The 260199-nt window shown below is 46.2% G+C and overlaps 3 protein-coding genes and 1 long non-coding RNA gene across 8 annotated transcripts; 1 reads left to right on the forward strand and 3 right to left on the reverse strand.

Moving 5' to 3' along the window:
- Positions 1-2661: 2661 nt before the first annotated feature.
- Positions 2662-116859, forward strand: FBXW8 (F-box and WD repeat domain containing 8). 2 transcript variants are annotated; one of them, XM_079941911.1, is made up of 12 exons: positions 2662-3070; positions 17497-17601; positions 30097-30261; positions 33999-34087; positions 47165-47322; positions 68085-68281; positions 71448-71654; positions 96931-97058; positions 110092-110265; positions 112646-112756; positions 113464-113578; positions 116789-116859. In XM_079941911.1, the coding sequence occupies exons 1-12, from the start codon at positions 2750-2752 to the stop codon at positions 116795-116797; spliced, it is 1779 nt and encodes a 592-aa protein (XP_079798037.1). In that variant the 5' UTR covers positions 2662-2749; the 3' UTR covers positions 116798-116859. The 2 variants fall into 2 exon arrangements, with proteins under 2 accessions (XP_079798037.1, XP_079798036.1); XM_079941910.1 differs by lacking the exon at positions 116789-116859 and having other exon boundaries at positions 113464-116392.
- On the reverse strand, positions 100019-110014 carry LOC307196695. The gene is made up of 3 exons (XR_013831193.1): positions 109716-110014; positions 105503-105571; positions 100019-104691 (listed from the first exon to the last, which is right to left on the reverse strand). It is a non-coding gene; the product is annotated as an uncharacterized lncRNA (long non-coding RNA).
- A 4268-nt stretch (positions 116860-121127) lies between the features above and the next one.
- Positions 121128-184295, reverse strand: TESC (tescalcin). The gene is made up of 8 exons (XM_079943320.1): positions 184117-184295; positions 157306-157375; positions 135511-135591; positions 129599-129738; positions 127913-127974; positions 127709-127816; positions 123852-123899; positions 121128-121584 (listed from the first exon to the last, which is right to left on the reverse strand). Exons 1-8 carry the CDS (start codon positions 184172-184174, stop codon positions 121507-121509), a joined length of 645 nt encoding a protein of 214 aa, XP_079799446.1. The 5' UTR covers positions 184175-184295; the 3' UTR covers positions 121128-121506.
- A 25487-nt stretch (positions 184296-209782) lies between these two features.
- On the reverse strand, positions 209783-244818 carry FBXO21 (F-box protein 21). 4 transcript variants are annotated; one of them, XM_079942311.1, is made up of 13 exons: positions 244507-244818; positions 243493-243628; positions 241489-241583; positions 234940-235061; positions 231908-232054; positions 231471-231607; positions 230369-230505; positions 226579-226758; positions 225365-225497; positions 218570-218760; positions 217117-217274; positions 210725-210814; positions 209783-210170 (listed from the first exon to the last, which is right to left on the reverse strand). In XM_079942311.1, the coding sequence occupies exons 1-13, from the start codon at positions 244743-244745 to the stop codon at positions 209983-209985; spliced, it is 1953 nt and encodes a 650-aa protein (XP_079798437.1). In that variant the 5' UTR covers positions 244746-244818; the 3' UTR covers positions 209783-209982. The 4 variants fall into 4 exon arrangements, with proteins under 4 accessions (XP_079798437.1, XP_079798436.1, XP_079798438.1 ...); XM_079942310.1 differs by having other exon boundaries at positions 218570-218781; XM_079942312.1 differs by lacking the exon at positions 210725-210814 and having other exon boundaries at positions 218570-218781; positions 244507-244816.
- Positions 244819-260199: the final 15381 nt, after the last annotated feature.

A 260199-nucleotide genomic window follows, 5' to 3' on the forward strand; every position in this document is an offset into this window, starting at 1 on the left:
TACTGAGAAAAGGACAGTATTTCCCTTCCTCTTAGCATTTTTCTCCCCTTTCTTCATTTTCCCTGGGTGACTAATTGCCCCATTAGCCTGCCCCCTCAGCCACTTAAAATTCTTTCAAAGGGGCAAGAGGAAACTGACTTTTTGACCATCAAAATTAGGCATTTAAAACTTTTTCTAGTTTGCTTTTCAAGTATTAGATGCTCCATAAGAGCCTTATTTGCCTTCTGACCCACAAGCAGATAAATAAAAACAAGTTTGATCTTTGGAATTCATATGGAAAGCATCTAGAATGAAGTGGGATGTTAGCTGAGTGTTTTGGGGGAAAATAGCTCATTTTATCTTTATAACTAAAAATACTTATTGGGCACTTCTAATGCCCTACACTACATCCTCTTGATTTGCCATTTACCTTAGCCCTGGCTGTACCAACTGACTTGTGCCTGACAGTCCCTCCTGTTAGCTGTGTAGAGTATCTCTTGCTTTTTGCCCCAGCGTCTCTTCACTGCCTTGGTGTGGGACATCCATGGGAATCTGTTTACTTATATTCAACCTGGAAGTGAAAGATTATGTAAAACCCATGGTTTAACCTTTCTCTAACGGAGGATGAGCCAGTGGATCAATGTTGCCTTCCAGCTCTTACTTCTTGGGAGGACAATCTTCAAGGCTCCTTAGAAGGTCCCAGTGAGATTGAGTGTAAGTTGCCCAGAACAGGACCAGCTCAAGAATGCTGTTTGGATTAGCTGTCCCTCCTTCCCTGTTTCAGTATTCTCAGTCCCCCACGCTTCTTCTCTGGAATCACTCCTACAAATAACTAGCTGCCTGCAAGCCTAGGTCTCGGGCTCTGCTTTCTGGAGGAACTCAGGCTGGGACAACATTTATTGTAGCAAATTATAATATACAGATAAAGAAAAAGAACACTAAAACACCCATAATTCTGTTCTCTCTAGAGATCTCTTTTGGTAAGATTTGGGTGTATATTCTTCTTAATGCATACACTCTCTTTAAGAGACACCACTGGGATCATGTCGTACCTACAGTTATGTATCCTGCCTTTGCTATATTGTGAATAACTTTCACATAGTTAAGTTTTCTTCTCCAATGTAATTTAATAGTTGCACAGTTTTTCAATAGCTGCACAGTTTTTCATTTACTCATTCATTATTTGTAGTACTATGTGCCAGACACTGTTCTGAGCACTGAAGACATAGCAAAGAACAAATAGATCAGGTCTCTGCTCTCATGAAGCTGACAAGCCAGTTAGGATCTTTCTTACATTCTAATGGAGCATAACTTAATTAACCAACGCCCTATTGTCAACTACTTAGATCGCTTCTGATATTTAGCACTATAAACAACGCTTCAGTAAACCTCCTTGAAGGTATTCTTTGAACTCCTCAATTTTCTTCTCTTGGATAAATTCCTAGAAGTGGAATTGCTGGAAGAAAGGATGTGAGTAAATGAAGGTGCTGGGATTCCCACCTAGATCCAACTCTGGCACCCAGGCTGTCAACAACCATGCTGGTGATATCACTGAATTTGAAAATAGACACACACACACACACACACACACACACGCATAGTAACCAGAGGTGCCGCCAAGTGCTTCCTAGCTGGTTTAGATGTGTGGGCTCTATGATTCTGATAATTAATAGGTCAGGTATGGAGTAAGAAAGAGGATTAGAATCCTGGGTCTGCAAATTACCAGCTGCGTGATCTGTGGCTATTTATCTGTAAAGTGGAGACAGTAGTTCTCACTTTAAGGGTTGTTATTAAGTAAATATTTATTGAGCTCCTATTAATCACTGGCCTCCAAGCTAAGAACTGACAGTCCAGTAGGGAAGGGAGATGTTAGTAAGACATCACACAGATATAAAATTACAAATTGTGTTCTGTGCTGTAAGTATGGGATGCTGTTAAGAATGAATAGCAGGGAGACCTGATTTGCGGGGGCGGGGTTTGGGAGGAGAACTGAGATATGAAAGATGTGTAAGAGTTAACCAGGTCAAGGTGGGGATAAAAGTCCCTGAGGAGCGAACAACAGATACAAAGCCCTTAGAATTTGGTATGCTATTGTATGCCTCTTTCTTTCCAATCTCATAGCCCTCTCACTTGCAGTTCCTTCTGGAAAGATCTCTTCTGAGATCTGATCTTCCCATGGCTGGTTTCTCTCCTCATTTAGCTTTTAGTTCACATGACATATCAGACAGTCCATTCTCTGACCATCCTTCTAAAAGTAATTCTCCCATCCCCGTCCCTCGCCTTGTTTTATTACCTTACCTTGTTTTAGCTTCTTCATAACGCCTCCCACGGATTCAAACGTTCATATTCGTTTGTTGAACGCCTCCTCCTTCCCACCCCCTCACTTGAATGCAAACCCCAAGAGGGAAGAGATTATTTTTGTTGCTGCAGATTCAAATACTGAATTCTCAGCATCTGACATAGTAGTTGCTCAATGCATGTTTGAATGAAAAAACAGGGCTTGGCGCACAGTCTGCGCTTGGCAAAAGCCACAAGCGTAAAGTTGAGAAGCTGGGGGCAGGGCACAGACCTCGGCCTGGGTTGCCGCAAGCCACAGCGCCAGGGACAGCCGGAAGGGAGCACTGGGGGCGGGGCGGGGCCGGGCAGGCCACCCGGAACCCGAGCGCGGCAGCGGCGGCAGTTTCCGGTGGCGGCGGACATTTCCCGCGGAGGGACCGTCCCGTGGCACCTGGTGGGCCGACGGGGACGCGGCTGGCCGGGAGCGGCGGCGATGGCCGACCACAGTCTGGACGAGTTCCGCCGGCACTGGCAGGAGGAGCTGGCGCAGGCCCAGGCGCTGAGGAAGCGGCGGCGGCCCGAGGCTGCCGAGCGACGGCCGTGGCGGCCCGAGGTGGTCCCTGGGCGCGGCGAGCAGCAGGCCTCGGGGTACCTGGCGCTGGCCCAGGGCCTTTTGGAGGGCGCGGGGCGGCCCCCGGCAGCGCGGGCGACCCGGGCCGAGAGGCAGGAGGCGGCGAGCCGTTCCCGCTCCCCTCCGGCCCGCGAGGCTGCCGGCGGCGGGGAGCAGCTGGTGGATCAGCTCATCCGGGACCTGGTGAGTGGCCGTCGCCTCCCGCCGAGGCACGGGCTGGCCGTCGCCCCGGTACAAATGGCCTAATGAGTTGGAAAGTAACTGTGTGCCACCAGTGTGGGGGTGGGGAAATGAGTAGAGGTACACACCGCTGTGTTTGTGCGTGCATTGAGTATCTCTGGAAGGTGTGGTTCCCAGCTGGGGGCGATTTTGTCCCCCGTTTTGGCAGTGTCTGCAGACATTTTTAGATGCCACAATTGGGGCGGGGGTGTGTTCGCTGCAGGCGTCTAGTGGGTAGAGGCCAGGAATGCTCATGAACATTCTACAATGCACGGGACAGCACCCACAAAAAATTATCTGGTCTAAAATGTCAGCAAGTATGAGACCGAGAAATCCTGATCTAGAAGGGTTCCTAAACTTTTAACAAGGTTGCCTTTGTGGAGGAGAACTCACGACGTGGATAGGAAGGAATTTTAACTTTTCTCTATATAGTGTTTGTACAGTTCAAGTTTTTCTAACTGTTCATGTATTACTTCAGTTAAAGCAGAAAAAAAACTTTTGATAAGAACCTCCATGCTAATCATAGTGCACATTTTGTGGGGCATGAATCCCTTCCAGAATCTGGAGTAAGCTAGGAACCCTCTCTTTTTTTTTTTTTTTTTTTAAAAAAGCCCCTTTCACGAAGTTGTCACAATCAAGATCACCTGAAACACATTCATGTTTAAGAGTTGGAAAAAGGCAGCAGGTTTTAGTGACTTAAATTGGGCTCAAAGGCAGCGTCTATGGTTTCTCAATAGGGAGTAATTGTGTAATTGCTAAGCTGTTTCCAGAAGAAATGGCTTATTCAACATAATATGTAGTTATATTCAAATAACATTAGTAGCTATAAGATTTCACAGAGTTTCTGGTTCTGTGCTCTGCCTATCTCTAAGGTTAGATGTCAACTTTGTGTGTGTGTGTGTTATAAGCGTTCTCATTTAATGTGTTAATTCTTATATATGAAAATTCATATTGGCGTCATGGTCATCACTGAAGAAGTCTGACATGTAAAAATTAAATTTGTCAATGCCTTGGGAAGGTGACTTAGCACCTGATAAGTCATTCAGGCTAGTCCAGATCTACACACAAGTTATCCCCATAAAAGTAAACTTGTAGGCTGAGGCAAGACCAGCTTTGGGGGTAAAGAGAAACAGGAATGTGGATTATTAGGACAAAGGCACATTTGGGGCCTCGCAAATCCTCCGCACTGAATGTGGCATTGTATTCAGGAGTCACAACAGTCCTGGGAGGTAGGTATTGTCAGTCTCATTTTACAAACGAGGAAATGCAGGTTTTCTGTAATTTGCCCAGGGTTACCCAGCTGCAAGTTCTTGGGATTGAATTTGGATTCAGATCTGTTGGACTTTAAATTTCACCAGGTAGGAGTTCCCTAAACTTGACTTGCTGTAACAGTCACATTAAGCCTTATTAAAATATAGGTTCTGGCCCTTCCCAGCCCTGCTGCATCAGTTTCCAGAGGAGGGGCCCAGAAACCTGGTGATTGGGATGATCAGGTGAGTTTGAGACATTGTTCTCAGCTGTACAGCTTATTTTGGTTTGAAGTCTGGATTCCCTAGTCTTTCTAGTCCTAACATTCCTGAGGCACAGGCATTGGTACCAAAAATAGTGGAGCCCTAACTGAAGTATCCTAAAAATGGAAGCGGCCTGCCTGCTGGAGGATCCAAGGGACTTCAGAATCTGTTTCATTTATAGTTAGAAAAAGCCTGCCCTGGAGTATATGCCCTTGATCCCTTCTGCTCCCTTTGGAATCACCACATTAGGCTCTGCTAGGCTCTAGGCTACCGTGAGGAGCATCCACACTTTGGGGCACCGCTAGTGGTTTTGTTTTTTTGTTTTTTGTACTTAGCAATCATCAGTAACACTGCTATAAATAAAAAATAAAGTAATCATAATTCATTGCGTGCTTACTTGTTTGTCTCCTGGGTATTGTCTTGTCAGGGTTTAGAGACGTTGTCTTCTTCAATTCTCCCAATGGCCCTCACCAGTGGACAGCATTAGCCCCATATGACAGATGAGGTTTAGGAAAGTAATTGTTTTAAGGGACCCACCCAGTATCTTCAGTCTGAGAAATGATGGCAGCCTTTATAGAAAAGGTATTTCAGGGGTTGTAAGTCCCAAAGCCCACAGAGGGCAGGGAGGAAATGCAAATGAGTGAAGTAGGCTACATGTTACTCATTTGATCCTTTTTTCCCTAGTTCATCAGGTGTTGTGTCTTCAGATTCCAGCCATACTTTTGTAATAATTTGTTTCATAACGGCTACTGTTCTTTTTGTCACATTAAGTAGTAAACATAACGGTGTAGAGATTGTCTTCACAATACCCCTAAAGAAAAATACTCAACCATTTTTTCTTGAAGCACAGCCCTCCTCTTGGTCTTGTTTCCCCACTTTTTAAAAACTAAAACAAAAAGGCAACCTCTCTATTGAAGTGTACCAACCATAAATGTACATCTTGATGTATTTCCAAGAGTGTACACATCAATGTAAACAGCACCCAGGTTACAGAACAGCATTACCAGCTTTTCAGAACCCGTATGTGTGCCATTCCGCCCAAGGGTAACCACTCACCTGACTTCTAACGTCTTATTTTAATTTTATCTGATTTTGAACTATATAAGTAGAATCGTACAACACGTACTTTTGGGTTCTTGTGCACAGCATTATGTATGAGATTTATCCCTATGAATATGCCACATCTTACTAATTCTGTTGATGGGCATTATTATTTATTTATTTATTTTTGCTGTACGCGGGCCTCTCACTGTTGTGGCCTCTCCCGTTGTGGAGCACAGGCTCCGGACGCACAAGCTCAGCGGCCATGGCTCACAGGCCCAGCCGCTCCACGGCATGTGGGATCTTCCCGGACTGGGGCACGAACCCGCGTCCCCTGCATCCGCAGGCGGACTCTCAACCACTGCGCCACCAGGGAAGCCCTGATGGGCATTACTGATAACTAGTTTGTTAATAGCCAGTTTGGGGCTGTCAGGAATAGTGCTGCTGTGAACATTTTGTACATCTTTTGGAACATATGTACACACTCTTCTTGGGTATTTGCTTAGGAGTGGAATTGCTGGGTTACAAGATATGTGTATGTTCAGCCTTGGTAGATAATGACCATTTTCCAAAGTGGTTGTACTTTGTTTTTCACTTTTCATAGTAACTGGAGTATGTGGAATATAGTATTTCACTTCCTTCTTTGCCATAAATATACCACCACCCAACTGAGACGACATATGGCAACTGAACGTGACCCTAGCATGGATGAGATGATAGTGACGAATTGGAAAATGTTAAGCTGTGGCTGGGCTAAAAGCAAGAGCCTCTGCCCAGGTCAGCTGCTTGTCGCCGTGTAGGAATGTGGTCCTGGTGTTGCAGAGTCTTTAGGGATTTTTCCCCCCAAATTGCGATTATGTATTTTTATGTGGGCTTTATCAGTTTTTGCTACCAAAAAACCCCCAAAACTTTGGTTTAAGACAACCAAGATTTATTTAGCTCACTATCTTGCAGAGTGACAGTTGAGCTGGGCGTGAGTGGGCTCGTGTACCTGTCTGAGGTTAACTCCTGTCAGCGAGGCAGCTCCACTTCTGGTTGTGTGTGTGTGTGTGTGTGTGTGTGTCTGGATTATGTGTCTCATCTTCCAGCACGTTAGCCCTGGGTGGACCTTACCAGAGTTATGAGAGCAGCAAAAAGGCAAGTCCCAATGCCCAAGTGCTTTTGAAGTCTCTGCCTAGGTCATGTTTGTTATTGTCTCATTGACCAATGCAATTCATATGGCCTCACCCAGAGTCAGATACCCAAATGCTTGAACACAGAGAAGCGTGAACAAATTAGGGGACTAGTTAATATAACTATCTACCACAAAAACTCTTCCCACTTTTAGTTTTTGTTAACATATGTACACGATAGAAAACGACGCCTTTCCTTTGACTAGATTTGCCTTGGGCCATGAGTTTGTGATCTTTGCTTTTTGTCTTCCCAAGAATCCTTTGATCTGTGGGTGACTCCTGAAAAGGAAAATTTAGTTCATTTGGGACTCCCCAGAAGCTCTGACAGGCGCATCCAGTTGACATGAAAGGGAAATAAAAAGCCGGCACCGCCTCCTGACAGCCCCGCTCCCCTTTTTCCCCACCTTTGGAGCACTCTGTTCTACCAGCACATCCTGGTGTACTTCTGGTGCGGTCTCTTTCACTTCAGTTTTCAGTATCATCACTAGAGCAAGAACAGCTAGTACGTTAGCAGTCAGGCGTGAAATTGCCTCTTGATGGGCACATGAACAGCATCACCTTACAGTGTCACATGGCTGGGTACAGGCAAGACCTTTGATGGACAAGCCCAGCTGAAACGAAAACTTAGAAACGACTCCCATTGAGCCTCATCTTCTCTTGTGAAGCTTTTAGTGATAGTGCTTAGAAACCATCTGTTTCAGGTGGTGAGTTAGGGACACCTAAATTGCCTTCTTGGTATATGGTTGAGTTAGTGAAAGCAATGATACAGCCCTGCATAGAATTTTAGAGGCAGTAGGCACTTTGTCTTTTTTGTCTTTTTTCCCTTTCTCAGTAAATTCGGACTTCTCACAGATAGTGGAGTATAACTGCAAGTATGCTGCTGCTCTCTTCACTGTGGTGGTTATGAAATCCAGTTGCTCGGTCCCGTCTCTACTTAGATGATGTGTCAGGACTCTGGGCTGCAAGCAGTCAGCACCCAACTCAAACTGGCTTAAAAAAAACCAAACTGGAACCTGTTGATTCATGTAACTGAAAATTCCAGGTGTGGTCCTTGTTCTGGGTGGTTTTATGATGTAACTAGCAGTCTCTCCATCTCTCTTTTATTTGTCCTCCCCCCACCCCAGTTTTCCTGAGATACAATTGACATAGAGCACTAACAGGTACAGCACGGTGACTTGACATATGTGTATGTTACAAGATGATTACCACAGTAAGTTTAGTTAACACCAGTTACCTCAATAGTTACAAAATTGTTTTTCTCTGTAGAAATCTCTCCATCTCTCAGTCCTGCTTTCCTTTTGTTGGCTTTATTCACAGCCTTGGCTTTATTCATAGAATTGGCTTTATCCCAATTTGGGATAAAATGGCTGCCAGCAACTCCAGTCTTATATTCTGTCAGCTTATCAACCCGGGGGAAAGAGAGCATCTGTTTTATGCAGCAGAAGTTATGAACTTAAATTCCCATTGATCCAGACTGGGTCATGGAGCCATCCTCAAACCAGTCACTGACGCAAACTGGCCAGACTCATATCCACTGCCCACTCCTGAAGGTAAGAGTGCGGTCAGCCCCACCTAAGCCATGTTGACCGAGAGTGGGGTGGTTTCCTAAAAGAAAAGAGGGGACGGATGTTGGGCAGAAACGACAGATGACCACTTTAAGTGGGTAACTGTTTGAAGCGGCACTAACTGTAGCAATGTAGGTGTTTTCTGTTCATCCAACACATTTATGGATCAGCTGGGCGCCGGGGAATCAGTAGAAAGCAGAATGGACACAGTCCCTGACCTCAGAAGCCTAGTGTTGCTTCTTTTAAATGAAAGTGTAACATTAATGGAGCAGGATGGCTTTGGTTACAAGTCCAGGCTCAGAATCGGGTGGACCTGAGTTCAGGTGCGGTCTCTGCTGCTGACTTGTTGTCTGACCTTGGGCAGGTCACTTACCCTGCCTTACTTATCAGATGAGGACCAGGCTAGTATGATCTTGTGTAGAGGCTGGGACATTCTTAGTGCACCAAGCTGGCTTACAATAAGTAGACAGTAAATTAAAGCTGGTGCTATTATTATCATTAGTATTGCAGAAAAGTTCATTATACTATCTCACTTCCTCTTTGCTAAAGCTTATCCCTGGTGAGCCTCTTGCTTCAGGCCGCCCCCTGGAATCCCTGGAGGGCGGCGTCTCTTGTCTTCCTCTTGTAACCCCGCCTATGGTACTCAGTGCAGTGGGGGCCCCGTCGGCATGTGTGGAATTGAAATAGCATGGGCAGAGCTGCTGCTTCCAGCAACAGCCTCATAAGGAGGCTCTGTGATGGTTAGAACCCCTGCGAACATTCGGAGCGTTACGATTTGGGTTTTCAGGCCTGATGAAAGTTTTAATACTGTTGGCCAGTATTTATTGCTCACTTTGTCAATATTTAATTTGTCAGAGCCTACATCTATGTTGTCAGCAGGTCAATTTGATGACTTGACGTTCCTCTTTTTTTAAAGTTAGAAACAAGTAGGGGAACTGACTAACACAAAATGAGAAGGCAACCGAGTCAAATGTGAGCTCATGCACTGGCTTACCTGGAGTGACTTTCCTTCCTCTTTCTGTCCTTTGCCTTCCTTCCTTTTAAGGCTTAACTTGATTCTTGTTCCTATGTTAACTCTCCCCTGATCCCTCCAGCCCAAGGTTCTCTGCCTTTTCCTTTACTCCAACTAAAACGTTTTCTTGTCAGTGCCATGTATTTTTTTCCTGTTACGAGTGAGCACATGTCTACTTGGACATGTTTTGTAATGGTCTCTGTGTACACTGGAACAACTTGTAAGTTAGGACGTCTGTTTGTTGAAAGGTTCTGCTGCTTGAAGCAGCCTGGGCTCCATTCATTCACTCCTCAAGTACTCATTAGGTGGCTTCTTGGTACCAGGTACTCTTCTAGGCACTGAGGCTACAGCAGTGAACAAGTCAGAAAAAATTCATGCTCTTATAAAGCCCACATTCTGGGCAAGAGGGAGATGGACAATGAACAAATAATTGTCAGGTAATAGATGCCCTGGAGAAGAAGAAAGCAGGTGGAAGGGACAGAGTGTGTATGTGTTGGGGATAGTGCTAGCCAAGAGGCCTTCCTAGGAAGGTCATGCTTATGGAAGAGGTGAGGGAGCAAGTGTGCAGAGATTGGGGGGGGGGGCATTCTAGGCAGAGAATGGCAAGTGCAAAGGTTCTGTGGTGGCCAGGGCCAGCTGGCCTCGTGGGCCCATGTGACCTGTGTGGTCACATAGGGCCCCAGGCTTAGAAGCACCCTGTGCTCGGTTTAATGCTCTGTTGTTGCCATCTTGACATTCTTAATATTGAACAAGGGGCCCCGCATTTCCATTTTCCACTGGGCTCTACAAATTATATAGCCAATTTTGATGGTACGAATGTGTTTGGAGTATTTGGGACCCTTGACGTGAAACTCTTTCCACAAACAAACCATACCCACACAGGCCCCTCTGGGACCGGAAGCTTTTGATAAGGGAGCTCCCCCTCCCCCTCCTCTGCTGACTTCTTTCTGGAGAGAAAAACTGTATCCGACTAAAAGGGGGCTTTGAAACCAGAGGTCGTGCGTCCTCTGCCTCCCTAGCTTTCTCCACTGCCCAGCCTCCTGGGGTTGCCCCAGCCCTCACTGCCCAGTCGTTTAGATTGCTCTCTGTGTCCACCCCTTGCCAGAGTGCCCAGGGGAATCATACCAGTAGGTGGTGAATGATAATGGCTCTTGAAGTTGGGAAGCCCATTAAAAAAAATCAAATCCCATGGACGTTTAATGTGCATCTACTGTATGCAGTGCAATGTACCTGTTAGATGTTGTAGTGTTAAAGTTCAGCTATATCATCCACGTATGCTGTCAACAAAAATTTATTGAATACCTTTTGCTCTTTCTCATAGCGAGGCAAGGGATTAGGTTAAATGTTAAAAGATAAGTTGGCTTTTTGTGGACTGCTTGGGAGCTTAACCACTCTTCACAGCATTGTTGCGTCGGAGAAGTGATTTCCAGGTTCTAAATAGCTGGCTTCCTGATGAACTTGGGAATACCATGGGGGGCTATCTCTATTGCCTTTTGTAGACTCCAGTTTTTATTCCATTTTATGTGACAGTGATTTAGCTCTATAAAAGATTTTAGCTCTTTGGGTGTTGATATCATTTCTTATACATTTGCTAACAGTACCTCCCTCCCCCCAGCACCTGGCATGGACCTGAATTCAGATAGTATTTTGAACATAAAACACCTTATCTTACAAATGTATTGTTTTTCTTTGTGAAACATGGTTATTGTAAAAATATTGAGGAAATTCAGAAGAATAGAAAGACAAAAACAAAAATCTCTTGTAATGTTATTGCTCAGTGGCTACAGCTGTTAACATTTTGGTGGACTTTCGTCATTTTTTTTCTTTTGTATAAATAAGAACGTGTTTTGAGACACATTTGGGAATGTAAATGAATGTCTGTTTATCTTGGCAGTGTTTCAGACCTTTTTTCCCCCTAATCAACTAATTTTATTTTTCTTAAAGAAAATGCGGGTGAAACTGGAACTCATCTGTTCCTTCTGATTGAGATTGTGTGCGTCTACTCCTTAGCAGTATGTAGAAAGTTGAGATAAATTCATGTAGAAAACAGTCTCCTTTCAGTGACAGATTTAGCAGAAATGCTATGTATCTATTGTTTGAACTCAGGTGCTTTTCTTAGTTTCTTAAAACACCATCTAGAGAGATCTTTCCTGTTGTTTGCCCTGGAGATTACACTGGGAACAAACTTTAAGTCAATTTCTTCACTTTTTACTGATTTGGCTCTTAGTAATTATCCCTCCTTCTACTAAACAAGAGAAGACAGATTAAATTTCTAACAGTAAGGCACAAAACCAGTCCATTTACAGACTTAGTCTTACATTAGCACATAAGAGTACAAATCAGCCTCCCTGGGGATGGATCTATTTGCAATTTCTCTTAGCGTTTTTTGGAGTAAGTCCAGTAGACTTTGGGAAAATCTAGTATTCACTGACTTTGAATTAACAAAGTAACATGACCCCTTTGTGGTGGCTTTTTTTTTTTTCTTTTGGCTTGATTGGGAAAGGATTGATTCTTAAGTCTTTTGGTAAGTTAGGGTTGTGGTTCTCAACTTTTGGTTTGTATGAGGATTCCTGAGGAAGAGTTGCTTGAGCCCCATCCCTGGGAATTTGGGACATTAGGTCTGAGTGAGACCCTGGGCTTTTGGTTTAAAAGACACACACACACACACAGACACACACACACAGACACACACACACAGACACACACACACACACACACACACACACACACACACCCACACACACACACACACACACAGATGATTTTGATGTATAATACAGGACAAGAGTCACCAATATTGGAGAGAGAATCAATATCTCAACCATTAAAAAAAAAATTAAAACCCAAGTTGTATGTTGTCCAAAGGGTGTCCTTGAAGGAATGTTAATACTTTAAATTTACTGGTCTTCTGTATGGTCTTCTGTAGCATAAATTTGTCCATTCTAAATTATTCTCTAAACATTGTAGTCATACTGACTTTTTTATAGTACGACCACGTTTCCTATATTTCAAGTGTCTCTTTTCTTCTTGGAATATCTTAGTTTCTGAACTGCCAACTTGTCCATTTCCATATTTAAGTTACTATAGATATAGTTGGTTAATGTGGCCCATAACTTTTAGGGTGGCTGTATGCTTCAAAATAGCCTAGATGGAAGTCTGATAGCACCTTTTATTATTTTTAATTTTTTTTCTATTTAGAGACTGCAGTTAAATTCTTTTTTTTAACATCTTTATTGGAGTATAATTGCTAAAAATAGGGGACGCTTCACGAATTTGCGTGTCATCCTTGTGCAGGGGCCATGCTAATCTTCCCTGTGTCGTTCCAATTTTAGTATATGTGCTGCTGAAGCGAGCACTGATAGCACCTTTTAGATGGCAGGGTACTTCTCTGCACACTAGTAGCAAGTAGTAGTTTTTTGTTTGTTTTTTTTTTACTTTGTGAACCAGGGTAGTACCAAGTGAGAGTGCTTAGGACCTTCTTGCTGCTACTATTAAGGTACATGTGGTTACTGGGCTGCAGCCTCTGTCCAGGATGTGGCTCCACATCCTTGTCAAATTATGCTGTACCTGTAAAAGAATTGGATTTTTAACCACAGGATCCAGCATGCTCGTAACTCTCAGTCTTTTGTAAGGTGTTCCCCAGGTGATATGTTACTAATAATAAGAGAGAGAAGTTTATGAGTGATTTACTTAACCCTGAAGCTGCTCTAGTTTTTTGTTTTTCGGTATAATAACATCACTCTAACTTACCTGCATTCCACTGTTGCCTCCTTAGTAGAAAGGGAAGTAGGTTACCTAATGTCTCTGGAGTTGTGCATAAGAGCCCTTGTGAATGTGCTGAACACAGGACTATTTGGGAATAAAGATTAGAATTTCTGTGAAACAGTCTCCGAGATAGAGATTTGCATGCAGGTGGTTTCATGGGTTGGCCTTTCTGAGGGGTCCCACATAGAGATCTTTATATTCAGCTGTTGAGTAGTCATTGGGTGCACACTGCCCTTGAGGAGGGAGTGTAACCTGGAATGAGGCAGCTTTTTGGCCAAGGGCAGTGCCTGGGAAGGGACACAGCTATGAGCCAGTGGCAGGCAGCATTCTGGGCATCTGGGGGGAAGGTGTCATGGATCCAGAGGGGGAATCTGAGTGACCCACCACAGCCTCCACTACAAGAGCCAATGATAGAATGTCTTGCCAGAAGGATGCTAAGGGTGCAACATGAAACTTCAGCATTTGGTCTCCTGACCTTGTGGGTCTACATATTTCTTAAGATGTGGAGATGTGGACCTTCCTTTAGTATGTTGGTTTCTTTTTTTTTTCCTGCCATTCCCAGCCAGTGGTAGCAACAGGGAAGGTCATTTACATAAGAGTCTGGGACTTGATCTGTTTGGGATTGACCATCATTTTGCAGTTTAGATGCAATTCTAAGAGCACAGTGATTTTTTTTTTCCCCCACTCTTCACACCTTTTATTTTATTATTATTTTAAACATTTATTGGAGTATAATTGCTTTACATTGTTGTGTTAGTTGCTGCTGTATAACAAAGTGAATCAGCTATATGTATACATATATCCCCGTATCCCCTCCCTTTTGTGTCTCCCTCCCACCCTCCCTATCCCACCCCTCTAGGTGGTCACAGAGCACTGAGCTGATCTTCCTGTGCTATGCGGTTGCTTCCCACTAGCTATCTGTTTTACATTTGGTAGTGTATATATGTCCATGCCACTCTCTCACTTCGTCCCAGCTTACCCTTCCCCCTCCCCGTGTCCTTAAGTCCACTCTCTACGTCTGCTTCTTTATTCCTATCTTGCCCCTAAGTTCTTCAGAACCTTTTTTTTTTTTTTAGATTCCATGTATATGTGTTAGCATACGGTATTTGTTTTTCTCTTACTTCACTCTGTATGACAGATTTTAGGTCCATCCACCTCACTACAAATAACTCAATTTCGTTTCTTTTTATGGCTGAGTAATATTCCATTGTATATATGTGCCACATCTTCTTTATCCATTCATCTGTCAGTGGACGTTTAGGTTGCTTCCATGTCCTGGCTATTGTAAATAGTGCTGCAGTGAACATTGTGGTACATGACTCTTTTTGAATTATGGTTTTTGCAGGATGTATGCCCAGTAGTGGGATTGCTGGGTCATATGGTAATTCTATTTTTAGTTTTTGAAGGAACCACCATACCGTTCTCCATAGTGGCGGTATCCATTTACATTCCCACCAACAGTGTAGGAGAGTTCCCTTTTCTAAGAGCACAGTGATTTAAAAAAAAAGTTTGGCTTTGTGACGTTGGTGTTTATATAATTATAATTCAATGCTTTGAAGCAGTTGTTGCTCTCCAGAACTTATAAATGATCAAGAACCATAACACCGTGTGTTAGCAGTGAGACCAGCATGGAGTCTCTGACTGTTTGTTGGTGTGGGAGCCCTAATACCCCGGACTGGTCATTCACACCCTGCTGGCTACCTCCTTCTCATCCTCTGTGCACTAGAGCAGATCCGTCTGTAGTTATTACTGTGGTATAACCTTTTTAAATTGATGATTCTTTTTTTAAAGCCCTCTTGGAAAAGCCCTTGTTGTGTGGATACTTTCAGTATTCATACTTGTGAATGACAGCTTCTGCTGTACCACCCCCTTTCCACTGTCATCGTCTATCATGTGCTTATCTCGTGACAAGGGGAGACAACTTTCTGTGTAAACAACAAGCTGACGTGGGGGCTACGCGGAATGTGGACCTAATCAAAAGTATGTGTTGAAGGAAAAAAAGGGACCTGGAATGCCACTCAAGGAAAGAAAATAGTACTATTAGCAATCAGTTATTGCATGCTGAGCCTGGGTACTTGTGCCAGGCCCTTTCCATGCATTATTTCATTTTTCTCATAACTGCCCCATGAATAACGTATTAGGTGTGTTAATATCTGTTTCATAGCTGAGGAAGCTAAGAATCAGATGCATTTAGCCTGGTCTCGTGGCTAGTCAGATGCAGAACTAGGATGATCGGTTGGAATCTGTGCTCTAACCCTCCATGCTCTGCTGCATCCCAGAGGTCATGGGGGCTGGCATGAAGGAGGATGGTGGCAGAGTTTGGAGTATGCTAAGGCAGAGGCGGTATTTTCTAGGATGAGAATAGAGAACTGGCCAACTGAACAGGCAAAAGGGAGAAGGCACCTGCCACCAGAATTGTGACTTTTCTGCACCAGCAAAACTAAGAACAGAGATGACTTCTCATGCTTCATCGCAGTAGTGTCAAGTACAGACATCAGTTTATAGGGAGTCCCGAAGGGACCAATTGAAGAAAGCAATGCCTCTGGCAGGGGGGAGAAAAAAAAAAGCTAATTATGAGTTCAGTTTGCATGAGTGCAGACTTTTCTTTGCCTTTATTCTGCTTGTATGAGGATAGGGAACATTTTTCTCTTGTTTCTTTACTGAGTGGATAAGGTAGACTTCTCCACCTCACCATAGTCAAAAACTCCAAAAGAGAAAGCAGAAGGAGGTCCAGGGCTGTGAAGGATAGTCTTGTACTGTGTGCACCTTTCCTCCATTCCCTCCATAGTTACGGTAAGGAGTCTCAAGTTGGATCTGGGCATAGAGAAAGTGATGCCTCTCTCTCGATGAGTAAAGCTGATTAGCTGTAGGAGGGGACCTAGCATGACATTAGACAAATGACTTTCCATTATTTTTTTAGGCAAGGACCCGTTTGTCTTCCAATTACACTTGCAGATTTTTTTCTGTTGTTTTCTGTAAAGCCAACACTTCTGTCCTGATTTAACATGCCGTTCCTTCTTTACCCGCCGAGAACTGTCAGCTCTTCCTCTTTTTTCCTCTAGAGATCCTTCTTGGCCTTCGTGCTTAGCCTTGCGCTGTTTTTGCAGTTGAATACATTACCTCCTTATGCCCTGGATTATCTTTTAGCCCTGAGACTCCTAGATGAATGGAAACATGATTCCAGAAAAATCTTCACCCTGAATCGTGGTAGGGTTTGAGTCGGTGCTCACACTCCCTTAAAAATGCTGAGATTCTTTTCATGAAGCCTTGCAATATACAACTGTTGTATTTGAGTGGTGGATTAATAATTTGCTTGCAACCAGTAAGTCACCGACGTCAGCCAAAGCTTATTAAACATGAATTTTATTAAGCGAGTTTTGTTGGGATGCAGAGCTCTGCTTTCCTCAGCTTTACAGGAGCACACACCAAAGTGAGCTTTGGCAGGTGGAGTCGGGAACAGGCAGAGGGATCCATGTGCACACTTGGCCTTTTTTCTGTTTCACCCTCGTATTTCTTTGTGCTACCAGGATCGTCATGACAGCCTTATCTCTCAAATAAAGCCTGTTACCTCATCCCTAATTGCTTATCCAAAGGCAGGCAAGCTCTAATTTCTCCACATTAATAAATGACACCGAAGAAGAACTGCTCTGTTTGCACTGGCTCACTCAGGTTAAGCAGCACAAGCCCCCGGGTGCATTAGGAAACCTTGTGCTTCTCCTGTGGCCACGGGGAGACGGACTCACCTTACTCAAGAGCAGCACTTCATTTGTTTACTTTTTGCTCACATTCACAGCCCTATCCCCCTCTTCCTGATGAAAACACTGCAGTGACCTAGGTCAGCATTTCTTCGCTGTGGGCATTCACCCCCCTCCAAGTTGGGGGCTAGTAGCAGTTGTCCTGGAAGGACCAGTGGCCTCCCTGATTCCAAGGCTCTTTCTTGACTGCCTACCACTCACCTTTCCTTAGAAGCTGAGAGGTTTTCCACAAACCTTTGCACTGATTCCTGTGGCACACGCCAGGTTGTGAGATGGTACCCCTGCTTCTCCTTTCTGAAGCATTACGGGAAATGGTCTTGTGGAGTTTATAAGTGAATGTAAGGAGGGTAAGCTTGTGGGGGTTGGAGAATTGAGAGTAGCTGTCAAGCTCTGAATTAGTTCCATGACTCTGCTCTGCAGAATAGTGAGAATGCTTTGCTTCTCCTGGGAATCAGCATCGTCTCTCTTGTCACCACTTAAGGCTATTGCTGGTCATTAAAGGGCCTGTAAATATGAACATTTTCATATCTCAGAATCTTAAGCTTGTTTCTTTTATTTTTCCTCCTCAGAATGAAATGGATGACGTGCCCTTCTTTGATATCCAACTGCCGTACGAGTTGGCAATCAATATATTTCAGTATCTGGACAGAAAAGAACTAGGAAGGTGTGCGCAGGTAAGCTGTCATTAATGGATGGTCAGGATCTACCTACATGTGTAATTCAAGTATGGGAAGCTCTTCCATAGCAGAAATTTACTTTACAGAATGACAAACTTTAAAGAAATAATGAGTTGGATAGCAGCTTTACTTGAAGGAAAGCAACCTTGAACATAAACGATTATGTTCCATATCACCATGTCATGTTTATCTTTTTGTGACCGTCTGTCCCAGAGCTGTGTTCCTCCTGCAGTCTGAGTTATGGCTGACCGGTGGCAGCGTGCTCAAGGCTGACAAGGTTGTACTTGCCTTTACTGAGATCGCCAGACCTGTTAATGTCCTCACCGTTTCTAATGCAAAGATGCAAGGCCTTGGTTCAGTCACGCCAGTCATTAGGTTGGGAGCTGAGGGTCAGCCTGGGGACAAAACAGTGAAGTCATGTTCCACTGTATGATCCAAATTACCCTTCAAACATCAGAATTCCACTTAGTGAGGCGAGAGGCATGTGAGAGCTGAGATCCACTGAGGGAACTGCAGATCGGCGTCACCCATCTCATGCCTACTCTGGGGCACGTGCCCATGGCGTGGAATGGTGGGAGATACAGTCTAGGCTGGACTTTATTGTGTGCATGAATCACAGGGGATCTTGATAAAATGCTAATTCGGATTCAGGAGGTCTGGGGTGTGGCCCAATTATCTGCATTTCTACCAGGTGATGCCAAGTGTGGCTTTGGCCGTGCTTTAAGAGGCAAGCATTTATATTATTAAAGTTAGTCTGTTGTTCTCTTCCTTTTGGTGAAGAATGTCTAATTTCTCATAAGTTAAATGTGTATGTGATTGACCATTTGGCTTTTCATGGACAGCTGTGTTCCCAGAAGGCACTGGAGTATCCATTGCCAAAGAAGTAATTTGTTTAGTGGTTACTGTTTCCCATCCCTGAATCCTATAATGCATTTGATACAAGTTTCTGTACCTTCAGGAGAAAGAGTTTGGTGAAATTGAGTGGTAGGAGAACTATACAATAAAAATCCGAAACACCACCATGAATATGCAGGTAAAAATATTAAGGCAGTTTGAGGGTGGTGAAAACTAGACAGACTCTAGAGCTGTCTAACTCCATGGCAGTTCAGTGAAATGACACAAAATACAGGACAATTTAGAGAGTTTCTGGTTTTACTTTATTCCCCTATTATGGTTTTACCCTATTGTGAAGCATTTTGCTTAATCAAAACTATTTTTCTACTTAAATATGAATTTGAGAAAGTGTTCAGTATTTTTGATTGCCACAGCATCAGTTAAGGGGGGGTATTGGCAAATATTTTTTGATGCAGGGTGTGGAAATCTTTCGGAAGAAACTATGCAGAGGCTAAAATTCACAAAATAAAAATGTTTGAAGTGTAAACCATGCTCAGAGCCTATCGACCGCATGAAGTAAGAGTACCTACATTGTCTTCTTCTTTGCCTTGGAAGTTGGATTTGTTATATTCTAACTTTACACATTGGCCCTGTTCCCAAGAGTTGAAAACAAGGGTGTAGCTAAACGAGTCCAGCTCCTGGATTTCAGCCTGATGCTGTTAGCCAAAGTCTTGGAACAGGGTCTATCCAATAGCTAGCTTTCCACAAAGTCAGCCTTAGATGATAAAATCTTCATTCTTGATAGGGAGCTGCTGTTTAAGGAATCATTTCTTTTTACGTTGCTTTTGCTCTCCTGCTTTGTAGAGGGCCATGTGGCTTTCACATCTGCTGCTGGTTTTCTCATCCAAAGAGTTTATCAGTGAAAGATAGGATCTGGTGGAAGAAGAAATCCCCCTTTTGGTACCGTGGGGCTGCATTCCAGGGTAGATTGGTTATGCTGGTGAGATTATTCTGCAGGTGTGAACAGTTTAATTTGCAACACAGTAGTCCAATTGTGCACCAGAATTCTTCCCTCTTGGGCCAGTTGGATTTGGGTTTTTGTGGTTGAACCTAATTTTTAGAGCACATGTATAAGATTAGAAAATATACTTAAACAGAACCCCTGAGGTGGCTCTGATCTTCTAAGCCAGGATTTTTTTCGTAGAGCTTTTGCACAAAGATGACGATGGATGGCCAGTAGTTTGTGACTTGGCTTTGTTTTTTTCAAGCATTAAAAGAAAACCACAAAGTAATAAAAATAAGTAGCATTTTCATTTGTTTCTCGTGGTGTTTTTATTTTTGAAACAGGAAAAGGGCCTTCTGTTGAATGGAGTGTCCTGCTGCTTTATGATTTTATTTTAGAGGGGGCTCGCTCTCTCCGTCTCGCTCTTTCTCTCTGGTTCTCTTTTAATCTGGCCGCCTTGGGATTTCAGTGAAAGTGGTCGGGCCAGTTATGTGGAATTGGCACCATAAACTATATGTGTGCCCTTGGAGAAAACCTGTTTGCTTAGATCCTTATGCCAAATTGGTAACTGACTAACAGTAAGGAACCCTGATTGGGGCGGACTTCTGAGATTTCATTATGCCACAGACTGTACTGGGGAATCGATTTGGCGCTTGACTTTGTCTCCTTTCTGCATCCCCTCTCTTTTCTGCTTTGTGAGGCTTTACGCTTCAAAACTAAAGCCCCCTTACGTTAGTTTGTGGTCCTGTGTACCCTGAATGCTGACCTCTAGCTCCTTGGTATCCATACTTGTCCCTCGAGGGATTTAGTATCTCTGTGGGAGAGTATCATGCTGGGATGTCTCAAACAGTGTGGGTTTTAGTAAGCAGTTATGCTTGGGGCGGTTCATTGAGCAGTTTATCATTTCGCTACTTAGAATTTTTTGTTCTTTTGTGTGTGTGTGTCCACAGGATTTCCAAACACTTTAAAGGGTAATATTTTAAAATGGACAACAATGACAAAATTGTCGATTTCGAAATTACAAAATTGTTTGGTTTTTATGAGAAAAGTGAGTGTGCTGTTATATTACAACATGAGTAATTCTAAGGAGTAAAGGTTTTTAAGTATTTACCAATGTTCATTTAAAAAACTTTAAAAGTAATTAGAAATTCATAAGTTGCAAAAAATAGTGCAGGGAAGTTCTGTGTACCCTTCCCCCAGTTTCCTCCATTGGTAATGTCTTGCAGACTGTAGCCCAATATCAAAACCAGGAATTGACATTTGCAAAGTCCATGGAGCTTACTCAGATTTCATCAGTTTAATACACTCTTATTTGTGTGTATTTAAGTCTACGCAGTTTTATCACGTGTGTAGATTTGAGTGACCACACGGTCAAGATACAGAATTTTCATCACAAGAGTCCTGCTACTCTTATAGCCATGCCCTTCCCTAACCCCTGGCAACCTCGAATTTGTTCTCCATCTCTATAACTTTATTTTTTCATTTTCAATTTTAGCATATATTTTAGTTATGTGTATTTCCTAATGTGTAAGTTTAGAAATAGAGTTGCAAAGGCAACAGGGCCATGATTTTCAAGTAAAAGGTAGAAAAACGTCCTTGAAGAATGTAATACAGAAAAAGAAGGAAGATGGGAGAGGTTAAAAACTTAAGATTTATGTTAAAATTGGCAAGCAAGAAGTAGGTATTACCAAAATAAATAAGTAGCTCTGGAACTAAAGCCCAGTGTATTAGATTATGATATTTCAAGTTTCAAGGCAAATGTGATCTTATGATCTTCCCATATGTCCAAATAGGAGAAACTAAAATTTGAGTTTTTCTAGCTACAGATCTTAATGACATTTTTAAAGGTTGGAAATTTAGAGCCAAGTGTGCCTGGTTGATTTTCAGAGCAGAAATTATTCTGAGGACCTGTAGTTGCTGGCAGGATTCCCTTAGTTCTTAATTTCCACCTTTGCCCCCAGACTTCTCTCAGGGAGATATGTGCATGCCTGACACCCAGGCATCCACAGGAGTTTCCTTTTAATTCCCCAGGTTGCAGTGGCTGCTCCCTCTAAAAGGGGTTAGGGAGAACCAAAGCAACTCCAGAAAAAAAGATGGGGAACTAGATGAAACAAGAATGGCAAAATATTGATAGTCATTTGAACAGAGTGGGGGTGACTTGGGAGTTTATTACGCTGTTCACTTTACTTTTGTGTGGTTGAAATTTTTCATATTAAAACTTAAAAGAGAAAAAAATCAGAAAGCAAGAGATTATATTTGAATAAGAAAGTCAAAGCCTTCTGAGAGCAGCACATGCCAGGAGCTGACCTTTGAAAATAAAACCAATCCAGTTTTTTTGTAATTTTTGAATTTTATTTTATTTTTTATACAGCAGGTTCTTATTAGTTATCTATTTTATATATATTAGTGTATACATGTCAATCCCAACCTCCCAATTCATCACACCACCACCACCCCCCATCACCACTTTCCCCCCTTGATGTCCATACATTTGTTCTCTACATCTGTGTCTCTGTTTGTGCCTTGCAGACTGGTTCATCTGTACCATTTTTCTAGGTTCCACATATATGCGTTAATATGCGATATTTGTTTTTCTATTTCTGACTTACTTCACTCTGTATGACAGTCTCTAGATCCATCCATGTCTCTACAAATGATCCAATTTCGTTCCTTTTTATGGCTGAGTAACATTCCATTGTATATACGTACCACATCTTCTTTATCCATTTGTCTGTCGATGGGCATTTAGGTTGCATCCATGCATGACCTGGCTATTGTAAATAGTGCTGCAGTGAACATTGGGGTGCGTGTGTCTTCTTGAATTATGGTTTTCTCTGGGTATATGCCCAGCAATCCAGTTTTTTTAGGTGTTGAACTTAAAAAAAAAATTGGACTTATTCTTCTCATTCGGTTATTTACAGAGGGCCTACTATGTGCCATGTACCATTCTAGACGGTGAACAAAACATAAAAACCCCTGCCTTTTGGAAAGCTTTACATTATGTGCAGTAAATAATATCATTAAATATAGAATATATCTGATGGTGGTAAGTGCTATGGAGAAAAATGAGACGCAGAGATGATGTTGGGGGTTGCATCATCTGGGGTGGCCAGGGAAGACTTCATAGAGAAGGTGACCTTTCAGCAGAGACCTGAAGGAGGGAAGAAGGAAGCTGGGCTGGTCTCTGGCAGAGGGGAATAGCAGGTGCAGAGGCTTTGAGGTGAGTGTACCTGTTGTGTGAGGAACAGCAGGAAGGTCAGACTGGCTAGGCTGTGGCAACTGAGTAATGGCCTCCCTGAGATGTTCATGCCCTAATCCTCAGGCCTGTGACTACGTTATCTTTTATGGTAAAAAGACCTTTGCAGATGTAAGTTAAGGATCTTCACATGGAGTGATCTTGGATTATCCAGGTGGGTTCATTGTGACTACAGAGCTCCTTAGAGGGAGGCAGGAGGTCAGAGAGGAGAGGAGATGCTATGTTGCTGGCTTTGAAAATGGAGGAAGGGGCTGCAAGCGAAGGAATGTACGTGGCCCCTCAAAGCTGGAAAAGGTAAAGAAACAGATCGTCCCCTGAAGCCTCCAGGAGGAATGCAACCCTGTTGCCAACACCTTGATTTTATTTTATTTTTTGGCCACGCTGTGCAGCTTATGGGGTCTTAGTTCCCTGACCTGGGATTGAACCCGTGCCTCCTGCAGTGGAAACGTGGACCACCAGGGAGTTCCCCCAACACCTTGATTTTAGACTTCTGGCCCCCAGAACTGTAAGAGAATAAATGTGGGTCATTTAAAGCCATAAGTTTGTGATAAGTTGTTAGAATATCAATAGGAAACTAACACAGGGATGTAGTGAGCAGACAGGGCTAATAGAAGGAGAGATGGTCCAAATTCAGAAGGCACTTAATCTGTTAATAGAACTTGAACTTTTATTCTGAATGAGATGGGAAGCCATTGAAGTGTTTTAATCAGAGGAGTGACAAGGTCTGACTTATATGTTAAAAGGGATCATTTTCCCTGCCATGTGAAGAATATGCCGGGGAACAAGGCCGGCAGCAAGGAGACCAGTTGGAAGGCTACATGGTGGTTTGGACCAGGACTGTGCTGGTAGAAGTGGGTGGAGTCAGGGTTGCTGATGGGTTGGGTGTGGGGAGAGGAGGAAGAGTCAACAGGACTCCAGGGTGTTTGGCCTGAGCAACTGGGTGGATGAGGTTACCATTACTAATGAGGGGAAAATGGTGGGATGAGCAAGTTTGGGGGGAAGATCAGTACTTGAATGTGAGGCTGCAGATGAGTTCTGGGTTGAACTCAGGGTTGAAGATGTCAATTTGGAAGCAGTCAGCACATGAATGGTATTTAAAGCCAGGAAACTGAACGAGATCATCAGGAAAGTGAGTGTAGATAGAGGAGGAGATTAGGGGTTGGGCCCTGGCACAGACAGTGAGTAGACGATAAGCAGACTGAGAAGGCGGTACCTGTGAGCTGGGAAGAAACCTAGCGTGCACAGTCCTCTGAACCAAGGGAGGGCAATTTTCAAGGAGGTGAAAGTGATCAAAGGTAATAAGCGGTCAAGTGAGAGGAGGACTGAGAAGAGACTGCTGGGTTTAGCAATGGGAGGTCAGTGGTGTGTCCTCCCCAGGTAGACTTCATTATGTCATTGTGTGACTGGAACAGTGACACTTTTTCCCCTGTTGTGGGCCTCACTGGTAACCTTAATCCAGGCAGAGTTAATAAAGCTAGTTTTTGAGTCAAGGGCTTTTTAATTTTTTTTCTTTTAATGCTGCAATTCATAGTGGTGCTATAAAGCAAAATGCTGGAGACACTTTTATTAGCAAATTCTTGCAGCTGAGGCTCACTCAGTGGGGCTTTTACTGGGCAGGGCCAGTCCAATCCTGGTGTATTAAAGAAAGACCATTAGGCCTTTGGAAAATTCAGGCTCGTAAACTTTCTAGATTTAATGTAATTTAAGAAATCAAAACAATTAGATTTCCTTTTGGTGAGACTCTTTAAAATTTACTTGTGAAAGTTTGACTAGGTGTTTTTCTTGTTGATTTTTTCCCCCTTCAGGATTGAAAGAAATTCTTAAAGCCTATCATTTTTGTTCTCCTTTACAAGAAGAATAAAAAGACAACCCTCTCTTTATCATTTGCTAAAGAAATTGTTGGCACATTTATGTGTTCAATACCTGATCGTAGATACAATCCTGATCCCTTTTTGGAAGTAATTCTCACCTCTAGCTTTTATAAATCCCTCAAAGAGCTTTATTGTTTGTTTTCCAGGATTAAACTTTATCCTGAATATTATTTTCTACAGAAGAGGCCCTGTGGTCTAGGGGTCAGTGGTGGGGATGATGCACCGAAACATCAATGTTTTGTTCTCAGGTTTTTATCCCATAACCCTGTTGTACAAATTTCAGACTGTGTTATTTAAGACAATTTGACATTTTCTTCGAAGCTGATATAAAAAAATGTTTTCGGCTTCCAAGATTTTTAAGGTCTGACATGTATTTGAGAGTTCTTGAAAGTCTCTGAAAAGTTTCTCTATTTTAAAGTGGCTGGAACTTGTACAGTTTAGTACTCATTAAAACTCATCCAGAATGTTTAATTGGGATATTCTAGTTTGTAGTCACTGAGCATTGAATTTGGATTCTCCTGAAATGATGATGATTCACTGGCTTCATCTAACAAAGTGCAGCCTTGTAGCTAATTTTTGGACTGCAGAATTACAAAGATTACCCGCTGTTGGGGGCCAGTCTTGTGATCCAACTCGACTGTAAGGGCAGAGACCAGAACTTTTCCCTCTAGCTTCCCCAGCCATGGGCAGGCGGCCCCAATCTGGTCATGTCCGTGGGGTGTCACCCACCTGCAAAGGTGTCAGTTTGGCAGGTTGAGGTGGAAAGTAGATAAGAATTGCTGGCCTTAGTGCCCGCATACAGTTGGTGCCCAACATATGTTTTAATTGACTGACTGATACTCATATCAATGTTCTGTAAGGTGTCTTCTGGAGGACACTGGGCTTTTGAGACACTCCTTGTAAGAAGAGTTCAGGAGCCAGATAAGTTCGAGGAATGCAGCCTCTTATATTTCCTTCTTAGAGATATGCAACACGTGTCAGTCTGCTAAAAGCTCTGAGAAGTTCTGCAGTGAAGAGTCCTGCTTAGTTTTGTTTAAACCAGTGTTCTCCAAACTCGTGTGACCGTGGAATCCTTTTTTAAAATAACTTATTAATACCCTAAGGAGCTGCTATTCTATTGAATATGCTTTAGGAAGTGCTGGTCTGTGTAGTGAAGTAATGAGTCTGGGTCTTTCGTCTAGTAGTTACATTTCATAAATTCTACAAAATTTTACATTTTATAATTTTTACAAAAAAGGGCTGATGTATCCCAGGGATCAGAGTAAACTGCCGTGTGGTTAGCTAGCACTTTGTGCCTTTGAGAAGCCATGAGGGTGTCTGTGTGTTCACCCTTATACTTTATTTAACCCTGAATTGCAGGGGCCTGTGGCAGAAATACTCTGCTCTGGAGCTATTTGAGCTGTAGCCTGGCTCCGTCACAGCTGATGTTGGTCTGTCCCTGTCTGTGCTTCATGATTGCCTAGTGCTGAGACTCACTTTGGCACAGACAGATGGACAGACACCACCCAGTGTCATGGACAGGCTCAGCTGTGGACCAAACATGCCAAAAATAAAACCATGGTGTTCTGTCTAGTCGAAACTGGAACTCCAGTGTTACCGAGTCATTATCCCATTCTTTATTTCCTGACCACTTGTGATCAGATGAGGGTTTGTTTCCCCGATGCCCTTATGGCTAAGAAGGAGAAGTGTGGGATGACAGTGTGGTTAAGTGGATTTGTAACTGATGCTGTGGCCGTGCCTGGGGTGGGCTGCTTAATGGATCCATGGCAGCCTTGGGGGAGGGCTCTAGTGGTTTGCCACGGGCTCCGTCCTCAGCCCTATCCTGCTTAATTTTTTAAAATAATTAAGACATGAAGCCCCACAGACTGTATTTTGCTGATGACTTATGTAAAGGAAAAGTAGCATACCTACAATGGATGACAGAATTGAGATGCAAAAATGATATAAAATGCTGGGGGTGGGTATGTGTGATGAGCTGGGACTTAAAATGGATAGAAAGTTTAGAAAGTTAAGAATTTAAGTTTAAGACATAATAGTGTGAGTAAGAAATGGGGAATTTATTTTTCTTTAATTGCAACTTGTATTTAAAAAGACTCTGAAGATTGATAAATACCGAACTGAGGTTACTGTTGGTGAGAAAAGGATGTGGACACTGGGAGATGCACAGGAGTTTTAAGCTTATTGGTAATATTTCTTAAGCAGGGTGGTGTATCCATGGGTGTTTGTAATATATACCTATTTGTCTGCCTTAAATATTTAATAAAATAAACAGACTCCAGAAGCTCTGGACCATACGTTCTGTAACCATGAGGATGTATCTTCAAGTGAAGTAGCAAATTAGTATCTGATAAAATCCTTCTGTTCATGGCACTTGACAGTCTATATCTGGGGTATTGTTTAGTCCTGAGTATCACTTTTGAAGAGGGACACCAGAGGTGCATAAATACTAGGGTACATTTCAGAGATAATGGGTAGGGGAGCTAGTCCTATGACAGTTAGTTGGAGAAAATGGGTGTGTTTAGACCAGTGAAGAAGTGACTAAGGGGAAATGTGATGGCTGCCTTCAGCCATTTAAGGAGCTGTCAGTATGTTTTTTTTGTTCCTCTTTTCCTATATTACTATCTTCTTTTTTTTTTTTTTAAAGAAGTTTATTTATTTAAGTATGTTGGGTCTTCGTTGCTGCATGCAGGCTTTCTCTAGTTGTGGCGAGCGGGGGCTACTCTTTGTTGTGGTGCACGGGCTTCTCATTGTGGTGGCTTCTCTTGTGGAGCACGGGCTCTAGGTGTGTGGGCTTCAGTAGTTGTGGCTCGTGGGCTCTAGAGCGCAGGCTCAGTAGTTGTGGCACATGGGCTTAGTTGCTCCGTGGCATGTGGGATCTTCCCGGACCAGGCTCAAACCCGTGTTCTCTGCATTGGCAGGTGGATTCTTAACAACACTGTGCCATCAGGGAAGCCCTGTTTGGTTCTTTTAAAAAAAAATAAAATATTGTTTCTTTGTCAATATTCTCTACTTTGTGAGACATTGTGCTCATAAGTTTATTTCTTTAGATATGCTTTCCTTTAGTATTTTGAATATATTTATAATGGGGTGTCCCACTCCCAGGTTTTCCTTTTAAGGCTTTCGATTAGCCTCCTTTTAGCCCTACTTGGTAGTGCCATGTCAGGCAGCTGCACCGTTAAACAGTTGTCCCTTATTTTTTTCTGACAAATGCCCTGGATATAGGACAGTTAGATCTAAGTCAGATTAGATAAAGACAAGCCTCGAGAACGGAGCTTTCTAGCAAGCTGCCAGACAGGCCAAATAGTGACGGTTCTCTGGGGATGGTACTTTTGGAGAGCTATAAACCCATTTGGCCTCTCTGGGAGCTGCTAGACTGCTGGTTTTTACAGCTGCTATAGTTGGAGGCTGTTGGTTTTCAAGGCTACCATGGAGCTAGAGGATGAGGATGGGATTAATGCAAGTGAAAACAATACAAAGGTTGCTATTCTTACCAAGATTCAGCCATTTTTCTTGAATAGATGCTTCTCAGAACGTTGCAAGCCTTTAGTTAATTTCTAGAGTTCTGAAAAAGTTGATTTGGACAATTTTTGGCAGTATTCTTGTTGGTTTTGTGGAGGAGCAGATTTTCTGAGATCTTCAACTCTGTAGTCCTGGAAGCTAACTCCCTATTGGTATTTCTCAGATGAGGCACCCTTGTGTAACGAGAGTCTGCCGTGCACATGCTGTGTGCTCTCTCTTTGTCTCATGTTCTCTCTTCTTGTCTGAGTACTTGATGTCTTGAAGTGGCCCCAAGGGAGTGTTAAGGAGCACAAGTTACCATGAACCACTGGTCATGACTCTTACTTTCTTAGAAGTGAGGCTCAGCCTTTGGGTGGACAGCAAGCAGAATGTGTTGCAGACCCCAGATCATGTTGATCTGCCGGATCAGTTTCTCATTTTGCGAGCAGAGTCCATCTTTGCAGTCTGCCCAGCTTTGTACATTATCCCATGATGAAGTAAATCCATCCTTCCCCAAAGTTAGGGTTGGAAGACAAAGCACTAATAGCTAGGGTGTGGAGAAAAGGGAACACTGTTGCACTGCTGGTGGGAATGTGAATTGGTACAGCCACTACGGAGAACAGTATGGAGGTTCCTCAAAAAACTACAAATAGAAGTATCATATGACCCAGCAATCCCACTACTGGGCATATACCCTGAGAAAACCATAATTCAAAAAGAGTCATGTACCACAATGTTCATTGCAGCTCTATTTACAATAGCCAGGAGATGGAAACAACCTAAGTGTCCATCATTGGATGAATGGATAAAGAAGATGTGGCACATATATACAATGGAATATTACTCAGCCATAAAAAGAAACGAAATTGAGTTATTTGTAGTGAGGTGGATGGACCTAGAGTCTGTCATACAGAGTGAAGTAAGTCAGAAAGAGAAAGACAAATACAGTATGCTAACACATATTTATGGAATCTAAGAAAAAAAATGTCATGAAGAACCTAGGGGTAAGACGGGAATAAAGACACAGACCTACTGGAGAACGGACTTGAGGACATGAGGGGGAAGGGTAAGCTGGGACAAAGTGAGAGAGTGGCATGGACATATATATACTCCAAAATGTAAAATAGGTAGCTAGTGGGAAGCAGCCGCATAGCACAGGGAGATCAGCTCGGTGCTTTGTGACCGCCTGGAGGGGTGGGATAGGGAGGGTGGGAGAGACGGAGACGCAAGAGGGAAGAGATACGGGAACATATGTATAACTGATACACTGCGTTATAAAGCAGAAACTAACACACTATTGTAAAGCAATTATACTCCAAAAAAGATGTAAAAAAAAAGACATTGGTGGTAAAACAAACACACACACACTAATAGCTAAAATGGCCATTTCCTCTGGATACTGTTGGGATTTGAAATTCGGTCCAGTCATAATATTAATTTCTCTATATCAGATCTTACCATCCTAGATAATTGCTTGAGTTTTCTGTTAAATAATTTTTTTAATCTACACATTTATAATCTAAGTTTTTGCACATAGTATAAATCTGAATTTCTCATATGACCAGAAGTTTGGGGTTCTGGATATTTTATTACAGCTCTCTACTTCAGAGGTCATTGGTCTGTAGCTCTATAAGATGGAAAGACAAGTGCTTATTGGTGAAAAGTAAAGAGATTCTGTTCTGAAAAGCTGTGTATGATTTTATATCTATTAACGTGTTACAGTGTATATTTTATGCCTTTTATGTATTTGTGTATTTTTTCTCTTTATATTTTATACATATATATATAAAGTAATTTAACCAAGTAGTTTAAAATGTGATATTAGATGGTAGTACAACAATTTTGAAATCTTGAAAGATAAAACAGGAAACATTTGCTTGTATTTTTTTTTGCCTCAGAGTGTTTTGTTAATGAGACATTTTATACTGCCATAAACCCAGGGCAGTAATAAAGGTGTTGATTGATTTTTGGATGACAAGGGACTTCTCTAATTGCAGAATTTGACATTTGTGTCACTTCTGCTGTTTTAGGTGAGCAAGACGTGGAAGGTGATTGCAGAAGATGAAGTACTCTGGTACCGGCTGTGCCAGCAGGAAGGGCACCTTCCCGAGAGCAGCATCTCTGATTATTCTTGCTGGAAGCTCATCTTCCAAGAGTGCCGAGCCAAGGAACACATGTTAAGAACCAACTGGAAGGTAGGCAGTGGCCAATATCATTACCTGTAGGGGAATAGCCTGCAAGGACACAGGAATCCAAGCCTGGGATTAAACACCCGAGTCCTTCCAATTTCATCCTGAGATTAACTGCCAAAAACAAGGAGAGGAGGAGGATGGTGAGCGTCCCTTCAGCTGTTGGTGATTTGTTGCCCCTTTTGTTGCCCATTAGAGTATCTGCCCTTGTTTTCAAGCACACTCTTTGGGAGCGTCCTGTTGTCCTCTAGGAGAGGAGGGGCGAGACTGAGGATCCGGTCCCCTCGCCTCTGGTGGTCGGGGTCTTTAGGCTAGTGCTCAGTGCAGCCCCTTTTCACTGCCACCGTCTCCCTGGATGGACCAAGAAAGCACCACCTGAATACAAAAGAGGGGCTGAAAATGCTATCTCCAGTAAATTCTAAGAGGGAGATCATTAAGCTTCTCTAAGTACTGTCTTCTCTTCCCTCACATAACCTATTGGCTTGCTTCCATAACATTTATCACTTCAAAATTTCTACAGAAATATTAGATCACAGCTATGAATTTGCACAGAACAGTGTTTCTGTAGAAAATAACTGTCAAGAACAGTGTTACATAAAGCTGTTTAAGGCATGACGAGACAGCAGTGTGGTGCCCGTTTCTTCCCACCTGGGTAGCTGGATATTCAGTTGGAAGGAAGGGACAGAACTGTATTCTTTCCCCTCCTGTAAAGGTCAATCCTAATAGACTTTGAGATTAACAAGCTTTTGCTCATTACTGATAGTGACATATTGCCTATGTGCATGTCTGTCCCCAGTCACCTCATAACCTGATTAGTGACCGATACTCTTGATCTGGGCAGCGTCACAGTTCCTAGCAAAGCTAATAAGACGTAGTGTTCCTCTAACTCGGGTTTCTCAACCCCAGCACTAGTGCCATTTGGGACCAATACTTTGCGGTGAGGTCTGTCCTGGGCATTGCAGGATCTTCCGCAGCATGTCCAGCCTCTCCCCAGTATATGCCAGAAGCATTCTCTTCCTCCCCTCAGCTCTGACAACCAAAAAGTCTTCAGACCAGTCCGATGTCCCCTGAGGGCAAAATCAGCCCTGGGTGAGAACCATCCTTCTAAAGAGGATTAGCATAGCCATGCTTGGCCATGAAGACCCACCACTAAGTACAGATCCCTCTGGCCCCCGCTCTGTGTGTCCACTCCAGGTAATAAACTCGCGTGAGGGCCCCCTCGCCCTCTTGCCCATTGGCTTGGTTATGTCTGTGTGAAGGACATAAGTGAGAGCAGGCATTGGGTTTGCCAAAGCTGCTTAGACAGGCTGGGGGCCGGAAAGCAGAGGGTCTGACCCTGGCAGGAGGAGCCATAATTTAAGGAAAGCTTGAGAGTGAGGCGTTTACTAGGGCCTTTCTGTCTGGGAAGGAGGGATACTTTTGAGATTCGTGAGCATGAGAGCTGGAGATATTCCATGTACCCTGGCTTGAATTCATAAATGTCAGATTCTAAGAGAGAAAGCAGCAGCTGAGTTCTTTGTTTCCTCTTTGGTATTAGAAAGCTAGGGAGGGAAGCAGGTGCCCCCTCCTCACCCAGGCTGGAGGGGGCCGAAGCGAAGGGGTTTAAAGACCCGCCGCATAGCATCCAGCACTTAATGCCAGTATACAGATTACGTACAATCCAACTGAACGTCTGTTCTGTTGTTCTTCTCCAACAAACCCAAAGCCATGTGTTTGTTAAGTGCTCAATAAGAGGTCGTTGCTTGAATGACCTGGAGTCAAACTGCAGGGAGACCGGAGGGAGGCTTCTCTGTGGAGTGTCTCGGGCCCATTTCCTGCACTGTTATACCTGTGAGGACTACAGAAGTAAAATGTCAGATGATGACTCTTGCATTAACTGTAGTGATGGGATTCTTGTGATTCTAGAATGAAAGGAATTCTTATGAAAACATGAAAGGTAGTGCAGAGCAAGATGCTTTCCCTTTGTGTGCCTCTGATTTCTCATCTCTAATGTGGAGCTGAGAGTAGCTGCGCTCTCTGCGCCGTCGTGAGGATGCCTGTCTAATGATATATCTAACACCCCTCCCACAGCGCGTGGCCTGCGTCTGCTGCTCAGTCAGCATCGGCCTTGGCGCGCAGATGCTGTGGTTTGGTGCTGTTCATGGTCAGCCTCAGGATGGGTTGGGCAGGTGATTTGGTTTGGCATCTCCTAGGTTGGTGTTGCAGGAAGCTGAGAAGGGACCCCAGGGTTCTCAGTACTTCCACACAGGGGATGACCTGTGAATGCAGGAACTTACCTGGACCTGCAGGAACTTACCTGGACCTGCAGTTCAGAGCCAGCATGCAAATGATGTTCCTTTCCCTGGTGTTTGCATACACTCATTTCACTGTAGCATTCTAGGATCTCTCTAATCCAGAATACCAGTGTGGGGTTGGAGCCCTTGATGGGGAGGAAGCCACGTGATGAAACTTAGTGGAGGACGTGAGCACACAGGCCCTCTCCTTTTCTTTCAATAGCTTGTCCCTCAAAAGAGCTTTGCTGTTCTTGGCATTTTGGCTGTGGCCCTCGAACAGATGATTCTCAAGTCCTTCCATCCCCATGTCTCCACTAGCAGGACAGCCCCACTTGGATGTGTCCAGTTGTGTCCCTCAGCCTTGGACTTGGTCCTCGAGTTCAGTGAGATCACCATGTAGATCGTCTTGCACAGTGCCTGGAGTACAGCTGCTTAATAAACATTGGTTTTAATGGAACGGATGTCATCATCTGTCTCCTAATAATATAAATAGTAACTACCATTTATTGAAAACCTGCTGTGTGCTAAGAACTGTGCTTGCCACTTACACTATTTCTAATCCTTGTGCTGGTACAGCAAAGTTGAAATTATGGATGGCTTGGTATTTTTTTTAATTGAAGTATATAGTTGACTTGCAGTATTGTTTCAGGCGTACAGCAAAGCAATTCCGTTATGTGTATGTATTTTTTCATGGCTTGGTGTTCTTGAATACCTTTTATTCACGCTTGCTTTTTGGCTTAACTGTCCTGCCCTGCCCTTCCCAACATCCCACATGTAAATACTTTCTATTCTTCAAGATTCCCTTTATTTTAAAAATAATTATTTTATTTATACATATTTTGAATCAGTAAATAAACAATCGTGATGCAGTAAATCAAAAGTCATAAAAGGGCATATACTGGAAAATACATCTCTTTCTCACCTCTCTCCACCTACCACCTAGTTCCCTCCTCAGGAGCAGCTGTGTTACGGGCTTTAGGGTTTCCTTTAAATACCCTTTCCATGAACCTCTGACCTCTCAGTCAGAAACAATGTCTTTTCTTTTCCCCATCCTGATTTTTATCTTGTTGTATATACTTTTTCATTTTATTCTGAGAGCATTAATAAGGGGTGTTAACAGGTAGAATACCATTAACTACTTTCTCTCATCTGAACTGGACTTTTTAAATACACTTTATACATTTCTTCAGTAGCAGCCCACTGCGGAGTGGAGTGGTTAACATCCTGTAATCCCCTCAAGGACAGGGCCCTCGTCTCGCGCATCCCGTGCCCAGTAGTTTCATTCAGTGTGTTTGTAACTCATAAATACATAGCTTAACATATTAGTTGTCTCTGTCCTTTCGAATGTCTTGATAACTATGGACACAGCCCATGCCGTAAAAAACTGCCATGAATGTAGTTGAGAGCGAAATGCTTTGTCTCCTGGCTATCCAGAGAGTAGTATAAACTGCACCCCCTTTTCTTATGCAGAATCGCAAAGGCGCCGTGAGTGAGCTGGAACACATTCCTGACGCGGTTTTATGCGATGTGCATTCTCACGATGGTGTTGTCATTGCTGGGTAAGCGAAAACAGTTTTTCAGTTAATATTCTTCATCCTAAGGTCTTTCACTTTTCATGGACCACCCTCTGCGTCCCAGCCACCTTATTCTCCCTTGGGAGTGCGTGCCTTCCCACTTACAGCCCTCGTGGAGATGGGCCGTCTCCATGACTCTGTATCCTCCAGTAGTTGAGAGCTCTGAAGCTAGTGGTGTGGAGCGGCTCTGTGATCCATTTGTGTCCATGCATCTTTTGAGCTTTTAAATCACTCTTATGGCATGTTCTGTTAGATTTTCATTAAGGCAAACAGTTTGTATTTTATGAAGACATAAAAAAGTCAAGCAATAATAATAAGTGTTGGCAGAAACAGGTGCTATTCTTTTTTTTTTTTTTTTTTTTTTGCGGTATGCGGGCCTCTCACTGCTGTGGCCTCTCCCGTTGTGGAACACAGGTTCCAGACGCGCAGGCTCAACGGCCATGGCTCACAGGCCCAGCCGCCCCGCGGCATGTGGGATCTTCCCAGACCGGGGCACGAACCCGTGTCCCCTGCATCGGCAGGCGGACTCTCAACCACTGCGCCACCAGGGAAGCCCCAGGTGCTATTCTTGATCTCTTGTTCTGAAGCCTTTATTATGAGGAAGGGCTGTGGCCACAGGTAATCTTCCTTCCCCACCACACAGTTCGTATTTGCAGTTAACTTGTCCTGAAATAGGCTTTTTGTTTGTCTCCATTGCCGAGAAATTTAATTCTAACTTCTGTGTGAATTCCTTTGGCTTCTGTTCCAAAAACCACTTTCATGAATTCTGCATATTTTATTACAGAGATGTTTTTATGTGTTTCTTTAATGTATAATAAGAAGATGACTTCCTTCTTGGATTAACAAGATGTCTTGAACTAGTCTCTCACAGTGTGTACTTAATGCCTTAGAGACCAGGACACTTAAACTTCTGAGTCTGGATTGACTTCGCAGCGAGACACCCAAAAGAGCTTTCTACCTGGAGGAGCAAACAGAAACAAACCTTGCACTTAACAGCTTAGTAGTAGGAGAGCCTTTTTCTTTAAAGAAAACTCTTTCCTTCAGAAGCATTCCTTAACTGAAATTTCCAAGAGTCAGATTATTTTAATATTTTGTGGTCCGTAGTACCTATGTAAAAGTATTTTGCTTCAAACAAGATAAGCCTTAGGAGGAACACTTTCCATTGCCTTGTGTTTTACTGGCCATGATTTCGAGGCCAGTAAATACCCTTCTTGGGAGTGCTATAGAACTATTACTTTTAGAAAAACTAATGGACCAGAAATCTAGAATTTTATCCCTTCAGTTATCAGTGTGGCTCTAGGCTTCTGCCCCTCATTGCTCAAGTATGGGCCTGAGAGCTCATGCTAGGTAAGATCCTTTTCACCTGCTAATTCTGAGATTCCTCAATAACTCCCAAAGGGACTGGGATCATTCTAGCTTAGAGAAGTCTCCTGGTGTGTCAGGGGCCTTTGAGGACAGACTATTGAGATTGAACTGAAAGAGTCATAAAAGGAATTAGAAATGAGACGATTCTCGAAAGCCAATTATGAATTTCTTATCTGGACACTAGTCCAGATGCCAGTCCTTCTTTTCCTGCCTCTCCGTTCCCTCGAGGCCTGCTCAACATTACAGATTATGCCAGCACAAAGCAAAGCGATGGCAGAGTTTAGTGGATCGATAAGATGAAACTTGATCTGTGGGTCAGAGAGGCTCCTCATGGCCCCTCTTTCTAAGAGAACCTTAGTTTATGGCCTAGCATCAGATACTTCAATCTTGCTTGTATATAGAGCATTTTGTGTTTATCATGAAAATTTTATCTGGTGGTTACGATGCTTGTTTTCTGGGTCAGATCTTGAATCCCTTTTCATTTGAGACAGCGGTGTTTGTGGTTACCTCATTCCCAATCAATGTTGTATTCACCAGGCTTTCTGCAGTTATGTATCTCCAAGGAGCTTCTTAAAGAGACAGTGGCCATCTCACCATTTCCTTCTCTTTTACTTCTCTTGCATTTCTCCTATTTTTCTTCTTCCCTTCCTTCTTCTCTATTTTTTTACACAAGTAGAATCTGTTCAGACGCTTAGTTTCTTTATATCTGCAGCTAACCGATGTGACATTTTTGCATTTAAACCTGTAAAATTATTTTATATAATTGATGAAGATTATGTTGCAGAATCTTGCCCCAGCTTCTTCCCAGCTTTTCAGTCCTTTTGTGTAAATGTTCCTGGATTGGAACTGCATTGCTTAGGCTTAGACTAATTTGTGTCACACTTAAGCTTAGAGTGAACCCAGTCTCGGCTCTGCCTTACTCTTCTTTGCGCGCAGAACCAGGGCACCCTTCAGATGCGCATTCACTCGGAAACGTGGAGACACTCAAGTCCCTGTCCAGTGAAAGGACCGGGACGCCTCTTACCTGAGGCTTGTTTTTCCAGCAGAGGAAACAGACGTTATTCTCAAAGCTTTGATCTTTCACTCTTGTCCATGAGTGTTTGCTTCCTTTCCTGTCTCATGGGTGATAGTTTTCCAGTTACCTTTTCCTGATGTTTGGAGCCTTTGAAATTTGTTTCCAACCTCCCTTTTTCCTCATTACTCTTCCCAGGGCACCTTTGGTTCCCTCCCCCCGTCCTGCCACACTGTCCTAGTCACCTCTGACCATGTCTTTTTTTTAACTTGAGATCCTGTTTCCATACCATAAAATCCACCCTCTTAAATTGTGTAAGTCAGTGATTTTTAGTATATTCACAAGGTTGTGTAACTGCCCACCGTTATCTAATTCTAGAACGTTTTCATTACCCCCGAAAGAAACCCAGTCCCCGTTTTTTCGCGCCCAGCTCAAGCCTTGCCTCCTCCCACAGGTTCCATGGGGTGCTAGCCTGTTAGCGCCCCACTGCCGCTCTGCCCCAGCGTCTACCCTCCTCACACCTCCGGAGGGGTGATTATCTGCAGCTTATAGGGCAGCTAATCACGTGGCCTTGAGGCTTCGCCTAAGCATTTTTGTCTTAACCTTACAGCCATGTATTTTTTTCAGTTAATTTGTAAGCGTCTTTTAAAACTAGAGGTGATATATTTCATTAAATGCTCTGTAGTACTAATACTTTTTTTTAGTCTGAAAAAAAGGATTAACATTTGATAGACTCCCTTCCCCCCACCTGTATACTCCATGGTACGTGGGAAGCTGGAGGAATTCCTAATTTCTTTTGTCTGTTCTTCGATTTCTTAGTTTTTTTCAACTTAGAATCATACAGCTTGAAACCCGGAAGGAACTTAGAGATTCTCTTCCGAAACACTCATTCTGGGTGAGGTAGCTGAGGCTCAGCAAGGTCCGGGGAGGGAGCTGGCAGCCGTGCCCTGCCTGCCTCGCTGTGCTTCTGCGGGGGGCGTGTGGACAGCCGGGCCCCAGCGCTGCCTTCTGCAGCCCCCGCTCGCTACTCTGATGGCTTGGCTATTATAGCGTCACTTTGGTTTCTTTCATGGCATGTGTGGACCTTTCCTTTCTGTTAAAAATGAAAACAGTAGTAAAACCACATTGTCTTTGCAAAACTATTAGAAAGTGGAGACGAGAAATCCACCTAAACCCCAGCATGCTGCCACAATTCCCGTTGTGGCTTTTGGTGTGTACCGTTTAGTTTTCTGCCTGTTTTTTAATATTGCTGGATTTAGGTGGATGGATTTTTATTTTTTCCAGATTAAGAAATTATTTTAGGGACTTCCCTGGCAGTCCAGTGGTTAAGACTCTGCACTTCCACTGCAGGGGGCACGGGTTCAATCCATGGGTGGGGAACTAGGATCCTGAATGCCGTGTGGCACAGCCAAAAAATTTTAAAAAAGAAATTATTTTAAAATGCCTTCATAATCCTCAACTTCTTTCCCATATAACTTTTTGCCTTGAAGTCTCTAAACCATCCCTCAAACCCGGTCTCCTGAGTGCACCTTCCTTTTTTTCGGTCAGTGCCATAAATAAAGATAAAGATCAAGAGTTTTATCTTGTTGCCTGTACCGTTTTCAAATGGTGGGGGCCATGTATAAAGCATGTTTGTAACCTCAGAGCCTAACACCAGTCCCAGCACCGAGGAAACTTTGGGGAAGGTATGTATAGAAGGAAAACTTCTTGCACTTCTGAGACCCTGCACTCTCTGAGCCTCCTTACCGCATCTTTGACTTACCAAGCTCTTAACTCTGGCCCTTCCTCGTGCCTCTCTGTGGTGTCATGTGGCCACCTAGCAGTGATATGCAGCATCCCAGAAAATACCAGAAACAGTGGTTTTCTTTGCTGGTCAGGTAAGTGGAAGTTCCTTCAACGGTGACTAAGTATGTAATTCAAATACAACCTTTACTTTGATTTTTTCTGGCTAAAATTTCCCATTTCTTTAACCTGAGAATAATTTGTGCTGAGAAGCCACCAATCTCTGCGATAAGCCACCTGTCTCTTTCTCTCAGAGCTCAGCCTGTGTCTGTGTTTTCTTTGTGGTCTGGTAGCGTTCCTGAAATGCGGTGAGGTTTAGCATGTGTCTTCCTTGGATTTAGAAGAAGAGATGTTATCTAGAAAGTTGGTTGATAATAAGTGATTAGGAAGCATGGTGTTTGTTTCTTTGTTTTTGTTTGTTTGTGGTGAGAGCTCCGAGAATTTTAGAATGTCTCTCAAATTATACGTTTATCATTGAGGGAAAAGACTAGAAGGGACGAGGCTATGACGGCATCCCAGTCCTGTTTTGTGAGGCCTAGACCGTCCTCTTTCTCCACAGTTGCACTCTGGGAGTTAAGGGTGTTGAAAACAGATGACATCATGAGTTCAGAAGGGTCACATTATAACCTGAGATGTAGGTCTAGGTATAATTTGCCAGGAATATATTCGCTTTACTGCCATCTAGTGAAGGAGAGCATCTCGGGTAAAACTTGCCGGAGAAAGTCAAGCGGGGGGGCTCACTGGGAGCCTTGTGCCAGCTCTGCTAACCATTAAGCTATTAGCTCACGAGAAGCTTTTATCAGATGCCCAGGAGTATGGTGGTGTTTTGCAGTGAAGTCCCTCCTCACTGTCACTTAAGATTCATAAGTCTGAAGCGCTTCAGTTTGCGTAAGAAAGCATACTATTCACATTAGAGGACCATTCCCCGCCCCCCCCCCCCCCCCCCGTTTTGGTTTTAAAAAACATCAAGCCCCCTCTTTGTGTCAAGGTTTTTCTCAGCACTCCTAAATGCCTCTCCTTCCGTTTTCTGCTGTGGTGATCTGCCTTTTTAGGGTGCAACTCCTGCCTTGACTGGAAGGAACAGTGACTGTGTATCCATGTTTCTTCTCTGTCATGTGTGGTTGGAGGGAAAACTGGATCGTCTGATGTCACCAAGTGCTAGGTGTCTTCTTTCCCTGAAAAGTACTCAGTTGTCCTGTTTGGTCTCCTGCACTTCCTCCATCTCCATTCCCTCTGAGGCAAGTGACACCAAGCAAAACCACACACACGTCTCTAGCAGCCAAGTGATCTCTGGCTGTCGTTCTGGCTTTTATCCTTCCTAGAGCTCTGTCTGTCACAACCTGGACAGAGTCGAGAGGGTTGCCAGTCTTATGTAGACATGAAGCAACATTTTGAGCTTCCAGTTTATATATGTAAAATTTGGTGTCTGAATCTCTGGTTGGTTCACTTTGCCTATTGACACTTTATTGGAATGTTATCATTGTTTATAATTAAGAACTGTTGGAAAATAATAGTTCAGACACAGGCACGTGTCTAAGATAACTTGAAATATCTTGCTTTTAGCCATTTTTTCTCCACTTTTCCCAGTAATTAAAAATGTGCCTTTGTATTGACCATGTACCATGCCAAAATATGGCTTTGATCTGAAATAGTGTGTATTTGCCCTGAATTTTACAACACTTGCTATTCAGGAGCTGAGGACCTCAAGGATGGTGTTTGTAATACTCTAGCTTCATGTGAATGTATAAAAATGGATAATACATAGGATTAGTTTGAGGCTCTTGAGATGATAACAGATGCTTTGTAAATACAGATTGGTGATAAAAATTGCATTAGATAAATGTCACCCCATATTTATACTTACTAAGGACTTGCTTTCTGTCTTTCTCCTTTTTAAAAAACTGTTTCTCTTGGCAGTTCCTTTCAACCTTGCGTTATATAGACTTTGTGCTGCTGCTTATTATGACATTGGATTGTTTCCCATAAGGAATTCGATCATTACCCATTAGGGACCTCTTTTTATAAATACTTTTATTTTCTGCTGTGAGGTATACATGCTTTTCTGGTAAGTAAGTCTGAGGTAAGATATTGATAAGAGACCAGAGGAGAGCTTTACATTTATTATATCCTTAATGAAGGAGCTCCAGAATATCCTTAATAAATACTGGTGAACTCATGACTGCATTTATCCATCTCTGGTTCTCCAAGGAATAATGGGAAGGGCCACAGCTACAGTTACTCTGCATAATCATCATTGGCTCTGACTCTATTGATTGTGATTAACCAAGATGTATGGAAAACAGTTTTAAGTGTGTAGTGCATGGATCTCGTAAGGTCCATTAAGATGTTCATTATTTTTCAATTGATGCATCTTAAGCTGCACTTGATGTTTGTAGTAGTGCATTTCCACAGAAAGACTGCACCGTGGGATTGAGTTCATTTTGTTAATTGCATAATACAACACAGTCATGTTTCATAGAAAACAGTAAATACTCTTGCTTTCATTGATTTGTAATCTTTGGTATTACTAAAGAAAGTATGGAGTATGTGTGACTAGCTCCTAAAACCTCTGCATGTTAAGGGCATAATGAACATTTCTTGAAATGTGGGCACTGCACTTGTAGGGGCCTCTGCCTGATTGCTTTGTAGGCTTTAAACCACTTCCATCTTCTGAGTTTAAGTCAGAATCGTTCATTCAGCATGTACTAAGCACAGATGAATACTGCAGACACATTCCTTGCTGACGGGAGGGGTACACATCTCTTGCTTTCCTTGCTGAGGGGAGGGGTACACATCCCTTGCTCATAGGCCAAAGGGATACAGTTACAGGTGGTTACAGGACAGTGTGAGAGAGGTTAGGGTAGGGGAAGAGCGGGCACCCTAACACACTGGGGAGAGGCACCTAGTGTAGGCTCCAAGTCAGGCAGGGTTTCTCCTGAGAAGTGACTTCTCAGTTGAGTCTGGAAGGGATGACTAGGAGTTGGCCAGGCAGAGTTTTTATTTATTTATTTGGCTGCACCAGGTCTTAGTTGCGGAACGCAGGCTCCTTTAGTTGTGGCATTCGGCACCTAGTTCCCTGACCAGGGATCGAACCCGGGCCCCCTGCGTTGGGAGCGTGGAGTCTTACCCACTGGGCCACCAGGGAAGTCCCCAGGCAGAGTTTTGTATGGAGTAAGGACGCAAGTAACTTGCATAGATTCCATGGCTCCTCACTCCCAAACCAACGGTGGGCATGAAAAATCCATTACAGCATTTATTTTTCTGGTGAGTTGGATGGAATACAGCTTCAGAATCCTTCTCAACACAGGGCTGTAGGCAGCCACTACTGATTTATTGGATTTGACACACAAATGAAACCATTTGCTGTTCCTGGCCTGAGGCCTCATAACAAGGCTCCTTTTGGCTGCTGTGAGTACTTGATCAGAATAGACTTGTGACTTTGGGGGTGGCTCTGTGACTGTGGTCCTGTAGAGGGTGAAGTTTTACCAGCCATCCCACATGTGCTCCCACATCACCTGTGAAGCATGTGTAGGCGGCACCTTTGCATCTGCCCAGTCCCACGCCCCTTGCCAGCATACTGAGCTTTTTTGTTGTTGGCTTCTTGCCTTCCAGTTGAGCTGTAGTGGTAGAATTGATGAGTTAGGGTCAGGGGCTATGTCCGGCAAGCCTGAGTCACAGTATTCAAAACAGTAAATTCCTTATATTGCACTTAAATGGGGATGGTTCTTAAAAGCCGTATGTGTTTACAGACACTCATCGGAGGAGGCAGAGTGACTTGTTGTCTAGAGCAGCAGTTAGAGAAAAGCCTGGGGACCCGGTTTGACCCCAGCTGTGCCATTAAAATGTTTCTTGTGACCTTGGGTAAGTCACTTAACCTGACTACCAGATTCTTAAAACAGTGCCCCAGGTTGTTGTGAAGAGCCTTGAAAAAAATTTTTTTAGCAAATCACTGGCAGCTGGAAGCAAAATGGAACCATCCCCCCACAGCTCCCACCTGCTTGGCTCCTTAGAGGAGGAGAAAGGTTCAAGGTGGTTTGCAGCTGTACAGCACTTCTTCCATTTTCTTCAGGTCTCCTAGTCCAAATAAGTAGTCTGCTTATTGGAAATGTACTAGTTAATGAAAGCTCTTCCATGGTAAATCATTTTAAATTGGCAGTTGTTCTGGTGTGCCGAGCTTGAAAGAGGCTCTATTCCCATTCTTTCAACAAAAAATCAGCTGTGGTCTCTGACCTATTTATTTGGAGGTAAACTCAACGTTGCCAAGCATAAAAAAAGACTGGGAAAAGCATACAGCTTCACTGGTCCGTGCCGTGGGCTGGGACGTCCTTACTCGTTTGGAAAAGGCTTCTTTCTTCCTTAGTTTTTCTTTAGCGTTCTTACATCAGCTAATATATTAGTCGCAGTTGTACTTTGCACAGACACTAATTAGAGAGCCATCAACATTGGGGTCCAAAGGCTTACTGACAATGCAACTGTCATAGTGGTGTCTTAATTGGTTGAGTGTAATTGTCATTAGGCAGCCATAAAGACATCTGGAGCTCTGGAGAAGAATCAGCCCTTTTCCCTACCTCCCTTTCCTATCTGTTCTTGCTTCTCCTGGCCAACGTTATTAAGCGCTTTTAGATCACATTTAGAGTTTGGTCCAGGTCCCTCTGCCCCAACCAGTGTTTTAACCTCATGAAAATGTCTGTTTCTTTAGCACGAGTTCATTAACACAGTCTGAGCACCACTGCTATGGTTGCTTTCATGTGTCAGATTTTAGAGCCTATTGCTGAGTCATCGTGTAGTACCTGCTGAAATGGGATATTTATTCTCTTTTCCCGTCATAAAGGAGACCCCGAGTCTTTTATATTTGCCTTGTGAGTTGCTTTGCAGCATTTATGCTATTATCATGCTTTTTAGCCATGAAGAATGGAGTTGATTTAAACGAATATATATGGAAAATTTCATGTTTACCAAAATAATTTAGCTTATTCCGTGTTTTATAGAGAGGTTTTAATCAGTTTGGAAGTAAATGCAAGAAGTCTGACGCATCTCGATGCACGCATTCCGGTGTTTCACTGACCATTAGCACTAGAAGGTGGGCAGCAGAAAGAAAAGGAGATGCCACTCAAAGCAGCTGGGGACCCCCTTCTTTCAGCTGTGTGTAAGGCACTGTGATGGAGGCTGTGGCATTGAGGTAGGGCGTTCACGAGGACTTCACGGTCAGGGTGAGGAGACGTGGGATGTAGCAGTGAACGCCATTTCTTCAGGTCCAAGGGCGCAGTAGTTGAGTCAGAGAGGCTTCATGGAGGAGGAGGGCCTGGGCTAGGCCTTGAGACGTTGGTGGGCTTGAGTGAGGTAGGTTGTTCTCAATCTTGGTGGCACGTTGGGAAACACTGTTGTCTGGTTCCACCCCCAGAGAGTCAGATTTCATTGATCTGGTGTGCCCTTGGGTATTGGGAGTTTTAAAAGCATCCCAGGTGACTCTAATGTGTAGCCAAGGTTGACCCACCCAGCTGGTTCATGGGGAGGGAAGGGGCTCCAGAAAGGTGGAGCCAAGGTGCAGAGACACCTATGGTGTGGAAGCCAGTGAACGGCAGGCCTGGCTAGAGGCCAGCTCATGCTAAGGAAGAGGAGAAAGTGAGGCTGGAAGAGGGGTGGAGGCCAGTTTGTGGAGAGTTCTCAGTGCCTGGCCGGTAGTTAAAGCTTCATTCAGTGTGGTGTTGAGGCCTCAGGATTACAGAGGGCTTCCTAGGTGTCAAGTACTATCGTAGTTCTACTGTTCTGGTCACTGGATCAACATCAGTGAGCAAGACCCAACCCCTGACCTTAGAAGCTTGTGGGTTCGTAGGGGAGACGAACAGTCAGATGACTACACACGTACTCACACAGTTGCCACTCGAGGAAAGTCTAGGCCGCTGTCATGGTAGATGATAAGGCTCAGGGTCTAGTGTGGAGAGAGAGGGAGAGAGATCCGCGTAGTCAGGTATTTTTGAGGGCTTGGCTGGTGCGGGGCTGGCTGCAGGTGGGCGAGGCTCAGGAGTGAGGAGGCTGCCGTGGGGCGGCCGGGAGCTGATGCGGGAGTGGGACCTGCTGGCAGACGGGGAACGAGAAGGGCAGGAAGGGCGTGCTGACCGCATGTGTAGCAGTGTGGGTGGCCAGGGAAGGAGGTATGGAGGAGCCCCTCGGTTTTGTACCAGTGACCTGGGATGGATGCTGTCACCGACAGAATCAGGAACTTGCAACAGGCCAGTCTGGTTGTGGGCTGAGGCTTTTTGAGGAGAGCACGTGTTTAATTTTAGGTGGGTGGAATGGCAGTGGGAAGGGGACAGCCGCATGGAAGAAGAGGCTGGTCAGGAGCCTTTTCGATGTTAAAAGATGCTCCTCTCTGGGTGACCTCTGCCCTCCGTCTCTCCTCTTCCCCAAAAGAGAGAGACACATTGTATTTCATAGCTCACGGTTGTGTGGTTCAGCAGTTTTTCAAGTTTTGGTTTGGTGGTTGTTGCTTTACCTTGGAACCCCTTGTGTAAAGGGAGCTTGCGGATGGTGGCGCTCAGGCCACCCAAATCCTGTCCTCTGTATCCACTAAGGGGGCACCTCAGAGGACCACGTGAAGACGGCTGGTGTGGTCCCATATGCAGGTCATAAGAAACAGAGTGACCAAGACTGATGGAAAGTACATACGTTTTCCTGGTTTGTGTACTTCTTTCTCTCAAAGTTCCTGAGTCCTCTGATCTCCTGAGTTCCCTCTGTCTTTCACTTACCTTCTCTGTATTTCTGAAAGATGTTGCCATCCTTCTTACCCTTCTTTTCTGAATTGGCCGGTTCCTTTCACATAGAATTTAACCTTAAGAATCTAATAATCATACACAGACTAGAAATTCAGCCACGTTATCTCTGTTGAGTGTCTCTGTTGCTAAGCATGTGGCCTTATTGCAGGGAATGCTGGAGTCATTTTCAGGGTGTCAGGGTGAGCCTGGTAGCTTTGGTGCAGTGCAGTGTGTGTTCTTATGGAGGTTTCCTCATTGAAGGTGATATGGAGCTCTGCCTGGAGGGTCTGGGAGCCAGCGGCCGTGGCGATATCAATAGCTGCCTTTGCTTGTGCATCACCAGGTGTAATGACACTCATGGAGTGAGCGTTTCTCTTTACTGGAGGATCAGTGGTCAAACAGAGGCCCATCAGTCCAGTTTTAGAAAGCACGTCTCTCCTATTTGCCTCTTTACACTACGCATACACCCTCCAGTCACTGTCCTACAGGGAGAGAGTCCAGTGCTCCAACCTAGAGAATGTGTGTGACAGGATGGCCTTTGAATTCATAATGTACGTATTTGCTGTCAACTAATAATTTGAGGGAAACACTGCTACATTTAGTAAATGAAGCATTCCTGAATCAGAATATTCCCAGTTTCTTTATTAAGAAACCTCGCATGAGAAATTCATCTATAACCACTTCATAGATGCATCATGTCATAGACTTAAGTAATTAAATAAATCTTGGAGTTATCTTGTTCGATTCTACACTTGTAATATGAGATCAAAGAAGGAACTATGGCTTGGCCTCAGGAAGACTGAACACCTTTACAGTTGTCTGCCTTTCTCTGTGTTTGTGTGGGTTCATCATGAGACTCTTACCCCGTTTCTTTTTTTTTTTTAATCTTTATTGGAGTATAATTGCTTCACAGTGCTATGTTAGTTTCTGTTGTACAACAGAGTGAATCAGCCATATGCATACATATATCCCCATATCCCCTCCCTCTTGAGCCTCCCTCTAGGTCGTCACAAAGCACCGAGCTGATCTCCCTGTACTCAGCCATCAAAAGAAAGAAAATTGAGCTATTTGTAGTGAGGTGGGTGGACCTAGAGTCTGTCATGCAGAGTGAAATGAGAAAGAGAAAAACAAATACCGTACGCTAACGCATGTATATGAAATCTAAAAAAAAAAAAAAAAAAAATGGTACTGATGAACCTAGTGGCAGGGCGGGAATAAAGACGTAGACATAGAGAATGGACTTGAGGACACGGGGCCGGAGGGGGGAGGTGGAAGCTGGGGTGAAGTGAGAGGAGCATCGATATACATACATTACCCCGTTTCTAACGTGCTTTCCCACCGTTGCTTTACATGTTGAATCAAACCCCCTGTAGCAGATGTGAAGAACTTAGCGTAGACACCTCAGTGGCAGCCAGCGCACCACCTCATCATCTGGCCGTTCCGTTATCTTCGGGGCCTGGTGTCTGCGCAGGTTCTGGCCCTGCCTTGGCGTTGATGGAGTGAGGCATTTGCTTCAGTGGCAGGTGTAATCGGAGAGAGTGAGCGCTCCTGTCCTCTAAGCGGGCGAAACCGGGGTGTGTCATACATGTTGGCAAGAGCTTTTCATGAGAAGGCAGCACTGTCTGGCTGCTAAAGGCAAGATTTAATTGTTTCAGCAAATCAATTAGTCTTTAGGGACTTTAATCAGTCAAATCTGATGCATGGATGAAGTACTAGAAAGCTTGTGCCTGTAAGACCATTAGTCCTTAGCAGTTCCCTCTCTGTCTTTCGCATGTGTGCGTCTGTGTATAAATAGCGTGGCTTCTACACATTTCTGCTAGTGATCCCTTTACTGAGAGGACTTAAGGTAACAGATTGGTTATAATAGTCAAAAAGGAAAAACAAGGAGATCTTGCTACCCAATTTTTTATTACAGTATTCTCACTTGAAATTGTCCCCATTGTGCTACGAGAACAGGAAACGTGCTCTTGGCCTTTCTGTTACAGAGTTGCCATTTCCTCTTGTTGGAGTGACTCGTGTAAACAGTGTTGCGGCAGTGGCTCCACACCCGCCAGATCTGACTCCTCTGTCGTTTTAAGGCTTCCCCATTCTCTCCATGGTGGCCCTGCTCTTCACTCCCCATTTGGAACCAAGCGTGTCCTTCTTTTCCAGATATACATCAGGGGACGTGAGGGTGTGGGACACCCGCACCTGGGACTACACAGCCCCCTTCCTGGAATCGGACTACGAGGAGGATGAGCCTGGAATGCAGCCATATGTCTCCTTTGTGAGGATAAACAGCTCGCTGGCGGTAGCGGCTTATGAGGATGGTAAGTAACCACAAGCCTCCTCCCTGTTAAGGAAAAAAAAAAGCTTGACAAAAATTAAGCAGCTGTGGCCGGCTCCACCCATAATCCCTCCGTACATACATGTGGGCACACACATGTTCACACACACACCCTTATTCTTGCCTTTATGTGAAGAAGTTGGCCAATAACCCTCAATGCATTAGTAGGCATTGGAACACAGCGCCCTTTCAAACTGGTGTTTAATTCCTACTGGAACTGTAGGGCTAGGTTTTAGAGCCAGACAAGGCTGGCCAAGCCATCTTAAGCAAATAACTTGTTTGGTGTTAAATATACTTGGCCTACTTTTCCTTTCGTCTCTGCTTGATCCAAAGGAAAGAGTGAAAAGAGGATAGACATAGATAATCTATTGACAAATATGGAAATAGAAAAATAAAGGTAGGCAGGGCCTACCTTTTCCTGGCACTTACATACCATACGAGATAATTTATGGTAATACGTTGTCTCTCTGGGATCAACAGAATTCTTTTTGTGTGTGGGCAGCTGTGGATTTACAGAACTAGGTAAGAAGAGTCTAATAATTTTGATGGCTGTGATATTGTGTACTACCTCTCATGCTCCTAACTTCCATTATGTTGTAAAGTTTGAGTCTCCAAAAGCTTTGTCTCCCCACTTGCCTGAAAGTTGGATCACAAGATATTGCAGAATGTTAGCGTTCCTGTCATGGCGTGGTTGCAAATCTTCAGAGGTAGCTCAGAGGGACAAGACTGTAGTAAAGGACCTAATGGGGAATTTTATATCCATATGCCATTTAAGAAATAAAAATTAGAGCTGAAATATTAAATATTTTCATTTTATTACTTTAACATGAACTCTGTTTTTTTGGTTTGACATTAATTGGGCACCATTGATGGATTTTCCTTTCAGCCTCTAGAAATTCAGCTAAGCTGTCTCTGGGGTATGTCATAGTTCGTGTATGTTTGTTAACATCCTGAATAGATAATATAAGAGCAGCTTGAGTGTGATTCCTATGTGCCGAATTATCAATGAGGTTTTTTTCAAACAACTATGCAGAAGTTGTAATACTTTTAAGTTAGAATCATATACAGTTTTAGAACCATCCAGTAGCCTCTTCCTGCCACACACACATTCTTCTTCAGATCGGGAAACTGAGGTCCGGAGAAGCCGACTAAGTTATTTCCTTGAGGTTGAATCATTCATCAGTCGCAAATTGAGAACTTTGGTGTGTCTTCTGGGCCATGCCAGGGATGTAGTGCTGTTTATGTAATAACTCCACAGAGACACTTAGAAAGAGGTGCATCTCAATTTTTTGCACCCTCACATCTCATATCTTGTGAGCTTGAAAATAGAGTTTTTGGTGATGTGCAAGTGTGCTGCCGGTTTTAGTTTGTTGGTTAGAATTGTAGTTGTCACCCTTATCCCTGTCGTTGCACAGAAATAATAGGAAACCTTGTAGATAGGCTAGGGAAACTTCTTTTTTCAGTAAATACTTGGCAAATAATTGTCATAATGTATTTTAAATACTTGGTTTAAAAAAATTTCGTAGTTAAAATTCAAAGCACAAAAGGATAATATATAAAAAAAGAAAATGCATACAAAAAGAAGTTGAAGTGTTCCTCCCTGCTCCCCTACTCCTAGTTCCTCTCACGTTTCACACGTATGTCCCACTCTGTGTACTCTTCTGCATGTTGATTTTTCACCTAGTGACACATCTTGGGATCTTTCCATATTAGCACTTATAGGTAAACCCTGTTCTTTTTCAGCTTGTGTAGTATTGCATTATGTGGCTGTACTATAATTTATTTATTAGGGCCCTTAACGATGCACATTTGGATTGGTTTTTGTTGTTGTTGTTATTAAAAGCAGTGCTGCAAAACAATATCCTTGAACAAGTATCGTGATGGACTTATGCAAGTATAGTCACAGAGCAAATTACCAGTAATCCCGGATTGGAGGCTACAGATGCTTTACGTTTTGATAAATGCTGCCAGATTGCCCTCCAAAAAGGTTTCACTAGTTTATAGTCTCGCTAAAAGTATATGAGAATGACTGCTTCCTCATGCTTGTCTGATAGGTGGACATGGTATTTCACTGTTGTTTTTGTCTACCTTTCTTTATATAAGTATATATGAACATCTTTTCATTGTGTTTTTAGGTGTTTGTATTTCTTTCTCTGCAAATTGTTTCCCCATTTTCTTTGGGTTGTTATCTTCTGCAGTTGAAAATAAAGGGCTAAGGAAATAACCCTTGTCATTGATTTTAAATATTTTTTCAATTTGTCCCTTATTCTTCAATGGACTTTGTTTATGGTTTATTTTTCTAGACAGTAGTTATGTATGTATGTGAATATGTGATTTTAATTTTTTAATCCATAAATGAGTGGGTTTTATTTTGTAATTTAATGCATGTGACTAAGTAATACATTTTAAGGGATGTAAGGTCAAGCTAATATATAAAGTTATGCATTGCAAAGTCTTGCTTCTACCCATTTTTGTCCACTCCATTCTAAAGCAACCATATTTTTTAGTTTGTTTTCTATCCTTCTAGTATTTCTTTATTGTAAATACAAGTAAGTATTACTTTTTTTCTTTTTTTCTTTTTTTGGCTGCTTTGGGTCATCTTTGCTGCGCGTGGGCTTTCTCTAGTTTTGGTGAATGGGGGCTACTCTTCGTTGTGGTGTGCAGGCTTGTCATTGCGATGGTTTCTCTTGTTGCAGAGCACGGGCTCTAGGGGCGTGGGTTTCAGTAGTTGTGGCGCACGGGCTTAGTTGCTCCGCAGCACGTGGGATCTTCCTGGACCAGGGAACGAACCTGTGTCCCCCGCATTGGCAGGCGGATTCTTAACCACTTCGCCACCAGGGAAGTCCCTCCCCCCCCTTTTTAAACAAAAGATAGCGTACTACTTTATATCATTCCATACCTTGGTTTTTTTAACTTAATGGCGTATCTTTTTTTTAATTGGATAAATTTGACATGTAACATTGTGTAAGTTTAAGGTGTACACTGTGTTACTTTGATACATTTATATACTGTAATATGACTGCCATTGTGGTGATATTTATCACATTACATAGTTATAGTACAATATTGGTATCTGTATTCATTATACTATACATTAGAACCCTGTGGTTTATTCACCACTTGTTACAAGTTTGTACCTTTAAACACCATCAGTCTTATCCCGCCTGTTCCTCCCCCGCCCCACCCCATAACCACCGTTTTACTCAGTTTTTTTTAAACAGGTTTGACTTTTTTAGATTTCACATGTAGGTGATACCATACAGTTCTTGTCTTTCTCTGTCTGACTTATCTCACTTAGTATAATATGCTCAAAGTCCATCCACGTTGTTGAAAATGGCAGGATTTCCTTCTTTCTCATGGCTGAATAATGTTTTATTGTGTCTGTATACCACGTCTTTTTTATCCATTCATCCACTGATGGGCATTTGGCTTGTATCCATATCTTGGCTATTGTAAATAATGCTGTAATAAACCTGGGAATGCTTACATCTCGTTAATGACACAGCTTGAAACGTTGTCCACGTCAGTGTATGGAGAAGATGCTCCTTTTTCATGGTATTCCATTGTGTACACGCACTGTGGTTTATTTACACAGTCCTTTATTGAGGAACAGTTGTGTTATGCTTTTGCTATTACAGTGTGATAGTGAAAAGCCTTGTACGTATGACATTTCATGTGAATGCAGGAAGGATTATTTCCTACAGAAATGTCTGGGTCAAAAGGTGGATGCGCATGGGCTTATATTATTTTGCACTCGAACCAGCAGGGTATGAAGTTGAGCCCATTTTCTCAGCAAAGTATGTTTCAAACTGTTCAGTATTTGTCACTTTGATAGATAAGAAATGGTATCCAAATGTTTCAACTTACATTTCTCTTAGTGTGAGAGAGGTTGAATTTTTTCACATATGTACCTGCTACTTGTAATTCTTTTTTCTTCTGTTACTGTTTGGGCTTTAATAAAAATTTTTTTTTATTGAGATGATACTATATAAATTTCAGGTGTACAACACAGTGATTCACAATTTTTAAAGGTTGTACTCCATTTATAGTTATTATAAAATATTGACTATATTCCCTGTGCTGTACAATATATCCTGGTAGCTTATTTATTTTGTACATAGGAGTTTGTGCCTCTTAAACCCCTACTCCCGGTAGTAACCACTAGTTTATTCTCTGTATCTGTGAGTCTGCTTCTTTTTTGTTGTATTTGCTAGTTTGTTGTATTTTTAAGATTCCACGTATAAGTGAGATCATACAGTATCTGTCTTTCTCTGTCTGACTTATTTCACTTACCATAATGCCCTCTAAGTCCATCCGTGTTGTTGCAAATGGCAAAATTCCATTCTTTTTTATGGCTGAGAAGTATTCCAGTGTGTGTGTGTGTGTGTGTGTGTGTGTACACACCACATCTTCTTTACCCATTCATCTGTTGATGGGCAATTAGGTTGCTTCCATATCTTGGCTATTGTAAATAATGCTGCTATGAAGATTGGAATGCATGCATCTTTTCAAATTAGCGTTTTCATTTTTTTCAAATATATACCCAGCAGTGGAATTGCTTAGTCATATGGTAGTTATAATTTTAGTTTTTTGAGGAACCTCCATACTGTTTTCCACAGTGGCTGCACCAATTTACATTCCCACCAGCAGTGTATAATGGTTCCCTTTTCTCCACATCCTCGCCAACATTTGTTATTTGTGTTCTTTTGGATGATAGTGTTATGGCTTATCTTTATATTTGAATCTTGACCAGTATAGAGTTCATCCTAGAATAATAGTATATGAATCTGATTATTTCTTTGCAGCATCTCTTATTAGAAAGCCCATCTCCACCTCACTGGTTTGAGGTGCTGCCTGTACAAGTTTCTGCACATGAAACTCTTTTAGTATTTCGGTCTGTTTCTGGATGTTACATTCTGTTCAGTTGATCTGTCTGGTTGTTTACACTTACATCATCACGTTTGTCTGTCTTATTATTTTGGGTTTCATTTTGCCCTTCTGTGGGTAAAATCTATAGTACTTCCTTGGCTGCATCGTTTACACTGAAATCTTTGCTTTGTCTTGAATTCCTTTTGGTATTAGGATTGTTTCTTTGATAAAAGCTCTTGTGTTTTCTTGCTCCTCTCTCACTCAGCTTGTTTTACCTGTCTGATGGGAATTGTTACTTTCTGAGATAAGCAACAGCTTCTCATTCCCCCCTTCAACCTCACCCCAGACCTCAGGTAGCATTGTCTTTGGTCTTAACTTCAGTTTAACAGATTGTCATTGTGCGATTTGTACCAACATACTCCTGAGTAACTATTTCTGGCCAAAGACAGGTTGAAATAATCAAACACACATTTCGTATTGCTTCTTTCTAGGAGCGGGGAACACGCGCTTCTTAGGCAGTGCCATGCTAGCACAAAGGAAATTCACCTCGTGAGGTCTGAAATTCGGGACTGTGCCCCACAGAAAAGAAGAATAAGATAATAAAATGAGCCAGTGAACTTCAGCTCCCTGTTTGTGCCAAAGGGAAGCTCTGTAGCCATTGAGACCCCCTTGATGGTCTGTCTGTACACATTTTCTCCGCAGAAGGAGTCAGGTCCAGAGGGGGAGATGGAAACTGCTTTGGGAAAAAGTTAGTCATCCCCACGTCCTTCTTAGCCTCCTGGCCCTGCAGGAACACTGTACCACCCACCTGGGGTGTTGAGATTTGGCAAGATGATCCACAGTTGTGATTTTTTGAATTCCAACCCACTGGCCTCATATTTCTTCTGCCTTGTTTCCGATTGTCAGCACTGGCCGTCCTCCAGTTTGATTTTACCACTAATTGTGTTGCACGTTACCGTACCGAAATGAATCAAATCAAAATGCTTTTCCTGGAGCATTAGATAAAGCAGGCGAAGGTTCTGAGTAATGAGCAGATGCTACTAATGCAGGGACAGTGCAGACCTTGCCAGGACTCCATCTGCTCCATGCTTGCCTGCCTTTGGCCTGGAGCCACAGCATTGGGGAATGGCAGCATACTCGAAACCCGCTCCCTGTTCAGAGTTTGTCACGAAAACTCACTCTTTAGTGAGAAATGAGATTACACACTTCTTAGGTGCAAAGAAGTTCTTATTTGTCCCCCTCAGTGGAGAGAGGAGAAACAAGACCCAGTGCACATTAGCACGTGGAAGCCTAGATAGGACAGCCAACAGTCGTCTTTCTGTGGCGCTGTCAAGCAAGGCAGAGTGGCTTATCCACTCCTGCAGCACTCCTAGTGCAGTTGTCTGAATGCACGCATGCTCCATTGTCCAGGGCTGTGCCTGACCTGGGCCGAAGTGACTATGATTTCTCATTTACTCTCGTGCACACAATGGATGGGAGTGGGTCTCTCCAAGCTTCTTTTTAGCAGTGAACAGTAGGACCATATTTTAGACGGCTGTAGAGACTAGGTGCTTCTAAAGTTTTATTTGTAACTTTATGTTTAATAAAAAATCAGTTCTTCAATAGTTTTGTTTATGTCTCTCATTTGTATGTTGATGATGACATTTCAATTTAATAACATAACCTTTGAATGTAATATTCAATCTCCTCCTCTCCCCTGGTGTTTCAGAAGTGGATTATTAACATACTAATGCATTGCTTGGGAGATGGCTAGGACACCTGACTGTGGATTGTGGAGAATTTTGTGCTTTTTCAAGGCCTGCCTTTTCTGGTCATTTTTCTCTTAAAAGTTTCAATAAGTAATTCTTGCCTGAAACCGTTGCCTACCCTTAGGTCTTAGGAGTCTTATTCAGACACTTGGTGGATAAAACAACGTGAAACAACTTTCTGATAAAAACCACAAAAATACCAGATGGGGTCCTTTTTTCTTAACAGTAAGAGTGCTCACATTTTAAAGATATTCAGAGTGGATTTAAAAATTGAAATGTAGAGTTTTGAACTGAGGTGGTTCTTTCAGTACTGAGGAAGTATTTCTTAGGGCATTGAACTTTAAAGTTGACTGCCACCTGGAATGGTCTAGGGTGTTAGATTTTGTTTCATAGACAAGCCATAGAGACTATGTTTATGTGATGGAGGAAGTTGCTGAATAAAAATGCTTTTTTAAAGTTTTTCTATTCTTCAGTGAGGGGAGTTTGAAGTTATATTTGTTTTACACTTGCTTATATGTACTTTGGACTGAATATGCACTGTAACTAAATAATAGTTCAGTGTTCCTTAAGTAGCATTCCACAGATGAAATCGTGGGTGGGAGTTGTGAGATCTCTAGGAAATTTTTTTTTTTTTAGTAGAGGGAAGGATTGATTATTTATTTATTTATTTAGTTTTGGCTGTGTTGGGTCTTCGTTTCGTGTGAGGGCTTTCGCCGTGGCAAGTGGGGGCCACTCTTCATCGCAGTGTGGGGGCCTTTCACTGTCGCGGCCTCTCTTGTTGCGGGGCACAGGCTCCAGACGCTCAGGCTCAGCAGTTGTGGCTCACGGGCCCAGTTGCTCTGCGGCATGTGGGATCTTCCCAGACCAGGGCTCGAACCCGTGTCCCCTGCATTGGCAGGCAGATTCTCAACCACTGCGCCACCAGGGAAGCCCAGAAAGTTTTTTTAAATCTGTGTATTTTTATCGTAATTTTAAAAAGGAATCTGGATCTTTTGACCTTGTAACTAAACCATACTGTGAGATCTCATTATTTGAATTTGCATTTTATAGTCATAGGCTGTTGGCTCCAAGTGATCACCTGTGTGCCTTGTAATGCTTTGTTTTTCACACTGACTGATTCATAGATGAATTCTTAGAGGTCTGCAAACTCTCAAATTTAAGAAACACTGGAGAGGGAAGTTCTCATGCTCTAGGCACACATTAGCAGATGATCAATTTCTAGGATAACTACAAAATTTTGAAGTTACTAGTGAAAATAATTTGAAATAGTTTTATCATGCAGGAAACAGTGGCACATTGCATTTATGATACAAGGTTTGGTGTTAATCCTTTGGTTAATTGGGGGGTGGTTTTACTGAACATTGATATATTTTTTTAAATACATCTTTATTGGAGTATAATCGCTTTACAATGTTGTGTTAGTTTCTGCTGTACAAGAAAGTGAATCAGCTATATGCATACATATATCCCCATATCCCTCCCTCTTGAGCCTCCCTCCCACCCTCCCTATCCCACCCCTCTAGGTCATCACAAAGCACCGAGCTGATCTCCCTCTGCTATGCAGTAGCTTCCCACTAGGTATCTATTTTACATTTGGTAGTGTATATATGTCGGTGCTACTCTCTCGTTGTGTCCCAGCCTCCCCTTCCCCCACTGTATCCTCAAGTCCGTTCTCAACGTCTGCATCTTTATTCCTGCCCTACCACTAGGTTCATCAGTACCAGTTTTCCAGATTCCATATATATGCATTAGCATACGGTATTTGTTTTTCTCTTCCTGACTTACTTCACTCTGTATGACAGACTCTAGGTCCATCCACCTCACTAAAAATAACTCATTTTCGTTCCTTTTTACGGCTAATATTCCATAGTGTATATTGAACGCTGATTTTTTTTTTTAACATCTTTACTGGAGTATAATCGCTTTACAATGTTGTGTTTCTGCTGTATAACGAAGTGAGTCAGCTATATGTATACATATGTCCCCATATCCCCTCCCTCTTGCATCTCCCTCCCACCCTCCTTATCCCACCCGTCTTGGTGGTCACACAGCACTGAGCTGATCTCCCTGTATGTTGCAGCTGCTTCCCACTAGCTATACATTTTACATTTGGTATGGTATATATGTCAGTGCTACTCTCTCACTTCGTCCCAGCTTACCCTTCCCCCTCCATGTCCTCAAGTCCATTCTCTACGTCTGCGTCTTTATTACTGTCCTGCCCCTAGGTTCGTTAGAACCATTTTTTTAGATTCCGTATATATTGAACACTGATTTTTAATGACACAGCACGATGCGTAAATTTTGAACTGAATGAAAATTAGAAACAGTATATCAGTATATGGGATGTAGCTAAGGCAATGCTTAGAGGGAAATTTATAGCATTAAGCGCTTATATTAGAAAAGAGAAAGTCTCAAATTAACAGTATAGCTTTTCACCTTAAACTAGAAAAAGAAGAGAAAGTTAAACAAAATAAGTGGAAAGAATAAAGTAATAAAGATAAGGGCAGAAATCAATGAAATAGAATAGAGAAAAAAACAATAGAGGAAAATCAATGAAATGGGCAACTGTTCCTTTGAAAATTTTGATCAAATTGACAAACCCTAACCAGATTGATCAGGACAAAAAGAGAAGAAAAGAAATGAATTACCAACATCAGGAATGTAAGAGGGGACATCACTACAGATCCTATAGATATTAAAAAGTTACAGTGAACTATTTTGAACAACTTTATGCCAGTAAATTCAACCAGTTAGATAAAATGGATAAATTGATTTTTTGAAAAACAAACTACCTAAGTTCACTTAATAAGAACTGTAAAACATGAATAGCTATATTTCCATTAAAGAAATTGAATTTGTAATTTAGAAGTTTCCACAAAGGAGACTGCAAGCCAAATGGCTTTCCTGGTGAATTCTACCAGACACTTAAGGAAGAAATAATACCAATTCTACACACTTCCATAAAATAGACTAAGAGGAACACTTCTCAACTCAGCTTGTGAGGCCAGCATTACCTATCAAGACTAAAGAAGAAAAATAATAACTAATATATGATAACAAGTATACTGCAGATTGATAGTCCTCATGAACATAGATGTAAAAGTCCTCCAGTGTTATCATTAGAAGTTTCATTGCAACTCCATCCTAATTGAGAAGTCACTTAGTTTTCAGGGCAGCTACTGAAAACATTTGTAAGATACAAGTTAATATGTTTTTGCTTTTGTTAGGGATGGCCTTTCAAATTATTTTTTAAAACTGTTTTATTATGGAAAATTCAAAACATGCAAAAGTGGAAAGCATAGTCTGATGAGCCTCCGTATCCCTGTCCCTCAGCTTCAGTAGTTACCAGCACTGCTTTTAAATTACACAGGTTTCTAAATATTATACGGTTATATCACTCAACATATGAGTGGAGCTATTTTTGAAGACAGACATATTTTCCTGTTAGCAGTAAACAGTAGTTTTAAAAAGAAAAAGAACAAGGAGGCTAAGACTTACTGAATGCCAGTCCTAGCCCAGGCCCTGTGCCGGCCTGATCCAGGAGAAGTGGTGGTGATGTTACGGATTCCTTTGGAGTTTTTGGGTTTTTTTAAAAATTTATTTTATTTATTCATTTTTGGCTGCATTGGGTCTTCCCTGCTGCGCGTGGGCTCCCTTTAGTTGCGGCGAGCGGGGGCCACTCCTTGCGGCGGTGTGCGGGCTTCTCATTGTGGTGGGCTCTCCTGTTGCAGAACACGGGCTCTAGGCACACGGGCTTCGGTAGTTGTGGCATGCGGGCTCAGCAGTTGAGGCTCGCAGGCTCTAGAGAGCAGGCTCAGTAGTTGTGGCGCACAGGCTTAGTTGCTCCTTGGCATGTGAAATCTTCCAGGACCAGGGCTTGAACCTATGTCCCCTGCATTGGCAGGCGGACTCCTAACCGCTGCGCCACGAGGGAAGCCCTTTCCTTTGGAGTTTAATTCACTTTAACCCATCAATGAATCGGAAGTAGAATTTGAGTTTTTAATTTAATTTTGTATATCCGTGTTAAATATTAATTATAAAATGTGGATTGTGATTGGGAAAAATAATAAAGATATCTCATCACTGATAAAATTAATATTTATAAATATATGTGTACAAATTATAACAAATTGTTTGATGTAGTATTACATGTAGAAAAAACATGTAGTAAAAAAGTGTTCTTTCTCTCCCTACCACTACGGGGTCCTGGTTCCCCCCAGTCACCCCCTCTCTTCTCTAGAGACGTTGACCAGTCCCAGCGTCTGATATAGTTTTCCAGATATACTCTATATTGTTTACATCACTTAGTTGTGGTGCAGGAGAAAATTGGCTGGAGTTAGTGGCTGTGTGCACAATGATGTCTTCCTTGCACTGTCTGCCTTCTCTGCACTTCCCCTTATAGAAGAGCTGGTCCAAATTCTTCCCCATCGATCTGTTTTTCCTTTGACTTTGCTAACTGTAAATGCTTCTATTTAGTCACATTGTCATATTCCTACACTATATCACTTGCCTCCTTTTTAATTTACTGTCTCTTTGTTTTTGATTCTTCTTTTTAGAATGTTCTTTCTTTCTGCTTTGAACTTGAGACCACTAAATATATTCATCTTTCCTCCTTCTTGACTCAGTTTCTGCTTTGGTGATCTTATGTCTTGTCGTTCCTTTGCTTATGCACTAACCAGTCACTTCATTGGTCCACAAGCCCATTCACATTCCCTTGTCAGTCTGGAATGCAGCTTCCAGAATACTTCATATGTATTGTTTTTCTGCCATAAGCAAGAGAGTTCAGCTTTAGAGCTCTGTTCAGCTGGGATGGTGAGGATGACATGCACAGTGGATGCAGCATCTAGGTGAGAGATAAATTTCATTTAGTTTTTTCTGTTTCAAGACCCTCCATGATTTAGCCCTTCTTTATGTCCCTTGTTTACACTGATTTTAATGTCCTACTGGCCTCTTCTCCCATGAAAGCAGAACTTGTGTTGTCCTCTCAAACTTTACGCCACTTACATCTCTGGCTTACATTTCATAGTGATGTTGTGTAGACTTAATGAGTGAAGAGGTACACGTTCAGTGAGTGCTATGGGTATATTTATTTATTTATTCTAAATGCCCGATTTAATACATGAATCAAACATGAAGAAGCCCAAAGAAATAACCCTTGAAGCATCCTTGAAAATCTCCTAACAACTGGTTTCTTCAGTACATGTCTCTTTAACACACAGATTCTTTAACACGTGCCCATGATGCAGATATTTTACGCAACTGGTTACAAGGAGCACCTTACGCTTAGACATGAGACATGCAAGAGGGAAAGCAGTCATTCAGCTGTGGGTGAGAAGCTTCTATATCAATGAACCCCAGTCCCACCAAAAATGTTACTACTGGGACCTGTGCTGCCCCCCACAGTAGGCACTCCCATGGCTGCCGTGGGCCAAGGAGAAACTCAGCAGGCAAACCTCCAAATATTTGGGCTGAGAGCAGTGCCTGAAGGACAAATATCAGGGCCCCTGAACTGGGTGGGGCCCAACTCCATCCTCACCCCATCCTGGGTCAGAAGCATCCCCCCCGCACACACACGCACAGATGCACTTGGCCAGCCTCCTCAGGGCTGGGAGGTGGCCTGCCCTGGGCGCCTGTTTGCTCCAGGTTTACACTGTAGTAAGAATATGCCTTTTCTCTGTCGGCCAGAGATCTGCAGGATTGGCTTTCTTGCATGGCTCCTCCTCTGACATACAGGGAAGAGCAAGGAACATTTACTGATCACCTACGACCTGTATGGGTGTATTTTAAATTTCTGTTAAGATGCTTTTTCTCATTGCAGAATTTCCTTTGACTCCTCCTTAATTTCTTATAGGCAAGTGTTTATTTACACTTGCCTTGGTGGAAATTGAGATTGCCAGCTGGCTTTATGAATAGTCAGCGTCACTAAGTGTCTCTGAACTGCAGTTAGTTGATCTTGTCTACTTAGTTATTATGAAGCTGAGACCAAGCCTCAGAGTCAGGTGTTTATTGTGCAAGCTCAAGTGAACAGGAGCTCATGGCTAAAATAAGTTCCGATCAAGAAAGCGCGATGGGACTTCCCTGGTGGCCAGTGGTTAAGAATCCGCCTGCCAATGCAGGGGACATGGGTTCGAGCCCTGGTCCGGGAAGATCCCACATGCTGCAGAGCAGCTAAGCCCGTGCGCCACAACTACTGAAGCCCGCGCACCTAGAGTCCGAGCTCCGCAACAAGGGAAGCCACGGCCATGAGAAGCCTGCGCACCGCAAGGAAGAGTAGCGCCCACTCGCCACAACTAGGGAAAGCCGTGCACAGCAGGGAAGACCCAACTCAGCTAAAAATAAATAATTAATTTAAAAAGAGAAAAAAAGCGCGAAAGACCACAAGACAAATTGTGCAGTTCAATAAGTGACCAGTCTATGACTTTCTAAACTGTTAACCTGTTTTAAATTTAATGGTGCATGAAAAAGATCAGAGGGGAGGGATAATACCAATTGTCTTTTTCCAAAACCAGTTCAGCAGTTATTTACCTTTCAAGCAATTAACATAATTACCATTATGCTAAAAAGCAATTTTGGGAAGTTCTGCCCTGAGCTCTTATGATTCCACTGGGACAGTTTTAGTTGGGACTTATCTTTTTGATGGAAGCCTAATTGCAGTTTTGGCTTTGTGCATGCAAACAGAAGCAGCTAATTGTTTAGGCAAATAGCAGATTAATTTAAATATGCATCCCTAATAAAACAAAAACGGTATCCATTATGGTCCTTGTTCCTATGATGAGGAATATAAATATTCTGTGCAAGTACCATTAGGTGGAGGTCTTAAGGATTGTTGACATTATTTCACAGTGGTAGCACTTTCCTGATATCGGGTAATCTTTACAAAAGCTAACATAAATCAGTTTAAACTCATTTAGATCCCATTTCCACTATGTGCAGTTTCATTACCACACTCTGGCTGGCCTCCTTTGGGAGGTGGAAGGGGCATGCTGCAAACTGGCATGGGTGCCCATCCACAGCTGCTGAGCAGACTTTATGTCTCCTCCAAAGACTGGCCATCGTTACTCATCTCCCCCTTAATGACTGTTCCTAGGCTAGGGTGAACTCAGAGTTCCTGCAGCCCTGGTGCTGCTTGTCAAGGTGGAGGGCCCTGAGCCCAGAGAGCAGTGGGACTGCCAAGCCCTACTCCTGTCTACTTTATTGGGCTGATGGCCCTCACTCATTGTGGTCTTTCGCAGTTTTTGAGAGACCCTTGTTTTTTTTTTTTTTTTTTTTGCCTGTGTCCTTTTCATTTTTCTCATGAATGAAACAGTATTGTGATCCCAGCACTAGCTCAGAGGTCAGCATCTTTTATGCAGCCATTGAGGTTTTGTCATGGAGAAAGACAGACACCTGGTCTCCTTTCAGCTTTCCGGGTGTGGGTGTCAGCTCCAGCTCTGAGGGTTATTTATGCCTGGTTCAGGGAATGATGGCAATGACCTGTTTACTAAGTCACTACTGAGGAGCCACACAGAAGCTCCCTTTGCATTTGCCGAGAAGTTTTCTCTTGTTTCACCTTGGCCTAGCATACAGGATAAGGGTGGTAGATACCTTTTGGAGTGTCTCCTTGCTCTGAAGCCCCTCTAGAGGTAGACATATTCATAGAATTTGAGTTGGTCTTTTGACGTCAGCTGAGTAGACAAGGATGGGGACCCCAGGCCTGGGGCAGCTGATTCATGTTCTTGGCTGAACCATTTGGGCTGCAGACTTTCAGTCTCAATTGTGTGCTTGGAGTAGAAGACCTTGTGAAGTGGGGAATAGAGAAAGCTGCTTTGTGTAGAGAGGGAGGGATGCAGTTACAGAGAGAAGCAGAGGCAAGATGTATGGTGCAACAAGAAACGTACTACCTTGATCTGAATGTTTTCCTGCTTCCGGTTCTGATCCCTTTTACTGTCCAGCTGTATTTCCTGCCCTTGGGTTCCATGAAATAGCCTTGTTCCTTTTCAGCCTGTTTCCTTTTGTATTTAAACCAGTTTCAGTGGATTTGTTTCTTACGACCAAATGTTCCATTGCTAAAACATAAGACAAACATTCAGCAAACCTTTATTGATGTTCAGCCACTTTCAGTACTGTGAAGTCACTCCGTAGGAAATGTAGCAGAAAAAGGACACAATCCTGCCACTTCAGAAATCCACCCAATACTAGGAGCCAAATCCATATTAGTGCTGTGTCTGCAATATGATGAAACTTGGCCTTTCAAATGAATTTACATCAAATTTTTAAAATCATCACCTGTTTGGGAAGGAAATTTATTTGGCTCTGATAGGTATTGACTAATATTGTGCAGTGTATGTGGACCCAGTTCAACTTGAAATGTCTGCGTAAGCTAGCTGCTCCTTTTTGGGAATCTTAAAATAGTTTGACAATAGGACTTATCCATTTTTAAGCTTAGCTATTGTCCCATTGCGGTTTGTGTATATATCTTTTATATTTTTGTTATATTTTCGTGACTATAACACGTCTTTCTGCAGTGAGAATTTTGTGAGAACAGAGATCATATCCCTCCTGTATGCCCCCAAACAAGATGCTTGGTGATGCCACTAGAATGTCAGCTCCATGCGGTCAGGGACTTTTTTGTTTTATTTTGTCTTGTTCACTGCAGTTTCCCCAGTGCTTAGAAAGGCAGGGGCTCAAATACGTGTTGAATGTATTGTTGCATTAACTCCTTTTTGGCTAAATGTTGGTTAACATGGATAATAATCCTCTACAATATCATAAAACATTCTTATAATTCAAGTATTCACTGTTCAAGCCCCTGCAGTTTTGAGGTTGTAAAGGTAGCATGATATAAACTATATTAACTAATAAAATGACCTTTTATAAAATTAGCTTTCACTCAAGCATCCATCCTGTTAGCTGCTGTGTCTGTTCCTGCTCACCTTGCCCATGTGTCTTGGGGTCAAATATCCAACAACACAGTTGCAAAGTGAAATTGCACATCTTGCAAAAGCTGCAGGATTTAATAATGTTAAAAGTGGTAAGGGGAAGAGCAGTAGAAGTGGTAATTACATGGGTAAATATAAATGGCTTTTTTTGTTATTTCTCTTTAAAAGACAATTGCCTGCTTATGCAAAAATAATAACAATGTATGTGGGGTTTATAACATACAGTAGAAATAAAAAGTGTGGCAACAATAGCAGAGAGGCTGGGAGGGAGGAAATGGAAGTGCGCTGCTTCACTGTATGTGAAGTGGTGTAATATCGCTTGAAGGTAGACTGGTAGTTACAGATGCGTGCTAAAGACCTAAAGCAACAACTAAAATAAACACAAAGAGTTTTGGCTAATAAACCAACAAAGGAATTAAAATGAAATAAACACATAATTAATCCAAATAGTCCAAAAGAAGGCAGAAGAAGGGGGAAAGGAAGCAAAGAACAAATGGGACAGATAGAAAACAAGTGGCAAAATGGTAGATTAAAGCCATCCTTACTGATAATCACATTAAAGATAAGTAGTCTAAATACCCCAGTTAAAAGCAAGATCAGTTAAATGCCATCTACAAGAAACCCACTTTAGATATAAAGACAACACAAAGTGAAAGCACAGAAAAACACATAGCATGCTAACACTAACCGAAAGAAAGTTGGAGTGACTGTGTCAATATCAAAGTGGATTTCAGAGCAAAGAACATAACACAAAGAGGGACATTTCATGTAATACAGGGTCACTTCATCAAGAGGACACAACAATCCTAAGTGTTAATGCACCTAAAAGTGATCTTGGAGGACTGTGCAAACGATAGTGGCACTGATGACAAGTGAGGATCTGGCCGAGTTACACACTTAATAGCTGCAGTAGAGAAAACAGACAAAGATCATGACACAACAGGCATTCAGAAGAGAAGGATGTGACCATTAAATAGATGGCACCCAGAATATATTTTCTAAAAAGACCCTTCTTAGAACAGCTCTGCAACCTTGTGGTAAAGGGGATTTTGTTGCATACAATTCTGTTGGGGAAATGAAGCCAACAAAACCAGTACTTGATTAGTAATGAAAAATGTGTTTATAGATAAACTCCATGTGTGCTTCGAGTGAGCTGTGGTTGAATAACTTCCACACTTGGCAGAACACAGGTTAAGTTTATGTCAGTTACTCATGGACTCATGGTTACTTCATGCACTTGTAAATGCAGCCGCTCATCCTGCACTTTTTTTTTTTTTTTTTTTTGCGGTACGCGGGCCTCTCACTGTTGTGGCCTCTCCCGTTGTGGAGCGCAGGCTCAGCGGCCATGGCTCACGGGCGCAGCCGCTCCGCAGCACGTGGGATCTTCCCGGACCGGGGCACGAACCCGTGTCCCCTGCATCGGCAGGCGGACTCTCAACCACTGCGCCACCAGGGAAGCCCTCATCCTGCACTTTCTAGCTAACTTCCAGCCCAGCCACTTCACGTACCAAGTGGCTTTGGACCAGTTGTTGAACCACTCAGAGCTTCTGTTTCTTCTGTTTTGTCAAACGAAGATAATGATGCTCTTCCCAAGATGGAAGTTAGCGCTGAAGGAGAGGAGACAAGTGATTGAACACTCAGAGGCTTCATGCAATAGTGGTTGCTTTACTGTTTTATTGTAATGTCTGCAAACAAATGCAGTGCAGGCCTATTTGGAAGAGGCACATCCTGGAATGTGCCTGTCTCCTATTTAGTGTGTAGAGTCATTGGCATTTTTTGCAGTGTATCTGCTTCTTCTGAGTCAAAATGGAAAGAATTAGCTAAAATATTTGCCAGAGGAATGTGTTGTGGAGCCTTCTGCAATCTGCTTATCCCCCAAGTTTATCATAATTCTTAGAAGAGTGCACTGTTTTACGTCTGAAGCAACATTTAACTTGAAGAAAGCTCTGCTTTTGTTTGTAATCACCTACTTAGCCTACTGACAGTTTGAAAGGCTTGCAAAGCAACCCACAAGTATTGTTTTCTTCTGACTCGATGTATTTATTTAGTGATGAATGATACCTTATGGTAAGATCCTAAGTTCAAAGCATTTACTGTTTAAGGACAAAGTACAAGACAAGAAAAATGGGAAGAGGGATTGCAAAAAGATGAGAAGTGAAAGCTTTATTTTAGAAAGTTGTAGGAAGTAGGACTGGATTTATGGATGGGCAGTAGAGAGGAGATTAGTGTTATTAATAGATTAAATATGTTCTATAACATGGCAGGCACTATAGAATACATAAAAATGTAGAAATGCTTGGTCTGTCTCCAGTATTTTGTGTGGTTTATCTCCTTTAATCTGCCCAACAGTCCTGTGTAATGGGTAATGTTACCTTCAGTTTTATAGGTGAAAAAACAGGCTCTCAGCTTTAAGTAACTTGCCCAAGGCCTTCAGCTAGCAAGCAGCGGAGCTGGATTTGAACTCAAACAACCACAGACTGTGTTATCTGCACACAATTATTTTCAGTGATTTTTGAAAAATAAAATCAGTTGGAATTGGAACAGGACATTACCCAGCATGATGCAGAAAGTAATTATTTTCTTGAATAAAGCTTTGTGGGTAAAAAGGTAGCTTAGTGGATGGGAGTGGTAAAAAAGAAATTATTTGGCAAGAAAAGAATAAGTGGCCCTCCAAATACAGAAAAATTTATATTTCTGATAGAAAAGTGTAAGTTCCTGTAGACAGCTGGTTCTCAAACTTGGGCATATATCCCAGAGTTTGCTGCTCGAGAACCTGCATTTCTAATAAGCCCCCAAGTGTTGCTGATGCTGCTTGTCCAGGGTCTACACTTGGATATCATTGCTGTAGACAGTTTGAGAAGGGTGGAGACACAGCCACTGTGTGGAAGAGGAATTCATCTGGGGAGCAGCATTCAGGGGGCTGGGGAGAAGGGTGTATAGTATGTGGGTAAATCGTGGTGTTTTTTGTTTTTTGTTTTTTTTTTTTTTTGACTGCTCCACCCATGCATCTTGCAGGATCTTAGTTCCCCGACCAGGGATTGAACCCGGGCCGCCGGCAGTGGAAGCGTGGAGTCCTAACCACTGGACTGCCAGGGAATTCCTTAAATCATGGTTTTTAACAAGTCTGGGATAGTCAAGCTCGTGTTTTAGACTATGCAAAATAAAACATCTCTGCTAACTGTGGCTAAAAGAAGGTGGTGGTGAGGAGGGATGTAAAATACTTATAAGAACCTCTTAGAATGTGGGTTAGTGGCAGTTTTCAGATGTTGCTAATGTCTAGATCAGTGCCTGGCATATAAAAAGTGCTCAATAATAATTCCTTGCATGTTACTTCACCTCTTAGAATGGCTATCATCAAAGACAAGAGATAGCAAATGGTGAGGGTGTGGAGAAAAGGGAGCCCTCATGCAGTGTTAGTGGGCATGTAAACTGGTGCAGCCACTGTGGAAAACAGTGTGGAGTTTCCTCAAAGAATTAACAATAGAACTACCATGTGATCCAGCGATTTGACTTCTGGGTGTATATCTGAAAGAAATGAAATCACTGTTGAAGAGATATCTGCACCCTCGTGTTCACGCACAATAGCCAAGACATGGAAACAACCTAAGTGTCCGTTGACAGATGAGTGGATAAAGAAGATGTGGTGTATGTATACAGTGGAACACTACTCAGCCATAACCAAGGAGGAAATCCTGCTATTTGCAGGAACATAGATGGATCTTGAGGGCATTATGCTAAGTGAGATAAGAGAAAGAAACAAATGCTGTATGATCTCATTTATATGTGGAATCTTAAAAAAAAGAAGAACCTCATAGAAACGGAGATCAGATTTGTGGTTGCCAGGAGTAGAGGAATTGGTTGAAGGTGGTCAAAAGGTACAAACTTCCAGTTATAAAATAAATAAGTTCTGGGGATGTAATGTACAGCATGATGACTATAGGTAATAATACTGTATTGTATATTTGAAAGTTGCTGAGAGAATAGATCTTAAAAGTTCTCATTATAAGGAAAAGGACATTTGTAACTATGTGAGGTGATGTTAACTAAACTTATTGTGGTAATCATTTCACAGTATATACATATATCAAATCATTCTGTTGTACACCTTAAGCTTATATAATGTTCTGTGTCAATTATATTTTAACAAAACTAGAAAAAAATCTGTTGCATAGACAAATAAGGGAATGAATTAAGAACTCCATATGTTAAAACTACTGAACAATTATGGCCTCCCATTCTTCTTAGATCTCTCATAAAAGTATTTTTTAAAAATTTATCTTTTTGGCAAGGATAATTTTGGGGAAATTTTTCAGAATATACAAGGGGTTGTTATAGTAAATTTCTCTCCTCTTCTCCCTTTTCCCTGGTTTCTTTCCTTAGAGGCCTTAACAATTCTTAACAATTTCTTTTTCATTGTTAGGTTTCTTAAGTATCCTTCCAGGATACTCTGTGTATACATTTGTGTGTATGTGTGCTTGTACATTTTTTAAAATGCAAAAGTAACATAGCATACTACACCACTATTCTGTCCTTCCTTTTTTCATTTAACAGTATATTTTGTTGATCATTTTATATAGCTCGTGTATAAGGCTGACTCTTTTAATTGCTCATTTTATTTAAATTCCAAACTATGGAGGTACCATTATTTAAGTATTTCTCTATTGGTGGACATTTAGGTAGCTTCCAATCTTTTGACATAATTTAAAACGTAGTAACTATCTTATATACATTTGTGATTTGGTAGATATTATCAAATTGCCTCCAGAGTTAGTTGAAATAGTTCACATTCCTGTGAACAATTTAAGAGAAAGCCTGTTTCCCCATATCCTCAAAAACAAAATGTTTTATGAAATTTTTTGTCTTTGTCAATTTGATTGGTGAAAAATAGTATCCTATTTTAGTTTTTATTTTTCTAATTGTGAGTGAATTTTTATATTTATTTTTTAAATGTTTATATGTCAACTGCATTTCTTTTTCTATGAACACCATAGCACACTCATGTCCTTTGCTCACTTTTCAGTTGCTTTTTTCTTATTGAATCTTAGAAGCTCTTTATATATTAAGGAAATAGGCTCTTTGTTATACGTAATGCAGATTTTTTTACTAATTTATTATTTATCTTTTATATTTTCTTTATGTTGCATGATTATTTTATAATTGTGCATACTAAATGAATTTAAAATTGTTACCTGAATTTTTTTTCTACATAGGATTTCTTAATATTTGGGATCTAAGGACTGGAAGGTATCCTATTCATCGTTTTGAGCATGATGCAAGAATACAAGCACTAGCCCTCAGCCAGGAAGATGCAACTGTTGCCACAGCTTCTGCTTTTGATGTCGTAATGTTACGCCCCAATGAGGAGGGATATTGGCAAATAGCTGCAGAATTTGAAGTTCAGAAACTGGTGAGCTTTTAGTCTGGTCATTTTATTTTTCATTCTTAGAATCTCTGGGTCTGATATAAACAGATAGTAATGATGTTGGCAGTGCTCATTCACTCAGGGCTTTCTGTGGGCCTCATGTCCATAAATCTCACAACAGCCTTGCAAAATAAGTAGTTGTATTTTCCTCATTTACCAAGCAGCCAATAAAATCTTAGAGCAGTGAATTGACTTGCCCCTGATAAGAAGTTGTGATTCTGACCTCAAGGCTGACATCGGGGTTGCAGTTTCTCATCACTGTGGTCCTCAGCCTCCTTCACATTAACAGAACGTTCACCCCTGGAAATCTGAGATCAGGATCTGGCCTGATACATAAGTGAAGATGAGTTCAGTGGTACCATCGCAGGCTATATGGGAAAGAAAGTTTCCATCCTACACTTTCTCCATCCGAAGATTTTCTCACTTGGCATTAAGGGTAACTCTTGAGTGAGTATAGATTCAAGTCAGTGTTAATCGGGTAGCCGTGTTCCATGACGTCATGTGTGAAGCTCAGTTAACCTTACTAGTTCATTACATAGAGCCTGTTTCTGAGTTCACTTGTACATGAGCCTCAACATTTGCATGGTGGGAGATGATTTGGTGGTAAGAAGGAAGAGCTGAAATCTGTCTATGCTGAATTTGGATTTAATTTAAAGCAAACTTGATTTTGGCACTGGTGGGGGAGTGAACAGAAAAGCCAACGCTGAATAATGAATTGATGGCCTGACCTGGAACAAATCCTGTTCCTCTCCCTTTCCCCCTGGTGAAAATCTTGTTAGACATGAATAACTAAAAAGCCATGGCATCACTGCTTCACCTCTGTAAGCTGCTTGTGCCTTTAATGCTCAGCCTCTGCGGTTCTAGTGTAGTGTTCTCAAAACTGCCTGATGCTGTCTTCTTCTCTTGGAGTTTTATTAGAAAAATGTGAAAGTACCATATTTCTGTCTGTTCTCAAAACTACATAGTGCTTGTTATTTGGTTTCTGCCTAAAGAACACTGTAGATCAACAATAGCTATATGAACTCAGACAATTACTTGAGACGTGAGTCCCTTCAGAAAGTGCAAATCCGGCCTTGGCAATAAGGTGGCATCCTGGCATCGACCGGAAGCTTTCTGAAGTTGTTTACAGTTCCCAGAAGATGGCACAACCGCAGTCAGTCTGAGCCTCTTGGTCTGTCACACATCCAGCATGAAGGTGAATTAAATGGCTAGACTGAGGATGTTGATTTTAGGAAAGCAAGAAGTGATTTTTAGGATGGGGGAGAGAGGAATGAAGCAGCCGTTGCTGGAGCCCTGTGTTATAACGCTCTTCAGGTGTTATTTCTCACCCTGGATGAGGGCTGGCCACAGAATGTACTGTCTCTGGAAAAGGCAGCCCCTGGCCCGGGCTGCTGGGCCATCTTTGTCTTCCTCAGATAGGCTCCCTGAATCACAGTGGCAGTGTTCCCAGGTGGTCATACTGGCCTAGAACAGCTGTCCTTCGCGATGGGCCCTCGACTGGGGATGTGGGGCCGCTACTCACACTGTGGGTCCTCAGGGCTAGCAGAGCCACCCAGATGTTTACTCTCTCGAGCGCTTCTGGACAGTTCTCAGGATTCAGGTCTTTGAACTCGTTTGGCTTCTTGTCAGGGACCATGGATTTTCATAATCACATAGGTGGCTTACCTTCTGCTTCTGTACTCTCAGAATTTACTCAGGGAGGTGAAAACCCGATGTAAACTGCACTCGGGGGAAGCGTGCCACTTAACGAACATAGGAAAGCAAGTTACTCTTAAAGGCAGCTCCTCATACCTACGCAGATTAGAGAAAGTAGTAGCAGTGATGCGGCCGGAGGACTGTGTGGCATAAAAGTGCTTGCAGTGGCCTTCCTACCCTAGGATGGCACTGAAACCGGGAGAAAGTAGATAACTCGGGTGCTTTTAACCTTTTAGGAACACATTTTTGCTATTTGCACAAATGTTAAAATGTGATTTTGGGGCTTCCCTGGTGGCGCAGTGGTTGAGAGTCCGCCTGCTGATGCAGGGGACGCGGGTTCGTGCCCCGGTCCGGGAAGATCCCACATGTCGCTCAGCGGCTAGGCCCGTAAGCCATGGCCGCTGAGCCTGCGCATCCGGAGCCTGTGCTCCGCAACGGGAGAGGCCACAACAGTGAGAGGCCTGCGTACTGCACAAATAAATAAAATGTGATTTTGGCTAATTTGGAACTGAGTGAATTTTATGTTATTTATTCAGTTTCTTGTGAAAAAAATAAAAACTTTTATTTTTGAATAGTTATTCTAGCCTCGTGGTTCAGAATTTAAAAAACAATAAGGTTTACAGTAAGAATCTCCTTTCCACTCTGTCCCACAACTCATTTCCGTCCCTGAAGGCAGCCGTTGTTAGTTAGATTTGTGCACGTATAAGACAAGCGTGTCACAGGCTTCCTCTGCCCCACCTTTACACATAGTAGCACACTGTGAATCCTGTTACCTTGTTTTCTTCCCCCAAATTTATCTTAGAGGTGACCCCGTTTGTATGAGTTTATAAAGGTTGTCTTCCTGCTTTTTTCTGTGACCACATGGTATTCCAATACATGGATGTACTGTAAGTAATTTAATTAGTCCCTTAGTAAGGCATGTTTAGGGTTTTCTAGTTTTTAGCTATGACCAAATAGTGCTACAGCAAATAATGTTGTACACAGTCGTTTTGCATAAATGTGCGTTTATTTGTAAATAAATTCCTAGAAGTGACTTGCTGTGTCAGAGCCTATGCTCATCTGACATTGTGTTAAGTGTTCCCAGATTTTGGACCAGATTACATCCCACCAACCTTAGTGGGATCCATAAATGTGGTTGTCCCCTCTCCACTTCCAGCCCAATGTCTTATCAGACTAATTGACCTTTACTGATATGACAGATGAAAATGCTATCTTGGTGAATTTTCACCTTTTATTTCTCTTGTTAGGAGTGTGTTGTGTTTCTTTTACGATGAGCACCTTTTCATTTGTGTAGGAGCTGTGTTTCACTTCCTGTGAACTGGCCCTTGGCCCGTCTTTTTCTGTTGGGTTGCTGGTCTTCTCATTGATGTGTAGGAGGAATTGTGTATTTTTGAGCAAGTCAGGATGAATTGTAGGCGAGACCTGAAGGACTAAAATGACTCTTATTCTTTAACAGGTTGACTACCTTGAAATAGTTCCAGATACTGGAAGGTATCCTGTGGCCGTAGCCACTGCTGGAGATCTGGTATACCTGCTAAAAGCCGAAGACTCTGCCAGAACCCTCCATTATGTCTACGGGCAGCCTGTCACATGTCTAGACGTCTCCTCCAACCAGGCTGCTTTTGGTGTGAAGAGTCTGGGATGGGTGTACGAAGGAAACAAGGTACAAAAATAGCAAGATGTGCAATTAACAAAAAAGATTTTGGATTTTATTTTTTTAAAGGCAATTTAAAAATTAAAGATCTCTAATATATTTTTAAAAGATGTGTTCAGGCAAATATATCAGCCTGGTTAAAAAAAATTCAGGTAGTTGAAAATGATATAAGTAATTGTTTTCTTTCTCTTCCCTTCCCCCAGCCCTACTCCACAGAAGAAACTATTAACAGTTTTTAGGTATCCATCTAGAAAATTTTAATGCATATATAGGTACATTTATACACTAAAAAACATACCTTTGTTGAAATGAGATCATAGTGTACATACTGTTCTGTGCCCAACGTTTTTATTCAGTAATGTACCCTGGAGAGCATTCCATGTGAGCTCCCTCTCCCTAGAATTCCAGCGATGCTTACAACCCGTAGTCTGCTTAACCAGTCTCCTCACTAGTGGGCATTTAGGTTGCTTTCTCTGTTTGGGCTGTTATAGACAGCGCTACAGTGTGTGTTGCAACTTGTAAATCTCTAGGATAAATTGCTAGCAGTTATGTTGCTTGGTCAGAGGGTTGATGGACATTGCCAAGTTGCCTTCTAAAAAGGTTGCATCAAAATTTATATTCTTATCCACAGTTTGTAAAAGTGTCTCTGATACTCTTTCAGCCAGAAACAAGGAGATAAGTTTTTAATTGAAATTCTTTGCATAATGACTCAATTTTATCACTGCTTAGTATTTTACCATCCTGACTGCAGGCCAAGTACTTAGTCTTAAAACTGACTTACAGAACTCTTTCTCTTCCAGTGGAGTCGGGGGAGAGGGATAAAGGTTCGTTTTATTTTGCTTTTCCTCCAGTTTGCTGGGTCTTGACCCTGCTGGCAGTGGGTGTAACCCTGGGAAGGAACTTCTCTGAGCCAGCAGCTCCTCTGACGACGTCCTTCTCCCAAGGAAGGAGGCCCTTTTCACGTAGCAGTGTTGTGAACTGGAAAAGAGCCAGTCTCTGGATGCACACCGTCTGCGTTCCAGCTGCAGGCCTACCACCTGCTACCCTGTGTGACCTTAAACAGGTTGCTTAACCCTCATTATGCCTCAGTTCCCTCATTTGTAAAAGGGAGTTCATAATGGTACCTACTTCACAGAATTGTAGGATTAAATGAAAACATATGTGTAAAGCTTTAAGCATAGTACCTGGCATTGGAGTTAACGATCACTGTGTGCTTCCTGTTCTTTCTAGCTCTCATAGTTTGAGTCTAGCCTCTGGTGGTGATTTTTACATCTTGTTTCTCCTGTGCAGCCACCTGTAAGGTCAAATCTCACCTATCTAGGTGTTCACTGGTTTTGCAACATGGACTCCAATTATATGTGCTTCACCCAGGAAGCTACATGAAGCCGTAGAAACTACATGTGGCTTAGTTCAGTCTCACTGTGAGAAGGGACCCCTTTGTGCTCAAGCTGGCCTGCTTCGCTGGAGCATAGTCAGCATATCTTAGCTGGAAAGTCTGTGATGAAGTCATTCCTGTGTTTTGTCTTCCCAGGACGTGGGGGGAAAGGGACAGCAGTTGGTTTCCTAAGGCAGTTTCCTTTCTTGGCCTTCGAAAACACTTTCTTTTCTGATCCCTGGTGAGCTCATTTGATGAGAGGAGAGAGACTGTTTGCTTTCTAATTTTTCATCCATCATGCTTTCAAGTTTCAGTTATCTCACTTATTTCTCGAGTTCTCAGTGTAGTGAGGTGATAGTTTATTTAATCCTAGCCTGGTTTAAATTTTTCGTATTTTTAATAAACTTTTCACCTAACAGGTTCTACTTCTCTGACTTACCTGAGTGGATCTGTTTCTATAGTGATACAGTTGCAGTGGATATATTTGAGAAACCAGTTAAAGGGATAGCTCAGCACAAAATTAGATTGGAAAAAAAAATAGACTGGGAGCATCCTTTAGGTGTTGATGTAAGTAAGCACTTTCTTGGATGCCTCTCAATATTTCCAACCCAATTAAAAAGCATTAATTATAAGAATTAGCTGATTCTTCTGTTAATTTGATAAAAATTCATTATTAAAAGTTTATAGTCCCTCTAAGAACTTGTTAGCGGGTAGTTTTCATTGGTGTTTTAAAATTAAGAGTGGAAGTAAATTTGCTACAAGAATGTGTTTAAGTGCCTCTTTGAAATCTGACAGTAGCATTTAGTCATGCAAGTATTTTGAGTACACCAGCAAACCTTCAAACACTTGTGTGGGTGGATGGGTTGTTGTTAGTAGTGCTGGTGGTAACTGCATTGAGATGCTTTTCCAACATGAACGCCACCCACTTGAACGTGAGGGAAGCCAAGCTTTAACTGTGAAACTTTCCTTATTTTTGCAGAGGTAGGACTTTCTGTCTGATTATGTTTAATGGATTTTCTGCTTCCTCACAAAAACCAACATTTCTGTGTGAATTAAGCCATGTAATGGGTGGCTCTGTGAGATTTTAGTAGCATCCTGCCACCCCATAATGTACTGTCATAATTCTTCAGTCTTATGTGCAGGCTCTGTGTCACCTTGCTTGTGAGCTCCACGCTTTGGTCCTGTCGGTCTCCATCCGGCCTGGCAGCACGTTTTACTAGGTTGGTATGAGACTGGGAGCAGTAGAGTTTGCCTGGAGCTGTGTCCATGTGAGGGTTTGTGTCTGTGCCTCTGGGCCTGTATGTTTACGATTCAGATGAAGGCTTTATGAGAACGCAGAGTCTGGTTTATCTTCCTTTGTACCTGATACAGAACTGGGGGTTAGCTAGAGTCCACTGTTGATTAACTGTGATAAAAGCAGACATGAAGTTCAAATGTTGGTAATAGAATTTTAGTCAGGAACTGAAATTTCCCTGACCTGTAGGAGTATTTCAGCAGTGTTACTTTTGTTTACTTGGAAAATGTCTTTACACCACATGATGATCACATTAGCATTTTATAGACACCACAGCTGTCTGAGCATCAGTCATAATGGTTCAGACTCATCCGTTCACATATCTACTAGCCAGCCTGTCATGTATTTATCACAGAGTTACAGAGCACCAGTTGTGTCCTGGCATCGGAGCATTAAAACAACATTGTGCACAGATTTCAGCAGACGGGTATTTGTCAAGTAACTTAGCTCTGTTAGTAAACATACTTAGTTTTCTAAGGAAATGAAACCAAGTAACTTAGCAGAAGTTTATCCATTTAATCTTAAGAAAAGGCTTGTGAATACAGCTGGTTCAGTCATTTCCAGCTCTGGTAGGAAGGCTCAGAGAAGGTGTTAGTGCTCTAACATTAGGGGCCACGCTTGGGTTTGCCAGCATGTTCTTTCTTTGGCCACGTAAAGTTGTAGGGAAAAAAAAGGCTATTATCTATTTGCACTCTTTCTTAAAAGAGCAGATCTTTAAACATCTTAAAAAAAAAAGTATTTTTTGACTAGGTAATGCATTCACCTGATTCAGAAATCAAAAGACATGAAAGGAAGGGTGTGCAGTGGGATGACTCCTTCCCACTCTTTTCAACCTGCCACCCAGTTTCTCTTCCTGGAGCAGCTAAATCAGTGTTGCCAGTGTCTTGCACATCCTTCCAGAGATTTTTTATGCATATGTAAGCAAATTGTCCATACATGCCCTCAATCCCCTCTTTCTAAAAAATATAAATAGTAAAATACTCTTATTTTTGTCCTGCCTCTTGCTTTTTTGTGCAACAGAATCTCTTAGAGATGATTTCATCATTTCTTATAACATAATAAAGAACTTCCTGGTAGGTTTTTTTTATTTTTTGCAATTTTATGATATTGCACCTTGTAGTTGTACCTTAAGTAATTCTGCGACCCTACCCCCTATTGATGGATGTTAGCTTGCTCCCAGTCTTTTGCTGTTGTGACCAACACTTGGTCCACATGAATGTATTTGTAGGATTAGTTCCTCAAAGTAAAGACTTGCTGGGTCAGAGGGTGCTGTGCCTTCATGATTTTGATAGCTGTTGCCCTCTATAGTAGGTGTTCCTTGGAAAGTGGAGGATGGCAGTGCATCCCATTCTCCTAGCAGTTCTTAACATCTTTCCTCTCACAGGCTTTACAGAAGGGTCACAACAAAATGAGGCCAGAAGGAATAAACAGAGCTCTGTCTGGTCCTGCCTTCGTTTAAGTTATTTTGTAGCTCTCTGCTTTGAGGATGAATGACCTCATCTAGAATCACATGCTTTACCTAGAATCAGTGCAGTGGGACTGACAGCCTTATCAGACCACCATTAGGGTGGACAGAGCTACAGCACACACTGATATGTGCCCCTTCTTGGCTTGTTTGCTACCATTTGAGGGAGAACCCATGGTTCTTTAAAGACAGTAGGCTCATCTGCCTCTTTTTTGTAAAATGAGGAGGGTTGGACATGTGACTTTTGGTCTCCTGTCCAGCACCCACGTTCCTTGATTCTTTTTTCTTTTAAATTTATTTATTTATTTATTGGCTGCGTTGGGTCTTCGTTGCTGTGTGCAGGCTTTCTCTAGTTGGGGTGAGCGGGGGCTACTCCTTGTTGTGGTGCGCGGGCTTCTCATTGTCGTGGCTTCTCTTGCTGCGGAGCATGGGCTCTAGGCGCGTAGGCTTCAGTAGTTGTGGCACGTGGGCTCAGTAGTTGTGGCTTGCGGGCTCTAGAGCTCAGGCTCAGTAGTTGTGGCGCATGGGCTTAGTTGCTTCGTGGCATGTGGGATCTTCCTCAGGCCAGGGCTTGAACCTGTGTCCCTTGCATTGGCAGGCAGATTCTTAACCACTGCGCCACCAGGGAAGCCCCCTTGATTCTTTAAGCAGTTAGGTGGTTTAAACTTTTTCCTTTACCTGTGGAGTCGTGTTGAGCTGGTCTGTCCTTGGAGGCTATTTGGGAGCTGAGGGTTTCTGAAATGGATTGAGGAACCCATTGCTCTCCTGTTACTTCTCTAACGGGATCTCCTAAGGGCCATGCTTATTGCTGACAGGAATGATTGGGCAGGAAATTGTTTGGTACTTTTTCATCAATTCCTGTGTCTTTCTGGGCAAGGGGTATGTGGTGAGAAGGGCTGCTTGAATGTCTTTTACTTTTAGATGAAAATGGACTCTTAAGTGTTGACGTTGCATTCTTGGGTTCTCACACTTCAGTGGCATAAATGATCTTAAAGGTAGTCGTTGCTAAGTGGCACATGATTGTAAAAGAAAACAAATGGAATAGCAGTTACTCTGGCCTCATCTCTTCATCATGTTGCAGGGCAAAGATCAGTGTCAACTCTCTTAATGTGGCCCTTTGTGCCCAAATAGCCCTTTAAAATTTGTTTTTAGTCTCATACTTCCTGAGTCTGTCAAAAATACTTCCACCCATGAAAATGTTTTTATGATGCTAATCATCTTTATTAATTCTTTTGCTGCCTGAATTAAATTTTGCTCTCAGAGGTGGAGGGTTAGGAGATAGAATTGCCTCATTTAAGAGCATTATGTTGACGATGAATCTCATGCCTCATAAAGGAAGAGAGAGACCCACTTACAGCTCTCAGCATCATTCTGTGTATTTGGACATATTTCCTAATTTAGTTCTGAAGTGCTTGGCATTCGGTGGCAGATTGTATTTAGCAGCACGCGGCACGCATCCTAATCAGGGTGACGTGAGTGAAGTAATCCAGGAGGCTGGGGTGTGTTTGACAAGGACACTGGCTTGGCGCTGCTGCCTCAGCTTACATCACGCTGGAAAATAATTGCTAACGTCTCTTAGGATAATCATTCCCTGTACGCGGACGTGAAAAGACTCTGGATTGGTTATTGCACTCGTCACAAGTTGAAATACCTGTCTGGAAGAGCCTTTGGGATCAGAGGCTCATGGATTCTGGCACCATTCTCCATACCTACACCAGAATATGAAATCCATCTTTCCTTTTGTTCAAGGTTCCATTCCAGAGGAGAACTAAAAACTGTATTTTACAAGCAGGATGAATAATTTGAAATTGAAAGTTCACAAAGTAAATAAGTATCTCATTTCCTCTTCACTTTCACCTTAAACCTTTAACATTTTTCATATTTATTTACTTTCTGCTTGGAAAAGTTTAAGAAAATAGCTCTTGGAGACCAGTTTTCTGGGTTGTTGAGTGATGTTGACTACCAAAGGGTCCGCTTTTGTTGCTAACGTTGCTGTCATTGTGAACGGCTGCTTACTGAACACACACTATTTGCTGGATATCTGACCATGCTGCAAACAGGGATGTCTCAAACGTGACATCCACGTCGGGGCTTACCTCCTCGTGGGCTTTAACAGCAACTTAGTGATACAGAGGTGGTTTTCTCCATGTTGAGATGGACATGAGGTCGTAGGGAGACCTTCACGGTTAATTTGCTGAATTCCAAAGTACTGAAAAGTTATACAGGTAAATACGTAGATGAGGATTGAATATTCATATGCATTTTGTACATGTTTTAATATTAAAATGTATCAGTGGTAAGAGATTGGTTCAGGGTGGCAGAGTAGAAGGACGTGTGCTCACTCCCTCTTGGGAGAGCACCGGAATCACAACTAACTGCTGAAGAGTCATCGACAGGAAGACACTGGAACTCACCAAAAAGATACCCCACATCCAGAGACAAAGGAGAAGCCGCAATGAGATGGTAGGAGGGGCGCAATCACAATAAAATCAAGTCCCATAACCGCTGGGTGGGTGACTCACAAACTGGAGAACATTTATACCACAGAAGTCCACCCACTGGAGTGAAGGTTCTGAGGCCCACGTCAGGCTTCCCAACCTGGGGGTCCGGCAACGGGAGGAGGAATTCCCAGAGAATCAGACTGTGAAGGCTAGCAGGATTTGATTGCAGGACTTCGACATGACTGGGGGAAACAGAGACTGCACTCTTGGAGGGCACACACAAAATAGTGTGTGTGTCAGGACCCAGGGGGAAGGAGCAGTGACCCCCATAGGAGACTGAACCAGACCCACCTGCTGGTATTGGAGGGTCTCCTGCAGAGTTGGGGGGCGGCTGTGGCTCACCACGGGGACAAGGACACTGGCAGCAGAAGTTCTGGGAAGTACTCCTTGCCGTGAGCCCTCCTGCAGTCTGCCATTAACCCCACCAAAGAGCCTGTAGGCTCCATTGCTGGGTCATCTCAGGCCAAACAACCAGCAGGGAGGGAACACAGCCCCACCCATCCGCAAACAATCAGATTAAAGTTTTACTGAGCTCTTCCCACCAGAGCAACACCCAGCTCTACCCACCACCACTCTCTCCCATCAGGAAGCTGGCAGAAGCCTCTTAGACAGCCTCATCCACCAGAGGGCAGACAGCAGAAGCAAGAAGAACTACAATCCTGCAGCCTGTGGAACGAAAACTGCATTCACAGAAAGATAGACAAGATGAAAAGGCAGAGGGCTATGTACCAGATGAAGGAACAAGATAAAACCCCAGAAAAACAACTAAATGAAGTGGAGACAGGCAACCTTCCAGAAAAAGAAGTGAGAATAATGATAGTGAAGATGATCCAGGACCTCAGAAAAAGAATGGAGGCAAAGATCAAGAAGATGCAAGAAATGTTTAACAAAGACCTAGAAGAATTAAAGAACAAACAAACAGAGATGAACAATACAATAAGTGAAATGAAAAATACACTGGAAGGAATCAGTAGCAGAATATCTGAGGCAGAAGAACGGATAAGTGACCTGGAAGATAGAATGGTGAAACTCACTGCCGTGAAACAGAATAAAGAGAAAAGAATGAAAAGACAGCCTAAGAGACCTCTGAGACAAAATTAAATACACCAACGTTCGCATTATAGGGGTTCCGGAAGGAGAAGAGAGAGAGAAAGGACTCGAGAAAGTATTTGAAGAGATTACAGTCGAAAACTTCCCTAACATGGGAAAGGAAATAGCCACCCAAGTCCAGCAAGCAAAACCTAAGGAGAAACACGCCAAGACACATAGTAATCGAATTGACAAAAAGCCAAAGAAAAATTATTAAAAGCAACAAGGGAAAAATGACAAGTAACATACAAAGGAACTCCCATAAGGTTAACAGCTGATTTCTCAGCAGAAACTCTACAAGCCAGAAGGGAGTGGCATGACATATTTAAAGTGATGAAAGGGAAGAACCTACAACCAAGATTACTCTACCCGGCAAGGATTTCATTCAGATTCGAGGGAGAAATCAAAAGCTTTACAGATAAGCAAAAGCTAAGAGAATTCAGCTTAGATTACTCTACCCGGCAAGGATTTCATTCAGATTCGAGGGAGAAATCAAAAGCTTTACAGATAAGCAAAAGCTAAGAGAATTCAGCACCACCAAACCAGCTCTACAACAAATGCTAAAGGAACTTCTCTAAGTGGGAAACACAAGAAGAAAAAGACCTACAAAAACAAACCCAAAACAATTAAGAAAATGGTCATAGGAACATACATATCGATAATTACCTTAAACGTGAATGGATTAAATTCTCCAACCAAAAGACACAGGCTTGCTGAATGGATACAAAACCAAGACCCATATATATGCTGTCTACAAGAGACCCACTTCAGACCTAGGGACACATACAGACTGAAAGTGAGGGGATGGGAAAATATATTCCATGCAAATGGAAATCAAAAGAAAGCTGGAGTAGCAATGCTCATATCACATAAAATAGACTTTAAAATAAAGAATGTCACAAGAGACAAGGAAGGACACTACATAATGATCAAGGAATCAATCCAAGAAGATATAACAATTATAAATATATATGCACCCAACATAGGTGCACCTCAATGCATAAGGCAACTGCTAACAGCTATAAAAGAGGAAATCGACAGTAACACAATAATAGTGGGGGACTTTAACACCTCACTTACACCAATGGACAGATCATCCAAACAGAAAATTAATAAGGAAACACAAGCTTTAAATGACACAATAGACCAGATAGATTTAATTGGTATTTATAGGACATTCCATCCGAAAACAGCAGATTACACTTTCTTCTCAAGTGCACATGGAACATTCTCCAGGATAGGTCACATCTTGGGTCACAAATCAAGCCTTGGTAAATTTAGGAAAATTGAAATCATATCAAGCATCTTTTCTGACTACAATGCTATGAGATTAAAAATCAATTACAGGGGGAAAAAATGTAGAAAACACAAACACATGGAGGCTAAACAATATGTTACTAAATAACCAAGAGGTCACTGAAGAAATCAAAGAGGAAATCAAAAGATAGAGGCAAATGACAACAAAAACACAACGATCCAAAACCTATGGGATGCAGCAAAAGCAGTTCTAAGAGGGAAGTTTATAGCAATACAACCTCACGAAAGAAGAAAAATGTCAAACAATCTCCACTCACACCTAAAGGAACTGGAGAAAGAAAAACAAACAAAACCCAAAGTTAGTAAGAGGAAAGAAATCATAAAGATCAGAGCAGAAATAAATGAAATAGAAACAAAGAAAACAATAGCAAAGATCAATAAAACTAAAAGCTGGTTCTTTGAGAAGATAAACAAAATTGATAAAGCATTAGCCAGACTCATCAAGAAAAAGAGGGAGAGGACTCAAATCAATAAAATTAGAAATGAAAGTTACAACAGACACCGCAGAAATACAAAGCATCCTAAGAGACTACTACAAGCAAGTCTATACCAATAAAATGGACAACCTGGAAGAAATGGACAAATTCTTAGAAAAGTATAACCTTCCAAGACTAAACTAGGAAGAAACAGAAAATATGAACAGACCAATCACAAGTAATGAAATTGAAACTGTGATTAAAAATCTTCCAGCAAACAAAAGTCCAGGACCAGATGGCTTCACAGGTGAATTCTATCAAACATTTAGAGAAGAACTAACACCCGTCCATTCTCAAACTCTTTCAAAAAATTGCAGAGGAAGGAACACTCCCAAACTCATTCTGTGAGGCCACCATCACCCTGATACCAAAACCAGAGAAACTACAAAAAGAGAAAATTACAGACCAATACCACCGATGAATATAGATGCAAAAATCCTCAACAAAATCCTAGCAAACAGAATCCAACAACACATTAAAAGGATCATACACCATGATCAAGTGGGATTTATCCCAGGGATGCAAGGATTCTTCAACATACGCAAATCAGTGTGATACACCACATTAACAGATTGAAGAAGAAAAACCATATGATCATCTCAATAGATGCAGAAAAGCTTTTGACAAAATTCAACACTCATTCATGATAAAAACTCTCCAGAAAGTGGGCGTAGAGGGAACCTACCTCAACATAATAAAGGTCATATACAACAAACACACAGCAAACATCCTTCTCAATGGTGAAAAACTGAAATCATTTCCTCTAAGATCAGAAATAGGACAAGGATGTGCACTCTGGCCACTATTATTCAACATAGTTTTGGAAGTCCTAGCCATGGCAATCAGAGAAGAAAAAGAAATAAGAGGAATACAAATTGGAAAAGAAGAAGTAAAACTGTCACTGTTTGCAGATGACGTGATACTATACATAGAGAAGCCTAAAGATGCCACCAGAGAACTACGAGAGCTAATCAATGAACTTGGTAAAGTAGTAGGATACAAAATTAATGCACAGAAATCTCTTGCATTCCTATATACTAACATGAAAGATCAGAAAGAGAAATTAAGAAAACAATCCCATTCGCCATTGCAACAAAAAGAATAAAATACCTAGGAATAAACCCACCTAAGGAGGTAAAAGACCTGTACTCAGAAAACTATAAGACACTGATGAAAGAAATCAAAGATGACACAAACAGATGGAGAGATGTACCATGTTCTTGGATTGGAACAATCAATATTGTGAGAATGACTGTACTACCCAAAGCAATCTACAGATTCAATGCAGTCCCTATCAAATTACCAATGGCAGTTTTTACAGAACTAGAACAAAAAAATCTTAAAATTTGTGTGGAGACACAAAAGACCCCAAATAGCCAAAGCAGTCTTGAGGGAAAAAAGTGGAGCTGGAGGAATCAGACTCCCTGACTTTAGACTGTACTACAAAGCTACAGTAATGAAGACAATATGGTCCTGGCACGAAAACAGAAATATAGATCAGTGGAACAGGATAGAAAGCCCAGAGATAAACCCACACACCTATAGTCAACTAATCTATGACACAAAGGAGGCAAGGATATACAATGGAGAAAAGACAGTGTCTTCAATAAGTGGTGCTGGGAAAACTGGACAGCTACGTGTAAAAGAATGAAATTAGAACACTCCCTAACACCGTACACAAAAATAAACTCAGAATGGATTAAAGACCTAAATGTAAGGCCAGACACTATCAAACTCTTAGAGGAAAACATAGACAGAACACTGTATGACATAAATCACAGCAAGATCCTTTTTGACCCACCTGCTAGAGAAATGGAAATAAAAACAAAAATAAACAAATGGGACCTAATGAAACTTAAAAGCTTTTGCACAGCAAAGGAAACTATAAACAAGATGAAAAGAGAACCCTCAGAATGGGAGAAAATGTTTGCAAACGAATCAATGGACAAAGGACTAATCTCCAGAATATACAAACAGCTCATGAAGCTCAATATTAAAAAAAGAAACAACCCAATGAAAAAATGGGCAGAAGACCTAAATAGACATTTCTCCAAAGAAGACATACAGATGGCCAAGAGGCACATTGAAAACTGCTCAACATCACTAACTATTAGAGAAATGTAAATCAAAACTGCAATGAGGTATCACCTCACACTGGTTAGAATGGGCATCTTCAGAAAATCTACAAACAAATGCTGGAGAGGGTGTGGAGAAAAGGGAACCCTCTTTCACTGTTAGTCGGAATGTAAATCGATAACAGCCACTATGGAGAACAGTCTGGAGGTTCCTTAAAAAAGTAAAAATAGAAGATACCATATGACCCAGCAGTCCCACTACTGGGCATATACCCAGAGAAAACCATAATTCAAAAAGACACATGCACCCCAATGTTCACTGCAGCAGTGTTTACAATAGCTAGGTCATGGAAGCAACCTATATGCCTATTGACAGACAAATAGATAAAGAAGATGTGGTATATATATACAATGGAATATTACTCAGCCATTAAAAGGAACGAAATTGGATCATTTGTAGAGACATGGATGGACCTAGAGACTGCCATACAGAATGAAGTAAGTCAGAGAGAGAAACACACATGTCATATATTAATGCGTATATGTGGAATCTGGAAAAATGGTACAGATGAACCGGTTTGCAGGGCAGAAATAGAGACACAGATGTAGAGAACAAACGTACAGACACCAAAGGGGAAAGTGCAGGGGTGGCGGTGGTGGGATGATTTGGAAGGTTGGGATTGACATGTATACACTGATGTGTATAAAATGGATGACTAATAAGAACCTGCTGTATAAAAAAAATAAATAGAATGTATCAATAATTGATATAATTGTTAGTGTGTTGATAATAAATGAATAGTTTTCACATGTTGTGAAAACCCTGAAATGCCTCTACAGAGCCCCAAGGGCTTCTCAAGACAATGTCTCTGACTTAGAGACCTTTGAGGACCCGACCGCCTCTGATATTCTCTACAACCATGATGGGTGATTCTGCAAAAACTATTTCTTAGAACGCTGCCACTTCTTGTAGAAGTTAAGAGTGCTTCAGGATCTCCAGCGATCCTGAGCTACTCCTGGGAGGGAGTGATGGAAGTTATAGAAAGTGAATATAGGGAAAAGTATTTTCAGCTAAGTCGGGTAGTGGTATAACCATTGGGGACTTGGAGTCAGATAAGCCCTAGGCAAGCTGCTTACGTGCCTCAGGCTTCCCATTTGGAAATGGGAGAATACCTGGGGAAAGGAGGTAATGTGCTTATGGCTGGTGCTCAAGACTTGTTAGGCGCCTCCTTCACCTCCCCATCCCCACCAGCTTTGGGGTCAGGTCAGAGTTCATCAGGAAATCCTGGGCAAGGGAGCAGTCCAGGCAGAGGCACCAGGCCTGGAGGAGGGTTTCTGGGGGGCCAGGCGGGCTGGAGCACAGGTGCCGTGGGCTGGTGTGGGAGCTGTGCTGAAGCCATACCTGCTAGGAGCCATTCTCCTGAGAGTTGTTTTACAAGAATACATTCAGAATAGGAAGGGCTGGGGGAATTCAACTTTTTGCAGGATGAATGCAGTTAAATTAATGTGAATGCTGAGTCACTTCGTGTATGGTCACTTTGAGATGTGGAGCCTCATTGGAGAGGGCCGGCACTGTGTCTTAAGTATCTTTTGTCTTCGCTCACACTGGTGTAGTTTTTGTATATCGTGACACGTGTATCGTTTTCTAATTTCTAAAAACATTGATCAGAATTCTAGAAGCACTGAGCAAGTTTTTACAAGACCATTACATTGACATATATGACGATCATTTCCTTTTTTCTCATGTGCCTTTTAAAAAAAATTTAATTAATTTATTTTTGGCTGCATTGGGTCTTCGTTGCTGCACGCGGGCTTTCTCTAGTTGCGGCAAGCAGGGGCTACTCTTTGTTGCAGTGTGCAGGCTTCTCGTTGCGGTGGCTTCTCGTTGCGGAGCACGGGCTGTAGGTGCGTGGGCTTCAGTAGTTGTGGCACGATGGCTCAGTAGTTGTGGCTCATGGGCTGCAGAGCGCAGGCTCAGTAGTTGTGGCGCCTGGGCTTAGTTGCTCCGTGGCATGTGGGATCTTCCCGGACCAGTGCTTGAACCCGTATTCCCTGAGTTGGCAGGTGGATTCTTAACCACCGTGCCACCAGGGAAGCCCTCATTTGTCTTTTGAATTAAGCTTAGAATTTTATATAGGGCCTAATTTTTCTAATGGCTTTCCTGATTACTTATGTGGGATTTCCATCCAGGTTTACCGTTCCATACCCATGGGAGAGTGTGAACTTGGAGTTGATCTTGGCGTTTATTTCACTCTTTGAATAGGTGGCTTTGGCTTCTTTGTGCCAGATGAGCAGCAACTAGTTTGTTAGGGTTAAAAATCAGCTCGTTTTTCAGTTAATGAAGATCACTGGGGCCTATTGGAAATGTTTACCTTTGCTCTATAATCAGTAACAGTAACACTGTAGAATAGGCTGCAGGCTTTCCATGTATATAAATCCAGACAGTTGAGACAGATGGTGTTGGTTTGATAGAGGGTAGGAGAAGAGGGCACACAGAAAATGGCCTGAGTGAGTTTGAATTTCACAATATTTAAGACATTTTATTGTTTTCAAGTACACGTAGCAGCTTAAACTAACAAAAATATTACAAAGTAGAGGGCTTTTGCTTTTTATTCAATATGTAGATGAATATGATTTTTTAATTTACCCGGCACTTTAGTCTATAAGGCACTGTGTTAGAGAGTGGGTTTATAATTAACTTATCAGTTACTGAGTTGCAGATGAGTTCTTCTAATGGACGCAAAGTTAACTCTCTTAAGCATCCTCTCAGTGTGTTATTAATTTACAGGGTAAATCCAGTTTTGTAGATAGTCAAAGGAAAACCCCAGCTCAGTCCACATTTGAACAATCACATTCCAGATTAAGGGACTCGGGAGGTTTTCAGTGGGTCACAGTGAGGCCAGGAATCGTCTGAATGTGCCACGTAGGGGAAGCAGTTCTGCCGTGACCTGGGTTCTGACCGTCTCCTGCTGCAGGTGGTCCATTGATATGGCACTGACCAACTGGACCAGGACCAGATTCAATACCCACATTTCTTTGGATCTTTCTAGGTTAGGACCTCTGGCCCAGGCTCTGCCTGTTCCCCTGGGTGGCCTCTCTGGACTGCGGAGTTTCCTTAGGGTGTGAACTCCTATCTCATGTTCCACAATAAGTTTTAAAGCATATATTGAAAATGACATGAGAATACTTCTTCCCCAGCACCCCCCTCCTTCACCTGCCCCTGCCCTTTCCCCACCTTTGGTCTCTTGTACCACCTGTCAGTGTCCCTCCTCATGGTCCCTTTCAGATTTTGTCGGAGGAGCAGTGGCTGCGTGCCAAGGACTGTGGGTGACTCGCTGGTGCGCACCTTCTGCCTGGCCTTCCAGACCCTGGAGAGTCAGCCTGCCACTCTCCACCCTGCACCTGCAAAAGGAGCCTGTGCAGTCCAGAATATGCCATGTTTATTCCGGACTAGCAGCAGCATTCCCTCTTCCCCTCCTGTCGCTTCGTGTCCTTTCAGGAAAGGTCCATCCAGGGTCCCACTTATCAGAAGAAGCCTTCTCAACTGTTGTGGCTCTCAGTGAACACCTCCCTTCCCTTACACTTACAGTACACAGGGTCTGCATCTCACCTTGCCTTACTGTTACTGCCCAGCGCTATTCTTAACCAGATTGCCGTCAGCTGGGAGGCAGGACGTGAGCATTTAGAGCTGAGTACCACTGCTTTAATGTTTCCGATTCCTTTTTGGCTTGGGAGGCAGTCAGTGTCGGTTTAGTGCGGGGGTTCTCAAACGCCAGGGAGTATCAGAAAAATACAGATCTTGGGCCTCCACCCCAAAGGCTTCTGACTCACCGAGTCTGGGTTGGGGCCTGAGGGTCTGTTGTGCCCAGCGCTGCCGATGCTGCTGGTCCAGAGCCGCACTTTGAGCACCCCGGGGTAGTTGGAGGCCCACCCACCCAGCTTTGAATTCTGGTTCCAAACCTGCAGTTCTGTGTAAGTGGTTTGGCCTCTCTGCACCTCTGCTTCCTCATGTATAAAGTGAGTAAAGTCATGATAGCCACTGTATGGCATGGTGGGGATCAGGTGAGAGGACGCGTAGTCGCAGTGTTTTGCACATGAGAGGACACTGTAAGTCTTAGGCATCACTACCCATTTTTGCCAGGACTCAGGAAAAGGCTTGTCATATGGTGGCAAACACTGACCTAGAAATGAGATTAGCTGGGCTCTGCCTAGTGCATCCTCAGCTGCTGTTGTTACCTGTGTAATTTGGAGTAAGTTATTTAAATTATTTTAAGCCTCAGTTTCTTTATGCATAAAATGTGTACGGTAGTGTTTGTCTTCCTTTGCTGGTTGTGAGAATCAGATGGAATGATATTCTGAAAGGATTTGTGTGAACGGAATATCATGATGATTATTAACAGCTGCTATTTACAGTGTACTTCGTGTGCAAGACGCTGCTGATCACGTTTGTGCCGGCACTGTCGTGTACCACGTAGCACCATATAGTGAAAGGTTGTTATGCCCTTAAGCGTGTGAAGGGGACTGGGGTGGACTGTGTGCCCTACACCAAAGGCGCCAGTAGTTCACTGCAATTTTTCATGCTCCTGCATCAGCTGTCATTTGTCTCGGTGATCTGATTGTAGCCACATTCTGCCTGTCTACCCACTTCTAAGCCTTTGTCCAGTCTAACTTGGGGCCAAATGAGAAGTTGCCAGGCCGGTTGCAGACTGACGCGCAAGCACCGTGATATCCTGAATTGCGTATACAGTGTGAAGTCTACAGGCTCACGAGTGTTGTTACACGACCAGCTCTCACTTGCAATCTTCCCATGTAAAAAAAATCATGTCCAGGTTGTCTTTAATTCTGAAGAATTCATTTCGTAGTTTGCAGCCTCAGTTTTCCTCCCTGCATAACACAGATTTAATGATAACTTTCTTTCTCGTGGGGACTTTGGTTAGTTACATGTAGTTAATATTTGTGAAGTGCTCAAAACTGTCTGTGCTCTTTATTGTGATGAGGCCTGCTGGGAACCTGAAAGGAGTATGTGAGGATTTTCAGCTTTGAGTTACATATTTGCATAATAATTATGATCTCTTCATTGTGCTAAATGCTCTGACAGTGAGCGGTTCCTGTTCATTTTATGTACCCCATCAGCCCGTTCTTTGTTAGTCGTACCTCTTGTCCTTCTTCTAGCACTAGGACAGAGACTGTCTAAAGAGATCCCTGAAGCAAAGCAGAGAACCATATTCTGGTCACTACCTTCCTGCATTATTTCCAGCACCTATGGGTGTAGGGGGAGAGAGAGATTGGGTCATATTGGCCTGCATTTTCACCCAAGTGCACTCCTGCTCTCTGGGTTCTTTTCAGGCTTAGGTCACAATAGGTGTTGGTTTGGCCTGCTCTGGTCCTTTGTAGACATCTGCCCACATCACAAAGCCCCATGTTTGGCACAGTCTGCGGTGATTGGCAGTGCCTTCCCGGGCAGAGTCCAGTCCTGGAACAGCAGGGGTTGCAGGTGCATTGGCACGTGGTAGTGGGGAGTGCACACGGGCCTGCCTACCCGGTGCCTGGCGAGGCTCAGCAACACCGTCCCATCCCTGAAATATCCTGTCCTCGTGGGCTTGTCACTCTCATTAAAACTTAAACATGAAAGCCGTTCAGGCTGCTTCTCCCTTTGTGCCGCGCTTGAGGGTGGACTGTGCCAGAAGCATGTCATGGAGACTGTTGAGGGGCTGCTGTGTTTCAGGGAGCTGTGCTCATGTCAGGGGTCCATTTCTTCGGCTCTGCATCTTGCTGTTTGCTGCTGCTAAAAGCACCTGAGAGGCAAGTTTTTGTTTGCCAGCAGAGTCACCTTTGGGATGGTGGTGAAAGTCATTTTCCACATGTTCACAGATACGCCACGTTACCAAGCCTCTTGCACTGACTTATCTCTGGCAAGGACTTACAAAATAGTCTCTCTGGCTGATTGTCAAAAATTACATCATATCAGAGTAAACTGCTTTTAAATCAGACATCCATTATTCATGTATATTAACTGCTTTTTTATTTTTTTATTGGCTGTTTTTTGTATGATTTACTCTTTTCTCACTAGCTCGCCTTCCCTCCCCAACTGTCTTTCTCATCGTTTTTTACAATCTTAGCTCATCTGTGAATTTATAGAGACTGTTCACTTAGCTTTGTATGTGAACATCAATATGCAGACCTGCATTTTTTGTAGTAAAATTTTTGAGCACATTTTTTGAGGGTCATATTTATGTTGGGTCAGAAGAGCAGCTTGGGTCGTTTACATGAGTAAATTCTACCCCAAAGACTGAGAGGTCTTTTTCCTCTGTCTTTTTTTTTTTTTTGAAGTTGAGCATTACTAGTCTTGTACTTTAAGTTCTGTATGGAATAAAACTGTACCTCCCACTTACGAACCAGCTAAATACGCTGCTGTTGGTGGAAAGCAAATTGACTTAATGTGTTCATCTGTGGGGGGGGATATCTTTAATGTAAGGCTGGTGTGTCGTTCACCTGTAATCGACACAGGCAGAGGTGTGCAGCACTTATTCATTCTTTCAGCAAATAGGTACTGAGTCCTTCCTTTGTGCCAAACACGGTACAGGTATCCAAGAAAGTATCTGTTCACTCCAAACCATGATGCTGGAGTCCCCCGTGCACCTGGCATCTTTGTCCTCCTGGTACTTTGACCTGATGCATGGCACTTGACTGTTTGGAATAATAATGACTAGATAGAGTTTATTCTATTTATTTAACCCCATATCAGCATTGTTGTTGTGTGTAGTCAACATTTGCATATATTCGTGCACATCTACCTGAATCTTCTCTCACTGTTCTTGCCAGCATTTCAGACCTTTTATTCTGGAATGATTTTATATCTTCCAAAAGTGTATTGTGTAGTGAGGGTCTCTTGGCCACAAGTGCTCTCTGCTCTCGGTATTTTTATCCCAGAACATCTTTATTTCATACTCATTCTTGAAAGGTGGTTTTACCAGTCCTTTATCGTTCCAGGATGACAGGTGTTTTCTCTCAGACCTTTGAAGAGGTGATTGGTTTGACTTCCACTGTTATTACTGAGAAGTTGTTTAACTGTCATTCCCATTTAGGACTTTTTCTCTTCTTTTGGCTGGTTTTTCCTTGTCTTTAATTTTCTGTGGTTTCACTCTGCTGTCTCTAGGTGTGGATTTAGTTTTATTTTCCCTGTTTGGGGTTCTCTTGCACTTCTTTCCTTTCAGTTGCAGAAAGTCTCAGCCATTGCCTTGTTGAAATTTCCCCTCATTCTCTCTATTCTTTCTATCTAGAACTCAGGTTAGATGTGTGTTAGACCAACTTGTTCTCCCTTCTGTGCTCTTCCTCACTCACTCATCTTTTCCATCTCCATCTCTCTGTGTTGCGTCCTGAATAATTTCTTCATCTTTGTCTTCCAGTTCACAGATTCTCTCTTGGACTCCGTTTAACTCATCCATTGATTTTTTTTTTTCCTTTGGTTGCACTGGGTCTTATTTGCAGCATGTGGGCTCCTTAATTGCGGCATGCGGGCTCCTTAGTTGCGGCATGCACGTGGGAGCTAGTTCCCTGACCAGGGATCAAACCAGGGCCCCCTGCATTGTGAGTGCAGAGTCTTATCCACTGCACCACCAGGGAAGTCCCCTGATTTTTTTTTTTAATTTCTAGAAATTCTATTTGTTTTGTTTTTCAAAGCTACTTAATCAGTTTTGCTGCTTTTGACCCCTCACCCTCTTTTATTTCTGTAAACATTTCCAGCATGCATATTTTTCTTCATCTGATAAACATCTGATATCCTTGGAAGCCTGTTTTCTGTCTCTCACTTGTGATGAGCTGTTTCTGTGTTGGGAAAAAACTTTTTTTAATTGTGAGCTCACATTTGGCTGATCTTGATTTGTAGATCTCCTGTGGGGCCTGGGTTGAGAGGATCTTCCTCCTGAGAAGATTCTGCCAGGTACCAGGAAGCATGTCACCAGCATGAAAGTACTTCTATTACTAGACCTGGGGTCTTTTGGCCTTGCAGGTAGTATAACTTCAAACTCCCAACCTGCGTGAGGCTTGCAGGCCGAGGGCAAACATTTTCCATCCTGAGCTGAACCTGAGACAGGCAAGTTGCCACGTAGGCTCTCTTCACCAGTGGATAGATTTTTGTTCCTATCTTGCTTTTTGCTGAGTGTACATAGCTGTCCAAGGGGCCCAGCTTTAGGCAGACTTATCAGTTCTGGTTCCACCTGGCACTGGCTGGAAACCTTGCCTCCTATTTCCCCAGTTTTCCAGGCTCTGACGCTGGCAGACGCCCCCAGAGCAGCCCCTGATGTGAGTACTACTTCCCTTTCAGGTTGTAGTGCTCTCTTCATTTTTGCCTCCTCGGACTTTCTCGGGTTTCGTAGGAGTTAAACAGAATGTTTACAGGAATGTTTACTAGACTGAATCTTCAGTGTTTTAAACAGGATGGTTTCCCAGACATTCTAGACATTCATAGTGTGCTGTGTTGTCAGAGGTGGAACCTTGGGCCTGGATACAGTTTGGGAGTTCTGGAATCTGGAGACTGTGGAGAGAGATCTGTGGAACCTTCTGTTTTGAGTACAAGGAAGTGGTTCCTTTGTACAAGCCGGCAGCAAGATTAGGCATCCAGAAATGGGGGAATGTGTTAAGCAAAACAAGGACTATCTGAGTACTTACTATGTACCAGACCATGGTAAGCCCTGGGTTTGCCTGATAAATGTGTACCAGTCAGTTAATCTGCAAGCACTTACTGAGTACCTGGCACGTGCTGGCCCTTAGTCAGTGCTGCAGGAATGAATGATAGGATTGCTGCCCCAAGGAACTTACAGTCTAAGTCTAGGACAGTGTTTTACAATATGTGGCATGGCGCTTGGTAACAGTGCCTTAGCTGGCTTGCTAAAATCACAGTCTCCTCGGTGACCCTCCTACCCTCCAGTGTTTGAGAACCATGGGTCTGGGGAAAAGTTGGAGGAAGCAAATGTACGGTTCAAGGTGGCCCCCTGGGGACACCAGATGGGGTGCGTAGATGGTGAATACCTTCAGCGCTGACAAGAGGGAATAAACTCTGCTAAGGGCTCAAAGAGAACCCACAGTAAGCTTAATTGGGATGGAAGAGGAGAGACCATGAGGATTATTTTCTTTACTCTCTAGAATTTGGCTTCTTATCATGACTTTACCCCCTCAGAAGGGCAAAATATATGTGGTAGTGATGGAGGTGGGTTGTTAGAGATCAGAAAAGAAAGTAGGTAGACTTTGTTATCTCCAGGAATGTCAGTCAGATCTTCCTCCCCATGCCTTTTTTAATCTTTACTTCGCTGCAATCCAGCACAGCGTCTCCTAACCTTTTCTCTCTCTGTCGCTTCCCTTTTTTTTAGATGGTGGCAGACAAATTATCTTTAATTCACAATGCCTTTTAAAAAGCTATAGTCTTGTAAGGAAGCCTTCTGACAACTCCTCACCCCTTTGGAAAGGCAGTGCCTGGGGTCCTGAGGCGGTGAGCCCGCTGCTCAGGTTGACGTTGGTGGTGGTGTAATGCCTTTGGCAGATGACACATAGGAGTGTGAGGAAGACTCACTATTTTGGTAAACTTAAAGAAAACACAAATGGAATTCCTTTTTTCAGTCATTAGCACACAGCCAAAAGTCTGGGACTGCAAGGCTCTGTAATCTCTTCATAGCTATTTCTGTATACAGTGGTTCCTGTTTCATTATGAGGCTAATAGCAATCCCAGATTAGGAAATGTTTGTATTGCTAAGTACAGTTCTTAATGGGTGAAGGAGAAAGTTGGCCTGCCTTGAGCTCACCCCACTGCAGGGGCAGTAGCCATTTCTTATCCCTTTCCTCATGGTTTGGTTGGAAAGCCAGTCCTAGGCACACCGAATGGTTCGGGTCACACCCGGGAGGGGCGGGGCCTGCCTGCACCGGGGCGTTGCCGATGTTTCCCAGATGTCAGGCCTGTGGCCACCACCTCCATCCTGACTCTACACTGCTGCCCCTACTGTTACACCACCACCTGCTAGAACATGGCTGTAAGGTGGGTCTCCTTAGAGAGGCGAGCCCCACAAATGGCAGACCAGGACAGTTGGTGGCTGTACACTAGCTGGTGAAGAGGTGAATTGTTTCAGCTGGCAGCCAGCCAAGGCTCCTGCACATCATCCACCCTCCCTGTTCCTTCCAGTGCCTGCTGCACAGAGAAGAGTCATAAACGTTTGTTTACTGGCTGTTGAAAGAATTACAGCATTATTTATTTTGTCTAAAATATTAGAAACAACCCAAATATCCATCAATATGGAATCATATATCCATAGACAAGTTCTATGCAGCCTTTAAAAAGAACAAGATCTATGTATAGGTACTGACGAGGAAAGAACTCTCATGTTATTTAGTAGGAAAAACAAGTTGTAGAACGACAGTCCCATCGAGAGAAAAAAATAATTTTATACACAGAGAGAGAGAGTGTGCGCGCAACAGACAAGACAGACGTGTATAGAAAAAGTCTAGCAGTACATAGCCCTCCACATCCACAGGTTGCAAATCCACGGATTCAACCAACCTCGGCTCGAAAATATTCCCCCCAAAATTCTAGAAAGTTCCAAAAAGCAAAACTTGAATTTGCTGAGCACCAGCAACTATTTACATAGCATTTACATCATATTAGGTGTTGTAAGTAATCTAGAAATGATTTAAAGTAGATGAGAAGATGTAGGTTATATACAACTAGTACACCATTTTATATAAGGGACGTACTTGAGTGTGGGCAGATTTTGGTATCCGGGGGGTCCCGGCAGTAAACCCCCATGGATACCAAGGGACAACTGTATACACTAAACTGTTAAAGTGGTTTAACAGTTTATTTAATTTCAGAGAAATTTCAGAGAAATCTGAATAATTGACAACAATGAAAGTTAGGATTCTAAGACTAGGATTTGTGAAAATACCTTAACATCTCTAAGAAGGAAAAAAACAGAAAGTTCTTTTTAAACAATGCTTGCTTCCACCAGGTGCCCTCTAGATCTCCCTGGAAGCCAAAGAGAAAGGAGTAGACCCTGCAGCGTCCGAGACTACACACTGCATCTCCTGCAGTTACCTTTGTAAAATATACAACATGGTTCAGTCATTTTAGATAATTCTTAAAGAAACATCCAACTTCTATACAAATTTGCGCCTTTATCACTGTTTAAACCCTTTTGTAATATACATGTGGTACTTAAGAAAAATATCCCCAGCAACGTCTATTGATTTGGCGGTCACATTGGTGCAGAACATTTTCTCCAAGATTTTAGCTATGGGTTGTTTTTTCCTTCTTTCCAGCATATCCATACACTTCTGAGAGTGAGTCAAGTGGCCGTGGGTTGAGACTCACCCAACTAGGGCAATAAAGAGAAAAATTAGTCTAATGCATGGTCTTAACAAGAGGGAGAGTGTGAGCATGAATAATTAATCTCACTAGTCTGTGGCAATCAGATAAAATGAAGTCCCATTTGCTCAACCTTATTAAAAGAGAGAGAGCGTGGAGGGGAGAGAGAGATGCTAAAGGTTGTTGAGGGACTCGTAACGTGGGAAGAACCGCCTCTGAGATGGGTAATGTGTTTTCTAATCTCTGCGGTCTTTAACTAAACATAATGGTCAAGGTACTCTTTGGATAGTTCTGATTCATTGAATTATTAAACATTTTAGAAAATACTTGACTCCTGACTACTAACTTATATGATGAATTTGCAGTCTTTTTGAAGAGGGATTAGATCCCACTGTTTCATTCAGAAATGATCTATCCTCTTGTCAAAAAAGAACTTCTAAAAAAGAGTATAAAGACATAGGAACAGACTCAATATCAGATTTTAATTCTTATATTTATCATGGAACATTTCTTCCTGCTATAGATGTTGAAGTATTTTAAAAAGAAGAAGAGATTGAGTTCAAAAGCCCTCTTGAAAGCTGTATAGTCATATATAAGTGCAGAATGTTACTTTCAGGGTAGACCATGACATTGCTGGTGTTTTTTTTTTTTTTTTCCTCCCTCCAGGAACCAATTTTCATGCAATTTTTAGGATATTTACTGTAGATGGAAGATTTGATTTATTTCTATGTCCATACTTGGAAGAAGAATCTTATTTTGGATATTTTACAGTTGAAATTTTCTCAGAAACTTTTATTTTCAACTGCATGAAAATAAAAATAAAATTTAGCTTGTTCTCTATGGTCTTTAGGGATTAAGAAGGCATTTTACGGGCTTCCCTGGTGGCACAGTGGTTGAGAGTCCGCCTGCCGATGCAGGGGACACGGGTTCATGCCCCGGTCCGGGAAGATCCCACATGCCGCGGAGCGGCTGGGCCCGTGAGCCATGGCCGCTGAGCCTGCGCATCCGGAGCCTGTTCTCCGCAACAGGAGAGGCCGCAGCGGTGAGAGGCCCGCGTAACGCAAAAAAAAAAAAAAGAAGAAGGCATGTTACATTTTGAAATTGCTCTTTCCTTTCAGATACCGTGAGCAGTTTTACTTAATATTATAGTGTTGTTTTGACTATTAGGAATTTCCAAAGATTCAATTGTTAGAAATATGTGTCAACAATGAGATCAATGGTTTTCAAGGTGGAGTCAATTTATTAACCTCTCAGTACTAAAATAGGAATCTGTACACTGATAATTGATAAATGTATAGGTTAATAAGAAAAAATAGCACATCATTTTCACGTGTGGGCTAAGAGAGGAGACTCTACAAAATATTAACATTAAAACTTTTGAGTTCAGTGATTAATTTTAACCACATGATCAACAGAATATAATGTATGCTCACATGTGTGTGTGTGTTTAAATGAGGAGGATTTTGAACAGTGAATTTGGGTGCAAGGACTAACTATGTCTTCAGTACTTACAACAGTTACTGACCCATGGCAAGCACTTAATGTTAATTGAATTACTAAGATCTTTTTAGTAAAAGACTTAAATAATCTTCAGAAAGATTCCTTATGAATCATCCTTGTTTCCCCATTTGCTGGAGAAAAGGCAGTGTTCAAATGTAATGAATACATTGTCTAGAGATCAAGGATACTCTCTTACTTGCCTCCATACCTTATGGAACAGAGCTTACTATAATTAGCTAGTGGAGAGTGACTGAAGAGAGAGATGTTGGGGAATATCAGTTATACCTCAATTAAAAAAATTTTTTTTTAACGTTTGGGAATAAGACTATGTTTTGGTTTGTAGTTTAATCTAAAGGAATCATCTAGTGGTTAACTGTACAAAGCTTCATCATCCTGGATGCTTATACTGTTTGTTCTTTTTACCTTCTGTGGTATAAATACAGAGGGGGAAAAGCGAGAGAGAACCCTGTACACAGACTTCTTGTTAGCCTCCCCCATTAACTAATCAGAAGCAGTCAGTGACCCTTAGTTTCCATGCTTCTTTTTCTGTGTTAAGAAACTGGGATACCGAATTTCCCCATTTGGCATTTTTTTGTGTCCTATGAGTTTGTTTGCACCTTGGCCTGGAATTCTTTGGATTTTCTTTTCTCTTGTGTTTCCTTTTGTTGTTCTAAGAGCCATCCTTATACTGTCATTACCTGGAAGGGGTCAGGAAATGGAGTATTAGAGCCTCTTCTCTAATGGGAGCTGGTGCTGTGACCGTGCCCCAGGGCGACGCTGGGTGGAAATTGTTTGTGCAGGCCTGCTGCCCCTAACGCACACCCACGTGTTTTTCCTCCTCCCCAGATCCTGGTGTATAGCCTGGAAGCAGAACGCTGCCTCTCGAAGCTGGGCAACGCGCTTGGCGACTTCACCTGCGTCAACCTCCGGGACAGCCCTCCCAATCTCATGGTCAGTGGCAACATGGACAGGAGGTAGGTGTCAGTAGAGTCGCATCTTAGAGCCACAGGCAGCTTCTCTTGAGGCCTGGCCGCTCGGCCTCCACTGAGCTCACTGATTTCCTCCCCGGCTCACCCTCCTCACTTCTCACTCACATCTCTGCCCACCTGAGTTCAGCCCTGATCCCATAAATACCATCCCTGTGAACTTGGAGAACAAAGTCTTGTATTAGGTAATAGTTGGATGGAGTTGCGTCTCTGCCTCATTTCTGAAACACCATGGGAAGGTTGTCTTTTAGGCCATTTGGTGGACGCAGTTGGTGGAAGGTCCAGTGAGACCACTTGGAATATCTTTTGTCCCCCTGCTGTAAAATTTGTTTGGCATTTAAAAGCTCACTTTCTAATATTAAAAACAACAACCTAAGGGATGAATCATGTTCAGCAAAATAGGTTTGCCTGCCAAATGATGTCAAGAGTGTGTTTCAGACCACTATGGTGTCCCTCCGGTGATGGGGGAAAAAAAGAGACTTCATGTGAACAGATTCCAGTTTCTATTTAGCTGATTAGCAGTCTTCCCTTTAACGTATTGGCTTAGGGAGTTGGATTTTCCCGGTACAGGGTCCAGTGCCAGCTCCGGCCGCTCCAGGACCCATCAGCATGGAAGGATTAAAGTGTTTGAAAAGACTGTCTGAGTCCAAATTTTAGGCTTTTTTCCTTTCTCTTCCCTCTCCCCCTTGTCTTTTCCTTTTCTTTCTTCTTCTTCCTTTTTTTTTTTTTCTTCTTTTTTTGACTGGTTATCTGTCATGTCTGATCCCAGTGCCCTGAAGAGAGGTAGCATGGCTGGAGGCCAGGTTCAGCTGGCGCCCCCTCCCCTGGCCAGCCCCGGGCTGCAGGTGGTGGGCCACTTGGTGGGGTATCAGATCGTGAGGCGGGTCCTCCTTTGTGCCAAATCCCAGACCTCTGTCGTACCAGTGCAGCAGCTTGCAAAAATAATTATTTTGTCAGATAATATTTTCAACTTCTGACCTTCACTACTACTATCTCCCTCCCAGAGAGCAAAAAGATGTGAGTATGCTTTATTGAAAGAAAATACCTGATCTTATTTTCCTCGAGCCCTCCTAAAACAGCTGATACTTCTCATGCTTGAGAATTGAACTCCTCAGTGTATGTCCAGGCAGTTTTTCTCTTTAAAAAAAAAGAAAACAAACTAGGCTTGATAAGTGGGCCCACTTGTGGCACAGCAAATGAAACACATCAGTTTATAGTTTTACTCTCCCATTTTCAGTTCTGACTGAGCTGTACAAAGGCTTCAAGCTTATCTGATAGGATCTACCCACAGGGACCTAACAGCTCTTCGCCTTCCAGGAGAGCAAATGCAGAGGGCTCTGTGGGGCATCCAGATGGAAGGGTTTGGGATTGTAGGTTATGCTTCAGAGTTTGTTGACAGCATGACCATTTAGGTGTTCAACCACAGCTAGGCTCCCAGGAAACCAAAATGGTGTTCCAGAGAAGAGACCTCTGCTTTCTATATAACGTAACCTCATTAGCTCCAGAAGCACAGTTACAGCCAGATTGTCATGACCATTGTCAGCTGCACGTCCTGCTGTCAGTGAGGAGGCCTGTACATACTCGGTAAAGCTGACGTTTTCCTCTGGAGCAGGGCTGCCTGACCATGCTCCCCGTTGCCAGAGGAGAAGCCGAATGTGCAGTGTACAGGGCTCTCTGGACATTTTGAAGGCCAGACCTGACCACGTTAAAAGCCATTTTATTAGTAAACCAGTTACGTTTTTTGTGGGGTTTTTTACACCCTTTGTCTTTTTGGATGAAAAGAATAGACTTGGGACTGGGAGTTGGGGAGGGGGCTATCCAAAATGGCATTTAATCAGGGCCACTTGTAGATCTGTGTGCCGGCTATTTGACCACTACTGGTACCGCAGAGGCTTGCCATCATATATAAGATTGTTCTTTATGAATCACATTAACAGTGTTAGCAATATGAATTTCAAACATGGGGCTTAAAAGCACTATACATCTGGAAAAAGGAAGGAATAAGGACTCTAGACTTTTAAGTGATAGAGGTATGTCTTGTGGGGTTTTTCCCAGAGACTTAATAGCTATGAGTAGGAACTCATCAGAGATGCACACCCAGGCTTGTACAGCTTATGTCTTATTTCAGAAGTGGGACGGAGGGGGCAAACACTGTGAAGAGAGCTAGGTGGCTATCACTTCATGACAGATGCAGTTTGAAAACCTTGGAACCTCCATTTTTATTTAAAAAACTGAACTTCTATTGCATTCTCTTAGTACTTTATAAATAACCTGAGAATGAAATGGACTCGAAAGGTACATAAAACTGTCCAAGGTTAAAACAAAAATAATGTTTCTTTAAGGAAATCAGCTTGAGTAACTTTGCTAATAACATGGGTGGAATTTTCTAAGGAGTTGGTTTTTTTTGGGGGGGTGGGTATAAGCTGAAATTAAAAATGAAACAAATAGCTCACCTAGCTTGTCACTAGAGGTTAAGTAGAGTCTGATAAAGATTAAGAGAATGATCAGGGTGGGAACTGAGTTATGGTTGGATTGTACTTTTCCCTCGCTGGGAGGGAAGGGTTATAAAGTGGGGTTATATAGGTGGGGCTCTGCACAAGAGTTTTAACACTACAGATCAATGAGGTTTTTTTAATGCGTATTTTGTCCTTTCCTGCTAAGCCAAGAAGAGTGGTAAGTAACATTAGGGAGGGAGCGGTGTGCATCCGGTGTTAGGACAGGACGCTTGTGTCTTACCACAGTGTCTGTCTAGTGCTCAGAGAGGGCTTAACTGTGTATGTTTTGCATTTATTCTGAGATGCACTTTTTTTTTCTTTACATTTTCACATCTATGAAAATCAAGATGTGTCTTTTATAATAACATCTTACAAATGGCAGCATGTTAAAATATTACATAAAGTAATGGTGCTTCTTGAATTGGATGGTGTTTTCAATTAAACAAAAGTCTGTATTTGTTCAATGAAGGCAAAAATAAATCTTAGGAATTAGAACAGTTATGAGAAACTTGAATGGGTTACCAAGATAAAGTCTGCAGGAAATAGACCACTGTGAGTTTTTTTGTTTTGTTTCTTTAGTTTAACCTTTGGGGTTCACTGAACATTTAGAATCTGTAAATTTATGTCTTCCACCAAATTTGGGATGTTTTTGGCCATTATTTCTTCAGATATTTTTTTCCACACTGATCCCTTTCCCCTCTCCTCTGGAACTTCAGTGATGTGAAGAACAGACTTTTGGTATTATCCCACAGGTCACTGAAGCTCTATTCATTTTCTTTCCTAAGCCTTACATTCTTCAAGTTGCACATATCTACTGATTTAACTTTGGGTTCATGAACTGTTTCCTCTGTCACCTCCATTCTGCTGTTGAACCCATCTAGTGAATTTTTTATTTCAGATTTTATACTTTTTTGGTTCAAAATTTCCATTGTTTGTTTCTCTGCTCAGAATTTCACTCATTCTTATCATTGTACCTTAACCTCATGGAATATAGTTACAATAGCTGCTTTAAAGTCACTGATGATTCCAAAAGTCTGGGTTATTTTAGGGTTGACATTTTCCCTTGAGAATGGGTCACATTTTCCTGGGGCTTTTGGGGTGGGGGTATGTCAAGTAATTTTGGATGTATCCTGGACATTTTGTGTCCACTTTCGATCCTGTTACGTAATCCTCTGGAGGATGTTGAGTTTTGTTTTTGTTTTAAACAGGCAGTCCCCCTGGTTAGGTTCAGACTGCAAGTTGTGTCTTCCCTTCTGTGGGTGGTGATTCCAGTGTCAGTTCAGTTTCCAAAACCTTTGCTGTGCTTCTCTGACTGCCCTGCACACGTGCCACCCAGAGGTTAGTCTGAGCTGGCAGTGGTTGAAATCTTACCTGAGCCTTTGCTGTACTGCTTTGGGTCTGCGCCTGGGCCACGTGCGGGGTCGCACGCGGTATCACGGGCTCCCCGTCTCCAGTTCCTCCCTCTCTTCATCCCTGTGATTTCTAGCTTTCAGGACCCTTGTCCCCTGGGCCTCTGACGAGAAGATGGGGTTTCTCTCAGGGTTTCACCTGCTGGCATCCCTACCACCATGCAGCTCTGTGAATAGGGACTGTCTTGGGGCAAAACCAGACAGAAAAGAGATGGGGGAATCCCCAAAAATGCCACACCCACGTTCTTTGGACTTAGGGGTTTCTCTCCTTGGTTCTTCAGAAAGAGGGTGTTTCTGTTAGCGTTTTAGCTACCACACAGCTGTGCTACAGGAGCTCACACTCGGGGTGAGGCTGTGAGAGAGAAACTCCTTTCCCCACGGCCCCTTCCTCCGTGGCCACTTCCCCCACAATCCACTGTAGTGAGTCAGCTCCCCAGGGTCCTCAGGTGTTTGCTTTTTGTGTTTTGTCCAGAGGTTTGGGTTGTAGCAGCAGAAGACAGAGGCAGTAATGGGCTTACTTTAGGTCAGATGCAGAACTCCTACTCTCTTTAAATAATTTAAATAAACTGTTTAGTTGGCAGTAGAGGGCTGTATTAAAGGGGGTCCCTTCCCATTCTGTTGCTCTTAGTCTTCTCATCTGGGATCTGCTCATTTCTAACGAATGAAATCAGGGATCTAGACCAGAGAATGCTCTGCTGGGGAGAATCAAAATAAGAGTTGGTGATAAGGGTGGGACTTCCCTGGCGGTCCAGTGGTTAGGACTCTGCGCTTTCGCTGCCATGGCCCAGGTTCAATCCCTGGTCAGGGAACTAAGATCCCGCAGGCGGCATGGCGGGGCCAAAAAGAAGAGTTGGTGGTAAGGGCGTACATCAGGTTGTTAGTGGGCTGCCAGAGCAACATGCACTGAGCCAACAAATCCCACTGCTTTTCCTCCTGTAATCTTAAATTGATTTAAAAAATGTTTAGCTTTATTGAGATAGAATTCACATACCTACAATTCACTAATTTAAATTATACAATCCAGTGTAAAGTTCACAAGGTTGTGCAGTCATCACCAGGTCAGGTTTAGAACATTTTCATCACCCCAAATAGAAACCTTGTGCCCATTAGCAGTCACTCTCCATGTCCCCCCAACTTCTCTAGCTCTAGGCAACCACTAATCACTTCCTGCCTCTATGGATCTGTTTTAGATACTTCATATAAATGGAATCATAGAACGTGTGACTTTTTGTGACTGGCTTCTTCCACTTAGCATAATGTTTCCAAGATAAACCTGTGTTGTAGCTTGAATCACCACTTAATTCCTTTTTATGGCCAAGTAATATTCCATTGTACGAGTATACCACATTTACTTATTCATTCATCAGTTAACATTTGGGTTGTTTCCATTTTTTGGTTACTATGAATAATGCTGCTGTTACCATTCAACTACAGATTTTTGTGTAGACATATATTTTCAGTTCTCTTGGATATATACCTAGGAGTGGCATTGCTGGCTTATATAACCCTATGTTTAACTGTTTGAGGAACTGCTAGACTCTTTTCCAAAGTGACTGTACCATCTTACACCACCAGCAGTATATGGGGGTTCCAGTTTCTCCACATCCTTACCAGTACTTGCTATGGTCTCTGATTATAGCTGTCCTAAAGGTATGATGTTGAACATCCTTTCATGTGCTTTTTGGCCTCTTTGGATAAATGTCTATTCAAATCCTTGGCCCATTTTTTATTAGGTTGTCTTTTTATTTATTGAGTTGCAAGAGTTCTTTATATAGTCTGGATACCAACCTCTTATCAGATATGACTTGTAAATATTTCTCCCCGTTCTATGGGTTGTCTTTTCACACTTGATAATGTCCTTTGAAGCACAGAAGTTTTTAATTTTGATGAAATTCCATTTATCCAGTTTTTCTTTGTCATTTGTGCTATTGGTATCATATTGAAGAAGCCATTTCCTAGCCCAAAGTCACAAAGATTTACTCCTATGTTTACTTAAAAGAATTTTTACGATTTTGGCTCCTACACTGAGGTCTATGATGCATATGGAGTTAATTTTTGTATATGGTGTGAGGTGGGAGTCCAGCCTCATTCTTTTTTGCATGTAGATATCCATTGTCCTCGCATCATCTGTTGAAAAGACTATTTTTCCCCATTGAGTTGTCTTGGCACCACTGTTGAAAATCAGTTGACCATAAAATAGAGAGCTTACTCTAGGTACACTCATCTGATTGAAATTTAAAAGGATTTATTAAAGTAAGCTGAATGTTTCTGTGTTTCCATACACCATTTTTGTCCACTGGTGGTGGTATGGGCTGGCTCGTAAGGGTTGCAGAATTTTCGGTCTAGCAGAGCTCTTTAAGACCATCTAATAGCTGGCCCAGCTAAGGAAACAGGTCCAGAAAGGTCGAGCGATCAGTCCAAGGGGCTTATTACTCTTTATGGGCAATAAGCAAAGAACTCTAAACTTCAGAGACACAGCTTTACAATACACAGAGCTCTAACCACAGCCTGCTTGGATTAAACTGGGCAGTTCTACCTGAAAATACATGTCTTTCTAGTTGCTATTAAAAATGAATCGTTCACCAAAGGCCATCATTGGTGCTGTATATATGTTATAGCTACTAATTTGGGCATATAACGTTGTTTTTAAAAATCCTCTTTAATATAGGTTCGATGAGACAAAACAATCATGTTATTGATTTCTTAAAAAAAAATGAGTTTTCTTGATTAATTTGGTCATTTAAAAAAAGAGAGACTGTTTTAATGCCGTCTTGCTTGTTCCCTGTATTTTCTGGATAGAAATATAGCTGAAGGTCAGGTCCTTCTTAATGAAACTGCTGAGCCAGAGCCTGAACAGGCTTCATCTTTGCCATCAAATACAGTTTGCCTTATTATTTTATGGGACTGTTTTATCCAAACCAATGGGAAGCAAGCTCTGAGTTGTGACCCCTAATTAGAGAGTGTCGGAGCTTCTCGCCTTGACAAATGCAGAGTTGTGGTGGCTTCTGGTGCTGCTGCTGGCCGTTAGGGAGAGTGAGTGGGGCGTAAATGTTACATTTGCTCCATCTGCAAGTGTTGTAATAAGTTATTCAAAGCGCTCAGCACAGGACCAGCCAGCGCGTGCCTCCCTCTCAGTTCCGGCACGTTTTCCTGCCCATCTGATGGATGCTCCTCTGTTGGAGTCTTTGGAAGGTTCCGGTGTCTTTTGTTTTAATTGGCGGGCTTGAGCTGACTCCTATGGTGTGATTTTCATTAGAGAGGGGCTGGAGAGAGGGAGTGTTGGAACAGCCCTCCAAACCCAACCATGAATATTAAACATAATACAATTACAGCTTTCAGACCAATTATTTTTTTCTTTTCAACGGGCAAAGTTGATGAAACACACGCTGGATAGGGATTCGCAGTGTCTACTGTTGGCTTCTTTTTGTCCCTGGAATCAGTTGTCTTGGCATGTTTGTGCCCATTTGCTGTGCTACCTGTTTCCCCACGTCAGGAATTTGATTTGAGCGCTGAGGGTATGGGCTCTGCCAGGGAACGCTGCTGTGCACGCTGGGGCCGCGCCGTCAGGTGTGTGAAGCAGAGATGCATTTCATGATGTGAACTCGAAGGGTTCGCGTGGACTTCGCACCCCGCGCTGTGTGCTATCTCTTTCTGTCAGCCAGAAACCAGAGCAGTGCCTTTTTGAGGAGATGTCTTCTAAGTGCTTCTCCTTTTTCCCTGTGGGGAGAAGTTCGAGTCTGTTTTTTGGCCCATTTTTGTTTTCCTTAGTGATCAAATACACTAAGGCTGTATCTTTTGGTGCATTTGTGTATTTTGTTTGGAGCCATCCATGCCGGTATCTAAATACAATAGGAAAACAGATGGCAAACTTTGAACTTCTGGACCAAATTTGTGTTTGCCTTTGTCTCCTTAACAGCCAAACTGTAAATTATGGAGTATAAATATTCAACAGAGGAGCTCTTTATGAAAATCACTAGAGCAAAATAGACCCTTATTAACCAAATACGCACTGAAAAGTACTCAAGCTAAAAATTTCTCCCCCCTCCCCTTTCCTTTTCACGTTCCCATTAGTAAGCAGTGCAGCTGTAGCCTCCAGGCAGAGTTCCTTTCACGGCAACTTTACCTTTTCTCCCTTCTCTAACCCACAAATGCCTAAAGATTAGTGTCTGCAAATGCTGACTGCGGGAGCTCTGGAGCTCTTTGTCTTCTGTGTGCTTCCTGCTCGCTCGGCATCCCTCTGGTCACAGACCCCTCCCTGGGAAGAGGGGAGGCGGGGTGGGGGGGGGTGTTGATTGGCCTGCTGTACTAAGGGAGCTCTCAGTCAGCCTCGCCGCCAGCAGGGAAGAAGCCATTGACCTCACTCACCCCCGTGTCATAAGACTATAGATTTCTAAAACCCTGTTTTATTTGAAACAAAACATCCTCATGGGAGTGTATACAAGGTATGCTGTGTACAATTTAAAGAACGGAACACCTGAGCATTCCCGCCACCCACCCACCCACTTAAGAAACAGAGTGTGACCAGTACTTGTGAAGGCCTCTGGGTGCCCCTCCCAGTCATGAATGAGTTCTTGTTCCTTAAACAACATGGCAGCGCCTAGAATAAAAAGTAAAAGCCGCATTTATTCCCCTCATTCTTCCATTGAGACTCTTCCCCAAGGTAACTGTTGTTACCAGCTCCAGTATGTCCTTCCAGAATTTTATCTTTAAATTTTTTTAACTTAAGCAGGTAACCTTTTGAATTCAAAAGCACAAAAAAGTATATATAGGGAGAAGTTGTCTCCTGGGAGCTTCTCTTTCCTCAGCGGAGGCTGTGCTGCGGCGTTCTCTAGAGGGTGCCTGCGCACAGATGCGCGCCCCCCTCCCCCGCCCCCCAGCTGCCGTCACGCAGCTGGGCCTGGTGCGCTGGGTGTGACTGTTCGGGCGACGGCTGTCCTCAGTATGTGTAGCTCTGCCTCATTCTCTGATGCCCGTGCAGGTCTCCACTGTACCGGATGTACCGTCACGGCTTTACCTGGCATCTGCTGATAGGTTATGTGCCTTCCCCGTTGAGTCACTCAAATTCATGGCAGTGTAAATACTGTTTCTCATTTTTCCTGTTGGTCTGATTATCAGAAGTCTTTCTGTCTCAGGTTGCTTTTGAGACCCCTTGTGTCTTTTGCGGTTCCCCTACTTGATTATGATACTCTGTAATACGTATTTCTTTTCATTTATTCTGATTAGAGCTCATGAGTGTGAGTACGCCTATCTTTCATTTTGGAAAAGCATCGGCCATTAACACTTTGAATATCGCTTCTTTGCCACACACTAGATTTTTTTCCTTCTGGGATTTCTTTTGGGCGTAAGCTGGAACCATCATCCCCTTCCATCCTTCCTGTCTCTTAACGCTTCATTCACGTTTTTCATCTGTTTCTCTCTTTGTGCTCCATTCTAGGTAACTTCAGGTTTATTTTCTAATTTACAAATGCTTTGTCTAATCTGTTTCTAGCCTATCTAATGAGTTTAATTGCAGGGATTATGTTTTCGTGTCTAGAAGTTCTATACTGCTTTTTTATAAAGCAAGGTCTCAATACTCCCCTTTGAGTGGACCCCAGTCTTACAGCCTTGCCCCCGTGGTACAGTAAGAGCCAGTCCTGTTGCTTCCTGAGACTGGCACCTGCCAATAGCCTCACTCCTACCGCACATGCATAGAGGCAACCAAAATTGCAACTCGAGCTCTCCAACCTGGTTTTCTGCGTGGGCCCTAGGGAGGTCGCTTACTCTGTGAGCTCAGCAGTGCACTTGAAAGGATGTAGTTAACGTCTTATCCAGCAGTATGAAGTGATTTTCAGTGGGAGGGTCAACAGGGTGCCTGAAACAGAAGCCTCATCTTTGCTACTGAAAAAGTACTGTGGCTAATGGCCTTGTATGTATATATGTGGATGTACATGTATGTTAGATATAGCCTATATAAAACCCTAGAAGCAGAACTGCTAAGTCAAAGTGAAGTATATTTTTTATTTTGTTAGATATTGCCAAGTCACTTTCTTTGGGCTTGTGCTCACATCAGCCGTATAGAAGTACCTCTCTATCCAGGGCTCACCAGCGTGGAAGGGGTCTCGGAGTACTACCAGACTTTACCTTTGCTGGGTAGGCAGGTTGAGTGGTATTACTGCATTGTAGTTTTAGTGCATTCTCATTACCAGTGAACTTGAACGTCTTACAGTGTTTAAAAGCCATTAGTACTTCTTTTCCTGTGAACTATTTTTTCTTTTCTTAAACTTTACTATAAATTTGAAGGAATTTTTTTTATAAGAAATTAGTCCTCTGGTGCAAACATTTTTCCCAGTTTACCATTTGCCTTGACTTTTTTTTTTTTTTTTTGTAATGTTTAGAAAGGCCTTCCTATCCTGAATATTTGTTTTAACTCTCTGAGCCCTCTGTTATTAATGTTGGTGTAATGCATATGGTAGAGCTCCAAGTTGAGAAAGTTGTTACAGGGTGTTTTGCTTATAATTGCGAATTTAAGTGGGATCTTTTCTTCAATTACATTTTTAAAACTAGTGGTTGTACAAAGGATAGTTATTCATTTTGACATATTAAAATACATTTGATTCTGAATTACCTTGGATTGTCAACCCTAATGATAAATTTGTCCACTTCTCTTCTTTTATCTAATTGTATCTAATTTTTTTAAAACAATGTGAAATAATATTGGTAAAAGTAGATTACTATTTTTTAAAGACTTTTCATTAGGAGTAAGTGTTCTGTGTCATCAAATCTCTCTTCAGTGTCCACGGAAGTGACCCTCTCTATGGGTTTCTTATTGTCAGAGAGGCATGGTGGGCCACAGGAATGGACATTCTAGACAGAGTCCACTTGCTGGTTAACGTGTTGCTGTGAGTTCTGTTAGTTGATATTTTATTCAGGTCTTAGCACTGGTGCAGATCTGTCGTCTCCGTCATGCTTGCGGTGTCAGGTTTTGCGTAATCACAACGCTGGCTCCATGTAAAGAGTCAGAGCTTTCCTCCCTTTGCTGTGCTGTGGAACAGTAGATGTAGCCCGGGGTTTGGGGAATGCGGGGGGGCGGTCTGTTCCTTCCAGGTTGGACCCATTTTGCTTGTTCTTGTTTTGCAGGGACAGCTTGCTCCTCGACAGCTTTCCCAGCTTGCTCTGTGTTCCTTGATCTATTTGGATTTTCTGTCTCCTGGGGGTTAGTTTTGATAATTCTTATTTTCCTACAATGTCATTTATTCATCTAGGTCTTCAAATATGGAGATTCAAAAAATGAACTCAAGAAATAAAAAACCCAAATAGATTATAATGATGAAAGAAACTGAATTACTAAAAAGGGGGGAAAATCAACCTACAGAAATTAGGTCCATGTGTGGTTTTTTAATTGAAATATAGTTGATTTACAGTTTTATATTAGTTTCGGGTATCATGTGGGGTTTTTTGTTTCTTTCCTGGCACGTTTTATCAAACATTTAGTAAACTATATCCTTCTCATCATTTTGAAGTACTCTCAGGCTAATGCTTTTTGCTCTGAAATCTACCTTTTCAGGTATTAAAATTGTCACCTCTTCCTTGTCACATGCAAATGTGCCCTTCGTGTGTAGCATATATTGAGGGGTTTTTTTAAAATCTTTTTCAAACCTGCTTTTTAAAATTATTTATTTATTTATTTGGTTGTGCTGCGTCTTAGTTGTGGCAGGCAGGCACCTTAGTTGCGGCATGCATGTGGGATCTAGTTCCCTGACTAGAGTCTTAACCACTGTGCCACCAGGGAAGTCCCTATATTGAGTTTTGCTTTGTGACTTGAGGCTCTTAAGAGGTGGGTTTGTCCTGTGTGCGTCTGCCCACCCAGCTGACACAATAGGGCTTTCTAAGCTGTCTGCTAACATTCAGTGTTTGTTTCATATATCCCTCCGTGGCGTGTGTGTCGGCGCCTCATGGCCCTTCTACACCACTTTCTTTCAGAGAGTATCCATGGGTAGCTCACATTGAGTCCTTTTATGTTTAAAAAAAAGTCTTCATTATGCCCTCAAACTTGGTAGGTGAGCTAGGTATAGAATTTCCAGTTCAAATAATTTCCCCTCACGCAAAGATACTTTGTGTCTGTGCGTGCTCATGTACCTGTAAGAGTTTAGGACCTAGAACGTGTTCGAGATGATCCCTTTTCCCCACATTATTTGTGTCAGACATGTTTGTCCAGCTCCCCTGCTAGCTAGCTAGTGGCATCTTTTCAGGGCAGCGACTGTCTTTTCCTTTGTGACTTGCAGCATAGGGGCTGTTAATTTTACCTGTACTGAAATGTTGCCACATTCAGTTTTAGCTCTTGTGGCTTATTTCAGGAACTGTGTTGGTACTTCTAGTGGATAAGAGATTTCTGTCTCATCTAATTTATCCTTATGTGGAAATTCAGCATATACTTGTATAGAAAGTAGTTTTTAAAGATGTTCTTAAAGAAATTCAGATTATTACAAGGTAAGTAATTATCTCAAGACTTTAGATAAGTGACTGCCAAGTGTCCACATACTCTTATCACGATTCTGTTATGCTTAGTCAACTGTAGATGCATCGCCTTTCCAAATTCCAACAAGATGGTGATGAACTTAAAAGTTGAGTTAAATTACCCGAAAAGTGTTATTTTCCCAACCAGGTAAGGGTTCAGGTTTCAGACAAATGTAGCTGTTTTACAACTTGCTCTTAACAGACTTTTATATGAACAGCAAAACTGCCATGCTGGGCAGTATACTTACCCTCTGGACAGCCTTCTCAGGCCGACGTCCCCATGGCAGTCAGGTCAGCCTCCATCGCAATGGGCTTGTGCCCAGGGCAGGCGTCTCCCCTGAAGTGAGCAGCAGGGCAGCCAGTGTATCTGTTCTGAGTCCTCCTTATTCTGTGCTTTGAACGGTGGGGAGTGCTCTAAACTAGTTCATTTCTAGTGCCTCTTGGCCTCCTCTGAGAGTACGCTAAGGAGGTGGTGAAAGTTTAGTATCAGTATTTAGATATCGTAACTGAGGGGTTTCATACTCTGTTTTCATAGGGTTGCTGTACACAGACCAGGATGGCTGAGGAGGAATTCGTCATTTCAGGCTCTAATGCTAATCTCTGCGCTCATCTCTGGCCCTGCAGGGTGAGGATCCACGACCTCCGCACTGACATGATCGCCCTGTCCATCTCTGCCCACCAGCTCGGAGTCTCTTCAGTCCAGATGGACGACTGGAAGATTGTCAGCGGGGGCGAGGAGGGCCTGGTCTCCGTGTGGGATTATCGGATGAACCAGAAGCTGTGGGAGGTGCACTCCAGGTAAGGTGGGTCTTCAGGTGCTTCCAGTAACCACAGTAGCAGCAATGATGGCATCAGTCAGCCACTGAGCCAGGTACTGTGCGAGTGCTGTCCACACGTTACCACGTGGTCCTCACTGGAACCCTGCAAGTCAGCTGCTGTGAAATGGGCTCAGAAATGGCGCTGGTCACTGTTCAGACTGCCACAGCTCCCAGCTCGGGTAGAGACCACAGTGGGGCAGGCCAGACGGCGGGCGGGGGCACTGCAGGCAGCCCATCCGCCCCCAGGTGGGGCGGGCCCAGGCCCCCCCCCATCCCCTCCACTCCAGGAAGTCTTGATCTTCCTTACTGTTTACAAGGGCGCTTCAGACTGAAAGTATTCAGGCTTCAACTAAGGAGGAATTTGTAACTTTAACCTTTAGCTCTAAAATTCAAGAGCTGTTCTCCCAAGCGCAGCAGAGGGCTGTATGGATGTAGGTAAATGAATACTAAGGTGGCCCAGCCGGTTAAACGTTGCGCGCTGGCGTCTGACCTTTAAAGCAGAGGCGGCCTTGCCTGGAGCAGGGGTCGGCTGGAGCGGACCCGAGGCTCTCCCCTGTTACCCACATCCATCCAGCCCCCATGCCTGTGCGAGACGGGCACCGAGCTCCCCTGGCTGTCCCTCAGCACCTCTGGGATGAGACGTGTCCCCACTAACTGCAGAGAGTGATAAAATGAAGACTGCTCACAAGTACAGCTTAAGTACGAGGTCAAAAGAGGAACTGGTTTCTTCCTTGGAGGGTGGCCGTAACCGGTGCTTGGGCCTGCATCTTTCTCAGACCACGGTGGCCTCCACGCTTCTTGGTTGGCTCTGTCCCTCCCTGCCTGCTGTGGTGATGCACTGAGTTGCCACCAGGTGGTGCCAAAAGGCAACTAAAACTCACGCTTGGGAAGCCCAGAACCGTCTGCCTTTAAGGACACCCTTCTGTTTTAAAGAGCTGGCTTGACCTGGCCTCCAGGACAGCCTCCTCAGCAGTCCAGGCCCCCAGGGACCGCCGCCAGCAGCTCCGTTTAGTTCACTAGGCCTGCACTCCAGCAGATCTCATTTCTCTCCCTGAAAAGCTGCACTCCCTCGGATGGGTCATTCAGGGGAAGCCAGGCTAAGCGAGGTCGTGCCCAGAACTGTCGTCCTGTCCCAGCCTTCCTAACTCATTTGTAAGTGCACATGCGGTTCTCACCAGTGCTTAGTGGCTTGTCCCAGAGGCGGCCACCAAAGCAAGGCTCCCGCCCGGGTTCTCGTGCTCACGCGCGTCCTCGCGGCACAGCGTGCTGGTGGGCCTGATTCCCTCTCAAGCTCTGGTCCCGCTGTTGCTCGGTCTCCTGCCCTCCCCAGCCCACTCTCCCTTCCCTGTCCTCCTCGCGGCTTTGTTTTCCATCCCTCCTGCCTCACTGGGCCCTGAGCGAAGTCCTCCAGCCACACTTTCTCCAGTTGGTGCTGCAAACCCTGGACTCAGGCACCCCTCTTGAAAGAATCCTCTGCTGTGGCCAAGACGCCTGTCCCTGCCTCTGGCACAGCCGTGGCTCAGCCTGAAGGGACTCCTCCTCAGCCCCTCCGTGCCACCCTCCGCCCTTCTGCAGCGGCCTGGCTGCCTTTGCAGTCCGTGCTGCAGTCTCCTGTTCCTGCTGCCAAGTGCTGAATTCTGTGTCTCCTCTTGTGCTCTAGAAACACTGGTTATTTTTTGTGGGAATGGATCTCACCTTCTTAACAGTTGGGAATCCCTCTGATGGCAGGCATCTGCTTGCATTAGACATCTTTCTTATCCTGTGTCTCCTGGCTCAGTGCTCCGCTGGAAAAAAGTTTTTAGAATGAACAAAAGCCTTTGCTACATAGGTTTCAAGCCATTTTGTTCCAAAACTTTCTGAATGGCTTTCACAACCCAGAGTACACGTATCATTTGTAGCCTCTGACTTCAGGACTGGCGGGCCTATGTAGGGCACCGCTCAACACAGCCTGCCGCTGGGGAACCTGGCTCGGAGAGCTGGAGTGACTCGCCCAGGGCCGGCCAGCCGGGGGGGCAGAAATGGCGCTGTTCTCCACTGCGTGTGTCCGAATTGTCTCAGGTTGTTTGTCCTCTGTGTCCCAACGCACCAAGGTGTTAGGGCATCAGCCAGTGAGCACAGGGATGTTGAGACGTGTTTACAGAGTAGGCTTGGCGTGGGGCCTTCTCCAGCTAGCTTTGGGAACTGAGGCAGACACTGCCCCTCTGGGGGCCCGGTTTCCTCCTCTGTAAAAGAAAAAGCTGGCTTAGGTGGTTCTAGAGTCCTTTGCAGCTCCAGACTTCCGAGACCAAAGCAGCAAAGGTGGGATGTGCTGAGTTCCAGTGGACTTAACCTTGACAAGCGTTCTCTCCCATCTGTTCCAGACACCCCGTGCGGCACATCTCCTTCAACTGCCACAGCCTCATCACAGCCCACGTGCCCTACGAGAGGGTGGTGCGCAACGCCGACCTGGACAACTTCGTCACCCACCGGAGGTCAGTGCTTGGGCTGGGTTGGTCCAGGTTTGTAGGAGTTCAGACGAGACACTCTTAGCTTGATTTTATTAATAGAACATCCCAGGCCACATTGGTCCGTACAGGATGGTACCCTCAGGCTTAGCTGCTCTTTTCATAGAAGTCAGGAGCATACATGTATATGCGGGCAGGATGGTATCAGCCAACAACCCGTGCTGGGTGCGTTTCAGGCACTTCAGCAGGACGCTACAGGGGGCTGGGATGGAGGCCACACGTGCCAAGAGCCCAAGACAAAAGGCTTAGGGACCTGTGGTGTTGAATACCAGTGACAGAGGCAAAGCAGACCGGGGCACGAACCCGTGTCCCCTGCATCGGCAGGCGGGCTCTCAACTGCTGCGCCACCAGGGAAGCCCGGGACCCTTTCTGATTACTACTGGCCTGGCTTCCAAGCAGCCTCGTGTGAGGCCTTCCCTGAGGCTGACCCTTCCTGCCTCCCTGTTCAGACAGATGCCTCCCAGCACTCAGTTCCCTCCATCAAACTTGTCTGCTCACCTGTTGGTCTCTAGTCGCGGGATCTGGAGCGTCCATAACGCACTGTGGGGCTGAAGCAGACGTGTGTCACGATGACTCGCTCTCCTGTCTCCAGCACGTCCCTGCTGCAAAGACAGAAGTCACTGGGGGGCTGGGGACCAGGACTGACCCTGCCGCCGTCTCTGTGCTTTCTCTAGACACCGGGGGCTGATCCAGGCCTACGAGTTTGCAGTGGACCGGCTGGCCTTTCAGAGCACTGTGCCCATCTGCCGTTCGTCCTGCGACACCATACCGGGTTACAACTATGACCTGGTGCTTGCTTTTCCCTGTGACAACAGTTAGAGAACTGTCTCATTTGGGAGCTGGGAGAAACATGGGAAGAACCAATTCTGTGTATTTTAGAACTACAGAGGAGCACCTCACTAGGTTTTAAGTGTTGGGGGAAAAAAGCAACTGCAGGGTGCGCTTATGTGACCCCCACATCTTCCTCTACTGCCTTTGCTTTTCTCCTTTGCCAATTCATTTTTCTCCAGCTGCGTTTGTCAGGGCTCGTTTCATCTTACTCTGTTCTCACTCTCACTCAGGGCTTTCAGTACCACACACTGATGGCTCAGATTTGTACCTCCTTCCCCCACGCTCCTCCACCGCAGCCCTGCATCTGCTCCCCACCTGTCTCAGGAGTGTCGCCCGGGCCCAAGCTGGGACCTCCCCACATCGTTCTGTACACTACACACAGCCCTTGCTCCAGCTCTGAGAAAGGCCCTTCTGCACCCCTGCTCATCCTCTTTCCTGTCTCCAAACCCTTGCTTCTTTGGGGGCCTTTGGACATGCTAGTCTCTGAGCCCTTGGATCTGGATCTGAGACCATCTCTGGGTCGTCTTCTCTGACACCATCACCCAACCTGGGAGAGCAGTGCTTTTTCCTGGTAGATTTTAACATGGTTATAATTATATATTTATACAACTACTTCATTAATAACTGTTTTGCTGACTATTGTGTCTGCAATGCACGATACAAAGTAGACACTTTCTACGTACCGTAAACACCCATCCTCCGCGTGGGGTGGAAGGTGATGGGTTCTGGAGTAGAGACTGAGAAGGGGAGAACGCGGAGGGACCATTACGTTCAACCACCGAGCTAACACGGGGCAGCACGAGAGGCCGCTTCCGTGTGATAACTAGCTTCCGTTTCCAAGGATTAAGAGGGCAAAGCCTTGCGTTACTCACGATTTAGACTGTTGTGAGCAGCAGCCGCCGTCTACTGTACCTTCAAAACAGCAAAGCAGAAAACTGACAACTACTCAGAGAAACAAAATCCATGCCCATGCTGGGTGATGCGGCGGATTTACTTAATTTATAAGCGTGACACGATGGATGTAGGTAGGATTCTGTCCCTTTTCAAATACCCACAAAACATGCATAAAAAATGACCATGTATGAAGGCCACAAGGAAGATCTCAGATTACACAAAGAGCAATACCAGACAGGTCCAATCCGGTGCCCCCAGTCCCAATGTGGTACAATTAGAAATCAACAAAAAGCTAAACAAAAACATACACCTGGAAGCCCCAGGCACTCCTGAATTAACTTGGTTTTAAACAGGGAAAGAAAAATGGAAAATAGAAACTCTCCAGACCAGGGTAATAGTGGAAGCACTGAACACCAAGACCCAGGGGACGAGGCCCGAATGGGCGGGGAGACGTCATGACTTTATAGAAAATAAGACAGAAAAACAAAGTAGAAAGAAGGAGTTAAATCCTTCTTTAAAGGAGTTAAAAAAGGATAAAAATACTTTAATGAACTAGAAAACCAACAAATAGTGAAGTTGATCATAAAGCAAAGCGGAAAGCAGGTTTTTGGAAAGACAAAATATACGACTCTTGATAAAGGAAAAAAAAGGCACAAGGGACAAACCGAGTATTTTCAGCATGGGAATCACTTCCTCACTTCCCCCCGATCCAAGAGCGAAGTGAAGCTTTCCTGTTGTTCACAAGCGTACGCAGTTGGGAAATACACCACTACGCAGAGTCCTACAACTTTTTGAGTCGTGAGGGTTTTGGAAGGTTTTTCAAATTAAGATCCTCAGTCATAAAAAAATCCACATCCAACTAGACAGAGCCACATAGAGAGCCGCGACCGGGAACCATCCCCTCAGTCCCGAGAGCACTGCTTTCCTTCAGGCTGCCTTCCCCGGAAGGCAGCTGTGTCAGGAGGGTTTTCTGCTTCCTTTCAGAAAACCCAGTTACTTCATAAACGAAGCCAACGTGCAGTGGGCAAATGGAGTACGTACTTTATTTACGCTCGCTGCCTTGTGCTGCTCTGACCCCCTAGTGACCTCGCTTTATACGGTTTTCACCTCTCACAGTCTTAATGCAACTGGACCACTGCGGAAAGTTTATTTTTCCTTTCAAGAAGTAGCCCCTTCCAGTCTCATTTCACAGTTCATTTTGCAGATACATTCTCCCTCCTAGCTTTGCAGGAATTAAGAGTAATGGAAGAGTTCAAAAGAAATTCGACCCAGAAAAATTTTACTGAAAGTAAAAACAGTTTTAAACTACTTTCATTCACTGCCAACTGCTGGTCCAGTGTAAATGTTACAAGCATGGGGTTTTTCCTCCCAGCCTGTTGATAACATCTCCCATTCACGGAAACCACCTGGGTTTTGTGAAGGAGGTTTATTGGACCCAAATAATCTCCAAGCACACCACTTTCAGTCAGTGTTTTTTGCTTTAAACCTTACATTCTGGAAGAAATAGCCTGATGGGGAAAGGATCAAAGTTCCTTTATGAACCAACATTTACCAGTGGCTTAAAAAAATCTTGGCCCATGTCCACCCCCATCTGCTCACCCCATCTTACCTTGGTCTCCGTTGGCTATTTTGTGGGAGCTTCTTTGCAAGTTCTGACTTCTTAGTTGACTTATCGTCTCCTTTTCTTCTGTATCTCTTCTGCTTTTCAAACTCGGGCCCCATGTCTCCCCTAAAGACAGAAGAGACTCAGATATGCCGCTGGGGGAGCCAGAGGGCCAAACACCAGAAATCTCTGCCCTGTCTTAAAACATTGTATGACTTTGTTTTCTGCTTTATAACATGTCCATGTTGGTTCTAGTATTAAATTTTTTAAATGTATTTATTGCTGATATTACTTGTCACCCTGGCAAGGTGTGTGGTGACAGTCCCCTGGCATACCACTTTACCAGCTTCCCCCCACCCTGGAAATCTCACCTGACATGTTGAATAGTTTTTCCCAGAACCACTATTAGAGGGCCTCCTAGCCCAGGATCCAAGAAACCCACACAACCATATGTGAAATTGTGCATCAGGGCATTTTCTGGGAGGAAGTATGGCTCTGTCATGAGGTTCTCCAAGCGGCCGCTAGGCTGTGCTTTGCAGCCCAGGCAATAATCCATTTGCAGAGACACCCTAGGGCCAGCAACACCTCCCCTACCAAGGCTGCCCAGATTCAGCTGATTCGAGGAAAAACTGAATGTCCCCAACAGTGGAGTTTTGGTCCTTTCTGTGCAGGAGAGCTGACCACCGCAGGATGAAGTCCTCCGTACCCCTCCTGGGAACCAGAGGCCCGCGTTTGAGGGGATAGCGCGTCCCACTCTGCATTCAAATGACAAACGCCGGTCACTGCAAACCAACTTCGCTCAGCTCGGAGAGAAACGGTTTCCTGGTAGGGGCACAGCCTTCGCCTTAAGGCCGTCCACGGCCTGTCAGGACGGGCAGGTCTACGAGAGTGGCTGAGGCGGGGGCCGGCTGGCTCTCCCGACTCGGACCTTTGCTCTGGGCAGCAGCTGTGGCAGCCGGGAGCGTGTGGTGCTGGCCGCCCGTCTGCAGCGCCCTGAGCCTCGCAGACCTGCCCACCTCACCAGCGGCCAGGCCAGATGGCTCCCTGGCTGCTGCAGTGGGCAATGCAGCGATTTGGACGGAGGCTGCCTGGGATGGGCAACGGCACAGCCCCTCTCGCTGGGCTCCGGCCTGTGCCATGCGGGTGCCAGCCTGCTCTCTGCCTCTGATGGTGGGCAAGGGCTTCCAGGCAGAAGCTCTGTGCCGGGGACCTTTTCATCCCCTAGGAAGGGAGGGCAGGCGCCCCCCCGCCCCACCACTGTTCTCCTGTCCCCTCGCCCGGTGCTAACACTAACGCAGCCGCCTCGTTTCTCTAAGATGGAGGCGGCCGTAAACTGCTGCTCGGCACATCCTCCAGCCTTACTGCTGCCCCTTGGGCCACTCCTGGGGTAAAGACCAGAAACCTAGCCCCTTGCTCACTTGGTCAACATGCAGATTAGAAGGAAGAGCAGCCGCCGTGTGCCCGTCAGAGTCCTCAGTCCTGCTGGGGCCAAGTTCATCCGCTGCCGAATCCCTGCTGGTACTTGTTCACTGATTCCAGAAGAGCCTGGAGACAAAGGCAACACTGACGCCCTGGGAAGTCATGGTGAAAACCCCGGCCCCTCCCACGCAACCCTCCAAGGCCTTCCCAAGGTCGCTGTGTGGGAGGACAGCTTGCAAAGCAGGTGTTTGCAGAACCCTTGCCAAGGCAACTTGTGTCTTTAACTCCCCATCAGCCTGCGTCAGTCACTGTGCCGCCCGCAGTTCAGCTCCGGCCTGGTGAACCACAGGCAGTGGAGACGGGTTCAGCTGCTCAGGGACAGGGGTCCGATCCATACATGACGCACATGGAGAACTTGCAGTGCCTGGGATCAGAAAAAATGCAATGGTTTTGCTAAAGTCTAGCAGCAAGTCGTTCCCTCAGAGGATGCTTGGCCACAGTTGGAAGCTGCTGTCATCTTACTGCGTTCCCTTATCCATAATTCATGTTTAACGTGGCTGCAGCAGCTCTCCCCTGAGCTGCTCGTAGTAGATTTCCATTACACAGCCCTTTTGTAAACCTACCAAATTGGCGTGTTTGTGTCAAACTGCCGTATTCTTTTAACGGCCAAAAGCCCAGTTCTGGTAACTTTTCCCCTTGGTGATATGCTTTCAACCCAATTCCTGGGAAACGGGTGGAGAACATGGAGAGAGGTGACCTCACCCTCATCCCGCAGGCTGCACTGTCCCTGCTCCCCGTGTCCTCCACCCACACACACAGCCTGATGCCCTCGAAGCACTGACTTCAGATATTTGACTTAGCACTGATTAGTCACAGGGATATAATTCCTAATAAAAGGAAAACCGGGGCTTCCCTGGTGGCGCAGTGGTTGAGAGTCCGCCTGCCGATGCAGGGGACGCGGGTTCGTGCCCCGGTCCGGGAAGATCCCACATACCGTGGAGCGGCTGGGCCCGTGAGCCATGGCCGCTGAGCCCGCGCATCCGGAGCCTGTGCTCTGCAACGGGAGAGGCCGCAACAGTGAGAGGCCCGCGTACCGCAAAAAAAAAAAAAAAAAAAAAAGGAAAGCTGTAAAACAAGTGCATTTGTTAATTTCTCAACTTTTAGAACAAACATCACCTGCTTCAGGCTGCTTCAGATGGGGGGAAGGTGCTACACTCCCTCAGGGTCTCTGCAGCCAGAAAGCCCCTCCTGGGCACGCCCACCAGTCCGGCCGGTAAGGGGCTGTTTCCGAGCTTCCAGCCTCCAGCCTCTGCAGACCGCACTGCCCAGACAGCCGTCCTGAGATGCGTACCCAGAGCAGTGACCCTCGTTCTTTCTAATCAAAGGCCAGCAGACTGGGGGGAATAACCACCCTTCCTAGGAGCAGGTCCGCACCAACTAATAGTTGACCCCATCACTCCCGGAACCACCAAATGAGTGAAAACACGTCACGCACACAGTGCCCTGGGAGCCGGCGAGGGAGCCCCAGGCGGACTCTGGCCCGCCCTCTGGTGGAAATGAGCCCCAACCCTGCCGATTAGATGACATCCTCAGTGACGGTGAACAAACAGCTTGGTTTTGAGCAGTATGGACTGGGCTCAGGCTGAATAAATCTCATTTTAATTAGTTTAGGTAAGCGGATGCTCAAAGCTTCAAAGACACGAGGCCGGCCCTCGGTGGTCTGAACAAGGGCAAACGCTTGCCTGTGCCCACAGTGGCCATGTCTCCCAAACGCAGGCTCTGCAGGGGGGCTGATGGAAGATCTATTACTTATAAAAACACTTTACATTAATGAACTGCCTTTGTTGAGAAGAAAATGGAAGCAAATTGGGAGAATCCCAGAAAATCCAGCCTACCGTGGCCACACCAGCAGTCCGTGCTGCTCTGTAACTCCACGGGTCCCTGGCAGTAGTGCGGGGCAGGGGAGGGCACGGGGACGCACGCTTCTGCCAGGCTGCAGGGGTCTCACTGGAGACCCGTCCTGGACGATAGCTAACCAGCACCTAAACAGGACCAGATCTCTCCACACCAGTCCTTTCTAAATTTCTTCCGTGGGCAGCCAGGCACCCAGGGGTGTGAGCAACTGATCCCAGCAGCAGGAGAAGGGGGGGAGTGGGGAGGGCAATCACATCCCACTTTCCCACCCCATTGCCGGCACCTGGAGAGTAAGCAGCACAGCCTTGGCCCTGACCTACTGCTTTGAAAATGTCAAAATATTTGTGGAATTAAGCACTAGTCTAAATAAGAAGCAGATTCTACTGTGTAGCACAGGGAACTACATCCAATCTCCTGGGATAAACCATAATGGAAAATATTAAAAAAGGAATATATATATATATATATATATATATATGTATAACTGAGTCACTTTGCTGTACAGCAGAAATTAGCACAACATTGTAAATCAACTATACTTCGAGTTAAAACATAAAAATTTTAAAAAAGTTAAAAAAAGCAGAGCTCTAGAAGTGACTTCAGACCGCTCTCTACTTACCAGAAATGGGGCCGCGCTGCCCCTGGCCGCCTGTCAGGCGCATCATGGAGACTGGCGTTCCTCAGGCATGGCTGGGGTCGGAGGCCCAGCCTGGTCCACCGCAGGCTCACTAGGGAGGGATGCCCGCGCCAGCTCTGTCTAAATGATGAGGGTTTCTCAGCTCCACTGCCGCCCTCGGGACGCCTGCTGGCTTTTGAAAACTGACGTTAATCCCGTCCTAAGCAACGTGTGCACAACACAGCTGGGGGGTGGGGGCGGATGTCAGAGGAAGGACCATCATGACTGCCTCAGGGAAGGGAAGACCAGGTGCTGGGCATCGGATGAAGACTCCAGGGGGCGCCTGTTACATTCTGAACCCCACACCATGTGGGTATAAGATAGATAAAGCACACTTAATATCAAAACTGAATTACAAATTCAAGAATGCAAATAATAGCAATAGCTAATTATCAGGGGAACAATTATCAGGGGAACTTTTCTGGAAGGCTAGGAAGGTGCCTCCCAGTGAGTGTTGATGAAAGCAACAAGCCTGGAATGTAAACAGTGACCAGTGACCACGGTGATGGCAGCTCTCCCGAGTGAGTCAGCAGGTCACCAGGGCACCACCGACTGCCAGCCCTCTGCTGACTCATGGGCTACTGCCACCAACCGAGATGAATGACCTTTGTTTCTTCCTCCCCTCAAACCCCACTGCTGGAAGGTGACAACGGGAGTTGTGGGAGATGCTACCTGGGGCAGTCACCTCCCCTGCTGCTGCTGCGCTGGGGACAGTGGAGTGCAGACCATGCAGCCGGCCCCCATCCTGAGGAAGGGCCGCAGGGCACACCCAGCCTGTTCCCGCCAGGCCCGGACCGCTGGCGGCCCCAGCAACATGGGGCGAGCTCGGGCCCTCACTGCAGCTGGCCCAGGCTCAGCTCCACTTGTCTCCTCCTTGGGTCTGAATATCCGGTCGTGGCACCAAGGAAGCCCCCCCCCCGCCCCCCCCAAGTCCCGGCCCCCATGGAGTGAGGAGCTGCTTCTCCTTACTTTCCTGCCTAGGCTTGCGAAGGCAGGTGAATTCCCAGCACTCATGCGGGGAAAACAGCAAATATTTAACCCACAATAAACCAGAAAGGAAGGGAAAAATAAATCCGCTTGCAAACCAGTCTCTGAAGACTTGCTGCTGCTGCCCCTTGCTCCTCATATAGTCAGCCAGCCTCGGGCCGCCAAACGGCCAGGCCACGTGCATGGACGTGGGGAACAGACAGGAGCCAGGTTCATTAACAAACCCTTTTTCTATTTTATTGGAGATAAAAACAGCAAAGCCCCATGTACCATACCCTGCGGGAAAAAGAGATGAGCGAGGGATGTTGACTATTTACAAAAGCTGTAGCAAAAGGGCCCCCGTGGGCCTCGCTGCCCGGGTCCAAGTGCGGGTTCTCCATGGGGGAGGGGCGGTCAGTGGCACAGGGCGATGGTTTCCATGTTAAGGAAGCGGACGTGCATCTTTGTCTCGATGTCTATCCCCTGCCAGATCTGGAACAGACGGAGCAGTGTGAGCGGGCATCCCCACCGGAGTCCTCGGCCACATTCCCACCCGCCCTCCTCCGCCACCCACTGAGAAGCTCCCGCAGGTGGAATCCAGTGCGAAGCGTGGAAGAGAAACTTCCATCTGCCTTTTTGCTGGTTAATTGGGCTGACATTTGGATTCTTTATGGATTGTCACAGCAAGTTATTATTAAGTACTGAATCCAAGCTCTTAGCTGAAGTCACTTGAATCCCACCCGCCACTTCAGGCTCTATGATTTTCATGCAAATTCCTTAAGCCCACTAAACCTCCTTTCCACCAGAAAAGTGTCGAGACCACCACCTGTGCTGCCCGTTCACGGAATGTTTTGGGGGCTCCAGGGGAATCATGCACGGAAGCGGTTTATAAACTGTTAAGGGCTGTGCAATTATAAGGTTTCATTAAGCCATCATTATAAATTAAAAGGTCACAACAGTTAGGTCTTCCCAGGGATAGGAGGTCACCGTGTTCCAGACAGACAAGGCTCATGCCCAGGAAAGGTAATTTCTGCCAAAGCCCACATCCATCACCACATACCTGCTACTGGCACTGCCATCACGGTCCATCCTGGCTAGGGCCCTAGCGGACACTCAGGCCACCAGACCCTGTATCTGCCACACTAGGAAGCCCCAGCGCGGGCAGGACTGTGCGCCCGCCAGCTCCTTGGCCACTCGGGGCCCAGGAGGACCACAGATGGAGAGATGGCGGGCAGGATGCAAACAGGAACGGAGGGACGTGGTGGGCAGTGACTTGTCACTGTCTCCCTGCTTATGTAAGAACTTCAAACTCTCAAGCTGTCGCCCTCAACATCTCCAGGGACAGCGTTGAGGCTGGGGAAAGCAGAGCCCTGTGGGCACCCAAGTGGCAGGGAGGCCTCAGCACATTTCCTGTCACTGTCACATGCCTACGGTCCGCCAGGTGCTTTCCTTGTTAGGTGAACAAGATGTTCCCAGGAGAAGATACCTGGATGCCAGGGTGGGTGGTTTCTGCCAAAGGCCGGGTGATGCCAGGTGTCAAGAGGCTAGTGGTGGGGCTCAGAGAATGGGATGGGCCGGCTGGTCAGGAAAAAGTCCCACGGTGCAGAGGCAACGGCCTTGGGAACACTAGAGGCGGGGCAGCGGCGGGGGCGGCCTTCTGGGGAAGAAGCTTGGTTTCTGAGGCCAAAATTGGATTTCATCCTATCTTCTGGCTTAAAGCAGCCATCCCTCCTCCCTAACCTTCCCTGGCCTCCCTGATCTTCTAACTCCTTATTCTGGTTCTTGCTTGGGTGTCATCACTTTTCTGGAGCGCAGACCTCAGAACAAGCCAAGGTGGCCTGTGGCACCGACGGCAGCTCAGGCGCTCCCAGTCTGCCTGCCCTGCCCAGCCCTGGGGGCGGCGGGGGCATGGGGCGCCTGTCCTCTGGCCCAGTAGGCCCTTCAGGTCTCTCCCTCAGGCCCAGGTCTGTGCCGCCCGCCCCCTTCCTCTTGCCATGACTGGCCAGGTTGGCGGCGCAGACTTTGGGGGAGCGCCCAGCCGAGCTGCCCCTCAGCTCACCAGAGTCCCCGGCCCCAACCCAGGGACAGGCCCGTTTCCCTAGGGGCCGCCCGGAGAGTCGGCGGCCGGCCAGGGGGCCACCCTGGGTATCGTCCCCCTGACTTCCCATCTTCCTCGCCTCCTGGAAGGGGCTCGGGGACACCGCTGTTGGGATGCTCAGGGCCAAAGCACGGGCAGAGCATGGGGGGCTCGACTCCTTGCCACAGGGATCTGCCTGTCAGAGCAGCGAGGGGCCCCAGTTCCCAGCCTGCGAGCAGGTTTGTAGCAGTGAAGGCTGGGGGAGGCCTGAATGTCCACTAACAAGGGTGGAAGGTGGGAAGCCAGACAAGCAGCATGGGCTGCGAGCCCCAAGGCAGAAGCACACGCGGTCAACACCAGGGTGTGCTTCTGTGAAGGGCAGGTCTCTACAGGCACAGAACATTCCAGAACCCTGGCTCCAACTGTCAACAGGGTGCTTCTGAGGAGGGGGGGAGAAAAATGGAGTTTTCCTCACAGGCCCTTTTGCACTTGCTTAGTTGTTCTGACCGTGTATACCTATCATCACCCTTCCAATAAAAATAAGTAAAACCAGTTTAAACTATTTCAAAGGCCACACCCAGGCTTGACCCCTTTCCACAGAGACGCCCATCTCCTGACCAGCAGGGGCCCCCTCAAGGCCCCAGCACAGCCCCCGTGCCCACCCCCACCCCCAGGTACCCACCTTCAGGAAGTCATCGAAAGTGATGCCCTCGTACACCTGGTCAGGCTCCTGGGGACAGAGCACAGGGTGCAGTGAGGGGCTTCTGCCTGGAGACTCTCCATCTTCCCCCCACCCTGCAACACAGAAGGCTGGGGCCATTTAGGTAGAATCATGAGAATGGGGAGAACATTCTGGATTGTTCGCCTCCAGCTCAAGGCTGGTCGCCCTGAACTCCAGCGTCTCCTTCACTGGCTCGACGGTGGGACGGAAGGTGGTGCAGGCTCACCAGGGCCACCCCCCACCCCCCCCAGGGAGGACAGGTCAGATGAGGGTGGGAAAGGAAGAGGGTGGGCACAGAGGCAGGGCTCGCTCCACCCGGCACAGCCGCCTCCCGCCACTTCCCAACAGTACGGCCACCAGCAGACACCTCCTGCCATTTCTTGGTCCTGCCTCCTCAAACCAGCCTTGGTAAGACCAGTTCTGGGCCGACCTGCACTCCAGACACTGGGGAAAGGGCCAAGTGAGTCACCCTGATAACATCCAGCCCAGGAGCCTCCCACCTGCCAAGTCACTGGCAGTGCCAGTCTCTGCACACACATGAGACGATAAATGGGGCTCCTGCCCATGGTGCTAAGACCAAGTCCCCACGGCGCCCTCTGTGACAGTGAAAGCTGGGCTGACACCCCACTGCCCGTCAATACAACACCAGCCAAATAAATCGTGGTCGCCCTGGCTACTGGTTACCACGAAGAAGGGGTCGATCTAGACCTGCTGATATGGAAAAGGCTCCAAGATACATACACGGGGGAAAAAAACAAACAAGGAGCAGAAAGATGGCTGCAGATTCTGTCCTACATCACTAAGCAGACGGCTGCCACCTGCTCCGCGGACCTGTGGGGTCAGCAGGGGGGAGAGCGAGCTGCGGCAGTTCAGTGCCACTTTGAGTGAGTCAGAACCGAAAGACACACGTGTACACGTCGGTCTGTGTCAGGAATAACACCATCAAGGGCAGTTCCCTTTAGGGAAAAGGACCAGGGCCGATGGGAGGAGGGCCAAGAAAGACGCACTTCTCTTTCTGTACCGCTTGGAGATTTGTTCCTACGTGTATTTAAGAAAACGTCGGCAGGCGCTCTCTGAGCACTTGCCGTGTGTACTTTACAAACGTTATTACCACGAACTGATGCAAACCTCACAACAGCTCCCAGAGGTGGGTTCTGTTCTTAATCTAATTTTGGATATACTTTTTTTTTTTTTTTTTTTTTTGGATGTGGACCATTTTTAAAGTCTTTATTGAATTTGTTACAACATTCCGTTTTATGTTTTAGTTTTTTGGCCAAGAGGCATGTGGGATCTTAGCTCCCCGAGCAGGGATCTAACCTGCACCCCCTGCACTGGAAGGCGAAGTCTTAACCACTGGACCGTCAGGGGAGTCCCCTGGATATACTTTTTAATTTTATGAAAAACACCAATTTTTTAGAAGGCCTGGGCCAGCCCTGTCCCTAGGGCTGTCGGCTCTTCCTGCCCAGGGGCACAGACAGAAGTGGCCGCCCACTCCCTGCCAGAGACTCCGGATTCCTAGGGCAGCGAGGGGAGCTAATTATAGATAAGGTCCCCCCGGCCCAAGACCCGGGCTGGAGGGCGGGCACCGGGTGGAGGGGCTGCAGGGTCAGGGCAGCGCTCTAGGCTGAGACCCCAGCACAGCTGCCCCAGCCTCCAGCCACAACAAGGTTTCCAGGGAAACACCCTGGAAAGAGCTCACTGCCGCAGTCGACAGCCGGCTTCGGAGGTCCGTTACGGCGGGGCGATGCGTCATTTGTCTTTGGTGAGAGGTGCGGGCAGAAATGTTAAGCGTCCTCAGGGGCCACAGGGTGTGAACTGACTCGGCCACCCCTCACCCTGCGCCTCTGTGTGTATCTGGTCGACGATCACACAAGAAAACCCTCTAAGAGCACACAGAGGATCCGTACCTAAAGAGAGATGCACACGGCGAGCGGGACGCGCACCCGGGAAGCCGGCACGGACTCCCGGAAAGCCCCGGCTTCTGAGGCTGTGCAGCTTTTATGCAGATCAGCAGCTGACAGCAATTTTACTACAGCAAATTAAGAAAACTGCCGCCAATTGAAACTGGAGCGGGACGGGGAGCAATTTAACGAAGGAGACTGTCATTAAATCAAGTGGGAATCTGGCTCGGGCAACCCGGCAGGGGAATCCCCGCGCTCCCCACCGAGGTCACCGGCCTTTTCCGCGGCAGTTAACTGTCTGAGTGGGGTGGCTTCGCCAAAGCCAGAAGCCTCTCCCTGGGTCCCCGAAGCAGACAAATGAAATACAGGCTGAGAAAGTGACCTCAGCCCCCTGCCCGCCATCTCCTGATGACAGGCCTGGGCACAGACAGCAGGTTTCAGCAGGAAAACACCCCTTCATCTGGGCTGGGGTCACCCCAAAGCCATGATGGTGTCTGGGGCTGCAGCCACTATAAATACACAGGAGCCAGAGGGGACGGCCCCAGGGGGACCACCCGAAACCCTCAGGGAACAAAATCCAAGGAGATGGTCACGTGCCTGCCCGCACGGCTCCCGGGGGGCTCCGAGCCCCTGCGTCAGGGGCTGTCTGGAGTGGACCCGGCCCTGCAAGAGCGAGTCCACCCAGCGCAGCAAAAAGGTCGCTGCCCCCAAAGTCCAGAAAATTCTTTATGTCCCCACCAGTGAAGCAAGGTTACAAATCTATGAAGCGATGCACGTGAAGAAGCCAGCACGGTGCCTGCACACGCTGTGTGGTCACCCTCCAGGTGACCCTGGGGGCACCTGGCTGCCTGGAGCCTCCAGGGGGCGCCTGCCAGAGTCCATGCCTCCCCACCCTGACGACGGCACCATCAGAGCACGTAAAAGCCGGCAGTGACCCCTCATACGACGTGCCAGTTACCACTGCCCTGACCGTTCGCTCCTGTGCCCCTCTGCGCCAACGGTTCTGCACTGGGGGGTGACTTCGCCCCCCGCCCCAGGGACGGTGGGCCGTGTCTGGAGACATGTTGGTTGTCACGACTTGGAGGGTGACTGGCATCTAGTGGGTGGAAGCCAGGGAGGCTGCTCAGGCCCCTGCAACCCCAGGACAAGCCCACGTGTCAACAAGGCCGGGCGGAGAAACCCTGCTCTAACCCACCGACATCACCGGAGGCCCGACAGCACGGTTCCGAGACATGATCCAGCCACTTCTACGCCAGTGGGACCCTGACAAGCCTCAGCTGTGTCCCAGCTCCTGATCACGTGGCCCACCCGCCTCCCTCCCCATCAGAGCTCGAGCCCGGCCCTCCGCCTGGGCCACCGTAGCAGCCTTGCAAGTGCCTCTGTCAGCACGGAGCCTCCCACCCTCATCAGCACACAAGCCCTGATGGCCCAGCCCCTCTCCTGTCTCATCTACACGTCACCCCCCGCTGCTCCCAGCTCCTCGCTGGACCCCAGACTGTGGGCCCTCAAGAGAGCTCCCTGCTGACCCCTGCCCTCCAGGCCACAAATCCCCTCATTAATAATTAAATGAGAGCAAGCCCGGGCTGTGCGCCAACCAGGCCTGGCACTGTGCCAGGCACTGCCTGTGGGCCCGAGGGAGCTACGTAGTGGGGTCTACAGACCCCAAAGCCCGGACTCCCCTGCTTGGCCTGACCCCCCAGGGGTTGGGACATGGGGCCGGTCTTCTGGGGGGACAGGAAAGCAGCGATTAGCCTGTGAGCAGTGGTCTGCGCCAGGCCCGGTTAGAGCGGCGAGCAGGACACGCACAGCCTCTGCCCGCTGGGGCCTTCCACAAACACAGACTAGTACCAGGGCACGGCACGGCGGGGTCAGCAGGGGCAGGGAGGGATCTGGGGGTCCGGCCCCGGCGGCTCTCACCATCCGCCCCACGCAGACGCTGGCCGCCTCCATCATGGCCCCGTCGGCGATGGAGCGCGCAGATTCCTTCTCGATGTGGGGGTTTCCGGAGAGCAGCTCCTCGACCACCTGCCGGTGGAGCAGAGACGCCGTGAACTTGGGCCTCCGTCCCGGCCGCAGGGCAGGGGAGGCGCTGGGGCCCGCCGGCGCGGGAGCATACTTTACATTTCGATACTCTTCCAGGGTGATGCGGCCGTCGCTGTCTGAGTCATACATGTGGAACAGAACTGGGGGGTGGCAGGGGGAGAGAGCGGCTGAGTCAGGCAAGGCAGGGGGGAGCCCGGGTCGCCCCGCCCCCCAACCTTCCCCTACCTCAAACTGAGCAAAAGACCCCAGTAACGGAAACCTGCCAAAGCCATAGAGGGCAAAGGCCATGGGGCCAGACCGACCACTTCCTGGTGGGTGACCTTGGGCAAGTGACCTAACTTTTCTGAGCCTCAGCTTCCCCATCAGTAAAATGGGAGTAAGCACACATCTGCCTCATGGTGTTGCCAGGTGAGCTAAGGCTGGTGGACCAGGGCCAGCGACCGCCTGGCACACTGTGAGTGCAGATGATGTGACAGTCTCATTAACAGGAAGCCAGCTCAGCGTTATTTCAAAGTGTCATTCCTGACAGACCCAGAGGGCGGCCGTCATCCCAGGCCTGTGGCAGATCACGGACCCGGCTGCCTACATCCTGCCCCTGGCTGACCTGAGCCGGCCCCTGATGGTACGAGGGGCATTCACACCCGCTCCGGTTATTTCACTCTTAGTGACATCACGTGGTCCCTTTACAGACATCACTCAGCATCCCGCAGCCCAACAGAGCCAGGAGCTAAAGGGGAGGTGACCTCTCTGCCCCCTAGCTCAGCCTCAGGCTCATAAAAGTCCTCGGTCCTGGCATTTATCCAGCCCGACGCTGTGCAAACATCTCTTCCTCTCATCCTCACATGACCCCGTGAGGCCAGGGCTACCCTGAGCCCATTTCACAGACTGGGCTGCCAAGCTCACAGAAGCTAAGGCATTTGCCCGCAGCCACCCCATTAAGGGAGGGGCAGCCGGGGGTTTGAACCAGAGTCCGTCCCATCCCACAGCCCTCACACCCCTTGACCTGGTCCTTGGAACAGTGTGGAAGCCGGGCGGACACCAGGCATCACCGCCCTGCCCCCAACAACCCTCAGTACACAGCCCGAGCTAAGTATAGCCCAAGCCCCGTGTTTACATGTCCCTGCAGACGTTGCGCAGACGCTGCTGCTCGGGTGGGATAGAGAGGGATGCTGGAGTCGTGGGAAAGTGCATGGGGAAGGGAGGTGTGACGCAAGCCACCCTGGGACTCTGTGCCATCCCCCACCAAGGCCGATCCCAGCTAAACTTGCTCAGAGCCCAGGGCCAGCAGAGGCTCCTCTGGGACGGACGAGCCCCACAGAGGCCGCCCCGTGAAACTGCGTACAGTGGCCAGTCATGGGCCAGGGGAGGGAAGAAAGGAACTTTCAGGAAGCACCCGAGATCCCACCCAGCCTCAGAATCATCCTTATGCTCAGTCCTCATCCCCACCGTCAGGTTCAGGGTCACACAGCTGCTTAGTGAAGGGGCTGGATTGAACCAGGTCTGTCCAAACCAAGGGCCTTAACCTTTTCCAATCACTGACACCTCTTTCTGTTCCCAGAAAACCACCAGCTGCTGAGAAGTGTCAACAAGGAGGCTGCCACGCAACAGCCTCGGAGGAGAGGGAGGTGCAAACGCCACCCTTTGTGTGTGAAGATCGGGACCAACCCCCCCAAGGCCTGGGCTGGTGCAACCTGACCCGACCCTCCCCCACACCCCCTTGGGGGCGGCCAGGTGCGCACCGGGGAGGGGCCCCGGGACACCCACATCTTAGCTTCTCTTTCCGGCACAGCTGCACCCGCTCCTCATCCATGGTGGTGTCGATGGGCCGGAAGTAGGACATGATGGTCAGAAAGTCCTCGAAGTTGATCTCGTCAGCCAGGCCGCTGGGCCCCTTGCGCAGGTTCCTACGGGAGCCACGAGGGGGTGTCGGAAATGCATTAAGAACAGAATCTTGCCCTTCTGCTACCAACAGCCCTCGGGAACCCGGCCCTTCTGCGCACACACTTCACCTACGATGGCTGTCCCAGCCTTGGGTTCTGCTTCCCAACAACCTGCTCGTGGGGGCCCCGGGCCCCAGGGCAGTTTAGTCCAGCCCCTCCCCGGAGGCCCCCCCCCCGAGAAATCACCATCTGAGGGCCTGGGGGGAGACACGGGCAACTGCACAGCTGCTGGGATGGAGGGCTGCCCGGGCACGCTGCGGTGCACAGAGCTGGGCACTTAAACACGGGGAAAGCGAGGCAGTAATTCCCCCAGGTACATCTCCTGACCCTTACCTTTAGATCGGGGTCAGCGAACTGCAGCCTGGGGGCCAAATCCCACATGCTGCCTATTTTTATACAGCCCATAAACTAAGAGGAGTTTTTATATGGTTGAAAAAAATGCCGGGGAAAAAAAGAATAGCATCTCATGACAAGTGAAAACTCCATGAAATTCAAATTTCGGCGTCCATAAATAAAGTTTTATTGGCACACGGCCAGGCCCACTGATTTGCATAGTATCCGTGGCTGCTTACAAGCTACAGAGGCAGAGCTGAGCAGCTGTGACAGCGACCATGTGGCCCGCAAAACCTAAAATATTTACTCTCTGGCCTTTTAGAGAAAGTTTGCCAATTCCTGCTATCAGCTGTTTAAAACTCCAGCACAACGATCAGTTACAGGCAGCTCTGACTGACGTTTCCTACCAAAGTGCAAAACTCGCCGATGACGGCAGGTTTTCTGATAGATCACGGCACAGAGTCCCAGGGGGGCCTGCGTCACACCTCCCTTCCCCGTGCACTTTCCCACCACTCCAACATCCCTATGGATGTGCTTTTCTGCAGGGGGCAAGAAAAGGGCTTGTGTTCCAGGCGGGGCTCGGGGAGCGAACCCAAGGCTGGGTCTGCCCTGTGCCTAGCACACGGAGGATACTCAGCAAATGCGTGAGTGCACTGAAAAGCCACTGGGTGAGGGTCCTGGCAGAGAAGAAGAGTTGAGAAAACAGCTTGGAGATGACGCCAACCAAACACGGGCTCCTGACCCACTGCTGCCAAACCCTCATCACTAACCGACTTCCGCTGGTGCAGGTGGCCATCGGGCTGATGGGCTGAGGGTCCCTCTGCCCTCACTGTGCATCCTTTCAAAGAGACAGTTCTCAGCTGGCCCGGGATAACAGTCAAGGGCTAGGGCTTGACAAATGCATTTGGGTCCCACCTGCGGTTAGGACCATATCTCGGTTTAAAGGAATACATTCGAGGTTCTCTCTCTAGGGGCCCATCTACTCCTTTTCAAATACCGCCCCTGAAGTACCACACTTCACAGTTTAGAGATCTCGCGATTCCCAATCTTCCATGCCAGGACATCTTCCAGAAAGAGGTGGCTCCCAAGCCTGGAACCGGGAAGGTGGATCATGAAACAACAAATCTGAGAGGTGAGGCGAGATCTTCTGGACTCAGGAAGCCTAGTCTTGGAGTAAAAACTCTCAATCTTCCCGGAAATCTTCTCTTACAAAGTTTTTCCACCGCTACTCCAGGCAGATTTTTAATCATCTCAGAGTTCTTGCTGCCAGGGGCACAGTCCAAATTCACAGGGCGTAAAAATAGCCCCAGGATCTATCGGGCTCCTCGGAGGTCTTTTCACTGTGTTTGGGTTGCACGTCCCTCTCAAGGGGTTCAGGCTGCAGCGAGAGGGATGACGAGCTCGGGGGACACGTGATCAACCCCGGGGCAGGCTGGCCACGAACGGGTCCTTCTCAGGGAAGGTCGAGACCTGGCTGTTTCAGCATCAGGACCTGATTCAGGGGCTAGGCATCCCTTCTCCTCCTAGTGTCCCCAGGAGGTCCACACGGGCCAGCATCATGGTCTCTAAAGGTGACCACAACGCAGAGACCGAGGAAACCCAGACGCAGCACCTAGAGCCAGACCCACGTGCACTCCAGTCCACTTCCACAACGGAGCACCCGAGACCTGGGTCGGGGGACAGAAGAACAGGGGCTACATCCAAATCTGCAACGCAGCACGAGAGCATTCTTTCTGCAAGGAGGCCTGATTTAGAGCAGTCTTTTCGCTTCCTTAACTCTCCGATGACCCTGTAAGGATCAGAGCCCTTGGAGGTGGGGACAAACCCAGCTCAAACTGCCCTCCAAGACCAGCTTCTCGGTTCAAAACGTCTTAGGAAGCAAGGTGGACGCTGGTATTTCTTGAAAGGAAAATCCCGTCTCCAGCCCCTCCTCTTGAGTCCTCCCCCACCTCCTTGCTGAAACAGGACGAGATGTGAAGGAGGCACAGGCGCCAAGCTGCTCTGGGTCCAGGCTAGGGAAGCCTTTCCTTAATCCTCCCTTATTTGGTGACTTCTGGGCTGCCCACCGACTCACCCGGGGCCTCCCTTTCTCCACACCGTGTCTCTAAGCAACCGCCCCAGGCCGAGGCCCCAGGCCCCACAGGGGAGGCTCTCACCATCCCCTACTGGCCACTGCCCTCCCTCTCCTGCTGTCAGGCGTCATCTTCCGATAGCAATTCCCTAGAGCAGGTGCCTCGTGAGCTGCCCGCACTGCAGACCCGAGAATCCCTTGACTCCGTCCCCATCATATCCAGTCCATCTCCAGTTTCACTCCTCCGATCTCTCTGGGATCCCTTCTCGTCTCTCCTGGGATAGCCTGGTCCAGCCTCCACCATCTCAGCGAGCACACCACACGCAGACAGAATGAGCTTTGCAAAAAGCAAATCAGGCTCTGTCGCTCTCTCCTCGATGCCCTCTGGGAAGCTCCTCCAGCTCTTGGGGTGACCCCCAAGCCCCCAACCTCGTCTCCCAGGCCCAAGAGGTTTGGTCCCAGCCGCCCAGCTCTCACCACCCTTCCCTCCCCAGGGGCCCCAAAGCTTGTTTCAATGCCCACCTTCTGGGCACTCAACGTTCCCTGATCGACTAAGGCCCCTTCCTCCACCCTTTAGGTGCCACTGCACCTGCGCTGCCCTTAAGAGCTCTGTCCTAACCTCAGATGCCTCAAGTACAGTAGCGGGTCTCTCCTGCCTCTGACTATGGACTGTGGACTCAGGGCACGCCTTCTTGTCCTCTGGCCCCTGCCCACGCACTGTCCCCTCAGCAGAGGCAGTGCTCATGGACAGAAGCCTGGCAACGCCTAAATTCCACTCTAAGAGCTGAAAACGCAACTCCTGGATCTGTTCTGGTTCCCACAGGGGACAGCTGAGCACCAAGCCACCTCGGGCCAGATTTGTTTGTTTGTTTTATAAATTTCTTAATTTACTTTTTTATTTATTTTTGGTTGCGTTGGGTCTTCGTTGCTGCACGTGGGCTTTCTCTAGTTGTGGCGGGGGGGGGCTGCTCTTCGTTGCAGTGCGCGGGCTTCTCACTGCGGTGGCTTCTCTTGTTGTGGCGCACGGGCTCTAGGCGTGCGGGCTTCAGTAGTTACAGCACACGGGCTCAGTAGTTGTGGCACACAGGCTTAGCTGCTCCGCAGCATGTGGGATCTTCCCGGACCAGGGCTCGAACCCGTGTCCCCTGCATTGGTAGGTGGATTCTTAACCACTGCGCCACCAGCGCGAAGTCCCCAGATTTGTTTTAAGGAATAATTACATACAGTAAAAGGCACATATCTTACATTTGGACCAATGTGTGCACCTGAGAAACCCACCCCCCAATCAGGATACCAGAGGTTTCCCTCGGGCCCCTCTCCAGCCCAACCTGTCTCCTCCTGCGCTGGCGGTGAGGATGGAAGAACCAAGCCCTTGGCCCTGGGTGGGCTCCACAGGCTCGGGGGAAGCAGGGTTTGCCAGGACCTCTGGGGTGTCATCCTCTCTTCACCTTAGCACACCTAGGGCCAGGAGACACCAGCCCCTCTAGCTCCAACCCACAGAAGCCTGGGTCCCCGGGGCCCGGCCAACTTCACAACTGGCCCAGTCTCGTCCAGCCGTTTGGAAACAAGCCTCACAGACACATACATGCAGGCGTGTGTCTATACAGACACATGTTAGGTGTCCCTAGGCTCTGGTCACCCTGCACCATCTTCTTGTGATGCCTCCAACTCTAGGCCCTGACAACCATGTCGTCTCCACGTTTGGGGGCCACATCACCGCTCCCCCTGCCACCTCCCCTCTCCACTAGCTGTCAGTCCCCCCCAATCCTGCTCTGCCTCACTGCCCACCCAGGCCTCCCTCTGGGATTCCGCAGGCAGAACGAGGATTAAAAAGGAGCTGAGGGCCCTGCCCACCCGACACCTCTCACCATGCTTGGCCTTCTGTGCTCCAGCCAGGCCCCCTCGGCCACTCGCACCACTCCCCGTGCCACAGGGTCTTTGCACGTGCAGTTCTGGTCTCTCTCTGCTTTGCCTAGTTAACTCCTGGGCACTCTCTCCTCAGGTCTCACCCCACAGGTCCGGGAGGAAGGCCTCTGCATTTTCTGGGGCAGCCTGAGGACCCCGTAGCCCCAACCCATAAACAGGTGAGGCCCGGAGTCTTCCTCAGGGCCCTGCAGCCCTGGCAGAACCAGAGCTGGGCGGTTCAGGCTCGTACAACTTGAAACCCAACCGGGAGTCCCCACCCATGATACGACCTCAAGGAAGGGACATGCCTATTCCTTTCCTTCCTCTTTCTGCCAGTTCTCTCTGCTTCTCAGCGATCTCTGCAGACACAGGGTGTCAGGCCTGGGCCCCTGGTGTGTTTGTCCACAGGTTCTGGCAACCTGGAGAGGGCGTGACCCCCTCACCCCCCCACCCCTGCACCTCTCCACCAAGCCTCAGACACAGTGATCTCCACGAGGATATGTGAGTCTTTCAACTCCGATGACACTAGACATTTGGGGACATGAACTCAGGTGTCAGCCTCAGCTTTGGGATACTGTCCATAGTGCCTGTCTCTGCCTCAGTCTGTAAGCCAGGGTGCTGTGCGTAACGACAGCTACCCTGGCTCTTTAACATACGTCATCTCAGCACAGCCTCACAGCAACCCTGAGAGGCAGATGCTATTATCACCTCCGTTCTATATGTGAGAAAATCGAGGCAGCCTCCGAGAGGGGCCCCAGTGACCCTGCCTCCTGGTACTCATGCCCCATGTAGTCCCCTTTCCAAGTGCGAGGTGACCCAGTGACTTCTGACGAGGACAATACAGCAAAAGTCATGGCATGTTATCTGCAAGATGAAGTTACCAAAAGATGGTGTTTTCCATCTCAGGTGTCCAATCTCTCTCTCTCTCTCTCATTGGAACAGCTTACTCTGGAGGAAGCCAGCTGCCAGGTGTGGTAGCCCTGGTGACTGGTCCATGAGATGCCTCCAGCCAATAGCCAGGAGAGTGAGCTCGGAAGCAGAGCCTCCCCCAATCGAGCCTTCAGGTGAATGTAGCCCCAGCTGACCCACCCTGAGCCTGACAACCCAGATCCCTGACTCTCAAAAATGGTTAGCCAATAAATATATATTGTTTCAAACTGCTAAGTTTGGGGGTAATTTGTTTCACAGCCATAGCTAACTAATACAGAGGCCTAGAGAGATTGAGTGAGCTGTCCCAAGTCACCCAGCCATGAATCCAGGACTGCCAGACCCTGGACCTGTGGCTTGTAGCTCCTACCTGACAAAGCCCCCTCTTCTCTGCGTCAGCTTAAGGGGCTGTTCCGAGCACACGAGTCATGCAAGAAGTTACAAGGGCAAATGCTCCCCCAAAGTCACCCACCATCGGCAGCTCCAGGAGAAAGGCCCACCTGTTGTCGAAGAAGGCACGGACGATTTTGGATCTGATCGGGTTGAGCTCCAGGTCAGGGATGTTGTTGAAGTTCTCCTTGCTAGGTACCAAGGAGGGGGCGCACCGGGGAAAGAGTGAGAAAAGAAAGCAGACGTCAGAGAGCATGTTCATCGCTTCTCAAGCTGTGTTGTTTTATCCTGAGCAGACTCCACGCGAACAGTCCAGAATGAGACAGGACTGGAATATGCTGCACTGGTCTGTCTCCTCCTCTAACCTCTGGACTGGCAGGACCACAGAGGGTCTGGAGGCTCAGAGATGCCCTTGTGAATCTGATAAACGTCCTAGACACCCACCCCCAGGAAGATGCAGCAACACAAGATCTGCACCCCATTCCGAGGGGTCAGAGAACCCAGGCAGGGAAACCCTCAGTTGGCCCTTCTGGAATCAGAGAAGCAGGATGCTGGCTTGGAGCTTTGGAAGACAGTGTGGCAGGTCCTCAACAAGTGAGAAACATGGAGTTATCATGAGACCCAGGGATTCCACTCCTGGGTATATACCTGGGTATGTCCCTAGAGAAATGAAAACTCATCCACATAAAAATTTGCCCATGAATATTCATAGAAGCATTCTTCCTAACAGCCATAAAGTAGAAACGCCCCAAATGTCTACCAGCAGATAACTGGATAAATATGGTCTATCCATATAAGAGAATAGTATTCAGCCATAGAAAGGAATGAAATACAGATACAGGCTACAGCACGGACGGACCTTAAAGACACAGCGCTAAGTGAAAGACGGCAGACGCAAAAGACCACATAGCGTATGATTTCATTCACATGAAATGTTCAGAATAAATCAATCCACAGAGACAGAAAGTAGCTTAGTGACTGCCAGGGGCTGGGGGATTGGGAGTGATGGGGAGCGGGGATGGTGTCTACAGGTCTGGGGATGGTGTCTACAGGTCTGGGGATGGTGTCTACAGGTCTGGGGATTCTTTTGCGGATGATGAAAATGTTGTAAAATTGACTGTGGTGATGGATGCATAACTCTGTAAACATACTAAAAGCCACTGCATTGCACATCTTAGTGGGTGAATTGTAGGATATGTGAACTGTATTTCAGCAAAGCTGTTTAAAAAAAGAGAGAGAGAGAGGGACCTCCCTGGTGGTCCAGTGGTTAAGACTCCACGCTTCCACCGCAGGGGGCGTGGGTTCCATCCCCGGTCTCCCTGCTCGGGGAACAGGATCCTGCATGCCAAACAGTAGCACGGCCAGAAAAAAGAGAGAGGGAGGAGAGATGCTTGCAGCAGAGGGTGAATTTCAAACACAGACACTCTGTTGCTGCGCACAGGTGTTGCTGGGTCCTAGAGGCTGTGGGTTTGCAGGCGTGGAGGCAGGCAAGTCCCTCATCTACCTGACCTTCCTGCATAAGGCCATCCTTTGTTCTCGGAATCTGCTTCCAGCTCCCTGGACTTCAACGGGCAGTGGCCTTGGAAGGGAACCAGGGCACAGGCTGGGAATTCCGGTGAACAAGGGGGCACGCCCAGTGGGGAGAGGAGGAAGGATATTAGCCACTTAAAACGAGGATGTCCAGGAGGCCTCAGATTCAGAACTTGAAACTAGAACCAACCCATGCTGGGAAGGAGGAAGTGTCACATACACGGAGAATTCAGCACCGTCAGAGCTGGAAGGTCCTGTCATGACACAGCTGACCCCTGTCCTGCCCCCACCTTACAGATGGGGATGCTGAGGCTCAGGGAGGAGAAGGAGGACCTGCCTGGGGCCCCGACGCCTCCGTGTTCTCTCCATCTCTGTGTGTCTCCGCCTCTCCCCATCCCCCAGCGCTCCCAGCTCGGCCTGCTCGCAGCACTTGGCCAAACTCAGGAGCCGGCGTCAGTGGACGCCAACATTTTAGATTCCCGAGAGCCCAGTCCTAAAGGGGGCGACACAGAGCAGCTGGCCTGCAGCAATGGAATACTTATTTGGCCATAAAAAAAGGAATGCAGTACTGACTCATGCTACAACACAGATGAACCTCACAAGCGTGAACCTTATTTCCCCACTTAGCAGTGAAAGAAGACACACAAAAGGCCACACGGTGTATGATTCCATTTATACGAAATGTCCAGAATGAGCAAATCCATAGAGACAGAGAGCAGACTGGTGGGTGCCAGGGGCCGGGGGATAGGTAATGGCTCGTAGGCACAGGGTTTCTTTTGGGGGTGATGAAAACATTCTAAAATTGACTGTAGACTTCAAGTGGGCGAAGTGTGTCGCATGTGAAATATATCTCAATGAGGCTGTTTTAAAATATCCCTAAGCTATTTTTAAAAACCAAAAAGCGAAGAACCACTGCACTATCGCTCCATCGATATAAAGAACAAAACGTGAGGCGCTCACCTGTGCAGGTTCACGGTCAGCTACCGGGAATGCTGCCTAGGAGGGAGCAGGAGGGAGCTCTTGGGGCTGACGATGTTCTGCCCTTGCTCTGGGTTTGGGGTCACGGCTGTGTTCAGTCTGTGAAAGATCATCTCACCGCCCCTGTCCCTTTTCCCCATGCACGTGACAGTCGCCCCACACTGGCACAGGCCCCCATCCTCCCCTCCTTCCTCGTGAGTCGGAAGCAGCCACAGGAGGAAACAGAAAACCCAGGGCCCCCGGGATGGGAACAGGTCAAGTTAAAGGGGCCACGTGGAGCTTGAGAGGGGACGTGGGGAGAAGGGAAAGGAAGCGAGCAGCTGCTAGCTGGCAGGAGACCCCCAAGCCCTGTCTGGCTTTCACTGGCCAGGGGTCTTGGCTACTGCTAACTCTTCCTCAGCCTTAGTCTCCTCATCTGTGAAGTGGGCACAGCCTCTGGAGTCAGACTTGGGTTCTACCAGCTCTGCTGCCTGGGACAAGTGACTCAGCCTCTCTGAGCTTCCATTTGCTCCTCTACACACAGAAGCCTCGTGCGGCTGTCGCTCTCAGCACGGTGCCTGGCGAAGAGCAAGGGCTCCATGGATGGAGGCCTTCAGGCATCCGAGAGCACGGGGACAGGACTCTCGTCTCCACAGCACCACAGCCTCAAGGCCTCACACAGCTGAGGGCTGCGCAGGGGCTCAAAACACGGCGTGTGGACCGAACAGCTGAGCAGAAGGGACGGCGGGTGTGGGCAGGGCACCCGGCCCCCAGGCTCTGCTCCTTCCCCAGCCATCCACACCCTTTGGTGCCCCCCAGGAGTCAGTCTGCAGATCCTTGGAGAGCATCACAACCCCGCTCTGCCTTGCCGAGTCCTGGATGGGGCTCTCAGAGGAGCTTTGTCCCAGGGCTGCTGGAAGGACCACATGTGGGGACACGCCTGGGAAGTAGATCTGATTAATTCCCCAGGAGGGAACAGAGGCCAAAAATGGGGATGCTGCAGGTTCGGGGGGCACTGGGAGACACCGGTCCCCATGCTTGTGAAGGTGGCAAGAAGGGCCCCCCGGCACTATGACATCCTACAAAGGGCCAGAGGGACCCTGGCTGACTTGGGAGGGAGAGCAGACAGCAAGGCCCCAGGAGGAGGATAGAGGCAGAAGGACCTCGAAGAGCCTGACTGTGTGTCTGGAGGAGAAAATTAACAACAAAGAAGAGGTCTGACCGCCGAGAGGTGAGGCAGGTGCCAGGAATCGAACTGGGGACACAGTGTCTTTGGGTCCTGGCCGCACAGCCCCTGGCAGGTCTGTCCAGGTGTCTTTGAAGCCTAGCTGCCTTTCTCCAGAAGCTAGAACCACACTGTCCCTCACCACGGGCACCTTACTGACTCTCCAAGCCTCAGTTTCCTCATCTGTGAATTGCGTACAGACCAAGCACCACCCCCCAATATCAAAGGGGAAGTGAAGTCAAGTGCACCTGGGGGCCGGTCCAGGCTCTGCTCCTGACCAGGCATGTGGCCCTGGGTGAGCCACTGCATGTCCCAGAGCCTTGATTTCTCATCTGTAAAATGGGGATTGTGGGAATATCCCAGCAGGACCATGGGGTTAATGAAATGATTGAATGAGATAAACACAGGTAAGGTGCTTAGCATAATGCCTGACACGCAGTGAGATTGTCATTTTAAAATGATGATGGTGATAATTATAGCAGCAGCAGCAGCTGACCTTCTATGTACTCCCAAGGTGTCAGGTACTGTTCTGAGAGCCCTACATTATTATCCTACAAGGTAAGAACATATTTCCACCTTACAGATGAGGAAACCGAGGCAGAGAGCTGAAGAAATGTCTTACTGCTAAGAACAATACCCCTTAGGTGGCACCCGGAAGCTCTAGCCCGGGAGCAGCTTCTCCTAAGGGGCGTGGGGAGGGGACCAGGACCTTCCTGCCAGGATTTTTTGTGCAAAGGCATGGGGATGGGAGAACCATCTGGTGCCAAGTAGGGAATTCTTGGGAATTCCCTGCCTGGCCGTCCAGTGGTTAGGACTCAGTGCTTTCACTGTCATGGCCCGGGTTCAATCCCTGGTTGAGGAACTAAGATCCTGCAAGCCATGTGGTGCAGCCCAAAAAAAAAAAAAAAAGCAGGGAGAGAGAGTAGACAGCAGAAGCAAGAAGAACTACAATCCTGCAGCCTGTGGAACAAAAACCACATTCACAGGAAGACAGACAAGATGCAAAGGCAGAGGACTATGTACCAGATGAAGGAACAAGATAAAACCCCAGAAAAACAGCTAAATGAAGTGGAGATAGGCAACCTTCCAGAAAAAGAATTCAGAGTAATGATAGTGAAAATGACCCAGGACCTCGGAAAAACAATGGAGGCAAAGATCGAGAATATGCAAGAGATGTTTAACAAAGACCTAGAAGAAATAAAGAACAAACAAACAGAGACGAACAATACAATAACTGGAATGAAAACTACACTAGAAGGAATCAATAGCAGAAAAACTGAGGTAGAAGAACAGATAAGTGACCTGGAAGACAGAATGGTGGAATTCACTGCTGCAGAACAGAAAAAGAAAAAAAGAATGAAAAGAAATAAAGACAGCCTAAGAGACCTCTGGGACAGCATTAAATTCAACAACATTCGCGTTATAGGGGTCCCAGAAGGAGAAGAGAGAGAGAAAGGACCCGAGAAAATATTTGAAGAGATTATACTCGAAAACTTCCCCAACATGGGAAAGTTTTTAGCCACCCAAGTCCAGGAAGTGCAGAGAGTCCCATACAGGATAAACCCAAAGAGAAACACGCTGAGACATACAGTAATCAAATTTGCAAAAATAAAGACAAAGAAAAGTTATTGAAAGCAGCAAGGGAAAAATGACAAATAACATACAAGGGAACTCCCATAAGGTAAACAGCTGATTTCTCAGCAGAAACTCTACAAGCCAGAAGGGAGTGGCATGATATACTTAAAGTGATGAAAGGGAAGAACCTACAACCAAGATTACTCTGCCGGGCAAGGATTTCATTCAGATTCGATAGAGAAATCAAAAGCTTTACAGACAAGCAAAAGCTAAGAGGATTCAGCACCCCCAAACCAGCTCTACAACAAATGCTAAAGGAACTTCTCTAAGTGGGAAACACAGGAGAAGAAAAGGACATACAAAAACAAACCCAAAACATTAAGAAAATGGTCATAGGAACATACATATCAATAATTACCTTAAACGTGAATGGATTAAATGCTCCAAGCAAAAGACACTGAAGGCTCGCTGAATGGATACAAAAACAAGACCCATATATGTGCTGTCTACAAGAGACCCACTTCAGACCTAGGGACACATACAGACTTAAAGTGAGGGGATGGAAAAATATATTCCATGCAAATGGAAATCACAAGAAAGCTGGAGTAGCAATGCTCATATCACATAAAATAGACTTTAAAATAAAGAATGTCACAAGAGACAAGGAAGGACACTACATAATGATCAAGGGATCAATCCAAGAAGAAGATATAACAATTATAAATATATATGCACCCAACATAGGTGCACCTCAATGCATAAGGCAACTGCTAACAGCTATAAAAGAGGAAATCGACAGTAACACAATAACAGTGGGGGACTTTAACACCTCACTTTTACACCAGTGGACAGATCATCCAGACAGAAAATTAATAAGGAAACACAAGCTTTAAATGACACAATAGGCCAGATAGATTTAATTGGTATTTATAGGACATTCCATCTGAAAACAGCAGATAACACTTCCTTCTCAAGTGCGCATGGAACACTCTCCAGGATAGATCACACCTTGGGTCACAAATCAAGCCTCAGTAAATTTAAGAAAATTGAAATCATATCAAGCATCTTTTCTGACCACAACATTATGAGATTAGAAATCAATTACAGGGAAAAAAATGTACAAAACACAAACACATGGAGGCGAAACAATGTTACTAACTAACCAAGAGATCACTGAAGAAATCAAAGAGGAAATCAAAAAATACCTAGAGACAAATGACAATGAAAACGCGATGATCCAAAGCCTATGGGATGCAGCAAAAGCAGTTCTAAGAGGGCAGTTTATAGCTATACAAGCCTACCTCAAGAAACAAGAAAAATCTCAAATAAACAATCTAACCTTACACCTAAAGGAACTAGAGAAAGAAGAACAAACAAAACCCAAAGTTAGCAGAAGGAAACAAATCATAAAGACCAGAGCAGGAATAAATGAAATAGAAACAAAGAAAACAATAGCAAAGATCAATAAAACTAAAAGTTGGTTCTTCGAGAAGATAAACAAAATTGATAAACTATTAGCCACACTCATCAAGAAAAAGAGGGAGAGGACTCAAATCAACAAAATTAGAAATGAAAAAGGAGAAGTTACAACAGACACCACAGAAATACAAAGCATCCTAAGAGACTACTACAAGCAACTCTATGCCAATAAAATGGACAACCTGGAAGAAATGGACAAATTCTTAGAAAGGGATAACCTTCCAAGACAGAACCAGGAAGAAATAGAAAATGTGAACAGACCAATCACAAGTAATGAAATTGAAACTGTGATTAAAAATCTTCCAAGAAACAAAAGTCCAGGACCAGACGCCTTCACAGGTGAATTCTATCAAACATTTAGAGACGGGCTAACAGCCATCCTTCTCAAACTCTTCCAAAAAATTGCAGAGGAAGGAACACTCCCAAACTCATTCTATGAGGCCACCATCACCCTAATACCAAAACCAGACAGATACTACAAAAAAAGAAAATTACAGGCCAATATAACTGATGAATATAGATGCAAAAATCCTCAACAAAATCCTAGCAAACAGAATCCAACACCACATTAAAAGGATCATACACCATGATCAAGTGGGATTTATCCCAGGAATGCAAGGATTCTTCAATATACACAAATCAATCAATGTAATACACCATATTAACACATTGAAGGAGAAAAACCATATTATCATCTCAATAGATGCAGAAGAAGCTTTTGACAAAATTCAACACCCATTTATGATAAAAACTCTCCAAAAAGTGGGCATAGAGGGAACCTATCTCAACATAATAAAGGCCATATACAACAAACCCACAGCAAACATCCTGCTAAATGGTGAAAAACTGAAAGCATTTCCTCTAAGATCAGGAACAAGACAAGGATGTCCACTCTCACCACTATTACTCAACATAGTTTTGGAAGTCCTAGCCATGGCAATCAAGAAGAAAAATAAAAGGAATACAAATTGGAAAACAGGAAGTAAAACTGTCACTGTTTGCAGATGACATGACATAGAGAATCCTAAAGATGCCACCAGAAAACTACTAGAGCTCATCAATGAATCTGGTAAAGTTGCAGGATACAAAATTAATGCACAGAAAAGTTGCCAGATACAAAATTAATGCACAGAAATCTCTTGCATTCTTATACACTAATGAAGAAAAATCTGAAAGAGGAATTAAGGAAACGCTCTCATTTACCACTGCAGCAAAAAGAATAAACTTTCTAGGAATAAACCTACCTAGGGAGACAAAAGACCTGTACACAGAAAACTATAAGACACTGATGAAAGAAATTAAAGATGATACCAACAGATGGAGAGATATACCATGTTCTTGGATTGGAAGAATCAATATTGTGAAAATGACTACCAAAATACTACCCAAAGCAATCTACAGATTCAATACAATCCCTATCAAATTACCAATAGCATTTTTTACAGAGCTAGAACAAAAAGTCTTAAAATTTGTATGGAGACACAAAAGACCAAGAATAGCCAAAACAGTCTTGAGGGAAAAAAACAGAGCTGGAGGAATCAGACTCCCTGACTTTAGACTATACTACAAAGCTACAGTAATCAAGACAATATGGTCCTGGCACAAAAACAGAAATATAGATCAGTGGAACAAGATAGAAAGCCCAGAGATAAACCCACGAATCTATGGTCAACTAATCTATGACAAAGGAGGCAAGGATATACAATGGAGAAAAGACAGGCTCTTCAATAAATGGTGCTGGGAAAACTGGACAGCTACACGTAAAAGAATGAAATTAGAACACTCCCTAACACCATACACAAAAATAAACTCAAAATGGATTAAAGACCTAAAAATAGGACAGGACACTATAAAACTCTTAGAGGAAAACATAGGAAAAACACTCTGACATAAAACACAGCAAGATCTTTTCTGACCCACCTCCTAGAGCAATGGAAATAAAAACAAAAGTAAACAAATGGGACCTAATAAAACTTAAAAGCTTTTGTACAGCAAAGGAAACCATAAACAAGATGAAAAGACAACCCTTAGGATAGGAGAAAATATTTGCAAACAATTCAATGGACAAAGGATTAATCTCCAAAGTATATAAACAGCTCATTCAGCTCAATATTTAAAAAAAACAACCCAATCCAAAAATGGGCAGAAGACCTAAATAGACATTTCTCCAAAGAAGACACACAGATGGCGGAGAAGCACATGAAAAGCTGCTCAACATCACTAATTATTAGAGAAATGCAAATCAAAACTACAACGAGGTATCACCTCACACCAGTTAGAATGGGCGTCATCAGAAAATCTACAAACAACAAATGCTGGAGAGGGTGTGGAGAAAAGGGAACCCTCTTGCATTGTTGGTGGGAATGTAAATGACACAGCCACTATGGAGAACAGTATGGAGGTTCCTCCAAAAACTACAAATAGAACTACCATATGACCCAGTAATCCCACTACTGGGCATATACCCAGAGAAAACCATAATTCAAAAAGACACATGTGGGCTTCCCTGGTGGCACAGTGGTTGGGAGTCTGCCTGCTGATGCGGGGGACGCGGGTTCGTGCCGCGGTCCGGGAGGATCCCACGTGCCACGGAGCAGCTGGGTCCGTGGGCCATGGCCACTGAGCCTGCGCGTCCGGAGCCTGTGCTCCGCAACGGGAGGGACCGCAGCAGTGAGAGGCCCGCGTACCACAAAAAAAAAAAAAAGACACATGCACCCCAATATTTATTGCAGCCCTATTTACAATAACCAGGTCATGGAAGCAACCTAAATGCCCATCGACAGATGAATGGATAAAGAAGATGTGGTACATATATACAATGGAATATTACTCAGCCATAAAAAGGAATGAAATTGGGTCATCTGTAGAGACGTGGATGGATCTAGAGACTGTCATACAGAGTGAAGTCAGAAAGAGAAAAACAAATATCGTATATTAACGCATATATGTGAAACCTAAAAAATGGTACAGATGAACCAGTTTGCAGGGCAGAAATTGAGACACAGATGTAGAGAACAAACGTATAGACACAAAGCGGGGAAAGCGGCGGGGGTGGGGGTGGGGATGGTGGTGAGATGAACTGGGCGATTGGGATTGACATGTATACACTGATGTGTGTAAAATGGATAACTATTAAGAACCTGCTGTATAAAGAAATAAATAAAAGAATACAAAAAGAAAGCAGGGAACTCTTGGCGCTTCTCAAACATGAACGTGCACACGAATCCTGGGGATCGTGGTAAAATGCAGGTTCTGATTCAATAGTCCTGTAAAGGCCAGTTTCAGTCTCATTTTTCCTTCTTCCCCTCCCACCCCCAGGTGCCCATGGGGCTGGTTGAACCAACTCAGCCAAAGGTCTCCCTGCCACCCGTGGGAACAGCTCTGCTTCACCCTGAGCCCAGGGCTGGGGCTGGAGCTGATACACGGTGGCCAGTGGTCCAGCGATGCTGCCCCAGTGACCAGTGGGGAGGGGTCTACCCATGAGGGGTCCAGGGGCACACAACTTCTGTGGGTTTACAACTTTCCCCCTCGAGTCCCCCTCGTGTTTCCTGTGCCAGGCTGAGTACTCTGTGAGCTCAGCCATGTTTAATCACCCTCACACCCCAATGATGGGTGACGCCAATGACCCCCCATTTTACAGGCAAGAAAATGAGGCCCAGAGAGGTGAAGTGACTAAGCCATCGTCACACAGCTAGTAGAAGAGCTTTGAATCCAGCTCTCACCACCCCCATGCACTTCCTCACACTTGCTATTTCCTTCAAGTTGTGGTTTTTAATTTAAACAGAGAGAACGAGAGAGATCTTCATGAGGCATCTGATCCCACCCAGCCCCGAGAGGCCCCATCGGGGACCCAGAAAGAGGGCAAGACAGTGTCCAGCCCACAAAGGAAGGAAAGACGAAAAAACCACGAAGGAGGGTGGGCCGGGCACTTCCTCCTGCCTTGCGGTGTGGGTTGGTTTCCGGCGGCTTTGAGGCTCAGCTCAACTGCAAAGTTCTCTCTGCAAGTCTGGGGAGGATTCTCAGCCTGGAGCCCCGGCCTCCCTGCTCTCTGCTGGCCCAGGGCTTCACAGCTCAAGGAAAGACACGGGGCTCTCTCCTCTGCGGGCCGCATGCCCTACCCTCCCGGACCCCCTCCCTGCACTTAGTGTTGAGCTTGTGATGGTTGAACAGCAGGGCAACTGGGGGCCCACAGGGGCTCATGAAGGAAGGAGCACGTCTCATCTAGCCCGTGTCTTGGCAGGCAGTGCCGAGCCGCTCAAAGGGCAGCCTGGACAGCAGTGGCAGCAGCACCAGGGAGCTTGTGAGAAGTGGAGGGTCTTGGCTGGGCCCAACCAGCTGACTCAGAACCTGCATTTCACCTCGATCCCCAGGATCTGCACGCAAGTTTGTGTTTGAGAAGCTCTGAGAATTCCCTACTTGCACCAGGCGGTTCTCCCATCCACATGCCTTTGCACAACAGATTCCGGCAGGAAAGCCCCGGTCCCCCCGCCCCCGGACAAATGCCTCTTCCAAAAGCTGAGGCAGCATCAGCGACCTGATTCCTCCCCGCACGCGCTTCCTGCCCCGCCCCCCACTGCTGCTCCATGCCCGGCCCGGCCGCACCCCAATACCGGTCACGTACTCATTACAGGGGGAGCGACAGGTATTGCAGCACCTTCCAGGTGGCAGACCCTGTTCTGCGTGCTGGCTTCAGCAGCGATGCGAAAGACATGATCCCTCCTGGGGTTCCAGTGGGGGAAATGATAGAGACAGAAAACGGAGGGACTTCCCCGGTGGTCCAGGGGTTAAGACTCTGCCTTCCAGTGCAGGAGGCGTGGGTTCGGTCCCTGTTTGGGGAACTCAGATCCCACATGCCGTGGGGTGTGGCCAAAAACTTAAGAAAGAAAATGACACTTAAGAGTTAATGGTATCAAAGTCACACTGGCTAAAGAAGGAAAACAACACACTTTTTAAAAAAAAGAAAAAAAAGAAAAGAAAACGGAGCATCTCAGGCAGTGAGAAGCGCTTCGCAGACACAGCGAGCACATCGGGGATGGATGAGACCGCAGGCAGCTGGTGCAAGTCTCCGTGAGCTGGTCTGGGAACGGCCTCACGGTGAAGGTGACATGTGAGCACAGACCCGCGGGAGGCGAGTGCTCAACCCCAGGGGACACCTGGCAACGTCTGGAGACAGTTCTGGCTGTCGCACTGGGAAGAGGTGCTACAGGCAGCCAGGGATGCGGTTCCACATCCTACAACGTACATGACAGGCTCCCCCCCCACCAACAAGAGTGATCCAGCTCCAAGCGCCCGTGGAAAGCCTACTCCGGCTTCTGAAAGCATTTCAGAAAGAAGGAACGGTGCGTGCTAGAGCCCTGAGGCGGGAACAGGAAGAACGTCCACGCGGCTGGAACAGAAGGAGTAAAAGGCAGATGGTCAGGAGATCGGAGGGGTGGTGGGCGCAGGGCTCTGCAGGACACGCACTGACCAGGCGGCCCTGACTTCTTCTCCTCGGCGAGACGGAGCAGCCTTAGCAGAGAAGTGCCATTTTCGGAGTCTCCCCCCACCATGCATCACTGTGGGTCTATACGAGGGCGGGGCAGGGAGAACAGGAGCAGGAGGTCTTGGGGGGGGGGTGGCTGCTATGATAACTAACCCAGGTGAGAGCTGATGGCAGCCTGGATGGGAGGTCCGGGGTGGGGGGCGACGGGGGGCTTTGCCCTGGGATGTGTTAAGCGTGAGATGCCTTTGGGACATCAAGGGGACGGGCAGGGGCTAGGTGAGTCTGGAGTTCAGAGGAGATGGCCCGGCCGGAGATACAAATTAGACAGTTAATATCCAGGTGGTATGTTGAGCCAGCACTGAGTCTTTTATTTCGGGTCCTTCCTACGGCCAAGGCGGGCCTCCGAGATCTGCCCCCAACTCTCCCGTCCTCTCATCACTCGGGCTGATGGAGCTCGGTCCCACCTCCGCCTGGAGCATCCTTCCCTCTTCCCTCCACACACCGGCCCCTTCTTTCCATTCTGCTCTCAGCCTCAGGGCGGCCACCTCAGGGGGGCCTTCACGACCACCTGTCCCAAGGTCCTTCTCCACGTGGTGGTCCCAAGGGATGCACCCTCTCTGCCCCGTTTCCTTCGTCACTGTATATAACAAGCTGGCTTATACGCTAGTTACCTCGCTCACACTCACACGCACACACCTGAACAGAAGCCCCCCCCACCCCCGAGGGGCAGAGGGAGCCTCACTTCTCATTCGGTCTCCTCGGCACTAGAACCTGCCATGGAAGGTCTTAACACCTGCTTTTGTAAAGCAAGGACTGAGTCAAGTATTAATAGTCCTGGGAAAAGAATCTGTTAAAAAAAATTTTTGTATGTGAGTCCCTAAATCTAGGACCATTTAGGGAGCTTCTTCCTGATCTGGGGGACACCTGGGCACCCTTTCACACCAAACTGATGCCTTCATGGGTCCCCTTCTCACATCTGACCTCACACGGTCCCCTGAGCAGGTGTGAGAGCCCCGGGGCCACTCTCACCTGCTGTTTCCTGGGCAGTTTTACAAGTAACTGCGGGTTTTTCTTTTTAAGTGAATGTGTATCATCCTAGCTGAGGCTTTAAAGGGAGTCCTCGTAAACTCCTGGAATACGTTAAATACTGACAGTGAAACAGCCTCACCATCTAGGTGGGGCCTCAGTTCTTTCACTGTTGTGAGTACTTCTTAAAAAAAGAAAAAGTAAATCCTCAGTTATTTGACAGGTTAAAAAACAAAGCGACTGGGTTAAAAAGTGACTTCACTTGGGGAAAAGCGATGTCATCACAGTGGTTCAGGGCTCTGGCTATTCCAACAGCCAGCCTTGCTGTGGGACCTTAACCTTCTTAGCCTCAGTTTCTTCATCTGACAAATGGGGTAATGGTGTGAACTTCATGCCGAGACCCTCGAGACCACACAGCTAACAGTTAACCTCTCACTGGATAAAGCTGTGAGAGGCACGGCCGAGGGATGCAAAACAAGCCCTGGAGTCAGGACTTTTGCTGACATCTGGCCCATCACAGTGCTGCTCGGCACTTTGGTGGCGCTGGACAGTGGGCAGCTGCGTCCTTTTTCTTCCCCGTGTACATCTGTGGTTGCGTTCATCCCGGGAATCACTCCACATGTGGTGGCTCGATGCAGCTAAAAATATTTTTGTAATGCAGCTTTATCTAATCAGGCACCCTCCTGGCCCCCATCACTAGATTTGAAGGATTCCATCGCATCTATTTCTGGGGGTTGGAGAGCCTGCCAGGGCACTATCAGGAAGTCAAAGGCTGCTGTTTAAAACATTTGATACTCAAGGGACTCCATTAAAGAAAGGAGAAGTGCAAGAAACCAGTACTGTATTTTCTTCACTGTCTAAAATCAGCATAGTTTAACAAGCTTATTTATGGAAGGTCTTCCCTGTTAGAAGAAAAGCTTTTGAGGACAGAAGTCTCTGCATATTAGGTGCTCAATTAATGAGTCAGATGAACATTTTCTATCCAAGCATTTTTCATCAAGAGGCCTCAGAACAGAGTGCTTTGTGATCAGGGTGGATTCAGGTTTGGGGGGTCCAGAAACACATATAATCTGGGGGGCCCTCTTGAAGAAAAAGAATTCAGCATTAGGAATTCTTCAAAAAGTCAGTTGCTGGGACTTGTAAGGAAGCCATACAGAGTGGGGCCCTGACGCGCTGGCTTTGAAAGCCTCAGGGTAAACTCACCCCTGGATGTCCTTACATGATTTTTCAGAAAAAGAGGGGACAGGACCAGATATGGGTAGGAAGTGGTGGGTTAAAATTAAAAACAATTTTCGCAATTTTTACCCCATAGGATTTTTTTAAAAGCTATATTCAACTTATTGAAGTCATAAGTTCAGAAACCTGGGCTTCCCTGGTGGTGCAGTGGTTAAGAATCCACCTGCCAATGAAGGGGACACGGGTTCGAGCCCTGGTCCGGGAAGATCCCACATGCCGTGGAGCAACTAAGCCCATGCGCCACAACTACTGAGCCTGTGCTCTAGAGCCCGCGAGCGACAACTACTGAGCCTGCGTGCCACAACTACTGAAGCCCGTGTGCCTAGAGCCCGTGCTCTGCAACAAGAGAGGCCACTGCAGTGAGAAGCCCGCGCGCCACAACGAAGAGTAGCTCCCGCTCGCCGCAACTGGAGAAAGCCCACGCGCAGCAACGAAGACCCAATGCAGCCAAAAATAAATAAATAAAATAAATAAATTCAGAAACCCAATTCTTCATTAAACTTTTAAACACAACGTACAAGTCCTACTAGTCTATGTATAAATGCTGCAGGTGTAAATGGTCACTTTTAAGGGGCTTTCTGCACTGGAAGTATTCCAAAGTCCCCCCATGGGACCCTAGTAACCTCTCGGGCACCTTTGTTCTCTGAGAGGGAGGGGGGCAGAGGGGGCCACATCCCACACCCCTCCCAGACTGGGGTACTGGGGACCTTGCTCAGGGGACCCCAGTCAACGACTTTCACAAATCTTGACACTAAAGAAACAAAGCTCTGTTCTATGCTCCAAAACCCCAGCGTGGCCCAGGGACTCCTGGATGTTCCCCTGGACATGCCCAGGGATCAGAGAGGTTGAAGGCCCAGCCTGGGGTCACACAGGAAACCCTTTGCAGAACAGGGACCAGATCACAGTCCAGGGCCGCTCATCCCTTCTGCCCAGGGAGAACGTGCAGGAAAGCCTAGGAGGACTGGAAAAACCGCCCCATCGCCCTTCTCCAGGCCCTAGAGGGTGGACTAGAATTAGGCAGAGCAGTTCCAGGGCACTGGGAAGAGGCCCTTCCTGCAGGCCTGTTTGCATAAGCGCTGCAGTCGAGTGGTGTTACCTCCTTCCTGCATGCTGGGCCGGGCTATCACTGTGTATAGCTGACACTACCCGCCCAGCAGAGACTGCAGCCACTGCAACAGGCGCTGTGGTGTTGGGAATGATACCCCGCATCCCAGGACGGTAAGGGCGGAGGGTCCTCAGAGAGCAGAACGGGGAGACTGAGGCCCTCACAGGACACTCGCAAGTCAAAGCCATGCCCCCAGCTTCCTTACAGAGGGATCTCAGCACCGGCTTCAAATCAGCTCCTCCACTTATGAGCTGTGTGACCAGGAGCCAGGTACGTGACCTCCCCGAGCCTCACCTTCACGTGTCCAACGGGGAGAACAGGTGTTCCTACCACTACCTGTGGGGTTGTATAAGGCGGAAGTAACAGGCTGTGCAGCATAAAATGTGCTGAAACAATAGCTTCTACCTGTGAACAGTCCCCATGTGCCGGGCCCCCAGATAAATTCTTCTACCCGGAATATATAAGCCCTGTGAGGGAAAGACTACAAACAACAACAGGTCTCATCTATACCATGCTCGATGGACTACAGAGAACTCCTCTAGTCAATACGCTCACTCACTTGTTCCTCACTCCTTTGCTCTCTCATTCATTCATTCATTCAATCAATCAACTCCTCCCAGAGCATCGACCCTGTTACAAGCCCTGGACTCAGCACTAGAGCCAGGGGAGCAGACCCAGTTCCTGCCCCGCAAGGGGCCGACAGTCTGTTGCAGGGGATGGGTGGCTGGAAGGGGAGCAGTTACAACTCTGGGCTGGGGCACCCCCAGGAGGAATCTGTGGGGGTTAGGAGGCAGGAGGGTGTCTTGGAGGAGGTGGTGTCCACACTGAGACCTCAGCAAAGCAAAACCCAGCAGCTGAAGACCCTGGTGGACCCCAGCTAAAGGGCATGGACATGACATTCACTGGGGAGCCCCTGAGGGCTCGGGAGCAGGGGCTGCTCCCTGGGTCCAGGTAGATATAATCAGGGCTTGCTTGAGGGCAGGGGTGGAAAGGGCAATGCATATGGTGCTCCCAGGGGTGGGTGTGCAGGAGATACGTAAGTGGGGTGCAGGGTGGCGGGCACAGTCACCAGTTCAAACCTTCCCAAGTCCTGGCTTGACCTACGAGGCATGGGAAATAGGAGGCTGCACATGGACCTCTCAGCACCTGGGGGTGGACAGCAGCACCTAGCCAAGCCTGGAGGGCAAACAGGGTGCCACCCCCAGATTCTAGGCACCTCACCAAGACTGCCCATGACAGGTAAAAATGCAGAGTCCCAGGCCCCACTACGGTCCCGTGAATCAAAACCTGTGTTTTAGCAAGATACCCGGGTGATTTGCACGTACACGCATGCTGGGAAAGAACCAGTGTAGACTATTCACAATAGCAAGACATGGAAACAGCCTAAATGTCCATCAACAGATGAATGGATAAAGAAGATGTGGTATATACACAATGAATACTACTCAACCATAAAAATGAATGAAATAATGCCATTTGCAGCAACATGGGTGGACCTAGAGATTATCATATTAAGCGAAGTAAGTCAGAAAAAGACAAATACCATATGATATCACTTATACGTGGAATCTAAAACATGACACAAATATACCTATCTACGAAACAGAAACAGACACACAGCCATAGAGCACAGACTCGTGGTTGCCAGGGGCGAGGGGGTTGGGAGAGGGAGGGATTGGGAGTTTGGGATTAGCAGATGTAAACTATTATATACAGAATGATTGCAAGGGAAGAGGTAAAGCTGTCACTATATGCAGATGACATGATACTATATATAGAAAACCCTAAGGACTCCACACAAAAATTAGTAGATCTGATAAGTGAATTCAGCAAACTAGCAGGATACAAGATTAACATTCAGAAATCAGTTGCATTTCTTTACACTAACAATGAAATATCATTAGAAAGGGAATGTAAAAAAATAATACCTTTTAAAATCACACCAAAAACAACAAACAAAAAAAACCTAGGAATAAACCTGACCAAGGAGGTGGAAAGACTTATACGCTGAGAGCTATAAAACATTAATAAAAGAAATTAAAGAAGATTCAAAGAAATGGAAAGATAGCCCATGCTCTTGGAGTGGAAGAATTAATATTGTTAAAAGACCAATACTACCCAAAGCAATCTACAGGTTTAATGTAACCCCTATCAAATTACCCATGACATTTTTCACAGAACTAGAATAATCCAAAAATTTACTTGGAACCATAAAAGACACAGAATTGCCAAAGCAATCCTGAGGGAAAAAAAACAACAACCAGGAGGCATAACTCTCGCAGACTTCAGACAATACTACAAAGCTACAGTAATCAAAACGGTTTGGTATTGACACAAAAACAGACAAACAGATCAACAAAACAGAATAGAGAATCAGAAATAAACCCACACGCCTATGGTCAATTAATCTTCAACAAAGGATGCAAGAATATAAAATGGGAAAAAGTCTCTTCAGCAAGTGGTGCTGGAAAAGTTGGACAGCTGCATGTAAATCAATGAAGTTAGAATACACCCTCACACCATGCACAAAAATAAACTAAAAAATGGCCTGAAGACTTAAACGTAAGACATGACACCATAAGACTAGAAGAGAGCATAGGCAAAACATTCTCTGACATAAATCATACTAATGTTTTCTTAGGTCAGTCTCCCAATGCAATAGAAATAAAACAAAAATAAACAAATAGGAACTAATCAAACTTACAAACTTTTTCACAGCAAAGAAAATCATTTAAAAAAAAATGAAAAGACAACCTACGGAATGGGAGAAAATACTTGCAAATGATGTGACCGACAAGGGCTTAATCTCCAAAATATACAAACAGCTCATACAACTCAACAACAAAAAACCAAACAACCCACTCCAAAAATGGGCAGAAGACCTAAACAGACATTTCTCCAAAGAAGACATACACATGGCTAGTAGTTACATGAAAAGCTGCTCAACATCACTAATTATTAGAGAATGCAAATCAAAAGTACAATGAGGTATCACCTCACACCAGTTAGAATGGGCATCCTCAGAAAATATACAAACAACAAATGCTGGAGAGGGTGTGGAGAAAAGGGAACCCTGCTACACTGTTGGCAGGAATGTACGTTGGTGCAGCCACTATGGAAAACAGTATGGAGGTTTCTTAGAAAACTAAAAACAGAATTACGATATGATCCAGCAATCCCACTACTGGGTACGTACCTGGACAAAACTATAATTCAAAAAGACACATACACCCCTATGTTCATAGCAGCACTGTTCACAATAGCCAAGACATGGAAACAATCTAAATGTCCATCAACAGATGAATGGATAAAGAAGATGTGGTACATATATACACTGGGATATTACTCAGCCATATAAAAGAATGAAATGATGCCATTTGCAGCAACATGGATGGACCTAGAGATTACCATACTAAGTGAACTCAGTCAGAAAGAGAAAGACAAATACCATACGATATCACTTATATGTGGAATCTAAAATATGACACAAATGAACCTATCTACAAAACAGAAACTGACTCACAGACATAGAGAACAGACTTGTGGGTGCCGAGGGAGAGGGAAGGATTGGGAGTTCGGGGTTAGCAGATGCAAACTAGTATATACAGGTTGGATAAACAACAAGATCCTACTGTATAGCACAGGGAACTATATCCAATCTCCTAGATAAACCATAATGGAAAAGAATATGAAAAAGAATGTAGGGACTTCCCTGGTGGCGCAGTGGTTAAGACTCCACGATCCCAATGCAGGGGGCCCGGGTCTGATCCTGGTCAGGGAACTAGATCCCACATATATGCTGCAACTAGGAGTTCGCATGCCACAGCTAAGGAGCCCGTGGGCCGCAACTATGGATCCCTCCTGTGCAACCAAATAATAAAATAAAAATTTAAAAAGATCAGAAAATAACTTAAAAAAAAGTCTGTATATATGTGTATAATTGGGTCACTTTGCCATACAGCAGAAATTAACACAACTTTGTAAACCAACTATACTTCAATTAAAAAAATAATGGATAAACAACAAGGTCCTACTGTATAGCACAGGGAACTATATTCAATACCCTGTAATAAACCATAATGAAAAAGAATATATATATGTACAGCTGAATCACTTTGCTGTACAGCAGAAATTAACAGAACATTGTAAATCAGCTATACTTCAATAACATTAAAAAAACAAAACAAAACAGTGTAGAGCTCAACGTTTCAGTACATCCTTGCAAAAGCCCATGAGGGGCCGCTGGGCGACACAGTCAGGGCTCGGATGCTGGAATCTCAAAGTGGGAGGGGCCTCCACCAGCACTGCCACCTCCTGCTCACACAGCACCTGTGCTCCCCACCTCCACTCCAGCCCGATAATCAACGGCCACTGCTCGGACATCTCAAGGTGGGTCCTCACGACCTCACCAACGGCCGAATGATGACAGTCCTGTTTGCCAAATGCCAAGGAACCCAGCTCGGAGCAGAAGCATCCTGCATGTGCTCATCTTTAATGCTTAAATCAAATCCCAAATGACCACATTCACTTTACGGAGGAGACAGGCTCAGAGAAACAGAACAATTAACCCAAAGTCACACAGCCAGGGATATGGATGATCCAAATATGGTATGTTTCCCAAGTCTGGGTTTTGCCTCTGCTTCCCCCAAGTCTGAAAACACATGTGGAATTTGAACCTGAGACCTCTCACCAAGCCAAGACCCACGGACCCCAGACCCATAATAATGAGAAGCCCAAGGCAGCTTATGATAGGGCTGGGGGCACAGCTTGGTGGAAAATTATCTTGAGGAAGGGGGCCCCGCCTTCATCCCCCCCCAGTTGTGAGCTGCATGGTGGTCCCGCCAGCCAGCACAGATATTGCCCACCTGGCACAGAGCATGTGCCCGTGAACTTCTAAAGGAATGAAGGCTGCCCTTCACACCTCCATGTTCCAAAATCCAGGTGCACATGTGTCACCTCCCCTGAGACCTGCACCCATTCCTCAGCCCCTGGTCCAAGGAAGCCCTTGGAAATCACTCCACCCTCCACCCCTGCCCTTGGCAAAAGACCCAGCCCTGCTCACTCACAGCTCTGGGAAAAAAACAATTTGCATTTCCAACCCCTGGCTATGGTGACTGGCTCAGCGCTGGGCATGTGACCCCATCAGAGCCAATGAGAAGCCAGAGGAACTTTTGCTGGGCTCTTCAGTGGGCTGAGTGAGTGAGATGTGTAGAATTCAAGAAGTCAGTCCTGATTTAATTTACTCCCGCCCTGGATATAATCAAATTGAGACCAGAGGCCATCAGAACCTTGAGCCCACCAGACTCTGAGCTTTGGAAACGGATGCTCTGAGAATATAACGCACTGGATTAACAACATGCCTTTGTTTAGACAGACGAGAGAAAGTGGATAGTTTTTACATGTTGCTTTCCATAAAAATTTGGTTAAATTTTAAGTCCATTTACTAAGAAAAAAACATGCTTCCCTGGACTATTTAAAGGTTTATTTTAAAGTTCCAAGACTGTAACCTTGAGACTCTGAATGTCTATTCTAGGAAACTACATCTGTTAGAAGGTTTGTGGTAGAACAGTACTCATTTACATTGGAAACTGCTTGCTTTAGTTCAACTCGAAGCTTCCTCATCAACTTTGTGCTCGACTCATTGACTCGGACTTCTCACTAACTTAGTTCTAAATAACAACCACCACCTAAGACTGAACACACTCTCGTAGAAGGCGGCAAACAGTCCAAGGCGTTCCTCCTCACAGAAAGGTAACCCACCAGCCTCTACAAGATTCACATTAAATAACGCAATGTGAAATGGTGATTTTCCCTGACAGAAATCTGAGGCTGGAACTACCAACCAGAGGAAGCGGGGTCAACAGCCGGCGCCTCATGACAGCATTCAAGCCCCTGAACTGAGCCGCACCACAACTGATCATCTTTGGGGTGCCCAGCACTGGGAGTGATCCTGGCACTCAACAGGCCCGTCATGTGTGTCTGGGGCTCCAGGGAAGGCAAGGTGAGGTAGGGGTGGCTGACCAGCTCTTTGTCCCCAACCCCTTGTTTTCACTCCAGTTATAATTTTCTGATCCCAATAGAAACAGATGAGATTCTTTTCCTCCCGGGTGAGGACATCTTGTCTAGAAGGAACCAAAAGCATTACGACAACTACAGCTTTGTCTCAGGAAATGGGGCTACCCAGGGGCTCTGGGAGAGCCAGCCAGCTCTCAGGGGAAGAGATAAATGGAAAGGGCCATCCCTGAAGGTCACGGCCCTGTCCGACACCCAAACCCAGCTGCTGATCTTACCGAATGGTGGGCTGGTCTCCACTCAGGTGCTTAAATCTCCGGTGGAGCTGCTCGATCTGGTCAGACGAGACTACGAAGTAGGAGAAAAAAAGAAAAGAAGGAAGTGAGAAAGGCATCATTGACCTTTGAACTCGGAGCTACAGGAGGGAGGCTGGAGTCTCACCCTCACCCTCCTGTTCCATTCATCCTCTCGCCATCTCCTACCAAGGCAAAACGAAGCTCAGGATGAAGAAGCGGGTTTGCCATTCCTCCTGGTAACACAGCTCTGGGGTTATTATTATTAGCTCTGCCCCTTTAGCAATAAGACAATTACTACTAATAACAGCTCGTGGGACAGGACAAACGTGAACCAGGTCACCCTCTCTTTCCTCAGCTCATTAAAGAGATGGTACCTGCTTGTCTGACTTCCTCCCCTCCCACTCCTGGAGATGGGCTTTTCCCCACTGAGAAAGGGGCTTCCTATGTCACATTGAAAGAGACAGAGGAGGAGGGAAGGGGGAAAGTGGTTCAGGCTGGTGCCGGAAGTGATTTGGGAGACCCGTAGTAAGAAGTGTACAGAGAATCTGGTAAAGCAAGAGAAGTGGAAGGAAAAGAAATAGAATTTTGATCATTGCTGTTGTGGGCAATGTATTTAGATAACCTCAATTGTTTCATTTTCTTCCTTCCAGTTTGATTGAGATATAATTGATGTATAGCACTGTGTAAGTTTAAGGTGTACCGCATAATGATTTGAGTCACATACACCATGAAACGATGACCACAGTAAGTTTAGTGAATGTCCATCATCTCATATGCAAAATTTAATAAATCACTGAAGAAATCAAAGAGGAACCAAAAAAAATTACCTAGAGGCAAATGACAATGAAAACACAATGATCCAAAACCTATGGGATGCAGCAAAAGCAGTTCTAAGAGGGAAGTTTATAGCTATACAATCTTACCTCAGGAAACAAGAAAAATCTCAAATAAACAACCTAACCTTATACCTAAAGCAACAAGAGAAAGAAGAACAAATAGAACCCAATGTTAGTAGAATGAAAGAAATCATAAAGATCAGAGCAGAAAAAAATGAAATAGAGACAAAGAAAACAACAGGAAAAATCAATGAAACTAAAAGCTGGTTCTTTGTAAAGATAAACAGAATTAATAAACCTTTAGCCAGACTCATCAAGAAAAAAGGGAGAGGACTCGAATCAATCAAATTGGAAATGAAAAAAGGAGAAGTTAAACAGACACCACAGAAATATAAAGGATCATAAGAGACTACTACAAACAACAATACGTCAATAAAATGGAGAACCTAGGAGAAATGGACAAATTCTTAGAAAGGTACAACCTTCCAAGACTGAACCAGGAAGAAATGGAAAATATGAACACCAATTACAAGTACTGAAATTGAAACAGTGATTAAAAAACTTCCAACAAACAAAAGTCCAGGACCAGATGGCTTCACAGGTGAATTCTATCGAACATTTAGAGAAGAGTTATTAACACCTATCCTTCTTAAACTCTTCCAAAAATTGCAGAGGAAGGAACACTTTCAAACTCATTCTATGAGGCCACCATCACCCTGATATGAAAACCAGACAAAGGTACCACACAAAAAAAGAAAATTACAGACCAATAAAACTGATCAACATAGATGCAAAAATCCTAAACAAAACACTAGCAAACCAAATCCAACAACACATTAAAAGGATCATACACCATGATCAAGTGGGATTTATCCCAGGGATGCAAGGATTCTTCAGTATCTGCAAATCAATCGGTGTGATAAACCACAGTAACAAACTGAAGAAAAGAAACCATATAATCATCTCAACAGATGCAGGAAAAGCTTTTGACAAAATTCAACACCCATCTATGATAAAAACTCTCCAGAAAGTGAGTATAGAGAGAACTTACCTCAAAATAATAAAGGCCACATATGACAAACCCACAGCTAACATCACTCTCAATGGTGAAAAGCTGAAAGTATTCCCTCTAAGATCAGGAACAAGACAAGGATGTCCAATGTCACCACTTATATGCAACACAGTTTTGGAAATTCTAGCCATGGCAAACAGAGAAGAAGAAGAAACAAAAGGAACCCAAATTGGAAAAGAAGTAAAACTGTCACTGTTTGCAGATGACATGACACTATACACAGAAAATCCTAAAGATGCTACCAGGAGACTACTAGAGCTCATCAATGAATTCAGTAAAGTTGTAGGATACAAAATTAATACACAGAAATCTCTTCATTCCTATACACTAACAACGGAAGATCAGAAAGAGAAATCAAGGAAATAATCTATTTACCATCGCAGCAAAAAGAATAAAACACCTAGGAATAAACCTACCTAAGGAGGCAAAAGACTTATACTTAGGAAACTATAAGATATGATGAAAGAAATAAAAGACACAAACAGATAGAGACATATACCACGTTATTGAACTGGAAGAATCAATACTGTCAAAAAGACTATACTACCCAAGGCAATCTACAGATTCAATGCAATCCCTATCAAGTTACCAATGGCGTTTTTCACAGAACTAGAACAAAAAAATTTTTTTAATGTGTATGGAAATACAAAAGACCCCAAATAGCCAAAGCAACCCTGAGAAAGAAAAATGGAGCTGGAGGAATCAGGCTCCCTGACTTCAGACTATACTACAAAGCTACAGTAATTGAAGCAGTATGGTACTGGCACAAAAACAGAAATATAGATCAATGGCACAGGATAGAAAGCCCAGAAATAAACCCACAAAGCTATGGTCAATGAATCTATGACAAAGGAGGCAAGAATATACAATGGAGAAAAGACAGTCTCTTGAATAAGTGGTGCTGGGGAAAACTGGACAGCTACATGTAGAAGAATGAAATTAGAACACTAACATCATACACAAAAATAAACAAAATGGATTAATGGGGACTACGCTGGTGGTGCAGTGGTTAAGAATCTGTCTGCCAATGTGGATTTGAGCCCTGGTCTGGGAAGATCCCACATGCTGTGGAGCAATTAAGCCCGTGCGCCACAACTACTGAGCCTGCGCTCTAGAGCCCGCGAGCCACAACTACTGAGCTTGCGTGCCTAGAGCCCGTGCTCCACAACAAGAGAAGCCACTGCAATGAGAAGTCCGTGCCCCACAACAAAGAGTAGCCCCTGCTCGCCGCAACTAGAGAAAGCCTGCGCGCAGCAACGAAGACCCAATGCAGCCAAATAAATAAATTTTAAAAAATGGATTAATGACCTAAATGTAAGGCCAGACACTATAAAACTCTTAGAGGAAAACATAGGCAGAACACTCTGACATAAATTGCAGCAATAACTTCTTTGATTCACCTCCTAGAGTAATGAAAATAAAAACAAAAATAAACAAATGAGACCAAATTAAACTTAAAAGCTTCTGCACAGCAAAGAAAACCATAAACAAAACAAAAAGACAACCCACAGAATGGCAGAAAATGTTTGCAAATGAAGCAATCAACAAGGGATTGATTAATCTCCAAAATATACAAACAGCTCATGCAGCTCTTATATCAAAAAACAAACAACCCAATCAAAAAAAGGGCAGAAGATCTAAGTAGACATTTCTCCAAAAAAGTCATAAAGATAGCCTGAAGCACATGAAAACATGCTTGACATCACTAATTATCAGAGAAATGCAAATCAAAACTACAGTGAGGTATCACCTCACACCAGTCAGAATGGCCATCATCAAAAAGTCTACAAACAATAAATGCTGGAGAGGGTGTGGAGAAAAGGGAACTCTCCTACACTGTTGGTAGGAATGTAAATTGGTACAGCCGCTATAGAGAACAGTATGGAGGTTCCTTAAAAAGCTAAAAACAGAACTACCATATGATCTAGCAATCCTACTCCTGGGCACATATCTGGAGAAAACTATAATTTAAAAAGATACATGCACCTCAATGTTCACTGCAGCGCTATTACAATAGCCAGGACATGGAAGCAACCTAAATGTCCACTGACAGAGGAATGGATAAAGAAGATGTGGTACATGTATACAATGGAATATTACTTAGCCATAAAAAAGAAGAAAATCATGCCATTTGCAGCAACATGGATGCAACTAGAAATTATACTAAGTCAGACAAAGACAAATATATCATTTATATGTGGAATCTAATTTTAAAAAATGATACAAATGAACTTATTTACAAAACGGAAACAGATATCAAAAACAAACTTATGGTTACCAAGGGGGAAAAGCTGGGGGGAGGGATAAATCAGGAGTTTGGGATTGACACACACACCCTACTGTATATAAGACAGATAACAAACAAGGACCTACTATACAGCTCAGGGAACTCTACTCAATACTCTGTGATAACCTATATGAGAAAAAGATCTGAAAACGAATGAAAATATGTATATGCATAACTGAATCTCTTTGCTGTACACCTGAAATGAACACAACATTGGAAATCAACTGTACTCCAATAAAAGTTAATAAAAAAAAAAGAAAAAACTATTTTTTTCCATGTGATGAGAACTGTTAGGATTTACTTTCCTAACAACTTTCATGTATAACATACGGCAACGTTCGTTCTATTTATCATGTGGTACATCACGTTCGTTCTATTTATCATGTGGTACATCACATCCCTAGTACTGATTTATCTTATAAGTGCAAGATCGTACCCTCTGACTGCCGTCATCCAAGTCCCCCCCCAACCCCCAACTGTTTTAGAAAACCTACAGTTTTTTTTTTTTTATTACCATTTTTGGTGGGTAGACCCTGTTTATTCCACAGCTAAGACTGGGCCTGGTGGGTTCCAAGCTTTGGAAGGCTTCCACCCACGTGTCGGTGCTTATTTTATGAAACGCACAATACTAAACCCTTATGTGTACCTTCTCACTTCCTCCTCAAAACAACCCTGTGAATAGATACTTTTTCCCTCTGTTGTATCACTGGAAAAGTGTAGCTCAGAGGGTGCTATGATCACACAACTGTGATTGGTGGAAGTGGGATTCAACCTCACATCTCCCCAGCTGCACAGCCCACCCTTAACCGCTACACAACATCACCTCTCTTCCCAGAATATCCTAGTGTTTGAGGCCCTTAGGCCCGGTGCCTGGGGACTATGGACAGTTCCGGCAAAACTTTCTGAAATGGGGCTTCCCTGGTGGCACAGTGGTTAAGAATCCGCCTGCCAATGCAGGGGACACAGGTTCGAGCCCTGGTTGGGGAAGATCACACATGCTGCAGAGCAACTAAGCCCGTGCGTCACAACTACTGAGCCTGCACTCTAGAGCCCGCGAGCCACAACTACTGAAGCCCGCATGGCTAAGGCCCATGCTCCGCAACGAGAAGCCACTGCAATGAGAAGCCTGAGCACTGCAATGCAAAGCAGCCCCCGCTCGCCACAACTAGGGAAAGTCTGCGTGCAGCAACGAAGACCCAATGCACCCCCCAAAAAAAAAAAATTAACATAAAATAAATAAATTTAAAAAAACTTTCCGAAATGGTGGCTGGGCTGGGGAAGGGCTCTCTCCCCGCACCAGACTCTTGGCATTTCTCATCCCTTAAGCATCTTTTCTCTTCCTGTTCCAGAGGTAGCTAATTTCTGGGGCCAACTGGTCACCTTACTTTACTTCATGTTTTTTTTTAGCCTCAGGCTCGAGCTGTGATCTCTTCAAGAATCTGCAACTCAGGGGACTTCTCCGGTGGTCCAGTGGGTAAGACTCCACGCTACGAATGCAGGGGGCCTGGGTTCGATCCCTGGTCTGGGAACTAGATCCCACGTGTACGCCGCAACTAAGAAGTCTGCGTGCCACAACTAAAAGATCCCGCATGCCAGCAACTAAAAAAAAAAAAAAGATCCCGCATACCGCAATGAAGATCCCGTGTGCAGCAACTAAGAACCGATGCAGCTAAAGTAAGTAAATAAATAAATATTCGAAATAAAAAAGAATATGCAACTCAGAATTCTCAAGCCTTTCTAGAAGCTGCTGTTGGCTAGAAAATACTCTTTACAATGACCAACCCATCCCGAAGGCCTGCTATGTGCTGGGGGAATGGGGCTCATCTCCACACATTAGCTCATCTGTTCCTCATGACGCCCTGGCAGGAGGCTGCATCCCATATTACAGATGTAGAAACTGACACTCGGAAAGGTCAGGTAACCCTTGGGGACAGTTATCACCTTTCAGGAGGAAAATACAGCCATTTACATCATATGTATGTTAGCACGGACATTCGTGTATTCCATGGTCTGGCCATTCCACTCTTAAATTAAGTACATACCCAACAGAAATGCATATTTGCACACGTCAGAAGATGCGTAGAAGGAGTTCACGGCAGCACGATCTGAAGAGCCCTAAGCTGGAAATTATCCAAACGCCCTGCAATGGCAGAGTAAAGTGTGTGGTATATGCAAGTAATGGAATAGGATACAGCAGTGAAAATGAACAAACAGTACGGACAATAACTTGGGTGAGTTCCAAAACATAACAACAAGCAGAAGCAGCCAGACATGGAAGAGTACCTACTTTATGACTCCATTTACATAAAGCTCAAAAACGGGCAACACTCATCTGCAGTGTTAAGGCAGGATAGGAAGGCTACATACGGTACGATTCCAACTACATGACATTCTGGAAGAGGCAAAACTACCGAGACGGCAACGAGGTCAGTGGTTACCAGGGGAGCGATGAGTTGGCGAAGCACAGAGGATTTTTAAGGCAGTGAACCTACTCTGTATGATACTATAATGACGGATACACGTCATCATACATTTGTCCAAACCCACAGGATGTAGGACGCCAAGAGGGAACCTCATGTAAACCGTGCACTCTGGGTGATGATGTATCAATGGAGGTCCATCAATTGTAACAAATGTCCTCTCTGGTGGGGGATGCTGACAGTGGGCGAGGCTGTGCGTGGGGGGGGGGCAGGGGGCCATGAGTAATCTCTGTACCTTCCCCTGAATTTTGCTGTTAACCTAAAATGGCTCATATTAACATCTTAATTTTTTAAAAGTTAGGATAGAAGTTGCCCTTGATGGGGCAGTAATTTGAATGGGGCTTGAGAGGGTTTCTGGGAACTGGAAGCGTTTAATTCTTGATCCAGCTGCAGGTTACACAGATGTGTTCTCAGAAAGTTTTGGGATCTGCATGCTCACTAGTGATGCACTCTTCTGTATACGATATCGCAATAAAACATTTACTTAAGAAGCTCAGCAATTCTACTCGGCGGGGATTTATCCTGAAAGAATAAATCCAACGGGTACAACAAGATGAGTACATAACTGTTCACCGTTACATTCTCTACAACAGTGTAAAAACGACTCAACCTCAGGGCCCACCACGAGCAGATCAGTTAAATACTTTATGGGAGGTTCAGCCAATTTTTTAAAAAAGCTGCTGTGTTTAAAAGTGACAGTTGTGTACTGAATGTGAACATACATTCCAACATAATGTTGTCTAAAAACAACGCTATGAAAACAGCACGAACGCCCATTGGGAAAACATCTAAATATATACAAATGTATATAAGTAAGGAAGGAAAATCAACCTGTTTTCCCCAAATAATAATAGCAATTATCTCTCAAGGCTGGGATTAAAGACTATGTTTGTTTTGCTTTGATTCATCTATATTTTCCAAACCGTCTCTTATACAATATATATTTATTAGTCATGTAATGAATATTTTAAGCACCCAATATGGCCCCATGTGAGACAGCCGAGGGATCTCAAATATATTGTTAGTGGTGAATCAGTCATTGGCAAGTACTGCATCCTGGGCACGTGTGTGCTTATTTAATCATCTCCGTGACCCAATGACCAAAAGACAGACGATTCCCATTTTACAGATACGCAGATCAGTAACCTGCTCAAGGTCACTAAACTTCAAAGAGGCAGACCCAGGATTTTAACTTAGTTTGTCTGGCATAACATGTGTGGTTTAGTTAAGGTTTTCTTTCTAACTGACACCCCACACTGCCTCGCTTTAGGTGATCAGATGACACTGGCCAATTAGAGTTCTCAGCTCTAACTCACAAATCAAAAAAACTTACACTGATGCCATTTGCAGCAACATGGATGGACCTAGAGATCACCATACTAAGTGAAGTAAGTCGGAGAAAGACAAATTATCATATGATATTGCTTATATGTGGAATCTTAAAAAATGATACAAATGAACTTATTTACAAAGCAGAAATAGACTTACAGACATAGAAAACAAACTTATGTTTACCAAAGGGGAAAGGGGGGAGGGAGGGATAAATGAGGCGTTTGGGATTAACATGCACACACTACTATATATAAAATAGATGAACAACAAGGTGCTACTGTATAGCAGAGAACTATACTCAATATCTTATAATGACCTATAATGGAAAAGAATCTAAAAAAGAATATATATATGTATAACTGAGTCATTTTGCTATATACCTGAAACTAACACATCGTAAATCAATTATATTTCAGTAATTTTAAAAAAATACACTGATGTGTTGTGAAATAATGATCAGAAATTAACGCCAACCACACGCTCCTAAACCACCTCCATGAAAAATAAGTGAGAGGGGCCCGTCACAAAGCCACGCCTGGCGGGTTTCCATTTATACGAAACACTCAGAGAGGCAGAGCCATAGAGACAGAAAGTAGACCAGTGGTCGCCTGGGGCTGTGGAAAGAGAGAGGGAATCACTGCTAATAGCAAAGGAGTTTCTTTGACGGGGATGAAAATGTTCCAAAATTAGACTGTTACACAACCCTGTGATTACACGACAAACTGAGGACACTTTTTTTTTTTTTATTTTTTGCGGTACACGGGCCTCTCACTGTTGTGGCCTCTCCCGTTGCGGAGCACAGGCTCCGGACGCGCAGGCTCAGCGGCCATGGCTCACGGGCCCAGCCGCTCCGCGGCACGTGGGATCCTCCCGGACCGGGTCACGAACCCGTGTCCCCTGCATCGGCGGGCGGACTCTCAACCACTGCGCCACCAGGAAAGCCCTCAACTGTGGACACTTTAAATGGGTGAAATGCAGGGGATGTGAGTTATATCTCAATAAGGACATTAAGAAAGAAGTTAGTGCATAATCATGACAACAATAGGCATTAATTAAAAATAGGCATTCGTCGAGCTGTGTCCTGGGCACTGTGTTCGACTTTACTCTCGACAAGCCTTGGCCCACATAAGTCTCAATCAATCCTATCAGGTAGGCACAGTTTTCTCCCCAACCTAGAGATGGGAACACTGAGACCTGCCCAAGGTCACACAGACGGGAAGCACTGTGTAAACCATGAACCATCTCAGACCAGATTTCTCGAAGAGTTTCCAGCTAATTGCATCCAAAGGGCATGCACACGTGACACACGCACCTCTCTGTCCTGCTTGATTGAAAGCAGAGGAATTAGGAGGACAAACTCCCCAATTCTGGTTCCATCTTTTTGGCACTCAAATCCTCAGAGCCAAGAGCTCAGCCCTCAGCTAAGCTCCTGTGCCCTCAACTCCGGCCCCCCAGGCTGACCCTGGGCCCCCTATAAGGTCCGTCCCGTGAGCGCCTGATACACAGGTGCCCATGTCACACCCTGGAAGGCCCTGTCTGTTGTCCCCTCAAAGGTTCCCGGGATGGAAGCTTTTCCAGTTTCCCTGCTCCTCACTCTGAGCCCTCTCTCCAGGCCCCTGTGAGGTCACAGCTGCCATGGGAACGGGAGGCAGAGACACCTTGAGCCTGGCATCTCACCTCATTATTTTGGGTATCAGATTTCAACCTGAGGGAAATATACACCCTTCCATGGGGCTGGTGGGAGTTTAATCTGCCCAATTTTGCGGGGGGGGGGGGGGGGGGGGCAGGGCAGAGTGACTTGTCATTTTGTATCCAAAGTTTAAACAAAAAAGTATACGCCTGTACTGTCCAATACAGAGCCACATGTGGCTACTGAAATGTGCTGAAGTGTAAAAAAAAAAATACTGGCTTTAAAAGACCTAGTACGAAAAAAACGTAAACTGTCTTAATAATTTTTATATTAATTATATTTGAAATAATATTTTAGTTACAATGGGTTAAATATATTATTAAACTAACTTCACCTGTTTCTTTACTTTTTTTTTTTAATGTGGCTACTAGAAAATCGGGAATTACATTCCATCTATTGCTCGTTGAAAATTTAGAATTATTCCACCTTGCATTATATTTGTGCTGGAGAGTGCTTGGTACACGCGCTCTGAAGCAGGAACTTGATCCCTAGGAATGAATCCTGAGTAACCGAGACATATGTACAAAGATAAACAGATAAGAGTAATCATCGTTGTCTGTTTCAAACAGTAAAAAATTGGGGCAATGCCGGGCCACGGGAAACGGGTTAAATAAATCCTGGCGCATCCTAGACGGCCTGAGAAAATATGTTTAAAATATCGTGGGACATCGGAAAATGTTCATGGAATATCATGACATGGAAAAACCAACAGGCAACAAAGATCTCATTTACATCCAAGTTCATATTGTTATACAAGCGTGTGCACAAGAAAAATTAGGAAAGGTTCACAACAAAATAGTAAATTGTTCCAGAAAGTAGAATGACAGGACATTTCCCTCCTCTAGCTCCTTATCTTTGCTTACCTGTCCTTTAACTTTTCTGCAATTAATAGGGATTACGTGTGTCATCTTATTTAAATTAAAAAAATTTTAACTTCAACAGCTATAATGAAAAGTAAAACAGAAAATACCTAGCGCTGGTGACACTGTGGAGAAACTGGACCCCTCAGACGTTGCTGGTGGGAATGGAAAATTGCGCAGCTGCTGTGGAAAAGAGTTTGGTGACTCCTCAATAAATTAAACATAGATTTACCACACAATCCAGAAATTCTGCTCCTAAGTATATAACCAAGATAAATGAAAACATACGCCCACAGAAAAACCCATAAATGAATGTTCACAGCACTACGATGCATAACAGCCAAAAGGTAGAAACAACCCAGATGTCCATCAACAGGTGACTGGATTAAGCAAGCAGCTCATGCAGCTCAATATCAAAAAAAAACCCAGTCAAAAAACGGGTGGAAGATCTAAACAGACATTTCTCCAAAGAAGACACACAGATGGGCAAAGAGCACATGAAAAGACGCTCAACATCACTAATTATCAGAGAAATGCAAATCAAAACTACAATGAGGTATCACCTCATACCTGTCAGAATGGCCGTCATCAAAAAGTCGACAAACAGAGCTGCAATGAACATCTTGGTACATGACTCTTTTTGAATTATGGTTTTCTCAGGGTAGATGCCCAGTAGTGGGATGGCTGGGTCGTATGGTAGTTCTATTTTTAGTTTTTGAAGGAACTTCCATACTGTTCTCCATAGTGGCTGTATCAATTTACATTCCCACCAACAGTGCAAGAGGGTTCCCTTTTCTCCACACCCTCTCCAGCATTTATTGTTTGTAGATTTTTTGATGATGACCATTCTGACCGTGTGAGATGATATCTCATTGTAGTTTGGATTTGCATTTCTCTAATGATTAATGATGTTGAGCATTCTTACATGGAAGTAACCTAAGTGTCCATCAACAGATGAATGGATAAAGAAGATGTGGCAGATATATACAATGGAATATTACTCAGCCATAAAAAGAAACGAATTTGAGTTATTTGTAGTGAGGTGGATAGACCTAGAGTCTGTCATACAGAGTGAAGTAAGTCAGAAAAAGAAAAACAAATACTGTATGCTAACACATATATATGGAATCTAAAAAAAGAAGGAAAAAAAAGTCAGAAGAACCTAGGGGCAAGATGGGAATAAAGATGCAGACCCACTAGAGAATGGACTTGAGGATATGGGGAGGGGGAAGGGTAAGCTGGGACAAAGTAAGAGAGTGGCGTGGACATATACACACTACCAAACGTAAAACAGATAGCTAGTGGGAAGCAGCCGCATAGCCCAGGGAGATCAGCTCCGTGCTTTGTGACCACCTAGAGGGGTGGGATAGGGAGGGTGGGAGGGAGGAAGACGCAAGAGGGAAGAGATATGGGAACATATGTATATGTATAGCTGATTCACTTTGCTATAAAGCAGAAACTAACACACCATTGTAAAGCAATTATACTCTAATAAAGATGTTCAAAAAAAAAAGTCTACAAACAAATGCTGGGGAGGGTGTGGAGAAAAGGGGACCCTCTTGCACTGTTGGTGGAAATGTAAATGCATACAGCCACTGTGGAGAACAGTATGGAGGTTCCTTAAAAAACTGAAAATAGTACTACCATACGATCCAGCAATCCCACTACTGGGCATATATCTGGAGAAAACTAATTTGAAAGATACATGCACCCCAATGTTCACTGAAGCACTCTTACAATAGCCAGGACACGGAAGCAACGTAAATGTCCACCGAAAGAGGTATGGATAAAGAAGATGGGGTACATATATACAATGGAATATTGCTCAGCCATAAAAAAGAATGAAATAATGCCATTTGCAGCAACATGGATGGGCCTAGAGATTGTCATACTGAGTGAAGTAAGTCAGAAAGAGAAAGATAAGTATCATATGATATCACTTATAAGTGGAATTTTAAAAAATGATACAAATGGACTTACTTACAAAACAGAAACAGACTCACAGACTTCAAAAACAAACTTATGGTTACTAAAGGGGAAAGATGGAGGGGAGGGATAAATCAGGAGTTAGGGATGAACATAAACAAACTACTACATCTAAAACCGATAATCAACAAGGACCTACTGCATAGCACAGGGAACTCTACTCAGTGTTCTGTAACAACTTATATGGGAAAAGAATCTGAAAAAGAATGGATATAAGTATATGTATAACTGAATCACTTTGCTGTACACCTGAAACTAACACAACATTGTAAATCAACTATAATCCAATAGAAGTTTAAAATTAAATTTAAAAAATAAGTACTAGGGGCGTAATGTACATGGTAAATATAATTAACACTGCCGTATGTTATATATGAAAGTTACTGAGAGAAAATCCTAAGAGTTCTCATCACAAGAAAAAAAGGTTTTTTTCTCTTTCTTTAATTTTGTATCTATATGAAATGATGGATGTTCACTAAACTTATTGCGAGCATCACTTCGTGATGTATGTAAGTCAAATCATTATGCTGCACACCTTAAACTTATAGAGTGCTGTAGGTCAATTATATCTCAGTAAAACTGGAAGAAGAAAAAAGGCCGGCAGCACAAATAGTTTTTTCCTCCCATATTCAGTTTGCTTGTTTACTAAAAACTACATATTTAAGGAAACAAAGAATATTTGATTAAAAATTGACTTAATAAAAAAGTGTTCTATCCATACAATGGAATATTATTTGGCCATAAAAAAGGATGGAGTAACTGACACCTGCTACGACGTGGATGAACCTGGAACACATTCTGCTGAGGCAAAGAAACCAGACACAAAAGGCCACATAGTGTGTGATTCCACTGATGTGAAATGCCCAGAACAGGCAAATCTACGGACACAGAAAGTGCGTGAGTGGGGTGCTAATGGATATGGGGTCTCTGCCTGGCCCTGGCCCCAACGGTCAGGCTGCCGCCCTGGTATGCTAAGCAAGGAGTCACTGGGGAAGGAGAGTCGTACGGACCAGGGGTCAGAGACAACACTCAGGAAGGAGGGCGGGAGGAGACTAGGCACCCAAAATCTCCCACGAGGTCCAGCCTCCCTCACATGACTTGCGAGGAAACCGAAGATCCCCATTTACCCATGTCCGCTACGGGGCGGTCAGGACTATTTGAGCCTGGTGGCGAGGGGCATATAGAATACCACTTGCTTCTTCCTCCCAGAATCTGGGCTGCCCTCAGGGGTGTGAGGGCCTGACGGACTCCTCCGTGGCACACCTGTATCTGCTCAACCCTCTGACAGGTGCCCCCACCACTCATTAAGAGATATTTACTGAGTGCCTCTGGTTTGCTGGGCACCTGCCAGATACCAAGGATGCAGACACAAGAGGCAGAGCCCTCACCTCGCTGGGATCCAGGGTCCTAAGTGCAGTGTCCGCTTGCCAAGGAGCACCAAGGTTGGAGTAGGGCTTCCGGTCCACGGGGATGGGGTGGGAGGTGATGCCCAGTGGGATCCCAGGGGCTGAGGGCTGGCGCAGGCAGAGTGGGAAGAACTCGGGGAGCTCCAAGCCCTTTAGCACGGGTGGGAGGCAGACTAGGAACAGGGGCACAGGAGTGGGGGGCGCACACGTCACACTAAGGCACTCAGACTTCACCCTGAGTTTCCGGAGGGTGCTAAGCTACAGAACCACATCCCATGTGCCCGGTAACCGAACGGAGGGCTGATGCAGACGATGGGGCTGGGTACCCACCGAGAGGCGGGCAGCTGGAGCAGTCGAGGTAGGGAAGGGCGCTCAAGACACAGCTGAGAGAAGCGAGGGTGGTTGAGAGCATGCTGGCCGCTGTCTCCAGGGGCACCCCAAAGCCACCCTGCCTCCCTCCGCTTCCCCCTGCAGTGCCAGCCTGGATGCAGGCTCTGGGACTCCAAGTGGCATCACTGGGAAGGGCTTGGTGGCTTCCAGGACCCCCAAAGCTCTCCTGCTGGCTGTGTCCCGAGAGACTGGCCAGTACTCAACCCAGGCATTGGCCGAGGTCCTGCAACACAGAGATGCGCCCAGCCAGACAGAAAGGTGAGCTAACCCCATCGCTTCCAAGAGCTGCAGGTTCAACCCCCAGCTTCTCGTCTTACTAAACCTTCTCCCCAAGACTGTTAACTTCCTCCTCCGTAATTCAGAGATAATAATAGCACTGCCTACACGTGGCTGTTCATACCACGAAAAACAATCAAATCACATAAACAACATGCATAATCGTCAAAACGTGGGAACCCAAATGTCCATCTACTTGTGAACAGATGAACAAAATGCGGCATCTCCATCCAATGGAACATTATTCCACCACGAGACAGAATGAAGCAGTGACGCTTGATACAACCTGGATGAACCTTGAAAACATGACATTAAGAAGCCAGACACGCAAGGCCACTACTGTACGCTTCCTTTTATATGAATCTCCCAAAGGAAGCAAGTCCATAGAGACAGAAAGTAGGTTAGTGGTTGCCAGGGGCTACGAGTTGGGAGATTAGAGTGACTGCTGAAGCTTCTTTGTGGGGTGGGGTGATGAAGATGGTCGGGAAATACAGTGGCGACGGCGGCATAGCATCGTGAATGTGCTTAATGACACTGAATTGCATGCTTCCCTGTTGGTCCAGTGGTTAGGACTCCACACTTCCACGGTTGGGGGCCCAGGTTCAATCCCTGGTTGGGAAACTAAGATCCTGCAAGCCGCACGGTGCGGCCAAAATAAATAAATAAATAATAAAAATAAAATAAAATGGTTAGGATGGTAAATTTCATGTTATGTGAATTTTGCCCCCATTGAAAAAAAAATGATATACACACTGAGCACTGAACCTGGCCGGAAGAGCGTAAGATCCTGGAGCCGCCGTGCTTGCTAGTATTATGTCCCCAAAGCAATAATCTCATGGTACCTATGCGGCTCTTCAGCTGCCTCCAGGATCCCAGGGGAGAGAGAACTTGTGCCCCTCCTGGAATTACAGCCCAAGCAATGACTAAGCCGGGGCCTGGGCAGGGAGAGCGAGGGACCGGCCTCCACAGCCTGGAAGGGACCCTCCCCCACACGCCTGGCACCCACACGATGCTTCACGGTGCCGGATACCATGTTCCTCTCCTCCACCTGCCTGCCCCTTGGAAGCCATGTGCCGGGCGTGTACACATGCCAGACCACACCTCACTGCTGGGAATTTAAAGTAATCCAAAGATGCACCTGGGTGCCCTCAGTCCTGAGAATGAAGTTATCAAACTCAATTCTATTCCAAAGCAGAAGCAACGACAAGAAGATTAATTGCTGGCCTTCCTCCAGCAGCTTTCAACCCTTTGCTCGAAAACGTCAACCCGCTTTGTAAGTGCAAAAGCTGAGGGGTTCCCAGGAAGAGCTGCCCCGGGCCCATGCCGGCCTGAGGACGGCATTTATTTTAGGTACCGAGGGTCTTGTTAGGATATTTCCTTTTGTTTTGTTTTCTGCACAGAATGAATCCTCCAAATCTCAGGACTGGAGGGGACTCTGGGACAGGCTGAAGGGACATGATTTCAGAAAACATTCTCCCCTCATGAGCAACGAGACAACTCAGGAAGCTGTCAGAGTGGGTGAGCATGACTCAAAATCGCACAGACCATGCTCTGCTCATCCGCGCTCACCTTCCTACGGCTAGCCTCTGTTCTTTCCCATTTGCCTTAGAGCAGTAATAATAACCACCAAGTGTCAGCACTTACTCAGAGGCAGGAACTAAGCCAAACACTTGACACACATGATCTTATTTAGTCCTCGTCACAGTGCCTGCCTCTCCTGGGGGTTATCACACCCATTTTACAGATATGGAAACTGACTCTCAGAGAGGGTAAGTCACTCGCTGAAGGTCACACGGATATAAGTGGCAGAACTGGGATTTGAACCCAGGTCTGTGACTCCGGAATCTGTTCTCATGACCATCTGCCGTGCTGTCTGCCAAAACTAAGAAGCGACTGGGACAATGAATACATACCATTTACATCACTAAACGAAGAGAGATGTCTCCATTTTAATAAAAAGAGTAAAGATGAGGAAGGGAGAAAAGCAACAGTTAATCAGCGGAGATTTGGGCACTTTTCAGAGTCTCTAGGAAACTGGTTTTCACATTCTTCCAGAACTATCTTCAGCTCCAGATTTACCAAAAGCATGAGGGCTTATTATGGTAGGACATTTAGGTAAAGAACTCCAGTATCAGGACTTCCCTGGTGGTCCAGTGGTTAAGACTCCACGCTTCCAAAGCAGGGGGCGTGGGGTAGACCCCTGACTGGGGAACTAAGATCCCACATGCCACACAGCACGGCCAAAAAATATTAAAACAAAAACAAAACTCCAGTTCCTTCTACAAGGAGCTAACAGACTTTGCATTCCACTATGAACCTGTGAAGCACTGGACAAAATTAGAAAAAGAATTTAAGACATCACTAAGCTTGAAAGAAAGGGAAATCCCCAGGTGCCAGAAGCAAGGAGGGGACTCAGACCCAGCAAGTGAGGTGGCCCAGGGGTACCAGAATATTTCCAGGCTCTCACAGCAAAGGTGTGGCTTCTAGCCCACTGAGTGACAGCAGTGGCCTGGGGTCCATACGAGTTAGAAGTGAGACTCCTATCAAAAGCTAGAGCACAAAGGACTGCCTCTCCATATAAGGTGGGACAGAAAAATGTTCCCTGCTGACCCAGAGGATCAACAAGGAAGTTGACTCTGCAGAAGAGGTGGCAGGGTGCAGAGAAGAGGAGGGGGACTCTATGATGAATCAAAACTCCAGGTCTGTGTCATTCACAAGAGAAAAATCCAAACCTCTGTGGGACAGGAAAGCCAAATTGAGGAATTAACGTAAAAAGTGTTTCCAGACCAGCGAAAGCCCTAAGGTACCCAGAACAACAAATGCAAAGCACTGTGTGAGGTACTTCTATAGCCCAGGGCACAGGGTACTCTCATGGGAGAGGTACTTCAGCTAAGCCCATCTCTACTTGGTGTGGCCTCAGCATGAATCTGGAGATGACTGAAAACCAGGGGGGAGCCAGCCCAAAGATGAGCTCAGAATCAAAAACCAAACTACACAGCAAATGACCATCATATGGGATAATCAGCAGACACAGTTAATAAATGGAATGGACCCCCAAGAAGATGAGACAGCAGAAACTATGCAGTTAGCTTTAAATTATTACGAATAATATAAGAACAGTGCCCTATGACAAAAGCAGTGAATCTGAAAACCTTATAGAACTTACAAAATGTTTTTTTTTAAGTCTATGGAATTTAAAAAACTAAGTTGGGTTAAGGCAGCAAAGCTGTAATAGCTAAAGAGAGAATTAGTGAATTGGAAGACAGACCTAAGGAAACAAATCAAAATACAGCACAGAGCAACAAAAAGATAGGAAATATGCAAGAAAAGTAAAGAGGCATTCAGGACAGGATGACACGGTTCATCCCCTTCCAAAGTAATTACTGAGGAAAAAGATTAGGAGAAAGGGGAGAGGTAATATCTTCATTATGGAAGATATCAGTCAATTTATAATAATACAGCATAAACCATTCCCAGGCAGGATAAATTAAATCCACACCTACACAAAGCACCTAAAAAAACACCACCAACAAATATTTTTAAACAGAGGGGAAAAAGCAGATTTCTACAAAGAAATATCAATCAGACAAAAGAGATGACTTTTCCACAGCAAGAAGAGACCAAAAACTCAGTGCTGCGAGAAAACATGCAGCAACCTCAAATTTTATACCCAGACAAATGACCATTCCTGCAGCCTGGCAAAATAAAGACATTTTCAGACCAAGCTGACAACTCACAGAGACTTGTTGCAAACGCCATGGAAAGGTGTGTTACATAAGAAGAAACTGAACTTGGGGACTTCCCTGGTGGTCCAGTGGGTAGGACTCTGTGCTCCCAAGGCAGGGGGCCCGGGTTCGATCCCTGGTTGGGGAACTAGATCCCGTATGCATGCTGTGACTAAGAGTTTGCATGCAACAACTAAGAAGCTCGCACGCCCCAACTAAAAAAGGATCCTGCATGCCGCAACGAAGATCCTGCATGCCACAACTAAGACCTCATACAGCCAAAATAAATAGATATTTAAAAAAACCCTGAATCTGTAAGGAAGAATGGTTGCAAAAATTAATAGAGTCTGCATAAAACAAAAACCAATATGTAGGTTTTTAAATTAAAGAAAAAATACTACAGAGTGATACAAATTAAAGCACGCTAAGGTCCCTGATCATTAGCACAACATCAAGAAAATGACAAACTTGACGCATGTCAAAGATGGCAGGTGTGTCACAAGTGATATGAATTACTGAAGGAAGTTACAGAATACCCTTAAAAAGGAGACATATGGCCAGCCTCTGAAAGGTTTACAATCGAAACCATCTGTACCTGCCAACAACTATTGAACACTTATGACGTGTGAAGAGCTTTACTCAAATTCTCATTCAATCCTCACAGCAGCCCTGGGACACATTCCCATCATACAGATGAGGAAACTAAGACTCAGGGAGGCGAAGTTTCTTGCTTAGACAGTAAACAGCAGCGTCGTGATTCAAACCCACATCTACCTGCTGCTAAAGGTCAAGGTGGTGGAAGGCTAGTCTGTGTCCACGTGGGACTCTGGCTGAGGCCTTGGAGATGCAGGAGAGGACAAGATAAGGGAAGTCCTGAGAACTACCAGGTGGGTTAGGCCTGTGAAGTGCCGGGTGCTCACCTGGGGTTCTCTGATCACTGAGACCCTGGCATGGGTGCTCAGGAGCTGGGAAGGCGCCCCCCCCCCCCCCCCCCCACCGCTTTCTCTTTCCATCGCTGTATAACTCAGCCACACCAACCGTGCTGCTGTCTCCTGCCTGGCCACCCGCCCTCCCTCCCAGAGTACCTGGGCCCTGAAACCTAACTGCTCCCTTTCACCTCCCAGGGAGCTGTGCTGAGAACAGAAGGCCCACTTCTGACAGCCTGCCCATCCACAAAGGTCACACTGTTGGGACAACAAAGGGCCTTTATGTCCTCACGCTTAAGGTGATTTCCACCACTGGCAGAAATCACCCACTTGACCTTCTGGTTTTATGAATTAATAATAAAGATGGAGCCGGCGACAGGATGGCTGGCAGGACCAGGGTGCCAGGCTCCTCGTCACCTTGCCCAGCCTCTCCAGGCTGGGAAAAGGAGGCCCTGCCTTATCTTCCCAAAGCAGTGGGCACTCCTGAGCCAAAAACGCCTTGTTCCCCGGGCTTGAGATAGCAGATACTAAAGTGCTTTGCAAAAGTAGATGCATCTTATCGCGGCGTTTTTTCTGTAGGATTGGGCCGTATGGCATATCTGAGCAGTGATTAAATTCCATGCTACATTCTGGGGACCATTAACTCACAGAAAAATTACCCTGCCAGCGTGGGGATGGGGGAGGCGAGAAAGAAAGATGCATGAGGGATCTAATCACTACTAATCCGTGGAGCTGAGAAGTCTTGGAGTGGATTGCCGGTTGCTTTCACGCAGAGAAAACACAACTTCTGAAACAGACGTGAGCCACACAGTCAGACCCAGGAAATGGAGGGGGTCTCTTCTTCTTAGCCCTCCCCACACCCCTCACGCTGCTCATCACCAAGCTTGCCCTCCCTGGGGGTTTGGGGGGCATAGCCCACACTTCTAGAACTTTCCACATCACCCAGAGCTAATCCTATCTGCCTTGAGGTCCGATTCTCCCCTTGCCAGCTGGGCAAACAAGTGTGTGGAACACTGTTAACAAGGTCACGGGGCAGCAGTGTTGACTCTCACAGATAACACGACTTGGGGTCACTCACACTCTCCACCTATGTTGTCACATGGGAGAGGCAGTTTCTCTTTGCACCCAAAAAAGAGTTTTTTTTTTTTTTTTTTTTTTACAGTGTATTCCTAAATTTATTTTTATTGAGTATGGTTGCTTTACAACACTGTGTTAGCCTCCACTGCACAACAAAATGAATCCGCCATACGTACACACACAGATACTCCCTCCCTTTTGGACTTCCCTCCCATTTAGGCCACCACAGGGCATTAGGTGAGTTCCCCGTCCTATACAGCATGTTCCCATCAGCTGTCCATTTTATACACAGTATCAATAATATATATGTGTCAATCCCAGTCTCCCAGTCCCTCCCACCCCACCCCTTTCCCCCTTGGCATCCATACATTTGTTCCCTACCCGTCTCTACTTCTGCTTTGCAAGTAAGATCATCTATGCCATGAAAGAGGCCTTGTTTTGAATTTGGGTTCCACATACCACATCTAATTTTAATTTATTTTAATTATATTTTCTTTGTTTTTATTTTAGTTATTTTAATATTTTATATTTTTTTATTTTAATTATATTATTTTAATTATATTTTCTTTGTTTTTATTGAAGTATAATTGATTTATAATATCAAAACCGTATTAGCTGCAGGTGTACAGCACAGTGATTCAGTTATACGTATGCATCTAAGTGACCCTGAGCAGTCACCTGCGTGTCTGAGCCTCAGTTTCCTCATCTGTAACCGAGTAACAAAAGTCCCACTGGGCTCTTAGGAGGACGAGATGATGGATGGAAAAGGCCCAAGAAAGAGCAGCTGTTACCTCATCCACAGCTCTAGACCGTCTCGTTGACTGCCACGTCTTCAAAGGGGTGGAGACGGCGGCTCAGAGAGGGCTGCGGCCTGGAGCAGGCGTCCCAGCACTGCCGCGTGGGGCAAGCCCGATGATCGCCGGCCTCCGAGCCCTATTCTGCAGCTACTGCTAACGTGGGATGACCGGATCCGGGTGCACAGAGTGCAAAACGGGCCAGGGCAGGGGGTGCTTCTGGGTGCCCAGGAATTAGTTCACTTGCTACCCAGCCCTTTCCCGCACGTTTCCACACTGGGAGCACCCAGGGAGTGGGCAGAGGTCTGGACAACCCACCCGACCAAGGCAGAAAAGGTTCCAGAGGGCTGGGGTCCCTTGGCCCTCCCTGCTGTGGTCATGACCACTGCGCCCAGGGCCCCTGAGAGCTCAGCCTTTGGGGATCAGTCCTCCCAGATAAGTTTGCTCCTCCCTCAGCAGGGAGCCACCATTATTCATTCTTCTCAAGAGCTTTAAGTGCTCTTATTATTACTCTCTATTTGGGATCTGATTTACATACTGTGGAATGTATCGTCACTGTTTTAAGAATCTCAGGGAAGTTGAGGGTCTACATCTCCCAGAGCCACACGGACACAATTCTGCACCCCACTTTATGGGTTTCAGAGACTCCCCAAGGACCCCAAGTTAAAACCACAGTCCACCCCAGAGGAAACGGAAAGGAGCCAATAGGTCTTGTTGGCCATTCAGCTTCACAAGCCTTGGTGACAACAGGAATGAACACAGTGGCACCGGCCGGTCCGCCCTTACCCCTCAAGGCCCCGAGCTTCAGGAAGGCAGGGGAGGTGTCATGCCACCAGGGCATGTGGCATGTGGTGAAGGGGCTGAGGCTGTGGTCTGGGGCTGCTTGAAGACTTTATAACCCAGGAGTACTGCCCAGCCAGGAGATTCCAGTGGAAAATGCAGCCCAGGCCACACAGGCCTCCCGCATCTCTGGTTCCCTCCCCAAAGGATGAGGTCCGGGGGTCAGACCAGGACTTGAATCCCGCCTCTGCTTCTCAGAGGCCTGTGGCAGTCACGTCCTCTCTTCAACCTTGACTTCCCCATCTCTGGAATGGGAAGGCCACAGTGTTCCTGGGAGGATTCCATGAGCCACCGCGGGGAAACTTCATAGCTCAGCACAGTGTTTGGCAGGTGACAGGCGCCCGATAAACATTAGCTGTGGAGCTGTCCTGGAGCCCGAAGGAAAAAACAGACCCCTCCACTTTTCCCAGATTCCTCCTCGCATTCTTTCCTTTCCAATTCCAGAAGCAGACACGGGGTTGGGGGGACAGGAAGCGGGGGCCACCTCCAGGCCCGCTCAAGGTGGGGACAGGGAACACGCTACAGTGAGTGATTCCTGTCTTCCTGCCCAGCGTCCACGTCACACCTTGGGACACACCTTGGGTTTGACACCACGCCTGCCACGGAGAAAGGCCAGCTCACCACTCGGACACACGACCAGAATGCCTTCGCTCGGGTTTCTAATATGAATTTTAACAGTCTAGGTAGTCAGCGTTCCTGGCGCAGAAACGATGTTTGGGAGTACTTGTCTATGTTTTAAATCAGTCGATGAGACTCTGACAGGCAAGGCGAGGTGGGCGTGCAGACCCAAGGATGCCCTGCGTGAGCGAGCTTGCGCTCAGGCCTATTTTTGGCAGGGCTGACGTGGCCAAGGCCAGCTGCTGGTGTGGCACTAGATTTTATACCGGACACTGGCTCCTGGGCAGTACTCCCTGGGTTATAAAGTCCCCAGGGCCTTCACCCCTTCGACGTGAACCTCTTGTGTTCTCACTGAGTACAAAGGTACTGAGAACACTCCCCACTCTCAGGGAGCTCCAAGTTTCAAGGGGGTGGCAGGCGACGAAGCTGACAATTATAACAGGGTGTGATGTGAGCTATTACGGGAGGGAATGCAGGGGCTGCAGGAGTGCTGACGACGGGCATTTAACACACAAAGGTAGGAAGGAGGGTAGCCAGGGATGGCTCTCTGGAAGGAAACAATAGCCAAGCTGAGCTCTGAACGAGGAAGAGCATGAGTTTCATAAAGAGACGAGGCAGGGCTTCCCTGGTGGCGCAGTGGTGGAGAGTCCGCCTGCCGATGCAGGGGACATGGGTTTGTGCCCCGGTCCGGGAGGATCCCACGTGCCGCGGAGCGGCTGGGCCCGTGAGCCATGGCCACTGAGCCTGCGCGTCCGGAGCCTGTGCTCCACAACGGGAGAGGCCGCAGCAGGGAGAGGCCCGCCTACCCAAAAAAAAAAAAAAAAGAGACAGAGACGGGGCAAAGAGGAAACGTGCGCGATCTTCACCTGGGTGGTGGTTACAGAAGTATGGACATATGCAAACGCCGCATTATGTGAGATGGGAAGAGTGCTCCAGGCACAGGGAACCGATTGTACAAAGGCCTGGTGGTGAGAAAAATATACGGGCAGGCTGTTCCTACCCCTTCTGGGTTCCTAGAAATCTGAGGGGCAACGAAACACAGTGAAAGCACAGCAGTAGCAGGACAGTGAGCCTGGGGATCCTGAGATCCCTACTCCTCCGCATAGGAGCTGCGGGACGGGAGGCAAGTTGCTTTACTCCTCTGAGCCTCTGTAAAATGGCCACAGTACCACCTTCCCTGGAGGACTACCATGAGGATTCCAAGAGAGTGCATGCAAAGGGATCACCCTGGTCCTCAGAGAGGCGGGGGAAGCCTAGCAAACCCTGTGGGCACAGCCTGTTCTCTGGCTGCCCTGGACCTAGGGCTCTTCCCCCTTCTCAGGGATGCTTCCCAAGGGTTCTTATAGGAACACTCCACCCAGCCCACAGGATGCTGGGAGCTGACGTTCCCATACCAAGTCAAGCACTGCCACACATACATACACCCTCTTGTTGAATCTATACCGCCACCCCACGATCCAGGTGGGAGCACTAACGCTCAGAGAGGTAAAACGACTTGCTTAAGGTCATGCAGCTGTGAAGAAGCGGCACCGACTTAACTCTTACTTGTGGCTCAGAGCAACCAGGACCTCTCGAGGTATTTAAAGCATGGCTGATAATACTAAACACTTGTGCCTGTTCTAAATACTTCAGGTGAATTCACTCACTTAATCCTTCCCAACAACTCAGAGGAAGGTACCACTTTAATCCCGATTTTATAGTGCATGAAACTGAGGCACTCAGGGCGTAAATGACTTGCCCAAGGCTGCATACCTATCAAGACCCCTTAAATCAGGTTCCCATCCCAACCTGAGCCCCATGTCCACGTCCTCATCTCATACAAACCTCATTCATTGTCCTCAACTTGTTCCTGCCAAAGGACCTTTGCATTCGCTGTGCCCTCTGCTCCAAATGCACTTCCGACTGGTCTTCACGCAGCTGGCTCCTTCTTACTTGGGTCTATTCCATTATCACCTCCCCCGAGAAGCCCTCCTGGTCCCCTCGAAAGAAATGTTTCCTTGCCCCTCCCCAACTCTCATGCCATCGGATTGTATCTTCTTCACGGAACTTGACACCAGTGGGTTGATCTGTTTATGCTGTGCATCTCCCCTCAGGAAATCAACCTCTCTGGGTCTGAATGGATAAAAGCGCTCAGACTGTGCCAACCTCTTTCACAGAACTAGGGGGAAGTTTCCACCTACTTGAAGTTCAGATAACGGAAGGCATTATCCTCCCCTCTAGTCTGACCTCAGAACTCCTTCCCTGACCTCCTGTCTCCCCTCCCTCTTTGGGGTGTGAAATCTGAGTTCTGAGCAGCAAAAAGGGAAGTCAAATCAGCCACCTCTAGGAAAGCAACAAAGCACGGGACCCTCAGCTTCTATCATCCGGGTCGGAGGCTGGGCCCAGGAAACTGACAAGATTCCCAGCATGCTCTGCAGCCCCGTCACCTGTCAAACCCACAACCAGATGGAATTCCCCCAGACTGCCTGCCACGAGGGGCTGCCTGAGAGACTGCGGCCAGCCCACCCTTCCTGCAGAGATACCAGCCTCAGAGAACCCCCATTTCTAACCAGGCAGATTTAAGGCAGCCAGAGGGCACTCAAGAAATAATAAAAACAGGGGAAATTCAAGAAACTCAGGTGACAGGAATCCTACCTCCTCTCTCACGTGCGCCTTGTTGAACTAGACTTTATAAAACTTTTTGAATAAGTGAAAGTCACACATGGTTCAAAATGAAAACATAAAAAAGTTAACAGTGAAAAGCTCACCCCCCCTTCATCTTTTCTACCAAATCCCCCAATAAGTATTATTCTTAATTCCTTGATGCAAATAAAAGTTACAAAAATATACTCTTACTCCCCCTCTTTAAAAAAGAAAAAGGGGTGCCATATGATATATATGCACCACAACTTTTTTTTCCTCCAGTTGAAGATAGCTCTATATTTGTACGCAGGAAGGTGTCCGCATACATGTCTGTGTATGTATGCATGTGTAGACCCAGACACCAATTATTAAGGGCTTTCTGTAATTTTCACCCAATTCTCCTGGAAAGAGGTGTTTAGATTGGTAATGGGAATCAGGTGTTTAGATTGGGAGTCAGGAGGGGTCATTTTTCAGCTCACGCACAAATGGCGGGGCCGCTCCCTCCAGCTGATCCACCATGGCCGCTGACTGTCTGCACTAAACTCAAAGCAGACACCAGGAGCCAGCTCCTGACTGGAAATTACCCCTGCAGCTACCGTTTTCTTGAGCATTTATCTACAAAATACTAGCAGAAATCCCATTCTAGAAGGAAGGAAACAGAGACAGAGAGAGGTAAAGTGACTAGCCCAAGGACACACAGCCAGGAAGTAGCGCTGGCGGGGTTGACACCCGGTCTGCCCATTGCCAAAGCCAGTCTGCCCACTCACCTGGCCTCTCTCGGTCTTCAAGTCCACACCCCCCTTCACAGCCCGTAATAGAACCGGGTGCCAGGGTCAAGTTCCCAGCCCGGCTGGACTTGGGCGGTCAGGCGCTTCCGCCATCACTTCCCTGCGGTCAGCTCGGCCCGCAGCCCGGCCTCCCGGTGCAGTGCGCCCTGCCCCGGGCGGATACGGGGCGCACAGCCTCTGCGGGCCCGGGAGTCCGGGCGAGCTCCACGAAGGTCGCCGGGCTCCAGCAAAGTGCTCTTCGGGCGCTGCCTCGCTTAATCCTCCCAGTTACCCATGGTGGGGTAGCGGGGGACCCGCCTGAAACCATTTTACAGACGGGAGGCTCAGAGACCCGCTCACCCGCGCTAAGGTCGCGGGGCCGGGCTCCCACCCAGCTCCCGCCGACTGAAAAACTTTCCTCCCCCTGCGTAATCCTGAATCCAAACGACTTTCAGGTGCGGGTCGCGTACAACAGCTGAGCGTCCATGGGCACCAGCTCTCCCGGCCCGGGAGCCCGGACACTGCTCCCTCCCGGGTCCGCAGTCCCAGGTTCAGGGGTTCCCAGCCAACTCCGAGAGCACCGAGGCAGAGCTGCCGCGACACTTACTCAGCATCACCGCAGCCTGCAAAGTGGCCGGCGGGGACCCATTTGAAGGAGGGGGAGACTGAGGCGCAGAGAGAGCCAGCTACTAGTCCAAGGTCACACAGCCCGGTGGCCCGAAGCCCAGCGGGTGGCCGTGGGCTGGGAGCCCCCGTGCCAGCCGGCCGGCGGTCGCGGTCCCCGTCACCGTCCCCCGCGGGATACTCACAGCCTGTCTTGCCTTCGAGCTCCCGCACCTCCTCGGACGCGGAGTGGGTAGCGCCCATGGTGCCCGCGGCGGGGGCCCGGGGGCGCTCGTCCCTCCCAGGCCCTGGGCTGGCGTCGGCTGCGCAGCGGCGGGTCCGGCCTCGGGTCCGACACAGGTCGGGACGCCAGGAACTGGTCTGAGCCGCGGGTTCCGCGTGGGGTGCGAGCGCGGCCTCTTATAGCGGCGGCGGGCGGAGCGCCACGGTCCTAGTGCGCTCCGGCTTCGCGCATTGCCGGGAGTGGGGAGCGCCCCGCCCCGGGCCGGAAACGGCGGGGAGAGGGGTGAGGAGAGGAGGGGGACCCAGGTTCCCCATTCCCCACAACCGCGGCCGTGCTCGTCGCGCCTCACCCCTTCCGCACCCCTGCCGGCTGTGGGAAGAAGGTGTGAGCAGAGTTGGGGGTATAGGTAGGAGGCATCAGACCCCACGGAGGTTCCATGCCCTCCACCACCCTCCCAGATGTCAGGAGGGAAACTCCCTGGGAACAATGGAGAAGGACAGCATTAATTATCTCTATGGTGAACAGCAATAAAGATAATATAATAATCATAATCCAACCTGAATGCGCAAGTGGGGGGCTTTCGTTGGTTTATTCCAGGAAAGCCCACCCTGATGAAGTGGGCACACCCACGTACAAGACTGGCCTGTCCTAGCTACTCAGCCTAGTTGCTTAGGGTGGGGACGTTCTCGGTTTTTAGGTTCAGGGATTCTGACTCAGGCAGGGCCCAGGAGGCTGCATTTCAAACTACCAGAGAGAATGCCATCCTTCTGGGAGAAGTTTTGCCTGAAGCTGACTGAAGGAGTTGGGTTCCGTAACCAGGTTGGGTGACCCCGGCCAGTCCTGCCACCTATCTAACCATGATTCCTTCTCCTTAAGATGGGGATAGTAATAGTTAATGAGACATAGATCAGAAAGGCCTGGCCTGGGACACAGCGCAAGACAGCCGCTGTGGAAGCATGTCCACTTTACAACAGAGGAACTGGTTCTCAGAAGGGTCACATAGCCAGGGCATCAATTCAAAGTCAACACTTTCCCTGTCTCAAGCCCAGGCCATTGTGCTCCACGTGCCTGGTGACGTGGCCATCAAGGATTGGCATGTATTCAGGGTCTGTCCTGGGTGCCAGGCTCCGCTGACAGCGCTGGGGGGCGGCGGTCATGGAGATTTGATCCGTCTCACCTACATCCACATCACAGAGCGCTGGGGAGGGAGTGCTGAGAACCAGGTGCCCATACCTGCAGGCCACAGGTCCAAGCTGAGGGTTATAGCCCTTTCCAGGGACAAGGATGCCGTTCAGAGTCACCAGGGGCCTCCTGAAACCTGCCAGAGCAGCAGAGTCAGCCCCCTCCTGGTTGAAAATCCGGCTCCCCTTTACCCTCTGTCAGGACACTCACAGAGCTGGGGCGGCACCTGGAATGTGCATTTGCAAAGCCCGCGGGCGGTTCTGAGACCTAGCCAAGCCGGGGAAATGTTGGCTGTGGGGGCATCAGCTGGTCCAAGCAAACTGGAAAGCCGCCTGGGAGACTGCATGTCAGGTCAGAAGGACTCTAGAAACCCAAACTGGCCTCTGGATCAAGAAATGGGGCCCTGGGCCCGTTGGGAATTACCCACAACTGCTGGACACAATTTTGTTCCGACTTAAAATATCTGTTCCTGGAATTTTATTATATTAAATTATCCAAGGATTAAATGCTGGGGCTTTCTGCTGGGGAGATAGAAAATGACGTTCTCACGGCTACATCACCTCCCCTTTGGCATGGCTGCTCTCAGAGCTGGTACAGTACAGGTGGGCGGGGGTAAAAGCCCTGGGACAGTGCCCTGGGGCAGGCAGGGGGCACGTGGCCTGGCTCTGCCCCTCGGGTGATCGCGGAGAGACTCCCAGTGTATGGGGTGAAGGGCGGTGGTCTTTGCTCCATCGTCTGTCTACCCAGTCAACTTCATCTCAAGCTCCGCTGGCCACGGTCAGTTTCTAGACTAGCATTTGTGCTGGTCCCTTCTGCCAGGAACTCCGCTGCTCTCCATTTTCCCGTGATCGGGGCTCCTCAGATCTCAGCATAAACATCACCTCCTTGGAGAGTCCTTCTCAGGGCCCCCATCCGCTCTCCTGGGTCTGCTGCCATACAGGCCGCCTTCTCCAGCCAGCGGGAGCTGGAAGGCTGGGTGTGAGGAGCACAGGGAATTTGTTCCTGGCGGCAGGGCTTGGAGAAAGAAGCGGGAGCTCCTTGTGGCAGCAGGAATATGCGGGCTTGCTTGTTCATTCATTGATTCATCGCCCATTTATCGAAGGTCTGCTGTGTACAGGGGCCTGCCTGGGGCCTGGAGCCACACTTCTGCTCTTACGGGAGTCCTGGAGGAGTGGGAGACAGACACACAGGAGGTGACAACGCAGCGGGGTAAACAAGGCCCCGCAGAGATCTGGAATGTTCAAGCTGGAATGGCCGCTGGAGAGACTGTTAACCCCTAAGCTGAGCTTTGGGGAGTCCATGACTGTCCCAAACTGTGGTCCCAAAGGGACATGCCAGAGGCAACTACTGGCTGGACAGAAGTACCTGTGAGGTTTGGGGGCCCTGCGGTCACCCACCCTCTGCCTGGGCTTTGCCTCCTTCTCTGGCAATGATGCACACACACGGCAGGGCTCTCTGCACACAAAGCCTGCTGCCCCTGTTCCAGGACATCAGGCCTTTAATTCAATCCTGCTAATGGCGTCAGAGCACCAAGGAGGTCTGGAGCGCTGCGTGGGGTCTGGCTGGGCTGATTGGATCTGTTGTCTGGAGCCCTGGAAGAGGGGGCACCCTGTGTGGTGATCTTTATTCTCCCCCTCACTCAGTGTGACCTTCGGAGAGCTAGGGAACACTTTGGTCACCAGGCAACTGCCTCTCTTCTCCCAGAGGAGCTGATTACAAACAGCGGCTGCAGTGAGAATGGCTGGTACCTGTGAGGCCACCAAGGGCAGCTGAGCCCAGAGATGGTGAGGATGGTCTTCATTCGTCTAAGGGAAACAGACTACCGAACCACACTTGGGCCAGTGGCTTTGCCTCCCTGGGCCTCAGTTTCCCGTCTGTAAAGTGGGAATAACAATGGTGCCTTCTTCATGATGTTTATGAGGGTTAAATGTGGATTCATATATCTAAAGGGCTTAAAACAGTGCCTGACACAGGAAGTGCTATCCAGTGGGGTGCAGGTAAACAGGCCCTGAGAAAACAGAGGAAAAGCTCTACCTTGCAACATTGCCCATTTCCCTGTTGTAAATACTCCCACCATGGTCAATTTCAAGGTACCAATAATTGAACAATGGGCTTGCAAAATTCCTGAATGTTTAATCATTTGTTCTTGCAAGCTGGTCTGAGACAATTCAGCACACCACTACACAGTAGGCTGTTATTATGATTCATATGTTCATTTGTCCACTCATTCACTACTGAGTGCCAGGAATTCAGATACTACAGTGAGGTAGTCTCTGACCTCAGAGTCTGGAAGGAAAAAGATAGGAACAGACCATCATTAGTGCGTACACTACTGGGTACCCAATACATGCCCATTTTATATTTTTTTAATTTTTAAAATAAATTTATTTATTTATTTTTGGCTGCGTTGGGTCTTCGTTGCTGCACGTGGGCTTTCTCAAGTTGCAGTGAGCGGGGGCTACTCTTCGTTGCGGTGTGCAGGCTTCTCATTGCGGTGGCTTCTCCTGCCGCGGAGCACAGGCTCCGGGCACGCGGACTTCAGTAGTTGTGACTCGCAGGCTCCAGAGCGCAGGCTCAGCAGTTGTGGCGCACGGGCCCAGCTGCTCTGCAGCATGTGGGATCCTCCAGGACCAGGGTTCGAACCTGTGTCACCCGCACTGGCAGGTGGACTCCTAACCACTGTGCCCTGGACCAGGGAAGTCCTGCCCATTTTATTGATGGGAAAACCAAGGTGTTCAGAATGGATGGTAAACCAGAATCAGAGTACACACATGCAGTTGTGTAAATGGCAGTTCACCCGTATTGCTCTCCTGGCCCTCTGATCACTTAGCTTGGGGGGGGGGGGGGCGTCTCCGAAGGGTTGGCAATGTTCTGGGAGCAACAAAACACTTTTCTTAATTTGGGGACCACTGACCCTATGAAAGTTACAGGGATTCCGAGTGCCATCTTGCTTGGCCTTTGACTTAGAGCAGACACACCTAACCACTTCAAACAGGTGAGGATCAGTGCTGCTCTTGTAAATAACGTCCAGGGAGGGAAGCCCCAGAAATGGCTACACCAGTGTCTTGACTCTGAAACAGCTTTTCTCTTAAGCTCACTTAAGCTCCTTATGCTGGTCTCATATGTCTTGGTCTCTTGGTTTCAGTGTGAATGGAATCAGAGAAGAATCATGCCCAATTTGAATTTTGAATTAAAGGTGTCCTTTTGGTTATCTTTTATTTGTTTTATTTATTTTTTTGTTGCTAATATATTTTTTAACATCTTTATTGGAGTATAATTGCTTTACAATGTTGTGTTACTTTCTGCTGTATAACAAATGGAATCAGCTATACGTATACATATATCCCCATATCCCCTCCCTCTTGCGTCTCCCTCCCACCCTCCCTATCCCACCCCTCTAGGCGGTCACAAAGCACCTCCCTGTGCTATGTGGCTGCTTCCCACTAGCTATCTGTTTTACATTTGGTAGTGTATATATGTCCATGCCACTCTCTCACTTCGTCCCAGTTTACCCTTCCCCCTCCGTGTCAAGTCCATTCTCTACGTCTGTGTCTTTATTCCTGCCCTGCCCCTAGGTTCTTCAAAACTATTTTTTTTTCACATTTCATATATATGTTAGCATACAGTATTTGTTGTTCTCTTTCTGACTTACTTCACTCTGTATGACAGACTCTAGGTCTATCCACCTCACTACAAATAACTCAGTTTTGTTTCTTTTTATGGCTGAGTAATATTCCATTGTATAGATGTGCCACATCTTCTTTACCCATCTGTCAATGGACACTTAGGTTGCGTCCATGTCCTGGCTATTGTAAATAGAGCTGCAATGCACATTGTGGTACATGACTCTTTTTGAATTGTGGTTTTCTCAGGGTAGATGCCCAGTAGTGGGATGGCTGGGTCGTATGGTAGTTCTATTTTTAGTTTTTGAAGGAACCTCCATACTGTTCTCCATAGTGGCTGTATCAATTTACATTCCCACCAACAGTGCAAGAGGGTTCCCTTTTCTCCACACCCTCTCCAGCATTTATTGTTTGTAGATTTTTTTGATGATGGCCATTCTGACTGAGGTGAGATGATACCTCATTGTAGTTTTGATTTACATTTCTCTAATGATTAGTGATGTTGAGCATTCTTTCATGTGTTTGTTGGCAATCTGTATATCTTCTTTGGAGAAACGTCTATTTAGGTCTTCTGCCCATTTTTGGATTGGGTTGTTTTTTTGATATTGAGCTGCATGAGCTGCTTGTAAATTTTGGAGATTAATCCTTTGTCAGCTGCTTCGTTTGCAAATATTTTCTCCCATTCTGAGGGTTGCCTTTTCGTCTTGTTTATGGTTTCCTTTGCTGTGCAAAAGCTTTTAAGTTTCATTAGGTCCCATTTGTTTATTTTTGTTATTTCCATTTCTCTAGGAGATGGGGCAGAAAGGATCTTGCTGTGATTTATGTCAGAGTGTTCTGCCTATATTTTCCTCTAAGAGTTTGATAGTGTCTGGCCTTACATTTAGGTCTTTAGTCCATTTTGAGTTTATTTTTGTGTACAGTGTTAGGAGTGTTCTAATTTCATTCTTTTACATGTAGCTGTCCAGTCTTCCCAGAACCACTTATTGAAGAGACTGTCTTTTCTCCATTGTATATTCTTGCCTCCTTTATCAAAGATAAGGTGACCACATGTGTGTGGGTTTATCTCTGGGTTTTCTATACTGCTTTTGGTTATCTTTTAAACAATCCTTTCTCACCCGAGGCACCCTGATCTTTGAAGCTAACCTTGGGTGATGGTGTGCTGCAGGAGACGGATTCAGATCTAAGTTGCATCCCAGCTCTGCCACTCCCCGGGTGGTGTGGCCTTGGGCTGGTTCCTTTGAAGCTCTGAACCTTGATGTCCTCATCTGTATAATGGGTCCATAATCCCATCTTTACAGAGATGATTCAGCAAGGGTGAAATGGCTAGGAGGTGACAGGGCTGGGATTGGATGATGAGCTGGCCACCTGCAGGACCATGAACTACCCAGCAGGGCAGTACCACTGGCTGGGATCCTGCCACCTGCTTCATCTTAGCACCTCCGCAGCCAGGGTGTGGGAGTGGGGGCAGGCACAGCCACCTCCTCCCTCCCTCCCTGCCTCCCCTCCCTCCTGAGATGGCTGCAAGTACCAGTGGGACCCGGCTGAGGGCCTGGGAGGCAGGGTGATAAATATATGCTGGGGTTCAGAGTCAGCACAGCCGATAGTTTGGGGCTTATTTGTGACAGGATGCAGCAGGCACGTACCGTCTGGGCCAGCTGGGGCAGACGGAGGGCAAAGGCAGGCTGGGGCGGGGGCGGGGGCGGGGTGAGGGCGGGGGTAAGAGGTGGGCCCAGGTGCCCCACCGCGCGCCCCCCTCCCGAGGCTGTGCTGACTTGGCAGTGCCCGGGCCGCTCCCGCTGACTGGGCACGCTTCCCAGTTGTCCACCCTCAGCTGTCTCCGCAACCCTCCCAGGGCTGGCTGTGGACAGCCGAGATGGGAACCAGATCCAGCTCTACCCTTCATGGAGAAAGATGTGGATGTGAAGGAATGACAGGTTCCCAGCTGCTCTTTCAAGGCTCTTTACACAGAGGAAACATCTCCTCTGCCCAAGAGACTCCAGCATGGGGTGGGGGGAGAGAAAGGTGCTTTGGGGCTTCTGGGTCCTCCACTGCATGTAGAGGCAGGTGAAAATCCTGGACAGGGTTTAGTGTTTTGACCTGGCAGAGGGACTGCTGGGGGGAGAAACTGGGGAAGAGGAGCCCCCCTCCCTCCCCACATTGCAGTGGGCGGGAGCCAAGTTGGGGGGCTCGGGGGGGATTAAAGAGCCCCTTGGAATTGGCAGGCTCGACCCTCTCATTTTCACCAGGGAGGAGGGTCAAGGTCACATAGGTCTAAACTCCAAAGAGGGAAGGAGCATAGAGAGGGCCCTGGACCTCAAGCCCAGCCACCAGATGTCACAGGGTGAGCGGAGGCCTGTGGATTTCTGGGGAGAGGGAGGCAGGTGGGGACAGGAGAGTCTGTGCTGGGGGCGGGGCTCAGGAGCAGGGGCTTCCAGAAGGAGGCATCCCTCCCAGGGGACCCGAGAGGCCAGGGCAGAAGGCGAGGGCACAAGTGAGACAGCACTGGGGCTGCCCTGAAATCCACGGGGAGCCGCGCGGGCTCAGTTCCTGCGCTGCGCACTCCAGGGCTGAGGAGTCAGGACCCCCGGGAGGTGCGTGGTGAGGCCTGAGGGTTGCCTGACAGCACAGGCCCCTCCCCTCTTGGGGGGCTGTCTCGTGGAGCCAGGGTGCAAGGTCAACATCACGCGCAGCCACAGTCATCCTCAAAAATCCCCTAGTGACCATAAAGTCTGGTCCTTACAGGTTTATGCACGCAACCCTGTGCAGGACATACGCATAACATCTAAAGATGCAAACGTCCAGTAAGAAACCGCGCACGAGCGCCTGAGTATGGCAAGACATCATTTTAAAGAGTATTTTAAGTTTAAACTGTTCCTTTTCCTTTTCTTTCTCCTCCCCTCGCCCCAATCCCTCCAATACTTCCACTAAAAGCTCACAGCTCCTGGTGGGGAACCATAATTTAACCTTAGGTTGACCTAATCTTTGTACTTAATCTCTCCCCAGAATTTATTAATTTCAGAAAAAGTCAGCAGTTACCTGCCGGGACTCGGAGCAAGTTCTGGACCGGAGTTCTGCTTCCCTTAAACGGCAGGAGTTCCCACACTCGGGTGTGTATAAGAGTCCCCCAGAGCGACTGGTGCAGTGGGCTGGGGTCTGCATGTGTCAGAGGCCCCTCAGGTGCCGGTGAGGCCGGGGCCAGCAGGACGGAGGCACCTGTGCCCTCTCACTGCCCGGGAGCATCTAAATCCAGAGCTGGCCAGGGACCGTCCGCCCTCTCCCCTGCTGACCCCTGCTCTCTATCCCCATCTTACTGGTCCGGCGTCCAGCGTCCAGAAAACTGGGGGTGGTGAGGCGATGGAGAAGTAACAGATCAGAATCCCCACCTTGGGGGTCACCTGGCCCCGTTCCTACACCTTCAACGAATTCCTTCGGCTCAGTGCATCCCTCTGAGGGGGAAAGGCGGTGACGCTGTACCGGCAGCTGTTACCGAGCTGGAGAAAACCCACATCCCCCCAAGCTGCTCTGCTCTTATGTCACCAGAAAGCATCTCCCGTCAGGCCTCAGCAGCTATTCTTAGTCTGGAGAACACACCTCCGCCTGTTAGAAGTCTCTAGACTTCAGCAGGCTTTTTATAAATCACTTATAAACTCACAGCCTGCCGGACGCTGGTTAAATACTTCTTTCTTGTAGGCAGAATGTTCGAAGAGTCTCTGGGGTGGGCGCTCCTTCCGCCCCAGGGAAACTTGTAGATAATGTAATATCAGCAATGATCACTTCCATCGATTGAACCTGCGTGCAGCCCTCCAGTACTAACAGCAAACAGGGGCGTGCATTGTGTGTGTCGAGCTGTGTGTGAGTGATTTCGGAGGCAGGTACAGTGCCGTGGTCACAGTGCAGCTGAAAGACCTGGGTTCAAATCCTGCCTCTGCCGCTTACAGGTCACGTGAGCACGAGGAAGTCACTCTGCTTCTCTTTGCCTCTGGCTAACCAGGATACCCACAGATTCGAGGATGCTGCGCTGCTGTGAAGGTGACTAGACCTTAAACAGGGTCTTGGAGCAGCGCAGATGAGCCTTTCAGGGTCTGCGCTGCTCCTGACGTAGTGATGAGCAGGCATGCCCTGCGGAGGTCCTCGTCTCTCCGTCCAACCACAGGAAACGGAGGCCCCCGCCTCCAGGTTAAATGACCAGCCCACGCTGGTTAGTAACAGCAGCTTAGCTTGAACCTGAGTCTGGTCCACTGCACAGCGCGGGCAGTTATGACGCTCTGCTGCCCCCTAGGGCATGCGGGGGTGGAATCAGACACCATCCAGGCCCGTGGGGCTCCCAGCCTCTCGGAACCTGTGACCCAACGAAAATCAGCCCACTCCATCCCCCCCCGGTGGGGGGGATGGCCATCTTCCTCTGCCATCTGTTTCTTTCCCCCTTGAGACCTGGAGTGCCCCGTCGCTGAGCCTCAGTTTCTTCATCTGTAAAGCGGGTTGATGATAACGGCATCCACTCTGAAGAGTAGCATGAGGATTAAATGACATGGCTTTTCTGAAGGCACGGTCCCTCACCTTCTCCTACTGGCCCCACCAGGGTGGGGGGCCACCTTCAGCCCCCTGGATGAGGCAGCCCCCTCCAAGACCAAGTGATGTCCAAGATGTGCCAAGGCTGGGAACGCTCACATCTTTTCCTGGGTGTCCCCACCGACCTCTTGGGGTGTCATCTTCGGCACAGATCCTCTGGGGACTCATGCTGGTTGTTTGGCTGCATGAACGTCTCCCTCGGACGCTGAGGCTCGGCTGATGTCCTCACCAGGGGGAGGTGTCCAGGAGAATCAGAATGACGCTGACCTCCACCTGCTCCCCTAGCCCCCAACCCCATAAACATTATGGAATAACCCGAGTGTGGTGAAGCACCATCTGAGGACTGGATCCAGGCGTTTCTCACATTTCTTTCACATCTGCGAGGGGAGACCACACTTGGTTGAACTCACTGCAGGGCCAGTGCCTATTGCTGGCTCCAGGAGGGAGTGAGGACCAGAGAAAGCACAGAGACACGACCCCCAGGGTGCAGCCTCTTCCCGGCCCCTCCAGTCTGGCGGTTCCCAGTTATCAAGGGGGCTCCTCACTCCATTTCTGGCCTCATCACACCCTGCAAAGATGATGGAAGCGGAGCGTCTCAAACGTGATGCTCCCAATAGGGGTTGAAGCTGCTCAGGGGGTTGGGGGAGAGGGAACAGTGTGCCCAGCTGCTAGCTTACTTGCTGGACTAGAATGAATTCCCCTCACCTCACAAGTTTTCCCATCTCCTGCTGGTGCATCACCCAGCGACCAGTCCTAAACTCTCCTTTCTGGGAAGTCCTCCTTCCCTGTCCTCACCTCGCACTGCCCACTTCCCTCTCTGGAAAGCTACAGAGTGAGGGTAACAGGAGCCGGGATGCAGAACCAGTGGGGTGCACTGAAAGTTCTCTGTAAGAGTCTTGAGCCTGGCAGGTAGCAAGAATTCAGCCAGGAAGGAAGCAGTGCAGACAGATGACACAGTTCAGTGTGCAGCTCTGAGAAAACCTGGGGCTAGAGATTCAAATTGGGGGCGGATTAGGATATTTGTCATCAGACCCAGGGAAACTGGGCTTTGAGACCACTACCCAGTGTTGGGGGTGAAGGGGACTTGGAATCTTCCGTCAGCAGAGTGACTACAACTAGGGTTCAGCTGAGGTCCCTGGAAACATCAATTCCTGGCCAGAGAGCACTTTGCAGCATTCTGCACTTGGGGGTGGGGGAGCACAGGCTTGCTAGGGTGGCACAATTCTCACCCCAGAGGAGTTAGTATTTAGTACAGAGATGATGAAGTAAAGCAAAGTTATGTGTTTTTATCTGTTTTGATCCTGTATCATATTGGAAAGTAATCCACGTATAGTTTGTTTTAAGCCTTTGAAACGTTTGCAAGAATTTGAAATCATCTAAGAGAAAGGCTTCGTGATTCCATTTTATATGAACTGGGTAATCAGTTACTGCCACATTATTTTTCCAATTGTGGTAAAAGACACATAACATTAAAACTGACCATCTCTAACCAGTTTCAAATGCACCGTTGAGTACAAGTGCATTCACGTTGCTGTACTGGATAGATCTTTACCTTGAAAGTTATAAGAGAATTTTACTGCGTCTGCAAACAGTATGCTACTGTGAAGTTAAGACTTGCCATATTTTTTTTTTTTTTTTTTTTTTGCGGTATGTGGGCCTCTCACTGTTGTGGCCTCTCCCGTTGCGGAGCACAGGCCCCGGACGCGCAGGCTCAGCGGCCACGGCTCACGGGCTCATCCCTCAGCGGCATATGGGATGTTCCCAGACCGGGGCACGAACCTGTGTCCCCTGCATCGGCAGGCGGACTCTCAACCACTGTGCCACCAGGGAAGCCCCAAGACTTGCCATATTTAATAGTTCAACTTTGTAGATGTACGAGAATTTATGGTACACTTGGGAAGGTTTTGAAAAGTGCTTAAGGAGAAATCAAATTTATTAAATGCATTGGTGCACTTAAAATACCTAAGGGAATTTAACTGGTTTTTTACAAAAACAAAAGTTATTGTAAAATATAGTCAATTTATAAGCAAAATGGTAAGATTCAAAAATTCTACACAAAATCTTAAGAACTGGTGTTTCAAATCTGTACTTGTCATAGATAGAACATTAACTGGAAAAAAGCAACAGAGTTCCCTGAATAATCTTACACAAAAAGCCCTTTCAGGCACCAGAAAAACCCCCTGCTGACGAATAAGTGCTTTACAGCCTTCAAACCATTTATACATAAAATACCTCACGACTCAGTGGTTCCCAAATTTGAAGCCTGGAGGACTTGTTCAAATACAGATCGTGGGCTCCTCCCCAGAGGTCCTGATTCAGCGGGTCTGGGGCCCAAGATCCTGCATTTCTAATGAGTTCCCAGGTGATGCTGATGCTGGGGGACCGGGGACCAGACTTTGACACCCGCTGCACTAGACACACAGAGGCCAGGCATTACCATCGTCAGCTGTGTGGCCTTCGCTAGTTATCACTGTCCTTTGGACCTTAATTCCCCTGGCTCCAGCACAAGAATAACACAAGGGCACTTACCCTGCAGGGTTGCCGTGAGGGTCAGAGAGACGTGCAGGCAGGGCTGGCCCACGGTGGGCTCGCAGTGTGTGGGAGAGATGGTTGTGTTATACTGCTCAAATCCTGACATGGCCTCATAGCCCGGGTGCCTTTTATGGCCTCCATCCTCCCAGCCTAGGGCTGTGCACATAGTAGGTGCTCAAGAAATACTGATGGCAACAACGGGGACTGCCCCTTCCCCATTTACTGCGGACAACCAAAGCTTGGTCGTTATTGCTCCAGGCAGCCTCACCAGAAGCACCTGACTCTCGGGGTTTGCTTTCTCCACGAAGGTGGGGCAACTGAAGATGCTCTGTGCTGCTGGTGCCTGCAGCTGTGGCTTGTAGGCATGTGAGATGCTCTCTGTTGAATTTGGAGTGAACTGAAAGGCAATGAAGGATTCAGAGCACAGCCGTTGGTGGGTTCAGAGCACAAGCCCCTGCTGCAGGATGGGGATAATCAGACCCACCGTACTGGGAGGCTGCAAGAGGCAACGAGATGGGCCATGTGCGCATGCCGGCCAGAGGGCCAATGTCAAGGCAACACTGGAGTTTTCTTCCCTGACTGTTCTTGTGCAAGAAGCTTCTGCCATTTCACCCCTCACTCATGCTGTACTGTGTCCAGCTAGTTCTTGGGTCTAAAATGCAGAAGACAGCACATGGGCTTCTCTAAGATGGATGTGAGGAGACAGATGACGCTCCCCAGCTGGGGTTCCTCAGACCCCCGGCTCCCTGGAGTCTAGGTTTTTACCACAAAACTTCTCCTCAAGGATTCCGCACATTTGGTTGGAAAGCGAACAGGGAAGACTGGGAAGCCACAGCAGGAGGAAACGTATTAAGCTGCCTTCTCTTTGTGCTAATGAGCATTTATTTATATGATAATGCAATAATACAGCATTATTTAGGTTATTTAGGATCTGTTAGACTGTGAGTGAAGAATGCTTGTTGTAAATATCACAGACAGGTCCTCTCCCTTTTATCCAGAAGTTGGAGATGAGCATTTCCAAGGTTGGCACAGAAGCTCAGCAGAGTTGGAGTCTGGGCTGGCATTTCTATCATTCTTTGGGACTTCCCCTCATGGCTGCAATGTCTTTTGATAGTATTCAGTATGCAGAGCTGAGGAGTTGCAACAGAGACTGGCCTGAAAAGCCCAAAATATTTACTATCTGGCTCTTTATAGAAAAAGTTTTTCTGTCTCGTCCTTACCGTGATAAGCCCCACTATTTAAAAGACAGAGGGGGGTCTGCTCTCAGGTTGGCAATACTCTGGCTGGGAAGATGACATGCACAAAAAAGAGAAAACAATAGATACACCCATGACTAGAGTCTGTATGTTGGAAGTTTGGGGGTCAGCTCTGGAACTGGATGGCTAGTTCTTTTCCTTCTAAAATTATTTCTTCTACCCAGTGCTGCCTGAGGACACTTTCCATTGCGTTTGGCAAATGCCAGGCGCCACGCTAGGTGCAGGAAGTACACACATCACGGAGATCCAGCCCCTGAATCCGCCCTTAAGTTGCTCGAAGTGTTCTGGGGGACACAGGCAAGAAATGAACGTCCCAAGCGGCAAGTGCTCTGATAGGGTGAAGCTTAAGATGCTAAGGGAGCGGGATCAGGCTGGCGGAAGTGAGGAGGTTGAAGCTGCCGAGGGCATGGCCGCCATGTGGGAGGTAGGGTGTCCCTGCAGAGGGAACAGCCCATGCGGTGGCCCAGAGGTGGGCGTGTGTGGAGAAATGAGGGAGCCTGTGCTCCGGGGCTGACGCAGAGTCTGTGTGCTAGAGGGCGGAAAGCTGCCCTCAGGAGTGCGGCTTTATCCTTGCAACTCCCATCAAGCAAGGGATTAACTGGAAGGGATACGTACTTTAGAAAGATCACCTTGGACGCAGCTGAACTTTCAAGGCAGGAGGCAGCAGGGGCCTGGACCAGGGTGGTGGCAGCGGGGATGCACCCAGGTACCCTCTGCAGGACCTGGTGGTGGATGAAACATGAGGAGTAAATGAAGGGGTGGTGAGCCCTTCATTCAATTTCGGGATTCAGCAGACCCCTCCCGAGGCGGGGGGTCCCCATTTCCCTCCGGACACTTCCCCAGCACAGGGTGGGAGGCCACACAGCCGATTTCCCTCCTAAGACCCCTCTGATTCACCCATGAGTCTACTGTCTCCTCTTTGGCCTGACACTGCCACCGATGGGGAGATGGCAGGGCGTTCCCGAGACCTGATGGTTCTAGGCCCAGGGGAGGCATAGCCTGTCCTGGTCTGTGCAGGCGAGGAACCATGTCCTTGTTCTCTGAGTCACTTACTGGAGCCAAGGAAGACCAGGTTTGTTCAGCAAACACTATCCCAAAGAGAGCGTGTCGGAAGACACAGCCTCTCTCCTGTGACTTTCCCAGCCTGTTCTGTTCTGGTGGATTTGTGGCACATTCCACAAGGCAGCAATGTATGGCCGAATCCCAGCCGTCTGAACCCCACCCATCCCTGGGCCACCGAGGGGGAGGGGCACTTCCATTTAAAATAAAACGATGACAGCGAGGCAGCGTCTCCAGGCAAACAAGCAGGTCCCCCGCAGATGCAAGGCTTCTGCAGGTGGAGAGAGAAGCTGATCGCAGAAAGATCTCCGGATCAGGAGGTGCAGTGGGTGTGGACTAATCTCCCCCAGCCTTCAATCTGTGCTGCTCAGCAAGAGAAATGACAGTAGTAGTAAAACAAGCTGGGAATGGATTTTGCTTTCTTCTGAGTCACCCGGGGGAGGAAAATGGAAAATTACCTCTCTCTCTCTTTCCCAAATGGGACACGAGTTCCTTGGAGGGGACAGCCGAGCCTGGGGCGCGCAGCCAGCTGGCAGGATCCCTGGGCCATCTTGCGCGGCGGCCGCTCTATTCTGGCTCTCTGCGTGCGCCCATTCTGCGTCGCCTCCTGGCAGGTCACACGGTGCCGGAGCCTAATGAGCTCTTAAGGCTAGTGATGCAGCTGGTTTTGGGGAGCTGTGCAGCCTGACCGGCGGTGACATGCTGAATGGACCTTGCCCAGACAGTGACACTTAGCAGAGTCTGTCACTCCCAGAGGAAACTACAGAACATTTGCCCCAGCCCCCTCACCCCAGAACCATCTGTTTGTCTCTATTACCACATGACTATGCTACTGGGAAGGAGATTTCCGCCTCCCCTCCTACGGGGCTCAGAGCGGGGGAACTGCAGCTCCACACATCAGAATATGCATCTCAGCCCTGGAACCAGCCCTCTGTCCCCCCTTCCACCCCCGCCCCCCAGCTCCAAGCAGAGGGCAAAACCGAAGTAGAATAAGCAACAAATGATAAATGGTGCTTGGACGCTTTCTAATTAAGAGAAAAGTTAGGTGGAAGACTTAACACACATGGAGGAAATGGAGCCATTGATAAATAACACACCCACATAAACGTGTGACCGAATCACCATCCTGAGAAACCAAGGACTCAACTGGTGGTCCTCTGAACATCTCTGGCTGGCAGCTGCTAATCCCTGGAAAGGGAAAAGGATGATGAGCACACAAAGAAATCATGCTTTGCCAGGAGGTCATAGAGCGTGTGCCCTGAGTCTACCCTTCTGACTTTCACTAACTCCACCCACGTGTTCTCACTGAAACTTTCTCACAAGCAACATCACTGAAAACTGTCAACATCTTAATGGGAGGGGTGCCTTATTCTGTCTCCAGGAGGATAAGGAGGTAAACTCCACCAGGAGACTTGTTATCTTAGTTTGGGCTGCTTTAGCAAAAACACCGTAGACTGGGTGGCTTAAACAACAAATGCATATTTCTCACTGTTCTGGAGGCTGGGAAGGCCAAGATCTGGTGCTGGCAGATCTGGTGTCTGCTGAAGGGCTTGTGTCCTGGTTTGTAGGTAGCCAGCTTCTTGCTGTGTCCTCACATGATGGAGGGGCTGAGGGAACAGTCTGAGGTCTCTTTTATAAGGGCACTAATCCTATCACGAAGGCTCCACCCTCATGACCTAATCACTTCCCAAAGGCCCCACCTCCTAATACCATCACCTGGGAGTTAGGTTTCAACACATGAATTGTAGGGGCAGGGGTGGGGGGGTGACATGCAGGCAGTCGGTCTATAGCGGCTATAAAGAGCAGCTTGGAGTCAGGCAGAGATGGGCTGGGATCTGGGCCCTGTTCCTTTGTAGCTGTGTCATCTTGGGCAAGCTACTCAACTTCTCTGAGCCTTAGTTTCCCCGTGTAAAACTGGGAATATTCCTAATACCCCCAGGACTAGCAGAGAATAAAGGCTCAGCAGAGTGTGAGCTCTGACCCAGTGTGGAATGTTTGTGCTTTTTGGGAGCGTGTCCTATCACAGGAAGGTGCAGTGACTCCATCTAACATTCTAGAAGCATTTGTCTGCCTCTTCTGTGTCAGCCCCTGTGAACCCAGACAGGAGCAGGTGCGAACACTGACCTCGTAAGGTCTCCCTGAAAGTGGAAGGAAAATCTGCCTTGTTGCACAACGGAACAGAAGATGCCAGCCAGCCTGGGGCGCACGAGCTCCTACTCACACCTGGGGCTAAAGAGCCATGACATTACACCTATGGCCGCCTCGGGTGTCAATCACCCACACATGGAACTGGGCTATCCAAGGCTTGAGAGGACAGTCCCGTTTGGGTCTAAGTCTTGGCTGACTACGTTTTCCATATTATGAGCTCCAGGTCCTGAAAGCAGAGGGTGAACGGATTCGCCAGGATGGAGCACCTCAGCCCCAGGTGCTAACAGACAACCTGCCCAACTGGATTCAAACGTGTGTAACCGAGCAGGACGCTATGGGGCCTTCCCGGGTCAGACCCCTCCCCCATCTCCTCTGCTGAAGCTCCTCTCGGAAGTACCTGGATAACAGTATCTGATGCACATTCCCTGAGCTGTTTTACAGATGCTAAAACTCCCACCAGATGGAAGATGTCAACTACTTGATGACCATGAGCACGGAGCCCCCAGGTCTCCTGGAGCCTAAGGACTGATAGTTAAAACTCCTGTGACATCGCCCCATTACCTCACCATCACCCAATCAGAGAATTGTGCATGAGCTGATCACAGACCCTGGGACGCCCCTCCATCACCTGGCCTTTATAAATAGTTTCCTGAACCCCATCAGAGAGTTTGGGGTTTGGGGGCATTAGCTGTCCTGAAGTCCTTGCTTGGTGCCTACAAATAAACACTGCACTTTCCTTCACCACAACCTGCTGTCTGTAGATGGGCTTTACTGCGCGGGCGAGTGGACCCGAGCGTGGTTCAGTAACATGCATATGAGCAAAGCTGACGTTTTGGGGAACAAAAACCTAAAACCCCAAAAGGACACAGGGAAACTTTTGGAAATGGATACATTTATCACCTGGATTGTGGTGAGGGGAACACAAGTCTATGCATATATCCAAACTCACCAAGTTGTACACATGAATTATACGCAGTTTTTATTTATTTATTTACTTTTGGCTGCACTGGGTCTTCACTGCTGCACGCGGGCTTTCTCTAGTTGCGGTGAGCAGGGGCTACTCTTCATTGTGGTGCACGGGCTTCTCATTGCGTTGTCTTCTCTTGTTGTGGAGCACAGGCTCTAGGCACGCAGGTTTCAGTAGTTGCAGCACACAGGCTCAGTAGTTGTGGCTCGTGGGCTCTAGAGCGCAGGCTCAGTAGTTGTGGCGCATGGGCTTAGTTGCTCCGTGGCATGTGGGACCTTCCCGGACCAGGGCTTGAACCCGTGTCCCCTGCATTGGCAGGTGGATTCTTAACCACTGCGCCACCAGGGAAGCCCTATACGCAGTTTTTAATATATACCGATTATACCTCAATAAAGCTAGAGGAGGGAAAAGCAACTTCCTTTAAAAAGTCTTTGCAGCCTTCGGGCTTCCCTGGTGGCACAGTGGTTAAGAATCCACCTGCCAATGCAGGTGACACGGGCTCGACCCCTGGCCCGGGAAGATCCCACATGCTGTGGAGCAACTAAGCCTGTGAGCCACAACTACTGAGCCCACATGCTGCAACTAATGAAGCCCACGCGCCTAGAGCCTGTGCTCCGCAACAAGAGAAGCCACCACAATGAGAAGCCCACACACCTCAATGAAGAGCAGCCCCTGCTCACTGCAGCTACGAAAAGCCCGCGCGTGCCAACGAAGACCCAACACAGGCAAAAATAAATAAATAAAATAAATAAATTAAAAGTCTTTGCAGCCTTGGAATAGGGTTTCCCCAGACTTCAAGAGTGCAAACTGCTGGGATGGGGAGGGATAACACGTCCTCATTTTCCCTCAACAAAGTCAATGTGAGTGAAACAGAGTGGCTGAAGGTGGTCAGGTGGTTGTCACAGCACAGTCGGTGAAGAAATAACGTTCTAAATCCCAAATAATGAGGGATGATATTATTGGCAAGATATTTTCTGAAGTCAAGTCCAAAGGCTCAGGCTCTAGTCTCTGCTCTGAGACCCATGCCAGATCAAGTCACTTTAACCTCGATGAGCCTCATTATTTCTCTTTGTAAAATAACAGGAACCAGGGCTCTAGCAGCTGATTCTTAAGGGGTCTGTTAGCTTTCAAATTCTCTGTGGAAATGGTTTCATACGAAGGTAGCCACTACCCAGAAAGTCTTATAACCACACTTAAAAAAAAACCCTACTTTTATTAAGAGGTAAGTAACTCTCTAATCAGGTTTTTTTTTTCTTTAAAGGAACAGGTTCTAGGAGATTCTGGGGTCAAGTCAATTAAGGGAAGACAAAGCAACACCCATCTAAACAGGTCTTTGGAATAACATTTTAGCACCTGCAGGTGACAAAAGTGTACTTATGTATTCACTACAGCTCCTGGCACAAACGTGGGCACGTTAAAAGACACTCCAAGATAGGACAGCAGTGGTCAACCAGTAGGAAGGAAAAGACAGCATCTCTTTCCAAAGCTGCCTCCCAGGTGCGGCTTGAATTCTCAGCGGGGCAAAACTAATTGCTGGGGGGAGTGAAAAAACGATTGCTCTTTTGATACGTAAGGCACAGATACACATACAATGCCTCAGGGGATATACAGTGAGGTATTAAAATTTCACGGCAGTTCGCAGCACCTCTACTCACAAGTGCTAAAAGGTGAACACAACGCAAATGTCCATGAGCAGCTGAAAGGATAAACGAAATGTGGTCTATGCATAAATTATTACTTGGCCATAGAAAGGAATTAGGTACTGATTCATACTACAAAGTGAATGGACCTTGAAAACATGATGCTAAGTGAAAGCAGCCAGTCCCCAAATGCCATATATTGTATGATTCCCTTTACATGAAATGTGTAGAATAGACAAACCCATAGAGACAGAAAGCAGACTGGGACGGGGGTGGGGGGAGGCTTGAAACGAGGAGCGACTGCTTCCTGCTTCATGGGGACAGAGTTATTTGGGGACAGTAAAACGTTTTCATCTAGATAAAGGCGGTGGTTGCCCAGTATTGTGAACGCGCTAAATGCCACTGACTGTACACTTTAAAATGATGAATTTTATGTTCTATGAATTTCACCTCAATTAAAAAAAAGATCAAAACAATTTCATGGGGTGAGGGCTCTTAGGAAAAAATTATCTTAAAAGGGTCCTGGAGTGGGGGGGGGGTGTTACTGGAAAAAAGGCTGAGAAGGACCAGGGTGGAGACAGGTAAAAGATACTGTGGGAAAAGCCTTCTGCACGGGAACAGCCAGGACAGACCATCAGCACATTGTGACGGTAGATTATGAAAGATTTCCACAACCCTGAGAAGATGGTGTTCTAGAAATAGGAGAAACTCAAAACTCTCATTCAAAGTGCTCTCTTAATTTTCCCCAGATTCAACGACTTCAATAAGAACATTTCCATTAAGAATTCTGTCATTTTCACATAGTGTTTTGGGGCAGGAGTCCACTGTGGCCCCCTTTGCCTGGCAAAGCAATAAAGCTATTCTTTTCTACTTCTCTCAAAAAAAAAAAAAAAGAATTCTGTCATTTTAAGAGAAGTAGATGGAAATTCGATCTAGCCACACAAGGAGTCTAGAACGAACTGGTTCTCCCCTCCGCATTTTTCTTTATTCTGTACAACTTCTTTTCCTAAGTTCAGGAAACAACCTGCTTTAGCTCCTTCTACTCCCCAGAAGACACTGACATCACTGTCCCCAGTTTTTGTTTTGTTTGTTTTTTGCACAGCGAAACAGGAAATGGCGCTTCCTATGGAAAAATCAGCCCACTTTGAACTTAAAAACCAAACCAAAAAAAAACCCCCAAAACGAAACAACCACCCCTGCAAGAACTGCTGTGACAAACCCTAAACTCTACGGTGTCAGCTTAGCAGGCGGGTGGCTAGGAGGTTGAAGGGTGTCTGGGGTTATACTTGGTTAAATTGCTGCTTATGATTTGCAAGGTGGCGCCTCGGGCACTGTAGCGAGTCTAGAAGCTGTCAAAGATACAGAATACAGGGTACCGGCTGCTCTTTGCAGCAGCTGATAACAAGATACCTGAGACAGGGACGCTCAGGCAAAAACGTGCTGGTTTAGAACTAAAACAGCAGAGTCAGAAATGCCAGGCTTCCTAAGTTGGGAAAGGCACTGCTTCTGGACACCACAGCAAGAGACAAGGATGGAAATAGTTTGAGCAACGAAGGCCCCTTAGACACTTGCCCGTTCAACAGCGAGACTTGGCTTTGACTAATAGCAGAGTCAGGCGGCCGCCACTAGGTCAGGAAGGGACACGCACCGGGCAGAGAAGCTAGGAAATAAAGTGGACTTGGGAGTTCCGGAAAAGAACTCTGGGTATGATTACCTGTGCAGGTAGTAGCCTGCTAAGTTTTTGAGGGAATTGTTGCCAGAGGGATCAGAAGCTTGAAAAATGAAACAAAGTCTTGGATTGGCGCTGTGAAAGCTACACAGCTTGCAGGGAGGGTGCACCCGCAGCACCCACTTGTGAGGAGGCCAGAACGGGCCCTAGAGGGCCGGATGGGGGGCGAGGAGCAGTGGACAAGGGAGTCCCTCCCACAGAGCACACTCAACCTCCCCCATGCCCCACAGGGAGGCGGCTTCACGACGCCCACCTGCCCCGCAGTATTTCATCAGCCAGCGCCCAGGGCCTACTGTGTGTCTCATTCTTTTTCCAAGTGGGAGTTTTCATTGCATTTCCCTGCCTCACCAGTGAGTGGGAACTGGGAGGGGGATTATGGACTGATGGGGAGGACGGCCCAGCTGGGCAGGAAGTGGGTGAGAGGCACAGACGAGGCGGGGACCCCAAACCTTTCACTTTCCCCACCTGGCACACAGGAGGCCACCGCCCAGCCTCCTCTGGAGTTAGGGTGCGAGCCGGTGACTTCAGTTCCGGCTACTGAGGCAGAAGTACCTACGGGTGCGGCTCACCCCTGTGAGGTCTCCACGCCCCCCCGACCCGCCAAGGCTATCTGTTGCGGGGAGAACCGGTTGCGGTGGCAGCGTGGCCTGCAGGGACCCCCGCTGCTGGTGGTCGTGCTGTGGCAGGAGCCAGCAAGACGTTTCTGGACTGAGCTGCCCACAGCCTGGTGCCTGGAAGCCCCGCCAGCCTGACTTCAGACGCTGGCTCCTTGGGAGGGAGCGTGCCCTGCAGGAGAAAGGCACACCGCCTGACCCCCTCTGCCCCCTCTCCTCCACCCTGGCCTCCCTGGAGGAAGGTGAGGGGAAGTGGGGAGCGCTGCCCCCAGCCCCAGAGCCCTCCACACACGTCCCTCCACGCTCCCGCCCTCCTGCTGCACAGCAGGTGGCCCACGGTGCTCTGGGAAGCCACACCCGCTGGGCCTGGGTCTCCAGGTGACTGCATGAGGGCCGCCCGCCAGCCCACTCCCCTGCCCTGTGTTACGTGAACAAGAAAATTCTTCTGTGTTCAAGACATCATACATTTTCGGGTCTATTTATTACAGAACTAACATTACCCTAATACAATCATTGCTAAATGGCCGTAATACATTTCTTCTGTAATTGCACATAAGTTTTAGTCACCAAAGGAATGTTCTTTTCTCCCAAGACTCTACAAATTTTCAGAACTGAAACGCGAGAAGTTAAGGTTGCAGCCAGGCGAAGGGTAAAGACACTTGCGAGGTAGTTGCTGAGGTTGTCGGCAGTCTGGGTGCGGGGAGCTGGGGCTCAGAGGTCAGGTCCCTGGGTTCACAGCCAGGCTCCCCACCTGCGAGCAGTCCGCTCGGGGAACTAGGCGGGCCCACACCTCAGCAGGGGTCAGCGGACTGCAGCCCACGGGCCAGCCGGCCCCATCCAGCCTGTGGACTGTTTCTTCACAGCCCTCTAGCTAAGAATGTTTTTTACATTTTTCAAACCGAAGAAGAATACGTGACAGAGACCTTACACGGCCTGCAAACACATTCACCGCCCGGCCCGCGTCTTGCAGGGTTGCCGTGAGGATTATAAGCAGTTGAGGCTGGTGCCTGGCTTAAAGTGAGCACGCAACGCAAGGTAATACCTGCAGTACAGCTGTTAATGTCTCCAAAACCAGACTGTCACAGAGCCAAATTCTGCATTCCTTCTAGGTGAACAGTCTCTCCTTCCCTCCAAAAATCAAACAAAAACCATGAAGAGCTACAGCTTGATTATTATGGCCACAAGACGCTTTAGCATGAAAAGGCTGCTGGCAATCCAACTTCACTCCCTTGGAACGTGAACGAAGGGAAAGACATGTCCCCCCCTTTACAGCAAAGGGGCCTGGTGGTAGCGGATGAGAGTCCAGGACATGAAAGCGTGACTCGGTTTAATACCTTAAGAAAGACTCAGACGTTTTAAACGTAGAACGAGACTTTAAGTGGATATTAGAAAATGTAAAACTGATTGAGCAAGAGTATTGATGCTGGTTTTTGAAATAACATGACTTTGCAATGTAAACGCACTTCTGACGGAGAGCTATTACGAGGCTCGGACAGAGACACCACGAAGCCAGCCTTTCAAAATCCGATTAGATGGATCATGTTTTCAAATGAGACGCTTCGCAAGACTGGTCTGCTGGTGACGCGGACTAGGTTTGGGCATAACTGACGTCTCGCTGAGACTGTTTCCCAAAGCAGCTCTGCAAACCCTGGGCCTCGGGGATGCTGTGCACATGCAGGTGTGCTGGGGGAGGAAAGTTCTAGGGCCTTAGAAGTTGGGAAGACACCACTACACTCCCCTCCTGGAAAGTCACAAAGTACAACAGCATGTGAAAGGCTCTGAGAAACACCGCAGTGCACGAAACTGGTGACGGCTCAGCTGTGACCATCCCTTTCCGTGTCGTGTGTGACAGCACACGTGTGACAGCGCCGGGGAGCGGCGCTCAGCGGGACGCTGTGGAAAACGCCGCGTGCGTGCAGCTATCGGGTCAGCATTAACGACACACCAACTCTCACTGCAACTCTCACTTTACAACACGTAACTCGACATAATCAAAAGGCTGCAATCTTTGCGTTACAACCGGACACTCTCAAGATGACTAGCCAGCTCGAAAAATTAACGTTTGGCAGGGAAATCATAATATAAAGGTGCTCTGTCCGCTCACTGATGTAAAGAGAAATTCAGTAGAGCCAATTTTTGCATATTTCAATCAGAATGAGAACTGAGAGAGATTCTGCTGTTGTCACGGCTGGGCTTTCTGTTCTGGAACGAAACCCGGCAGGCCATTTGTGTGGTTTCTCTGGATAAGTTCCATTTATTAATCATTGTACAAAAAATTCTTGGCATTCATTTGAAGAGAAAAGAAGTTACTATATCCAAATATTTAATATTTCAACATTGTGAAAGTTCTACTTTTATAACAGGGGTTTTTAAAGTGGAGATAACGTTTCGAAAAATTTTAAAAAGAAACTTATGATTTATTAGAGTACAGGATCCAAAACACATTTTTAGAAAAATATAAAGTGCCCAAAGACCAACTCACACAGGTGACACAGGCTTCCTGGAGCCAAATGAAGCATTCATGAAGAAACACTTTTAGAAACAGTCTAGATACATATTTACAGGGGGTCAGTAAAGGTAAAACCGTCTTTCTTGGCTTCGATGTTACTCTAAGAAAAAAGGAAATCAAACCAGAAAACCAACAATTGTAACTCTCAGCATGCGCCACGGATTCTTAGTAATGCAGCTCATTAATATTAATGCCACAGCATCTAACTTTCACCTTTAAATGAGAGTAGTGTAAACCCCCCAGCCTCAGACGGGCCGGGTGTTGTGAGTGGTCACAATTTCAAATGCAAGTCCAGATCATCTGACTTTGGATTGGACAGATGAGGAACACGGGTCCTGGACCGGAGCTGATGGGGGCTGGCTAGCCAAATCCCCATCTCTTTCCCATAACTGCTCAATAGCTGTCACTTGCTAGTAAGTGGTCTCAGGTGGCTTCCCCAAACCTTGGTCAACCCAGGGTTTCCAAAGGGTAAACGAGAGGCAGTCATCAAACATGGTGTGACAATACTGCATGCAAATGGTCAGACAGGCAGCGAGGCGTGGCTGGATCACAGCCCCCGAAAGTCTCATTCACTAGAGCAACTGGAATCTTTTAAACTTAGAGTAAAGTAACTAGGTCCTAACTCCAGAAGTTAGCTGCTACTGGTTAACTACAAGGTCAGCCCGCTGGAGAAGGGACAGGTCGAGAACGGTGGGAGTCCGGAGCCGAGTTAAGACTCGGTACCTTCACGCTCAGGTACCACGAACATGGAAAGGACAGGTGCCAGCAGAGCCTGGCTATGCAGCCGGACTCCCCAGCGGCTTGAGCACAGACTTCCTCCCGGTGCTTTCACAGCAATGGTAACTCGAGAACACGGGCCACACTCACGTCTCCTTTCCCACAGGGCACACGCTCTTAAAATTGGAAATATTCCGTTTATTTCTACCCCGCCACATTCAAAAAGGTCCTGAAGTGATTCTAAGGAAGGACAGGGAGCACGAAAACTCCCCTTTCCTTTTTAATTTCTAAGTTTCATTATCTCTTCTTTTTTCTGGTTATAAAAGTGAAACCTCATTTTCAGGCCTTTGGAGACCACGGAGTACGGTTTCTAAAAGCAGACATTTTAACAGCAGATTGTACTTCCTACTACAAAGAAAACTCATCACTGATTTAAGATCTACTTACAATACTGGAGTAGATTTTTTAAAAAACCCCACTTATTTTAAAGGGAGGAAGAGCAGATGAATGTGGAAAACCCCATTCACAAAGGCTATTATTAATTATGCATTTTCTCAAAGAATTTTATGTAATAAAATAGAAAACTAATAATTCGTAGAGATATGAGCGTAAATCCAAGAGACGAATCCGGAAGGCAAAACTGTGTCATTCTCTCAATTCAAATAAAGAAAAGGATAAATGCCTGAAATCTGTTTCAAGAATTAGAAAAAAATAAATTCCAATGCTTCTGATTACCATTAGTTTGTTAACGACTCCAGAGCTAAGATGCTGCCAAGATCACCTAGAGCTTCAGCCCTGGATCGGCACTAAATTCAGGGTAAAAAGACAGATGATCCTGACTGAGGAGTGCACATATTCCACAGAGAAATCAGAGAGAAATGACTGCAAACGGACAACCCCATCTGTCCAGCAAATGAAACGTTCTGAGACGATGTAGACAGACACAATGGGAAGTGAAGAAAAAGAACGGTTATAAGAGTGTCGACTGTGAGACGTCATGAAGACAGCATGTCACGAACTGTCACCACAGGACAAGCATACAAGCCATGCCACTGAACACAGTGCCTTTCAATGAATCACTAGTGTAGGCGGAGAGCAACATTGTCTTTGCAGCTGGAGGAGAGCACACGTGATTTAAACTTAGTAGGAGGCAATCAGCACTACTTGTTAAGTGGCTTTCCCGGTGGTGTGAATCCAGAGGGATCCGTGGAGACATCTCCGTCCGGAATCCTGTTCTCTTGGAAAATAGCAGCAGCAGCAAAGGTACAATGTCCCCCTAGACTTTACTCCACATTCTCTTTCTTTGCACTGTAAATATTCTGCACCGTTTCATAGACAGACTCCAGATCCTCTGGGTACCGGATTTCTAGCTCTGCGTTCGGGATGTAGTGAGTGCCCGTGAACTCGGAGAAATAGCGTCCGACGTCAGGGTGTGAGATCTCCTGAGGCTCCACGTTGTACTCCAAGTTCTCTGTTGGCAGAGAGGCACACGGATATTCTCATTAAAGCTGATGTCTGCAGCATCTTTTATCCAGAGACCCTCCTATCACCCGTTCTGAGTGCATTTTTGAGGGGGGGGAAGAAAAGACAGACGTTTATAGAAGTCGGAGGAGGAAACAGGAAGAGGCGGCACGGCGAGGCCACTGGAGGATGGAGGGAGGGAGCTCGGGGTCCTCCTCCAGCTCCGCAAGGAACACAAGTGTTTTCCTTCTCTCAGAGCAAAACTCCAGCAGTCCCTCGGGGTCCGCACACTAGGGGCTCAGCAGGCTTCTCTGACCTGATCCGACACAAAGCCACACGTGTGGGCCGAGGGTGGCCTAGCCTGCTCGGTTCTTGCCAGCGGTGAAGCTGCTGAAGCCGCCTGAGCAGCGCTCGCACGTCTCTCCCTGTCGTCCTCCTCCTCCCAGTCTGCTACTGGGAACCGCCCTCCCACCACCCCAGCACCCTTCAGTGTTTCCAAGGGCGAGGACCCGGCTCACAGGGCTGGCTTGGGGTCCGAGAGGAGGAATGAAAAATGGCTCGTACCTCTAGACCCTACAGGGATATGGGCTGTGGCACCTCTATCATCTCTTAGGAAAACCACACTACCTCCCTTCCGTGTTCCCCGTTTTGCCACTAGAGAAAGCAATAGAAAATAAGACTCCTTTAAAACGGAATGAGAAAAAAAGGGGTGATAATACCTGGTATTATACCAGGTATTTTAAAGCCTGAAATCCTCTCAGATGGCCTCTCCCTCCCCAGGCTATTTGAAAAACGGCTCCTCCATGGGACCAAGGAAAGGACAGTGTCTCGTGGGCCCTTCCTCACTGGCCATAGAGCCCTGGTCCTAGATTGCGTGTGGCCCCCAGTCAGGAAAGGCCACCCCCACCCTCCATGTCCTGGACCAGAAAGGAGCTGCCCAGGCAGGCCTCCCCGCTCTGACTGTGTCCCAGATCCGTATGAACCGTACTTAGCGCCTATTGCCAAAATCAATTCAGGGAGTCTCTGCGCGAGCCTAGCTGATGGGCTAACTAACACCAACGGTGCAGCAGGTTATCGCTTCAACAGCTCGTTAAACATCCTGAAACGCTTGTTCAGGACCTTCAGTGCCCTCCACCCAGAGTACACAGGATGAACACAAGCGCCTTTCGGAAGCCTGCCTGTAACAGATGTTTGTCTTTCAAGAGAGGGGGAAAGACTTTGTAATCCAATCTGTAACTTTTTTACACGATGGGAGGATTTAAAGAACTTTTGTGCTTGTAGCTGTTTTAGGCTGTTTATTCAGACTACAATTGGGGATGTATCAGTTTGAGAAAACAACACCTTTATGGACATCACATACCAATCACGAGCAAAGATGAACGTTCAGACATTACCTCAGCATCGCTTAGGAGAGCAAAAAATGTAGCAACAATCTAAATGTCCAACTGCAGGTCACTGTGTAAATAAATGACGGCACATTAATTCAGCAAAATCCTAGACAGCCAGGAAAACGAGCAACCTGTTTTCAAGACGCGATGGGGGAAGTGGGAGGAAAAACACATTATCACTTATAAAAAGCCAGGAAGGCCACATACCTGCGTTGCTACGTGACATGCACATACAGCTACACATTTTACGTGAACTCCTTTAAGCTGGGCACGTACAGCGCGCCAGGCACCGCGGGACGTGCACAGCCTCCAGCTCACAAGGCTCCACGAAGAGCTCTGGTCACACGCCCTCTTGCGGCCGAGCTGACAGCAGCAGGAGTGAGGACCCTGCCCAAGGATTCAGCCGGGGCTCAAACCCAGACGGCCCAGTTCCAGGGCTAGGGAAGCAGCTGAAGAGAAGCGTCCCCGTGCACTGTCCCGCCAGCAGAGGTCAGGGAGGAGGGGCTGGGATAGACCAGAGGGGCGGGCCAAGGCTGCCTCAGAAGGCAGGCTGTGGGGACGGTGCTCTCTGAGCTCTGACCTCTCCCTACTGTTACCACCAGAGCTCTGGGGATGGTTTTACTTCCTTCCTTCCATTTATTTTCAACAAATGTTGAAAAACAAAAAAACCAGAAAGTTGGATGCTGTAAAATGCCACTGGCTGAGAAAATCCGCCGTCTTGCCCCCTCCCCCAGAGAGCGATGAGTCACGGGCATACCTGCCTTGGGGAGGCACAGGGGGACGCAACCATGGCCTGGGGCCTGAACCCGGCCAACTGCCTTCCCGTCGGCTGTTCTTGCCCCAGAGATGTTCGACGGAGGGCAAAGAACCTGGGATTACCCCCGAGAGATAAAAGTCTGTTTGGCCCTCATCCGGGGGCCATTCTGCTTCTGACAGGATGCTCGGCAACGTCTGAAGACATTTCTGGTTGTCATGACTGGGGGCTGCTGCCGGCATTGTGTGGGCAGGGGCCAGGGTGCCTCTAAATCAATGCACAGGACACCCCCCAACACACAGCTGTCTGAACCAAAATGTGCCCAGAGCCTGCTCTGAAGAAAGCCAGACACATGTTTCCGCATCACCTCTCTCCCTCTCTTTTTCTCTCTATGTATCCTTAAGCAGCAGCTTGGTGTCAGCTAATGCTTGGCACCTGAGTGTTGGTAGGAGGGCAGAAAGGTCACACTCAGGTCATGATCACGTGTCTGTAAGGACAGCACGACTGGGCAGCTGCTGCAGAGAATTCTGAACGTGGGTCCCAAACAAAGAGGCATGAAGAGTACGGAGAGAACGCTGGGGAAGCCAGGAAAGGGGTAGTGACAGTCTATGAGGGAGCTCACAGCCCCGCTCTTGGCTGTTAGCCAGGAACATGGACTGAATTCAGTGTTTATCTACCTGGACTCCCAGCAAAACAAGAAAAATGTACTCATAAAGGAAACTTTTTTAGGAAAAAATAAAACACTTTAGTTGACAACTAAGTATTATGAGGGGAAAATAATTCCCAATCCACTAAATAAGTTTAAAAAAATTTTGAAGAGGAATAAGAAATCTAAGTGATACAAAACTTAATAAAGAGCAAAATATTAAACAGGGACTACTTAAAAGTCCTGGAAAAATCTTGGAAAGAATTTGATTCCCCTAAAATTTTCAGAGAAATGTGTCTGCTTATTTTATCTAAAAATTTCAGCTACCCCAAAATACACGAATACATTCCTGTAGAAGTCTGGAAACAGTACCCATGAGTCCTCTGGGGGCACCTATCGGCCCCTCCCCAGAGGAAGCCACTATGACTGTGAGTTTTTCTAGTCCTTCTTTTATGAACATACACACAAGTAGCTAAATATAATTATATGCACTCAAAGAGAATCCTGTGCTGCCTTACGTGTGCTTATTCCTATCAAACATACCGTAAGCATTTACCTGCAACTGGTTTATTAGGTTGCAGCTTAGCTTCCCGAAGTTTGCATATACCCCCACTTAACAGACAAGTCCCATGAATGACACTGCTTTGCTGTCATAATGAAGGGACCACAGGCCCCCTGTGTCAGTGCGTCTCCAGTGGAGGAACCGAGGGGAGAAGTGCCAGGTCAGAGGAGAAAGAGCACTTGAGATTTTGACAATTTAAGAGGGAGCCAAACTGCCCTCTGAGACGGCTGAAAATTTACACTGCAACCCTGACGCGGGGAGTCCTCACACCCTTGCCAGCACGTGCAGACCGCCACAGACTGTGTGTGCGCGTGCTGGGGGGGAGGGGGGGATGGTGGAAACTTAGTTTGGAAGTGGAAGACCAATTATGGAGAAGGAAACTGACACTGGGTGAGGGCACGCCACGGCCCAAGTGTTCAACCAGGTGCTTTACCATCATACACGGAAGACATGTAAAAGCCAGGTTTTCACACCACAGCTGAATTCCTGACCTTCCACTATGGGCAGCTGGCTTAAATTCAGAGCATCTGTGACAGTCGTTTTCTTCAGTACTAAGAAGTACGCAGGGAAGTTGAGACAGGAGTTTCTGGTACCAAGAAAACATTAATACTAAAGCACGCCCCCTAGTGGGAACAAAAATTACAAACATGCAAGATGCTGTATAGCCCGTTCACATATTGAGGGAAAACTGAATTGTGCAGACTCAAAGTATTTGAGGATGGCATGCAGGTGTGTGGTTTATAATTCACTCTTCAACTCTCTGTGGAGAGCGAAAAAACAGAAAAGCATTCATCAATGGGCTCTGCCCAGATTACTAGGATCACTGGAGCCAGAGGCTGAAAATTTAGATCACGAAATAGTTTAAAAGCAAAATAACTTAATGCAAATATGTTAACCCAGAAATGTTCAAAAACATATTTAAATTAGTGCTTTTAAAATTTACCCTCTCCAGGTCGCTCACTGGCTAAATGTGGGCTAATTTGAGAATAAAATTGTTCCAAATGATTGTAACACATTGACTAAATAAAAAATCCAGGAATCTATGGGAGGCGAGGGGAAGGAGAGAGGGGGAGAGAGCGAGGGAGAGAGGAGGAGAGGAGAGAGAGGCGAGGGTGGGGGAGGAGAAAAGAGAGAGGAAGAGGGGGAAGGAGGGCAAAGCTCTTGTTTGCAGAACTCGAGGGAATACCCGCAGTAGAAAACCACCATTTTGCAATTCTCACATCATGATTTAGGCAAGAAGAGCCAATAGGTGCTAAGACAAACATAAGGATAAAGGTTACTGGGGAACAGGGTATACCCAGGATGCCCCAGTTTGACCCCATGGATTTCCTGTTAACTTCAGAGGGAAAACTGTCCCTTACAGCAAGTCACCATCTTAGCCAATGACCACACTCTGCCTCACTAACAGTGGGACACGGAACCCCACGGTCTCTGGACGAGATGCAACGTGACGCACACAGCACCTGAGAGTAAGCGCGCCAGCCAAAACCAGCAACCTGATCTAACCAAACCCGGGCCTAACTTCCAGTTTACAGACAATACACAGACAAAGAAACAGTAAGACAAACGCAGAACGTTAGACAATTTACAGGACAACCAGCCCGGACTCTTCAAAAAGTCAGTCTTGTGAAAAAGGGAAAAAAAGATGAGAAATGAGGAACGGTTCTTTACTAAAAGAAACTACAGAGACATAATAACTAAACACAGTGCCTGAATCTTGTCTGGATCATGATTTAAAAATGAATAAACACGAACCTATAAAGTTACTCTTGTGAGAATTGAGAAATTTGAATATTGATTGAATGTTAGATATTATGAAATCATTTTTATTTGTTGGGTGTAATGTTGTACCTGTGGTAATGCAGAGAAATGTCCTTATTCTTAGAAGATGTATGATTAAGTATTTAGGTCATGTTATCTGCGATATTCTTTCAAATCAATTTTAGAGTGTGAAACTGACAAGCAGATTTTTCTTTTTTTTTTTTTTAAACAAAGTCATTACAGTATTCTGACTGTAAACCTTACAGCTCATGTTGACCTAAGGTAAGATTAGGATGAATTCCTGAATCTTCTACGCAGACACTGGACAAGTTCAGAACACCTTAAAACCAAATACCCAGCTTCACCTACTCTAAGAAGCCCATTTTAAAGTTAATATAAATGTTTCTAGAAACCCAAATATCAGATACTCAAAGTCTTGATATCAACTCCACGTAACGGGCGATGAGTGTACAAGGTGAAGGTGTAGACACGGACCCCAGTGTTGACAACAAGACAATTTCCTCTGTGCTCGTGACTTGCCCTGTGACGCGCAGTGGGAAATGTTCACTGAATGATCAGTGGCGGGTGCAAACAGTCCGAGAATCACTCAGCAATTTCCAAATAACTTGATTTTTAAAATCTGTAGTATAATTTTTTTTTTATCTGACAAAGCTTTTTAAGTTAAATAAAATCCCTGTCAGTGCCTTCATCTGACGGGGGTGCACATCGCCCCCTCTGATAACTCCCCTTGTACTGACGGAGGTTAGGTGAGCTGTGGTCTCAATAAAGGGAATTTCTCTTGTATACGATCCTCTCCCAGCTTCTAATGAATTAACAATAATTAATATGAAACTTTTTCTAGGCTTTTCGGTACTTCTGAGATGTTTGTGCAGCCAACATTTCTGTTACTGGATTTACCAGAACACAATGTCAACTTAGGCCAAACGTGATGCTTCAGGTGACACGCACAAAGGGGCAGCGCGGTGGTCATGGGGGCTCTTTGCCAGGCCGCCTGGCCGCACGCTCCGGAAGTTAACATTTAAACATCTCCATGCGCTTCAGTTTCCCTGGGTATCAAATGCGCACGATGATGATGATGGTGATGGTAACTACAGTTCTCAAATGGAGCTAATGTACATTAGAAGGCTGCTGTCACAGAGCAGCACTATGTTAGCATTTTTATTAATAAAATGAACACTGTGAATGCCTTGACAGGCAGGCATGCGATAAATTCATCTCACTAAATGGAGGGACAAAGAAGAGGAGAGCCTGGGCGAGCACCTGTCAGGGCTGGCAGTGACCCCAAACACCTGCCAAGCACCTACCTGTTGTTGCCTCTCCCAGGTGCCCTCAGAGCCAGTGCTGTGAACTGCAGTTCCCACAGTGGCCACTGGGGGCGTCTCTGGGGGGAGCACAGCTAACCGGCTGCCAGTCTCAGCGCTCGGGTGGCTCCCCCAACAGTGCCAATCGGTGCCCTCCAGTTCAGACAGGCAGTATGAGCAGGGCACAAGCTGACCCTCCTTGCCTGCAGGAAGCCAATGGCAGTGCCTGGGAAGCAGGACTTTGACTGGCAGAGGCAATGACCAATCAAAACAGAGGTCGGCAACAGCCTGGAACAGGGTCCTGGCTGTGGTGGTGACTGAGGGGGAGACCCTGGGGTGGTGACTGGGTAACTCGTGGTATGGCCGCACCAATGCATACCCACCCACGTTTGGCTGAGTACCAGCTCTGATGAGGTTAACAGCCATGGGACACCTGTCAACTCTGAACAGACTGACAGCCTGTGCCTGCAGAATCTGAGTGCTCAAATGTGTGCTTCAAGTACAGACAGTACCAGCTACTTACCTTGGGCGGCATATCTACAGGACCCGTCCTCCACCAGCACATTATAGAAAGGCTGATGATGGCCGTGAGGCAGGCTGTGGACGTTCATGTTTCGAATCCACTCATGTCCCATCATGCAGGTGGGGTCCCAGCCATAGATGACACAGTTATAGCCATACCTAATTAACATAAGAGCAGTGGCAGATCAGCTCCCTGGGGCCCTGTCATGGCAGCTATGAAATATAGAGACAATGGCTTGGTTTCTCTGAAACTTACATTCTTAGAGATACACCTGCTTTTACTCCATGATAAATCAATTTTACTCCTGCCTCTCTTTATAAACCCCTCTGATTATCTATCTATCCATCCATCCATCCATCCATCCATCCATGGTAGGACAATTGAGGAAACACAAACTCTCACCAGATATTTGATGAGGTTAACGAACTGATGATTTTCTTAGATATGACAACAGAATGGTAAAGGTGTCTTTCTTAAAAAGTGAGCCCTTACCGTTCAGTGTTACCTACCGAAATAGCTACAGAGGAAAAGGACCTCTGGTATTTGCTCCAGGGAGGAGGGGGAGGGGGTGAAACAAACTGTATGATAACTGTTGAAGCTGGACATGGGAACATCACCTGGTTCGTAATACTCCTCTCTCTACTCCTACATATGCTTGAAATTTCCACAACAAAGTTAAAAAAAAAAAAAAGAATGTAATAAAAGAATGGAAAACACTAGCCAAAAACTGAGAAAAGATATTTGCAACTTATCTGCATATAGAGACTAATACACAGAATAAAGAAACTGCAAATCAGTAAGACTAACAACTCAAATGAAAAGCAAAATACCTGAAGAGGCACTTAATCAGAGGAACCTGAATGGCTAGTAAATGCAGGGAAAGAACCTCAATCTGGGTGGTAACCAGGGAAATGCAAATTAAAACCACAATGAAATGCCATTTGCCATTTACCACATAAGTGCATTTTTAAAGGTCTGGCACTAACACAAGTTGGCGAGGATCAAACCTCTCAGGTCCTGGCCTGCTGGTGGGATGTAAATAGGTAGGTACAGCTGCTCTGGAGGCAGTTTAATTTTGCCTCATCAATCGGCCGTGTCCAAACCCCAGGACCCAGCAAGTCCCTACCACCCTCACATCCAAGGAGAGCGAGACCACTGGAGAGAGTGAGGACGACGAAGAGAGAGGAAGAACGAGGCTGACAGGGCTTCCATCCCCCACGGAGAAGGGTCACTACACACAGTAGAAGAGCTCCCCGTCAGGAAAGCAAGTTGCTTCTTAAAAAACAAAAAGGTTAAAGATATGGTTCGGCCTTCGGTCCTCGCTGCGATGGGCCTCGGTCGCTGCCGCATCGGGTCAGGTCCCCTCCAGGTGCACCCCCGCTGCTCCGAGAAGCGGGGCTCACGGCGCTGTGTCCTCTGCAGCCGCGCCGGGGGCGGGCGCCGGGGCACTCACCTCTTATGCTTCATAATGAGCCCAATGGCATAGCAGACGTCTCTGTGCTTCTCGTGGGAGCGGAGCTTCACCTCCACGCCCACCTCCTCCTTCTTCCGCTCAATGTGCTCCAGCGTGTGCTGCACCAGATAGCCCACCGCCCCGTGCTGCCCGGGGTCTAGGGTTTGGATGTGCTGGAGGATGTCAAGCACCTTCAAGACAAGACAGAAAGACTAGGAGATAATATTTTCATTTAGGCCTTTTCTTTTTCCTGGCAAGGGATTTAGACCTATGTAACCTGAGGAAGGGCAGCGAGGCGAGGTGGGCTGACAGCCCGTTACTCCACAGGCTCTCACCCTGTCGGTGCTCTGTACGCCCAGAGTCACTTCACGTGCTGGGGACTGGCCCCGGCATCCAAATGGAGCCAGCGTGAGCGGGAGGAACTCTTTGGAAACACGGGGACCGGGGTCCGCACAGGATGGGGACGCGAGGGTCTGTCGGGCTAGGTGAACTCTAACAGCTTCCAACATTCTTGGTGAGTGGGGGGACTCAATTTCTTACATACGGACAGGAAACATTTTCAACCTGCCACTCATGAATTGAGAGGAAAGAGAAATGTGAAACTGCTTCAATCGAGGTCAAGAGGCTGAGTGACAGACTGGCCTCGGTGCTGCAGGAGAGGGGAAGGGGACACGGGGAGGGCACTGGAGTGATAGACGCAAATCAGCACAGTTCATTTATGATGCTATCTGTGAAGAATGAAGATGTGCGGGGCAGGGTTCTGAAATCCTACTGGTCGCTTCAGTGACTTTAACTCACAGTGGAATTCAGTTCACGTGGACAGGGGGAAACCCCGTCTCCCCGCAACTAATGTGACTAGCTGGCAGAGAAGCACTGCCTGACCCCAAGGCTCTGCTCTTTCTACTGCACCCAGTGCCTCTACGGAAAAACACAAGCTCGAGGAAGGCTAACACACATGAACAATGAGCAAGCCCCGCTCGCTCACAGCTCGGCCGAGGGTCTGTGACACGGGTCTCCTCCCACTTACGGATGCTGAGCAGACCGAGCAGCCGGACTCTAGCCACGGATCAGTCAAACTTGCTGTTTTTACCCTTGAATTAGTTTATTCACTTATCAAATAATGATTAGTAACTGCCCTATTTCCTGATACATTGTGAGCCTATAAAAGTGTCATGAAGACTACAGCTTTCTGCAATGTAACGTATTATTTTAAAAGCCAATCTTGTCTTCCAGAATGAGATTTGCAGGATCTCAATATTTGCTGAATACTTATTCTCTGCTGGTCACTGTGCCAAGCCTGTCACATTTTTTACTTCATTTAATCCTCCCAACTTGAAGGTCAGCAGTCCAATCACTGCCAATTTCAAGAGGAATCAGACGCAAACAGAGCCGCTCTCCAGGCCAACCTATATAACCACATCAGGACACTGGATTTACATCAACAGCATGATTCCTATTCAACCTAAACACATGAGACCTGCAACAAATTTTTATCCTCGACTTAAATCACTCAAATCTCCCCCTTGAAAGACTCGTACTAGCTGCAGCCGGAAAATCTGCTCATTCTGGACTTCACCCTTGACCCCCCCTCAGCAATAGAAGGCCTGCTCCTGTCTCAGCCTTACTCCACTCAAGCACAGTAGTGGTGGCAGGTATCTTCTTGCTTATTCGATTTTACCCTTTAACAGAAAACAATCAACTTATTCAAACAGTAGCACTATGCTTAGGAGCCCTTACCACCCTATTCACAGCAATATGTGCCCTCACCCAAAACGACATTAAAAAAATTGTCGCCTTCTCCACTTCCAGACAATTAGGCCTAATAATGGTAACAATTGGCATCAACCGACCCTATATAGCATTCTTGCACATGTTCACACATGCTTTTTTAAGGCCATACTATTCATATGCTCCGGATCTATCTATCTATCAGCCTGAACAACGAACAAGATATTCGAAAAATAGGAGGCCTATTCAAAGCTATACCTTTCACCACAACAGCCCTTATTATTGGAAGTTTAGCACTGACAGGAATGCCTTTCCTCACCGGCTCCTAAAGGCCTGATCACTGAAGCTGCTAACACATCTTATACCACTGCCTGAGCCCCGCTAACAACTCCAGTCGCCACCTCCCTCCCAGCCGTCCCAAGTGCTCGCATCCCCTTCTGCGCACTGCTAGGACCCCCTCACTTCTCTCCCTTAACCTTGATCAATGAAAACAGCCCACTCCTAATTAACTCCATCAAACTTCCTACTAATTGTGTTTTTGCTGGATTTATTATCTCCAACAACATCCCCTCCAACAACATCCCCCCAACATCCCCCCCCAATAACCATGCCCCCATACCTAAAATTAACTGCCTTTACAGTGACCATCCTGGGCTTTGTACTAGCACTTGCAATTAACCTTAACGCACAAGACTTAAACTTTATTTACCCCTCAAATATCCTCACGTTTTCTAGGCTTTTAGGGTACTTCCCCACTATCATGCACCGTTTACCTCCCTACCTAAACCTATCGTAAGCCAAAAATCAGCATCCTCCCTCTTAGACTTAATCTGACTAGAAAATATTTTACTGAAAACCACATCCCTTATTCAATTAAAGCCCTCCACACTAGTTAAGCAACTTGCCTGAGGTCATGGGGTTATGAAGACGTGCAGTGAGAATGTGGACCCAGGGCTGACTCGCAACCCCAGGTCTCAGTCACCTTCACATCAAAGCAGGAAGAGGAGTATTTTAATTGACTGTTAGGAAAATTTTCAAACACATAAAAAATGGACAGAGTGGTATAACCCCAAGTAGCAGACCCAGCTTCAACCAGTACCAGCCAGGAGCCAATCCCATCCACTTGCCACCCCCCGCAGTGGCCTTGTAATGTAGGGGACACTAACAACAGTTGTCCCTTGTAGCTAAAAGCATCTGATTTCACAGTAAGCTTCTTGTGTTCCCCTCTGCAGTTCCAACTAGTTATTGCTGACAACTTTTCTATAGACACAGCTTCCCCTTTGTTCCTGGCAGCCCCTTCCCACCAGATAAGTGAAAGAAACATAATGCGGAATCTTCAAAGCATAAAGGAAGTCTTGAACTCAGAGTATCAGAGGAGGAGATAAGGTTCAGGGATGATCACTCCCGTCTTTCCCTTGGTGTGTGGATGATAGGGTGAAGGGAGACGGCAGAAACGGAGAAGACACCATGAGATGTGCCCAGTGTGTTTCCAAAAGCCGTGCTGACAGTGGGGCACCATGACGTCTACAGCTAAATGCCTAGGCCTAGAATCCCAAGAGCCCACAACCTTCAGAGTAGAGATCTTGGAACAGGGGCGACTACTGCACATGACTGGCAACTTGCTCTGTAAAGGGCCCGAAAGTAAATATTTTAGGCTTTGTGGGTCGGACGGTCTCTGACTCAACTACTCCCCTCTGCCGCTGTGGCTGAAAAGCAGCCAGAGACAGTCCGCAGACAAATGGACACAGCCGTGTGCTGACAAAATGTATTCACAAAGCCAGGCGGCTCTGGGCCCAGGGGCCAGAGTTTGCAGACCCTGCTCTGTCCTCTTAACTGCAGGTTTCCCCCGACATCTCTCTGAAGCTCTTGGCTCCAACCTCTGGACGTCCACTTCTGTGGGCTCTTCTACTTTTGGGACTTCAGCTACTAGATGCTGATGCCAAGAGCGCCCACCAAGCACGGTACTCCATGGCTCCAGGTCATGCCAATCAAACTCAGCATATCCCAGACGGAACACTGTCTCCTACCCCGAAACAGGTCAGTTCCCCACACGCTTCAACTTTTAAAGTGGCCTCCCTTATTGGAAAATTGGGATATTCTCTTCGAGCCTCCTTCCTTGTTCACAGCTAACGAATTTCTGTCATTTCTTAATCATTCATTCAAATAAAATGTAGTACCTACTGGGTGGCAGGAATTGTGTTGAGAGCAAGGGGAATAGCTACAGTAAAGAACAAGACATGGTCCCTGACCTTAAAGAGTACGGCCTCGTGCGGAAGGATGGTTAAGCAGCTGCGAGACACTCCGCACAAGCTTTGCGGAAGGGCGAGCTCAGGGCCGTCATGGTGCAGAGGGGCAGGGAGGGGCTTCAGAGGCAGGAGATCAGAGATTCGGGAGCCGCTGACCTACAGATGGTAACTGAGGTAAGGAGAGCTGGTGAGATCACTGAGGGGAATTGTGCACAGTAGAAAGAAGTCTAGAAACTACCCCACAGTGTAGAGCCTTAAAGGGAGAGACAAAGGACAGCAACTAGCGAGAGCCTGGGAAGAGGGGACCAGAATCAAAGGAACAGTGTTTTGAGTCGGGGGATGACCTCCAAGTGATCAAGAAAGATGAGGAAAGACAAGTGTCTACTGGATTTGGCAACAAAGAGAAAGGTTTAGCAAGAAGGCGTCATGGGCTTCCAGTTCACGTGGGGGAGGGCTGGGAATGGAGCCCCATGCTCTGCGCAGTGCGGGGGAGGCGAGGGGGAGGCCATCACAAGGACCCTGGCCAGGCTGGGAGAGAGAGGTAAGGTGGAGCCGTGGGCAAAGCCGGGGGCTGTCGTCGGAGGCTTCTCCTTCTCTTTTTTCAAAGATGAGGGAGACCTGAGTATGTTTAATGCTGACAGTAGAAGTAGAAACAGGGAGCTGCAGATACAGAAGAAGAAATAAAGGAAAACTTAGTAGTCCAAGGACAGGCAGCAGGTTGGATCCAGAGCACACGGAGTTTTGCCTTGGAAGACTGAGGGACATCTTTTCCACTGAATGTGGAAAATGGAGGGAAGGGATAACTACGGATCGGAACAAGGATGTAGGTTTAGCAGCAGGAGTAGAAAGTGCCCTTCTGTTGGCTTCTTCAGAAACAATCTCGCCTTGGCCCTGGTCCACAGGGGTGAAGCGTGTGGGTGGGCTGTGAATCTGAACGCCTGATGCCATCAACTTCTGTGCGGGAGACCTTGGCAAACTACTTAACTTTTCTCGGTGCCTCGGTTTCATTGTTTGTAAAAGGGCAAAAAACAAAACAAAAGTAGCCACCCCAAAGGGCTGGCAGAAGGTACTGGAGGTGTGCAGCACTGAGCTCTCCCAGCCGTCCCCACCACTGGAGGAACCTACTTCCCTGTGCTCTGAAATCGTTCCCCGGCCTTCTAGGGCCACCTCAAACCCTTTCTCCGGAAAGGACCCTTTTCTAACTGCTTCCGCATCCCCTGGAGCCTTCCTCGCTTTGGGCCCCAGCTCTCCTCCACTGTCATGGGGTCCTTCCTGCAGTTACAGCACAGTTCATGGAGGCGAGACAGTTGCCACACGTGGGGAAGGAGCCACTTTCCCTTCCTGAGCTTAGATGCAGGGAGTGTCTAGGTGCCTGACCCCAGCAGCCCATGAATGGTCATCATGGGGAAAAATGTTCTGCGTGTGACAATTTTGGAACTTGTTCCAGTGACATCTGCTTGGAAGGAAGGCAATCCTGACCATCTGAGGAGGATACCAAGGAAATTCCCCCAGAGGTAGCACAGGAGCCCTAAACTGAGCCTGTCATCAAAGGGAAGGATGCCAGGGCTTCTACAGACGTTCCTCCCAAAGGCGATGTCAACCCTACTCCTTCTAAGGCTGATGTGTAATTTAAGTACAGAATCTACTTATGAGGAACCATGCATTTTACAAATTATCATGAAATTCCTGAACTAATGTACAGTAAAAAGTGAAAGGAATTAGTTATGTATGTCCTGGTATCAAAAATAAATCAAGTAAAAAATAAAAGTAAACTATTCAATTCTGGACAAGGTCGTGGGAAGCAGGTGGTGACCTTGGTAGAGAGCCTAGTGTTCCAGTAACTCTTCTATCGCATCACATGGGTGTCCTGGGAGGACAGCCACTGCCTGGGCTGTAGATGACATCTGAAGACAGGGGCTCAGGGATTTTCCTACTGACGCATCCTTTCCTAGAACTACGGTAGATCTTTGACACTGAATAAATGAGGCAATGTAAATCTAAGCAACGGTGAGTCACTGAGGTTATTTACTTTCTCAAGGAAGATTTTACCACTCTCTAGTGACAGGGCTGATGATTTTATGGTGATGTTCCTGTGAGAGCTTAGAATTCAAGTCTATGACCCGGCTGTCTAAACAAAGTGGACTATTAACATATTCCCATGGCCAAGCAGGGGCATGATGGGGACGAGCAGCTGCTCCTGCACTGTGCTGCATGGCTGGAAGCATACATGTGCTATACCCGCAGCTCCTGAGCAGTGGTGCCGACCCCAAACGTGGTGGCCTCTGACAGGGCTTCCTGCTGGCCAAAGGGGGCGTCACAAACCTGAGAGAGCCAAGTGGAACAGTAAAACCCAACAGTTTCCGAAGGCATAAGCAGTCCTAAAAGCATCCAGCAGCTGGACCTGAACACATCTAAGATCTCACTTTCCCACGCCGTGCAGGGCTATTCACATGTGGTCAATTTAGTTGCTAACAGCATAGCTGGAGGATGAATATGGAAACTTCTGCTTCCCCTTGAGAAGGGCGGCTTTGGGAAAATACATCTTTGGGGCACCAGTGGGTGAGAGGTAGGGCCGAGGCCTTGTGGTTCTGGGAGTTTAAGGCACTGATCACAGAGAGAATGGGCAATTCCTGGCAGGATAACTAATTTTTAGTAGAATAAAAGGAGACAAAAAGTTAAATCGATGGGTCAACACCAGGAGACTGTGAATAAATCTGTGTTTATCCTCCAGGTTAATACAAGGATAAACTTGTAAGCGCTGCCTCTCAGCTAGGATTTCCCTCTCTAAGGCAGGTGCAAAGCATCAAAGTAAAATAATTACCTTCTCTGGCCAGATGCCCAGGTGGAAGTAGAGCCTGGCTTGGAGAAGGAGGAGCTGCACCTGGTCCGGGTACATCGCCAGGTACAGATCCAGGGAGTCCCTCAGGAGCTGGTACGACTGGTCGATGCCTTCCCTGTGGGGAAAGAAATCTGTGTTTTATCCTGTTTGCTTCTGAGCTAAGACCCTCTTTTTCAAGGCCCAGATCTTAAAAGTAATGGACACAAATCCCACACGTTCTCTGATTCTGATACTTCCTCTCTTCAGCAAAGTTACAACACTCTTAACAAAAAAAGATACACAAGAAATAGAAATTTCGTACTCCACTAAGTTAAAATCATAACCGTTTTCCTTACAGAGTCACCTTGATAACACTGTACATAAATTAAAAATGGACTCTGAATAGGTGGAGGACTATTAGGTCAGTGAAACTCTTCTAGATGACACTACAGCGGTGGGTACACGTCATTACCTGCTCGTCAAAATCCACAGAATGTACACCATCAACAGCAAACCCAATGTAAACTATGGACTTGGAGTGATAATGACGTGCCAAGGTAGGTTCATCAACCGTAACGAACACCCTGCTCCCGGGAGGGGGGTTGTTGAAATGAGGGAGGCCGTGTGTGTCCAGAGGCAGGGGGTAAACGGGAACTCTCTGTACTTGCTGCTCAGTTTTGCTGTGAACCTAAAACTGTTCTTAAAAAAATAAAGTTTATTTAAAAAGAAATTCTGCCATTAGGCAGAAAACTAATACTCCAATCTATAAATTTCTATTTTCCCTGTAAGACAATTTTCCTTGGACTCAGAAGCAAGACTGTTTCATACTTTTGTTTGTCCTCTTACCTAAGTGATAGAAAGGTATAAATTCCAAGACAGCAAAGCACTAGGAGGTGAAAAATAATTGTTGCCAGTCTAAAATATTCTTGTTACTGGAGAATGCTTTCAGCATTTATAAAAGAGAACTCGCCCAAGTCCACTGCAAAGATCTCAAAGAAAAGTCACTCAGCACATCCTAAGTCTGGATAGCATTACATCAAGGGAACCAGTTTTTTCCCATGGTGGGTAGATAGCTGCAGCTGTCCCAACTGTGCCACAAACATCCGCTGCTTCTCTGTATCACAGGTAGGCTCATTAAATAAAATTCTCTGTAAGGTAATTTGCACCTCCAAAGACGCACACGCCGCGGAAGTACTGGAAAACCAAGAAAACCTTACCGCTTTCCCAGGCTTAAAAGGTTTCCCACCATTCGCTGTAACACCTTCTTTACGTTCACCACCCCATACAGCGCTGCAGTCACATGCTGGCCGATCAGGTATTCACATTCTTTCACTGTCAGCTGCTTGCCTTTCCCAAAGGCATCTATGTAGATGTAGTCAAAGATGTCCAGGGTTGCCCTATCCAAAGAGCACACGTAGTGAGTCGTATCTCAGATTAGAGCTGAACAAATCAATATTTAAAACCCCGTAATAAGTAGCTCAAATCAGAGAACGAATGTTAACACAGTGGCATTTCTACTGAAAATATCAAGGCCTTGCCCAAAGTCTGAAATCTGACCTCTATACACACTCTGCTGTATTAAGATTGCAGTACACTGATACTTGAGAAATAGCACTGGTTTATGCCATTTAATATAGTTTTTTAGAGAGATTAACTCTAAGACTCACTGCCAGGCCTATCTATCAGAAGTCTGGTTGAGAGAAATATTTCTGGAATGCCTGAGCCAGTCTATTAATTTCACAGAGTAGCAGCAGTTAACGTCTGCGGATCCCGGGCCCCTTGAGGCTGTGATGACAGTTATGGGGCCTGGGGCCACAAGGATTCTGGCCTCAGCTCTGCAGATGCGCTCGGGAGGCTCAGGCTGGGACCCCGCTCCAGACCCCGGAGAGCTGCGTCCCTGGCCTCCACCTCCCACTCCTCCCATGGAACCGCCCTCCACGACCAGAGCTCTCGCACGTAGGGGTGGCCCACGCCGAGCCGGGCCGGTAGGCGGTCACATAAGCAGGTTCTCACCTCAGGACCTCTAACGATACTGCATTCACCCTACGAGGACTCCTGAGGGATTGAGGTGGGACTTTGTTTCAGGGATAGCTGTGTTTTTTTTCTTTGAGCAACTGTTTCACTTTGATAGAGACTTTCTCTTCGGCAGCTAAAAAGCCCAGTCAGATTTCTTCTCAGTCGTATTAATAGCCTGCCTTTAGCAAGACATATATAATTGTTCCAGAAATAAGGAATGCTCTTCAACCCTTTTTTTGGGTCTAGGAGAACCACACAAATGCACACAAGTTTACAGGCAAAAATCCTAAACAAAATATGAGCAAATCAAACACAGCGAATGTATAAAAATCCACATGAGTAAGTCAGATGCTCCTTAAGAATGAAAGGAGGACTGAACGCTAAAACATTTCACCACATGCAGACTAAAGGAGAAAAACCACATCCTATCTGTAGACACAGAAAAGAAATTTGGGGGAAAAAAATCCTAGCTATTAATAAAACTCTTAGCAAATTACGACTTTATTATTGTTTTTTCCTTTTTTTTTTAACCGCACCATGCGTCATGCAGGCTCTTAGTTCCCCGACCAGGGATGGAACCCGTGCCCCCTGCAGTGGAAGCGTGGAGTCCTAACCACTGGACCGCCAGGGAAGGCCCAAATTACAACTTTAGAAGGCAGCTTTGATCATCTCAATGAAAGGTACTGCTCCCAAACATCATGTTTGAGATGAAATTTTAAAGTCATACCCAAGGCAGAGTGCCTGCTATCACTGTTTCTATTCACTGTGTACAAGAGGACCCAGCCAGCAGAATAAGTAAAAGAGACACAAACATACAACAGCTGGAAAAAAAAAGAAGAAATAAAACTGTCGCAATTCAGACAATATGACGGTCTACATAGAAAAGCTGAAAGACCTAGCAAATTATTAGCACTAATAATTGATCCAGCAGAGGTGCTGATAATCAGACCCAGATCTAAGTCATCAACCATGTCCCTGTGCACCACCAATACACAGACAGCGTAATTTAAACAATTACCATTTACAATAGCAACAAAAAGTTAAGGTACCCAGGAATAAATCTAGCAATATATCAAAGAGCTGGATGTAGAAAACAATAAAATATTTTTAAGGACATTAAAGATGACTTAAACGTGCAAGGAGATGTGTTTACAGACAGACAGACTGAGCAGGGAAGCGCAAGCAGGCCATACTCCTCACGTGAATCCACGAATCCAGAGGAGCTCTGGGCCCAGCTACCATACCAGAGCTTCGAGGTGCCTGACAAACGGATTCTAAAGCTGCACATGGACACCAGGCTAAGAGGAGCCAGGGCAATTCTAAAGGACTCCGTGGGGGCCTCGCCCCACCAGTCATTAGGACTAACGATAATGCCACAGTCCACGCGACACTATGGTCGTGGTGCAGACAGAGACCACGGGCCCGAGGAGCAGTCCAGTCAGGACGCAGAGGGCCTGCAGCCCAGCAGCTGTGCGCTCTCCTGCCAACCTCCCGGCCTCTCCCCAGCGGGCCAGCCCTTTATGGGTCTCAGTGTTTGTGTCTGCCAGGTGCTTGGGGTGCTACCAAACCACTTCACTGTTCATCTGCATTGTGGTGTATGCTCACTGTGGCCTAAAGAAGGAAAAACAATCCTGTTACCACACACAAATGTGCCCGGCAACAGGTCACTGTGGTAAGTAACATGGTAATTGGTGTTTTAAATGCTTTATATCACACAGAAATCCTTGGTGGACCATTATATAAGCATTTAAGAATATTTTAGAGATATTGGGGGAAATTGGTTGGGTTATTCAGGGAGAGGGAATGAACTGAAAAAGCACTTTTCTCATTTAAAATAATGGAAAATGGGTGCCTGCTATCCAAAAGAGAAACCATCCAATACATTTTAAGGAACAGATTATATCTGGGAAACAAGGGAAGCCTGTACTCGCTATTCAAGGAAACATACACACGTAACGAAATATTAAAATTTGCATGGAAATAACAAATACTTTCAAACTAACTGGCGGTTACCTCTAGAGAGAAGAGGAGGGAAAGGGATAAGGAAGAATACCGAGGAGCCGCCAACTTACAGACAAGTTTTATTTCCTAAACCCGGAGGCGGAAATATAGAGACCAGCATGAGAAATTCCACCAGGCGTGTAAAGCACTGGGTTCTCTCATTTAACCCTCCAAACCACTTTATGAAAAACATTAGCCCCATTTTACACAGGAAGAAACTGAGGCTCAGAGGAAACCGAGGTCTAAATTCAAACTTCAAAGCTCAGCTACTTTCGATCATTCCACTCATCACTTCACCGAACAGTACCACAGCCAGTCATTAAGAAGTAGTTTGAAGTAACAGGATGTAATTAAATAACTATGTTTCTTTTCCCTCTAGATGGCACTTTTAAAGAGACCCGTCTCTCTAGACTATAGCTGAAGAGGAGCTTTACGTCCAATAGGACACCAGGTCCCAAACAAGAGAACAAAACAGAACTCATTAACCTGGTCTGCAAAATGCGCCTCAGGTCACCAACCTTGCCTAAAAGGAGTGCCACTGCTGAGAACCTGAGTATCTGCTTTTGCACATGGATGAAGAACTTGGGCCCAGTTCCCTCTCCCTTGCTTCTCCCTCCCTCCTTCCCTCTCTTCTGGGGGGAGATTTTACGGAAGACTGGGAAGTAACAGTTTCTTTAAGAACTCTTTGTACTGATTTGCTTCGGAACAAAGGGACTCTGAGATTCACATAAGATCCTGAACTCTTAGTCCTGTTCTTTAAAATTAAATGTTTTCTCTGAGGTAATTGGAGATTCACATGCAGTTCTGAGAAATAAGACAAAGATCCAGAGCGCACTTCTCCCACGAGCAGATCGCGGACGTGGATACAGTCAAGAGCAAACCAGTTCCATCACCACCCTAGGCCCCCTTTTAACCTCTGTTGTTACATCTCCTCTCAGCACAGTGGAAATGAATCCTCAGGGCAATCACGATGTGTCACGGATGGCTCACCCTTCTGCACCTTGGCACCACCTTAGTAAGAAGTGACTGGGGAAGTTGACAGGCTCCAGTGGGACCCCCAACTGCCGGGCAATGGTCAGGTAGAGCAGAGACATGCTGATTGGGATTCCAGTTCTGCGGATTAAAACCTAGCAGAGAAAAGAAGGCTTTAGCTTCACAGAGATGAATCACACCTTCTCACCCCTTCCCCACACCTTCTCAGTGGCCACCTACTGTGCATCAGGTGAGAGGACAGGTTTTCAGGCTTAAGTGGATGAATATTTCATTTACTTAGATCAGGGCTCTCGGACTACAGTCCATGGGCCAAATCGGGCCCACCAACTGTTTTTGGATGGCTTGCATAAGAAGAGTTTTAATATTTCTTTATGTTTAAAAAAGTCAAAAGAATACTATTTCATGAAACATGAGGACTGTATGAAATTCATATGTCCATGTCCACATACGACATTCTGCTGGAACACAGCCACATGCCTTTGGTTCTGTATGGTTTGTGCCTTCTTTCGCTTGACCATGGCAGAACCGAGTGGTTAGGACAGAGGGTACGTGGCCTGCAGAGCCAAGGAGAATCACTGTCTGGCCCTCCACAGAAAAAGTGTGCAGACCTGTGATTTAGGCCCTCCTTCTTCTAGGAAGAACGTAAGGCCATTTCAGATAACGTGTGTAAGATATGACAAAAGAAAATACAAGTCTCATAGAGAGCAACAGAACAGATACGAAAACAGAGACAAGTAGGAAGCAAATAAAAAACAAGCATCAATGACGTAGCTGGTCATGTATTTCCTCCAGTCTTCCTGGAAGCCAGTGCAAAAAGGTTAGTTTCATAGTTTAGTGTTCACAAGATGCAAACTGATCACACTGAGTCGGAGAAGTCCTATTTCTAGTCAGGAATTTACTTCAAGGGTCTTCAGAGGATGCTCTGTGATGAAGCAGGTAAAAGCCACAGCAATATCCTCACAGTAGAGGCAAAAATGAGTTTCACTGGTCACTGAGAGATGAACAAAATCTATTACTTGCCCTCAGTAACTGTACAGTTTATCAGAGATAAGCTTAATATATATATAATTATTATATTTTCTATCATACACATATTTACCTGGTGCATATATAAGTTTAGGGCATTATAGTAATCCATTCGGTTCCCCTTGAACTTCAGTTGGTCATAAAGGACATAGTTCATGGCATCCAGCACCTGGCTCTGGAGTTCTATTTCCATTATCATGGAGGATTCACCTGAAATACAGAGACCTACTCTGAGGACACAAGCACAAATAACGTTGTGACCAGTGTCCCAAATAACCTTTAACATGCAAACACTGGCAATGTCCTAAGAATATACATCAGGTGTTACCAACCCAGGGTGGAAAAGACAATACGTATTTGAGGTCTTTTACATCATCCAGGTGAACATGGGGTTGTATCATCAGTCGATTTTTTGGGACATAATGGGAATGCACTGCAGAATTCCCCAAATTAATCAATTACTCTACGTTTTCTTTTGCAAATACAGCTGTATCCAAAGCAGTTCCACACCTGCCTTGAAGGCCAAGCTGGGGTGGCGACTATTTATGCCCCGGAGGGTTTTGCAAACAAGCTCCACGATGCTGTCAATCTGGGCCTGAATGTCTCTGAGGCTGATGTCGGAGAGAGGATTGCAGTACTGGTCAATATACACTGCACCTGAAATGAACAAGAATTACTGAATAAATTCCTCCTTCCACCTTCTCTTATCAGTGGTCATTCACCCCAGACTCCTGGGGCCACAGCTCTTTACACCACTCCTCCAGATGTGGCTCCTATCGCGGATGTCAGGTCTGGCTGCTGCTAATACACTGAGAAGGAGCAACATTCTTACAACAAAGAAGATTACATTTCGTTATTATTTTTTTAATATACCAAAACTCTCTCAGAGGTCATGGACTCAAAAGAACTGTGTGATACATGCCATATCTCCACAGTCTACTAGGAAGAGAAATAAATACCATAAAGGAGATCTTTTCAAGCTACTTCTCTGTCCCTAATTTTCTTATAGTTCAAAATCCAACAACTCTGAAAACTTATAAGACAGTTCATTGAGACTTAAAAAAAAAAATAGTTGAAAGCCCTCAATGTCAGGTATACCATTTCAACAAATTATTCCTCTGAAAGGTGAGCCAGTAAATGGACTTTGGAGATAACTGGACTTTGAAATTAAATAGTTACACTCAGGAAACCCACAGCTAATAAGTTGTACGGAGCACACCAGAGATACTGTCTCTCAAAAATCACTACTCTTCACCACCTTAGGTTACTTTTTAACCCGAGACCCAGTGGGCTAACCTGCTCATCTGCTATAGGACGTTTCCACTCGGGAAGCTGTAGGGTCACTTTAAATTCAAGAGGTCTCAAACCAGCTCAGGACCTGGATCCCCTACTTACACCCCAGTGGGTATCAAGAGACCTGGACACCAGCCCCAGTTCTGCCACCAGCCAGGGAATGGCTCCTGGGTCTCCTCGGGACTCAGTTCCCCCCCCGCCACCGTCAGCTGAAGGGCTTTATGCTGCACAGCTCCGCAGCCTGTTCTATCTGACTGCTGCTTCTTAGCCTTCGTCAACGGCATCAGATGATTCTAGTTGGTCACCAAGGATCAAAACCCTGGAGCCAATTTCTATTCACTCAACTAGTTAAAAACCTTCAACAGCTACCCAATGTCCACAGCACTGATGTGAACGAGCTGCTGAAAATTATAATATTACTTAATATTTGAAAGATGAAAGAGAAGTCATTGTTTTCATAAATAAAGCTTGTCAAGTTATTCCTGACTGTGGAATAAACACAAGATGCCTCTTAACTCCGGGATGCATATGTGAAGATTCCAGGGTGGTGAGGATATTTTATTTTAATGAACTGAAGCAGATACTTCATGTCCTTCTGGATGGTATAATCAACAAGATCAATCAATAAGAATCTGCACTACACACTGTGAGTATATCCTGATCATAACATAAGGACAAGGAACACAAGAAACAGTGACTGTTAAAGAAACAACCTGTACACACAGGAAACAGAGAGGATGGACAGGGTTTACTAGCCGCCGCTACTGCAGGTCTGAGGCAGTAAAATCTGCAAGTGTCGCAGGTATCAGGGAAACTTCATGCAAGTGAAACCTGAAATGAACTCGGAGGGTGAGTAGGATTTAGGAGGGAATCCTAAGGAAGAGGGATACCTCGAATGAGGAAGTGAAGCCAGGTGTATGTGTAGGGCGCCAGTGAGGATAGTGGCCTGGCTGGAGCAAATGGGACATGTTAGAGAGTGATGGGGAAAGGCCTGACTGAATTATGGAGGGCACTGAAAGCAGGCAGAGATTTAATTTCAAAAAGGAAATCAGCTGGCCACGTCGCAGGCTCACATGGAGTGCTGAAAAGGCTGGGTTTCAGACTAGGCCGGCACTGCACGCCGGCTGACTTGAGAGCAGGAGGGCGTGATGCCCATGAAAACAAGTATCACTTAGAAAGCTGCTGCTGGGAGCGGTGGCAACAGCCTGCGCGAGACCAAGAACAGAACGGAGACGCGACTATGAGAAACGCTGGAAAGGAAAAAGAATCAATGAATTGGGTAAGTCGCTGGGAGTAGGGAATGAAAGTGAAGGAAGAGTCATATCTGTATTTCATAACCATAATTTGTGGGAGTGTTTGTGTAATATGCTAGGAATTTAAAATAGTTTTTAAAAAATGAAGTCACATTTTGTTCTTGCTCAACTCAGTAGGAACAGAAAGCTCTTCCCTTCATCCTGCCTGTCCACTGGACTTCTTTCCACTCAGTTCTCATTATGGACAATGAGACTCACTGACACGCAAGAACATTTTGTCCTCATTAAACTCCAACCAGAGAGGTTAAGGGATTTGCTCGAGGTCACATGGAGACAAAACTGGACACATTTATTTCTGATTTGAAGTGAGGTTTCAAAGCTTAGAGAGACAGGGAATTAACCTCATTAGTTAAAATGTCAGCCTCATGCTTTGAACCGATGATGCATCTTTAAATTTATTTATTTATTTATTTATGGCTGCGTTGGGTCTTTGTTGCTGTGCACAGGCTTTCTCTAGTAGCGGCGAGTGGGGGCTACTCTTCGTTGCGGTGCGCGGGCTTCTCATTGTGGTGGCTTCTCTTGTTGCAGAGCACGGGCTGTAGGCGCGTGGGCTTCAGTAGTTGTGGCTCACGGGCTCTAGAGCGCAGGCTCAGTAGGTGTGGTGCACGGGCTTAGCTGCTCCGCAGCATGTGGGATCTTCCCGGACCAGGGCTCGAACCCATGTCTCCTGCACTGGCAGGTGGATTCTTAACCACTGCGCCACCAGGGAAGCCCGATGGTGCATCTTTATAAACACTGTCTCTTTAGCTGAAGCTAAAGATTCTGACCAGATCTTGGCTCTGAATTTAATCGTTCTGCCTACCTAATTGATCAGACCATACAAGCCAACCATGTAGCACAGTTTACTTTTCCACTGCTTTTCCATCAGGGCCACTTTCACTGCTGCTCTTAAGGACAACTCAGCTGCCTATCAAAATATCAGTGTTAAAGTCTCACCTTCAAGATATGATTCATAGTCATCAGGCTGCTGAAGAAAAGCCTTAAGATTATTTAAAATTTTCTGTTGTCGTAGGTAATAAAGAATTTTTTTGGCGTAGTATTTCCAGGTCAAAGCTTTTCTGGAAAAAACAAATAAACAAACAAGCAATGAGTCAATAAGAATTAAGATATTAAAATTCTCAATTATCCATTTTTTTACTTCACACTAATCATACCACGTTAAGAGTCTACTTAACAAGAAAAGTATAATTGGCTCACAAGCATATAGTACTTATCATGGAAGCAGACAGCACAATTTAGGGTTTGGCATTTGTAATTTAACACTAAATTAGCTGTGCTGAAATTCAAGAAACAGTTATCCATTTGGCTTCAGATTTACTAACAGGAAATGAAAGAGAAACCTGAAAAGTCAGGGGAGCTGGGTGAGTCTCAGGAGACAGGAGAAAGGCATTTGGAAGCTTTCTGGCCGCTCGGACCTTGGGCTGCTGCTTTTCTCCTTCTACACTCACTGCCATCTCATCCAGTCTCAAGGTTTCAGACACCATCCATACTGACACCCCCCAATTTATTCTCCAGAACAGGTTTTTCCCCTAAACTCCACACCTGTATATCCAACTGCTACAACCACATCCCACTTCAGTATCTGATGAGACCTTAACTTTCTTCCCCTCCTAGAGTCATGCCCATCTCAGATAAAGGCAACTCCACCATCCAGTTAGGACACCCTCGGAGCCATCCTTGACTCCTTGCTTTCTCTCACAGCCATATTCAATCCATCCACCTATGCTCTTAGTCCTATCGTCAAAATATATCAGAAATGTGAGCACGTCCAACTCATCTAAACCACCGTCCTCTTTTGTCTGTATCATAGCAGCTTCCTGCTTTGATCCTTGCCCCTCACAGTCTACATTCGACATGGCAGCCAGAGGGCGCCAGGTGACATGTTAAGTCATAGCACAAAAATCCTCTGCCCCAAATTCTCCAATGGTTTTCCACCTCGATCAAAGTATATAAAAGCCCAAGTCCTAATGATGACCTAAAAGGTCCTTTAAACTCTCGCCCCGTTACCTGTCTGCCCTCAGTTCCTGTATCACCCTCCCCACCCAGTCCAGCCGCCAGCAATGCTGGTTTCCCGGCCGTTCCTTCCTCACACCTGGCTGGAGTTCACCTTAGGCCTTAGCACTCAATTCCTCCTGACTAGAACATTCCTTCCCTGGGGATCTGCAATCTGTGCCCTCATCTCCTTGCAGGTTTTGACTGAAATGTCGCTTTGAGTAAGGCTTTCTCCCACCATTCTATTTAAAATTGTACCCCCCCCATCGTTCCCTTACCCTCTCCCCTGGTTAATATTTCTCTATAGCACTTCTCATTTTCTAATATAATTAGTATCTTAACTTTGTTAAGCATCTCTCTTCTCCACTAGACTGTGAGCTCCATGAAGGCAAGGTTTTTTTTTTTTTTAAGCATTGCTCACTGCTGTATCCTCAGCTCCTAGAATGGTGTCTGACACACAGCAGATGCTCAATAAATACTTGCTGAATGAGTGAAACTCTTCATCAGATCTCCCAAATATGCACAGGGATTATGCGAAGTAGGAGGGAGACAATCAATGATTAACTTATTGGCCTGGCTTCATAAATAAAGGACTCTCCAATCTTCAGGGAGTAAGAGAAAATGAGCAGACCTAGGTTTTACTAGCTTTTTAACCTTTGAGCTGTAAAGTATACCAATCTAGAAAATCACATGAAACAAACGAATAGCCTAATGAATTATTATAAGGGAAACACCCTTGTATCCACCACTTAGGCCAGGAAATAGAACTCTGCAGAAAACCCAGAAGCTCCCCATGGGCCCTCTCCCCCCGCCGTGACAATGATCACAACCACACCTCAGTGGTCATCACTACCTTGCTTTCCTCTAGAGTTTGCAAATGTGTATCCCTAACACTCCAGACTAGTCTGTTCACACGCTTTCAAGTCTCTTAATTCACAGGATCCCCCTTCATCTTTTTTCCCCTTGTATTTTATTTGTTGAAGAAACCTGGTTGTTTGACCTGTACTTTCCCATAGTCTGGAATTTGTTGACTGCATCCACATGGTGTAGCATAACATGTTCTTCTGTCTTCTAAATTCCTGTAAATTGGACGTAGAGGCTTGATCAGATTCAGATTCCATTTACTTGGCAAGACGACTTCATAGGCGGTAGTGAGTTCCACAAGGAGGCAATCATGCCTTGGTTGTCTCTTTCTGTGATGTCAGCAGCCATTGCTACTCAAAGGCCCAGGTCTGTTAATTCATTAGAGGCCATGAAGTGGTGATGGTCTAATGCAGCCATCCCTTTTAATTATTAGCTGGAATACTTCTATAAAGAATAATTTCCCCTCACCTACTATTTGGTCCCCCAGTGGCATAGTATGTAGGAAAAGGCAGGATAAATATTCACTTCTTTCCCTTTATCGTTTTCCAAAATAATAATTTGGGTTGTTATTATCCTCCAAAGGTGACCAATTAGTTGTTGTTAAGTATTATTATGAACTCATGGAGCTAAACATATTTGCTGTATTTCCACCCATTCTAGTTACTGTCCACACTGATGCTCAAATCGCTACATCTTTGGCCAAAGGAAGCCTCTTCACGTTGGCCCCTGAATACTTCTGACATGAAATATTGTTACTTTTCTCGCTACCTGGTTCTAGGCTTCCCAGATGCTTCCAGGGTCATCTTTTACATTTCCTGCTCTGGACCTAGAATCAGGCGTTTCTCCAAACACCCTGGCTGCTTTTGATGGGGAGTAGTATGAAGACCACAATCTGAGTGCTAGGGATGATCATTTCTACTAGGTTGGTTATTGTTTCTAGACCTTTTCAGTGGGCAGATACGAAGTCTAGTGTATAAGGGTGTGTACCCACACACACACACACATATACCTACACGTATTTAAACATAAAATATCTCATGAATTCATACTGACACATCTAATTCAAATTCAGAACTATACAGTTTTTACCTTCTTCTGTTTTGTGTCTGTATCCTTTTTTCCTCCAGGAGAAGCCTGCTTCTTCAGGATGCCAGTGATGAGCTAGAATACCACATCATCACTCACTGCTTTATTCTACCTCGCTCTCTTCTATACACACACACACACCAGCCTCAGAATAACAAGACCAATATTCTTATCACCTTGATGATTCCTGAAAACACCTAAATATTTTGTTCACGATCTCCCCCGTCCTCTGCTCATTCCTTCTGGACAGCTGTGTTGTGTCTACACTGTCAGGGCTTACAGCCATCACATACAATACTTTTTCCCCTATTACCTGTCACTTGGATTTAATTCTACAAGTAAATATGTATTTAATGTTCACCACTAGTTCTTGCATCAGGGTCTCTTTAGTTATTTTGGTTGTCTGAAGCTCATTTTCTAGCATATTTTTCAGGTAGGGCTAAGAAGTCCCTGAGTTCTTTCAAGTGGATGAGTTTTTCCACAGCCCTTACACTTGGAAGTCAGTTTGGCTGGATATAAAAATACTTGGCTGACATTTTCCATCCTTGGGTATCTTAAATGTGTTACTCTTTTTTTTCTCTGGCAGAGAGTACTGCTGTTGAAAAGTTTAATGATTTCTGATTTGTTCTCCCTTATAAGTGGCTTTGTCTTTTTTGCCTGGATCCTCAAAGGACTTTTCTGTCTTTAAAATCTAGTAGTTTTACTGAAATATGTCTCAGTGCTGGTCATTCTGGGTCAATATTCCCAGATATAGTGTATGCCCTTTTAATATGTTGCTTCAAATCTTTATTTGTAGGATGTACTCTTCTTTTAAGACCACATAGAACACCATAAATGTAAACTGTTTTTAAATACCCAGGGACAGGTGCCTTAGCACCAACTACCCTTCTTCCTTCCTATGCTTTCCATATCCAAACAACAAGCATTTGCCAGGAATGAATACAAAGAGGGTCCTTCATGAAAACCGTCATCCCCAAACACTTACAAACATGAGAGTATTCCTTATTATTAAAAAACAACCCCGTTTTAGGTTCAAAATACTTGTCAGGCCAAAGGGTAACATACTTATGATAATTTCTAAGACGACTATAACGATACACACTTTTAGTGGCTGTGCATATTTAGTCTCTATTTTTTTTTTACCAATCTGATAAGGAAAAATGCAATATTTCATTGTTATTTAACATTTCTTCGAAGAGTGAACTTAAAAGTCTTTTTACTTGACTGCCAGCCACTTGGACTTGCTCTTCTGAGAATGTTGTCCTCTTATCCTTTGTACATTTTTCAATTTCTTTTTAGAAATTTTAAGGATTCTATTGACTTTGTTTATGGTTTCTTTGGTCATACAAGTCTATTTGTTTAATTGCAAAATCATTTGTCGTTATTTTTTTTATTGCTTTTGCATTACCAGTCTTGGTTAAGGAGGTATCCCCAGATTGTACATGAAGTCTCCTATTTTCTTGAAGGATTTTCATGGTGACAGTTTTAAATTTTAGGTTGTTTAATCTCTTGGAATTTAATTTTTGTATATGATACAAGTTTTACTTTCTTCCAGATGGATATTCAGTTATATCCAATACCATTCATTAAATAACCCATCTTCTCCCCTCTGAGTTTAAATATATTAAATTATCTGTTATGCTGAGACATGAATTTGAATTATCCTTTGCCACTGATGTAGCTATTTATTTTTATTCAAATACTGTATTGTTTGATAACAGGTAGTATCATAATATGTTCTAATATCTAGTGATGCAAGTTTCCCATTGTGATTATTTAAAAATTGTTTTTTCTGGCTCCTGTGAATTTACTATTCTGTATATGTTTTATGACAATACTATCCATTCAAAACACACAGAACTCTCCCCTCCCAAAACTCTTGTTGGATCCTAACTGGAAAAGCACTAAGTTTATGTATTAATTTTGGAAGAATCAACATTTTCATGATGGTAAGTCTTCTTATTCAAGGACATGTTATCTCTTATGCTTTTCAAACAACATTCTATAGTCTGACCTGGGAAACCCATCCCCAGGAATCTAATACTCAGAAATGAAAGCACTAGGAACACCACCCTCCCTAGTAACAAAATGGAGAAGAAAGTGGTCACCCATTAATGGGGGATGATTAAATAAGTTATGGTATACACTACAAAACAGTATGCAGCCATTAACAAAAGTGAATTTGATTTCTACCGTTGATTAGGATAGATTTCCACGGGGCAATGTTGAATGAGGAAAAAAAGATATTGAAAAGTACCTATTATTTGATCTCAGTTTTGTAAAGTGACGATCCCCCTCCATCCGCATGTATATCATATTAGCATGGAAGCAAACAACCTAGGTTGTCATCATAAATTACGGGAGTGGGGGCTGGGAAGGGCAGTGCAAACGGAGGGAGAAGGAAGGAAAAAAACAACATAAATAAGAAAAAAAATAAAAGTCTGCACTAAACATCAAACCAAGCCCAAAACAACCAATAAACTGAGTATGTATAATATTTATGTATCTAAAAGTTTATGTGTATGTATGTAAAAAAGCCAGGTCGACTTTTATTTTTAAGGCTGCACAATACTGACTATTAGATCACACTTCAATTCATTTATAGATAAACCAAAATAGAAACAGAAAAATGACCTCTGCATCAGAACTCATCCAAGGCCTAGAATAGTGACACATCTTACCTCTCCCCACAGCTGTTCCACTGATAGATATTTCTCTCTCCTAAACCCCCTTGAAAACAACAAGAAAAATGTCTTGCTCCCTGTTTGTGAGACATTTCACAATAATCTCTCTTAAGGAATATGTTAAACTAGCACTCTTATCTTCCATCACTAGTAAAGTTTCTAGAACTTTTAGAGCAGAAAATCTTTTTCGTAGGTTAAGCTTAACTTTTTCCAGATAAGCTGGAAGCCAAGTCATCTTTCAGGTAAACTGGAAATTAACCTTCACAGCAGAAAATATAAGGCATAAAAAAATTTAAGCAACAACCAAGAGAGAATGGATTCTTCTTAATCAGGAGAGAAAAAAGGCTCAACCAAATATCTATAATGTTCATCGCCAAAGTAAGATTACTGCTTACCAGAATTCAGAAATTGTAAAAAAAAAAAAAAAAAAAAAAAAATTATCCATTACATTAAGACATACGTAAGAAATTTTTAAAATTTTTTAAATTCAACTCATGACAGGCAAATTTGGTGGTAGTAGATGAAGAGATGACAACAAAGAAAAGATAATCTGTACTACCCAAATGATATACAGATACAAGTACCCAGAGCACAGTATTTGACCCATAGGAGGACTAAATATTAATTCTCCCAAAAGGATTTTTGCACCATTTCTTTAAACATCAATTGTCTTGGTGTATTTACCTTATATACACGGAATTTTTCAAAAATATAACTATGGCAACATGAATGTAACATGAAATATTTGGAAATACACGGATCACAGTTCAGTCACATACAAATTACAGCAATTAATTCTGGGGTTATTATTAAAACACACAAACAAACTAACAAAATCCCTGATAAATCTACAGCTTACCTTCCTTCCATATTTAGGATACACACCAGTTCATCCTCAAAAAATATCTCTGGTCCCTCAAGATTCTCAATGTCACTAAAACCGTTACAAGGGACCTATGAAGAAGAGACACAAAGAGGCCTCAGTAACGAGTAAGAATGTTGTTGTCACTCTCACACACAAATCTGAGTTGCAAACAAAGCTGCTCATTTCTATGGAAGTGGTTAACACCTCTCCCACACTACCTTGCACCACCCACCCACTAGAGGTGCAAAGGAACATGTGGAGTAACAATCATTTGTTCAGATCGTAACTGTTAGCTGTAAATGAATTATATCTTCAAAGACTGGAATTTCTGAAAGCGATAACTTACATCGGAAATGAGAAGAAAAATAGCTCTGAAATGAGGACTAGAAATACAAAAATCTCCTAATTCACAACAACTATTCTGTGCAGTCTACGTTGTATTCAACTAGGAGTGTAGGGCCAGGGAGAGAAGTCCAGTGCTTTGGGCAACTCTTAACCGACTGGGCATGTTTCTCCTCTGTAAATTGAGGTGGTGGTACCAATGAGTTTTAAGTTCCCCTTGGTTTAAAATTCTATTACTTCTCCCACTTTTCTTTTTGAAAGTAGCCAGGAAGTTTCTTGTCAACCTGTGTGCATGTTGAGAACACAGGAATACAAGGGTCCTGAGCCAAAGTAATCATCCACCCACAGATCAATCCTAAGTATACTCCTGTTATGTTCAAAGTCCTTGACACGCTTCTAATCAAGCAGAGGTACAGGGAAAGAGGGAGCTGGGGAAAAAACACAACAATGCATTATTATTAGACAAAGGCACAGGCTGTTAAGTATGCATACAAAACCAGCTGGACTGTAAGTAGAGACAGCAAACTAGCAGCCCATGTCCAAGTGCATTAAACACATCCAGCACCCACATATATGTATGTGCAAACACATGGAAACCAGAATGGAATACCTGTGATGATGAATGCCCTTAGCCAGCGTATGGCTTATCCAAAGTAGGACATAAATTCTGACCATTCTAACATGAACAAACACTTACAGAAATGAATTACACTAGGAAATAGTTCGTTTTATTCTCTATAGGGGAACAAGTTCAAATTTGTCCAAAGTTCAAATTTTCCCTTTCAAAACTTGAAAAGCCTTGAAAACATTTCAAAACGTATGAACTCCATTAAGCAATAGTAATTAAAATCAGAAATAGGAATTAATCTTTAGTAAACCAGGATAGTAAAATAAATCAGACTGGCTCCATTTCTAGACCTCTGATCAGAAATAAACTTAAAATATTAGCGTGGACTATTTTCCAGAATTTACAAAAAGTTAAGAATCAGGACCCGATACAGAAACTTCTGTGAGAGATTCTGTGGAAGGGAAACCAACCAACCAACCCATGCACTTCAGCAATATTAAAAAACAAACAAACAAACAAAATAACTTTCCAGGGATAATGAATACAAGACGATTTAATTGAGGGAGTAATAATTCTTGATTTACAGGGATGTCTTGACTTTAGACATGTCTTAATCCTCTGTTACCTTAACAAATAATGCAGTTCACTACTGGTTAGAACCTGCAAAGCCAGAGAGAAGAACCATATTAATTTTGGCAACGCTTCTGGAAAATAACTGGGTGAAATCTGTAGTGTTTAATCATGGATAATACCCCCAATCATGTGGAGGTTGCAAAATATATGTTTAACCCAATTAAAGAGAAACAATGCTGATCACTGCGCCGCGGGTCCCTCCTTCCCTCTCCCTCCCCCTCTCCCCCCATTCTCTCTGGCTTTAGAAAAGTAAAGCTGGCAGGGACAAATGGCTTCACGTTGCTGGATAGCAGGAAAAGGACACAATGACTCTTGCATCCATCTAAGTGAGGAAGGGATTGTGAGAGCACTGAAAAGGGAGATAGCAAAAAGAGCTGGATGAGCTCATGCCTACAGACCCAGACGCAGACACCACTACCATGCAAATGCTTAGAGCTCCATCAACAGATCCTTACGTGCTCTGAAAAGAACCTCTTTGAGAAGGAGGCTACAATCTTCCGGGCCTCTAACCCAGCTTTTTGCCGAACTTTATACTCCTCCAACCAATTGACGTAGTCGGTGGGGCTGTAGTGTTTCATAAGGGAAGGCCACCTACAAGGAGAGAAACACCCCCTCAGCTTAAGAGAGCCTCAAAGGCAGACAAACACGAATCAAAGGCAGCCTTGGAAAACAGGGAAAGCGGTTGGGTTTAGGGGTCAGAGGGGCCCTGGCGATGGACCTAGTTCAAATCTCCACCCGGCACGCACGCACTCGCTTACGGCGTGACCTTGGCGTAGCAGTATGAATACCGTGTTTCCACTCCCCGTTTATAAAATGCGGACCGTGGGAGCAACAACAATCATAGTGATGACAATCACAGTTAACATTAATTGCGCGCCTCCGAAGAGCCGGGCCCTGTGTAAGTGCTCCCTATACATCAGCTCATCTAATCACCACAGTAAAAGCTAGGTCTAATCAACAGCGTTTAAAGTCGATGAATGAGGCTCAAAAAAGGGAAGTCGCTACCCCTAAGGTCGCACGCCGAGTACGCCAGGGCCAGATTGTATCCCGGGTCCCACACCGAAATCTGTGCTCTCAGCCAACAGCCAGGGGAGGATGCGCCCGCTTCCTCAAAGGGCTGTAAGCAGCACTGCATCACCCGGTCCGTGTAAACATTCTAGCACAGAGTCGGGCACAAAAGAAGCGCGCATGATGGATTAGCCGTGATACCACGGTCGTCATCCTTTATGGAGGGGCCGGCTGCTGGGCGCTTCCCAATGCGCAATCTGGACACCGGCGGGTCCGCCTGGCGTGGACCGAGGGGCCGGCGGCCTGGAGGCCTTTGTCTGTCTGTCCGCGGGAAGGGGTCCGGGGGTGGGATGCGGGGGTGGGGTCCGCGCGCGGGCAGGGAGGTGGCGGCTCCGGGCGGCCAGGCCCGGGCCCCGGGGGGCGCAGAGAGGGGGCGCGGGAGGCATGGGCGGCGGGCTCACCTCACCCGGAACTGCTCCTTCCACACCTTCCCGCTACTCTGGCACAGCTCGCGCAGCCGCCGGCAGGTGCTGGAGACGCGGCCGATGTCGGCGGCCGTCAGCGAGCCGCTGCACAGGATGTACTCCAGCACCTCGCCGGGCAGGTTGACGAGGCAGCTGAGGCCCGCTGCCTCAGGCGCGGCCTCCTCCGCCAGCGCCGGCACCACTTCCATCGCGGTGTCGACCGCTGCCGCCGCCATCTTGTCCGCGTACCTGGGGCCGCCGCGCGCGCGCGCGCGCGCGCGCCAGGGCGCCCCGCTTCGCCCCGCCCACCCGCCTTGAGGGGTGGGCGCCACGGTCGCCCCACCCACGCCCGTGGCCACACCCCCTCGGCCCCAGCTGCTCTCGAAGAGCTGAGCTGTGGCCAAGGAAAGGAAATGCGTTTTGGAAAATAACAGCGCGGTGGGGCCTGGAAGCTGTGAATGGACAATAATAGTGGCATCCATGTTTATTATGTGTGCGGAGCGTTTCCTGTCAATGAGCTCGTCGGCCCTTACCAATAACCCTATGAACTGTTCTTCTCCCCAAGTTACAGATGGGGAAACTGAGGTTCAGGGAGATAGATGGACTTGCTGGGAGTCCCTTGTCCTAGATTCTAATCCAGATCCGCTTGACTCTGCTTGACTGTATGCTAAACAGTAATATGCTGTAATAATAACAAACTTAATATTCATGAGCGGGTGCCCTGCCCAGCACTCTAAATCCGCTCTTCAAGGACGCCTCACTTGAGCCCTCTGCCATAGGTACCACATTTTATATACGTTCTACAGATAAGGAAAACCTGGCTCATAAAGGTGGGAGTCACTAGTTGAAAGCCACAGAGACAAAAAGTGGTCGAACCTGGATTTGAATCCTCCAAACAGGAGTTCCCATTCACCTGTGGGTGGGCACTCTCTTACTTCCGTGCCTGCACCTATTTATTTATTTTTCCAACTCAGTTTAGTTTCGTGACAGGCCCTGGGCTGTGTGCCTTGGGGATACAGAGGTGAATAAGACAGTGTCCTTGCCTCCCAGGAGCTCAAAGTCCTCCCCCGCCTCTCTCCCATCCCCACCCCCTGTAATTTACCTTGTCCCCTCCCAAAGTTTCCTGCCTTGGAAAGGGCCAACCATCCCTCCCTTCCTGCAAAACTGGAACCTGCTGCCATCCTTGCGACCTCTCTTTTCCTCACCCTCTGTATCCCAATGCCCCATAGAGGATAACATATCCAAGCCTCCATTTCCACATCTATAAAATGGGGATAACAATAGATCTTCCTGTTAAATGAAACAATACATATACATCAGGTCCTGTTGCTGCATAAGAAATAAACCCAAAGCCTAGGAGCTGAAAACAACCTTGTTTTTGTGCTCTTGATTTTGTAGGTCGGGAAATGGGGAAGGGTTCAGCCGGGCAACTCTGAATTGGAATCAGGTGGTAGCTCCAGAGTCTCTGCTTTCAAGCACTGCATGCTTTCAAGATCCCACAGGGCCTGGAAAAAGTGTTGAGATCTTAAAGTGTCCTAGGAAACACTACCTGTATTCAAATGCCCAACAGAGGTTAAGTTCTCTGTGCCTCAGTTTCTTCAGAGAAACTTTTTTGTGGGAACAGGAAAGCAATTCTCTTCTCTAGAAGATCACTCCTAATATTTCTCAAATCTATATCCTTCTCTGTCTCCTCAGCCACTGTCCCAGTCCATGTGAATATCAGCCTTGGTGACACGCAGACCTCGGTAAGGTTTGCAGCCCGTTAAGTGGAAGGCAGACCCCCACAGCTGCACAGGTGGTTGGTAAGACATTCTTGTGAACGACTATGGATTTCTTTTCAATGACAAATTAAAATTAAACTCTCCTGCCGATCCAGAAAATCCTCTCCAAACCCTAGGAAAGGAGAACAGTTTTATTGTTGAACAAGCATTAAACTAGATGGTGATGCACATCGCAGGTAACCTGCTAATGAGATTACAAAGACAGAAAGAAATCCCACCCTTTTGTATACAGCCAAACATTTCATCGTGTACATGCTTCTGAGATTAATGGTGGCTTGTAAATTACCATTCACTTAAAAAGTAAGAGGACCTGATCACACTTTCCCTAGTTTATTCTTTCCAAGTTCATCCTAAGGTCACCTGGCAAATGGGGTACACATTGTACTACCTGCCTTTGTCTCAAGGAATAATAAAATTGCTCATCTTTGTGATAAGCTGGTGGTTACAGCCTGAAATGGAGTGCTTAGACTCCCACATCGCAGGGAGAAAAGGATACTACCTTCCTTGATATTTACATTTCAAAGAGATGGTTCCCAGGCCCTCAAGAGAAACATTTCTGGGCTGTGACATTGGCAAGAGGCTTATTTAGCCTTTGAAAAGATTTGCAAAATGTACGGTAGACATGCAGTGGAGTAGTATTCAGCCATAAAAAGGAGTGAAGCACTGACACGTGCTGCAACATGGATGAACCTTGAGAACATGATGCTAAGTACAGGAAGCCTCACACAAAAGGGCGAATACTGTATGATCCCACTTCTGTGAAACATCTAGAATAGGCAAATTCATAGAGACAGAATGTAGATGAGAGGTTTACCAGGGGCTGGGAGGGAGGAGGGAATGGGGGGTTACTGCTGAATGGGTACAGAGTTTCTGTTTAGGGTGATGAAAAAGTTCTGGAAAGAGATAGTGGTGACAGTTACACAAGAGGAATGCCCTTAATGCCATTGAATTGTGTACTTAAAAATATTTAAATCGTAAATTTCCTGTTATGTACAGTTTACCATAGTAAAAAATAAAAATAGCACCCACAGAAAAGATTTACATCTGTATCAAAGAGACAGAGGAAAGATTTACACATACAGAATTTGTCAAGGAAATACTCTAAGAAAGGAAGGAGGGAATGTGTCTCTTTCCATTTTGGCAACAGGGAAAATTCTAAGTTTTTAATGTACCCTTTCGCTGAACTGCTGACTGTATTTAACACAGAGCTCGTCCCCGCTACCTGAGTTCCTGTTTAAAATTCCCTAGCAAAAGCCCAAATCCTTGACTCCCCAGAGTTCCTCCTGGGTGCCCTCTCCCTGCTGTAGCAAAAGAATAACCCTATCTTTGTGGACCATCGGTGTATTTCTGGTTATCTTTGGCTGGAGGACTTCGATGTTCCTCTCCCACGAGATCGCCACAGTCCAACTAGAGAGACCATTTCAATCCCCCTCAACATCTTCTATGGCTTTCCTCGTTCTCGAAATAAACAAACACATCCTTTCTCTTCTGATACAGCCCCTAGACTCTCCCTCCCACCTGCTAATCCAGGGCCACTTTCCTGGCGTGTCTGCAGCTCCCACTCGTCCTTTAGGTCTAACTCAAGCTCTTGCCGGCAGAAACACACGTCTGCGGACCACAGACTAAGTCTGCTTCTGTCTCTGCCCTTGCAGAACCCCTTTTATTCATTCAGTACACACTCCCAAACTGTCATAATACACACCTTGGTGTGATTATCAGATTCACCCACCAGCACGGGCCAATTTTTCGGGGTGTGGACAAAGAATGTTGCCTCCCATTTCAGTAAACAAAGAATGCTGGAGCCATCAAGCCATCAGCTGCCCCCGATGGTGCACCCTGAGGGGGATTCAGGATGGAGAAAAACAGGGTACTGGCCCTACATGGTTAAGATGCCTATCAAAGGAATGATTTGAATAAGCCCAGACCCTTGCATATTTTCATATATAGAAAAGCACTAAAATCATTAACTTGAGATGTCTGTTTTTTTGTGATTAGCAGTAATCTTTTGATGTTCGACTACATGTTTTGTTTTTTCAGCAAAAACTCCTGTATATCCTGGTTCCTCCCTTTCCACTTTGGAACAGTTCCCCAGAGCTATCTGAGAGGCTGCCTTCCCAGGCCAGAGTCCTCAGTAAGGTCCCCGAATAAAACACGACTTGAAGCTTTTAGGTTGTGCTTCTTTTTACAGTCAGTAGGGGCCTGAAGCTTTACTGTTTGGAGGCCCTGTTTTATTTTATTTTTTTTGGCCATGCCTGCAGCTTGCAGGGAACCGGGGATCAAACCTGGGCCCTCGGCAGTGAAAATTTGGAGTCCTAACAATTGGACCGCCAAGGAATTCCCTGGAGGCCCTGTTTTAGAAAAGGAACACACAGGATGAACTTGTAAGTCAACAGGAGGGCATTTATGTAGAATGAGGAAAGAAGGCACCTTGGATGTGGGACCCAAAGTTTATCATTAATTCGATGATAAACACATTTCTTCCTATAAAAGGTAACCTCCGTAAAAGCAGGGCCTCTGTCCCATTTTGCTCAAATATTTACTGAAGGTACTGCCAGGATGTATGAGAAGGTTTTGTGCTGTCGTACAGACACAGCTCTGCCCAGTCCCCCCGAGATGTGTGTGGCTTTTCCCCTCACCCGCCCAAGTCTTCTCAGTCACCTAATTGAGGAAGCCCTGCCTGGCCGCCTCATTTAAAACCCTCTGTCACTCTGCCCTGCTTCGTTTTTCTCTAAAATTTCTTATCACCATCTAACATACTCTTCAAGAAAACCACTTATGTCTCTCTCCTTCCAGTAGAATGTGAACTCTACTGGTTGTTCTCCGATGTCTACAAAAGAGCTTGACACATACTAGGTCCTCCTTATATTTCTAATGAATGAGTGAATTAATCCTATGAGTGCAGAGCAATTGAGCTGCATGTATTTTGCATACGGGGTGGAAGTGAATCTTTGAGGGCCAGAGAGTAGGCTATGGTAGGCTGAATAATGGCTCCCACAGACGTTCACATTCTAATCGCTAGGACCTGTGAACAGGTTACTACGATGTGTGGGTTTTTTTCCCCCGACGTTGCCAAGCTATTCTCCGACACCAGATGGGTGTCCTACAATTCAACTCAGTGCTGACACCATCTACCTGATACTCTCGACCAGGAGACAGATCCCACAGGTTAAGGGTTCAGTCCTGCCAGACTGCTCCCCCCCCGGCCCTGCCCACATCAGAAGCCACATTGCAAGTCCGTGTTGTCACCTGTGCTTCTGCCAGTCTGGCTACAGGTCGGAGCTCCCCATGACGCCCCACCTTGTGTTTGATTAACTTGCTAGAGTGGCTCCCGGAACTCAGAGAAACGTTTTGCTTACTAGATTCACCAGTTTACTATAAAAGGTATAACTCAGGAACAGCCGGATGGAAGAGATGCACAAGGCAAGGTATGGGGAAAGGGTGTGGAGCTGCTGTGTTCCCTGAGCCCATCACTTTCCCTAAATATCCACATCTTCACCAACCTGAAAACTCTCCAAACCGCATCCTTTTGGGTTTTTACGGAGGCCTCATTCCATAGGAATGATTGATTAAATCACTGGGCATTGGCGATCGATTCAACCTCCAGCCCCTCTCCCCTCCGAGGAGGTCAGGGGCATAGGACTGAAAGTTCCAACCCTCTAATCACCTAGTTGGTTCCCCTGGCAACGAGCCCCTTCCTCAGGTGCTTTCCAAAAATCACTGCAGTAACATAAAGTCAGGCGTGGCTGAAAGGGGTTTGTTAATAACAAGACACCTTTGTCACTCTTATCACAGGAGATTCCAAGAACTTTAGGAGTTCTGTGCCAGAAATAGGATCAAGACCAAATATATCTTTCTTATTATAAACCACAATATCACAGGTATCTTACATGGCAAAAGGGACTTTGCAGATGTAATTACGTTAGAAATCTTGAGATGCAGAGATTATCCTCTACAATCTTGTGGGCTCAATGTAATCACAAGGGTCCTTATAAGAGGGAAACAGGAGAGTCAAGGTCAGAGAGAGGGGATGTGACGATGGATACAGAGGTTGGAGTGATGCTGGGCCATAGCCAAGAAATGTGGGCAGTGTCTAAAACCTGGAAAACATAAGGAAATGGATTCTTCCCTAGAGCAGCAGCAATAAGAAATCAACACAGATTAAACACAGATTTTACTTTTCTATTGCTGCCATAACAGATTACCACAACTTAGGGGCTTAAAACAACATAAATGTATGATCTTATGGCTCTGGATGTCAGAAGTCTCAAATGGGTCTTACGAGGCTAAGATCAAGACATCAGGAGAGCTGTGTTCCTTCTGGAGGCCCTGGGTGAAAATCAGTTCTTGGCCTTTCCCAGCTTGTAGAGGCTATTTGAATTCCTTGGCTCATAGCAGCATGACTCCAACCTCTGCAGCAATAAAGCAGTATGCCAGGGAGATTTTGTAACTGTTTGTCACTCAGCATTATTGTGACAATAGGTTAACAGTTACATAGAAGCAGGTAAAGTGCACACACACACACACACACACACACACACACACACACACACAATTGCAAAGCAGTACCTCCATGATGCCGAGCGATTGGTACAGGCAGGAAGTATAGTTGGTGGGTAGAGGAGGGCTTCCCTGAAAGGGCAGTGCTTGAGTCCAGCTCTCAGCAACAGAGGTGGGATCCGCAGAGGTGAGAGGGCAAAGTGGGCTTTCTAGGTAGGGGGTATGCCGGAGGCAAAGGCCAGCCAGAAGGAAAATAAAAGCTGTGTTTAGAGACCTTGGGGCGAATCAGTGAAGCTTTGCGTGGAGCAGTGGCTGAAACAGAAACCCAAAGGCTGCTTGTGGCCAGAGCGGGCACTGAGTGTTGGCCGGAGGGGTTGGTCTTCCCCCTCTGGTCCCTGGTGGCCCCGAATGCCTTTGAGCGAAGGTGAGATGTTTCTGGAAAGGCAATCTGGGGGCAGTGTGTGCTTTTCAAGGAAGGCGATGCTATTAGCACCAGCTTGGAGGAACATGAAACAGGTGTCTCTCTTCCTGCCGATTTTGCTGGAGGCTTTTCTGCTAATAACTGCATTTCCATTAGCGACTCTTTAAAGCCTTCAAAATGAAAGTGATTCAATTACTCACTGCGTAATGTTTAATTAATGCAACAGACACTACACCTTGAGTTGACAGTATGTCTCAGAGGCTTTCTCGCATTTAGTAGCTTCTTTTCCCCAACACATCCTTATGAGATGTGGGGCTCATCACCCTCGAAGATCTCAAAATTCTTGGAAACAGTGAATTAGTGAGGAGAGAGTGGGGCTTCCAATATCAACTTCCAACCTCGACTCTGAGTTCCAGCTGACAAAACCAAGATGCCGAGAAGCCAGGAGACCACCCACCCCTGTCCTCCCACCCTGTCCCCAGGTCTAGTAATACAAAAGATTTGAGACTTAAAAAAAAATCACTTTACTAATTACTTTGGTTTTAATCTTCTGCTATTTGATTAACTTAATCTTATTTTCCTCAAGAGGCTATTGCGAAAGTGATTTCCTTTTACTGATGTGGGTTAAGCTCTATATCGATTGTAAATACTTTCCCTGTTTTTGCTTCCTTGGCGATTTTGCCAAGGGTACAATAAAAAAATAAGAAGTACATTTTTACTATTTAACTGACTGCAAAGCCCATATTCTGTAATGATCTGCAGTGATTCAGAAATCCTTTTTCCCTCCTCCCCTACTTGTTTTCCATCCCCTTCTCCTTTTTGATTTGTGGTTGGGAAGGTTCTGTTTTGGTGTAAACTTGGATTTTTTCACCTGGTTGCCAGGCAACAGAAGCCACCCCATTCGGGATGCATATAAATGTTAAATTGTCCCCAGCCACCTTTGAGGCTGGGCTTGTCAAAACTCCAGTGTGTGTATGAATCACGTCAGGGAGCTGGTTAAAAATGTGGGCGGTGTCAGACCTTATCCCCAGCGAGCGCTAATGAGCAGGTGTGGGGAGAGGCCAGGACCTGGCTTTTAAAACCAGTGGCTCCTGTGATGGCAGGTGGTCTGGGAAACGCAGTGCCTAAGTATCAAATGACAAATGGCATCAAGATGGGGCTGTTTGAGCTTCAGTAAGAGAAAAGGGCTGAGAAAGTTGGAAGGAACCAGAGCTAGAACCTTAGTTTACTTGTGTATAGGACTCTTCGATTCTATCCTATTCTATTCCATTCCATTCCATTCCGTTCCATCATGTTATATGTCTGTTGCCTATATTAACTCATTTAATCCTATCGCAATGCAATGAAGTCAAAATGATCACAGCCTATTTTACAGTGAAGAAGTGAAGGTACAGAGAGGTTAGGCAACTTATCCGAAGTTGCACAGCTAGGAAGTAGAGGAGCCAGGATTCGAATAGTGACGGTCTCTTAGCAGCAGCACTGTGTCGACTGGAGAAAAATGCACAACCTAAAAGTTGAGAATTATGTTTTATGTGGAACCTCACTGAGCACTCTAGCCCGGGAAGGCACCTCTCGTGATAGCTCTGAGGAACTGTTCCAAAGAAGTAAGGGAGGAGCCAGGATATATAGGCGTTTTTGCTGAAAAAAACCCAAACAAACATGTAGTCAAATATCAAAAGATTACTGCTAGTCACACACACACACAAACCCCCAGCTATCTCAAGTTAATGGTTTTAGTGCTTTTCTATGTATGGAAAGATGGAACAGTCTGGGCTTATGGAAATTATTCCTTGGATTTACATCTTAACTCTCAGGGCCAGCATCTTGTTTTTCTCCATCCGGACTCCCCTTGCAGGTATGCCATGGGGGAGGGGTGGGCTGCAGAGGCCGATGGCTTGATGGCAGGCAACATGAGTTGTTTACCAGAATGGCAGGGAACATTCTTTGTTTACTGAAATGGCAGACGACATTTTTTTTTTTGGTCCACAACAAGGTGGTGGTTAAAAATTCTGATTCTAGAGCCGGACGGTCTGGACTCAAACTCCACATCTAACATTTACTGGCTATGTTGACTTGCGGACCTGCTTTCGCCTTAGTTTCCCAGGTTTTAAATTGAGGAGAGCAATGGTAACGTGTCAAAGTATTTTTGTAGAGATTGGCGTTTGATGACTGTGAGCCATTATTTTCATTCATTTTTGCAGGAGAGCGTGGGTCCGGGTACTGAAGCATCCCTGCTTCCTCTCTGATCTGCAGCTCATGTTTGAACTCGGGCCTGAGGCTCAGGGATGGGGCAGAGGTGTCCAGGAACCATGTGTTTGCTGTTGGATAAATAACTCTGTCATTTAAAAGGTTGAATATCGAATGTTTTGTGCTTTCTGACCAGGAAATAGGTGTGAAGGTCAGAATGCCCCAGCGTCTAAATGGCCACGCCCAGAAGGGCAGGATAAAGCCCACCGCCCCACTCGATCCTTTTACAGTGGCCACTCTGTCAGGGTATTTGGGGTCGGTTCCTCTTCGTCTGTCCTTTTAGGGCTTTTGAAGTCTCTGCCTTTTGGAACTGGGTCTGTAGCCAGTCAGGAACTAGGTTCAGGATCTCAGGGTTGTCGTACAGGGAAGAAGGGCTGAGGGAGAAGGTGGTTCCGTCTCTTTGGGGGTCCTTTCTAGGGATGCAGCTGTGATGGGGGCAGAGGTGTCAGGGAGGAGGGTGGACAGGATGCTGAGAAGTACCCTGCAGATCCATGTCAGGAGTCAGCAGGTCTTCTCTGGATGCTGGAAATGCCCTCATGCCCTTGGGGCTTGGCTTCTGTTGCAGAGAGCGAGGGCTTCTTGTCCCAAATCGGGACAGCTCTGAAAGGCCATTTTCAGAATTCCCTGCAGCGTTGGCTGAAGTTTCTGTTGAGACAACATTGCAGCTCAGGCTTCCCCTCCCGCCTTCCCAAGAGCGCCCCTCCGCCCCCCATTCAGCCTCCTGCTGCCTCTGTCTCAGACTGGGCTTCCTGGTACCCGGCCCACTGCAGTGGGCAAAGACAAGAGAAATTCCAAGCAAATCAAACAAAAGACCACGGTCAGTCAAGTCCACTTTTTAATATTTTGACCATGATGCAAACAGGCATAAATAGACTTTTGTTGAATTCCATCAAATTAGAAGATAAGAATTATACAGAAGAGCATGCGGCGAGCACAGCCTGGACAACCTCGCAGAGAGCATGGGGCGGGTGTCAGTCCTTCGAGAAGGTGCTGGAGCGCATGGGACACTTGGCGGAGATTAGCAGCATTGAGAGCTCAGAGGTAGGGGGAGGTCCGAGCTTCTGGCAGTGCGTTCAGTGACAGGTGACACCGGCTTGGCCCACCTCCCTGGCTCCCCAGCCCCGGAAGGAACGGAAACCCACCACCACTGGTGCAGCAACACAGGGCGACCCCCTCCCCGCACCCTGCGCCCCCCAGGTAACCACTGCTGAGCCTGGAGTGGGTCTTACGATCACAACGATGACACGACAACACGGAAAACAGGGTGGAGATGGGGTGGGGGGGCACGGGAGGGCGCTGGGCCTCCGTGGGCCTTCATCAGAACTGGATGCCAAGGGCACAGTAGCTGATGCAATCGGCGCTGTCATCCTTCTGTCTTGGGCAGGAGTTGGCAGAACCACACTTTTTCATTCCCTTTTGAAATCCTCCAAGTTCTTGGCGGCAGACAATGGAGAGAAAACCATTGGGCTGAGAAATGCTCTGCCTATTCCAGGAGGTGGATGGTGAGAAGGCCTGGGGCAACCGGTAGAGATTCTGTTGCCCCCAGGGGACATCTGGCAACGTCCGAAGACATAGTTGGTTGTCACGACTTGTGAGGGTGGGGTGGGACTGCTACTGACATCCAGTAGCTGGAGGTCAGGGGTGCCACTCAACACCCTACAATGCCCAGGACAGCCCTCACCACAAAGAATTCCCCAGCCCCAAATGCCAAGTGCTGAGGTTGATGGACCCTGGACCAGAGTCTCCTAGGAGCCGAGTCTGGGCACTTTGATGTCCTGGCGTCACTTTCTAGAAAACTATGGAAAGATGCATCTTCAGGCAGATCTGTTCCTGCCTGTCAGGGCCACTTGCTTTAAGAACGGGCTCTGCTCTGGACCAGACACGCATGCCCCGCCTGCTCAGACCGTTCAGACGTTCTAGGACACAACAAACTCAGAAACGTACCGAGGCGTATTTACTCCCGATCACCTCCCCTGCATGCGGCTCTGACAAGTATTAATAGAGAACAGACCCCACCCACACCCCCAAACAGCCCCTGCTTTCCTGGCGTGAAAGTTTACGTGGGTCTTTGCATCTGAGACATATCACTGTGTCTGTGCCACCAGGTGGGGACCGGCAGGTGGACCAAAGTTGGGGTGGCTGTGGAAGAGGAGAGGCCAGGCTGGCGTTAGTCCCCAAAGGCCAAATTCACGTGTGTGGGGACCATCTGTGTTGAGTCCCTGGGGGGCACGGTCACTCCCTCAGCCTCTCAGATCCTTTATCCTCCATCCCAGCTCTTGGCCTGTAATTCTTGAGCCGAATGGCACATTTGGATGCAGGAGAGGGCTGGCAGAAGACAGGGAGTGTGGGCAGGTCCCAAGGGAAGCCCAGATTAATATTTCTTTTTCCTTGTCACCGGCAGGCAGTCTCAGATTAACGTGCCGATTCAGACAGAAGACTTCGAGGGTAAGGTGGGCACAGTGCCATGCTGGAGATCGGGGGCAGGGGCGATGGAAATATACAAGGAAACATGGCCGGCTTAAAATCTTAAGTCCATGCTTTCCCTAATGGCATGAATTAAAAGGGCCAGTGCTGTAGTGGTAAGGGGGTCCAGACATCAGCTTGCCCACTCTGGCAGGAGCCATTTGCACCATGATCTGGGTCAGAGAATCTCACCTGTGGCAAACCTGACTTAGGGCAAAACCTGACCTCCTTTTGGAAGCCCAAAGCAGGGGGCTGCTGAGAGTGTGTTCGGCAAGAAAATCCCGTGTTCTAAGCCCGATGTCTATTGGCCCGGGGTCAGTTCTCTTTCTGCCCATCTAGGCGTGGCTGGACCTTGGAAGGACCCACCCTGTTGACTCGGGGAGAAGCTGGCTATCATGTCAGTTCTGAAAACTCAGCTTTACTTGGAGCCTGTTTTTTTTCTCCTGAGACCCATTTCTCAGCCTAGAGGCAACACTCTTGACTCTCCCTTTGTTCTCATCCTCCACAACAGGTCGGAGTCCAGGTCCTGGTAATTCAACCCCCGGAATGTCTTTATCCCTACATCTGCCCTTTCCCTCATTCAAGCCTTGGGTTTCTGCAATAACCAACCAATAGTTCAACAGGTCAGCCATCCAGGCTCTGTGCTGTAGCCAGAACATTCTTTTCCAAGCATAACCCAAATCACCTTATTTTCCCCTTTTAAAAGCACTCCTAAGGACTCTGTGTTGCCTACCAAATAAAGTCAAAATCCCTTGACAAAATTCTGTCTGTTCCCTGCCTATCTCCGCAGTGTACCCCTACCTTCCGCAGCCTTCCAAAGCTGGGCCATGTCTGAAGCCAGCCCCAATTTACCCTGCATGCTCCCTGTCTGTGTCTTTCCCCTCTCTCTTCCTACATCCTGGCAATCTCCTTTCCCCAAACCTGCTGGTGGAATGCCACCGATTGCTCAAACCCCAGACCTGCATGTAGATTCTAAGAATTGTAGCTCTGCATCCCAGATCCTAACCTTCTATAAGAGAGGAAACGTGTTTTGCTCTGTACACTCCACGGTGCCTTCTGCACACTGGAGAGGCAAGAAATGATACAGATTAAGTGAAACAAAATTTGATAGTTTATAATGGGCCAGGAACTGTAACTGGACATTTTATGGGCATTATCTCATTTAATCCACCTTGTGATACAGGTAGATGTGTAGGCTCAGAAAGGTTAGGTCACCAGCTCACAGCTGTCTACAGAAACAGGGGCAGAGTTAGCATTTGGACTCAGGTCTGCTTCTAAAACTCCATTTTGGTGGGTCTGAAGCATTCCCCCAAAGCAAAGATACCTGGCTGTCTCACGCCATAGAAACCAAGGGAAAACCTGTATCCTCTCAGGGAGTTTAACGACTTCTGCTTCTTTTGCAACACAAGGTACAGGAACAGAATTCACAGTGACAATAGGAGAACATGACTGCTCCAGCTTTCCTGTGGCAGGGAATGTCTCATCCCTCCTGGCCAAACTCACTTTTGTTAAGCGGAGCTGGAGCTACTGCTGCCCAATTCAAGAGAGCACAAGAGAAATAAGAGGCCTGCAACTAAGGCGACCCCCAAGTGCCCAGGCAACCCTTTTTTTGTTCACCTGCTGTTACACCAAAATTGGCAGGCTACTGGGACTGAACTACAAACCACCACAAGAGGGCAGCATTTAGCCACCCTGGATCAGAGCTGAACCTGAAATCAGGGCTCCACTCCCTCTGCCTCTTGATAGGTTCATTACAGCGAGGCTTTTGGTATCAGAGATTCTGGCAAATGAGAGAAACACATCAGACCAATCTCCTGTCCTCCAGCCAGGAGTTATGAAGCAGCTTCTGTTGAGGGTTGAAAGGTGTTTACTTAAAAAAACACAAAATAATCATTCTCGGGAAGAAAGATGAATCCTGGTGATATAATCATTTCTTTAGACTCCCTGATAAAGGAAGATGCTGTTTTTCTCTGTCTGCCTGCTACTAGAAGGGCAGGGCTATATGAAGAAGGTGGCTGGCATGGAATAAGTGCTCGTAAGTATTTATTTGGCGATGCAAAAGCATTCATGCATAAAGCTTGATTTGGAAAGCGGAGCACTGATTAATCCCTCTATGGTGGAGGTTGGACACAGTGGTTCAGTCCCTGGGGAGCTAGTGACATCTGAGGAGGGTATCTCCAAAAGGCTCAAAGGGTTGGAAAGGAAGCCTCTGGGAGGAGAGCTACTGGCCAGAATCATGTTTGCAGGAAAGAAAGGGTTTAGAATGGGCTTCCCTCCTGGTCAGAGAGGGTCGGCCAAGCATGCCAAAGGCTTGGTCTCTGTGCCATGGAAGCCTGACTCCATGGAGAAAACAGGATCAAAGGCAGGCAGGCGGGGAAATCATAACTGGCATGAAGGCAAACTCCGAGTGCCAGGGATGCGATGCCAGCAGGGGCTGCCGGGAAGGGTGGAAAGAGGCGACATAGAGTTTGCCCTTTGTCTTTCAGAGTCTCTAAGGTTGTCCCCTCCTGGGGACACCTCTTTGGCACCCCCTATCTAAGGCCCTTCCAGAGAGAGCCAGGGCTCTCTCCCTTTGGCAGGCCTCCAAACTGAGCATCAAGAAAGAAATGCCCGTGTGCTGTATAGAAAGAAAAAGCTGTCTTTCCATCAGACAAGACAAAACGAAACAAGACGGAAGATCAGAACTGGCTGATTGCCTTTCAACACCGGGAAGGCGGTTCCTGGGGGGGTCAGTGGAACTTCTTTGCTCCCTCTGGGCGCTGCTCACCATTGATTTTTAGCACTTAAGTGTAGAAAGGGACCCTTCCACCCCATTGCCTCTGAGAAGACGAACTCTCTCAGGTCTGCCTGGGAGAAACTGTACCTGCCCTGATTCCTACCAAAGACTTTCCTGCCTGTTTTTGATCTGAGTTGAGGATAATTTATTTGTCAGAATTATCTTGTCAGGTTAAAAATCGGGGGGATCCCTTTTAGAAGACCAAATGCACGAAGGCAGGTACTCCGCACCCTGGCTGGGGTCCTGTAGAGGAAGCCGTGAGATACCTCATGACGGAGTCCCTCCCCAACCTAATCTGCTTTCAGCGGCTTCCATTACTTTATCCCCAGGGGTGAAGCAGTAAGCCCCATTTGGGGGAATAAAAAAATAACAGTGATATTCTTCCTTGATACCGTTTTCAATCTACACAACTTTAAAGTTTGATCCATTCATACTTTTTGGCTTCATAACATTACAATTAGTGGAAACTAAGGACAAGTGATGTTGTCCAAAGTTAGCCGGTGGCAAAGACGGGAAGATTCTTATTTCCAGCTCATTCCCTTGGACAACATTACTTCTGGTCTTATGGGTGGGAGTGCCAAATCAGGCGATCCTGATTTGATCCTGGGGTGCGTGGGGTTGGGGAGCAGGTTTGCCCAGTCCATCAGATGGGTTCATTTCCCAGTAAGGGCTCCGCTAACTGGGGCCAGCATCTAAATGCATCTAATTCAGTGATTTCCCCTTTCATTGGAGATTTCCCCCTTGATCATCACACCCCATCTCCGTGCCCTGACCCTATATAACCAGGACAGTTAGGATGCTTCCAAGCGTTTCAGGCGTGCCAGCGCAGACCCTTAATTATGGATGTGTGAGGCCCCAGTAGGGGCTGGGGCACATTTCTTGGCACTGAGGGTCTGCAGGCGACGTGCCTGCATGAGCAAGAGGACGGAGGGAGACCCAGGCCCAACACACGCTCACACATACACAACCAGAACGTCATCATAGAAAAGGACAAGGGGCATTTGAACGGCTGAGGGACTAGCTCAAAAAACTCCTCCGTCTGGTCCCTGCAGCCTCTCCAGGGCAAACCCCAGAAAACACCCTAACACGAACCACAGCCATGTCCCAGTGGTTTCATGCAGCGGTGGTTTGCCCTTGTCAGAAAGAGAGAGAGGGGGAAACAGTTTTGTAAGAGCCACTGCGGACTATGAAGGCATTGCACTGCAGCAGGAAAACTCAAGGAGAAAACCCAAGAGGGCCAGGAAACCACTGAGAGGTGAGACAGGACAAGAGGCAGAGCGGGGGCCATGTGCGGGCCCCAAGGAAAGGTTCAGCAGTGTCCGTGCTTACGAAACCTGCAGCCATCCTGGCCGAGTGCAGTGGTGTGGTCACCCCGCCATCCACCTGGGCAAGAGGGTCCAGTTAGGAGCTGAAGACCCTGTAGGAGGAGAAGTGGGGAGGGAGTTAGTGCCAGAGGAGCAAAGGCTGCTCTGTTTCCTTACACAGACCCAGGGAAAAGCACCTGA

Source organism: Stenella coeruleoalba (assembly GCF_951394435.1).
Source record: "Stenella coeruleoalba genome assembly, chromosome: 14".
In the NCBI taxonomy this organism is placed as follows: Eukaryota; Metazoa; Chordata; class Mammalia; order Artiodactyla; family Delphinidae; genus Stenella; species Stenella coeruleoalba.

What these genes read in the sequence shown, in the direction of transcription:
- FBXW8 (XM_079941910.1), top strand. Translation starts at nt 2,750, where the DNA reads ATGGCCGACCACAGTCTGGACGAGTTCCGCCGGCACTGGCAGGAGGAG. An exon ending in AATTTGAAGTTCAGAAACTG is followed by an intron (nt 68,282 to 71,447) that starts GTGAGCTTTTAG and finishes ATTCTTTAACAG; the next exon opens with GTTGACTACCTTGAAATAGT. An exon ending in AACTTCGTCACCCACCGGAG is followed by an intron (nt 112,757 to 113,463) that starts GTCAGTGCTTGG and finishes TGCTTTCTCTAG; the next exon opens with ACACCGGGGGCTGATCCAGG.
- TESC (XM_079943320.1), bottom strand. Translation starts at nt 184,174, where the DNA reads ATGGGCGCTACCCACTCCGCGTCCGAGGAGGTGCGGGAGCTCGAAGGC. An exon ending in CGTGCCTTCTTCGACAACAG is followed by an intron (nt 129,739 to 135,510) that starts GTGGGCCTTTCT and finishes TGGCTCCCGTAG; the next exon opens with GAACCTGCGCAAGGGGCCCA. An exon ending in CCCTGGAAGAGTATCGAAAT is followed by an intron (nt 127,817 to 127,912) that starts GTAAAGTATGCT and finishes CTCCACCGGCAG; the next exon opens with GTGGTCGAGGAGCTGCTCTC.
- FBXO21 (XM_079942310.1), bottom strand. Translation starts at nt 244,745, where the DNA reads ATGGCGGCGGCAGCGGTCGACACCGCGATGGAAGTGGTGCCGGCGCTG. An exon ending in TAAACTTATATATGCACCAG is followed by an intron (nt 230,506 to 231,470) that starts GTAAATATGTGT and finishes TTTCTCTGCTAG; the next exon opens with GTTTTAATCCGCAGAACTGG. An exon ending in CTTTTAAGCCTGGGAAAGCG is followed by an intron (nt 225,498 to 226,578) that starts GTAAGGTTTTCT and finishes CTTTCCCCACAG; the next exon opens with GGAAGGCATCGACCAGTCGT.